The sequence below is a fragment of the Pimephales promelas genome, chromosome 5 (genome assembly GCF_988280905.1).
Source record: "Pimephales promelas chromosome 5, fPimPro1.hap1.1, whole genome shotgun sequence".
In the NCBI taxonomy this organism is placed as follows: Eukaryota; Metazoa; Chordata; class Actinopteri; order Cypriniformes; family Leuciscidae; genus Pimephales; species Pimephales promelas.
The window spans coordinates 25486316-25706523 of NC_142773.1; the positions used below are offsets into that span (position 1 = coordinate 25486316).

Sequence of the window (220208 nt, forward strand, 5' to 3'; positions counted from 1 at the left end):
CGACTCAACCAGGCAAGGGTGTATCCGAATACTTTAAATAGCTGAGTGTTACGTTTTGTGGGCTGTTTATTAATATTTTACCAGCATTGTTTCAAAGATGTAATAGAGAACCAACTAAACGTTACTCCAACACTCATTCTACACTTCAAACAAAAAGTATTTTAAGTATTTTAATTTTGTATTTTTAAGAAAGCAGATGCCTCATATTGATTGTAAATAAGAAAGACTGATGAAAATGTCAAACATTTCAAATTTAAGTTAGGCTTGATATTTTTTTAATGCAGAGAAGCATCCACTGTATGCATATTCAAAGGCTTCACAGAACTAACTAAAATACAAGACGTAGCCTACACATATACTGCACAAATAAATGGCTTTTTGGATTTTAATAGGCAAATGCTTAAGAGTCTATGATTGAATCTTTATTACATTAAAAATTATGTTTCTATCATATTATTTGTTTCCCAACAGTTCTTCTAACCCTGATTGATGGAGTGTGTGCCAAAAATTGATGCCCCTCTTGATGGAAATAAATGTTGTGGTTATTTCCATCAATAGGTGAATCAATTTTTGGTCAGTATCTTGTATTGACAATGCAAGAGTTGAGCACTCAGTAAAATCTACTCCACCACACCCCAAAGACTGTCAATGAAATTAAGGTCTGACTCAAGAGGAGACAATTTAGGTCTAAAAATAATTCTTACTCCCTCACAATCATTATTTGACAATCTGAGTCTGATCCTGGAATATGTAATGTGTCGTCCTATACATGGTTGCTTACAAAATGAAAATCTAAAATCCATCAATTGAGGTTAGAAGGACTGTTGCCAAACATATACCATGCTAGAAACATAATCATTGAAATAATGATCCAATCACACTCTTAAGCATTTGCCTGTTCAAATCAAAACAACATATTTTTCTTTCTTGACTGGGCAGCAATTCAATCATATTAAAAATAAATAGGACTTAATAAATAACAGATAAGGCTGACTTATCTGATCATTTCTTTAAATATTTCCAATGAACTTTCTTTTTTGCAAATAAAGTTTGCTCTGGTTTGATTGGAAAGTGAGAGCTGGAGTACTGTGTTATCAGTAAAGGTATGTGTACCATTGATAAGATTTAGGCGGCTATAGCAGATAGTACTGTACCTGATATTCAACATGAGCCCAATGAGTCTCTCAGACTCTTCTGAGACATTCTTTAGATGCTATACGATTTAATCAAATGGTGATCAAAGAATAATAATAATAATAATAATAATAAAAAAACTCTGGTGTTAAAAAGACAATCAATCAGTTCCCATCAGCTGTGGAGATTAATTGGTCAAATTAGCGTCTATCTAAATAGGATCAAATCAGCTCTGTTGGAAATAGATAAACTTTTCCTCATAAAAATCATGATATACCTATTTAAAAGGCAATAAAGCAAAGAGATGCTTATACGTTTTTGACTCAAGAAACTTGATATCTACCTGACCTTCTACCGTATGCAATGACTTCAGTCCATCCATCAATCACTAGACTTACTTCACCAGAACAGGGGAAATGAGTGCTAGATCTGTGTCAAAATGAGGAAAGACTGTCAACACTTTGTTAAATACTCATTCCAGTCCCCCATACTGAGACAGTGCCCTGCTACATCAAGCTCAGGCATGCCCAGGATGTGCATTGTCTCACTACCTTAAAACTTTAAACAAATTCACCAGCAATTGTTCTCTAAGGGGACTTAAGTCTATCCAGGATACAAAAGGTATGTACGCTCATCTTACCCAGAGGCTAAAAATTTTCTCCCTCAAGATATTCAAAAAGCATCCTCTTAAATATTTGGTGGTGCCAGATTTGCTCTGAGCAAATCTTATTTGAGAACAAAGTCAGGGTTAAAATAAATAATAGCAATTGAATACATTTTAAATAATTGATTTAAGTTAACATCCATAGGCCAAATTAAAGCACAGTCTGCTGCGGTTTTAAAGCGCCCTCTATTGGTTATCATTAGCAAACTCCTCTGCCCTAAGCAAAAAAACAAACAAACAAACAAAAAAAGATTAAAATACCTTAGATAAGCAAAATCAAGAAAGGTTCCGACAACATTTTAATCTTACCCACCCACCAAACACTTCAATTATATAAAAGTAAAGGTGAATCTAAAGGGTTAAACCTGGATCAAAGCACTCTTAAATGTTTCACATTTCACTTTAAAACAATTAAATGTTTCTGTTTATCTGTATTTCAACCATGGATTTGTTTTGTTGAATAAAAGATGTATTAGGCAGATACTGTAAAACCGATATACTTTTCACCAGACATGTCAACACACTTTAGTGTTTCTAAGCTCTACATGTACACAGCTTAATAGGCACATGCATTTTTCCAGCTGCGAAAATGTGCTTTAGCACTTTATGGTCTCTGGAAAGACACTGGGTTCTAATAAACTGAAATAATGTAATTATTAGGAGTAAAACAATAATGCATTTAGCAATCAGCAATCCATTAGAGTGAAATGTGTTTCTTTATTGTGAAATTTCAAATGCATACTTCTAAATAATGTTAGTTGTAGGGAACAAAATGTTGCTCAATCTGGACAGAAAAAACAAAACAAAAACTTGGCTGGAGTTACATTGCCACAAAACCACACATCTGGAAACTTTCTAATTCCCACCAGTAACTTTTTGGTAGGATTGTCAACTAACTCATTTCTTAGAGGGCATAAGAGAGATCAAGAGTACCCATTACTTAAGTATAATAAACAAATGATACAAAAGATGGATACAAAAGAAATGATTTAATAGAATATAACACTTAACGTGTATTTGCCATCTATTCAAAATGATTACTACAATGTTGCTCACAAATTAGCTGTTTTCAATAACCGTTATTATCTGGCAGTATGGCAGTCAAAGTTGACATTTTTCATGCTTTATTTATTTACATAAAACAAAATGAGAAAAGATTGAGAACCAACAAAAAGCAATACAAAACAAACAATTTTCTACTATCTTGAAGATATTTTATGTTCAGTTATTAAGCTTTAATAACCACCCCTGTTTCCATCCCACCCACCTGAGCCACCTCTGAATCCTCTCCCTCCATATCCTCCACCCCCATTAGATCCTCTGTATCCACCAGATCCCCTGAACCCACCTCCACCACCACCACCATACCCCCTGTATCCACCCCCGCCCCCACGATAACCTCCTGATCCTCTGAAGCCGCCTCCACCACCCTGGTATCCTCCACCTCCTCTGTATCCTCCACCAGACCAAGATCCACCGCCACCTCTGTATCCTCCTCGGCCCCTGAACTCTTGACCACCTCCAAAATCGCTACGGGCCATCTTGGGCGGACGTGGACCATCTCCAAAGCTGTAAAAACCAAAGATAAAATGCGTTAAATTAATTGTAACATCTGAAGGTCAAAAGGGACCTTACGCTTAATAGGCGACTTAAATATATAGGTTTAATTATCTCACCGTGGGTTAGTGGCCATGAGGTTGATGCCTGCTGACGAGGGTCTAGACACAAGTCGAATGGCATTCAACAAGTGCTCGTTGGTGGGATCCAAATTTCTGATGTATTCCGGGTCTTTGGTCACCTCCACCACCAGGCCTTCCATTGCTGCCCTCAGAGCAGCCACACCAGCAGCTACATCATGGGGAATCTGCAATTTGAGCCTACAGAAGGAAGGAATATTCTTGATAATCAAGGAACACTTCTCTTTTGTTGATTTCCTTGCAAATATTTGGTTTGCTCCCAGGATTCCATTCTCAAGAATGGAATCTCTTTTTTGGTTGAGCTTCATGAGAAACATACCAATCATCAAGCTCAACAATTTCTCCATTGGATGTGATCTTCTTTGAGCCGAACAGAATGAGCTGAAGAGGGCTGACAAGTGTCATTCCTTTTGCTGAGATGGCTCGAGTTCGGATCTGTAATTACAAAGTGCAAGTATATTAGCATGTAGTATATTACAAGTATATTACAAACTATACTATACTTCTGTGATGAATAGAAAGTTAAAAACGTTTAATTTAAAATATTTTTTTTTCTAACAATATAAGTGCCACTTTTGAGCTTCCTTGCTGATGAAATTTGTTTATTTCTTTGAAAAAAAAAAAAAAAACACCCCAAACTTTTGTCCAATCAAATGCTCTGTAGAATAAGAATGTCCCACCCCTTAATATCACCTGCAGCTGACTAGAAAGTAGAAAATGATGGCTCAAGTCTCGAGTCTAAATGAAGTAGAAACGTAATATATATATATATATATATATATAGTTTGAAGCTAGACTTTAAAACCAACCTTTTCCCCAAAGACGAAAAAGGGAGATGGATACGTCATATCTTGGTTGCTGAAAGGACAGTTGACTGAGGATTTGTGAATGAGAGCATTTCGACCCTCTGTGGTCAGGATCTTCCTTTTCTCTTTGTGGTAGCACACGTTGGGGTAGGAGCCAAACGTCAGCAGAGAGATCACCACATCCAAGTTATTGTCTGGTCCCACGTTGTTAAACATCTGATTCAGGAGGCACTCTACAAGAAAAGGAGAAAATAGAAATAAAATTCAGAAACTCAATCTGTGGACTGTAATAAACAGCAGCACAACGCAGAAGTGCATTTAGAAGGACGGTTTAACCTTCAGGGAAGCCAACGTTAATAAGGATCTCCTTTAGCTGGACCTTGGCCTCCCAGGTCATCCTCAAAGTGGGCATGTTCAGCCTCTTGTGCTCACAGAACCTGATCTCTGCTTCCTCACCTCCCATCCTGATAAAATAGATTCTATTTCAATTGCAAATCCCTCAAGAAAAAGAAAACAACAACACAAACACAATACCAAATTTAGTATAATGCCCTCTGGACCCACCGGACTTCATCCCAGGCCTGGAAGACAGAGAGTAAAGCCACGTGATCTGAAAACCGTGTGCCCGCAAAGTTCCTGTGAACAAAGCCGAGACGTCTTCCCTCGTTGATGAAGGGCTCTGGGAAACAGGCCGCTGCTGAGATGGTGCACACTGCATCTCCAACACTATAGCACAATCACACACACAAACACAGGTAAATACAATAGGTGACGGGGGAAAAACAGCTAATTAAAAAGTATACCAAAAAAATATTTAATTATATAATACACAATATATATTCAATATCTATTATATAATACGTTTATAAATACACTATTATTCAGACTTTAGGGGTCAGTAGGGTTCGTAAGAAATTAATACATGTATTCAGCACACATCAAGTGACAGTAAACAAGAGTTACAAAAGCTTTCTATTTTATATAAATGCTTTTATTTAAAACGTTCTAATTTTTGGGCATGTTTCCATTTAACGGTTTTAAACATTGATTATAATAAGAGGTTGTTTTTATTTTTTAAATTGTGCAGGAAATCAGCATATTAGAATAATTTCTGAAGGATCATGTGACATCATGTGTATTCTGAAAATACAGCTTTTCCATCACAGGAATAAATGATATTTTAAAATATATTTAAGTAGAAAACTATTTTCAATTGTAATAATATTTCACAATATCACTATTTTTTTCTGTATTTTTGATTTAATAAAGCAAGCCTTATTTCAAAAACAGTAGTGTACATGCATGTGTAATTTAAAATATTTTTCATTTTACTTTTTATCTTGGTGTTAAATATGACCTGACAGGTTTGTGAGAATCACCGATTTGATAAACAGCCAAGGTTGAATGAATAAACTTACTTAAAGATGCATCCCATGATCATCATCTTTCCCAGACGTGGTTCAATGGGCAGTTTGGCCAGAACACGTCCCAGTGGAGTCAGCTCATCATTACAGTCTAGAGCATCCAGCTCTGGGAAACAAAAGAGGCTTGTTGAATTTGGTTCACTTTAACTTAATTACCATAAAGAGATTGAAGATGTACCTCTCAGTGTATGTTCAGCTTCAATTACGGCATCCAATGGAGGCGGCTCAATGGCTTTAGACAAGAAATTCCCGATGGCACCCAGTCTCAGTAGTTTAATGCTGAGGGCCACCTCATGCAGCGGTGTGCGGAAGATTTCTGGAGTCATATGGGTATCCAGTCTGCATAACAATCATTGCAATCATCATTTCATATACAGTTTGATTGTGTTTGAGGTAGCATGACAACTGAAGAACGACATTTCATACTTTTCAAAGCGAGCTCTGCTGCACAGGTGAAAGCAGAAGCCTGGTTTGACTCGGCCAGCTCGCCCTTTCCTCTGCTCAAGGTTGGTCTTGGAGGCCCACACTGTGGCGTAGTTTGTCATATTGTTGTGAGAAGTGAACAACTTCACTTTCTGCCTGAATGACACATATTATTTTGTTATTTTAAAACCATTTGCGGACAAAACGGAGCATATAGATAAGATAAATGTACATAAAAGAAAAATAGTTCATCTAAAAATAAAAATGTCTTCATTTACACACCCTTATGTCATCCCAAACCAGTATAACTTTATATGTTCTGCTTTACATAAATATAATGTTACAAACAGTTTTGGTTACCATTGACTTCCATTTTATGGACAAAAAATACTGAGACATCGTATCTTAAGTCATACAGGTTTGGAATGACATGCAGGTGAAATGCCAAGAGTTTTCATTTTTTGGGTGAACAATTTCTTTAATTAAAGGAGCTGCTTACTTGCAGGAGTCAAGGACAAAGACCACATCATTTATGGTGATGCTGGTCTCAGCGATGTTTGTGGATAAAATGACCTGTGATGTGATGGAAAAAAAATTGCTTAAAAAAAATGAATACACCAATCCCTATACTGAACAATAAAATTTCTACAGACCTTAGTCACACCATCAGGGACAGGCTCGAACACTCGTCTCTGTTCTTCCCTTGGGATTTGAGAGTGAAGGGGCAGGATTCGGTATCGATGACCGCCTTAGAAGGACACAATATTGAAGGAATCGCTATTAGTCATTTTAAGAAATTAGGGGACATTACAAGTCAAATCATCAGAAGAAAAGATTTCACTTGAGTGCGAGCAGAACATCATTAAATTACAGACCGAAGTGTGGGTTCATCTCCAGGTGTTTTTGCATGGAATAGATAAGGTTCCAGCCTGGAAGGAAGACTAGCACAGCCCCTGGGACTTCCAGCGTTTCGATGTACTTCAGCAAAGCCTCAATCAGCTCGAATGGAGTTTCCTTCTCATTCAGCTGAGACATGGCGTGCTTGGTCTCAGGACTATACTCAGGCCCACAGATGACATTACAGTTCACCTGTAGAAAACAGAAAGAGGCTCATTTAATTTACTGAAATCATCAAGTAAAAAAGTTCATTTAAACACTGTTGTTGAGTTGTTTAGTTAGTTAAATGCAGCAGTCCATCAGCTATGTTTTTGAAGTCAGTTTTAGTTACACTTGTAAAATAATTAAATTCAAATAATGTAATGCTTTTGATTTTTTTTTAGGATTCATTAAAGGTAAAAAGCATTAGAACAGGAATATTATATTTAATCTAAATTCATAATTAATTTCAAAATACTATTTTAATAATTGATCTTAATAACTTTAATCAATGACTGCATAAAAGCCATATTCAATATTTGTCATAAATACATGTATTTTTTCTCAGACAATATAATTGGGCAATTTTTTTTTTGCACCTAAAAACAAAAAACAAAACCTACTTCTTCCTCTCCACCATCATCATCTTTATCTTTTTTCTTCCGGTCCATTGGTGGTGGTACGAACTGAGTCATCTGAATGCAGTCTTCTAGAAAATACTCTGGAAATCGAAAAATACAAATTATAAACCATCAGGTTGTTGAAATGACTTCAGTGTTTTATCAACATATTCTAAATGAATGCTCTATTATTGAGCAATGGGTTTCCAAACAACTTACATAGGGATATTTAATCCAATATATATATATATGAGATGTTAGTATTGAAGAATTGAAAATACATTAGAATACAGTGCCTTGAGAAAATCGGCTTCTGACCTTGTACAGGATGTGCACGTCCATGCACCTCGATGACAGGACAGTTGAAAAAGTATTCTCTAAACATGGTGGTGTCAATGGTGGCAGACATGAGGATGATGCGAACATCAGGGTAAGCCTGGACCACATCTCTCAATACTACCAACAGGAAATCAGACTGGACAGAAAAATACACTTCTGAATATAGTGGGACAGGATACCTCGGTCTGATATGTTATGGCAACGATGAACTTACATTCAAGTCCCTCTCATGGATTTCATCCACAATCACATGACTGATGCCACGGATACCAGCTTCCAGCTTCCTCAGCAAAACCCCTGTGAATTAAGACACTTTTAGCTATATCGCCCAGCTCTACGCAGTGTGCCGCAGTCAGAGATTAAGACGTGGAACTTACCAACTGTGCAGAAGAGGATGCTGGCGTGAGGTCTGGGCAGGACTGACTCAAAACGCACACTGTAGCCACAGCTTTTCCCAATCTCCTCTGCTCTCTCAAAAGATACACGTTCTGACACTGACACAGCACTGATCCGTCTCGGCTAGGTGGATGAACGGTCGCAGAAGCAAGTCACAACACAGGTCTGTCTCCTCGAACACACTAATTAATTATTTCAACACACTCACCTGTGTAACAATGATATTGCACTCAGATGCTCTGCCTCTTTGTATGAACTCATCCAAGATGTACTGAGGAACCTGAGTGGTCTTTCCACAGCCAGTGGCTCCACGAATGATGATCACTGGGTTATTGTGAATGGCGGCCATGATTTGCTCCTCAAAATTCTTGACTGGCAGGTTATTTCGATCCGCTAGAATCTGTAAAAAGAACATGCTGCTAGTTGATTTTACAATACTAACTGCATAAGAACAACTCCAAAATTGTAGTCTATATATAAACTCCCTTTGTATGACATAACGGGATAGGAGGGTTTAGTATTTTTGCTTTAGAAAATGCTTTAAAAAAAAATCAAAACATGTAAATGCCCTCAAAGCTAATACCCAGACTACAAGTAAAACCCATAAAACTCTTTAAAACCCATACAAGTTTTTATTTCATGCAGTGTTTAAAGGCTGTTTTTAGCTCACTGTCTGCAGATCTTTGTCCTGTTCAAGTTGACAGTTGAGCTCCTGTAGTAGGTCTGCGCTGATCTGTTCTGGGGTACACTGCAAAACAAAAAGAAGCACAATACGATTTCAGTTGGTTGATGTATATAACACTAAATTGATATCATTCGATTTAAAAAGCTCATTGGAGAATAGCGGACTCACAAATGCCAGCGGTCCTTCGTCGATATTGGAGCTGGTCCAGGGGTTCCAGTTGACCTGCGGTGGCGACCATGGCACCACTCCAGCCATGCTCTGCCTTTGTGAGGGCTCAAAGTTAGCCAACTTCCCTTGTACCAGAGATACTGGACTGTTGGGGTCCTCAGGCTAAAACAGGACAAACAAAGTTGTTGGCACATACTCATATGTCACTAATAAGAAGTCATGCAGGTTTTCTATCCAACACTTACAGGAGGAGGGATCTGGATGCCAAGTTCTTGCACAATAGTGTGCAATTGCTGCTTTACATCATCACTGAGATTCACTTCATATACATCCACCTGTCATAGCAACCCAGACAGAAAGTCAGATGAGTCAATAAACACACAGACCTCAAAGATAGTTGAACTGGGGAGTTAAACTCACACTTTCTCCCTCTTTCTTCTTGGTCTGTCCTGTGTAAGCCTCTATAACCCCCAAATGGTAAAGCTGACGGACAAGAGAAAGTGCACAAGACTGGGCCGCCAGCTTCTTTGTTGAACCATGCTCACGGGCAGGAACCTCTAGAAAAGTAGGACAGCATTAGCAAGGACACAACTGCTGATTGTTGATGTGAAACTATTTGCCCTTGACTCTTACAGTTTATTGTATAGAAGGTTGCAAAGTATTCTGATACTTACTCCTACCAAGTTGTCTTACAAAGATTGACATCTCAGCAATAAAACTCCTATAATAGAGCAAAATTTTAAATCAAGAAATCCGAACATGACCGTCTTTAACAATGTAGCAAAAACAAACTCCACAAACTGACCTCATAACCAGGTAGCACATGAGATCAAGAATGACATTTCAGCACTGGGTCCGAATAACCCATCCTGAGCAGGTTTGTTTTTCTGCCAGACTTCTAAACATGGGAGTTATTCCTCTCGAGGTACTGGAGAACTCGACCCCTGATGGACGAGTGACATCAGAAATCACAACCAGACATTACTTTGCCTTTTCCACCTCTAAACCCAATCAATCACATACTTTACCATGTGACCTCTTAGTGTAGCCTAAGACATGTCACATGTTTTCCCCCATGTAAGGTTGTGATTTCTGGCATCTCTCTTGTCCTCCTTCAAGATTACATACTACATGGGTAAATCTCACAAAAGCATGTCCAGGTCACATTTCACTCTAAAATCAAGTAAATATGCTAAAAAAATAAAATAAAATAAAAAACTAGGTAAAAAACATTGTCAAGAAAAACTTTGAAGTTGCCTTGAGAAAGACAGGCCAGAAAATCTGAGGTTTTCAGTTTAAAGTCGTTTAAATGTTTTAAAGGAAATGCAGTCAATCAGAAAAACAGATATACTGTTTAGATAGGATGTTTTTTTAATGTTGCTAGCATGATTTAGCACATTGCTAACCAGTTGGGAACATGATTATCATGTTTCTAGCTTGATTTTACATGCTGCTAGTGTGATTTAATTCATTGCTACCATGATTTACCACATTGCTAACATGTTGGTGACATGATTAACATGTTGCTAGCATGATTTATCATATTGCTAACACAGTTTAGCATTTGCTAGTATGATTTAACATGTTGCTAACAAGACTTAACATCTAGCTAGTATGCTGCTAGCATGATGAGCATGTTCCTAGCATGATTTAACATCTTTATTAATTATTATTATAAATTTGAATAGATACAGTCGCATTTTTATTAATAACAACAATTGAGCCTATTTTTACAACCACTTCTTAACAACCACTACATTTTCCTTACTGCAATTCATTCTTTTGACTCTAAAGTGAAATATGACCTGGACATGTTCTTGACAAGTTTTGTGAGATACACCCATATGACATTGTTGATTTTGCAAGAGATTGTCCTTTTGTTGTCTGAGATCTCCTTGAGGTTAGATGTACATCAAGGAGTTCTCTGTGATTGTTTCAGTCCAGCAGAAAAACAAACCCTTGATGCATCACATTCAAAAGGTATGCAAAGTATGATTTTTGAAGAGGCATATCATTGAAAACATTTAGTTACAAGTGAATATCTCTCTTAAACAACAGATGGGATGGGTAAAAACTAAGCTGTAAATGTCTGTATATGATGGGAATGTTCTGACCTGTTGTGGTCAGGCCCCACTTGGCTGTACTTGTAGTCTGTTTGGTTTTTCTCCTTCTGAAAGAACTGGTTCAGACGGGCCTTCGCATTGTCCAGAGTCCAGTTTCCATGCAGGCCAGCGTTCAGATCAACTTCCTCTGATTCCAAGGTCTTGGGAATAAGAAAAAAAGAAAAACTTAATTCTCAGAAACGTTCTATAATCGTCATTAGACAGAAATCTGTTCTAAAAATATGAAGAGCTACCGCTTTGTCATCCTGTTCCTGTCTCTTGGAGTAATAATCCTGCAGGTTGGCTCCTCGCTCCCATTGGGCATTACCAAAACCAGAGTAGCCCAAACCGGTGACTCCAGGAACAGGTGCAGAAGCTGCAGAAGGTTCTGAGACACAGGAAGAATTCAGTGTTAGAAATGGTTTCAGGCAATGTTTAATATGGTTTAAATAAAACCAGTGTGTCAATAAATCTAGGTCACTAGCCCAAGCTGGTAGATGCCATAACCCACAACTACACCAAGCTGTGGGCAAAAAAGCATCTTTCTCAAATAACAGCCCTTTACATGTAGTGTATCCTGACTAAATATTTAGAAAGCAGCACCTAAAGCAGATACTTCATTACTTTATAGCAGATGTTTTATAAACGATTATTGGATTGATTTAACATCTCTCACCCGATTCCTTCTTCACAGCCAGATGTGGAGGTAGTGGACAGTTGGATGGGAGACTTCCAAACTCAACACTTTCTTCATTCCCACCATTCCCTCCATCAGGTACACTGACCTGAAAATGATAAACATAAACTTCATAACACACAACAAATGAGCTGTGGTCAACATAGGCCTAGATGTGATACTGACCCCTATAGCAGGAACTTCACCAGGACTTATTTCTTTCATCCGAACAAGATAATTCACAAAATCTCGGGCAGAATTAGACTGAGCATCCTTCTTGTTGGTGGAATTTCCCATGCCAACGTAATTGTAACCTTCCACACGCACCTTAGTGAAGAAATATGATTTAAAACAGATCTCCAACAACAACAACAACAACATATATTTATATACACCGGTACACAGATAATACCATAATTAAATGAATCTATCGATATAGACATATATACGGTGTATATTTTATATATAGACCTCACCTCACACACGAATTTCTGTCTGTTTTTATTCCCAGCAGCTCGGATGTCATAGTTCGGAGTTATCTTCTTTTTTCCACACCAAGCATACAGAAAGTTCTTAATGTCCGCCATTGTTGACGGTCTGAGTGTGAATTAGATTAGAATTAATAATACGATATATCTTTTGAATTCTCAAAGATAACCTAGCTAACTCTGAACTGAGTGGAAGAGCGAATGCCAGATTATGTAGCAAGCACTACAGTAACGGCAAGAATAACTGTACGTTATATATCGATCTAGAGAAAACTAACTAACTTAAATAATGTGAAAATTTGAAACTGTAAGCACCCGAAACATAATTATACATTTAAAAGATACACCAAAAAGAGATGTATTTGCCTATATTACAGGAAATCTGCAGCAATGAATGGGCTAACATTAGTTAGCCCCCTGGCTACACTACAGCCATCTCGACGGCAAATAAGAAAATTACAATCAAATACAACTATTAAGTAAAATAAAGATGAACTACTTTACGTTTGTAGCATACCAGAACAAAAACGCAGCTCACGCAAATCCAAAAAAGACGTACACGATATTTAGAGAAGTAGCACGTATGTTACAGGACAATCAGCATTAGCAAACAACCATACGACGCAGAACAGGAAAAGGAAGAACCGGAAGTGACGCTGCCCTGAGAGCGTAACTTTACTCAGCCTATTTTTTTTACAGCAGCGTAGCATAAGATCCTATGATAAAATCCCTTAAAATGCATATTCATCATAATTTTGTTAGTAATGTTAGTCCCCATTTACTTATCCCAATGAAGGTTATTTATAGGTTTGCATAATGTGGAGTTTTGTGTCAAACCTACTCCCGTAAAGTTAACTTCCCTGTAATGTGCACTGTGTTTATACGTATTGCAACGTTAAATCCGTCGATTCTGCTGTCAGCACAGTTTTTTTATGTTCATTTATGTATGTACATTGTATAATATATGCATACGTATATTGGATATCTACTGTATAATGTTTCTTACGCAATGTCTGGACTACACACCTATGATCACACATTACCTGTAAATGCTGTAATGAGTATATATATATTTTTTATCTTTCTCATAATATTTAGATGATATACATGTATATATTCATATATTCACTTAAGAATAACTTTAAGAATATAATAATCCTTATACAGTACTGAATATAAAAGTAATGAGCAATAATGCCAATAAGGCAGAATGAAATTAAGAGAACAGCAATGATAAATCAATTTCAGGTCACACAGACAAAATGATCAATGAGGCCACAATCATCTTTATTCAATGTTCAGCTTTCAACTTTGAGACTGACCATCAAATACATCGCTACGAGAACAGCAAACATTGAGGAGTTCTGTGCCACAAAAAGGTTAAAGGCTTTGATGCTCATATGGACAGTGAGAACACAGTGGAAAAACAATGACTTTCAATAAAGGTAACCAACAAACAATAGACAGGATCAGAAGGAGGGCAGTGAGGCTGTCTGGAACAAGAGGGCAGTGAGACTGAAGATTGGTGGTTTCACAGCACTCTGGTCAGATACACAGGGCAAAAAACAACGAAAAAGTTCAGTTAGGTTGAATGACTGTCAAATAGCCTATATCTGACAAAATAAAACGGTTAATTCAGAACTTTTATTTTATTAAACCCACTGCTTTGGACGTCTTTTTAGTTACATTAATGAACACATAATTATCTTGAATTTCATTTTCAAGGTTTTTAATTTTGCAATTGAACTTTGACTGCTTTAACCGTGTCCTTTCAGTTAGTTAGTCACCTTAAAATCAGCTGTAACAACCTTTTGTAAGATGATAACATAAAATAATGATAAAAAAAAAATAATAATAAAAAATAGAAAATTTGTGTTAGAAAACTGAGTGCATAAAATTGCCTTTCATCTATATCTGCCTGTCAGATTCTGCAACTTGCATACATTTACGGCTGATACCTATGTGCTTTTCTTCATATTTTCTTTTAAAACAATTCTATTTCAAGATATGTACATCTCCTTCATATATTTTAGGCAATTATTAAAAATCTTTTTGCAATCTTAAATCAGCATTTATGCGTAAATCAGTATTTAAAAAAAACAAAAAACAACAACAACAACAACAAAAAAAACAACCAACAACTCGCTGACTCGGATCCAATGCTACATTTAACTCTCCAACGCAATTTCAAAACTCTCCTCTGCAGTAGCATTTCTGTACATAACCAATATTAGATAACGTTTTATATACAATTATAACCAGACATTCCTTGTAATCGCATTTATACAGTAGTCAGTCAGTTTTTAGGCATGTAGTCTGGGTACTCTGTTCCAGTTGAACTCGACCGATTGGTGCCGGTGATCTGCCTTGGAGCACCAATCGGCACGGATCATCAAGTCCATAAGCACCAATCAGCAGCTACTGTTCTTAAACTCTCCGTTCTCAGTGATGGAGAGCTTGGTGGGGTTGGTGGGCGACAGACCATTGCGGAGGTTGTGCATGCTGTATCGCTCTTTCACCTGAGTGAGGGCACCCATCAGCCGAGAGTTAGCTGCATCCAGGGAGCTGATCCTCTTCTCCTACAAAAGAGAGAAAGAGAGAGAAGCACATCAATGTCTGGAGGTCAGAAGCAACATACAGATGTTATTAGTAATCTTGTTTCTTAACATTACTTAAAGAAATATTCAAGGTTAAATATAATAACCCACCCTATACATAGATACATATATACAACTATATTATTTAAAGGTAGCATAACTTTGATTATGAATCACATTCTACTACACTTTTCTATTTCTATTATATATATATATATATATATATATATATATATTAAAATTTCAATTGCATTTAACCTTGAATATTCTTTTAAAAAGATTCATTACAAATAAAATAATAAAATAAAATTAATATAATAAAATATAATTCAAAGTGAAAACATTGAAAGAAAAAATAGCAGACATTTATGGTGAAACTAAAATTTGAAGGGAAAAAAATATCGATAAATTTCATGTTTTATTATATGTATATTTCTTTAAGGGTCCTTTCACACATGAGTGTTTGTTTCAGGACCTGGTGTTTTTTTCTCCCTTGGTTCGGTTAGTTATGTGAACACGTTTAGGCATACGTGAGATTGGCTGAACGAGGTCGTCCCGGCCCGGACCATTGAAATTCATTTTGCTGTAGTATTATATTTTGCTGTCAAATTTTCTGTAGTATTAATACAATAGTAGTAGTATGTCATTTAACAGCAGGAATGACGGCTACTTTCGCATAGTGTTTGCATGTCTCGAGTCTCGACAGTTGTAAATAAAGGCATAATAAGGTCATGGAGCAAACTTGTCAATCATATTGATAGACGAAGCAGAGGAAACTGACCAATAAGAGGACAGTTGTACTCGGCGCATGTGACTTGCATAAACACAAACAAAAGGTTGCCTTGTGAAAGCGAACTGAACCAAGAAGAAAATGGAACATTGTAACAAGTGAAGTCCCTGTATCGGAACAAAACAAACAATCTGTAAGTGTGAAAACGCCCTAAAAGTAAAACCAAATCAACTATATTTTCATTTTAACATGAAGATCAATTTAATAAGACAATAATAGATGGCATAAATAGGGCCCATTCATAATCTGTAGCAGTCTGACAAACGGCACAGAATCTGCCTTCAAAATAACACACACACACACACACACCACACAAGGGGGCAAGTTTGTGAGAACAGCAAAGAGGACAGCTCTGCACAAACAACCAGAGAAGAGAAGTGAAAGTGAGACCATCCTTACAGTATGAAATAATTATCTGCAGAGGGCATTGGCGATTTGTGTGGAGTGCGCGCACACACACCGACTAGGGTGCTGGGAGTGTGGCAGCATGGGCAATCAGGAAGTGACTAGGCAAAATTAAGGAGGAAAAAAATAAATAAATAAAAATAAATAATAGCAGCCAAAGCTAGAGCTCACAGATACCAGGTACTGAATCTGCTATGAGCGATCCCTATTAACACGCATTCCTCGACAGCACTAAACATCGGGAAGATGCTGTGACAGCTTTGAAAAGTGGGAAAAGCATGAACGTTCACTAACCCCAAGAAGAATTTTGGAAGTGAAATGACAAAACAGACTACAACTAAAACACTGAATTATGCAAACATATTAGCATTTATTTTAAAGGTCAAGTGTGTAATTTTGCCACTAATGGTTCGACAATCCCAAAATGGCCGAAATTAATTTTTTTAATGTTTTCCCTTAAGTTCCTGATTAGAAATCCTACAAAACTGCTTTATGATTAACTGTTATTACAACGACAAATGTATTTGTATGTATTAACAAATGTATTATGTATTAACAAATGTATTAACGTTATTAATTAGAGGGGCTGTCCACCCAAAAACAAAAATTCTCATTCTCACTATTATTATGTTAATAATAATAATAATAATGTAAACTTAATAATGTGTAAGTATTCTTCTGAAGTCAACCTACAAATAGCTGCACTAGACTCTACACACTGCATTTTGATTGAATATCTTCTATCATTGAAAAACTACACACTTCACCTTTAACCCTGGTTTTATTATATCATCCAAAGTGGAGGGAAACAAAATGGCTTAGAGGACTGAGTGTTGCACAAGTTCAGGCCAAGCATGGGTGTTGGATTGGGGTGCGCTTACATAGGCCTAGCAAAACTGTCTGCTTGTACTTGCCTGCTGGTATTACCTCAGTTCCATTAGAGACCTGGAATTCAGTAGGACACAGTAACAATGAGCCAGTCAGCAGCCTGCTTTAATACCATCTGAGGTTTAGTAGGGAGTTCAAAGCATACCACTGTGCAGCACACACAGGCAAGCACCTCACAACCAGACAATAGACTAAGATGATCTCCAAACTCAAACTAAAGTTCCCCTTGCATCTATCATGCTGGTTAATATGGTCATCTGCAGTACCTGTGCATCAATGATCTTCTGTTTGGCATCTATGACCGCCTGCATCTCCGCATGGTCTCTCTTCAGTTCTTCTTCCACGGCCATCAGCCTATAAACCACAAAGGACACAACACCCTGTCAGATTTCACATGGTTTTACCATTACAAATATTTTTTTTTTTCCATTGTAGATTTTTAGCAAGTTAGATATTTTTGTTTAGACCAACTTTATTTTATATATGAACAAGACAAATTCAAGTTGAAATGACTTGAATCCCCCCCCCCCCCTTAAATTAACAACTTTATTAAGCAAGGCTACACTAAATTGATCAGTTACAAGACATTTATAATGTTGTTCAAGCCTGTTCATACACTCACCTGCAGATAATACTCTTCATCTGGCTGTCTTTCTCTTCCTGCTGTCTGCGCAGACGGTCCTCGCTGTCCTCCAATCGAGCTTTGTATTCTAAGAGCAGCTTCTGCATCTGCTGTTCCTGTGCCAGTAGCCGTCTCTCATACTCCTCTAGTCGCCGACTAGATGTTCGCAGACGTTCCTTCAGCTTTGAGATTTCCTGTTCGTACTTCATATAAGAAGAGTAAAACATCTTAAAACCTTCAACAGAGTGCATCCAATGCAGGCATTTCTCTTTATCGCGTTTAGTACCTTCTCTACATGTTTGGAATCGTCTTTGCTCGGACCTTCCTCTTCCTCATCTTCATACTGGCCGTTATTCAGGATCCATGCGGCAGTTCGCTCCACTGGAGACATGGTGACTGACTCTACAGGTGATTGGACCTTATGGACACAAGCAAACAAGCCATTATTTGGGCTCAAACATTTACAAACAAAGCGAACTCTCTTTCCTCTTTTCGGTCTTCACCTGTTTGTTGCCTCGCCCTCCCGGTACCGAGCTTTCTTTGGAGCAAGTGGACTGCTGCCTGGATCTCTCACCGCTCTGCTGCATGGGTTCTGTGTTGACGCTGCTGCTACTACGGAGGGAAGTACTGTGAGGGAGCGACCTTGGGGTTCGTGCCCCTGGGTTTACTGCCACAAGCCCTACTCCTCGACTCTGTTGCTCCACCTTCACGATATGCGCAGTACCTGCGCTGCTCTGCCTTGGTACAGCCACCACCTGGGCTCCCGAATGCTGGTCTGCCAGGGGCGGGTGCCAGCGTGCCGTGGGAGGAGGTGTCTCCTGTCCCTGTATGCTTTTGCGGCTCAGTTCCTCCTCCACGCTGCTGGTGGACGGCATCCGGGCTCTAGGAGTGGCTCCCCGCACACCTGATGCGCTGGGGCTGGCGCTCCGAGAACTGCCCGTGCTGAGGTTCTCCGAGCTGGAGTCCGGCTGCCGGGACTGGGCGGAGTGCGTGGACTGGGTCGAGTGTGTGGACTGTGCATGCAGGTTGCTGAGGTGGTAAACAGGGTTTTGGAAAGACAATGGTTGTAGGCTGCGCTGCTGGCTGAGGGAGGGGTGGATAGGTCGACGCACCTGCGGGGCACTCTGGGGCAAATTGTCCCTCAACTGGGGAACTTTCGTATGGACGGGGGGCTGGTGGAGGTGTGGAGGAGGTACAGGGCCGATGGAAGCTTGAGAGCCCACTCGGCCTAATCTAGGAGGGGCTTCGGGAACCGGATGCCCCTGTGCCAGGTAAGAGTCCTGCAAGTCCATTAAAGATACACTGCGTCCGTTCGGGAGTGGGCTGTCTCGCTCCTCTTTGTCCGAGAAGCTCATGCTGTGCGTGGAGGACTGCTGACCCAATAAAGGATGCTTCCCTCGGACTAAGGCCTCCATGTGCTCCTGGACAGGAGATTTGATGCTCCTCATTTCACTGGGGAACGAGATACGCAAGAATGAATATAAGAGAATAATTGTGTCATGCTATTGGACATGATTTCATAGTCAAATTCAGTCTCAGCGGTTTCTGAGAGTCGCTTGCGTCAATGAAACATACAGGTATAATACATTAGTTTGACATTGCATTGTGATCTTTCTCCTATACCCATTGTCCTTCTCAGAGAAGTATATGTAGGCCATCTGTTATGAAGTCTTGATTAAACTAAAGCTGTGACAGATCTTTTCTTCTGTATTTTGATGTACCTCCGAAGACAGTGATCAGAGTCATAAATAAAAGTCGTTTCTAACGGCGTTATTTTTCTCAGTAACAAGTAATCAAATGAATTACTGTTTCCCCTGTTACAACGCCGTTATCATTACTGACAATAAAATATGGCGTTACTATAGTATAGCCTAATTGAGCTCAGTGAAGCGGTTTTCATCTGAGTAGGCTCTCTCTCTCTCCACCATAGGACCTGTGTGTGTTAATGAGGCTCTGGACTGGACAATGCGTGAGAGAGACCGAATGTGTCTGAGAGTGTGCTCGACTGCGCGAGTGTGTCCGATTAATTTACATGGTTATACAACTAAAATCTAAAAAATAATTTGCAGGGAAAGTTCTGGGAGCCCTTCTTGTTAAACTGTTTATCATTTTAATTTGTACTACAAAGAGTATGTATATATATATATATATATATATATTTTTTTTTATTCTTATTTATTAATTTTTGGTACATTTCTTAAGCATTATTTATTTTTAGACTTATTTGTTGGCCAGTTGTGGTCTGTGCAATATTAAATATTAAAATTTCTTAACCATCCATTACGTTTTATTGTTTTACTATAGTAATGATAATATTTAAAATAATATATAGAATTTAATAGGTGTCTCTCATATTGTCCCACAGCAACATTACAATAATGTAGATTAGTGTACAATGTTCTATAATAATAATTTATTAATTAATTTATTAATTAATAAATTTAATTAATTTATTAATTTATTAACGCCGGCGCAAAATGAAACTTCAGTCTAACACATTGGTAGCTAGTTGACCATTCTTTTGTTGAGATTTGTTTTCATGATAATCAAATGTAAAGAGTTTTATCTCTAAAAACTGATTAGTTATAATGCTAGTATATAGGGAAAAGAGTACTGAAAAATAAAAATTGCTATATCGACCAATCGAACCACGAATGCCGTGCTAAGTGAGCTCAACTGTATGAACGACGTTCGTGGTTTTACTGGTCGAGACAGTTTTCCAAAGATGGCTCCTGCATGTATACACGAAGTGGACTGTAAAACTCTTTACATTCGATTCTCATGAAAACAGATCTTAGAGAACGGTTGACTAGGAACCAATATGTTATTAGACCAAAGGTTTGTTTTGCGCCGGAGTTCTCCCTTAAGTATGGCTTTAGAAGATCTGGAATGTAGCACAAAAGACATAGATATTAAAATGAAGAAAATTATGTCCTACCTGTCTGCTGGGTCTTCAAATATTCTCTGCAGTCCTGAGGACACACTTCCACTGATGTCATGAGTGGAGCTATGGTCCTGGAAGCGCCTGAGCTGCTGCTGGATGGGGGTGGGACTGGACAGCGAGCGGGTAATATCGCCAAGGATTCGTGGCAGGGGCCCCAGTTTGGCCACCGTCGCCTGCAGGAAGGAATTGTCACCCTGGGTTGGTGCGTTACCATGGTAACCACATTATGGACCACAGAGGGCAACCACATGGAGCCCGAGAGTTTGAGGGTGCAGATGGCAGATTGGTGGGTTGGCAGGAGTTTTTTTTTTTTTTTTTTTGGTTGGTCGAGAGAGTAGGCACCATAATGCATTGGTGGTAGGACAGCGTTACCATGGAGACACAGTGTGTCGGACAGGAAAGGGTGGAATGTATAGTGGCATGGGTAAACAGAGGAGAAAACAAAAGGGAAAAAGTCAAATTAGGGATAAATAAAAGGAAAACCAAACATGCTTCTACAAAAATGACAAAAGCCATTCCAAAAATAACAAACGAAGGAAAAATGGTCAAACGCAGGGCATGCATCAAACAACAACAGAAGGTTATGTCTGAGACAAGATAAAAGAAAGGTTGAGATGAATTAACTCATGACAGGAAACAAAAACATTGTGCAGGGAGGTTTTAATCGCAGACAAAACAAAACCATGCTCCAGACGCAACAGGTCGGCAAGAGTTAGGGGAAAGGCACGTGGGAATGCTTGAACGCGCTGTGTCCAATGCCATTAGACAGACTGTTCCAGTTTAAACAGGGACACTAACCTCGAGAATAACCCAGGCATTGAGTTAATGTAGTAATAATAACACTGCAAACAAGCGCAAAGCTTTTTTTTTTTTTTTGGCCACACACAGCCCTTTAACAGTACTGCATAGATAATATTTGAAATCAGCTACAACCTTACAACATTTAGTGGGGATCAAGCGTTACTGACATAAAGCACACAGCTCAATATGAGACATTTGCGGCAATACCTCTGAGATATGAAATGTGCTTCCTGATTTTGAGACGTGGGTTAATTAATACTTATATGTGTACAGTCATTTTTTTAAATAAAAGTAATATTCTTTTCATTCATGTTGCATTTGTTTATGTGTAGGTACCATTCATTTCGATGTCTAAAACTTTTTAATGAAGAAAAAAATACTGAGTGAAAAGGTTTACATAACATCTCTGTGGTAGGTAGGTACTTTTTGTCACACTCGTCACATCTTATGAACGAATAGAACCTCAGCTGTTGTAAATCTTTGAAAAATCAGACTTTAGCCTACGGTAGATTTCATTGTAAGAGGTATTGTTGCAGTACAATGGTTTGGAGGGATTGCAGTACCTTGTCCAGCTGAGACACCACCTCCCATAGTAGTGAGTGAAGCACTGACAGCTCGCGGCCGAGGTCGATGTAGCCCTCAAAGCCTGGGGTGTTGGAGATCGTCTCAAGATTCGAGATCTCAAGCAGAAAGCGGGTCATACCAGCCCATTCGTGCTCCAGGAATTCATTCATGAAGGCCATATACTCCTCTTTGTTCCCAAATCTGATGTCACGGAGAATAAAAAATGCATGAGAAATTGTAAAAGAGCTCTAAGGCAAACAGACACTGAAGTTTCACAATGACTGCATTTACATGCACAATAATTCTACAATGAATACATAACATTACATCAGAATTTGGCCATATTCTGAATATGCAAGTACCATGTAAACAGTTAACCTGATTGCTGTAACCAAAACTTGACTGAACTTCCAATTTTAACATTCAAATTGATATTTGAGATGCACAGATGGAATCATTTTTGGGCTGACAACAATTTTAACAAACTATTGGCCGATTCTAATAACACTTTTGTCATTAAAGTAGATAGTGTTTTGATCATGTTTTAAATTAGTTCAAAAAGCATGCATTAAGGTATACTAGTTTATTTCTGTATCATCAAATCATTAATTGACCACTGACTAGATCCATAATATTCAATACATAAATAAAACAGAACAAAGATACATATGAAATAAACATTGGAGTCACACTTTAGAATAGGGTCCACTTCTCGCTAAACAAACTATTAACAACGACTCTTGACATCATACAACTTCAATCCCTTCACTTAATTCATTAAATCAAAACCGATCTGCCTTTTTTATACTTTAGCTGATATGATAATGGTTTTATATTGATCAAATTGGCAGTGCATCAGTGCATCTCTACTATTTTCAAATTCTTAAAAATATATTTAATATTTTGAATTTTATCTCGTAAACATCTGAAAATCTAATACTGTATGAGAAGTGTTCATGACATACTTGGCAAAGTTAGCGAGATTCTGGATGACTTTGGCGATGAGGGTGAGTGTTCGAGAGGTACGGTCATCTGGGTATTCCTGCATGAGACTGAAGAGGGATGGGGACATGATGGCAGGGCACAGGAAACGCAGGAAGAGTGATGCACTAATCAGACGCTGGCTGATGTCCTGTTTCCCCCGAGCATGACACTGCTGCTTCCACGATGCAAACACCTCCTTCAGTTCCCGTGGAAACACACTGACCAGAGCATAGCAGGTTAGGATGGAATTAATGTAATTGCAAGCATGTGACATGAACAAACTACAAACACATTGTATTTGTAGTTAGCAGCGGAAGCATTGTATACTACATAATCTTCTTGGCAAAAATCTTACATATTCAAAAGTTCAAAAGTTTGAGGTTGGCAAAATGTTTTTAATCAAATACTTTGAAAAACAGTGACACAGGATCCTTTAATGAATTGAAATAAATGTAGTTCTTTTTAACTTTTTAAGAAATCCTCTACAACTTTATTAATGTTTTTACTGGTTCCTTTTGATCAACTTAATGCATTCTTGCTGAATAAAACTGACTGACCCCAAATCAATGGACAATAGTGTAAATCTAAACTTTTAAAGTCTGGAAAAAATAAATATATAAAGAATGCCACCAAGTTATTAAACTGGAAGGCTTAGGGTGAATCCCAATTCTGCCTTAGTTTTACACGTTCACGTGAGATTAAGGGCTATCCCAAACATTTCATGTAGATTATACTTCACAAGCATTTTACTTCAAACATTTCAGCTGAGAATAGCTAGGAAAATGTCCAATTTAACGTTTTATTCATTTCCATAACATTTCCAGACCTGGAAATATATATTTTACACACATACTACCGTTCAAATGTTTTAGATCGATAAGATTTGTTAATGTTTTTTAAAAAAAAATTCCTTATGCTCACCAAGGGTGCATTTATTTGATCCAAAATACAGATAACACAATAATACTGTGAAATATTTTTACAATTGAAAATAAAAAAAATATATTTTTAGCATCATTAATCCAGTCTTCAGTGTCATGTGATCCTTCAGAAATCATTATAAATATTATTATTGTTGAAATCATTGTTTTTTTCAGTATTATTTGATGAATCAACTGTTCAATCAATCAAAGAAAGTTCAACTGTATTTGAAATATAAACCTTTTGTAACATAAATTTATTTACTGTCACTTTTGATCAATTTAATACATCCTTGCAGAATAAAAGTATTCATTTATTTTTTTTAATTCTTACAAACCCAAACTTTTGAACAGTAGTCTATAATGACACAAAATACTTTTTAAATGATAACATATTTCACAATATTACTGTTTTTGCTATTTATATATTGTTTTCTTTGTTTATGTTGTTATTTAATTTTCTCCTCAACTACTAGTGAAAAGTTGTTATATTTTGGAATTGAAAGAAAGTTACCAGTAAGAGTTGATGATCTTGCAGAAGGCCAGCTCACAACACATCTTCAGGTTACTTTGGTGCTCTGGAAGCTCACTGCCGGAGCACTTTGATGGGTCTACTTCACAATTTTCATCTGACTCATACAGGGCTTTAATAAACTCTCCTACAAAGCAGAACACAAACATACAGTAAAGGGGCTTACATAGACGAGCTTTAATTAGCAACCTTTTCCCAAAGGAGAGCAGGCAAATAGCACAATCAACCTCCTTTTAACACACAAGGGTAATCCTTTAATTCACCTAGTGCATCATGTAGGTACTTCTGTCCCACCAACTTGAGGTATTCTTCAATGGCTTTGGTGGCTAGCGTGTTCTCTCTGAAGATCAGCACCTCATGGTCAGCGCAGCGATCCACCTCTGACATCACCAGATCCGTTAGGAAGTCCTAATACAGACAGTTTAGTCAACCTTCAGTCAAACATGTGATTTATGGATCATTTTAGTTAATGAGAACTTAACTGGCATCGTACCTTCGCCCGTCCTGTGCTCTGCAGAATGTGCACGAGCGCGCTGGCCATCTCCTCTTTGTTTTTCACGCTGATGACTGGCTCCAACACAGAGCACAACATGGTATAGTTATTGGTCACAAACTCCGCAAACTCCTTGTACTGCTCCATGGGCAGGATAGAGACCGTCTGGAAGCGAGATTTGATGCGGATGGAAGGGCCTCCACCTTTGGCTTTGCTGGTGGTGGGGGTGCTGATCGGATACCATTTCTCCACAAACTGCCTTCCCATCACTCCCTGCACGGGGATGTTCACCAGACCCACGTAGTTGTTTTTGTCCTTTTTCTTCTTCTTATCCACATCACGGTAGATGTGTACAGTGATGCTCTTCATGGCTGGAAGGCCCGAGAACTCAAAGTGTTCCCCCCAGAACAGGCAGTCAGAGCGGGTTTTGCTGGTGGTGCGGGCGTATAGCATGTCATCCAGACACAACTCACAGAAATACTTCTTTTTCGGTGGCAGGTCTTTGGCCTCGATGATCCACAGGCGGAGGACGTTTTCCGCCCGCCGGCAGTTGTCCTGGTGACGGAACAACACTGATTGAATTACAGCAGCTCATTTTAGGTATAAATCAAGCATGCATGGTTTTGTCTTGATTAAAAATGAAAAAAAAAACAAAAAAACAAAGCATCTGATGGTCACCTTATTAGGCTGCACAGTTCTCTTGAGGTTCTCCATCCATTTGTCCCGTTCAGCAGCAGATGAGCAGCTGAAGCACTTACTACCACCTGAGTATGCCACCTACATGAGGAGGAAATTCATTTATAAAGTAAATCATTCATTTAACCAATATGTTATAAAGAACTGAACTGGATCCACTGTAGCCCTGTGGTTGTACCATGGTACAGTTTGATTTTATTTACATTTATTAATTTTGCAGTTGTTTTTCGCTAAAGCGACTTACCATGATGTATGAATATGTAACAGCGCTGCATCGATCTTTTGTATGTTAAACAGGATTCACAAAATGTAAATGCATAAAAAGTTTGTGGTGGATAAGATAATTTTTTTAATCCTTTTATTAAAGGTGGGATCAGTTGTTTTAGAAAAACCCTTTTGAAAACTGTGTTGGACCGAGTTAGTGGGAAGGAGAGAGCGCTCCGTGCACACAGCAGACATTAGCCGAACGACTACAGCGCTGGAGAGAACTCAAGGAGCGGGAAGGCCTAAGGTCGGACGCAGAGGTTGCTTTATTTCTTCTCGATTGGCGAGTAGCATTGTTTAGCTTTGTTTCACAGAGCTAATATATATGCTGGCAATTGCTTGAATATGCTCGTGTGTCATCTTTGCTTGTTTTTTCATTTTGTTTGTTCGCTTCCGCTATGAAAAAGACACATTCATTTCAACACCAAATAAGCCTGGAGCATCTAAACCACCCCCACTGTCGGTTTCAAGCGTCGGCTACATACTACAAGTGTGTCTAGCAAGATGTTTTGTTTACTTTGGTTTCTCATTTAGTGATTGACATAACCTAATCTTTTGGTTAAAGATTAAACCCCTGATCTTGTTATAGATGTAATATATTGGTTACTATGTCGTGCTCGTGCTATCGAGCTGATCATGATAACTTTGTGTTTTTTGGGATGGGTGTTGAGCGTCGTCTTCCACGTGAAACGGAGCTGAACCACTGACGCGTTAAAACACACATTACTAGCAAAAAACATTGTGGGGAGGAGCTATCAAATTAGGGGCGAGAATCCTTTTAGGGTAGGGGCATGTTTGTTTTGGCGATTTCAAATATCAACATTGGCCAAAAGTGTTTTTCAAAAACTACTGATCCCACCTTTAATGAATGCATTAAAAGTGACAGTAAAGGCACTGATGTTACAAAAGATTTCCATTGGAATTAAAAAAAAAAAAAACTGATAATGATAAGAAATGTTTCTTGAGCACAAAATCATCAGAATGATTTCTGAAGGATTATGTGACACTAAAAACTGAAGTAATGGCTGCTGAAAATTGGCATTGCAGGACTAAACTAAATTAAAAAATATATTAATAGAAAACAGTTATTTTTTGTAATAATATTATATTTACTGTAATATAAACTTATTTATGATTAAATAAATGCAGCTTTGGTGAGCAAAAGCTTATTTATAGACCATTTCACAAGATGTAAACAACACTGGTCCAGAAGCAATTCCTGTTTCAGTTTTTTAACACTACATAAAAGCTGGGATAAAATACAACCAACAGAACATTTAAAACTGAATTAAAAAGTTAAACAAACATCTTTAAGATGTTTTCTTTACATGTGAAATAAAGAAAACCGTTACAAACTGAAACAGGAAGTGCTTCTGGACCAGTGTTGTTTACATCTTGTGAAATGGTCTATATATGTATTTGTATGTATATATACAAAAAAAAAAATGTACCAACCCCAATCACGTGTACAAATAAATGTCAATGTGATCATGGGAATAATGCTAAGAGGCAAAGTTTGTACCTCAAAGCAGAAGTCTTGTCCTAGAATACTGCTGTGTAAAGGTTTGATGTAGACGTCCTCCTCCATACTCAAATCCAAAGCTTCAACAGCACTGCCTGGACTCAGCAAAGATTCATGGGAGCTGGACTCCTTCAATTTGGGCAGGCCTCGTGACCTAGAACAGCACACAGAAATAACAGAAACCTTAACTTAGTTACTCAAGATTCAGCCAGATCAATTAGTAATAATTGCATCCTCTGTTCCTGATTCTGATATTTCAGTCTCCTTCCTCACTGGCAACAAAGTGTCCTCAGCCACAGGAGATTTGAGATGCAAATAAGAACCATGACAAATGGTTTCTGCTCAGAAAGATTCATTATAATTTCATATGAAATTAGGGTTGAGGACATGTCTAATAACACACACAAAAAAAGATTTTACAGAGTATGACCACAGGGAGGCAGCCAAACGTAAGAGTTTAAGCGATAAAACCAATAATTTCATTATGTGTATCCACAAAATAATCAATTTCAACTTCTTTACTCTAGCTAAAGTAATATGTATTATAAAATCACTGACATGCAAGAAACAACTTCCAGAATTTCACTGCTTCCAGAAAGAAAGTTTATACCTACGAAAAACAACTAAAGATCCACTTGAAGGAGTATCCCAAGAGCATATCAGGCTATGATCGCATTTCTAAAAAGAAACAACGCGTTTTCACTTCATTCTTTGGTGTAGGTGTAGAGCTACTTCCCCGTAGCTCAGGTGAGGTTAAAGAGGACGACAGAAATCTGATGTGACAAACAAGAAAGAGGGCTGGCCAATGCAAAGTCCCCGTGAGAATGTTTCCATGGGGACTGCCCTATGAGGAACTGAGAAGCTAGGAATGAGTTGACTACACAAACATCTTGAACACATACACCTCACACCTGCCCTACCGCCACACTTGCACAACATCCACACCTTGACATTACTCACATGTTTGGTTTGTGTTTAATAAGGATTCAGTCATTAGACCAAAGGAGAAAAAAAAACAATCACACCCCACACACACGAATCGTGTTTTTCAAAACATTAATGTGGTGAAATATCAATTTAAAATGACTCTTTTCTGATTATTTATTTATTTTATTTTTTTAAATGTAATTTATTGCAGTGATGGCAAAGCTAATTTTTCATCAGCCATTAATCCAGTCTTCAGTGTCACATGATCCTTCAGAAATCCTTAATATGTTGATTTGGTGCTCAAGTGACATTTGTGTTGTGAAATATTTTATTTAAAGTTTACAGCTGATATAAGGTTGAACCCAATGACACAGCACATATGACCAGACAGTTGGTCACACAACATGAACTATACTGGCATCAGTTTCTTTCATTATGAGAAATTGTGGTGATGCCTGCTGACATAAAAAACAGATTACCACAATGATCTGGCTCAAATCCCAACAGCACTCAAACACAAGACCCATCTTTTCTTTTCTCTCAAAACATCCATTATATGTCCATCATGTTACCCAATATTTTCCCTGAGTTGTGATACACCAGTCGGAACGAAAAATAATTCAGTTATATCGCCCAGATATTGTGCCCAGATACTACTATAGTGTAGTTCGATTTATGAAAAAAATAAAATAAAAATCTCATGTCACATTTTTTTATCATTCTGAATTAGTTAAATGAATCTTTCACCAGAGGAACTCACTGAATCTGTAAGCATATTCACTGATTTGACTCACTTCCCAAACCTGAATTTTAGAATTGACTGCTTGTGGCTTGTCAGACTGAATGCAATTGCATATGACAATGTGAAGCTATCTGTCCATCTATCCATCTTTCCAGTATCTCTTTCCGTCTCCATTTACAGAGGCGTGGTACATTGAATCAGACAGCCGATGCAGAAACAGCAGGGTGACTCTTGATGGAGGACTCGCTTCCAGCTCTCGATACGTTTCACCTGCGCTGACTCGGACGGCTAAGCAGATCAGTGCACAGTCAGCCCGTATCCGGACACAGCTCTCCCACATTATCCAGGAAATCTGATCAGTCCACCAGGACTGCGGTGCCACATTCAAGCTCTTTACAGTCAAAGCTTCCAAGTCTGCTTTGAATACAGGACTAGTATTTTCATTCAGACCCCATAGTGAGAGGTGATTCTGCTACAGCAAAGGTCGATTACTTCAAAGCCTCTAATGTACTATTTACATTTTCCTTTCAGCTACAGGTTTAAATGTTTTCCCATAGCCAGCCATTCAGTGAAGCTAAGAAAGCAGAAAACTCTGGCCTTATCTGAAGAGGGGTTTAGCTAGCTGGATGCTCTTGGCACGCTCATAATACATGTGGCAACCAATTGAGTTTGGATTCATTTTCTTTGGCTTTGTTTAGCTTTCAAAAACATTTTGTAGTCCGAAACGCAAACGAACAAACAAGCAAACGAAAATCCCCACATTAAATCTGATGTTTCAAAATTCATTCAAATGCACTTTAAAAATATTTGTATTTTTTTCACATAAAAAAATGGTAAAAAGAAGCTGCAGTAAACACATTTACTTGGTTAGCTGTAGATTATAAATGGTTTAACATCGCATTAATTTCACTGTAAAATACGGTCAAATTTATACAAACTTATTAAAGTAAAAACTATAAATTGTCATAACTTATAGAGAAAAAACAAACTTCATTCATATAGCGAATTATATAGTTAAACGTTGCTGTTGTCGACTACTCTAAAGTGCCTTATGAATTCGCCACCGTGGTGAGATGTCAGAACTCTATCCTCTCTTTTTCCACTGACAGCTATTCTCAGTTGTTGTGGAAGAAAGTTCTTGACATTGTCCTGACAACTAAATAATTACTTGAGCGACTGATGCAGACACGCCAGACTGAACAAACAAATCACATTTCAATTTTCAATGGGGGACATTGAGTTATTTAAAAAAAAAAATTCAGTGTCCGACTGGTAACCCACGTTTGCTGGTTTGATTCCAGTACTGGCAGGAAATGACTGAGATGCCCTTGAGCAATCCCTCCCCGGGCACCACAGCATAATGGCTGCCTCCTGCTCTGGGTGTGTATCACATTTTGCAGTGTGTGTATGTTCACAACTCAGTACTGTGCTTCTAATGTGTGCACTAACTTGGAAGGGTTAAATGCGGAGGACAAATTCCAAATATGGGTTACGATACTTGTCAGTTTTTATTGTTTTTAATCAATTAAAGGAATGTCTTGGGGAGCATAAGAGACTTATTTCAAACGCATTTAAAAATTGAAATTTGGACAAATGCTGCTGTCCCGAGAATTTTAGGTTTCTTTGTTAGATAGTTTTTGTATCACTACATTGACTTGACCTAACCCCTAGACCATTCGGTGAGTTTCACGTCTTTGTAAACTAAAGTTTTATACGTTTTATAAATGATAGTTCCAGTGCACATAGACAGCCATATACGATCTTAAAACAGGGCTGTAAGTGTAAAATACCATACCCTTTAAATGCTTTTGAAATAAGTCTCTTATGCTCCCCAAAACATTCATTTAATTGATCAAAAATAATACAAAGTGACATGTGAAGGCCAAGTATCATAACCCATATTTGGAATTTGTCCTCCGCATTTAACCCATCCAAAAGCACAGTATGGAGTAGTGAAAATACACACACTGTAAAACGTGATACACACCCGGAGTAGTCAAAATGTTCAATCTTAACCGTTCTATTTCATCAGAAACGATCTTAAAACAGGGCATTAAGTGTAAAATACCGAACTAAACCTTTAAGAATCTTACCGACTACAAACTAAATCAAACGATAATGTATATCATTTTTAGGTGAACTATCCCTTTAAACACCCACACACATGCATGCTCATAAGTGCATTTGAATGCAGTGACAGATGAACGTAGAGAGTTCAGCTGTAATTCATCTCAATCAAACCGTCACATGCAGTCTCTGTCTTTGCTAGTAGCTACAGGGACACATACACACACTCTCTCGTGCACCACAGCTCACACGCACGCTCCTTCCAAGCATTATGAGCAAGAGCTCCTCACAAACAGATGCACTCAATCCACAAGGAGCAGCATGAGAAATCAGCTTGATTACAACTGCACCTCCGCCTCATCTGTAGTCTTACCACAGCAGCTGTGGCCATTAGAGTATACAGCAGATACACCAGCAACATCACAGCCTCCTACCTGTTTCCAAGTAACTGTCACAAACAAAAAGGGTGGAGAAGAAAATCAAATTCTGGTCTGTCACCTCACCACAGCTTACCAGCCCTAATTCACCCCTCAGGCCTGTGACACACTGATTGTGTAGTAATAAAGCAAAAGTGACTTTGCCTAATGCTATTAACAGCCCTCCTTATCCATTAATCCTCCAGCAGAAGTAAGATTTACAGCACTTACACACCCGACCGCAGCATAGCGAGGAAGTACATCACAAGGAAATCTGACAAATCAAATGACAGAAAACAAAGAGGCAGTGTCCATGTGATTTAATGTCTTATCGGGTGGACAGTGTGTTGGACCAAAGAGGTCTATATTACCTAGGGCGACATTCATTTCAGAGGTGGCTGAAAGCAAAAAGGGTAAAATAAAATGAAAAATTTAATAAGAACACAAGGGAACTAATCAACGATCATTGGAGAGATTTTTTTGGGGTCTTTTTAATAAAATAAAGATTTAATTTAATCGGAAAGGAACAAAGGAGGAAGATTATTTGGGGGATTTTTTCATCGGCACGCAGGAGCTGTCCACCAGCTCAGAAAATAAAAAGTTTTGTTAGAACACATGGGAACTTTTGAATGGGGATCAATGGCGAACTGGTCTACGCTAACCAGCCAAACCATGAGTCAGACAGCCAGTGGGGCAGTAAAAACGCTACCACTAAGTGCAGTCAAAAGATTTTTAAGATCATGCCAAGCATAAATTCAGTCAAGTGTATTCAAACTTTTGACTGGCCGAGCAAGAGCAGTTTAAATTGTGGCTTTGACACATTAGCTTCATTTGGGACGAACTGCCAAAACGGTTCTGCCAGAGAGCTGTCAAGACTGCCTGAAAGGTTTAACATTTGTTTTAAAACAGATCTCATGTTATGCCAGGTCCCAGCACAGCATATTTTCCAACCAGCTGTTCTCTATAAACTTGAGAACATGAATTTAAAAGCTATAAGCAAGCACCGTTTTTTTCAATAGGTCCTCATAATTAAAGGAAAGGTTAAAAAAAGCAAAATGTATATGACCTTATTACCAACAAAGGTCTGATCCATTCAGCTTTGAATTTTTAATCTCACAGATAACCCACATCTGTCTCTTAAAATTCTGGGCAGAGACAAAAGACAGAAGGAAATTGAATGAGGTTCAGTCAGTTCACTCTGAATACATTTGAAAAACAAACCAGCGTAAATTGTACCTCTCATTTTCCGTTGGTCGTAGTGATGGGAGTCTAAAACTTGTGTTGCGGTCCAGCTTGGTCTGACTCTTAGTCCTTTTGATGGATCCTTTCAGTCGTTTACTTAAAAAGCCCTGTGAAGCAGACGAGCAGAGAAAGTCAGATGTGTCCCTTTAAGAAACTCAAGTTCTTCAGTCGCTGAATGACGACGGAGTGTACGGCTTTGCCCAGCATGACTCAAGCTTGCCCATGAATAAGCGTCTGTATATTCAGCTTTAAAGTCATGATCAATTATACATGTAGACCACCCTGAGAACATATGACAGAGACAATGGCACCATCACCATCTAAAAAAGCAGATAGCAACTTCAGCGAAGACTCATTTGACCTTTCAAAAGCAGGTTTGTACTTTACAGGAGAGACAGCTGAAGTAACATCCAACAGACCATTTCAGCAGACATATCAGTCTATCTTGGCGGTGAGAAAAGGCACTTGCACAGACTAATAAAGGGCGGCCAAGGCCGGCTGAAGAGTTTACCGTCTACACGTGGCACAGACAGTGCTTGTTCAGTGTCTTGGAGGAAAACAAAATATTAATAAGTAACCAAGTCAGAGAGTTCAAGCGGTCACCTGCGGATATATATGCCAGTAATATTTGGTTCTGGGTCAGAATGAGCTGTTCTTACAAGGCTCTTTAGTTTCAGCAAAACAGGAAGGAAAAAAAAAACCCTCAGCATGGGCTTATTCATTCATGTTCAGTAATTCATTCATCCATGTTATTAGCTCATTTTAGTCAGTAGGAGGGGCAACATAAATAAATATTACAAATAAAAATTATAATAATATTTTGTTTTAACTCTGAAATCAGATTGAATGCGCATTCCAGAATCTCCAGAGTACTTTTAGCCTACTATTTTTCTAATACTATGTATCTGGACATACTACTGTTTTTCACAGACTATAGAGAAGTATTCACTTTCGTACTGAATCAATATTAAATGACAACGATTTGACTATTAAACGTCAAATAAAGATTTTAACAATTACATCAGTGTTTGTCATTGAATCATTCATTCAAAAATACTGATCATCCAGTAATGAAGCATGTGAAGTCTTTATATGCAAGTAATTAGCCCCTTTCACACAGCAATGCCAGTAAATTGTTGTACAATTGCCAGAATGACTTTTCCGGTAAATAAACAAGTGTGTGGTGCTTTTCACTCTCAAACAATGTCTTTTACCCGTAAGATACCATTCACACATGAGTGCCAAACTACCGGTAAACTCTCTAATGAAAATTTCCAGAACCGATTTACTGGTCAAGGACATGATATCTTAACAGTAATTTACCAGTAAAGACTATGTGTTAAAGGGGCTATTGAAACATTACTTCAAACTGATACATTTTTAAACAAATATTTATTCATTTATTTATTTTTTTTTACAAATAATTCAAATTATTTAAATATTATTTTTAAATAGATTGCAGAAATTAACGTTTTGTTAGAACCTCTAGTAAAGTACATTCTATTCTGTTCAGGTGTCTAATCGGAAACTTGGGGAAAACGTGATGTCCATTTAAAAAGATAACATGGCCTTACTGATATCTAACACCGCTTACAGTGAATTGAATAAAAGAGGACGGAGGAGAAAACAAGGAAGTAAAAAAAAAATCTAGAGTAATCACAGAGTATTAATCTGTATTAATCACAGAGGATTAGCTGAACGGCTATTTGGTAAAATCATACGGTACAATGACACTGAGTCACTGTCTAAAAAGAAATAGGGCAGGGAAAGTAAGATCTGTCCTGTTCAGATAAGTGCCAGACTATAAGTAGGTGCGCGTTTGGCAAGTAAAAGGGCCATTAGCAGTGATGAGATAGAAAGTATGTGATAAATTAGTCACTCCTCATCAGAGGGATGATTTGAGAAAGCTTTATGTCTGAAAGGTGAAATAGAGAGAGGGTGAGAGATATAAGACAGAGCAATGAAGCACTGTGAGACAAAGTAATGTGGAGTGAGTCACTGGATAAAGTATGAGAAAACTAGAAAAGAGAAAGGGCATCTCAGAAAATTGACCAAAAAAAAATTAAAAAATAAATGTCTTTCAATTTCCCCCTTGGAAGTATGTGGACACCTACTGTAAACACCACAACATTTAAAAAGCATTCAATCATAAAATCATTTACATTAATAGGGAGGGAGTCAGTGTTCCCTAACATTGTTGACTACTTTGCGACTGCTGAAGCATCTTAACAATATAAACTACTACACTGACAGGCTTCAAGCAGTCTTCACATAATTCATATATTTTTATATGCTGCCTTAACAGAGCCCATTAGTCTCAATGCACCTGTCAATCAATGCCTCTATGTTTCTTATAGAAAATGACTAAAGAGACTTCATATTAAGAAAATCGCATCTAAATCCAAGTCTTTTATCTCAGTGCACCAAATCAGTGTATTTGTCTAGGAATTTTGTGACAGGGAGACCAATATGTGCAGGATTAATCACTTATAAAATGACACACCAAAATGCTGTGGATATAAATATCTTCCATGTCCCACTTCCTGCCTGGTTAAAAATATCATCAAACAATTTCTAAAGCTTCTCCGAGGCACAGACTATTTCAAGAATGTGCCTTTGTTACAATATACGTATGGGAGAAAGCATTTCTTCATTGTTAATAAATTGCAGCACTGAAAAACTTTACACAAAAACTGAACATGCAAACTTAATACATATATCATTCTGTCCTTATGCATAAGAACTGGCCTGGAATAAGGAAGACCATTATTGGCTGGAGATAAACGGAGGACGACGACATTTCACTAATCAGGGGCTCAAGAGGGTAATTAAAGTGGGGCATTTATCCCAAGTAGAATTCTGGTCTATTTCTACATCAGTGCAGTGTGACATGTAACCAGCCTCTTGTAAGAGACAATGATTAATGGTGGGGACTAACTAACAGTAGAGAGACCAATATGTAACAATACAAAAATGTTATGTAACTTACTTATTTAACTTGACTTCCTTTCTTCAGTGGGGCATAAATGATTTTTTGAAAAACTGTATTATGTCCATTTAATAACAGTCTAAGGTTCTTTCACAATGAGTGCGATGCGATAAACGATTTGTCGACGAACTGAGCTTTCTCACCAAACAGCTTCAGCTAATTCACGCCTGCACGATAGGTGCCGCTGACCGAGAATCTTTCCTCATGTACGCATCTTGTAGGCTTTTCCATTTGGCTTTAATTTCGTCTGCTGCACAACATACAACAGTAAATTAAGATAAATACATTTTAGTATTATACAGAAACCATCATCGATTTATTTTGATTAAATAATGGGCAGATGTGCGTTATTTGTAATGTTTTCAAGTGACTTAAAGTTCTTAAGTTTCCTCAAATTCCACAACTTCAGTGAAGTGTCCTGCTTAGCATTTCTCATGTAAGCATTTCCTGATTCTTTACTGTTATAGAAATACCCTGAATGAGGAAATGTACACAATGTAGTAATTCAGAAAGGGCAAGAGTTCTGATTACATAATATGATTGACAGCACTAGAGCCAATGAGATCTCTGACTCAAAACAGAGATGTACAGAAGAAAACAGCGCTCTGTATGCCATTTCAAGCACTTAAGCTCACATAATTCAGTGGAAAATGAGTAAAAATGATAATCTGTATAAAGAACAGACACCAATGATAACATCAACATCTATTCTCTTCTCTGAGCATCATCGTGACATACATTTGCATTGCTTAATCTTGCTCAGTGTATGAAAAGCCCTTAAATGTACATTTAGCTGACGCTCTTGAATCGAAACAATACTTCCCTATGGAGCTTTTCCCAACGGGTGCAATCAACCTCAGCGTGACAAAGCAAAAAATATAATATTTCAACCAGCTTGTCGATTCGAGCCGTCCAATTAGATTTGAGCTTATGCCCGAGTCGGTGCAATTGCACAAAAGTGTGAGAGTGGTAGCACTGCTTTGAAAAGCTTCTTTTGCATCTTATCGTGCTTGAATGGTTTGATAGCAGTTGAATGAATGATAGAGCAGCCAATGGATGACGTAATAAAAACAGATGCTGCGTTAAAGGGATACTCCACTTTTTTTTGGAAATAGGCTCATTTTACAACTCCCTCAGAGTTAAACAATTGAGTTATACCATTTTCGAATCCATTCAGCCAATTTTCTGATATTTAGAAGAATATCAGTAACCAGACCGTTTCTGGTCCCATTGACTTCCATAGTATATATTTTTTCCTACCAAAATTTTTTCCTAAAAGTGGAGTATCCCTTTAAATGAGTTAAATATTTTTAACACGTTAAACTGAAAAAAATGTATTGCAAGTGTTAACATATTGGTTTTGTTCATACATTAACTAATGTTAACAAATGAGACCTTATTGTAGAGTGTTACCAAAATGATGATACTGTAATGCACTTAAAAATTGGCCTAAAAAATGAAATAATGGCTGAAGGACACAGAGTGCTGGCACAGCAGTCTGAGAGAAAAGTAACCGAGGTCAATGAGATGTGATGATGAGCTGGTGTAATGCTAATATGAGTTTTGCTGAATGAACTCACAGGCACTTTGAAGGGTGACGAGTTGGGGCCATCCATGGAAATGTTCTTCTCCGAGCTGCTCAGCCCTGATATGCTCCTCCGCCTGGGAGAGCGCTCCGCAGACGCTTCTGCTGTGAGGGAAGAGAGGAAAGGTAGGATTAGATCACAGCAAATATTCAAAGAGACTGGGAGGTTGTTTTTAAATGTTTTAATATGCACAATAATGATCATCAGAGAAGTATGAAGAGTAGGAGAGCTGTAACAGAGGGAGTAGCCCACTGTGGATCACTTCCAGGAGGGAGTTTGATGTTGGTGATAAACTACTGATACTGCAGTCAAAGGAATAATCATAAGTGGAATCAACATTTTTACATCTACTTCTGTGGATGCACTAATTTACAATTGGTGGCACAAAATCAATAATTATTGTACAAGTTATAGCTAAGAACTATTTTATGACTACTTTCACCATGCATTAGGGCATTCTGATTGGCTGATTTGTTCCAATAGGTGCACAATTATTTCCTATAACTGCATAGCTATTAAATAGTTTTAGGTTTGTTACCTGAATTGATTGCATATAACATTATACATTCTTTCTACATTTGTTATATACAATGGGCTGTATAGACCATTTCACAAGATGTAAACAACACTGGTCCAGAAGCACTTCCTGTTTCAGTTTGTAACCGTTTTCTTTATTTCACATGTAAAGAAAACATCTTAAAGATGTTTGTTTAACTTTTTAATTCAGTTTTAAATGTTCTGTTGGTTGTATTTTATCCCAGCTTTTATGTAGTGTTAAAAAACTGAAACAGGAAGTGCTTCTGGACCAGTGTTTACATCTTGTGAAATGGTCTATACAAACACACACACTTGGGGTCAATAAACCGATGCAAAAGATTTCCATTTCAAATAAATTCTGTTCTTTGAACTTTTGATTCAAAGAATACAGAGAAAAAGCTTCACGCTTTCCACAAAAATAATAAAAACCACCACTGTTTTTTAACATTGATAACAATAAAAATGTGTCTTGACTCTTGAGCACCAAATCAGAAGACTGAAGTAATGGCTTTACCATAACAGGAATAATTTTATTTTTTATTTTTATTTTAGTAAAATAGGAAACAGTTATTTTATTTTAAATGTTGATAATGTCACAATATTACGTTTTTACTGTATTTTTTGGTCAAATAAATGCAGCCTTGGTTAGCAGAAGAGACTTCTTTCAAAAATATATATTTTTAAAAATCTTACAGACCCCAAATTTATACATAAATGAAGGATCCCTAATTATAATTTTGCAAAGATAGGTGTGCTTTCCTGTGCCCCCAGCTTTTCAAACTGTCTCTACACCCCTGATTGATCCTGACCAATCTTAAATGAAGTCTGGGGTCAATTAAAGTCACAGGTCCTCTGTAAATCTATCTCTCCCCTAATGATGCCCAGTGGGTCCCTAACAAAGTGCTTGCTTGCGCCTGGCTAAAGTGCCAGTAAGACAGGTTTAAAAGAGTGATTTAACACAAAGCTTTCACTAAGTCCTCTTAATAAACCACTCATCCATCCACTCATAAACGCCCACTCTACCTGCCGCCACCAGGCGTCCAGATGGATGCCCTGTGCTCTCAAATATATTAGTCATTTTCCTTTCATAGTCCAGTTTATTTTTAATTTCCTCAGACCAATTTATTCTGCATTTGCAGGGAGCCCGCAGTCAATGTGTGTCAAGGATGGAGCAGGACGTAACCTACATCCGCACAGCCTACCAAACATCCACCCCTCGGGCCGTCCGCCTCACTGAAGTGTAGATCACCCCATAATGAGTTAATTCACCCTGAGAAATAAAAACCCAGTCTATCAAGTAGGAATAGCCAGCCACAGAACTGCTGCCTCTCAGCGACTGCACTGAATCAAGAAATACTGTTGAAATTGACCCACAGGTCTTTTGGCCAAGACGCTGGTTCTGGTTTCAGCTTGCAGGCCTCAGTGGATCCATACAATACAGATTGTGCCTGGTGTGTTGGAGAGCTGCCCACTGCTGCTCAAGATCAAGCCCTCCACTCACAATATAAGCTTAAAGAGATAGTTCGCCTCAAAATTCCAAACCCGTACGACTTAATTTTTTATATTTTTGGGATACAAAAGATATTTCGAAAAAAAATATTGGGCCCAAAAACAAACACTGCATCCCTTTTGACTTTCATTAAATGGTCAAAATAACACTTTTCAAAACTTCCACTGAAGCAATAATGACATGAGGGTGAGTATATGTAACATTTTACGTTTTGGTTGAACTATTGCTTTAATATCTAAAAAAAATTCACATATACTCAACCAACTTCTCAACAAATGAACAGGACATGATGTCTCTTAAACTACGCATCAGTCACACTCGCATTTGGCTGATATCCAGAGAGCCATTGATTAACGGCTAAATTTAGCAGTTCAACCAGTTTTGCAGCCCAGGAGTGGTCCAATCAAATTCTGTGCAGTCTGTCCGGCTTTTTGATATTTTTTTTAGAACACTTTTTATACAGCATTTCAAATTGCTCAGCTGCCCTTAAGAAAAATGAGTGCATGCGATTAAATTTGTATTAAAACATATGAGATCAGAACACTGCTTCACAAAAACGGCAACTTCTCAGGTTTTCTCCTTCGCAGCCAAAGCTAGGTTTTATAGGCTCCTCGGATCGAACTCTTACATCACTCACACTCTCCGTGAAGTTGCTGCTTGCACGAGAGCTCTGCAGTGCCGAACTCGACAAATCACAGCAATCCCTATGACTAAGCAAGCACAGTTGTAGTTTTTATATTATAACCTTGGCACTAACCAAGATCATAGGAAATGCACACAGTGATAAAACACATTTTGAATGCACTTTATTTCACTTTGGATAAAAGCTAGATGCATAAACGGGAGTAAATGAAAATCAAAATCAGCAAAACACCACCTCGCTTTGCCTCTGAACTTATCAAACAGGAAATGACTTGTTACAGCATATTCAAACCCAACTTCAATCATTATGGATTTTTTAAGGACCCTCCAGTCTGAGAGCAGGACGATAACTTAATCTATTAAAGTTAATCTAATAACACGCAGCTGAGAAAGAGAAGGAGAGAGAGAGAGCAAGATACCTCTATCACAGCTGTTGCCCATCACCTACTGAATAAATGGAGCTGGTCACCATTGGATTGGCTGGAGAGTGACCATCACCCTCGTCCAATGAGCTTGAGCGCTTTCCCCTTAATTGTCCATCACTCTGAGAGAGATTCCGCCGCATTGATAAACTGCAGCCTCTTCATTGTCTTGCTGTGGCTCACTGCCACATCGTACCGTCTTCCTCTCTCCCCGTACCAACACTCCGGCGCTCTCTCTCAAAGACTGAAACGTCCTCTGCTAAACCTCTCTCTCCCGTCTCAGTCCATCCTCTTCTCCCCAACCATATCTCTGGGCAGCAATCCTAGTTCTCACTTTATCAGCCTCTTCCCTTTCTCTTTTTTGGCAGACCAGCGGAAGAGATTTTACCGCATTTACTCAATCAATCGCTGTAACCTCACTCCTCTGTTCCTCTCAGCAGAACTGCAAGCACTTCCCATCCCTCTCTCTCTCTCTCTCTCTCTCTCTCTCGCTTCTCTCTCATTTGCTTGTGTCCCCCCCCCCCCCACACCCTCCTCGGCGCATCTGGCTCCGTCTGCCTGCTGCAGCCTTGCACATTACAAAAAACCAAGAGGCGCTCTTTGCCTCGAGACTTTTGTTTTCATACTTCATGTGGGACACTGCTCTGGAGGCTTGTGCTGTGCCTGTAAATGCGTGTCATTGGTATGAGTTCTGTTTTAGAGGTCATTAATGAATGGAGAAGTAAAATAATAGATACGAGCATGTGTCCGATTACACAGGTCAAAGAACGTTAGCGCTATTAGCTGGACGTGACCTACTGAAATGAGCCAAAACTGCATGTGGACTGAACTGAAAGGGTATGGTGCACGACTTGATATGCTATATATAGCATGTCCTTCAAAATCCTTTTTAAATTGAATAAAGCAATATCAGTTGCTATCAGGAGACTGGGATCAGGAAATGACGCAAGCCAAACACAAACTAAGGCTGCTCACATTAGCACATGTTGGAGTGAAAAATAAACCATGTGAATTTTATCATCATAAACCTGTTGGGATCCTTACACAGCAGACATTCAGATTTGTAAAAGGTCTGCAAAGATTCAAGTGCACGACAAATGAAGTTGTGTCCTAAAAGAAATAGAAATGAGTTGTCTGCAGCTCCAGTCTCACTTCCTGTTACAAGGTCTACTAACCGCCCTCAAACACAGTAGTTGTAGCTGACGCCTAGCAGAGATTGGTTTGTGTTGTTGACATGTCGAGAAGATGCTAGTTGTGTCCCAAATGACAAACTATAGTCTATGTACGTATACACTATATGTACTCAATCGTGAAGTGTAGAATTGTATTATTTTGTCATTCAACATCAGAGTCTGAAAGCCCTTCCAATACGCAATTAAAGCTGCGAAAGTTGAGTGCATTAAGTGTTCAACATTCCACATTTCGTTCTTTCGGTTAATTGAGTGCATCGTTTGGGTATTTAAAGTGCATTTCTCTTTTTGGAATTTTAGTGGAGACACACTCACACTATTTTTGCGTCATAGAATATGCCTAAGAGCCTAAAAAGACTGTTACAGAGGGTTGTGATATTACTTTTCTCATTTTCTGATGAATAGAAAGTCCAAATGAACAGCATTTATTTGAAATAGAAATCTTTTGTAACACTATAAATAATAAATATACTGTCACTTTGCAACCAATTTGCATTCTTGTTGAATAAAAGTATGAATTTCATACATAAATATTCTTAATGAACCCCAAACTTATGAACAGTAATATAGCAATGACTTGAAGCAATGTCTAAAATTTTAGACTCTTAACAATGGTAGAGCAACAATGTTCACCACAAAGCAATGCAAAGAGAGACCAACTTCAGTCTTAACTCAAAGCTGTATGAATCTTTGTACACTGCATTAGCTCCCAAAAAAAGGAGACAAGGCAGCGTGGACAAGCCAGCTATTCTCAGTGACTGCACATTCATTTAGTTCCCTTAAATCGCAGCTATTGCATCACACCTAGAATTATTCCTGTCTCTCTCCTTCTGTGTAACTCAGCCCATCCATCTCCTCACTATGTGCATCCAAGGTCAGACTGTCCCTGACTGTCCTCTGTCCCCTGGCGTCAGAGTCGACAGGTCTCCCTGTCAGCCCCTCTGTGTGGCCAGCACAGCACAGTGTCTCTCCTTCTCTCCTGTATCCTCCAGGCTTTGACTGCCCCTGGAAATCCACTTACTGCATTGATTTGGCCCAACCCTTCCTCGGATCAATACGGCACTGGAGATAACAGAGGGGTTAAAATGAACACAGCAAGACCTGAAACAAGGACCCAGGCTGTAATTAGAAGTGATGCGGGTGCTCTGGTGTTGGTGGATAGGAGGGTGGGGGATGGCGAGAAAGGGTGGTCCCTAGTTAGCGCAACAACACTGTATTGCCTTTTATTGCCCTCTGTTGGGCAATCAATCGGTGGTAAAATGCCATTTGGAGGGTGTAAATGAATCAATACGGATTTAGCTGATAAAAAAGGACAATGATTTTGTCACAATGCATTTTTCTAGAGCCAAACTCCCTGCAACATTAAGCAGAACTACACTTACATTATCCATCATTCTCTGCATGGATGAGAAGACTATCATTAAATGATGTATATTGATACGTGGACGGATTTGTAGGAAAGACACAAAAACTACTTTTTTTTACAGTTTCCGTGTGGAGCTCGTCTGTAAGCCGTAATGCTAGGGTGGTTAGGTCTCTCTTTCTCTGTGAGTCATGAGATTTTTTTCAACCATTTCAACGTTGATCAACCAGAAAAAAAAAAGCAAAAAAAAAAAGAAAAAAAAAGCAAGCAAACGGGTCAACTTGGCTTTCCAACACTCACTGGCCTCAATTTAAGAATATAAATTTAATGAAAGAATGTAATTTAACTCCATTATTTACATTTAAGATTAAATTAAAAAAAAATATATTATTTATATTATATTAAATAAAAACATACACATAGAATATAGGCCTACACATAGATATATATTACACACACATATTTATAATATAATCCATCACGTAAAAAAATGCCAAGAAAATTTGCAATAATAGCTAATAATTATAGAGAAATCTTCAAGAGGGTGATATATTTGCAAACAATTTTTTAAACATTCTCACTAATGTTACCATTGTAAGATTAGATACAACAAAAAAGTCTTCCTTGCAACAACAAAACAAAACCTCATTTAAGGCTGCAGTCCGCAGCTTTTTGGGGGTTAAAAATGATCCAAAATACATATTTGAGAAAATACATAAACAGCCAGTGTTCAAAACTACCAGACGCCTTAGCTTGATTCAAAACGGTAAGCTTGTAATAATGTTTTTAATTCCAGTGATACTGGTGGATTTCCGCAGGAGATTTGAGCATGTCTTTGCGTCATTACATCACAGATCTGTACACATAAAGGTGTCTCGGCTAGTAGGCTATATTGCGTGTGAGGATGTTGGAGGTGGAGATTTATTGCCTTTTCTCACTGCACTTGATATAATTAAACTTATCAATTTTATGGCGGATCCAGAAAGGTTCAAACGACAATCACCAGTGACAACAGATTCACCCGCTGTAGTATCCACACCGGTGCGGTGACTAACAGCTGCACACTCTCCTCAAACATTGTGTTCATCCACACTGTGCCGTGTCGAGGGAGTTGAAGTACAACACAAGCAAAGTCGATAATTCTGCTAATGACAGCAATTGCAGATTTTGAACAGAGATGGCGACAATGAGGAAAAACTGCGGACTGCAGCTTTAATGCTAATCCGTTAAAGTAAAATTTTAAAGGGTGACAAGAAAAATTAGCCACCAACTGTTCAGGTTAAAGGCATGTAAAGGATCATAATAATACAGATAACAGGCCCAAAACTGTCTCACTGCCCTAGTGCTTCCTTGTTGAGCCCTGCCCAAGAATGAGTGTTAGCAATCATTACTCATTATCCCAGCATGATTACAAGAACAAGACCTTACAAAAGGAGAAACCTTGTTTAAACTTATCAATACTACATGCCCGAACAGTATGGAATACATGAAAAGGCTGCTTGTCAGGCCTTTCCGAAACATCACAGTAAAGATGATGATACCTGATATGAAATGTGCAGGCCAGGCATTAATTATTCACATTTAGTGGAAGAGCAGAGGCAACAGCGAAGCGGAGCAAAGCTCCATGCTTCCGCCACACGCAACTGCAGCATTCCCATGCATCATAATGCTTAGAGACGGTAAACTATGGGAAAATGAAAGCTGTATGAAAGCCACTGCAAAACGCAGAGGGGTTTTAGTCTGTAAGTGGAAACCACTGGGCCCAGACAGGATTTTCTCATAACTACTTTTTACCCATTGGCCTGTTATCCCAATGATTGTATTTTTTTTTAGTCAGATATCCACATTTTATGAGAGGAAATATTTATTTTTATTGCTGGGTTTACGATACTTCTGAACTTGTTTGTGGTGCTAAACCATATTAACAGATTGATGGCGCTACAGAACACTTCTAGAAGTGTCTACTGACTTAAAGGGTTAAAAATGTTGTTAATGACTCACCCTCATGTCGTTTCAAGCCTGTAAGACCTTTTTTCATCTTCGGAACGCAGTTCAAAATATTCTAGATTTTAGAGAGTTTTCTGGCCCTCCATTGAAAATGTATGTACGATATACTGTCTTTGTCCAGAAAGAAAATAAAGACATCATCAAAGTAGTCCATGTGACATCAGTGGTTTAGTTACAATGTTTTGAAGCATTGAAAATATATTTTGGTCCAAAAATAACAAAAACTACGACTTTATTCAGCAATGTATTGTCTTCCAGTTCTGTTGTCAATTGCGTTCAGTGACGCTGATGACATAATTTATCTCTTGCTTTGCCATTTCAGTTCAGGTCCTTCTAATATACTATTGCTCTAGAGAATGAATGACTTATCTAATGAAACAAGTGCAAAGTGCAAACAGAAGCACAATTAGTATATCTATTATCTTCCTTTCCTGATGACAAGACTTCTTTTACTATTTATTTTGCATCTCTCTGTTTCTATGTGATTCCAAATATCTGCACTGTAGTGATGATGTCACAACACTAAGCTTAGACACTGGAAACACGCAGAACGTCATTACCACTCGTACACCTAGCAGACAGGTTTGGCGCACTATGTTAAGATCCTTGCAACTCACAATTGTTTTAGTTTATGACCCCTCAGAATCTAAAGGTCAAACAGGTTTGGTCAAAAATGGTGCAAACTCACAGACAGGTTTTTCAAGTTTAATATCAGTTATTAAAAGAGTGGTGATGTTTAAACAAAGCCACACGACGTACTGACTTCCTTTACACTAACAACTGAAACACTTAGGGCTACATGCACAATACAGCTAGTGATGACTGTCATGTTTAGATGATGCTATTCACAAGCAAGTTTCATTTGACAGCCTTAAAAATCTTGTCAGATGAGGCAGGGCAACAACAAAGGTTGAATGACTCCAAGCAGGAGTATACACCCAAATAATATTTTTTTCATGACAAATCAAATCTCAAATCCTGAGGGAGTTTGAATGATATATAAATGTTTGTAGATAGATTTATAGATAGATAGAGGTCTGAGAAAAAAAAAATCAAATACAGTAACGTTAACTAATAAAGTTCAAATCCAGGGTGTTGTTCTATGATTCATTTCAAGGAAGCATCCCACTGCCTATTAATACAGGAGCATAAAAGGATAGGCTAGATGACATTAAAAGGGCAAATAAATAAATAACAGCAGTGGTCGCCATGAGGGGTGACAGTTAATGAAGGATAGAGGTGTAGGCAAGCGGAAGAATTGAGGCTTTCTTCTACTTGACATTAAAAGCACGATAACAACGAGCCATTGTTAATCTATAAGGCTTTAATTAAACCGGACAAGGAAAATGTCCTCTTTTAAAACCAGACCGCTACAAATTAAGGAATTAAGCATTTCTGCTAAACTTTAGTACTATCATATTTCATTCATTTATTAGTATATATATATATATATATATATATATATATATATATATATATATATATATATGTATATATATATATATATATATATGTATATATATATATATAAACACAACTGATTCAACTATTACAACCTAGACAGTAACAATTTCTGGCTTTAAACGACGACAAATAAATAGAAGCGATTCAGTCAGTGTGCCAGTAAACTCTCTGTATATGATTCATTTAGTGAATCAAATTTTGAACCGACTCGAACGGCTGTGTTAGTGATGCTCTACAAAGAACCGACTCATACGCATCATTCGTTGAAGAATTGAACAATGGTAGTCACGGTGTACGCAAACAGATTCAGAGCTTTTGTCTATGATTCAGATGCTGTTTTAATATGGTGTTCCGTCCGAAACGGCGGGAAAACACGTTCATGAAACATCCACATTATGAAATGAGAAACCCGTTTATCGATTGCGAATCATAAATAGTGTCCGTTACAAGAAGCGAATCATATAGTGTCCGTTTAAGAAAGACGTTTACTTCAGACAACTGTTGAATACCGGTAACTTACACACCACATCGTCAGGCTGGATTACATGGAAAATAATAACGAGGATCTTAATCTTAATTAAAATGTGGTGCTCTAACTGCATGGAGAAATAAAAATCATTCGGACTGAACGATCAAATATGCGGCGGCAATCCAAACTCTCTTACAACTTACTGCTGTACACAAACGCTGGATATAAAGTTCTTCGGAAAGCATACCTATAATAAATTCCATGGTTGATATCGATCCCGCAATCAGTCACATCCCTCCAAGAAAACAAAATGAAACAATCCGAGAGAGAGCAGATGAGCTGAGCCGGTGTTTAGTGAGTGAAGTCTCTCTCACACCCCCTTCACTCAGTCGATACACTCACTGAGGAATGCAGTAAAGCCTGAGTCCGCTCCAGTCAAACCACTCTGTTTTTCTCCGTGTCTATTGAAAATCACAACAATGGCTGCATTTCTGATCCTTTAACTATGGACGACAGCACACTGTCCATCTTCAGACATTAAATTACCAGGATGTAAGCCACTTCTACTATGTCACACTTCCAACGATATACAGCGTGCGCACAAACACAAACATACTTTCTTTATTTCTCAGTCATCATCACTTTCATTGTATGGGTGAGAAAAATATTTAAGGACGGTATGACAGTCCATAAGATCTAACTTTGTGAAGAAATAAAGCCATAATAAATAGCCTATCATTGATTGTGATAATCGACATGACCAGAAATATAAACGTATAATTGCACTATTGTATTTCACTCATTGTAACACTGAAGTAGCCTAAGACATTTCACCTGTTACTGTACATGGTTGAGAAAGGACAGGAGGTGCATAACAATAGAGTGGAATGAATAAAGGAATTTAAAGGAGTTTCACTTTAAAAAAAAACTTTTGCTGATAATTTACTCACCCCCATGTAATCCAAGACATCCATGTCATTCTTTCTTCAGACGAAAAGAAATTAAGTTTTTTGATGTAAACATTCCAGGATTTTTCTCCATATAATGCACTTTGGTAACCAAACGGTTCAAGGTCCAAATAAAAAGACAGTTTCAGTGCAAACTGCAAACTGTTCAAAGGGCTTTAAACGGTTCCAGATGACGAATACGGGTTTTATCAAGCGAAACGATCTCTCATTTCAAAAAAAGGTTTAAGTTTTCTAAGCTCAAATGGTCGCCTTGCTCTGTTCTGTGATGCACGTTCGTGACTCTCCTGTTCGAACTCATTTATCAAAATGTTTTCATCAAAAACCTTAATTTCTTTTCGACTGACGAGAGAATGACATGGATATCTTGGATGACATGGGGGTGAGTAAATTATCAGCAAAAGTTTTTTTTTTTTTAAAGTGAACTACTCCTTTAACCCCAGAGACCTGTTGTTTAAATCAATTAAATAATGCCTATTTTTCACTTAATGGAAAAGCTACATATAACAGCAGCTCACACTGTGAAATGTATCATAGCAACAAGTCTGGCAGAGAAATATTTGCAATTTGAATCTCCCAGCATGCCAAAGTCGCACAATATGGTCACTGCCGACTGACATGATTGCTGACTGTTCTGGATCAAATTTAGCTATATTCAGGTATTTGATCTGTAGTTTTACATTCCAATTCTAAGGACATTTTGTGATAGGAATATTGCAATGCAAAAAAAGTGTAAAATATTAGACAATTCACAGCATTACATTACATTACAATTAACAATTTTAATGTTACCTAAACAACAGACTCGATTCACCAAAGATAAACCAATTCAAATGATTTTAACAAACTTTCTAAAGTACATGCTTGGAGATGAACAGACGGAAGCTTCTGTCTTTTAGCTCACTGGAAAAAGCTTTTATAGAGGTCAAAGCCACTGCACTCCAAGCCTATAACTATGTATTTGGAGTTACTTTATGGGGAGTCTGTGAGGTGCAGGAATATTATGTATCCTGATACTTTAGAGAATGAAAGAGGAATGCTCTGGGATAAACATTTCCAAAATCCAGGCTTCTAACTTGGGAAGGTTTAGAGAAAGATAAAGCATACAGAATTTCTGTAACCCTAAAAACCTTGCATTGCGATTCATTTGTTGTACTCTACTCTAATGGCTCCCTAAAAACATGGTCAAGAAGTAAATGCAACAAGAAAAACAATGGTCTTAATATTAAACATATTACAAAGAAATATTACAATGACTTTAATTTTTAAGAGCAGATACTAATATTAAATCTGATACACACCCTATAGAACTTCATTCTTCATTCTTCAAAATGGCAATGCATTTCTGTATTTAAATTTACATTTTCCATACCATATGTGCAATGTTTAGAGCAAAATGATCATTCAAATTCAATTATATATCTTACAATTGTTATTATCCTACATTAGCTTTGACATAATTGAAACATATTTTAACCACCAGGTGCTGGGAGTGTTATGCATATTTTCTTGGCACACTTTGTACATATGGAGCATCGTTTAAAAGCCACAGCCTGCCTGAGTAATGTTGCTGACCATGTATCCAGACCTTAATGGCCACATCTTCTTATGGCTATACTTCAGCAGGATAACTCATATGTCACAAAGCTCAAATTATCTCAAACGGACTTCTTGAACATGGCAAAAGCCCCGTTCACACAGTCTTTACTGATAAATTACCGGTAAGAGTTCATGTGTGAACAGGAACTTTTTTCACACATGTCATTGCTTGTGTGAACAGCATATTTGTGTATTATCGGTAAAGTCAATGGGTCTCATTCATGAAACACGAGTAGAGCGAATTTGTGTGTAAATCGTGTGTAAAAGGGTTCTTGCATAAATTTTCGGATTCATTAAAATGTTTGGATTTTCCAAATTTTAGTTGGTACGAAAGAAATCTAAACCTGTTCCTTGCCACACATAAATAGGGAGTTTAACATCCAATTGTTTTGCTCATTAATAACTAAGGCTGCATTTTAATTAACTTTAATCGGGTACATATTTACACAGCATTTAAAAAAATATATTATATAGTAATTGCATATGGTTTTTCTTTTTGCTTCTGGGACTGTTTGATTAACAGATGCAACTCCATTAACTCCATCTTTAATATGGTGCCAAGCTTGCTTTTTAGGACCTGATACGCCAATATGCATGTAGCCTATGCTTGAAAATAAAATGTGGTGCTTTGAATTAACTTCTGATAATAAAACTTAGATTTCTGCATCTGAGAATGTTTTTATTTTCATTCGCTTTTGAGAAGACATGTTGAAATCCTTCGTTTGTCATAATATGATGCCCATATATAGTAGTCAGTCGGAATTAATGGGCGGGATTTATGGTAATTGAGAATGCGCGTGCACACGCTTCCCATTTATGACTGATTGGAATTCATTAACACACACACACACACACATTTCACTATCACATCTGAAGTTTACAAAGTATTTGTGAATTAGGAGATGAGTTTACGGGAAGGTCTCTTTATGTGCAAATCACTCTCATATTTACGAATGTTTCATGAATGAGATCCATTCTTGGGAATTTTACAGTATTTTACTGGGATTGCTGTGTGAAAGGGGCTAATGAGTTCAATATACTCACATGGCCTCCACAGACACCAGATCTCAATCCAAATGGAGAACCTTTGGGATCTGCTGGAACAGGAGTTTTGTTTCATGACAGCTTTTGTAGAATGTTCATAGTTGTGAAGTTTTAAATAAAAATTTCATAAATAAAAAAATTATTAGGGTGCAAAAGAGGGGTATATTTCTATTAATGTTATTTTGGCATCAGCATCGTATCAGCATCCGGATGGACATAGTTTTACTTTTATTATAGGACTACAATTGATGCATAAACAACAATAAAAAAAGTTGAACATTTAAATGATCATATAGCTATTTTGCGTAAACATGTTAAACATATCTTATTATTTCTGTGATACATTTCCATTTTACAAATTATAAAACGTTAAAATGTGTTTCAATTATGTTAAAACTACTGTAGTAAATAGCACATGTACATTGCACACATGGTATGTAAAATGTACATTTACAGTATATACAGAAATACATTGCCATTTTGCATATTACATTTCAAATGGAATATTGCTACCCATAAGCTTCCATAAGAATGAGGTATGCATCAGATTTAATATTAGTATCTGCTATTAAAGATTAAAGTCATCTTGCAGATTACATTTTAAATCGAATATTGTTAACCTTAAGCTTCCATACATTGCTTCGCCCAAAGAGCAAAACAAAGATATTCGGCTATCAACATACTTGTAACAGTTTTTCTTGGCCTACATACGCCAGGAAATACTTTTGATCTGCCTCACCCACCACGCAAAATGTGAATTTTCCAGGACACCATGCCCCATGACACTGCTCACTGAACTATTTTCATTCTTTTTTTTCTTTCTTTCAATAAAATACTAAAAAAAATGTTGCACAGAGACCTTTATGGAAAATAGACTTTGGGAACAACATTAGTAGATCTGTAAAAAGATGAGACATCCTCGCATAAACGTATTAATAGGAAAATCAATTTGACATTAGCTAGTATTTAACAATAAAATGAGATGGATTTCATCTACCAAAATAGATATCCATTATTCTTTTTTAGTCTCTATTAAATGCTTCATTACTTTTACCCCAGAGTTTAAACAGAACATTTGGATGTAATCATTTCAAATATCAGATTTAAAAGGGATAGCTCACCCAATAATTAAAATGCTTTCATTATTTACTATGCTCTTTTTGTTCTAAAACTGTATGACTTATTATTATTTTTTTTTAAATATGTGTTCCACAGAAAACTTATTTATTTACTTTTGTCATACAATATAAGTCAATGGGGTCCAATGTTGTTTTGAACCCCATTTACTTGCATGGACGAAAACCATTAAAACATTAATTCTATAATATATCTTTTCTTGTGTTCCGCAGAAGAAAGCAAGCCAAAGTTTGGAATAAAGGTGAGTAAACGGAATTTAAATCTTTTAAATCAGACTTTCTCCTCTTGTGCGCGAGTGTGTGAACAATGAAAACCAACATCAACAATCCAAACATAGTTTATAAATATCTGTTTGCTATGTGAGAGAAGTCAGAAACTCATTGTCTTGACAACTGTGAGAAAGACGGAGCTGAAGCTTCAGTAAGTGATAGCTCTCTCCTCATTGCAACAAAAGAAAAAAAAAGATGATTCATAGATTGAAACAAACTAAAAACCACATATGATCTCACTAAATATTTGTAACTGTGAATTCAACAGCCTCTCGAGACTCAACGTGTTCTGAATGGCCACAGAATTCCTCATTGTCAAACCGAGCGAACATTAACATATAAATAACCCTCTCCTCTCGCTCTCTGAAGCCGTGGCGGTGCAGCTTAGGAGGGTCTGGAGAATGAATGACTCTCTTAGTCACAGAGATTTGTGCATTTCTCTGACCGCTGCCTTTAGCAACCGGCCCACTGGGTCAGTGTCCGCACCCCCGCACGTACTGGTGCTGAATGCGAGACCAGTCAGAGCCAGAGGGCAGATTCAGTTATTGCGCCCCCTCCCCTCCCCAGGCCTGGGAGGGAAAGCAACACTCCCCCCCTGTCCGCAGAGAGAGATAGAAAGAAAACGAACACACTGACAACCGTGAGGTTTGTTCCATGGAATTACATTCCTCTATACTCCTCCTCGCACAAGCATGCCCGGCCCACAGAGGTCGCGGGATCAAATCCATCCAAACGTAACGAAGTTACTCAAACATAACGAAACGTTATGAGAAAAAAAAATAGGGATGAATGAGACGGAAATAAAAGAGAGAAGGGATGTGAATCATAATTCTTACAACCACTAAAAATTCCCCCGAATTAAACTGCTTTCAGACCAGTTTGAATTGCGTAGGGACTAGGGAGCTTTTTGACTCAGTTTTGGTTTTCATTAAAAGGGATAGTTAATTCAAAAAAATCTAAATTGTGAAAGCATGTTATTTTCCTCATGCCATTCAACCTGTTTGACTTTCTTCTGTGGAACACAAACAATGACATTTTGAAAAAGGTCTCATTGTTTTTTGTTCATAAAATGAAAGTCAATGAGGTCCAATGTTGTTTTGGACCCCATTGACTTTCATTACTTGAACAAAAACAGTTCTTCAAAATATCTTATTTTGTGTTTCACTGAAGAAAGTTATTCAGGTTTGGATCAACATTAGAGTGAGTAATCGCTGACAAAAGCACGACAAAATGATGTCATGTAGAAACAATGAGGGCAGCGTGTGTATATGTGAAGAGTTATGCATATGATTCTGCAGTACAACTGATCTTTGTTTTTGCTAAATATTCCACAGTTTTTAGCATGCATATTTTCGCCCCCAAACTGATGTTTCCCTAAGTCCAGAATGCGTTGTTGCCTTTAAATCCACTGCTTTGTTATCCTGATCCTCCGTGCTCGTGGCAGTGGTAGTCGAAGTAATGGCCCCGGTGTTACTGATGTGATTTTGTTCATGATTCACCTCATGCTCTGCCTGCTATAGTGTGCAAATACGTATTCTATAAGCTGCAGTGTGAGAGTGCCTGCTTAACAACATCTTAAAGCTACAGTAAATGCTAAAAGTGTGCCATTTGATCCACTGGGATAAGCTTCGTATTTGAAACCCTATAGACAGAGCAAAAAACCAAGTAACTAGAGGTCATGTTATTGTTTGAATCAGCGTTTCCACACCTTTTGATCAATGACAGGTCCAATGGCTCGTGATTACTGGATAAAGGTTATTAAAATATTTTTTGAAAGACTGCCAAAAAGTTTCTAGCCAATAAAAAAAATATTCTAAGCATAACAACAAAAAATGCATTCAGAATAAAAATAAAACCAATATAAAAATGATTGATTATAGCTTACATCCAATAACTGATAGATATTTAAAATTAAAATTATATACTATACTTATTCCTCAGAAAACAAGACATGAATTATATTAAATTCTACGGTGAATATTGATATCACAATATTGATCGATTATTAACAGCTTAAGCCAATAATGATTTTCATCTTGTCTGATAACTGATTCATGGCTGGTATTAAAATTCTATATTACACTTGTATCAAAAAATTAAACGATTTTGTTAAATACAACAGTAAATTATTATTTGCTAAAAACTACATTTAAAAATGTTGTCATTTATCAATGTTATCAAATGTTAATGTTAAATTTAAAATAAACTTTGCATGTTAGATGACAGCAAAGGAAATCTAAATGTGGAAATAGGTGGAAAGGGGCATGAACAATTAAAGGGACACTTCCCCCATTTGCATTAAGCTTTGAATCGTTAGAAACCCAGTCATATTTTTGAATGGTTGTGCATTATTCCCTAATTTTTTCCTGAGATGGGAGAAATAAGAATGTCAGTGTTGCAGTTCCTGCTTATAAAGATGTAAAAATTGTCATTTTACGTCATTCTAAGCAGGAAACCACATATTTTGGAAGAGGGGCTAAGACTACAAACATTCGTTGCTCATTTTCCCATGGGGTGGGGCCCACTCACGCTACAGACCTATTACAGACCAGTGGGTCGGACTTCACTTGCAGAAACTAAAAACAAGATCCTCCAATATCCTCTTGTTTGTAAGCTAAGCTAACAGGCGCTGTGAAGCCAGATGTAAAGTTACGACAATGGCGAAATGTACTCAATATGATATGGAAGAAGAGGATTTTGAAAGTCTGATGCTCGAATGTTCGTGGCATAGTGAAGAGCAGCTGAGGCTGATGGAGGAACAGGAGGCGGCTGCCTGTCGCGGACGAGGAGCCCGGACTGGCTCGAACTGAGGCGGACTGGTGGTGCCTGGGCTCTCACTAGAGTCCATCTGCTGCAAAGAATTTCAACAATGCCAATTTTCCTGGACAAAATTTCTGAATCAGACGAGAACATGGACGTTTGTGTTGTGAACGATCCTAGTTTCGCACCGCATATATTCTGACTGAACATCCCGGTATCATGCAATAATTCACCATTTCGAAAGAAATACAAATGAGGAGTAATTCACTAATGAGCGAGCGCTAACTAACTAGAAATTTTGTGTGATATGAATTTCAAGCTCTGGTGGTAGCTAGCCTTGTAGACCGGAGAGTGATTTCTCTGATAGGCGGATACTTCATAGGCACTGTTCTGGATTAGTGGGAGTGGCTGTGCAATGTGGTGCATTGTGGGAGATGTTGTCTTTCATCCAAATGCGCCCTAAAGTTACTTTCTGTCTTTCCTCGGTCAATTTATTTTGCATTTTGACTACATATATGGCCCACTTACAATAAAGATTAATGTTCCAACGGGTGAAATGCTCCTTTAAATATATCATCTGATGATAACCCTATTAAAATTCTGTATGGTGGTTCTGCCTGAAAGAGTGCACAGTGCAGTTTTGCCATCTTAACAGAAGCACCACGAGGATCTTACCTAACATGGAGGTTCCCTCTGGTGGAAACTCAGGGAACTGCCCTTCAGAGGGCACACTGACTGTCCTTCTCAGGCTGCGGCCCTTTGATGAGGATGATGTGGGGCTTTCATGGACCTCAGATGGCTTCTGGGAACAAGTCAGAGGTCAGTAGGTGCAGGTCGCAGGGGTACACATTCTAACAGCGGGGTAAGAAAGTCCTTTTCCCTAACATTGCTACTAATTAACTAACCGTTAAACTGAATCTGAAAGCAATCTGTCAATCAGAAACCATTTCAATACATTGAGTAAATTGATTATTCCCTTTAATAACCTCAAGGTGAAACCGGTTGTCCTGCACAGAGACAGTGATGCGCTGCAATTCAGTACATAAGAGGACAAATCATTAAAAATCGCAAAACGAGTCTCTTTACAACAATTCGGATGGGACTAGTTTTCCTTAGGAAAAAAGTTCAATTTGCTTTGCGATTTTATTCGAATCACAATCATATATAAATAACTCGAATGTCGTTTGGAAAACTAATTCCCTGCAGGTCAATAAATTACATCCTTAAGAGATGCATTTAAAGGGATAGTTCACCTTGAAATTAATTTTTGATATGTTTTAGCTTACCTCAAGGGCACTGAGATTTCGGAAGTTTTACCTTTCACTAAACATATTTAGATATATCGAAAAAGTCTTCCATTGCGATTTCCTGTATATCTAAATATGTTTAGTGAAGGGTAAAACTTACGAAATCTCCATGTAAACAATGTGTGACGTAGACCCGCGAGAGATCACTTCCTGTGTAACGTCTGGAGACGGTTCAGTTCGGTTCAGCTGGACTTCTGATTCAGATCAGTTCGACGGCTGTTAACGAGGTAAAAACTATATAAATACTGTTCGTTTTCTCACACAAACCGCTCGTTTCGTGTCTTAGGCCATCAATGTGTACTTACATTTACGAGTCATTAAATCATGTTTAATTTGGACTTCTCTGTGCATGCTCTTTGAGGTGGACCCCATAAAACTGCATTATATGACTGACAGACAACAACGGTTTGGCCAAAAAAATGTCAAAATTGAAAATGCTGCGGAAACAAAGACACCTACATCTTGGATGCCCTTGAGGTGAGCTAAAACATATGAAAAATTAATTTCAAAGTGAACTATCCCTTAAACCCACAAAAGGGGAAACATACAACAAAGCACAAACATCATCTGCGTGTCTTTTTTGAACCATCCCTCGCTCCTCATTCTGAGGGAGAGGAAGAGAGAAGAATGAGGGGATAAAGCATAGGGAAGGAGCGCTCTCACCTCTTCCTCCTTGTTGAGCAGGATGAGCTGGCTATCGGTCAGGATGCAGTACTTCCTCTCCCAAACGCAGGGCTCCGTGAAAGGCGACTGGCCGCAGGAGAAGTGGTGGCTGGCCGGCCCCTTCACATCTGTGCACAGGGGACAGAAAAGACATCTCAGAATGGGTTGCCACAAGAAAGGATCACCACAAAAACAGGTCCTCTTCATTTTAACAAAGATTCTCTTCGGGAATGAGCAACGCTTTTAATGGGACTTCTAAAAAATAAGACTACATATTCCCTCACATCTTACAGAAATAGACATGGCCCTTAGAGAGTCACAAACTCGCTTCTCTTCTTTATTTAATCAGCAGTTCACCTCACAAAAATAGACTCCAGACAATGATGCCGTTCATAAGAAAATTAGTCACATTGGAGTCATTCAATGCCACTGTGTAAGCAATTTCTGCATCACTAGCAGCACCAAACGAACTTGTAAAAATAAAAATGGTCTCCAAAATGCTCAACCATTGTTTGGACAAACATTGCCACAAAACGGCAAAAAGATTCCAACATTTCTGGGCCATAATTAGTTGTTTCAGAGACATCTTTCTTTGATGATAGCATGCTATAACATGCACAATAAGACCAGAGGACTACATTAAGAATGTATATTTTGATTTGAAGAGCAAATGTGTAAAATGTTCCACACACTGCCTGTAGAGAGCAGCGTTACACTGGTTTACAATGTTACTCGTGCTCCAGCAAACCACCTCTTTTAAAGGGGTCAACCTCAATATGGGGAAAAATGACACCAGAAAGCTTATTGGAATCTCTGTCAGAGCAAGCAAATCAACCCTGTTAGGGGCAAACGTGTGCTTTTTTGAAAGTAAGAACTGAGTGATTAGAAGCCTTATACTTTTCAGAGGAACACAGGAAGAGTGCATTTTGGGAATGGTCACATATCACATACCAATGAGTGGAAACACTTGTCAGAGAACATTACTGACAAAAAGCCTAACAGTCCTCCTTGTCTATTAGTTGATCATTTAGACCTTCGCTAAGCTTCATCAATCAGTTCTGGCTGACAGTTTTGCTGTGCGGTTGACCAGAGCGAGAGACAGAATGAACATGTCAGGATTCAAGGTCAGAGGTCAGCCCGCCCTGATGTCACTCTAGATCAGGCGACTGGGCCGATTGTGGCCGTACTTGAGTTTTTTCCCAGGCCGCATGACTAAATTAACAGCACACAGACGCAGAAGAAAGTGACGCAATGTGTCTCAAGAGGACGGGTGTGACTGCTGCATCTCCGCTTGGTTATTGAACACAGTCGTCTTGCCCATGACTATTTTCCACATAAGCTATAAGCCTAAAGCAATGTTAGGATGAAAACGCAAACGGGAGAAAGAAAAAACACTGGCTCTTTGAATGAGGTAAGATCAGGAGATTGGGAGAACAGAGAACTGATAGAAAGATGTTTTTTTTTTAAAAGAGCGAAGAAAAAAAAAAAGCCAAGTTGGTGTGAATAGAGATTGCTGAAAAAATAAATGTTCAATCTCTTTCATAGTGTTCTTTATATACACTCACACATCCATGCATACATACATACATACATGTTTTGCCACGGAATGGCTAAAACCATTTCAACCATTTACACCAAGTTGCCAAGTAGATTAAATGTTTATTAATTGTTTATAAAGTATCATTTTCATTTATATGCACAAATGTAACCGTATTTTTTGTTCAACAGCTTGAGTTAAAGGTTAGTTCACACAAAAATGAAAATCACGCCAATCATGCCATTTACTCACCCTGAAGCCATCTTAGGTGTATATGACATTGTTCTTTCATACAAATACAATTTAGTTATATTAAAACATGTCCTGGTTCTTCCAAGCTTTATAATGGCAGTGAATGGGCATAAAATTGTCCCAAACGGCTATGTATATATTTAAAAATATATTAAAATGTAAAAAAAAAAAATGTTAACAACTGTTTTAACACTAACACTATGTAAAAGGCTCTTCCAAGCTTTATAATGGCAGTGAATGGGCATAAAAGTGTCCCAAACGGCTATGTATATATTTAAGAATATTAAAATGTTAACGACTGTTTTAACACTTACACTATGTAAAAGTTTTTCTGAGCACCAAATCGTATTAGAATCATTTCTGGAAGATCATGTGACACTGAAAACTGAAGTAATGCTGAAAACAGGCTTTTGCCATCACAGAAATATATTACATTTTAAAATATATTAAAAGAGAAAATACTGTTTTCACTGTATCTTTGTATAAATATATGCAAAATAAAATAAATGCAGTCTTGGTGAAGTTGATGAGCATAAGAGAGTGAGACATTAAAAAATTATAGACCCCAAACATTTCAATGCATATTAATAAAATATGTTAAAGAGTAGACTAAATAAATAAAAGAAAGTTTTTTAATTAATCAGACAGAACTGATTACATTTTTTTAAATCAAACTTACTAACTAACTCATTTAAATAATGTTGTTTTTGCCATAAACATTGAATCAGGAGACGCTATTAGGATTCAGTTGGAAAGTAAACCTACACTGACATTTTATGGAAAAAGAAAGTCATACCATTGAGGAATGACATGAGGGTGATCAAATGATGACAGAAATGTAATTTTTGGGGGAATTATCCCTTACATCGGCTTGCCCTAGCCATGAACAAAAGAGGTTGGGATCGAGCTCAACATTGACAACGAAACAAACTGTTCTTCTATTTATTGCTCTGCAAACAAGCATACAACTGTGTAAACAGACATGCTTTAATGGGTGTTTGGATAAGTGCTGGAAGGCAAACGAGGGAGACTGGCAGCGCTCCACTCAAGGGGGCTGTGGAAAGATGTAGGTGAAATGTGTGGGAGTGGAGGGAGCCAGTCCAATCTAAAGCCTGTCTGTTTGAGACGACAGCTCGCGCTCAGCGGCACAGTGGCAGCATATAACATATGGACGGGTGAGATAAAGTGCCTTCTCCAGAGATCTCATATGCCATTAAGAGACGTGTGAAGCTGTTGGCAATGCAGTTGACAACTCCATCTGATGGAACACAATATCTTCCATAATTATCTACGCATACTGAGACTCCCAGGCACGGGAGATTCAAAAATAATCCTGTTCAATAACACCAATATTTGCATTACAAATGTGTAAATTCTGCACCACTTGCATACTTGCCAACTTTTAACCTCTGTGTACAGTATCATTATTTAAACTTCATCAGACAGCCACCGTGCCACACGATAGTGTGACAGTCAACGCAGCAGCGCCAAAGAAGATTTATTATTAGGATTTTTAATTGCATCTCGTACAGTTTCACTGCCTCTGCATTCTAGTGAGGATGAGGGCTTCACCTGCGCCTGTTCATACCAGCTATGTGCAAATCACTGCTTCTCTCTGGGGAGAGTAAAAGGCCAGTGAACATTGAGGATCAGAGATTTCTCAAAACCAGCAGATGGAACAGCCTCTCAAAAGCCTTTATTCTCGCCTTTGGAAAGAACTCAATAGTGCTTTCAGAGCTGAGAGTTCTCATTTACATCTAACTGAAATAGTCTTGATTGACTTGGATATACTTTTAGCGAAATTTGCAGCAATATTATTTGAAAGCTTTAGACAGGATAAACAAATATGCTGGGTGAAAAGCAAAATAAATGGGTTACCACCCTTTTTAAATCAATATATTTCCATGATTTTTTTCCAGTCCATGATGGAACAAGCCTCAGTGACAGCTTTTGTACCTTTTTTTCTGAGAGTGTAGTAGCCTATATCTACATTCATTTAATAAATGTTTTTCTTCACGAAGATTTCCATTTCTATTTTAGGTACCAATTATTGGGATAAACAGACTTAAATAAATAACAATATACAGAAGTTTCTAAAAGTTGTAAAAGAAAAGCCTGAGATTTGAAATGGCAACTTATTGAGGATTCAGCTTCCCGAGAGTCCATAAAAAAAAAACTAATTTCCATGACTTTTAACACGATTACTTTTCTATGAATTTTCCAGGCCTGGGAATTAATATTTTCAACAGCACCCTCTAATATTTCCAGGTTTTCTGTGATTATGAGAACCCTGAATGTAAGCTCTATCAACAGCATCTTGGGCAAAGTGCCAATTACAACAGAAAATTATTCTGACATATCCATCAGTTTCTAAAAACAAATAAACTTACAGCAATGAACTTCTAAGTACACAAATATAAGCATATAAAACATAATGTGATCTTTAATAGTCTAAATAAATGGTTTATAACCAAGAGGCCTGCAGGGCCCATTAGAGGGCATAGCAAACTTCCAAGGGGGCCTCATTTAAAATAAGAAAAAACAAGCAATTTAAATTAAGCTAAATCAGCTAAAAATCAAGATATTTCTTACTTTATTAACCCCTTATAAAGCTTTTTTTTCTTTGAAATATAATAATATTGTATAAATAATGAATAATAATAAATAATATAATGATAATATTTATTAATGAAAGGCAAAAAACCCCAAAAAACGGTTTTGTATTTTTGTGTTAGGACCCCCTTGCGAGATGATACATCTCAAGGGGTTTATCCTATAGAAAAAAAATCCTTATCCTTAATTGTAATTTAATCATAAACAACTTCATGTCAAAAAGGTTCAGAACCACCGGTCTAAATCATGCTCATGCTATGCTACTTTTCTACATAGATGAAGATGAATGGGTAAAATTATCTACTGTGGTAATCGAAAATCGAAAGCATAACATAAATGTTGTCATTGGAGCTTCAGTTGTTTCAACCAAGAATATTCCTTTAAAAGTATTAGCAAAACAACTAAAGATACACGATCCATTGAGAGGGAAAAACACTTGCTCAGGAACCTAATTACTATGATCTATAGCAGAGGTATATGAAGACCCCTCCCTGAGGTGTTCGGACGAGATGTCATCTGAAATCTAGTGTGAAAAACAAATCTGTCCTAACCAAGTCCTGTTACAGAAAGTCATTTTAACACAAAATGGGTAACACTTTACAATAAGGTCCGTTAGTTAACATTAGTTAACTACATTAGTTAATATGAACTGCACATATACAGCATTTATTGATCTTTGTTAATGTTCATTACAACATTTACTAATATTTTGTTTAAATCTTGTTAACATTAGTTAATGCACCGTGAACTAACATGAACAAACAATGAACATTTTTATTAACTAACGTTAACAAAGATGAACAAATACAGTAACAAATGTATTGCTCATGGTTAGTTCATGTTAGTTAATACATTAACTAATGTTAACTTATGAACCTTATTGTAAAGTGTTACCACAAAATGTTTATCAACCAAATCATTATCAACCGAAGTCATCTATCACTCCAAATTTTGTCTAGACCGGAGCGCAGCGTTCCGCAATGACAGAGTACACGCAAAGGATGTTACCCAACATGCTCTGTAAGGGGGGCGGCAGCTCTGAAGTTAGAAAACGTACATCAAACCCTGAAATGACAGGGTCGGTTAAAATGTCAAGAGATAAGGAGATGATAAAAACCAGTATAGAAAATAGGCAGTATAATCTTATCTAAACAAATTTATTGCCATAGAATTTCATAAGACTTGAAAAATGTAGAGTACAAACACTTCACTGGAAGGGAAACGCAACCACAGAACCAAAGGCTAGATCGAGTCACCACAGCAGAGAAACACAAATGACAGACACAAATTAAGACATTCCTCTGAATAGGGATGTGCAAATCTACATGATTTCAAAATGACTATTCATGGGTTGCCTGAATGACTAGTCGACTAATCTGTGTTAGGAAGCCCTGTAAAATTAGAATCGTTTGGGGTTTACCCGACACCAAATCAAAGATATTTCTTAGGCCAGGGTGCTGTAGCAGCTAGAAGAAGTAAGACTTGAAGCAATTGTCAAGACTTGTTTAGAAACAAAAAATTCTAACTTTTTTTAACATGCATTAGACAGTGGCATGAGATGTTCCATCTTAGAAATGAGTTAATATAAAATACACTTTTTCGAGACAACAACTTTCTTTTTCCCAGCCCTAAAAAAAAAGAAAAAAAAGAAAGATCTATGCTGTGCCAGTTTAGTTGTTTAACTAGCGGATCATTGTGACCAATCCCTATGTCTATAGCGAATCAAAACTGTGAACATCATACCCTGGCATCTGAGCTAATAATTTTGGCCTTCAAGATACACATTGAGCCATGAGGACAATACTACTTTTAACAGCAGTGAGCCATGGTGTGTAGAGAGACACCTGGGCTCCAGAAATGGTGTAATAAGGCAGTAACCATGTGGGTGTCCTGGACATGGTCCTATACATGCTCCCATATGTTTGTTTGTGCAGTAGCACAGCTTGAAAACACTTACTGCAGGGTGGCTGCCAGCTGATCCAAGCGCTGTCAGTGTGTGACCCCGTAATGGACCTGGAGCCCACAAATAGCGCTGACCCAAGAGGTCAGCAAAGGTTCAGACAGACTAGCAGGAAGTGCATTTGTTAAATTCAAGCTTCACGTCCAATATAGAATGATGATGGGATGTGACTGATATTATCATGTTTGTGAGACATGATGTGAGATATTAGTTAACAAGCAATGGATTGTGTGTGTGTGTGCATGAAAGTATGGAAATGGTAAAACCAATGAGTCAAGCCAGTGTTGCATCTGCATATGTGGTACACCACATTCTTCACATCATGAAGAGTGCAAGAGCAACTTGGCACGCAGTCATGTCACAAGCAGATCAAACATTGTTGAGAAACATATGTGTGACACTGACCCAAAGTATATCTCTATGATCACAGACACCCACTGAGGCCCAGCCTGGCCTTGCATATGTCTGATGAAGGGTAATCCTAACCCCTGCAGCCCTGCCTGGAATGTCTTCAACTGAAGGAGAGGACAAACCACCTGTCCAGGATGAGGTTTCAGATGGGGGAATGCCTGGGACTGCTAATTACTGCCAAGTTTTGTCAAGAAACTAAACTCTCCACACCCAAACAAGACCCCATGCAAGTTCCATTGCTTAAACTGGTGGGAATATAATAGTTAGAATTAATAAGAATAATATAGTTCACCTAAACTTAACACTATCGCCCTCATGTTTGTGCAAAACCCATGACTGACTTTCTTCTGTGGAACACAATAGGGGAACTCCTGAAGAACTGTTTAATGCCATATAAATGAAAGTAAATGGCAATGTTGCTTTGCTATCAAACTCCAAAATGGCAAAAATCACAATAATACTGGTCCATATGACTTATCTTCTCGAAGTAATCTGAAGTCAAACGATGGCACAGTATGACAAAAATTTACCAAACTTAGTCTTTTTGTCTTAAAAATCTCACCCTCCACTTGGGCGATGATAAGATCAAATTCTTTTTTCAAGATATGCTTAATTTTATTTCACAATAATGATAAATATGTTGTGAATCGATATAGATTACACTTTAAGATTTAAGTATAACTTTATTCCTATTAAAGAAAAAAAGGTTATTCAGTCAAGAGCATTAAGTCATGTTCTCTTTTGTTTGATTCACATTAATGACAGAGCAGCATGTAGGTTTATGAGGCTGCTGTCACTTTAAGACTAAATGCACAGATCCATTATACAGTTTACACCCAACTGTTTACTTTCACTTGAGACATAACTGATTGTTACCATTTCTGGTCTCATTGACTACCATAATATCATCCTATGGAAGTCAATGAGACCAGAAACTGTCTGGTTACTGATATTCTTCTAAATATCAGAAAATCGGCTGAATTCATTCGAAAACGGTAAAACTCAACTGTTTAACTCTGGGGGAGTTGTAAAATAACGCTATTTCCAAAAAAAACTGGAGTATCCCTTTAACATCAAGTATATTCCCACTCTTTATATTCTCCTATCCATGCATTTCATTCCTCTGAAGAGTCAATAGAGCTATATTTACATACCGCAATGTACACAATATATCAAAATCTCTAACGATAGACATTCCATACCGTGGTATCGATATATATTGTCATACCACCCAGTCCTACCTCCACTGTAGCTCTTTAATATGGGACCTTAAGATGCACTGACTCTTTAATACATTCCATTACTGCAACCATGTATGTTTTTATGTATAATTTATAATAGTCATTGAAGAGACTAAATATAAATAAATCTAAATAGGACTCATCGGTTTTTGCAGAAAACACGGTTCCTATAGTTGAGCGGTTCACAAACACTTTACAAAGCAAATCTGATTGACTAAGCACAAATGGAAAAATATTGCTTCTCTTGTTTTTTTTCTCATGACAAGCCACACTATAAAAGTGATTCTTAGTGTATTGTGGATATATGAGGAAAGCAGAAGTGTAAATGAAGTGAGGCAACAGGGAAGCTTTAGCTGTAGCAGAACTAAAATACGGATGTTAATGATGTGCAGTCTTTTCACAATTAAGGAAAATAAATCTGTGTTGCACTAACAAGTCCTTAATACACCGTTAGTCAATTCTGTAGTCTGTACAGTTATTTACTATGTATTTTCACCCAGTTTAACACTGGCAAACATCACAGAGATTTACGGTATATTTCTAAATGACTGTATTTGCCGTAATGGCCTCTTAAGGTGCCATTCCATTGTGATTTTTAACATTTTTGGATTGACAGGATTTGCCTTACACTGTGTCTCTAACGCCACAAAGGCTTGAGGCTGTCTGCATTGGACACGTTAAAAGTGACCCTCACTAAACGCAAATCCGTTTCCATGCCGAGACTGAAAATTATAGGTACTGAAATACGATTCTGTGAGTGAATGAATTGTTAGAATGGTTCAAACTGAAAATTCAAAAATAATCAAATAATATTTAAACATATTCATAAAAAAACAAACATATTATTTGTCCACTTATTGGACTGGCCCCACAATATGACCAAGTCCATTTAATGCCTTTGTTTTACTCAGCATTCATTCCCTTTCATCAAATTCAAGACATATTACAATTTATCTCATAGAAATTGCAAGCTTATACCAATGTCGATCAATAGAATATCATTCATCCAGTGTTTTTCTTTCTAATGAAACTGTATTGTTCTGTATAATAGTGCTCTTGATTCCCAACCCTACATTCAATATAAGATAAATAAATCAAACCTCCCTATTAAGCAGACATTCAAACATCCAGTTAATTGCACAGTTTAGAAACATGAATTGGCCAATTATACCGAGATCTTTCGCCCAAACGAGTCTTTTCATTACGTTGGACTTTCATTAGTTTCATATACGTCCTAATGCCAAATTCCCACAGGGCTTGCCAGGTGTGCGCACACCCTGACACACAAACGGATCACGAAGGAAAACAGAAGATGCTTTGTGTCGCTCAGCCGCGGAGGCTGTGGAGCGTCACCCTCCTGCCCTTTCATGAGCCAACACAGTGCCCAACCACCTGGTCTCCGCAACAACCCTTAAACACAAACAGCCTGTCCAATAACAATGCATCAGTACAGAGGGAGGGGCGTGGCCACAGCAGGTTGACAATTCATGTGGAAGAACATTAGAGTCAGCACAGGGAAATTGTGCATGGTACAGTGTGTATGTAACGGATGGAGAGAGAAAACAACGAGAAGGTGTGGTACAGAAACTAGCTGACGTATACCCCTGAATGACTGCTCCTCTCGTGTTATATAAATAGCCTACATGAAACCATGAGAGAGCAAATGTTTTACCACTGTTAGCACAGACTAATGACAGAACAAAAAAAAAATAATTCAGTACCACGTTTCTGTCAAACACTTCCGCTCATCATATTCATATGGCAATCATATCACATGGCATAGGGTATCAGATGGTAATACTTCTAAATATATTCAGTGAGTGGTATGATAAAAATCTTCTACGAGAGAGAACAAGGTTAACCAAGGAGAACAAGGTTAACCATTTAATCAAAAACACAGTAAAAAAATTTTTTTATAAAAATCATTGTGAATTATTACTACAATTTAAAATCCACCTATCATGGATTTTTTGAAAATGACTGTTCATGTAATGTGGACTAAAGCTCTAAGGGAATGAAAACATCCTGCAAAGATTTATATCTGAAAGTGCACCGTATATAAAGTTATTGTCTTTCAAAAGTGAGAGTCGACTCTGAGTCTATGAAATGAATTGTTTTTGAAACGAGTCATTAGCTGTTACATCGTGACGTAGATAGGTCATTGGCCGGTCCCAACAACTGTGCGCGCAGACGTCTAGAACACATTCAAATACTTCAGCTGAATCGCATCATGTCGAGAAGACGCTGTGTTCTGCATTGCAAAGACAGTTCAGCCACTTGTTTCCATTGTCCAGGGACGAGCATGTGAAGAATCAGTGGTCAGAGTTCATATTTGCAACGCCCAAACCTTTTCTCATCATTTTAATGACGAATCATTCAAAAACCTAAATGAATTCAAATGTGCATTCGCATTTTGCAAGCCGGTTGTTCCTGAAGGAGGGCTCAGTATCCAGTCTATATGGATCAGGTTCGTCCTCCTCCGAATCACAATCTGTAAGTAATATTAATAATGTTTGCTGTTATGTTTTCTGTAGCACAATATAGTTATATTGTGTTGTGTGGGTTGTGTACACTCCGCGCAGCTTCTAAGCGGGGTAAAGTTAGTTTTGTTTTTGATATTCACCAGACATTCATTAAAAAAATGGCAATTACCTCCTAAACGACTTAGCCAAATTTGACTTCGCTCTATATAATAAGCACTGCCCCTCAAAAGCCGCCGCAATGTGAGTTTCGCCGGGAAAGCTCGCTCTTGACGGAGACGCGAGTAAGGGACCGTGTGGAAAGTGCACAATTTCTGACACGTTTGTTCAAACACTGTGTACAATTTTCAACACTTGACAAGCTATAATCGTGGTTATGGGCGTTCCGTTGCCGACAGTCTCTGCCTATGGTTTACCAATAACAACTAACTGGGTCATTTGACCAATTGCCGCAGATTCGTGTCACTCAAAGGAGGTAATTGGGAAAATGAATCGTCGAACGAATCATTTGGGAGTCGTTGAGCAAATCAGTAAAAAATGTATGCATATTATAAGACAAATAAAGTGTTTTTTATCCTTGCATGCATTACATGTTAAACTCTTTTTGGGAACTCCTAAAACAAAAATAGGAACATTTCAAATGCTATGATGGGGGCTCTTTAATACAATTTAAAATGTAATTTATTTTGTGATGACAAAGCTGAATTTTCATCATCATTACTCCAGTCTTCACACGAGCCTTCAAAAATCCTTCTATGCTGATTGGAGATCACATTAATGCATTATATTAACAAAATTATTAAAGGGTGAATAATTTCGCGTAATTATTATTCAGTTTACTAAACAAGGGCTAAATTGCATATGTACATCAGTGAGTCATCACAAAAAAGTACAAAAAGTGCTATGGTATTGCAGATTGTTTATGAAAAGCATTGCAAAGTGAAGGAATTAAATTAATACAGATCTTCGCAAATTAAGCTTACACCCATACAGATGCATCCAAAGCCATCTCATTCTAGGATGGCAATTCATAAGCCCTTCAAATTAGCAGCTTTAATTGGTGTCTGGGGAGATGGGGGAGTTGGGCCTACAGAGAGAGGAAATGACTGCAATTAACAGATTGGGCTATGATTGCAGCCCTGTGAGGATGCGTTTGTGGAGCTTCCAGCTGGAGGAACAAAGTGGGGATGCTTAGGGGAAGTTGCAACTTTGTTTTGACACAGTTGGTTAAGCAGGATGTAATGTGCTAGGACCGGTTAATCAGTAATCTAACAGGGACTTGTCCGGCCAGGGAGGAACAGCTGTTGACTGTGGGGCGAGGTGGGGCAGGGCTCTCCTCTTACCTACGATGACCTCAGGACATACAAGGGCAGACAGCCCACAGTAGAGCAAATCACTCGCATGTGAGACTAAATCTTCACTCTGGGTGACTAAATAATGTCTATCATTAGCCACTGGGTAATAAATTCTTAGATTTTACTTGCCAATGTGTTAATTATATGTTTAGCATAGATATATTTTCAGTTGCTGAACCCGCTGACCGAGCGCTTGAGAGTTTCTCACACACCACCCAGAATTGACGCCCTACATGTAAAATTTATTCTTTGTTGTATTTTCCAGTCAAAATAATGCAGTTAAGTTGTAATGATTCAGCTTTACTTCTAATAATAATTACTATTATCTATTTTTCTATTTTTTTATTTTACACAAACACTGAATGACCAACAATATCTTAAGCACCACCAACCAGTGACAATGACAAAAAGCCTATGCATCCATACATGGTTAACTAAGCTTTAGTTCAATTAAATAGTGCTTCATTATCATAATTGATTGATTGACCGATGTTAAAAGTGTACATTCAATTATTTAAAAAGCTGTGCCATTTTACAAAGATTTGGTGGAATCATACAGAATATATATTAATTTCCATACTGTAAATTATAATAATGATAGCAAAATTCACTTGTAGTATTTTAAGTAATTGATTTTAATCTTTTTGTTATAATTATAACAATAAAATGTAATATTGGCCATTACAGTATCTATCTGTCAGAATTAAATATTTAAAATACTATTGGCGCATCCCCATTCATATTATATTATTATTGTATTATGGAATCTAGGCCATGCTAGAGTAAACTCCCCCAAAGTCTAAGAACACCTGCTGTTAAATGGATTCACTTTCTCTTTAAATGACCCTTAAATTCATTTAGAAATATAAAAGGTGCCCTTCCGGGTCATTTCCCTAAAGCAAAAATTGCACATAATGCTTTCTAATAGAATGGAGCTTGTGGGTTTGTGCCATAACAGTGACAAGAGAGTGCTTCGTGTCATTCATAATTCATATCATCAGCGTCACAACCCTTTTACCATTGTGCCACTCTAGCGAAGCAGCTCGAAGACGACACGCCATCGTCCCTTTGCCCTTTAATATGCACGCTCAAACATCTTCCTCCTTAAATCTGAAAGGCTGGATTTGTTCAGTCAGTTGTGACTCCCAGTAGAAACTCAAACACCACACTACCCAGACACTACGCCTACAAAACATCCTCTCTGCCCAAATGAGTCCACTGTTGAGGGATGAGTTACAGGCATTAGACTGAATTGAATGTAATTATTAATAACATTTTGACTTTTGACTTGCTGTGCTAATTCAGCCTGTTTAATTTGACGTGTCAAACTCGACTCAGGAAGTAGTGTACTGGAATGTTTTTTTTTTTTAACAGTGGTGAAGAAAATCAATTTCAGTTCTTCATATTTGTGTACAATTAGCACATTTGTCACAGCTACGTGTTTTTTTGCACTCTTCAAACGTTAATGTCACACGTGGAGGTCGTGCATTTCTCACAGTCCGACATCTGTCGTGTTAAATAATTAGCAGTGTTGGTATTCCTGTCCTCCATTGTTACAGAGAGGCAGTGCTCGAGGCAGGGCACCGAGCGCACACGCTTTTGTTCACCTCGCAAGTATGACACTCCACCACTGAGAAACATTGTTACATATTTAAATAGGTTGCGTCAACATGACTGGAACATTTGCATCTCTCTCCTTGTATCCTCCACTCCTACATAAACTCACCTCCTGTGCATTTGCTTCAAGCCTAAACATTGACTAGGCTACTATTATTTTATACTGTGATTTTGTTTGATCAAAATTCTTATTACAAAAACAAATTAGATAAAACATGCACTATAAATGCTTTAACAACCCCAACAATGATAATAATAATTGTCTAGATGATGATGATTATTATTTGTGCTATAACATTTAATAAAATAAATGTTAAAATAATAATAAAAGGCTATTTTGCAACCTAAAGTAATTTTTTTATTTTAATTTTTTTTCTTTATAGCTTAAGGCATGTTTATGCAAAAAAAAAAAAAAATTAAATTGGTGCTGTCGAATCGATTAATCGCATCTATCATAAACGTTTTTATTCACATAATATATGCATGTATGTGTATATTTATACATTATGTACACATGTCTCTGTGTGTATACACTATTTATTTACACACACATTTATACAGACATGCGCACACACACAGAAAAAAATGACATGCATACAATGAAAACAAAAACTTTTTTAAATGGGATTAATCACGATTACTTAATTTGATAGCAGTACATAAAATATTTGTTGTGCCATTAAATTTAATAGTATATCATAATAATAATAATAATAATAATAATAATAATAATAAAAGGCTGATTTACAGTCTAAATAGCGAAATTTTGTATCCTGTCTTTTCCCGCTCAAGGAATATATTAAGAAATGGTTATATGAAAATATGTTAATAAAAGATGCAGCAAAAGTAATAATAATAATAATAATAATAATAATAAGTAATTAAATAAACATTGCCAGTCCCTATATTTCTTTAAGCCAGTTGATTCTTCCTTGGCAGCATTTTCCACTCTAAAGGATTAAGTGTCTTTACTGTTCCTGCTCGCTCTCATTCTTAAGACACAGAACGACAAAGGTTTGTGGGCCAACTCTAAGGGGAATATCTGCACGACAGAATGGCATTGGGACCGCAAATTCAGCAGCGCTCCATTTTCAGCTGCAGGTCTAAGACTATCTGCTCTAACCACCCACTGTGTTTCTGTCAGGCTGCTGGGGCATTCCTGGAGAAACCAGCCCATGACGAGTAACTATGCTTACTAATGTGTCAGAAAGATCTAAAAAGTACTTTCTACATTTCACTTCAACACAGAAACTGGCTTTATTGAAGGCAGTTATTTCTCTTTCACTCTTTAAAAAAAAAAAATCCATTTCAAGGGGTCCTTTCTCATGATTTCTGTGGACCACCTCTGCACACAGCCTTTCAAAGGGTAATAAGGCTAAAAGGTGGTGAGCCCACGGTCTTTGTATCTTTGCAGGAACATGTATTAGCATACAAAAGGAGGTGAATGAGTTGCTTCCTAAGGGAATGGAGGAAAAAGTTGGAATGGCTGGACTTAGGAGGGGGTCAAACTCCTGCTGAGACCCCGAGGTTTGTTGACACAAACTCAATGCAAACCCATGGGACTGATTCACAGGAGCCGAAAGCAATAATTACTTTATCAGAGCCAGTGCGGAGCTCTGAGCTCAAAGGGAACGTTTTTGCTCGGTTTAACTCTGTGCCAAATTTATGCATTTGCCTTTGGTTGCTAGCTAATTAGAAATTTGATGTTAATGTTGGTGGGAAATTTTGAACGATTACTTGGAAAGTGGGAAGTGAATCTAAAAGAGGAAAAGGTGTTTAAAGCTGCAGTCCGTTGCTTTAGATGTCATAAGCTACATCTCTCCGTTTCTGTGACGAGTCACGCAGGTGCTGGGCTACTCTGCAGTGGTAAGTGCCGAACCAGTCTAAAATATAAACACTTATTATTAATATTATAGGTGTACCATGGTGATTCAGGATAAGACAAAAACACTGTTTGGAAAATGGATTGCATGGTGGGCCATCATTGTTGACCATCAAAGCCATAATCTTGGTATCAAACAACATTAAAGGGGCCATGAACTGGCTTTTTAAATTTCTTTTATATTGTTGTCCGAGGTCAACTTATGATGTTCGCTTGGTTTTTACAATAAAAAAAAACAAAATGAATAAGTAATAGGCTATTTTCTACCCTAGATTTGAGCCAAGCTCAAAAACGCTCGTTTTTTATGGGCGTCTCGCATTGAAGACTTGGAAGTAAACGCCCACTGCTGTGAGTGGATAATAGTTTTGCATGTTATAATGAGTTTCACTCTCGATCTGGTTTGTCATCATGAGGAAGGCAGGCCTATGTTATTTAGCTATGTGTGTAATGCGCGAATCGGTGGGCGGGGCTTAACCGGCCAGGTTGAAGTAGGCGTTGATCACCAAAACTTTGGTGGAGGGATAACAAATTCTCAGGTTTATATTAATTTGCATTTCAAATGTGAACAAAAGTCTCACAAAAGTGAGTTTAGAATAGTATGAGTATGTAAATTACAAAATGTTGTTTTTTTTGGGAGAACTATCCCTTTAAATCTCAAACTGAATTCATGAGTATTCAGATCTGTGGGTTTGATATATTATGGTCCTTTCTTATATTCTTATAAAAACTAGTATGTCTTTAAAGAACTAAAGAGAGAATGATGATATGCAAAGTTTAAAGATGTTTCTAAAGGTTGCCACCATATTTACAGCTTGAGCTTACAATTTTGTGTTTTCTGGAACACAATGAGATTAGACTCTAATATGCCACATGCTTATAAACAAGCAACATCTACACTGGGACAACACAAGAAAGCTCAATAGCTTACTTACATCTCTCCTTTTAAATATGAAACATCATGTTACTCAAAAAGTGTGTGTAATTTCACCTTCACTGATGCATAGGACTCAATATGACTGTCTAAAACCCATGCACGTCTCATTGGGCATTATAATTCTAAAGTTAGTCAAACCATCACTTACAGTACTTGCCACATATCTAAAAAAACAAATCAAAGCTCAACAATTCCAATGATTGAACGAAATTTTAAACAAAAATCAAAGTGGAGACCGCACTTAAAAGGGATAGTTCATTTAAAAACTCAATTTCTGTCATCATTACCTTACACTCAAGTCATTGCAAACCTGCATGACGACTTACTTTCTTCTGTGGAGCATTAAAGAAAAAAAAAAATTGTTCATACAATAAAAAGTCAATGATAACCAAAATGGTTTGGTTGCCAAAATTCTTCAGAAAATGATATTTTAAGTTCTGCAGAACAAAGAATGTCATACAGTTTGGAAAGACATGAGGGTGAATAAATTAAACTATCCCTTTAAGACAGTAGTCCTTCAGTTAAACCATCAAGTGAGAACATGTATATGGCATATAATATCAAAACTACTAGGTAAAATAAATATTCCAGTTTTCAAACCTAATCTAGTGTAGAGTAGCCTTCAAACATTGATCAAACTTCCTACCGTCATGTGAAAGTTGTCCGACAGCCGGCTCAGGAGAGGTATTTAAAATTCGACTAATTCGCCTTGACATGGACAGCAGGATCCCTGAAAAAGCTTGAGAGCTTGGCACCCATCCGAGCGGGGGAGTCTCAGTACGAATTTCATTCCCCGGATCTGATGTAGATCTTAAATAAGGGGCTGAGCTGCGAGATAACCAGTCCCTCTGAAGATTAGCATGTTCCAAAAGGACACCGCGGCTGGTGACCCTCTGAGGGTCCGGGAGACTGTGGACCCTGGAGATGGGGGGATTGGACGGAGCCATACTGCTGCTGCTTCTGGACCAAGTCAAGCTCTGCGTACGCATGTCCTGTCCAGCGAGGATCCGTCTGTTGTGCATGTCCAAGGGCTCCTCGGGAGCTGAATTTGAACGATTCTTTAGCCAAGGCCTGCTAAGGAGACGCCAACGACGGGCGCTCTCCCTGCCAGACGAACAGCGTGATGGGTTCCTGTTTGACCCGGTTTGTTCCTCCGGTGTGGCATTCCGTGATAAACTCATGGTAAATGAGGAGAGAAAAGCTAAAAAAGCTTAACAATATCAAGAAGCAGGAAACCAAAAATCAATCAAATTCAGTCAGTTTCAAACACTACCAATTACACCATAGTCTCATCTCGATGAGCTAGGCTGGATCTAACCAAGTTATCCGAACATAATACTCTAAATTTGATCCCTGACATAGCAAATAACAATGTCCCCGAGACCGCCTTGAAGAAACATGCTGAGCAAATGTCTCTCGTCTCTCTCAGCGAGCAGCATGACATCTACTGGTGAGCCACCACTTCCTGGATTCTGGGTTGCTGCTAGGCATTCTGGGAGGAAATAGATGTCAGATATATGTGTGCGTAGAAACACTTTGCCTCACTATCCAATCAGCACATGAGCTGCCCATCCAAGGGCCCCAATCTGTGGTTGGCCAGAACACCAACGGTTTCATGAAAGTAAAATCAGAAGAAAAACAACAAAAATACTCTGACTTCAGAGAATCTGGATAGTCAGTGTCAAGTCAATAAAATGTTTGTCACATGGATTTGTAAAGCAACAAGAATACATTTAAGGAAGTGATGAAAATATTGGTTTTTAAAATAATAGCAAAGTGAAACTGGCGAAACTGGCAAAGAAGAGAAATGTTGTCACAGAATGTTTTTTGTAATTTGTACAAAAGGAGACTGATTACAAGGAATGTCATTTTGATCTTGATTACATGAAGAGGATGAAAACCATTCTTTTTTTATTAACATTGGTGGTCAACAGCATGTCGACACACCCACGTCTGAACAAAAACCCAATGAACTCAAGAGCGACCAATGAACCAATGAGACATTTTTTTTTCAAAGTCTGATCCTTTCAATGCTGATAACAAGGGTTTTCAATGTGACAATGCTTTTTTAAGAAGTCAATGGTAACCAAAACTGTTTGGTAAATGGTAACCAAAACAAAATATCAAAATATCTAAATATGATTGTCAGTAGGCTATATTTCAATATTATATAATAAGGAACATTACAAACAGGCTTTTAATTCCTATACTTTTAAATAACCAAACCATTGGAAAAACTAGCTTATGATGTAGATATGTCCTTGTGTGACACCCGTTCATGCATACAGGTCACTACAGTGGACAGCTATTAAAAACGCATTTTCTTGAATTTGCACGGGTTTTGATGGCATAGTTGGATGGCATTACTTGATAGATCAAAAAGTAGGCTAATCTGTTTACATAATACATGTTGCTTGTAATGCACTACTTTACTTGTTAGATCAAAAAGAAATCTGATTTCGTAATGCACGTTACTTGAAATTAATTACTTGTTAGATCAAAAGTAATGTAGTAATGCGTTACTCCCAACACTGCTCATTTCAGATGAGATTGAAAAAAAACCCCGTATAGCTAGGTTTTCTCAGAGGAGGGCTATAGAAATGTGTCCATCTCTAACAGAAATCAGAATGATCTAATAGCTAATAAGGGTAAATTACTCTGGTACACTGGAGGGATCTGAGTGGTTTCCACAGTTGAACCTTGACAGGCTGTAATTTCTGATGGAATCACGTCCTCATGTTCTGATATCAAAGATACACGAAGTGCAACTTGTATGAAGGTCAATTGCCTTTGCAATATTTCACATTTATATTTTTTTGAATATATTTTATTGTTTTGATATAATTTTATTTATATAGTTCATTAAATACACACACTATATCTGTTTGATTATTGTATTATGTTTAAAACAGTATCTCTTCAGTTTAAACCACAAACGCATGCTGTCCACTCAAGTGGACTTCTGAAAATCTCTTTGAAAAATGTGTAAAGAAAAAAAAAAAGGTTCTCTCTCTTTTCATGTCCTAAGAGCAATAAAAACATAAGAAAAAATCCTGACTGAGGTTATTAAAATTCAAGCATTAAAGGGTTCAGAAGAAACAGAGTTTGTCAGTAGGACTTTCTGTCATATGCCAGATTTTAGGATTGGGGAGTCCATTTCCAGAAAAACGGATTTAGTACAAAAGGTCAAAGCTGTGAATATTAAAGTCCACAATCTCTGCTGAGATTAACCCACATGGATAATTGACACTTCTGTAGATTATGACGATTAAAGCCTACAATTTTAATTTGAGATTTAGGTGCACAGATCTATAAAAAATAAGGTGGATAATTGTGCCAGCATTGTCAATAAGAGAAGTGCATCAGGTTCAAAATATACAATTTACTGCCTTTAACATGGATAAGCGTTTTCTGTTTTTAAATATTCATAACTGAATTATAGAAAAATGGGTGTTTACATGGCTGACATTATATGACGTATACAGTCAAAAAAGTGTGGATACCTACTCATTCAAACTAACCAAATTAGGCTAAGTTGAAAGTTTCATAATTTGACTGGTAGTACATATCATTATTATCTATTACACTGATTTTATTGGACACTCTCCCCTCTAATATCAGTATCAGACAGCCATTAAAAAAAAATGCATTGCTCAACCTAAATCTACTCTAATCTCTAGGCTAGCACTCATAAAAGAGACACACATTAAGCCTAGTTCACACTACATGATTTTAAAATGTCGGGCTGAACTGTGCAGTTTACACTACATGACTTGCTCTCAGTGAAATCATGAGTGTTCAAGTTGTTTAGCTGTTCACACCACACAACACAGCGTGATTGATCCACAACAGGAGGTAACTCACTACACGAGTTAACAACGCACTACATAGAGATACAACCACGATCGGATGATAAGAGCATGATCATTTGTGACTCAATGAGAGCTGTTTCAGTACTATAGTACGGTCTAAATCCTGAAAATAATCAAACAAATAACGAGTTGACAACAACACGATTCTATCTGGTCTAGAAACCATGTTTTGTCACGAAAAACCACGCAATAAAACGAACCAGAAATGACGCGAAACTGCAGAGAAGAACACAACACGCGAATATGGACGTCAGACAGAAACTAGTGCTGCACACTGTTTGCTCGACGATATGCTCTGAGAAAAAAAAAATGCAAAAAAGAAAAAGTAAGATTTACCTGGTGTCCTCAACCCATGCGTTGCTATGATTGGCTGTACTCATGACATCACTGAGATTGAGTCGCGCGACTGCTCGAGATATCTAGCATGCTAGATATTTTTCTGAGCTCGGTGACCTGTCTGCGAGCTGTCTGCGAGCTGTCTTTGATGCGTTGTTGGCTCTTTCACACTATCGGATTGGCGAGCGTTAATCGTCCGCTAATCGCCCGCGATTTGCACGCGATAACACCCTGACTTGTCGGCGACTCAACGATTTGCAAATCGGGCTTAAATCGGGCTTAAAATCACGTAGTGTGAACTAGGCTTTAAAGAAAGTATGGTCTTGGTGCTCAGTGCAAGAATTCAAACATGGTATGAATGAAAATCTAATAAATGTCAGATGTGCTTCAAAGCATTTGTGCTCTTGAACTTCACACTATTTATCTGGGTGATGCAGGTTATCCATAAATGTCTTTTTTTGTCTAGATGGCTGAGCATTTAACACAGGTGACCATAAAAAAAGTTGGTGAAGCCAATTCCAACCTGGATTAGAATTCAGACTCCCTGTGATATTCCAGTCTGGACAGTAGCAATTAGCACCCTGTTACAGCCATCAAATAAGCTCTGTGCCTGGAGGCAGCGCATGAAAGCAATCATTAAACACCAGTCTCCCTCTCCACCACTGCAGGCGTGAGATTAAAAAAAAAACCCACACCATTATCTTACTTCACAATCTGATCTGAAAAAGTGCAAAGGTCGCATTTCCTTTCCGTCTTTCAGTAATTATTCCACAAAGCAAATATATGTAGGCCATTACAACTGCTAATGCAGGACTGATAACATTTGTTGGTTTGCTCAAAGCTTGTTGTCCCTTCCTCCCTCTCTCAAATCTTCACTCACCTAAAAAAAATAAATAAAATAAAATAAAAAATACCCACCAACCTCCGCAGCAAAAAAGTACACATTGTCTACATCTGACCACAGGAAGTAGTGACACAAGGCCTCCAGCTACACCTACCGCCACTTTGTCAGTGATTTTTTTTAAGCTCTTTACTATTTAGTGCAGGAGGAAACCAGGAGGGAGAGGGCATGCTAAAAATAGCACCTCTTAAGAAGGCCCTACAAATCTGTCAAATAGGAGGGGGGCAGAGGGGACACAAGGCCAAATCAAAAAAGACACACACCCACAACACATGAAAGTTATATCAGCGGTTAAAATGCACTGTAACCTTTGAAGGTCACTGATGATAAAGATAACACAAAGATCACAAATCATATCATGAAGGCCTGAAGTATGGTTATTATCGTCAACTAAAACTATTTAAACATTTCTGTTAATTGGAATGAAGCTGCAAAAAAACTATAATATAATAAATGAAAAGGAGAAATGTTGCTTTGGCAATAAACTGAAATATGTTTAAATTGAAGCAATACAAATATTAATTAATTGGAAATAAAGAAATAACTAAAATGAAAACTAAAAATATACAAATAAAAGCCAACTCAAAATATGAATAAAACTATAATAACAACTAAAATAACACTGGCCTGAATTTAGGAGAACAAGGACATGATTTAAGCCTAAGTGATGTAGCCAATAGTAATATTATTATTAATCTAAACATTCAGACAATTTAAAAACCCGATTCAAAATTAACAAGTTAAACGTAAAACCTAGTTCAAAATAATCAAGAAATGCTTTTCACTCAATTAGCTTTTCACTAAAAGGAAAAATTATATTTACGTGTATTTTAATAAAAGGATCGTGATATTTATGATGTTGCTAAGTGTTATTAGCATCAAAACACTGCAGTATATATTAAGAATGTTTGATGTAAAGCCCAGCACTAGTTGCTAGCAACATCCCATTAGTACAGTAAACACACAGACATGGACGAATTCTTACATGCATTTTTTTTTCACTCAGCAAGAACCGACCCCCCAGAAACAGAGGAGTGTCTATTTTTAACCCACACATAGGTTAGTTGGTTCTGTTAATTTGGCTCTTAAGGAGGGGAAATCCTGCCACCCCCAGACATAACCCCCGTTCAGAGCCTGAAAAAAAAAAAAAAAAAAACTTTCCATCTCGTCTTCAGCAGGCCCACAAAGGGTTTCGCATCAACAGCTTATATGCAATGTTACTTTTTTTTCCAAAAGTGGGAAGTCTAGAGACTCTGAACCCCAAACACACACAAAAGTAAACATCACAAAAGTGAGAAGAAATGAAAAATTAAACTCGTCTCATCATTTCCTCACCCTCAAATCATTCAAACGTGTATTACTTTCTTTCTTCTATGGAACAAAATTGAGATATTTTAAAACAAGTCTTGAGGCTGGGACATGCCAAGCCGACGATCGGCCTTCAAAAATTTCGGGAAGTTTGAGCGTCAGTTGGCATATTTTTCCTGATGTGTTCCAAACCATTGGCTCTATTTGCATGGCGTGGTTTTTATTTTTTTTTTTTTTGGTTGGGGGTTGGGCAATTCAGCATACTGAACCACCATCGGGCCATCAGTGAGAGAGAACTCTGATTGGTAAGCTTGACGAAAGAGTCTGCACGAGAATAAAAGCGAAAGTGATGAAAGTGAGCAAAGAAGCCAAGATGGTACAGACAGAAGCCTGTTATACATTTACATCATCTTACCCGTGCAATCGAATGCATGAAAATTTTTCATAATAACATGACCCGACTGGAATACTGAAAGTGATCAGTGCAATTGATATTCAAGATGCTAAGCAAGCGCTGCCTTGTATACTTACAGTCCTACTGTAGTTTCGGTTTCCCTTTTTGAATGACAAAAATAGACTACCGAAGCCTTCTGATATAGACAATATATTCACTTACATGCAGGCACAGAACACACATGCTAGATGACGGAAGTCCTTTTGGTTTGTTCAAGACCAGTTTTTACAGCCGACGAGCGGTGACAACACTGTCAGCTTTCGCCACTGCTAGTTCTTTGACGTCGGCTTGGTGTGTCCCCAGGTGTTACGGCCGCTGTTGTAACACAGTCGCAGGCTATAGTGTTTTTGTCCATATAATGAAAGTAAATGCGCTTTATGTCATTACGTCACATCTGTACACACACATAAAGAAAGAGTCTTGGCTAGCAGGCTATACTGCGTGTGAGGATGTTGGGAGGTGGAGATTTATCCTTTTCTCACAGCACTTGATATACTTAAACTTATAAATTTGATGGCGGATCCAGAAAGGTTCAAACGACAATCACCAGTGACAACAGATTCACCTGCTGTAAAATGCAAAATAATTCGTTTGTACTTCGGAGTGGCTACAGAAAAACAGACACTGCAACCGGACACATGCGAAAACAAGGATACATATCGGAAGGACATTACATGTAGTCATGCATGACGTTGTTAACATTACATTTGCACGGTGTTGCGTGATATGATAACTCTGATATGATCAGAATCACTTTTTTTTTCAAAATTTTAAAGGTTTTCTATACAAATGTACTTGATAACTTTTTTTTTAATAACTTGTAACATGAAATCCTTAAAAATGCCTTCAGAGTGTAAGGGGTTAACAGTGACAGTCAACAGAGAGCTTACATATCACTTTCATAAAGCTTGAATGATGGCGAACGGGATCAGTATTGGCCATATCAGTACTTTACAATTGAAAACTAAGAGGACAAATGAGGACTCTTGGAGTAGAACTGATGACCTATTGCTTGTGGCTCGTCTCTGGTGGGCTCTTTAGGGTGGCATGGGAAAGGGATGTCAAGAATAAGAGCTCAGATTTACCTGCCTCACTGTACGTGGCCAGTCCAGCTGAGCGGTTTTCAAAAGCTGTTTGCTGCAGAGCCCTGATAAGATAGTAACAGACTGAGTGGAAACACCAGACTAAAGGTCTTGTGCAAAATAGATGAGATGGCTCACCCTGGAAAGACATTTCACGGAAATGCACATACACAAAACAAGACTCACAATGCATTTAAGACATCTATACAAATAGATATCTAACGTTGAAAGCAAATTGAACTACAAATATGCTCGCCCTATACACCTTCAACATCTTAATGATGCAGAGATTGCAGATGTCTATTTATGAAAAGGCGCCACATCAATGGGTCTTATCTCAGACTAAGTGATAGGCATCTAAAATCTTTTATGCAGCAACCGTAGAGCTTTTTCAGTTGTGCTACTACTGTAGCTGTGCATTAGCATGGTAAAACTCATATTGCTTCCCACAGTTGACTTCGGTCAGTCAGACTCTGAGAAGCCCACAGTGGCTGACCCCATTTAGCCGTCCTCGATCAACAAATCAAATGAGGCTTTCAAAGTTGCCTAATATCCTTAGGGTCTGGAAAGCTGCAAAGTGCACGAAACGCACTAAGGGAAGTCTGATTTTCTTCAGCCTTTCATTCGTGCTCTCCTCTCTTTTGGCAGTTTGGACAGCATTGCTAAGCAATGAAGTGTGATCTGTGACTGGTATCAGTCATTTGCAGGACAAAAGCACACAAGCTCTACATCAACAAGACACACCATAATGACCATCAGGCTGAAACATGTCATTTTAATACAAAGAGTAAGAACTGAACATCATTTCCGACAGGATTGGCTGGAAAAAAAAAAAGTATGCAAAAATGTCACTCATGAATGAAAAAAAAAAAAAAAAGTAAGATTGTGAAGAAAAAAAAATGTATGCTACAGTTCAAAAGTTTGACAAAAGTTAGTTAGTTGTTTTTTACCCAAAGAAATTAACCCTTAAATTGACCAAAAGTGACTTTTATAATGTTGAAAAAATTAGGCCTTACATTTCAAATCACTTCTATTCTATTCAAAGAATCCTCAAAAAATATGTACCGGTTTCCACAAAAATATTAATTTTTTCCTATATAATATTTGTTGCACGCCACTGCTCAACTGGTCAAAATACCATCATATGTAGGCTAGGCACATACAACTAGTGCATTTAGCCCAGCACACACACATACTGTACATCTTTTTTTTTTTTTTTGATGTTCGGAACGTTCCTTTGCAAAATATTGAAAGAGCCATCTTAAAAAAGCTGTCATAAAAGCCAACCAATCAGGTTGTGAATATATCCCTATGCCTTTATGTTTGATATTAAAAATGGAAATGCCACCGCAAAGCGGAACTGACCAAACGAACCAAGCTAACCGAACTACAAGTATTACACATCCAACAAGACGAGCTACTCAACAATGATTAGTTTTCGGTCCATGAAAGCGTCCAAATAATAGTTGCTCACCAGTCTAATAAAACACAACATATTAAAGAGTCTTTGGTGTTTCCATGATATTTACGAAGTAGAAATTGAGGGTAACGCAGATTCAACATCATTTACAGGAGACGCAATGACAAGGGTCATAACATTGGTAATAACTGCGGATTTCTCTGGATTTAGGCATTATTGGAAACATTTGGGACAATGTAAGTAAGTACACAACTGAACAACATATAAAGGCCTAACACTGTGCAAGTGGTTTTTGGATATTTTAATAGTTAATACAAAAATCTTACACATTGTGCACACTGCACATTCAACAGAATTTTTTTTAAATAATATTTCACAATATTACTGTTTGTAATGTATTTTTGATTAAATACAACCTTGGTAAGAATAACATACTTGTTAATTAAAAAAATCTTACCAGCCCCAAACAATTGAATGGTAGAATATGAAATGCAGAAAATGAAACCTATTTTTGAACATATAATTTTTTGATATGATTAAAAAAATCATTATTACTACAACGTGAAAAAAATTCAACCAACAAAAAAACTGCTTGTTTTGATGCAACCACTGTCGTCAAGCCCTCTACAAAACAGCAGCTACACCTACCAACCGTCAATCTCCAAGAGAAAGTCATGCAAGAGAGCACACACATGGATAGACACAGCTAGTGTCACACAATCAAATGCTAGCTCTTCTAATGGGAGGAGCTTTGTTATGCATCGTGATGTCATTCAGTCCCTTGCGCTTTCCTCAAACAAGCCATCTGAAGTGAAGCATTGTGTATGGCAGACATTACGTTATATGTGCTTAGTGGACTGAGCAAACCATTTGCTGAACTCTGGGTAGACCGAAGCTCTACAATACATGCTTCAAATTTTTTTGCAACGCAAGATGTCAAAATCCCTTCTGGCTCTATGTTTACATATGCCAAGCCTTCCTAAATAAACGTGGTTGCCTTGAGTGCACCTACAAAGCCAAACATTAAAAGCTTCAGAGACTGTTGTGAATGTGCTGCTGATGGCAAAAAAACCCCGAAACATAAGGGAGCATATCAAATAACCTTCAGCTTGGCGTCACATGAGCCTCTGCCAGTAATACGAGATTGTGGAAGTCCGAGTGCAGCGTGGCTTTTATTCTCCGTTTTATCCAGCCATTTTTTCCTCAGACTGGTCATGGTGAATCAGAGCAGACAGGTGGAAAATGACCATCTAGACTTTTACGATGAGGAAGTGCCGACCAAATATGAGCTGTCATGAATTATAGCAGTGCTGAATGTTAAACAAAAGAAGGTTTATCTTTAATCAGACAGCCTTGTCTTTCTCATGTTCTTTCATCCCTCATCTTTTCCTTTGGAAATCTCGCTTATTTGCTTCCTCGTATCTGCAAACCATGTGTATCTTTATCTATAGCAGGTACCATACAGGCCAGAGGAGATATACTTCCCTCATGACAGCTTGGCTTATGATCCCAGAGAGGAGCGGAAGCTTCATCGATGCGTTTCTGCATTCGACCTGCTCACCCGTATGAATCACATCTATCAAGGGGCTGTGATAAAACACATGAGTTACATTAACCCAGGGCAAGAGAACATTTAATTAAAAGAATACGCTTGGAGGATACAGTCCGACCTTGAGTAACTTCTAATGAATTATCTCTGAATGCACAGCTACACTGGATAAATACAAATTTAGGAACATAATTGGATAGGCCTACTTACGGGCACAGATGAGTCTCATTCCAAACACAGAAATTCAAAGGCACCAAATCCTCAGCGCATTTCTAATGCGGAGACATGAGCTGGTTTACAAGCGGATGTTGTTCAACCTTAGGGGTGTTATCACAATCAAACCAATTAAGCCAATCAATCCTGACAATCCACATGGGCCCATTGGGGGTAAGTAACACTCCCGTATCAGTCTTTAAAAGAGCAGGAGGGAAGCACATGGCACCAGTCTGCTGGCACGCTCTAATCGATAGCCCAGAGTGGCAGGAATTCTTTTGCAGGATCTCTTCCGAAAGGAATTAATATTCAGATGGGAGAACACACGCTAGATGCAAGAGTGTTCAAACATACATTCCCAAGTCTTTTATAAAAGGAAAAAAAGTTATAGCTAAAGTTAATTTGTGTACATAATTATTAGATAATAAAGTGACAAAAATCACTAGAAGGAAACCAAACTTTACACTAAATTCGAGAAGCAAAACAAATAAGCTAATTGTTCAATAGTAATAATATAAAAAGTAAAAGTAGCAATGCACAACAATTTTGCCACCGAACATTTATTAATTCAAGTAATTAAAACATTATAAATATTATAAACAAAAATATTTTCATTTAATATGAAAAAATTATTGTTCGTAACTTTGTATGTTGGCTTTTAACATGTCAGATATAAAATTTCTAATGTTAAAAAATATATATACATGGAAGATTTATGGAAAATTTTTACAATTTTCTTTATTACCCTAATATAATTTATATAGTACTTGAAACAAACGATATATGAGCATTTCAATCTGACTAATATATATTAGTGCATCAATACGTTAAAAAAAAATATGTGCAGTCAGGTTCATTAAAAAAGCCCAAATATAGTGATTAATAGGGCTTTAAAGTGAAACAGACGGCCTTGGATCATTCTAAAGTGGGGTTTATTTTGTGATAATGACCACCTTTCAGTACATTACCCTGCTAATTGTAGAACTACTTGGCAAAGAAATAAAAAATAGCATGAAATACTGATCTGAAATCACAATTTTGTGAGACCACAGAGTAATAAAGATATGAAACTAGCACAGCTGCAGGAAACTGGGAGGTCAGTCAGACCACAGAATGATGTGATTGACAGATAATTCCTGAAAGTCATGTAATAATACATGTAAAAATATTAGAAAGCATTAGAATGTTCTTCATCACCATGTTGTGTCACAAGATGAGGAGCAAAACATTTATCCAAGAATGATCAGGAAAGTGCCTGAAAACAGGAACAGGGGGCTTCCTGTGTTTTCAGGTAACGCCTGGAATCCCAGGACATTGTCTTCCAGCCACTTAGCCACTGGAAGTGAAAGGAAAGGGTGGAGAACTGACAGATACCTGCCATCGTCTCCTGGGAAACATCAGTGTGCCACACTACTGGCTCAAAATATTCAAAAAATGTGTTGTTGTTGTTTTTTTTTTTTTTACCCGATATGACTTATTGTATCAGCATGCTCTTTTGAAAGATCTTCAAAGACAAAGGCACCTTTGAACCAGCCTTGTGAGAGCAAGCAAAGCAGGGACCTGGTACATCGGAGTTGAGCATATAAAACTCTTGTGACTACAGTGAACTCAATTCAGTGGACTCTCTAATTAAGGCGCCTTTCAAACTGAACGTTCAGCACCGCAGGCAACTGTTGGTGTGGAGTACCTCTGGCACTGCATCAAACTTGATGAGGATCTTGACTAGGCAGCATGTGTTCTTCTTCACTACTCATCACTCTTTGTGACACAAATCACTGAAAAACTGTCACTGTCCCAGTTGGTTCCTCAAGAGTTCATGCTAAAAAGATATGCTCTGCATTTCCCTGTTTCCAGCTAAACTTTAATAAGCTTTAGACACAAGGGTCTTTCTCCAATTAAATGGCATGAAGTGAGCATCCACAATCCACATCAAACGGGGGCTAATCCCTATCTATAAGGTGCTTAATAGACTGAAAATCAGGGATTAATAGAGAGGCAAGTCAAGGACACATTACGTCACTGAAACGCAATTAAATCTGACTTTGAGTGAATTTTAGACAGAACTTTGGATTGCAGAAATGCAAACAAAAAAACTGGACACAGCTGCTGCTCTACTGACCCCATGAATGCACAGCGTATTAATGGAATCATATCAGTTATGGGTCAATACATATTTTTTAATTATTATTATTTATCGGCATCAAATTTGTATATACACTATAGTTAAAAGTTTGGGGTTGGTAATTATTTTGAAAAATGTATTCAGCAAAAATGCAAAAATGTATATCAACATGACAGTAAAGACAAAAGATGACATGTCATGACCGTTTTCCACCAAAAAAAAGTATTAAATATGAAATAATAAAGTGTTTTAAGCATTGATGATAATAAGAAATGGACACTAAATCAGCACATGAGAATGATTTCTGCTGGATCACGTGACAGACTGGAGTAGAAAAAATTATGTTTTAAAGGACAAGATTGGTATTTTACACTAATCCCCTGTTTTAAGATCGTTTCTGATGAAATAGAACAGTTAAGATTGAAATTTGGACACATGCTGCTGGTCCGAGAGTTCTCGGTTTCTGTGGTTTATTAGCCTATTAATTTTATACACTATTAAAAGTAATTTTTAGCAAATCTCAAAATGAATATCCATTTTTCTTATTGTAGTACATTCTAATATTGTGATACCAAAATCAGTTAAGCAACTTATATATATATATATATAAGAGCTCTTTTCCAAAACGCTATAAATCCATTTCAATAGTTTTCAGGAAAACTAAATTTTTTACCTAGACCCACACATTTTGTGAATATTCAAATTATCCTGTTTAAATGTTTTATTGGTTCAGTCTGAACATTTTGAACAATAAGTTAATTTTATTTTTTTCCAAAACGCTATAAATCCATCCATTTTTTGTATCATTATTAGTAAAGTAATTTTTAGTAAAGAGTCAAACCTCAAACAAATAGTACCAATTTCAACATATGCATGAAAAAAACAAATTATTAATACCAATTTCAACATATGCATGAAAAAAACGAATTATTAAAAATGATCAATATATGATAACGATATTCAAAAAAGGGATGGGCACCCCTCCAGCACATGCACACACACACAGGCTACATAACATATGAGCAAAGCGGAGCAGCATGACGCTTAAATATAAGTTAAAAAAAAAACAAAATAAACATTTCACATTTGTTTTTAATAATATTACATTACTTATTTGTATTATTTCATCTATGTTGAGTAGGCTATGAAAAGGGAACCGCATGAGATGAGTAAGATAGGATCAAAATTCAAAAGCTGCCCAATATCGGAAAATATTTGGAGTGCGTCAGACATGATTTTGACCACTTATTAAGTTTTGTTTTGAAGAAAGCTTGTAAATTTCGTTTCATATAAATTGTATCTTCATTTTAATAAATGTTTCATCGACAAATTGACTGGATTAATACATTAGAAGTAAATATCAGACAATATAATCAGGACACAGAGGCGCACAGGTGAACCGGAGCGCGTCTCATAATATGAACCGAAACACCGCGATGCTTGCCTCACACAGGCCTGAGAACTAAGCTACAGAAAGCTTTAAATATCTACTTTTAAACAAAACAATTAAAAACTAAAATAAATTGGCAACTCTCTGCGTATGTAGGCTAATTCGAAGTATGCGTTTCTCTATGCGCGTTCACTGCGAAGATGGCGAGTAAGCATCATCAACTTTATCTTTGTTGCTGACACTGACAGAAAACACTAGTTTATTAATAAACAATTCAAATGTTTCATGCATAATCATTACTTTTGCCGGTTCTTTGTGGCAAGCTTTATGCATACGTTGAGATGCGGAATATGCAATTAAAAACGCTCATATGGTTTCTCTCCCATTTAATTAAATCAATATATGTGATTACTGATATTACAAATGGCTTAAACGATCTACTACTAGTCGACTAGAAAACTAGGACTCATTTTGAGGAATAAATGAACATAATAAACCTCTGTTCAGAGTGCCGCTGTGCTGGATTGTGTAGAGCGCTCATTGAATTTGAGGATTTATCGTGTTTAGGCTAAAAACAGGGCTGGCGCTTATCGCGGCTTGGAAAGAAACCGTATCTTGCAGTACATTTTAAACAAGGAAATATAGCGATTCGGCATGGAATGTTGATGGAGCAGTGAAAGGGTTCTGTCCACAACAGAATGACACGACAAACTCATTTTTTTTAAAAATGTCGTTTAACGCGTTTTGGAAAAGAGCTCTTCATATACTGTATATTGTGACAGTCTTTTTCAGTATATATATGTATATCTATATCTATATATAGCAGAAAATAGCACAAAAAAAACTAACTTGAACATACAGATCATAAGTAGTGGAAACCATGATGCTCTGCCTTCTGACTATAAGTCCACACGGAAATGTTTTGTCATCACTGAAACAAATGGCCACGGTCAAAACAAGTCCATGAATAGGCAAGTTGGCATGGAAAACATTATTCTTAACAGATACATAGGGGAAGTGTGTGGGAGAGAAGCCGAACAGCATCCTTATTGAGCTATTTCAGCTCTGGAATGCTGTGATGAACGCACTGGTGCCGGTTGCTCTGGAATTTTGGAATCCAGTCCACTGAGGTCATTCTCGGGAATGGTCTGCTTACATCATAGTCCCAGCCCAGTCTGCTGACAGCTACAATGAACGAACGAGCGGCTCACGGCGGGTGGAGGGGAGGTGGTGCAGCATCCTGAGCCGCCCGCCGCTAACACAATCCCACTATTCACTCCAGCCCCTCCCCACCCTCTCTCGGCTTCCTCTACAAGATTAAACACATCTAAGCAGCAACTTCACAAACATTCATCAGCATTCACTTTCATCCACCGTGGCAGAACCGTCCCGTACCTTTTCATTTTAGTATGAGGGACATGACGCAAGAAGCTTGGTGGATGTAGTAGGCGAACTTTTTGAAACCTGCAGGCCCAAACAGATGCTAAATCTGACAGGACAGACAACCTACGCACCCGCCAACCTCGAACTTTGTGTAAACGAATAGAGGAAGTACATTTATAGATTTCAAAATTTTTACTTGCATAACACTAGGCAGCAACAAACCTAAAAAAGGGTCCCGATTCCCGAAGAGACTGCCTAATGCAATACAACCCCCCAATTAAAGCACACAAACACCATTTACATAGGACACAATTGGCCCTTGAGTAAGACTGTGGGAGAAACATGAACTATAACGGAACAGTTTATGTTATTAGTTTCGCCAGACATAAAACATTGAGCTATAAACAGAGAAAAAGACTTCCCAGGAATAACAAGTCACTGAAACGAAAGCCCCTGCTCCGATGATTATTTTAAAACCACCATTCACTTCCACTCTATCTGAGAAAGTGATGTTGAACATGATGAGCATGTAGCTGCCGTGGTCATTTAATTATGGATGATATGACATCCCTGCTTAAGCCAGCTTTAATGTGAGAGGGAGGAAGAGGTCTGACTGCTCTCTGACTCTGTAATGACTCATTTCTGTCTCACTGTGAGTTTTTATGTGATTACACCAGTGGGACTTTAGTGAGTTAAAGACAAATACCAAAGAAACAAAAATGATGTCATATGGTGTTGGACAGCACATGACTGGAGAAAATGTGAGAATTCTTAACGCATTACAACACTTCACTGGATCACCATTTCAAAAGATGTGTCATAATGATTCTTGATCAAATTGGGAATCGCTACTTGAACAGTCATGATGTACCAATTAAATGATACATGTATGGCGCTTTTTTGTAGCTCATTGTAATTGCGTGTGGGGAAAACATGTGCAACTCTATGTGCAAAAGAAAGAAAGAAAATTGTAAGGATTTGGAATGAATAACATGAATGAGAGTAAATTGTTAATGGTGTAAATTGTGACACGTTTTATTTTTAGGAGCACTTAACCTTTAATTTGTTGGGTGATTTATATTTTTTAGAACTGGTTCAGCTCAGAATTAATGGAAAATGTAATGTGGAGTCAGTGGCAGAAGTGGACAGAACTGGATGTCCTGTCTTTCATGTGAAGTCCCTGGTTTCGACTTACATCCTTAAGAAGACAACAGGCTGCCATGACAACAGCTCCTGGCAACACGTCTATAGGGTCTAAACAGCCTTAAAGAAGCTTTATTTAACAACACTGTTCTGGCAACACAATCAGTAACCATGGCTTACTATTATTCAGTTTTGTAAATCAGAATAAAATGGTCCAAATTAACAACCCCTCATTAAAACTCCATCTGAAACCACGACAACACATTTGATTGTTTGACAAAAATGTGATGAATCCTTTTGCACCCTATTTCCTATTACAGCTATGAGACATAAACATCCACAACCAGATCAACAAAATAAAGTTAAACCTGTTATGTATAATATAACCAGGATTTTCTAGACAGCCCTTCCCTTAACCACAAATCATAATAATATACACAGATTTCAATCCATATCATGCCATTAAATCACATTAAAAGCAGTAACAGTAAAAGTGTCCTACATAAGGCACACTATATAATGTATTAGCACATATGACCTTTAGAGTGAATCTTTTTAAGTGTCTAGAATAAGTCACAAACAGGAAGGAAAATAAATGTGTCTATTAGAGCTGTGCTACTATGGCAAGCCATGTTAATATTTATTTATTCCATACAACTAACCAGTAGGCTATCTATTTTATAGAGTGGTGCAATTATGACATCACTTTGTAGGCTAAAATGCTGAAACAAGTCAGAATTTTACCACTTCCGGTTCTATCACCCAGAAGTCAATGTTTTTTTTTTTTTTTTTTTTTTTTTTCATGGAATTTTGGTTAAATGGCTGAAATAAGGTCTGTTGTGAACACAAGCTCAAAACACTTTCATGTTTTACTCTATGACATAAAATACATCAGTATTAGCCCACTCAGGATTTTTTAAGCTGTTAGGCGTCTTGAAAAAGGTGGTTTCTAGCCTGAGTTATCAGAATGTGAGTCTGATACTCAACTGGATAGACCTACAACCATTCAGAGCAACGCAGTAGCCAGTAAGTGACGTATGTTGTTGAGCTACACATAGTTGTCAAAATAAAATCAACTGCTTGGACAATGCAAGAAGTAGTAAAATGATAGTTGCTTCTTTGAATTGGTCCTCCATGAGTGCGAGTAATGACCACAGGGTTTTCATTGCGTCCCATCTTCTTAGCGACCATCGGAGAGGGCTGAAATTGAACTTTTGGGAAATCCCGTAGGGAGAACGGCAAACACATCTTTCCGATCGACAAATGCCTTGATTGCAGTTCTCTGTTCGTCATTTAAAATTAATGCACTGTCGATTACTTTTACAATCTATAAATCTCAATTCTTCAGCTGCAGTCAATTTTGAGGGAAACCAGTTCAACCCAAGTGCTCTTTGCTAACGTGATGATTACGTAACTGCAGATCATATGTCCATCATGTCATGTTGATCATTGTGTAAAGCCCTCCCTGGCAATTTGATTGGCCCGACAATTTCCGAACCAATCACAATTACTCCTCAATGGATCAAGTCCAGACCGAACTTCCCAACCAAAAAATGTAGTGGGCGGGGATCGGGCTGGTATACAGGCTAGGCAGTTGCTAACGATTGGCTAAATGGGACTGGCCTACATCATCAAGCAGAACAGTCCGCTGGCCTTCATTTCGAACTAGAATGCATTACAAAAGACACAGCTACAAAAAAAAAAAATGAATAAGAACCAATATTCAAAAAATAGCTTTTATAAAATAAAATATAGGGAACCAGCTATTGGAATTCATTCTAGTTGAAAAAGTATAATTAGACAGAAAAAAATGCTATTTGTCTCGAAGCAGGTACTTGTATCGAGACTGACAGTAGCAAAAGAATAAATACTAGTAAGATTAGTTTTTTTTTTAATAATAGTTTCTAGTTGAATAAAAGTGGATATTTACCAATAATCCACAAACAGAACTATTGTTTGTCAGCAATATAGGCCTTTATTGGGTATGTAACTTTTGATCGACTAACGTTAAGAAGATCTGCTAAAGACAATTAAAAAAAGAAGGGGGGGTTGAACACCAAGTCAGTGGCCCGTGCCCCAGTTAGATGAATGTCCACAAATTCCCCCTTGAAAAGGAATAGGCTAAATATCAGCCGGCTTGCCATAATAAACAGTCCTGCTGTCTGACAATGCTTCGCTATAAGACTTAATTCCCTTCTGTACCAAGAATCATCTAAAAAAAAAAACCCACACAAATCGTTCAGTTACTTAATGTATTTAAGTGCAGAGTTATCTTTAAATTGTGATTCATATCACCGATGTGTTAAGTTGAACAGATCTAGAGACTGAAGACAGCGCGGCCACTGAATATCACTTACCGTACACCCGCACCCATCCCTGCTGTTGGCAAAACGAGTCCATCAAAATCTCGTCGACCACTGGGTCCAAAGAGAACATGCCTCCCTGAACTGAGTCCACGTCGCCAATGGTTACTGAATCCGTCTCCATGCTCGATACAACAGTTCACGGTAACGTCCAGGTAAAGGCTCCAGTCCGGTGGATTTCCACGCGCGTGGCTGGAGAACCTCAGTCACAATGTTTTCTGTTCGTTTGTGTTTGTTTAGAATCACTGAGCTTAAAAATGGTTTAAATAAACCCACAATAAACTAGCGACAGCAGTATGAAAATGTTCAAACTAAACGTTTTCCCATTTTCTTTTATCAAAGTCGAAATACATTATGCACGCGAGACTCTAGTCTGTGTTTACATTAACACTGTAGTAACGTTACGTTGTCGGCAATAAAATAAAATAAGGAAATGCTAGTAAAATAAAACTTTGATAGTGTATTAAAAAACTTATCAAAGCCAAAAAATACGAAAGTGCAAAGTTTTCTTAACCCGAAGCAGCAGGCAAAAATTAAAACAAAAACTAGCAACAGCTCTTAACGTTATATTGGGAAGAACTGCTGTTGCTGGCCCATGTCCATGAGTCAAGTCGTGGAAACAGCAGTAATAATTGAATGAATCCAGGCGACGGGTTTCCTGGATCGACGGCAGGAGTTTACTGCATTGTCCTTGCGGCAAAGATCATCAAAATAACAGCAAGTATCTGTTTATTGTTCTGCCGTCCACTTAAAGTGTGACTCGTTGTTTGGGGCTTCCTCCCTGTCCTGTGGTGAGGAGGACAGACAGTCCTTTTCACACTTCAAAATCCAGACCGCTTTTCCACCTCAATCACATGCCATTGCCTGTGCGCTGGGATTCAGGGGAAACTAGAGGATGACCGAGAGTATAGATCAATACCTATAATGTTTTAAACCGCTTCAGTCCGGCTTTGACTACCTGTAAATTGTAGACGTTTTTTTTTTTACAAATCAAGTTCAGATGTACATAATGTATTTGTTGAACGTGAAAGAGGACGAATTGAGACTTTGACAGCATCGATCGACATTGTAAGACAGATGTGGACTGATGATCGAGTCTGAGATCTGCTGGTTAATCAATCTCTTGCAAAAAAATTACAAACGTTTTTCTTTTCGTTTATTTTGACATTGCTAATGGGCTTTTTATTTAGTTCTAAAGAACATATTTTGCAGCCATAACCAAGATTGAAAAATATATGTAATATATATTTAATATTGGAGATATTTAAGAGATGATTTGGCGGAACATGAAATGCGGCCTTTGTCTCCCTCTATTGTTCATTTAGAAAAAGTAAAATGCACGTTCTACATTGAACATTAAAATCAGCAATTGAATGTAGGCTAATGATCAATTTTATTTTTAATTTTACAATGTTGCAATGATCTGTCAGGAATCACACAATATTCATCGAAGGGTTTAATTATTAACCTTAAAAAAGACTAAATGCAGAACATTTATTGAGTAAATGCAACAGACCGTTTCATTCATATATTTAATGTCATTAAACTACATAATTTTAATGCATCTGTGCAATGTAGTTCTACTGCTTTCTTGTCTTCGTTGTGGCTTCAGCTGTGAATAAATAAGACACAAAAACTTCATTTTTAAAAAGTAATAAGACATCTAGAAGAAAAACATAGGCTACTTGGTGGAAATGTAAGGGGTTCAATGAAAAAGAGTAAATTAATTATGCACTGTTTGATATAGAAATCAAGTATAATAGCAAGTTGTTAGTCTATATGCAAATCATATAAATCAGATATAGCACATACTCAAATTTTGTGTTAATCTTGAGCAGAATAGGTCCCAATATGTCTTCGAGGTGTTTCTTCTGTTCAATAAAGTCTTGAATTGTTGCATTTTTGGTGTTGTGTATCCAGTTTGATTTTGACGAACAGATGTTTATACACGTGTTCTAGCAACATACAAACAGTGATTAGACAATGTTTTGGGTTTAGCAAACCCAGTGTTAGACAATCTGAAACTATTTCACTATGGATATGAATTATGAATTACCTTCTCCTCCTTAGTGAGCTTTCCTTGAATTTTCTCTTGATCAGCGATAGTGTCTCTGACTTCTTGTATTAATGCTTGCAAACTTTGTTTGGCCTCTGTTTGGAAAAAAAAAAAAAAAATCCTCAGTATTAATCACAGCCAGATTTTATGTGCTGAAATATTTCACTTTCTCACCAGCCCATGCAAGATACTCTGCACAGTCCAGTTTGTCATAACGTCGGGCCACATCAACAGCCTTCTCTCCGCGGAAATTGGTAGCTTGAAAATCAGCGTTGAGCTCAACCAAAGTTTTCAAAGTGTCCAGCTGACCCCACAAGGCAGAACAATGCAATGGTGAATAGCCTGCAGTGAACCACATTGATTATTTCTTGACAAACGGTTCTTCAGTGCACCAGCTTAAACAGTCCCAAATAAAGGTTCAAAAAATGAATTTTCATGGCATTGCCATAGAAAAACATGTTGGGTTCCCAAAAGAACTTCAGTAAACAGTTCTTAAAAAAGAACCTTTGACTTACAGGTGGGACGGTTGCCATTATATTTTTAAAACAATAATATAGTAAAAACCTAAGGTAATACTTACAAACTATATATCATTTAAAATCTTACAATCTTTTTTTATATATATTTTTCAAATAGGCTACATTTTTTAATATATATATTTTTAAATAAATTACAGAGTACAAATTTATCAATGTCCTACAAGAATATTTCATATTCATTGGGTGTGTTTAGGCCTGTATGTATTTTGAAATACCAATAAACATAAAAAATCATGATAGATCTGGTTTGCAGATCTTAGCTGGTCTCCCGCGCCTGGTCAAGTTGGTTTTAACCTTCTGAGACCCAGTATTTTTTTCCTTTCATGCCATTACATTTAGAGCATATAAAACAAATGGGGGGGGGGGAAACATTTTTGAAAAAATATGTTTCATATTTTTCCGTCTACTGTAATCGACAACATGACTTTAAAAAAAGACATGAAATGGCATGCAAAATCAGTGGGATTCTTTTTTAATTCACCAATCAATTTCTAGGTTTCAGAATTTTTTTAAACCAAATTTTGTTTAAAGATGATTCTCAACTATAGATAATATAACATAATTAATTGATATACCATTTTACTTTATGCAATATGTACAATGGCCACATGGGTATATCAATAAGATATACAGTATCTAATATGCATATTAATGTAGAAGTGTAATAAAGGGCAATAATAAATGGCATTTTCATAATAATATAATATTTCATAGCAATATTGATTTTTTTTTTTTTCCCAATTCACCAGTGTCTCCCAAAATGCCTGATAAAAATGCTTTAGATCGGGGCCAGTTGTTCAAAAGTAATATGATCAGATTTTGGCTATCGGATTGGGTCAAATCTTGAAAATGGGTTGTTCAAAAGAAGAAGAAAAAAGAATAGAAATAGGCTATATTCTACAGTATAGTAAAAAAAAAATGCACAAAATCCCCAGAATCATTAAAGAATCCCCAAACAGCTGTAAGTATATATATAACTGCAAGAGAATTGAAACCCCAACCCCCAACCCCCTATCAAAGTCCACCATGTCCCTATAGAGGATCCGTAGATGGTCATATGAATCAGGGTGATCCATCAATTTTGCTTTGAAAAACCGGCACAAAAGTAAAATGGATTACGTGATCCTGGCAAAACATGGGATTTCCAAATACAGATCATTCTGATCCAGATGAACAATTTTTGAACAACTGGCCCCTGGTGTTTTAAATGTTACATGTAACGTTAGCCTATGCTGTCAGAAATTCACTAAAATATAATTATCCACTAGAGAGGACAAAAGTAAGGGGATTTGGACAGCTGTTATTATGTAAAAACAAACAAACAAACAAACAAAAAACATCTACAACAACCTTTACTGCAGTAGTTCAATTAACCAAGTAATAAGTATTTTTTTAACCAAGAAACCTTCGCTAATTTCATTTGCCTACCCCGCGCTGTGAATTCATTGACGCTAGCGCCGTTCTGCACGAGCTCGCGCACGATGTCGCTCCGTCCTAACGTACAAGCTGCAAACAGTGCATTCCGTCCCACCTCATCTTTTTCCCACAAAATATTTTCCGGTAGTTTACTATCGGTGGCTAAAAGACGCTTAAGTCCCTCTACATCACCATCTAAAGCACATAAAAGTACAGTTTTCTCCTCAGCTGATCGCATTATGACTTGAGGAAGAGGGATGTTGTTGTGCAGCACTTGCAGTGAGTGTCTTGTCTCTATGGCAACCGGGCAATCATTTTGGTCATTATTTTCACTGGCCACTAGATGTTGCTGCTGCTTCTTTTATGAAATAAGAAGTGATGAGAATCTGAGCTCAGCTGATACAGCTGAATTGAGAAATGATGACATTCTAGTAAATAGCGGTCTTAGAAAGAAGATCCTAAAAAAAGAAGAAGAAGATCCTAAGAAGAAAAGAAGCACATAGCATCAACCCTTATTTTTATCTCTAATTATCAAAATAGAAATCAAAAACTTGAAGGCCTATATGTAATCTCAGCCAAGAATATGTATGTTCATAGTAGAAAAGATTTACTGTATGCTATGGATCATTACACACATAAAGAAACAGGCTAGGCCTAAAAAAACTAGACTGCTATTGAATAGGAAGATCATATTCAAGATAAAATATGTATTTTAAGTCATTTATTTTGATTCTTCTAAATTAAAAGTAAGCCTATTGAAAAGTGAATTCTCAAATCAATGATGTGTTAGTATCAGTTGATGAACTAATCCACTTCATTTAGTATTTACACCGTGTTTTCAATGAGAGGAAGAGGGGAAATTATGAGGAATAGGGAGATTTCTTATGTGGTAAATTTGTGATATTTCATTTAAAAGGGAAAAAAAATCATATGATGATTTTAAAGGTTATTTCACTTGTGATAAGCAATGGGAAGTTAACTGACACAGGGAAAGAGGCCAGATTCTGTTGTTAACACGTGATGACATTGTACATTCCAACAATAACTTCCTCATTTAGGTAAAACCAGGAACATTTATTGTTCAAATAGCTATCGACAAGTTTAAATACCTGAAGGCTATTGCAATTCTGGGTTAGAACTCAGCATTGGTCATTAGCACCATCAGATCATTAGACAATATGACTCAATGATATGTGGCAGAATTCACTCTTTTAGAAAGAAACATCATTTACTTTCGGATATTAGTGAGTGACATCATGTCATGCCACACTGGCATTTGCATTGCTCAAGGCATGGGGCGATCACATTACAGAGGAAGAGAGAGTGTGTGTTAATGGTGGTGTGTAAAGAATGTGGAATGAATGGATTCATGTCAAAGGTTTTGACTCATGTCATAGCTCTGCTTTCAAGTGTCCACACCTGACCTGTGCATAAGTCCTGCTCCGTCATTGAAGTCTATTTGTAGCATGTGTGTGTTCAATGAATGACATGACTGTATTTCCAGTTGCTCTATTTTAGGCCAGAGGAAACTTTTTTATGATGCTGGTCTGTAATTAGGAATATTGGGAGCAGGCAAATGAAAGGAAAAGGAAAAGGAAAAGGAATAGAGGTATCAAATGGAAATATGTGAGTCAAGCCTGAGAGAGATACATACATCTTACGTTTCAGTTATAGTCTAATTATGTAGTAAAAATTTTTAACATGCTTTTATTTAGCTTTTTATTTTTATTTAATACAAATATTTGATTTCATTTAGTTTAATTTGATCCATTCTCTAAACCACTAGTCGTAGTGTCATGAAAAGTGTATAGGATTTATTTAATTGTATTTTATGTATTTTTTTTTATTTTACAACATTAGCTACAGAACATTCAAAATAATAAATGTTCTGTATTTTTACATGTATATGTAATAGCCTATTAGAACCATCAGATACTTGCTCAGTAGACCACTTAACCATTTCAAATTCTCAAAGTTCTCAGTTCTGGTGAGATGAACGTCTGGCTGTTTTCACCATTTAAAGTGTGGACTGTCAGCATCTCAGAGCCAGTAAAGCCTGTGCAGTCATGCTTCACTTCTCCGAAACAGCAAAACAACATCTGTGCTTGTCTAAGGAGTACTAATGTGCCTGAGGCTGTCAGAAGCCTCAGAGATTTCACTGATAGATGCCATAATATAGCAAACACTTGTGGCTAAAATACAGTAATTCTTTGCATTTATGTAGGTTGCGGCTGCTTGCATCAGCCCTCCTTTGTCCTCCTTTTGTAACTGTACTCATTTAATTTTATGACTTTATATTGACCAACTTGGTCCCAAGGCTAATCATAGTGGATTGGGAATCAACACAGTCTCTTGTATTGCTGTGTAAGTCCATTACATCATCTTATTAAAGTCACTGAGCTCCATTTCTGCCAATCTGTCCAAGAATGTAATTTAGGCTAAAGCTGTTTGGAGCGACTGAACGAAAGACCTTCGATCAGGAAGGAAAAAAAAAACAAAAAAAACTTTCATTTAGCTTCATCCTAAATGAAGAGTTGACCTTCTGCCCTATTAATCTAAAATAATCTCTTCCTGATGCTATTCCTCGTTCTTCCGTGTCTGTTTTACGTTTTTGCCTTGAAATTAGTAATCGCGCTCAGCCTGACCTAAATTCTGCAAACTGCACATTACACAGAACACTAAAAATAACCCCGTTAGAAGACTGGGTTCAGGAAATGAGTAAAAGGCTTTCGGGTCCTAAGAGTCCAATATGATGTCCACCGCTTTACAGTGACTCCTCTACGCTGGATTACAGCCTGACGTCTTGGTGACGTCTTCCACTGCGAGAGATCCAAAGAGAAATACTATTTTTCTAAGCCGTTATAGGCCGATAATGGGCAAGTTTCAGTCTTTATGTTTGTTTCTGCCAACTCATAATGTTGGATTTCTTCTCTTCCTGATAGCTCAGCCACACCTGTTTAAGGAATACAGGTTTAACCGCTTTGTACATGTTGAGTATTCACATTCTTTGAAGCATTTTATAATTTAAAGGCCGTGATGCAACCAGTCTGGCAGTTACATTCACCCATATAACTTATCAGGTTTCAAATGACATTAAGATGACCTAGTAATAGTACTATGTGTGTGGTTTAAGAGTGAGAATTCTTAGTATTATTAGCATCAGGTGTGATTTAACGCCCAAATAACATAACAGGTTAAATCAAATCTAACAGAGGCATTTTTTTTTGGCTCTTGCTGGTCTGAATGCTGGCATAAGTATTGGTGAGATAATTATAGGATAGATGGACAGCTAGATATACTTTGCTGTCAATATTTTGATGCTGCATTCATTTGGTTAAAATACAGTAAAACAGTAAAATTGTTAGATATTGTTACAATTTAAAATGTTCTATTTGAATGCATTTGAAAGTGTAATTCATTCCTGTGATGACATTACTCCAGTCGTCAGTGTCACATGATCCTTCACATGAAACGTTTCTTATTATTATCATTGTTTTAAAGGGGTGATGAACTGAGAAATCAAATTCTCCTTGAGCTTTTGACATCTAAGAGGTCTTCGTGTTATAAGAATATCCTGTAAGTTTCAGAACTGAAAACACCCTTGTTAGTTCAATTATTGCAGGCTCAGCAAACGACTCGTTTTTCTGAGTGGGGAACTATGACATCAAAGAGGATAAAACGCCACCCCCGCTGGAGAAAATCAATGCCTACTTCAACATGGCTGGTTTAGCCCCGCCCATCGATTTGCGCATTACACGCATAGCCAAATAACATAGATGCCTACCTCGTGATGACAATCCAGATTGAGGATTATTTCACTGAGGATTGTTTTGTAAACAAGACTGGATTTGCAGACCGATTAAGATTAAAGAACGCTGCTGTGCCGTCTATATTGGATCTGACAGGAATGGTGCAACACACGGACTCTGGGTCGAACATGTATGGGCGAATAATTCCGGTTGCCATTTTACAACATTGGACGTTTTCAAAACAATTTCCCCCAAGTGCATCAACGGGTGAGTTAAACTCATTATAATATGCAAAACTGTTATCCACTCTCAGCAATGGGCGTTTACTTCCAAGCGTTCATTGCGAGACGCCCATAAAAACCGAGCGCTTTTCAGCTAGGCTCAAAACTAGGGTAGAAAAAAGCCTATTACTTATTTTTATAAATTATTTACTTAATTTGGATGTTTTTGAATGCAAAAACCAAGCGAACGTCATAAGTCAACCTCTAGACAACAATATAATAAAATTTAAAAAGCCAGTTCATGACCCCTTTAATGTAAAACATGAGACATGTTTACATATTTACAGGATTCTAGAAAGTAAATGTATATCCATCTATCTATACATGAAGAGTTCAGATGCAAAAGCCTCTAAATGCCATTTGAAATTTTCTTCTTTAATGATGATTTTTATCAAACTTGTATATTTAAGTTCAGTAATTTCACTTATGACAATGATAATTACCTATTAATTGTTATTTAAGTGAAATTACTGAACTTAAATATACAAGTTTGATAAAAATCATCATTAAAGAAGAAAATTTCAAATGGCATTTAGAGGCTTTTGCATCTGAACTCTTCACATATATATATATATATATATATATATATATATATATATTAACATTAGAAATGCTTTACTGTTACTTTGGTACAACTAAAGTATACATTTCTTTTTTAAATTAGTGCTGTCAAATAGATTAATCGTGATTAATCGCATCTAACATAAACATTTGTAAATATATATGTGTGTTTGTGTCTGTATACATTTCTATTTTAAAAATAGGATTTTTTGTGTACTTAAAAAAAGAGTCTTTCTAATGCATCACATGAAATTTTGATTTGTCATAATAAGCCTATAACTCAGAGTGGTACCCTGTGATGCTTTTCAACAGGGTAGGAAATTCTCTGGTTATGCACCTCGGTATCTAGTTGATCATCACTCTGGTTTTGGTGATGTGATAGTTACATTTGTTCACAGTCTTTCTTTGTTAAACTCTTTGAAGTCCTATGATTTGCATTGTCTTAATCACCATATGTATTCTGTTACAGCAAACAGCAGGTACTTCAAAAGTCCACACTGAACATCTGAATTCTATTTAAATTGGGGATAAACACAATAGTGTTAACATTGGAAAGTGAAAATTTACATTTTCAACTTGAACAAGAAAAGTTATGACATATAGAGACAAGATTCTGCACTATACGATTTCTAATCAACTGTAAGCAGATCTATGGCATTTATGTTCTTTGTATAATAGGTCAGATTTCTTTGAGACCTGTTTAAGAAATACTCTCAGAATATTTAATCTTTACCATTTAATGTTTTTGTGTGTTACACTATAAAACAATATCACATCAAATCAATCTGGAATTAGTTAAGAGCTAGTAGAAGAAGTTGAAAATCGTGGAAGTAGTTGACACCACTTATGATTTAACATGTCTGCAACTATCACAAGGTCAAACCATGTGACCCACTCAATGGAAAAGAAAGTGGTTGGAAAAACAGTTGTACTATTTTAGTCTACAATGATGATGATGATCTCACTTTGCAACCACAAAAGTCAACAGGAAGCTGACATATCAGAAAAAGGCCATGCTGCATAGAAACAATCCAACGCAAGAAACAACAGTACACAAATAATTCTGAAAAAAAGGGGCTGTAAACAAACATTGTGTTTCACGAACACAGGTGTCTATGGTGAGAAACGTTTCCACAGGATGCATCTATAAATGGATCATGCGTTCAGCTAACTGTGTGTAACACGGTTGACATACATAAACGTTTCTTTCCAGTGACTGCGGTCTCATTATATCCGTGCTTTTATAGAGGATCTAAGTTTCTTATTCAAAAACATGATATTTAAGCATTGACAATTGGCAAACCAAATTTTGCAGCCCTAAGTGATGGCATTAGAGACATGATTATTTTTTACACAGGCTCATGTTTATGGCACGTACTCGACAACAGTAAGTGTCATCATGATGATAATACATAAGCAGATTTTGATGCAGAAACTGATCCCAGTCCCACTGACTGTCATTACACAGTGCTGCATTCCAGCTGCAGTGGGCACAGATTCATCACCTTGATATCGGTTTGGGTGCGGACCAGTGCCCCACATTTCAAACATATTGCTTCCTTGAGCTCTGCCAGAAGGGGAGAGAGAGAATATTATGGCGTCAAGAGAGCTCTGCATTCTGCCATCTTTTTGTTCTAGCACATTCTTTTCCATCCATCCATCCGCCAATGTGCTTTTAGCGTATTCCTTAAAGGGGTCACGAACTGGCTTTCTAAATTTTGTCTGAGGTCAACTTATGACGTTCGCTTGGTTTTTGCATTCAAAAACATCAAAATGAATAAGTAATAGGCTATTTTCTACCCTTTTGAGCCTAGCTGAAAAACGCTCGGTTTTTATGGGCGTCTCGAACTGAACACTTGGAAGTAAACGCCCACTGCTGTGAGTGGAAAACAGTTTTGCATATTATAATGAGTTTCAACTCACCTGTCGATGCACTTAAAAAAATTGTTTTGAAAACGTCCAATGTTGTAAAATGGCAACCGGCATGATTCGCCCATACATGTTCGACCCATAGGTCCGTGTGTTGCACCATTCCAGTCGGATCCAATATAGATGCCACAACACCGTTCTTTAATCTTAATTGGTCTGCAAATCCAGTCTTGTTTACAAAACAATCCTCAGTGAAATGAAGCGAACCGATGAAGCGAACCGATCTTCTTCCAGAACCAGGCACTGCACAATATTTTGTATTGCCCGGTTTGTCATCACAAGGTAGGCCTATGTTATTTAGCTATGCGTGTAATGCGCAAATTGGTGGGCGGGGCTAAACTGGCCTTGTTGAAGTAGGCGTTGATCTTCTTCTGCGGGCGTGGCGTTTTATCCTCTTTGTCGTCATAGTTCCCTACTTTGAAAAACCAGTCGTTTGCTGAGGCTAAAAGCTTTTATTAGACTAACAAGGACATTTTCCGTTCTGAAACTTACAGGATATTCTTGACCTCTATAATATGATGACCTCTTAGATGTCAAAAGCTCAAGGAAAATTTGATTCCTCAGTTCATCACCCCTTTAAATACCTCTCAGAAAAATGAAAATAGGAACAAAATAAAAATTCTGTTATAAACAGACAGAGAAATCTAAGTCTTTTTTCCAAACATAGACACACATTCAAACATGGTGCCTTTAGATGAATAATAACTTCAATTGTAGTCTCTCAAACAAAGACATCACGGTTTCAGGTGCAATATAGTCCACAAATCATGGACTGTTTGTGTGATATTTTCATATTTTCAGAGAGTTTTCGCGTTGCATAACCAAACAATAACCTTCGAAAAGTTGCATTCAATTTCCGGTAGAATGAACTTTCTTTCTAATCAAGTGAAGGATTTTGACTGTGGCACAGAATAATAATGCAGCAAACCAAATCCCTTAGATCTCTTCTGTGTAACTTGTGTTTCTTGTCGTTTAGCAGATGCTTTTTAATCAAAATGACACTCATGCTGATTGCAGGGACGGTCCCTCGTGAGCTAGATACAGTTAAGAGTCTCTTTCACATGTTACACTACTTATGGGTTGATTTCTTATCTTGATTTGAATCTTTAACCTTCACATATACAGACTGCATAAATAATAGAATAAGACAAAAGGTAAAAAACTGACTTTTAGCATTGACCTTGATCAGTGTTTTGTCCTTTACGGCCTTTAAGGTCATGCATAACCACAATTTACATCAGCTTTCAATGACGATCCAATGAGTGAATGTAGGAACGGCTGTGGGTATTTACACAAAAACAGAACTTAGGACAATTGAGTGCCATTGATTGTCATCAGCACTGTTAGTTCTGCATGACGTTCTCCTCCTATTGTGTCCTGCAGAGTTCTGCTGCACTTGATGTGCACTGTAATAATACCCTGCAGAGAAAAGTACCTAACAAACTCTTTACCCGTCACCAGGTTTTAAAATGAACTTCTAAAAAATGAGTCATATGTGATCATGAGGTTGTGCCAGTGATTTCTGTTGCAATTTGCACTGTTGCACCTCTGGCTCTTCTTGACCTTGTGTATGATGGATGTGAAATGGTGAAGTCTGCTCAGATTATAGGCTAGTTGATGAGGACTGTTAGAAATGTGGAAAGTTGTTTACAGAGCAACTTATCACGTGTGTGTTTGTGGTTATGCTAAGCTGTTTCCTTTTGTTCTGTTTTATTTTCACTCTGCATCTGTGTCTTTCTTTCACTTTAGAGTCAAAGTCATCTTTGATCAGGTGGAAAAAACATCTTGGTTAAGAGAAATCCTTAAAGAATAATGCAATTGAGACTTTGATCTTGAGAAATAAAACCAAAATGCTTCCATAAAGTATGTTTTTTATGATTTTTGACTATATGATTTTATGTATGATTTTATTTTGTTCAAAAACCAATCAAATATTACCATACAGAGATGGGTATTCCTACCCTATCTCACGACCAATTCGTACAAATTTGTACGAGTGATTAAGATGTGGCTAATGCGTACTAATTCGTACGACCTCACTCGTACGAATTCGTACGACCTCACTCGTACGAATTCGTACGATTTGCCTAAACCTACGTGATGGTTAGGTTTAGGGGCGGGGTAAGGGGTAGGTCATTCGTACGAATTCATACGAATTGGCCAATTCGTAAAATATGTATGATTTAGCAAAATTGTACTAATTCGTACGAGTGATGTCGTATGAATTGTTACGAATTAGCCACCTCGTTAAATTTGTAACTGTCTAGCTGAAATTCCTATAATCATAATTAACGAAACATCCTGTCTGTAACTATATGACTATATGCCCACATATAATGTTTAGTCCTCAAATCCATTCTGCAGAATTTTCCAACAAAATCGATGCAGAAATTCTATCTAAAAAAGGCAGCAAATTTTTCTGGGCCTAGCAATGACACATGACGTTTGCATTACAATATTTTATTAATAATAATAATAATAATAATAATACTATTAAATAGTACAACGAAACGTTAAAATACATATTCTACTTTCCCTTTTTAGCATGTTTAAACATTATTTGTAGTGTTTTGTGTTGTGTTGCAGAAATCACATTTGATGTGATATAAGAGCTTTTGGTTTGTGCCTGAATATCCTATTCCAATTCTGTCTACCCCTATTATCCTAAAAGATACACGAATCACTGATTATCATCTGGAATAATAAATAGACATTTCTAAAAATTGAAGAGAGAGAATGGCTGACCAGTTCCTCGATCCTCTGTTCTGGCAGGAGCTGTTTTTAAAGGCACAAACACTTCCCCTGCAACAAGAACATATATGTGAACATTTGCCACTAGGGTATGGATTATAAGCTCAATATACTGTCAGATACCGGTGAAAGTCTTCCTGTCCATTTGGGAGTTTTTGAGGTGCTCTAGTTTTCAGGTTAGAGTTCCTAATGTATTTTTGTCCTGCTGAGTTAAGGACATATGCTGTTTTTGTAGCTTGACGGGCTTGATGTGGCTGATTATCTGGGTGGCAGGCAGCAAAACTTGTGCTTGTCCTGATTTTGGTTGTCCTATATTCTCTCTTTTAGGAGGTTTTCTACAGTATTTCAGTTCGGTATAGATGCTCCTAATGTATTCAGATGTGGTGATGGGGTTAAGTTTTAATTCTTCCCTTCACTAAAATGCTTTAATTTGTCAAATGTGCAAAAATGCAAAACTAATCACTTGAATACGAATATGTATTTATTAAGTTCATTAAAATGAACTAAATTGTTAACAAAACTAAGGCTGAAATTTATAGTCTAAAAATATGTCAGGTGTGGTCCACTTGTTATTTGTTGATTTGCTCTACATAGAAGTACCTGCCTCAGTACTCAGAAAATACTGAGTGATGACATAAATGCGGCATTAATCTCTCGAGAAATGGCACAGTTATGTTAGCACAAACAAAACAGTTACTTGACGCAGTTAGGTTAGGTTTGTTTTCAGTTTGTACGCATATATTTAAGACTCACACCTTTTTTGTGCATGTTTGCAAGCCAGCCACAACCACAAGATATTTCACAATCCACAAGTGAAGTCTCATGAGTGGTTTTAGGGTCGAGAGAATGAAATCAACATATTTTGATGTACGTCATGGCGGTGCAATATGTTGTTATTCTTTCTTTGTCAAATCTGAAATCACCAAACATTCAAATCGGTCTGTCTTAAATAATCACACTTTTTGATGGTTAAAAAGGAAACCTTTATAAATAACCCAGCAAATTTAAAAATATAGCTTACTGAATGACACTTTGGCTTGGTTTAGTTTGGCTCAGCAACCAGAAGTTATTTAAATAATTTGGAGAATTAGCTGGTTAGCAGATGCTGGAACCATTGCACTGAAACCATAACACACAGCAAGAGCATTATCCTAATCAGAACAATCAAGGTTATAGATAATTAGTGCTGTCTGTACAAAACTTGCGTCATACAATATCAGAAAACGAGAATTGCAAAATAATTTAAAGAAATAGTTTCACAATTACAATGAGCGATGAATGGTTACACTTTATTTTACAGTGCGTGTACATTGAAGGTACTGGTAAGGCAACTCCATGGGACCACTATCGTCTAATACGATTGTCAATTAGCATACAGTTTGGATTGGCGGCATGGTTCTGTTCTGGGCGAGAACTCCCTGCACATCCATGAAGCCTAGCATGGATAATAACCCTCCTTAGGGTAAACAGAACCAACATGAATGTATTGCAGATATCATTAATTTAATATTTTAATGTACAACATAAATATAGAATTTAGTCTGATTCAAAGGGGAACCAGAATGCCAAATCCTGACTGGGCGAGAAGAGGAGCTGGGGATGGAGGAGGGTCTCACTCTAAAAAATGCTGGGTTGTTTTAACCCAACTTTGGGTCAAATATGGACTAACCCAGCCGTTGGGTTAAATTTTTACATTACATTTTTAACCCAACATTTCGGGTTTGTCCATATTTGACCCAAAATTGGGTTAAAACAACCCAGCATTTTTTAGAGTGTAATTAGCTCCTGAGAAACATGATTGCTGTTGATAATACAGAAGGAGCTTATACATGGATGCTGTGATAGGCGTCGTATTCCTATTGGTAGACGTGGATCAGCTGAGACTCAGCTGATGCGAATTTGACGTGACCTGCCAGAACTGATGCAAAGCTTGATTTATAATCCAGTCATTTTAATTTCTATAATAAGTAGAATGAACATGCGGAACAAAACAGGACTGTCTTACAAGATTAATTTCAGGTCTTTTGCTCCATTCTGTGACTCAGTATAAAGAACATGCCAAAAACGAGCTCAGATTAATTTGAATATATCAGTGAATAGCAACTTAAATGTGATCAAAAATGCAATCATATAGCTTCAGAAGACTACTTTTTTTAAAGGGGTGATGAACTGAGAAATCAAATTTTCCTTGTGCTTTTGATATCTAAGAGGTCATCATATTATAAGAATATCCTGTAAGTTTCAGAACTGAAAACATCCTTGTTAGTCCAATAAAAGCTTTTACTGACAACAGCCTCAGCAAACGACTCGTTTTTCAAAGTGACGACAAAGGAGCTTCCTCTGGATTCCAATAGGAAGTTTGGTTCTTTATTTTTAATGACGTTCCAGCTGTTGAGGGTAAAACATTGTCGTCGGTTTGCTTCATTTCACTGAGGATTGTTTTGTAAACAAGACTAGATTTACAGACCGATTAAGATTAAATAATGGTGCTGTGGCATCTATATTGGATCTGACAGGAATGGTGCAACACACGGACTCTGGGTCGAACATGTATGGGCGAATCATTCCGGTTGCCATTTTAGAACTTTGGACGTTTTCAAAACAATTTCCCCCACATGCACCGATGGGTGAGTTGAAACTCATTATAATATGCAAAACTGTTATCCACTCACAGCAGTGGGCGTTTACTTCAAAGTCTTCAGTGCGAGACGCCCATAAAAAAATCGAGCGTTTTTCAGCTAGGCTCAAAACTTGGTTACAAAATAGCCTATTACTTATTAATTTTGATGTTTTTGAATGCAAAAACCAAGCGAATGTCATAAGTCGACCTCAGACAATAATATAATAAAATTTAAAAAGCCAGTTCATGACCCCTTTAATGTTATAATTTATCCTTTGAATCATCCTTTGAAGCTACATTTCCTATTAATTGTAATTGCATGTTAAAAATAGTAAAAAAAAAAAAACCTGTATTTATTTTATTTTTGGTTTCACAGAAGAAAGAAAGTCATACAGGTTTTGAAACAACATGAGAATGCGTAAATGATGACTGATTTTTTGTGTGACTTCTGTAGCTTTTTAACGGAAGCCTCCAGTGTGTGCAAATTTTCACACAAGAATGTTTTTTTATTTATTTAATTTAATCAGAAACTTTCTTAACTAAGAGGAATCAAGGCTGTAATGATAGTGATGTAAGGGAACTGATGAAAGTAAATGTGTATAGATTACATAAAGTATATGTCACATGTTTGTTTGTTGTCTTAGTGTCAATAGAGTCCCAGCAACTGTGTAAATGCTCAAAGCCAAATTACTTTCACCACACCTTGTCAAAGTCTGCATTTCAAAGACATAAATGAGTGCCGATTATTACTCGCACAATACAGTGTAGTAAAGTTCATGGAGACAGCAAACAGACACTCCCTGTAGCTACAGTAAAGATAAAGCCACTATTTATGTATCTATGCTTGTATGCACTCTGCATGTGTGAACAAGACAGGAAGACTGTGACAGTCAGATGATATTTGTTTCCATGGCAACAGCAAGCACCATACCACCCACACAAGCTAGACAGCGATCCCAGAACGGGGTTTCCTCTCACACATTGCCTTTGCAGAGCCGAGCTGATCCTGCCTGTGACAGCAGCCGCCTGTGCGTCACGGCAAGTGTTCTCCTGGCATTTCACAACCGCCCACAGCTCCACGCTCTTTGCCTCCCCTTCTCATCTCACGGCTAAGAGAGACTTCTCCACACCTTAAAGAGTCACTTCCGGCGATCATCAAGGCAGAACGCTAACAGCCTTGGGCACATTAATGTACTGTTTATAGGGTGTGATCTCAGAAATGACTTTGTAATTTGTGAGACTGAAATTGTTTAATAGGAATATTTCACCCACAAATGAAAATTCTAGAAACTCATTAATCACTTACCATGATGTCATTCCCAACCTATAAGACTTTCATTCATCCTCGGAACACAAAGATATTTTTTGATGAAATCTGAGAGCTTTCTGTTCCTCCATAGACAGATACACAACTGCCACTTTGATGCTTCAAAAACTTCATTAAGAGATAGTAAAACTAATCCATATGAATTGAGTGGTTTTGTCCAAAATTTTCTGAAGAGTCAATTGCTTTATATGATCAACAGCGATTCATAAACTCAAGCTTAAGTGTTTGATTGATGTGCAAGAACCAATGAGATTCATTCTCGTGTGTTACGCAGCACATTTGAGCTTCCTCAAGAACCAATGAGGTTCATTCTCGTGTTATGTAACACATTTGAGCTTCGGCAAGGACCAATGAGTTTCATTCTCGTGTTACGCAGCACATTTGAGCTTCCGCAAGAACCAATGAGGTTCATTCGCGTGTTAGGCAGCAAGATTCAGCTTCTGCAAGAATCAATGTGGTTCATTCCTGTGTTACGCAGCACATTTGAGCTTCCGCAAGAACCAATGAGGTTCATTCGCGTGTTTCACGCAGCACATTTGAGCTTCCGCAAGAACCAATGAGGTTCATTCGCGTGTTTCACGCAGCACATTTGAGCTTCAGCAAGAACCAATGAGGTTCATTCTCGTGTTACGCAGCAGGTTTGAGATTCTACAAGAACCAATGAGGTTCATTCGCGTGTTAGGCAGCAAGATTCAGCTTCAGCAAGAACCAATGAGGTTCATTCTCGTGTTACGCAGCTGGTTTGAGATTCTACAAGAACCAATGGGGTTCATTCTCGTGTTACGCAGCAGGTTTGAGATTCTGCAAGAACCAATGAGGTTCATTCTTGTGTTACGCATCAAGTTTGAGCTTCCTCAAGAACCAATGAGGTTCATTCTCGTGTTACGCATCAAGTTTGAGCTTCCTCAAGAACCAATGAGTTTCATTACAAATCATGTCCGAGCTTTAGCAAAAGCCATTGAGGTTTATTCTCAGCAGGTTCAGAGCTTCTGTTTATGCTTGCTGATCAATTTTCATATGTGAATTACATTATAAATTAAATCTGTTCATCATAAAGCATTTGAGTCCTATCAGAAAATCTTGGACTAAACCACTCTATTCATATGGATTAGTTTTACAATGTCTTTATTAACTTTTGAAAGTGACAAAGTGGTAGTTGCATATGTCAACAGAAGGACAGAAAGCTCTCATATTTCATCAAAAAGATCTTCATTTGAGTTCCGCAAATGAACAAAAGTTTTACAGGTTTGATATGACATGAGGGTGAGAAATTGATGACAAAATTTTTTGGGTTAACTAAGCCTTTAAGTATGTAAAAAGCACTCAAATTCACATTCGTATCATTGTCTATTGATATTTCAATGAACGCATTTGTCTACTGGACTGACCACTGTTCATTGTATTCTTTGAGTCTGATACCACTGATGAATGAATTAGAAATTACATTTCCTTATGCTGTGTGCTGCTTCTCAGATCAAATTTACCGTCTTATATTACCTCCAGTGAAAGTTCACTCTAAGCTTCCCTAGACCGCAGTTAGTATTAGGGATTTATGGAGCTCAGAGAAGTACTTCTCAATTGAGTCGTTGTGCTGTACAGCTTTAAATAATCAAGTTTAACCCCCTTCTGTATTGAACTTTGTTTTGGGCATAAATCAGTTTATGTAATGTATAAGTTTAGAAGTAGGTCTGGGATGAGGAAATCTGGGATAAGATTTTTAGGTATGATCTGGATCTTTTGATTAAAGGGGTCATATAATGCCATTTTTGTAGAAGTTAATATGAATCTTTAGGCTCTAAATTAAAACTTTGAAATATACTTTTATTATAAATTGTGATTAGTATTGTAAGTAAACACTCATTTTACCTGGTCAAAAACAGCTCCGCTTTCAGCATGCCATTTCAGTGGATATGCGTTTAAATGATAATGAGCTTCACTCACTCCCTCTGTTCTGTGGGGCATTTTGACACAACATGTGGAGTGTTGCCTTGACAACAGTTGAGGGTATATTTTGGAGAAAGAATGGCAGCGGGAGTCTGTAAGGACACATCTGAGTCAGACCCTGAACAAGATGACGGTCGCAAAGAAGTTCGACAATTAAGGCTCGAACAGGACATTTCTGAATGGTTGGTTAACATAATGTCACTTTGATCTATCTTTGTATGAACTAGCAGGGTAGAGTAGTGAGATACGAACACTATCTGTTTACTGATGTATAGTGTAGGTTAGTTCTTAACAGATTGATATTACAGTTATGGTCATGAACAACTTTTTTTCGTGATTTGCAAGATTTTACACTCACTTCTTCTGGAGGTGCAGCAGGAACACGAATAGTTGGTACCGATTCTTTTTTCAGGAGCAACTTCTTAGCAAAACCAGCTTTATACTGATCCTCGTTCATATAGCAGTCTGCTGAGAAATTAATCATGCAAACATGAAAACGTCGACGTTGCTCGTAGGGAATATTCCCGTCGAAAACAAAACTCAGCCACTGTGTCTTCGTCGGTTTGGATTTAGGAACATCAAAATGACTGTGTTTGTTATTACACCCAAAATCTCTTAGACGCCATTCTGCGCCAGTGTATCAACAATGACGAACTATGATGACAGCTCGCTCTGGGCGGGTTTGTGTTGAAACACTTCTGTCAATCAACAATCGTAGGAGGGGCGTCCAATGTAGTGACGTCACAAAACGAACGGCATAGTTTGAGGCAGGGGAAAACATTTAAAGGAGATTAAAATAAAACACTGGATGGATTTTTATCATTATAGGATGGTTGTGTACAGGCACTGCCAACACACATTTCAGTACGATCAACGTGAAAAATTGCATGCATCATTATATGACCCCTTTAATGCATTGGCCAGATATCAATGTTCACTTTTCATCTCATAATTTGCCTGAACTTTTTTTGTGTTTATATTCTGACTGTCTAGTATATTTACATATTATGTGCGCAAGTCTATTTGTCTGTCTGCCTGCTCCATCCATCCATCCATCCATCCACTATATAACAAACAAGTGAACTAACAAAGAGAATGGCATTCTTCTCTTTCAGCCTAATGAAATAAAGAGACATCCTTCCCCCTGCACCTCCAGGAGGTCAGTGACAGATGGGGGCAGCTCTGAACTGGCTTCACAAACAGCTGCCAGGGTTTGGGGGTGAAATGTTAAAGGTCATCTCTTTTAGACTGCAGATCCCTACATTGCACACACTCGTGGCGTGACAGACAGACTTGCTACAGACCCACTGTCAAAGTAGATTAAATCTGTCCCAAAGAGAGTTTGAGTTTGCTCTTGATCTGACGTGGGGGTGTCGCTTCAGCTGCTGTCATCATAAATCATGTTGCATGTGGGATTCAGGTACCAGTATGAACGGGGTGCATATGTGGAGTGTGTTTGTTTGTGGTTGGTGAAGGGGATGTTATGCTGGCTGACTGGCCTTTGCCAAAAGATCCTCTAACGTGTTTTTCTGATGTGTTGTATTGTGTCTGTACAATCTGAGCACAGTCTGTCACTGTTGCTCCGCTAGCAAAGGATATCCTTCCTGTGGATGTGAGGGGGTGTTTCAAGAGTGCATATACACAAAGTATTTTTAAATATGAGTAAAAAGTGACAACAGTTAGAGAATCTGACATGGCCACAGACACATGCATTTATCAATATAATGTTTACACCTTCACAGTATCATAAACTTGTAAGGGAACTTCCAATGGCACTTCCAATTAATCAATGGCTAAAGACACTAATTTTGCTTCTTTACAAGTCAGACAATGTTAACGGTTGAAAAGAACATAATAAGTACTCAACTAATATCATTAGAAACCAAACTTATAAAATAGCACAGGTCAAACCACAACTTCCTTCCCCTAAAACTCAATTCTCTGGTCTGCAGACATAATGATTCTAAAGTAGGCTCTGGCCGTTAGTTTTAGGTGTGGGAGGGATAGATGAAAAAAATGCACTGCAGGGATTGACAAGAGGTATCTGGTTTAAGAATGCTCCACACCATTTGAACAACATTAATTTTCTAAAATGCATGCAAAACAAGCAATAAAGCAATAAAGACAAATAAATCATATATTTTATATATAGAGCAATATTATAGTAGATTTTTAACAAGAAGACATTTGAAACGCATGCGTAGAAAGAGAGGTTTTGTAATGTGTGTGTGTGTCTGTTTGTGTGTGTGAATGAACAATTTGACATTTTCTGCGATGGTTATTTATTTTTCTGTTTTGTATTTGTTTGTTTTTGGAGCATACAAATGCCATTATATTATATAACATTATACCATTTAATTGGCAATCTACTCAATATTTAATTTAAATATTGGTTGCATGTTGAGCAATGGATAAATAAGCTTTGATTTGACATTTTGTCAATTTAATTTCAATTGTGTTGGATGTTATTCTACCTTATTATAGCCTTTTTCATTTTTTAAGTGGATATTTAAGCCATTGTTTGAGATTTATATATATATATATATATATAAATTTTTTTTTTTAATTATATCCAGGAGAGATCCTCACTCGACATTACGAGAAAAGTTTAAGGTGCATATTACATGTTCTCTCTCATAATGCCATGTCAAGCCCTTAGGAAAACAGTAACATACTTTAATGCTGTGCTGGCTTGTTAAATGTGTAAAACCAGTTTCAAATCCTAATGAAAGGGCAAAGGAGGTTTTACTCGTCAGGTGTTCACTGCAGTTGTGCTTTTAGAAATGTGCTGAGCCCTCTGCCTATATATTATACTTGCATGAACACATAAGGACAGAAAGACACCATGAAATAGCATTCCTTTAAGGAGTAACCAAGGTAATGCAGTGACAGGTGTACAGACACACACACACACACACACACACACACACACACACACACACACACACACTCCATTTCATTAAGTGAAAAGCTAAAAAGACTGTTTGGGGCCTCCGGTCTGTGTTATACGCCCAAAGTGACAGACGTGCAGACTCCTCTATTGTGTGCACAGCGCCGTTGGGCCTCTTTCACTCTACCGTCGTAGGCTGTGTCGGGAGGGGCTGCTACAAGGGTCGCGTGCCCCATTTTCACAGCAGCAGATGGGGGATGAATCCCTCTTGCTGCTCTGAACCTCAGGACAGAGTGTGTCTACCCCACCTGTCAAGACCACACAAAAGCCAGACCGTCACGTCACAAAGGCCAAGATGAGTCTGCAGACTGCTGGACCCAAGGCCGCTTTTCATACAGCGCAAAGCGTATAAACACGGAACATACTGATATTTAAAACGGGTCTTGTTAGAGGTCACATGAATACTAAATACACACATCTGCCATTGATTCTTCTTGGCCGCCTTCTATCCTTTCAAAAGTTCACTTGGTTGCTAAATATAATGGTAATTATAAAAAAAAGTTAAAGATTTGGGTTCCAATACTGATTTGTCTCAATTCAGGGTAACAATACTTTTGAATTTGAGGAAGAAATGTTTGGAATGCAGAAATATAATACCAAATGCTGGGATCATTTTAATACACTAATACGTCATAATACATTTAAAACAACAACGAACAAAATATTTTCAGAAAATACCACTAAAAAACTCATATTGTGTGTACATTGTCATATGAACAATTAGCCAGTTGTTATATGAGTCTTTCTTTCAGGATTCAGACTGGAATCAACCTGAATGTTTTTGATGACCAACAAAGAAGCGGCTCAATTGTCATTTGCTCGAGAATCAGACATCTCTAGTGCGCTATATGTTTTATATTCACTGAAAAGAACCTGCTCAGACAAGTAATTTGCTTGAGAATTCAACTTCTCTGGTCGCGCTGTTTGATTTTGATTCACTAAAAAGTAGGCTACTGTTTGACATTTGCTCACTGATCTCATTCTGTGTTTTGCACTGGAAATAACACCTTCAGAATAGTAGAGCGTTTGTTGAGAGAGCCAAGCTAGAACGTTAGCTAAAATTCTGAGAATGCACCCTGTTAGCTGGGTTATGCTAAAAATGTCCAACCCTGTTTTCTGTCTGAAGTGGCCCATCAGTAAGGTAATATTTTGACAGTTTGAAAGAACAAGAAACTTGGCTTAGCTAGCTTAGGCTAGCCTGGAAATCCATTCAGCTTGCATTTGTACTCATAAGCTGCTGCTAAAAGGCTGTGTGACTTGAATCTTCAGATTTCAAAACCTTCCGTGATGTGTTTACTAAAACTAAAACTCATTTCACCTAGCCAACTGTGTTTATTGATTTTGTTGGCCATTTCAGATCATATATTTCACTAGGCCTACGGCAAGCAGGCTTTATTGTGTTTCAGTTAACATTGAAAACTACTCAATAATCAGAACTAGCTCTGTATTGTAATACAAGAGATTCTACAACACAAACTTACAGTTACTTTTACGTTGGCTGTTCCTATAAATTGCTATTTTTCGTAAGGGGGCATTGTGACAATGTGTCAAATAATATAATTATATATAATTTAATAATTCTTGTGCAAATATGAATTTGAGCGCACATCTACAATGAGATGACATCATTCTGCTGTGTCACAGCACTGTTTGAGTGTGTTTGCCCCTCTCCATCTGTGAGTGGGCTGCAGCATATTCATTGGAGCATCAGACCGTCTCTGCCAGTCAGAGTCTGAGCCCTGCAATTATACTGTACTTTATGTTCTCTCTCTCTCTCTCTCTCTCTCTCTTTCTCGAATTTTCTGTGCGCACATCTCTCCTCTTCTTGTGAAGCATGAAGCAATGCTAATTACTTTGATGAGGGTGCTTCATGTTGATATATGTGATTGATTTCTGCACCTGCTCCTGGATGATTTTTGAGGGGTTATTTTAGCACAGTTTCCTAATTTGGCAAGTGAGGAGAGGAATCCAAACAGGACCTGCAACAATCACACTGTGTCCTAAATGCATATTTGATGTCAAAGGCATAGTTCCTCTACAAAGGAAAATTCAGTCATCATTTACTCACTCTTTGCCTTTCCCAACTTGTGTGACATTCTTTCTTACAGTGGAAACAGAGGGAGAATTTTGGAAGCATATTAAAAAACACCATACCCCCCCCCCCCCACCACCACCACCACCACCACTTCACTTCAAGTGAATAGGGTAAAAATATCTATTTAAATAATAGATATCACCATGAAACTTCCTCAGTTAATTGCTTACACAAGTATTTAAAACAATGTACATGTTTTTGAAATTTGTGTTAATTATCCAAATTAGGCATTATGTCATTATATTTATGCACATATTTGCATATATTTTCGGTAGATAGATCTGAACATATGATAAAACCAGGTGCAAAATTCTTTTTTTCATTTTGTGTACACACAAGATGAAAAAACAGAAGTTCATAGGGATTTCAGGATATACAACGCATTCTCACCCCAAGGCGTCACCTTTGACCATGCTTCAATATTTGACGTTTTAGGCGCCCTTTAGCGTCACTTACATGACGCGATCCTACGGCGTCATCTAACTGACGCTAAAGGAAAGCGTCAGTTAGAGGACGCGGTTAGGTTTAGGTGTGGGGTGGGGGTAGGGTACACGCGATCCTAGGGCGTCATCTAACTGACGCTAAAGGGCGCCTAAAGCGTCAGATATTGAAGCATGTCCAAATGCTTCCCAAGGCGTCAGTTAAGTGACGCCTTGAGGGTGAGAATGGGCTGGGATATATGCTTTCATTACCTAAGAAATCAAAATGTGTCCATAGCCTTAAAAAAATCGATTTCAGCCATATCAGCCAATAACCATGCATAAACAATATTCTCTCAAAAATACAAACAATTACATACATGTTGCTCACATATTATGGTTGCCCTGTTTGTGCTAAATATAGTGCAATTTCACCTGTGCCATTAATATGTTTATAAGCAACTGAAAAAAGCACAAATGTCAGGGCATCTCAAAATATCTCAAGGACACCAAATACACCTTGGCCCCCAAAGGGTTAATGTTCAACGTTTTCCATATATCAACTTGAAAGAACACATTCTGAAGAAGTAAACTAAAACAAAATTTCAAAACTGATCACTGCATGAAAAATCGATGTTTTTGTCTGCCATGTCTCGCCTTAAACAAAGAGCAGTCCACTGCTGTCAACCGTTAAACTTGTTGTGGCGTGATGTGTGCTCTTGCAGATGCACTGTATTACATTGGCCTCATTAACAGCGCTAGCATATAAATTGCAATCGGTCTCAGGCTTCAGTGCTACAGCTGTACGCTCCAACAGCATTTTAAAGCAGTCAATTACCCTTGCACGGAAGCACTCAAGGACTCCGCATTATTCTGCGTAAGCACTTGGGCTTTGAACTGTTGTTTAAACTCTGCTGTTTTCACATGCATTATGCAACTTCATGACCGAATGAATGGATAGAAAAATACACTGAAACTGAATGGATGTAATTTAAAGCCGTGTATGAGAGGCAAACAAGCAGACAGGCAACAGGAAGTCCATTCAAGGATGTGATGTGTAACCTAATTCCTTACTGTGCAGATTACCACATAGCAAACAGAGAAATGACGCCAAGCATTGATCTTCTGTCGGGTGCATATTGATTCACTGCTGGCTTAAGGAGATGAGCGCTTTCCCTGCTTTAGCTACAGTTTATTAGGCAGATCTTAAAGAGTTAGTCCACCCAAAAGTTATGTAATTAATGACTCACCCTCATGACTTTCCAACCCCGTAAATCTGTTCATCTTCGGAACACAGTTTAAGATATTTTAGATTTAGTCCGAGAGCTTTCTGTCCCTCCACTGAAAATGTATGTCAATATACTGTCCTTGTCCAGAAAGGAAATTAAGACATTATCAAAGTAGTCCATGTGACATCAGTGGGTTAGTTAGAATGTTTTGAAACATCGAAAATACATTTTGGTCCAAAAATAACAAAACTACGACTTTTCCGGTTCTGTCGTCAATCCGTGTTCACGAGTTCGCATGCTGTAAACAAAACAATCTTCGCAAACATGTCTAGGTTTTCGACACAGAGGAAAACTTGCATTTCTTTGCCCAGCAATATTTATTTGAACCCGAATACACGGACGCACAAGTTACTGGTCATCAGCGTTTTACGCCATCAGCGTCACTGAACGCGGATTGACAACAGAATCGGAAGACAATACAATGCTGAATAAAGTCGTAGTTTTTGTTATTTTTGGATCAAAATGTATTTTCAGTGCTTCATATTTTCAGTGATTCTAACTAACCCACTGATGTCACATGGGCTACTTTGATGATGTCTTTCTTTTCTTTCTGGACAAGGACAGTATATCGTACATCCATTTGTCAGTTTAAAGTTTGAAGTGTTTAACTTTCTAGTGCTCAAAGGCTGATCATAGTTGAAAAACAAACAATATGCTGGTATTTGCTTCTCCCTGAGAAAATATTCAATGCTCGTGAAAGAGAAACAAACGTCAAGGTATTCCTGAAACCCCAAGGCTGCACATTAGCATAGCATCTAATGAATGCTTGTGATGGTAGACATATCTGACATATAATTGGTTGAGACTTAAGTGCATACTTTGAAACATTGTCAGACAAAACCAAAAACAAAAATGATAGTTATGTATAATGATATATCTATGTAAGCATTGTTTAGGCAGCAGAAAAACCACAGTTCAATTTGCCAAGTGTGCCTTTAAAAAAAATTTGAATGTTAATTTTTAAATTATAAAAAAATGTTTTTAATAATTTTATGTGAATTAAAAGGAAAATGGTTTTATTTGGTTTTCATTTTAGTTTTTTGATGACAACAACACAGTTTGAACAAGTACATTAACATGTATATTTGAGTTCCAGTCAATGATTCCTACCAAGAAAAGGTGTGAAATTAAATCAAAGCCTCAGCAAAATCTCAAGGGTGTTTTATGCTCACAATTTTAAATGGCCACCATATAAAATAAGTTGTGACGGTATTGGCAATGGTCCCATCCTTCTGCAGTAAATCTTTTATTGCTGTCATCTTGTTTTATGGAAAATCTATTGATTTTCCCACATCACCAGGACATGAAGCCACAGACTCATTATAAAGCCGATTCCCTGAATTATAAATGTGTGTATATGTATGCTGGTACCATGCTTGTTTTTTTTAAAAATATTTTTGCCAGTACTGTATGTCTGTATATGTCTTTGTTGTAGAAATAAGGAATCCACTTTCAGTAGACAAAAACAAAGCAATCAAACAGTTTATGATTTATTCAAGCTTTGTTTTTTTACTCCCTGGATTATTTCAACTCACTTACATAATTACATGGCTTTCTCTCACTTAGTTCTTCTCTGCAGAGGTGCACATTGCTGGCAGGCGTGATTCATCATTTGGGCTGTTTTGCTTTGCTCACTTAATTTAATGGAGCTCGGGCTACATGCCTTCCTGCCTCAGTGCTTATGTGGCCCATGTGAACTTTCTTCTACAGTAGATCAGCTGTTCTGACCTATTCAGATGCTTTCCTCTGATTAAAAACTCACTTTGGTGAATTTTGTTCCCTGGAAACCGACTTAGAATTTTAGATCTCGTACTAAAAGTTAATAATTTGTTGTATCTGAAATGACGATCATGGTGGATTTAACAGATCATAACTTGTTTGTTATTTACAGTATGTACGTATAGCTACCCAGATGATCATTGTATTGCTCATTTTTTTGGTTTTCATTGCTCAGGAGTTCTCAGTTATGCTCTCAAAACAGAAATAAGCCAATTGTTGACATAAAGTATGTGTTTGAAGCTATACAATGAATGCAAATGGCATATCAAATTATTTGTTTATTTTGAATAATTGCTTGTATGCATGTTAAAATCTTTGGATTTATTGGCAAACTTCAGTAATTTGGCAAAACTGGGCACCGTTCTGAAATTCTAGAGGAGACTGATATAAAATAGTTTACCCCAAAATGAAAATTGTAATAATTCTGTGAAACATAGGAGATAATTTGAAGAATGTCTCAGTGTCCCATTCACCAACCATCGCATGGTGGTCCTCTGGCATCTTCTATTGTTCCACAGAAGAAAGAAAGCCTGCTTGACTGCTTTGGAAAAGGAATTGAGATACTGTAATAAGACTTTGTTTCTGATTTGGGAATAGTCTTTGTAATAACGTCATTCAATAGCGAATTAGGGCATTGCATAGAACCTGTAATAAGAATGAATAACCGACCAGCGCAGTCTAATCCCAAGACGTCAACTGACGCTTTTGCCCATACGTCAACATCCGCCGTTTTAGGGTACCCTTAAACGTCGGTTAGATGACGTTATCTAATCCTAACCCTACCCCAGACCTAAACCTACCCCGTCACCTAACTGACATTAAAGGTAAAGCGTCAGTTGGATGACGCCCTAGGATCGTCATCTAACCAACGTATCCTAAAACGGGGGATGTTGACGTATGGTCAAAAGCGTCAGTTGTATGACGTCTTGGGATGAGGCTGTGTTAAACTGACATAAGATCATATCCAAGAAAATGAAACAGAAATGTGTTGTCATCAAGGTGGCCACGTCACACTCATCGTTGTGTATGTTGACTGGGAGACTCATAGACAAGCATTAGTTTCCGGCTAAGACTCAGTGAACTCATTGTAATATTGCTCTGTGTGTCTGACGTATTGGCCAGAGACCAGGGAACCTGGTTGCTGCTGTTGTCAGGGCAACAGAGTTTAACTCCTTCATTTCGAGACATTGCGTTTGTAAGCTTTAGACGTAATGGTAAGTGGTGAATCAGTGCTTTACTTGTCATAAGCAGGGACATACAGCCACACATGCTCTTACATGTTGTGCTAAATATGCAAGGTTGATGTGAAATGTTCCTCTCCTTTCTCTACTATCCCTGCAAAAAAGTAGATAAGGATCTTACAACTATTAATAAAAATGACTATTATCTTATTATCCAACTGTTTAACTATAGGGTCAGTGGACCCCCCAGATGTTTGCAAAATTTGTGAGGATGTAAAACATATTTTAAAATTAAACGATAATTAAAAAAAATACCAATTTAAGTTTGCAACAAATATTTTAAGTATTCTCCTTCCTTGCAACATTTGCATAGTTTATATATGTTTTATATGTATTGTATAGTGTATATATATATTTCTCATCTTTGTCTCTGCTTGCTTTCTGGTTGAATGCAATCATTTTCTGCACAGCTTTAGACCAATATTTGTTGTAAAAATATAAACAGGTTATGATCCTCTATTATTGGGTAAGTAAGGTTGAAAAGTTCTATTCAAGTTAAGGGCCTGTATGTTTTGAACGTACGTCTTAAGAAGTCTTAAGCTCACCAAGGCTGCATTTCTTTGTTCATATAAATACAGTAAAATTGTAATATAGTGAAATAATCTTACAATTTGAAATGAATCTTTCTATTTTAATATATTTTATTCTTGTGATGACAAAGCTGTTCTGATTTTGGTGCTCATGTAACATTTCTTATTAATATCAATGTTGAAAACAGTTGCTTAATATTTTTTTTGTGGAAACAATCATAGATTTTTTTCTTTTTAAGATTCTGTGATGAATATGTAGTTGTCACACATTTACAAACATTTATTCATTTAGCTGACGCTTTTATCCAAAGCGACTTACAATTAAGTGCTAAGTGTCTTGCTCTGTGACACATTGGTGTCTCACAGTGGATTCGAACCCAGGTCTCTCACACTAAAGGCATGTGTCTTATCCATTGCGCCATCACCACCCCTACTACCACCACGCATGTTGGTTTCATTGGATACTTCTCATTTCTTATTTGTGCACTCTCGTTTCCTTCCCTCATTTCCTTTACTTGCGTGTTTGCTCAACCCCCTTAGGATAAGAGGGAAGGATACACCTGTGTCTCCTTGTCACCTCTGGAAGATTTCTCGTTCCTTGCCTCCTCATGGAGCAATTTGAGAATTGAGATTTCCTTCAAGATGGCTTAATACAATCGTTTTCTGGGTCACAGGCTGGAGGACGTAGGACAGAGGAAACGAGGAAGAACCAATTTGAGTATTAAAGGGGAACTTGGCAACTATTTCAACTGAAAGGGTTAGTTTACCCAAAAATGAAAATTATGTCACCCTCATGATGTTCCCGTAAAACCTAATGAAATAAATACATCATCAAAGTAGTCCATATGACAACAGTGGGTTAATCAGAATGTTTTGGAAGCATCGAAAATACATTTTGGTCCAAAAAAAACAAAAACTACAACTTTTTTCAGCGTTGTATTGTTACCAGTTCTGTCAATCCAAGCTCGATGAGAAAACATGCCACAACAAAAGTGAAAATAAGCAAAGAAATGACTAGAGTTGCCAAGTTCCCCTTTGCTACATCCCAATTCGCCTACTTATATACGCCCTAAAAGTATGTATGCTTATGGACATACTATCACGTCATACAATTGCATCTTTAACGGTTGCTCTCTGTCGCATCCTGTCAACATAAACTGGCCTGTGGCAGTCAATCATCTAGTCACAGTTAAAATCTCCACATTTCATTTCACTTCCTTCTATAGAGAGAAATGCAGTAGCACGTTGATCTGCAATCTTTATTGCGGAGAAGTCTCCTCATTTTAATGCATAATAATGCATTTAAAGTTAATGGCCAAACAGATCTTTATAAAAGTCCACATTGTTTTTGCAGATGAAATGTAACTTAAACAGTGCAGAACGCACATGCTAGCGGCTGTAGTTTTTCTCCGTATGTTCTAGTGTAGCTTTATTGATGAATGAAAGCAAGGACTACCTTGAGCTCTGAACGACTACCCTCAACATTTATACTCAAGGGTCAAAGTTTAGAATATCCACTATTAGACATCTTGAGCTCATGAACTCTCTTCTTTACTTTGATGTGTGGTTGAGGGACAGGGCCGGAGCCGTTTTGACATTCCATGTGGAATCTATATTACAGCCAGTCAAGATGATAAAGTCTTCACCCCTGCTGACGCACACAGAGAAATAGGCCTTTACGAGTCTATGCAGTGTTTAGAAAGGGGTCAGCTGCTGGTGTGTGAAGCTTGCATGGTGCGCTATTTCGCTCGAAGGGTGCTATTAACTGTGCAGCATCTCACACCTACGTGCTGTAAAGTTGGGAGAGACTGGGCTTAGGAAAACACTCTCAGACACCCATGGTGTCAGCCCTCTCACCCCACTGTTTACACTTCTCTCTCACACAGCATGGGAAATCACCCTATGTCTGCCACCAAAACAGCATTACAGATCTGCTCAAAGAGACCAGTGATTTAGAACATAATAGCACTGTATTTAATTTCAGCCACAGATTCTCTTGGTATTCTATTCTGTTGTTCTATTTTGTGACAACTGATGGCATTATGTCTACAATAGTATTTGAACGGATGACAAAACAAAAAAATAAAATTTTTAAAAATGTATTTATTTATTTTTATTTTATTTTATTTTATCATTTTTGCAGTTATTCGCGGAGTTATCAACTTTACGTGGGTTGTGCCTCGGCACAGCACAGCGCGGATGAATTCAATGTTTTCAGGAGAATGTGCGGCTCTCAGTCACTGCGCCAGTGTGGATAGTGTCATTCGCAATTACAGATTATACTTTTTCAAAGTATGACCAACATAAGAATTTTCACAGGAAAATGTCATCTGAACAAGTAAAAAACCAAAAACCAGTTGAACCAAAAAAATTATACATTTTTTTTAGGAGGAGCTTTAAAATGTATACAATTCTTAATTTAATTTAATTTAATTTAATTTAATTTAATTTAATTTAATTTAATTTAATTTAATTTAATTTTTATGGTGTAACAAATAAATTTAGGTTGATTCAGTGATGTTAATTTTTTTTTAATTGAATAAAATAAGTTAAACATTACAACACATTTTTTTCCCAATATTTTAAAATATTTATTTTGTTTTTATAGTCAATGTTAATGTTTGTTTGTTTTTTTGCCAAGCTAATAATCTTTTTTTTAACTTTGAATTATATATTATTCCTAAAAATTTGTTTTAACGAAATGAATGCTTTTATTCAAAAAAGATGAACTAAAGTGATGATCAAAAGTGACAGTAAAGACTTTTAGATTATTATATATTTTTTTTTAAATAAATGCTGTTTCTTTGACCTTTCTATTTATTAAAAAAAATCCTGAAACAAAATTGAAAAAGAAAACAGTTGCTTTAAATTGTAATAATATTTCACAGTATTACTGTTTTTACTGTATTTTGATCAAATAAATGCAGCCATTGTAATCATAATGTTCAAAAACTTAAAAAATCTTACCGCCAGACTTTTGAACGGTAATATAAATATATATTATATATAGCCATGACCCATTATTATAACTGTAAACTTTGATGTCATATAATCAGTAATATGTATAAAGAATTACAGCAGTATATTACAAATCTCTTTATGAATCATAAAGAAAGTTTTATACCACATGACTCACAGTTGTGCTTTTGCATAACTGATAAAATCTTACAGATCTTACAGCCGGCTGATAAACATATATGGAAAGCGAGAGGGGTGGGGGTGGGGGTGTAACCTATCAGGGTGACGGAGTATATATATGGATCTGCATGTGGATGACTCATCATATCCTTGATGTGATGATAGGTTTGGAGGTTTTCCATGGCAACAGGAACATTTCTATTCAGGGGTCCCGTCTAACTGCGTAGATGGGTTGATAACAAGTGATGCTTAATTACGTAGACTCCCTGTTTGATTTTTTATTCAATGTTCGCAGTCAGCTAACACTGCCTAGATGGTAAACAACATTAAACAAGAAAGTAGTTATCAGAGCATGGTGAAGTAGGCCATTCAAACCATCTGTCTATGATAAAGCAATGTTTAACGGTTGCATACAGACATTTCTTCAGTAGCAAGCACTGTTTACACTAATAACACTGTGTGTATGGGCCTACACTAATTATTATTCCTTGTTTTTTGTTTTTTTTTGGCAGAGAGATCGTGAGGCCTCTCTGATGTGAAAAGCAGAGAACGCTGATGCACCTGGTTACTGGACATTCCAGCACACCAGTGTTTCCCCTGGATGGAATCAAATGTGTTCTGGAAAGTAGGTAGCAACATGGACATCACCCCAGGAAACAGATGTGAGGAGGGGAGAGAGAGGGAGAAGGGGGTGGGGGCGGCTGACTGAGGAGATAATGTGTGACTGGAAATACAATGAGCAAATGAGAACTTTTCACTCTCTTTTCTCTCTCTTTCTTTCTCTCGCTGAGAAGCCCCTCTGCCAGCCTCAGCAGACTGTACCCTGATTAATCGCTGCTATAATGTTGCAAGATTAATATAGAGAGCAACTCTGTTGTGCTTCGGGAAGCAAATGCAAAGTACACGGTGGGGGGCAAATGCTCAATTTTTCATGGGTTGGTTGCTGCACCTGTGCATGTCTGATCAGCAAAATGATCGATTTTGGCCAGGGGATGAATCCAAATACTTGTGCTTTAATATTAGGTACCAAATTTGATGACGAACTTCTTCTGATGCAAGTGTATAGTATGAATGCATTCCCATTTTCCAACTTTGTCTATACGTTTTGGAAAATGTTCTCTACAAACATTCCTCAAGCATTTCTTCAGTTATCTGGTCTTTCATAATGTTCTCAAAACATTAGGACATAAACGTTATTCATATTGTTTTTACATTTTTTTTCTGAAACGTTTCAGTTGGATATTCCTCTAATTTTTCCAATTTTTAGAAAGCTTCAGAGAACGTTAAATGTATACGTATATATACGTATATAAATGTATAACCAAGAAAAACAAAATGGACATTTTGAACGTTTAGAGAACATTAAGAAATAACATGTTCAAAACTTAAAGGTGCTGTATTTTTTTTTTTTTTTTTTTACTGTACTGAAGTCAAGTCACCTTTATTTATATAGTGCTTTAGAGATTATTTCAAAGCAGCTTTACAGAAATAACAGGAAAATAATAAAATAAAGTTTGTTTCAAGAAAATAGCATCACAGTGCAACTTAAGTAAATTAAGTGATGGTTCATTTTTGATGTAAAAAATGTATAGAGCCGCTCTGGAGAAAACCGTGATGTCATCATCTAGCTCAGTTCAGTTCTTGCATAATGGTGTCAACGCAGGCAGATCAATAATACTGTTGAATATTAAATATGAAATTAAATGTCCCCAACTTAAGCATAAAAAAAATACCATAATATGTTTGCAGAGATTTAGGAAACATTTTCAAATACTCTGAAAAACAATGTTACAGCTATTTATTCTACTTTGAAATGTGCGTTCTGTGTCAGATTGTCTGTTGTTTTGGTCACTGTGATCCTGCTCAATTTCCCAATAGTATTTCGACACCCCGGGTTGCCAGTGGGCTGAAAACACCGTATACTGAAGCCATGAAATCCAGCATACGAACTGGGTCAGAGATCACAGATTCTATCCGATCTAAAAAGACTCTGCAATACAAAACATTACAAATTTATCAATGGCTGATCAACTTACAGCGTAGGGCTCATCGCTTTCCTTTATCAATTGTGTAATCTTGCAACCCATGTGAGCTCTGAGTCTGAGGAAGAGGGTGAAACAACTCCCCAATATTTCATTCACTATCTGTCAATTTGGCATACTGCATACTTGGCATGTTAGCAAAACATCCTTAGAACAGATTTTTGTTAGCTGGGTTGACGGCGCTGTCCTTTGACCTATGTGTCTTGACAAGCACTGATCTAAGCAATCCAAATAATTGGCAATCCATGAAGTATCCATTACCACCATGTCATTTGGTAGCTCATGATAACTAAAGACACAGATCGGGTGTGCACATAGACAGAGCCATGAATTATCTTGTTGTTGTTGATGATGATGATAGGCAAAAACATGACTCGATAATCATTCACACGTCACGTGTCTCATGTGGTGTCTTGAATCATAAGATCCTCCTTTTATCAGTATGCAATCTTAAGGAGGAACAGTCCTCTCAACAGAAATCTTGTTTCAGACAGCAGGATTTTGGGCTTTGGTTGGCTGGCTCAGAGATAGTCTCTTGGGGAGTTTGGACTCATCTGATTCCTTCCCGTCAGAAGAGTGCTTATGCAAACAGTGGATGAATGAAATGACAGCTCTAGTCTGCTCGCATTTCACAGCACGTTCCCTGCCTCTCTTGTACCAGGCGAGAAAGCACTGTGTAGATTTGAGAAGGACGTTAATTTAGATTTATAAAGGTGCTGTGTGTCTTTTACAGACTTGAGCAACAATGGATGGCTCATAAACAGTTGCGATGCTAAACGCAGAAAGAGTCCAGACGGATCAGTCAAAATGTATCTGAGTAACAGCTCAGATAAGTTGAATTCCTTCTGTATCTTTCCTCCCATTTAGCATTCTGTCACAAGGCGAGCCGCCAATTTTTATGTTTTTACAACAGACAGACATTAGGGAGTTTCACTTTTCACTCCTACAAAAACTAATTTTATCTTTTGGCCAGATTTAAGAGTGCTTGTATTTCAAAGATAATCCCCTGGCCTGAAGTGATATCTCTCACCGCACTTTGAAAATAACCTAAAAAAAACATCGGCCTACTAAGTGATCTTTGTTGTTGTTCAGTCGACCCTTAATGGTAAGACTCTGTTCTGGACCAGAGTGTCCTCACGCTGTGTTAATCTACTCGAAAAGGTCATCCACATGGACATCAGCACTCCAGACGCACCACCTGCCTTCTTCTCGGATGAGCTTACAACACTAGCTTACGTGTAGGCATAGACAGTTACACATGATCTGTCCCTATAGAGTCTGGACAGCAAAGATCATTAGGCTGCACACTTATGCTTCCTTATAAGATACCTAATTTTGGCCAAATTCAAAAGTCACATGTATCCTTTGTGAATTATGCAATCCCAATGCATTGTGACATGCTTGGTGAAAAAAATAATCCTAAAAGGTGGAGTAGTCAATAGAAATAATGACTGTAATATTATTTCTATTATTTTGACTGTAATATTATTTCTAGAATTTATTATACAGGTCCTTCTAAAAAAAAATAGCATATTGTGATAATTTCATTGTTTTCCATAATGTAATGATAAAAATTAAACTTTCATATATTGTAGATTCATTGCACACCAACTGAAATATTTCAGGTGTTTTATTGTGAAAAAAAGTAGTAGTCAAGAGAAATAATAACTGTAATATACAAATTATTTTTTTTATTACATAAAGCACTGAAATTTAGCACATTACATAGTGCGTGTGTGTGTGTGTATATATATATATATACAGTATACTGTATATATATATATATCTATATATATGTTATATATATATATATATATATATATATCATTTTTACTTTTTTATTTATATATTAATTTGTGTCTTATATAATTTATATTACTTTTAGATATATATAATTTATTATTTTTTTAAATATGCATATGTACACACACACACACAACATTTTTTTAAAATTAATTCTTTAAATTAAGTTTAATATACATATTTTATATATTTAGAATTTATTGTAAAGGTCCTTCTAAAAAAATTAGCATATTGTGATAAAGTTCATTATTTTCCATAATGTAATGATAAAAATTAAACTTTCACATATTTTAGATTCATTGCACACCAACTGAAATATTTCAGGTGATTTATTGTTTTAATACTGATGATTTTGGCATACAGCTCATGAAAACCCAAAATTCCTATCTCAAAAAATTAGCATATCATGAAAAGGTTCTCAAAACGAGCTATTAACCTAATCATCTGAATCAACTAATTAACTCTAAACACCTCAAAAGATTCCTGAGGCTTTTAAAAACTCCCAGCCTGTTTCATTACTCAAAACCGCAATCATGGGTACAACTGCCGACCTGACTGCTGTTCAGAAGGCCATCATTGACACCCTCAAGCAAGAGGGTAAGACACAGAAAGAAATTTCTGAACAAATAGGCTGTTCCCAGAGTGCTGTATCAAGGCACATCAGTGGGAAGTCCCTGGGAAGGAAAAAGTGTGGCAAAAAATGCTGCACAACGAGAAGAGGTGACCGGACCCTGAGGAAGATTGTGGAGAAGGACTGATTCCAGACCTTGGGGGACCTGCGGAAGCAGTGGACTAGAAACATCCAGAGCCACAGTGCACAGGCCTGTGCAGGAAATGGGCTACAGGTGCCATTTTTGATCATTTTACCAGGGGTTTATGATTTAACAAGGGGTAATTACCAGGCCATTTATTTTGGACCCTTTGTAACATGCTTACTGAAAAAAAAGGTGCGTGATGAGTCAATACAAATGTTGACTAGTTGCTGAAAACACTTAGTGGAACAGGGCTACATAAGCTCTACAGGAAAAGAAATATTATAAGGCCAGACACACCACATGCACAAATGTCACGATAGGGGGTATGGCAACACTCTTCAGTCTACTGTGGTGACAGTGCAGTCCGTGGATGGACATTTCCACTGTGTGAAACTGAGGGGTTGTACTGTTGTTTCAGTATTAGTTTATTGTGGGCATGTTTATTTGTGTTACACCCCCAGGGTTCAATTTGTGATTCTTATCGGCTTGATACAGTCATGCATGATTTTAAACTTACACGCTCTCATGCAAACACAGCCCATACAAACTTTTGTATACACTGAGCATAATGAATTAATGAGGGGAAAATATACACATGGAAAACCCATGGAACATGCATGTAGTAGTACACTGTGTGTGTTCATGGAAATTACATCCATAAAACCCAAACATTGACTTTAGTTTGGGTTTTTTAAAGCAGTAGAATAAAAAAAAATAATAATAAGTTCAAGCTATAATGCTACCCATGACACAGATCATCCCAGAATTATAATGTTGTATTCATAAGAAGTCTGGAACAGCAGAAAGTACAATAAATTCCCCAGTAGATTTCTTGTTCTCTTTTGTTGTTTTTGTTGTTGTTTTTTCTCCCTCCCTCTCTCTACTCTAGGAAAATGAGCAGAAGATAGTTGAGAGATGTCTGGTTTCTGACTCTGAAGAAAAGGGGAGTTTTTGAAGAGACAGGCACGGGGCTGTCCCGGTCTGACAGAATAACGGCAAGAGAAGTGTCTAACATTCCATGCTTCTGAGACGCAAGATCTTTATTCATTTATCTCGCTATAAAGTATTAACACTTCTTTTCAAAGATATTTTAAGCACAATTTATTTCTTTATTAGAAAATAAGATTAAATATTAAAACAAATATTAGTGATTTAGTGACAGGCTTTTAAAACTACAAGTATTTCTTTTCAGATTTACCGTATACTCTTATTAAAGTTCACTTTTAAAAAAAAACTTTTGCTGATGTCATTCTTTCTTCAGTCAAAAAGAAATTAAGGTTTTTGATGAAAACTCCAGGATTTTTCTCCATGTAATGGACTTCAATGGGAACCAAACTGTTCAAGGTCCAAAAGACAGTTTCAGTGCAACTGCAAACTGTTCAGAGGGCTTTAAACGATTCCAGACGATGGATCTTAAGGGTCTTATCGAAATGATCGCTCATAAAAACAGCTCAAATGGTTGTCTTGCTCTGTTCTGTGATGCACGTCCGTGACTCTCCTATTTGAACTCGTTCATCAAAATGAACAAATATTTTCCCGAGTCAACTCAACCAAATGACACGAAAAAAGATTTGTTCATTTTGATAAACGAGTTCGAACAGGAGAGTCACGAACGTGCATCACAGACGAAATCGTTTAAAGCCCCCAAAAGTCTTTAGGACCTTGAACCGTTTGGTTCCCATTAAAGTCCATAATATGGAGAAAAATTCAGGAATGTTTTCATCAAAAACCTTAATTTCTTTTCGACTGAAGAAAGAATGACATGGACATCTTGGATGATATGGGGGTGAGTAAATTATCAGCAAAAGTTTTTTTTTAAAGTGAACTACTCCTTTAAGTGCACATTCTTCTTCATCATCTTCTCTTTATTATTGTTGTTAGGAAAGGCCCCTGATGGGTTTTCCTCTGACTGAGTAAATCACTTGTCCTCCACCCACAGTCTCACCTCCCTCAGTCTCTTTCTGTTTCAGCTCCGGCGTGAAGTGCGTGATGCTCTCGTCTCCCTCGATTACATTGTCATCAGTTCTGCACACCTTGAAAACCGTAACCACCTACTGTTCTGAATGTCACCTCTGAAATACCCTGTCAATGAATCAAGCATAAACACCCACATATTTCTAGGCAAAAAAGTTCAGTTCTGATCAACTCAGCGTTGCCTGACTGTGTATAGCTAATAACAGTAACGTGTCTCATATGAGCCGAGCCAGCGGCATTCAAAATGAGGATGTGAAGCTGATATGATTTTGAGAAACACCTCTGTGTTTTCTTCTGAATTTTTTTTTGTAGCCAGACAGTAGTGACATTCCATTAAACTAATTTCTTAGACTTGAAAAATTAGATTATATATATTTTTCCAGAAGGGTGGTTTTGGTCTGTTAGTTAAGATGATGTAAATGGAGGGTGATTGGGAAGTCATCTGTCACACAGTATCGATAATGGGAAAGTTGTGCTTCTCTGAATTCATTTTAGTCCATATTTTTCCATGCTAGTTTTACAGAAATCTGACTAAACTCTGTATTAAATATGTGTCTTTTAAAATAACTGGAAAAGTGTTTTTTATCTTGAACGTCATTGCTTCTGATTAGAGAAATGTATGTGATTATACATGATAATCTTGGCTTTGTGTCGCCAAAAAAAGATATCATTCTTTTTACAGATAAAATATGTGTCAAACTAAATCTTTGTACTTTAAGGGAAAGTACAAAGTCGTGTAACAGAAGTAAACCTCTTTGTCTAAACATGTAGGAGATACATAAATCCACTGATGTTTTTATACTTAAACTTCAAGCCTTTGGCTTTGGTGCTGCTGTGAGGTGCATCTGGGATCCAGGCTGCCATAATAATCAGCAGGGAATGTTGTGGGAATTCCCCCTATCTGTTACTTTGGAATGCCTTATTGGTCTGGCATAATATTTGGCCTTGTAAAAAGAGAATGTTCAAAGAAAGAAAGAGTGAGAATGAAAAGGCTTTAAGTCAAAGCCAAGGACAGATGTTGTACTTTGCCAGAGAATATAGTCTAAATCTTTTCAAAGCTGTTTGTTCGTCCTCTTTCATTTTTATTAATCTCTCAGACTTTTGATCGTTTGCATTGGACATGGACAAGGAAAAAACATTAATTTTTAAAAAGCATTTTGTATAGCCTACCTATGTATTCATTCCAGTCAAATTTCCATTTGCGTCACAGTGATACATTTTCAGTCCAGATGGTGAATGAGCAGGGAGAGCAGTTCATACTGACAGTAAGTTATTAATAATAAACACTTTAAGCAAAGATCAGCCGTCCATGTGTCATGGTACATGTGATTATTAATGGATAAGTCTGTGTCAGAGTAAGAGAAATCTGTTTTTCCTCTATACTGGAACTGAGCTGGATGTTAATGAGTCAAAGTAAATCAATATAGCCTATAAAAAGGGTTGTAGCAATACAGATTAGCAGAAATTATATTTATAAATATGTTTTCAATATGTTTCAGTTGCTTTTAATTTGCTCATATGTTTATGGCCATTTGGTAAATTAATTTCCATCTAAATATATTTATACTGTCCCAAATATAATTAAAAAAAGAACATTTTGTATTTACCCAAAATTCCTTAAAAAAAATTATAGCATTTAAAAGATTTAAGCAGAATACATTTTTAATTACAAACATGTTTCCTTGAGCAATGATATATATAGTGTCAGTACTACAATAAACTACTATACTTAATGTAATGCTATGTGGGAATATTCGTGGGTCCTGATAATGCCAAATGTCTGATGTTACCAGTAAAAAGTGGCCAACATTATCCAGTCAGTAACAGAGTGCATCAGTGCAAGCATATTCGTCTAAAACAATTCTGTATTTTCAGCTTCAGAATCATGTTGTTCTGGTGTCACGATTGTCCAAACCTATTCATTTAAACCCACAATGTAATATCAAAGTTAGCATTTTAATCAACAGTACATTTTTTGTTAACCTTTTATCATTTGTCTTGGAGTATCGCAATAATATCATATCGTGAGTTCAGTATCGAATATGATATGTATCGAATCGTGACATGAGGATATCGTTACAACCCTAATATATATATTTATATATATATATATATATATATATATATATATATATACGCCAGACATAATATGAGCTTACATTTTTACACTTGGTGTGGCAAACATAACAAAATCTGATCTGAATACCTAGCAGAGAAAATTTTGGCAGTAACAAACGAGTAATAAGAGGTGTCCACATCCTAGGCTGCTGTAGAAAGATCTTTCCTGCAGTATTGATCCTATTAGTTAATGTTTTCGTCAAATGAGCCTGCTGCTGACGCATCAGATCTTGAAAGTCAAAGCAAAGCTTTGCAGTGAAACAAATCAGTCTTTAGGGAGATAGCATTGACCCCAAAATTGAGAAAACAGTGTTAAAAGTCGAACAAGAATCTGACTTACAACAACAGTGTGACTTTCATCACATGTGCAATAAAGAATAGCCAGACTGAAAAGGAAGCTGCCATTCTAGACGTCATCAAGTGTGCATGAATCAGTTCATTCAAACTTTGTTGTATGTTTCGGGTTTAATGACAGACCCCTTTCACAAACAAATACGCCCTCATTATTTTTTACCGAGACAAACTAGGGGGTTTTCCCTGAAAATTCTTCAACACGGTCCAACAAACAAAGGTCTGCTTATCTAGCCCTGCCCTGGGCCTGTGCCGGTGTCCAGAGGAAGTCCACAACAGTCTCCCATCACCCACAGCCCATACAATCCCTGCTTTTGTCAGGAAACACTGAACAAGCCAACGGACAAGGCCCTGTTTGGTCTTCGGAGTGCTGCCATGTGGTGGGACTGAGGAAGTTAATAATTAAAACCAGTCACTAAACATCAGCAACTGCTCTTTCACTAGGTCTGACCACTTCCTCTGTGATGATTACCACGAGGTTTTCCTCAAATATGCCATAAAATCAACAAGAGTTTTGAGGCATTTAGTCTATGCCTTTAGCTCTTTTACACCAGGGCCTTAGAAATCTTGCAATATGTCTAAAATAATTTGAATTAGTTAAATTAACATAATCTTAATCCAAATTCCTAAAATAACTCTAAAAATAAAGATACAACGATTTTTTTATCTTGGGTTTTTTTTTTTTTTATTCAACAGAATTACCAGGGGCACATATTCGAAAAATCATCTTAGACATAGTCAAAAGAGAAGAGAACCACTATGCTCTAAAAGCTGCATTTAATATTTACAGTCTTCTCTTGTAGGAAAAAAGACCAAAATATTGATGACTCATCCTGCACTACACAGATTTGGTCCAATCAAATGCTCTCTAGCATGAGAATAGCCCCCCCACTTACAGAACTTGCAACAGGAAATAGAAAATCATGCATTAAAAGTCATTATTTATTCAATCGCATGTTATTCCAAACCTGACTTTGTTCTGATATTTTGAAGAATGATTCAACTGTTGTCAGTGGAGTTCAAAACACCATACAACATTTGTAGCCTATGGGAAAAAAGGGAATTCATACAGGTTTGGAAAAACATGAGGACAGCATTTTTCATGTTTTGGCTGAACTGTCCCTTTAATAGTTTTGACGTTAGCTACTAAAAATAAGGGATGAGCCCTTCGTTCACAGCAGTGTTTGTATAAGGGTCTCTCAGTTTATTTACACTGTAGAGTATATGAGTGATATCACCTGGCCAGCAGTGTCACAGTTAGTGTTACTCAGCAGTGACTTTCAGCACAGCCCACCAGATGAACTCCACCAACGAGGGGGCAGGGCGCAGTGGGATTGGGCCAAGGAAATGGAGGAAGCTGTCAATAGGAAACGAAACTCCTGTCTGACTCCATTTTTTTTTTTTTTTGTTGTGGTTCCCGAATGTGATTCACTGGTTCTAAGACTACCTCTGGAAATACTGGCAAGTGGGTGACACTAGATTACTTAGTCAGAGTGAGAAATGCGCCCCGGCTTTTTACTGTTACTTTTTACTCACACAGGCTTACTCAAAACATCAAACAACTACAACGTCAGGTTATGAGCGCTGTGGGATGTTTCATTTCATACTTTTGTCACAGTTAACAAATTAGGAGAATTGTCAATGATTAACAAATAGTCTACTTGTTTAACCTTTCTCTTACGCTCACCACGGCTGCATTTATTTGATCACACAGTAATATTGTAAAATATAATTACAAATTAAAATAACTATTTTCTATTTTAATGTATTTTAAAATGTAATTATTCCTCTGATGGTAATGCTGAATTTGTTAGCATAGTCTTCAGTGTCACACAATCCTTTGGAAATCATTCTAATTTGCTGATTTGGTCAAAAACAGTTCTTATTGTCAATGTTGAAAACAGTTACTTAATGCATTTTATGCAGGATTATTTGATTTATAGAAAGTTCAAAAGAGTATTTCATTGAAATATCATTTTATAAATAAAGTCAATTGTCAATGATCAATTTAACCCATCCTTGCTGAATAAAACTATTAATTTAATTCATTAATTTATTTTAGGTATTTTCATGCCATACCATGGACATCCACTTGAAACATTGTGCATTTAATTGTGATTCAGAAAATATGTTAATCTGACACCATGATTAAAGTCAATGAAAAATGCATCAATGTAGGTCTCAATGAATAATGCAGAGTAAAAGAATACTTTGATATGATAATAATAGGTCAAAATGTCAATTCAGGTCTGAATCTGTAATGTTTTGTCTTATATTTAGTAGAAAAAAAAAATATATGTTTAGTTTTTAGCAAATTTCAACTAAAAAATTAGAGAGGTGTTAACTTTAGAATAAATTACTTTAAAATCTGTACTGTAGTTTTTTTTTTCTTATTGTAATAATACTTCATCTAAAAATGAAAATTGTTTTATTCATGTCATTCCAAACGTATAAGATTTTCTTTCTTTGGAACAAAAATCTAGTTTCAATTAAATATTTCTATTCAAGTACAGTTAATATTGACTGTGATTATTAATCTTCAGAAATGCCCCAAAAAGCCAGTTCTTTTCAACAAATGATTCACAATTCTAAACGAACTCATTACCAAATCTTGTGTTCTTAAAATGACACAAGAGCAAATAAATTATGAACTATCCCTTTAAAACAGCATATTGTGAAGTTAAAGGTCTTCGTTAAAGGATTTTCTCATGATTGACAAGGTTACCTCAGTTCCAGTTTGAGTAGGCCTTGGCTGATTCAATGCTCCTCCAAATCTTTCAGTTGGCTGACATCATTACCTGAAGTACATAGTATGTTAGTTGAGTAACACTGGAGCCCTCAAGTTCACTGAGTACAGATAAAAAGTTAACCTCAGAGTTGAATTCCAGATTGTTTTGTTAATGAGTGCTACTAACTCCTTGTGCATCAAAATCACATGTTGAACTAGAGATGCAATTGAAGGTGTGAGTTTGTGCAATTTACGTTGTAGAACAAAACACACAAGAAGTATTATCAAGTTGTATTTACCAAAGACCCTATTTTACTCAAAATTGGAAAACAAGAAGTTTTTTTTTTTTTTTTTACATCATCCCTGCTGCACTCTATCGTCCGAAATCGCATACTGTCTGAGTAGGACTACATTTGAATTTGACCTTTATAAAAGTATTCTATAGTATGAATGTGTGTACTATGAATGAAATGGAGGTTGGTACACAGCCACTCAAAGCAGCATAGCAACTACATAGCAACACCCTACCAACCACCCAAAACACCATTGTAAAACTCTGGTAATCATTTGGTGACAAACACCACTTTTTCTCCAGAAAAGCAAAAGTTTCAGTTCTACTAGTTGATTTATGGAAGAAAGAGAGTTCTCCATCAATATGAAAACACAGTTTATGCATGGTTTTACCCTCTCAAAGGTCTTACCTTTTCATCTGTCTCCACCGTTTGTATTTTCTTCTTCTTCTTCTTTTGGTTTTATGGTGGTTTGCGAACCAACTTTAAAGGTGAATACCGCCACCTATTGTGATGGAGTGTGAAAAGAATGAACTAAATTCTCCTAAATCCTATTATATAACCCACTATTCTTAATAAACCTCATGATTGCTTTCATTTGTTTGAATTTGTACCATCAGTTCTGTCTCCTCTACTGAACATACTTCACATAAACCTGTGTTATGTCTCCCTATGTGTAAAGTATGATTTAGAGATGAATGTCCTGTTCTTAAATGTGTGAAAATAACTTGTTCTCTTCTACTTAAGTTTTGGATTATATTGCCTCGCTTTATGTTTTTTTTTTTTTTTACCTTATAATAATGCCGACCTATATGACATGAGTCCCAAACTGTCTGCCATTTCTTATTGCACGCTTCTAAAATTAAATGTTTTCCTTCTGCTCGAATGAAATGTTTATATTTGGTTCCTCCATTTTTAATGATTCATGGCTATTTTGTCTGCTTACCTTGAATACCCACGTGTGCTGGAACCCACATGAATCGAATTATTATTTCCACCTGTCGTAAACTGTATAGCCTGATCAGGATTTCTGTTAAAATATCAGTTCTCTTTTGTTTGTATTTTCTGCTTGTCAGCCCTTTTTATCATACATCTCCAGACATGTCCAGGCATGCTAGAACTTGTTGACCTGTGCACGTCTATCATTTATTTCCAACTTCCTCACAAATGTGCCTATGTTTCGCATGACTAACAATAAAAAGATTAGAGGGGTAAATAATTTGGGGTGGACCATGTGTGGAAAGACTGTTTGACATTACGCACATTTTCCTGATTATGAACAACAATTTTTCCATTAGGTATAAAGTATTTGTCAGTGATATTCTTTGAGATAATTCTCACAAGAGTTATGGAGTTGTTCTTTCTGAAATATCCTACTGAAATTTCTGGAATTGGTTTAGTGAGAGAGAGAATCAGCACAGAGGTACGTTTGATGAGCTGCTTTTGTCTGAATGTGACTGCAGCCCTCCTTTTCCTCTTGATTGCAGTGGAAACAGATGGTTCTGCCTGATACAGCCCACTGGCAACCAGAGATCAGCACCTTTTCTCTGTCAAATACAAAGAATCAGTCCATTTGCAGCTCCATGTCACTATTGGAAATACAAAAATAACACAGCAAAACATTTACCAAACAAAAAATGTATGTGGTAAAATAAATTTGATTACCCATGACTACGGACATTGGCCATAACAGTTGATAAGCCAATAAGGCTACAGTGGACAGTTGAAATAAAAGGCTTTCCATGGCTACAAGCAAGTTCGTGGCAGATATCCAGGTTATTCAAAGCACTGTGTAAATGATTGCCTGGCTTGCGGCCCATGTAGCCCATTTTGACAATAATTTACGGGATTGGTCTTTGCTTAGAGATGCACTCGCAACAGTGAGCGTGGACCACTTAGTAACAACATTGTGGAGAGACTCCCTCATTGGAATACGACAATAATCATATTTTATTGAGCTCCTAAACAGGTAAGGAATTAGAATAACCCATCACTGATTCGTGACGATACTGAATTCGACACTTAAACATTTTGGTCATTTTTTTGTTTTAACAGATGGGTTTGGCAGTCATTATATCACTTAAAATTGACTTTACTGTTTTTATGTTATGGGTCCCAGAGACACTAATGATGTAAAGGTAAAAATAATATTAGTAATTTTGGAAATTTACCAATTGTTTTCTCTTTAAATTATTTTAAAATTGTCCTCTAAACTATTTAAATGACTTTTACAGGCGTGTTTGAAGCTTTAACCCTCAACGAAACGACGTTGTTATATAGTGGCAATTGTTTCCATTTGGTGACAAACTAAAAAATTATAATTAGTAAAATTGATTTTTAATAAGCCTGCCGGGGTTTCTGAGACACATACTATATTTGTAATATTTTATATGTAAGCCGTGATAAATATTATTTATTTATACATTTTGAAAAAAAAAAATTTAAATGTCAGGAAGTATCACACATATACGTAAATATATTTGTACTCAATATATTGAGACAATGCATGTGCTCCTCTGAGTAACTTTGAAGTTCATGAACATCTCTGACTCAAGAGTGATTTCACCTTGTTCATTCTTGCTGCTCATGATGCGGAAGCTGACGGTAAGTATGTGCTCATTAAATGATTTTATCTGAGTTAGGATGTAGGGCTTGCTGTTCTTTTCTAGTGATTCATTTGTACTCTCTCTTCTATCCATACCTGTACTTTCACGTTTCATGTACTCTCATTACTTGCTGTAACTACATGGGTGTAGAGCAGTAAACTGTGGTGTGTGTGTATATGTTTTGGCACACAGATTATTATCACTCAAGAGTGGTGTGGAGGCAAAGACTGTGGATGGGAAAAGGCAGAAGAGCAGTGAACCGAACCTGAGGTGTGGTACACCGTTGACTCAGTCTGAGGACTCTAACAAAATTTCACTGTACAGACAGGTGGGAACTTCCCTGTGCTGATCAAAAAGTGTTTCATACATTAAAAAGCACCTCATTCTCTTAAATAAGCTCTTTGGGTTGGCTTCCATGAAACACCTCAAACCTGCAATAGTAAGTTTTCAGTTGTTATCATCATCTGCAGTTGATCTAGATCTGGACTCAAGAAGACGTCTCTCAAAAACCATTCCTTCTGGGCGAGTCTGGGCGAATAAAACATTAACAATTGAAATTGATATCCTCTTGATTATAAAATATTACTATGAGAATAGACCTCAGCAAAAGAGATTCATAAAAATGAATTAATGTTTTTTTTTTTTTTAATTGGCATCTCAAGGGCCTTTTTTTCAGTCATGAAATGTGTCATTTTATTAGACATATAACATTCACACACACACACACACACACACACAAAAAAGGTCCAAGTGCAAAAACATTAAAATTTAGGACTTTGGCATGACTGTTTTACAGTTTGAGCTTTTGATTCATAGATCTACTTTAGAAACACGTTTGGTTAAATTCCAGCTGACACAACATTGTTTTTCTTATGTTGAAATCGCTACTCATCATATATTGTCACTCTGAATTGGCTTTATGCACAGCTGCACTACTTCCTGAACTTAAGCCAGCTCCTTGTTTCCTGTCTTGTTTCCTGTCTGCCATTACTGGCCAAACTTGATTAATTCAGGTGTGTCTGATTATTGTTGCTGTGACTACTGAGGTCAGGCACACCTGAATTAATCAATTTGTCCAATAATGGCAGACAGGAAACAAGGAGCTGACTTAAGTTCAGGAATTGCCTATTGTGAACACCTTTTGAAGTGATTTTATTGGACATGAATCGACAAAATTGTAATGTTGGATCCCAGCCCCTCTACACCCATAAACATTGATTTAGTGGGTCCCCACAGGGTCTGGGACATAGTGTTCATGATAGTGGTTTGTCCTATAACTATTAAATCTCTTTTAAATTAGATCCATATAAATGTTTTTTTTTTTATCAAAAAAATATTTAATTTAGAAACCCTTGTGTCTTTTAGGAAGCTATAGTAAAATTTCAGTTTGTGTCTCACACTGCAAGAATTCAATCATTGAAGTTGCATGACCTCTTTACAGAGTTTACCTTCCAGTAAGTTCACTATTTTTTCAACACATACATGGGTTTAATTCTCAAGAACTGATGTCTTTTGCGCATCAATGACTTACTACAGATATAATGAACAGAATAATGAACTTGACACTTTATTGCCCAAGAATGTTCAAAATCACTTTTTGAACAAGGCTATATATTTCAATACAATGTGATTTGTCTCCTCACAGATTTCTTCATCATGGCCAATCAGCCTTTACAGCTGTCACAGGAGACTTTAGCTCAGTTCAATCGCTCCCTTGCCACAGAAACAGGCACCTCAGGGCCTCCAAGAAGACGTCTGGCCTCCATCTCCACCCGCCGAAGCTCCAAAGACCAATCTAAGGACCAGCCCCACCACAGACCCCTGTTCCTCAGGGGCATGACAGGTCTCTCGTCAGAGTCATCCTTCCTAAGCCCCAACGTCAGCACTTCTCACATCTCCATCGGCAAGCGGTTCTCTTTCGCCGGCTGGCACCAGGGAGGAAGAGTGAGCTTCTCTGGACTCTACCTTCCCCAACCCATCCAAGAAGTCTATGTGGAGAACACCTACAGAATGGGACCGGAACCAGGGTGCCACTTCAGCGCCAGCAGGACCCAGCAGATATTACAGGCCACTTTGGATAGTTTTTTGGAAGGTGTGAGTTACAGTCCTGACAGTTGTAGCCAACTGTGTCAGATGTTAGCAGATCTAGTTCTCAGTAAGCTAAAAGATGTCAATCCGCCACGATATAAACTCGTGTGCCAGGTGGTGGTCGGGCAGAATGATAAACAAGGTATAAGGGTGGCCAGCTGTGGCTTGATCAACCCCAACACTGACAACTTCACATCTGCTGTTTTCCAAAATCACTCACTGTTTGCTGTGGCTATGGCACATGGTATGTATTTTGAATGAAAGTTAAATCAACATCTCTTATTTTGTGTGTACAACATGCACACCTTTAAAAATTCAAGACAAATAAATACTGGTCACATAATTGCACAAAATACAGCACTGGTCATCTGGGTTGGAATATTATGTTCTTAAAATCTTTTTGAAAGAACTCTCGCTTGGTAAATTGGTGGCTGTGAAAATAAATCTTAATTGTTTATCCTTTTATTTCATTAGAAAAATATAGACCTCTTATCATTGAATGCTACAGTTCACTCTATTTGTGTTGATTAACTGAACGTGCTCCTCCTGAACTTTGTCAATAAAACATCATTAAATGTTTTTCTCCTATATGCATGTTGGCCACAATTATTAGCACCCCTATAAATTCCAAGTATAAAGTATATTCCCATTCAGATTTTTTTTTTTAAGCGCACCAGGGTGACTAGGAGAATGAAATTGTCCAGCAATGACTTCCTGTTCCACAAAAGTAAATATGAGGAAACACAAAGGCCAAATTCCCTTAATCATTCATCACAATGAGTAAAACATGGGCATGGTCATGGTCTTTGAATATTTAAGCACAACAAATACTAAATATATAACCCATTTTGTTGTTCTGCTGAGCTGCGCCGCTACTACATACTCAAGTACGCGTGACGTTGATGGTGTTTTCAGCATCTCACAAACATTTTGAGGATATGAATACATGAACATTTCCAGAGCTGCTCTGAGATAACGCATAATGAGCATTTTCATAATTTTATTTGAGAAAAACAACACCATTGCAACACTTTTTTAATTTTTTTTTTTTACATTTTACATTTACCTTTACCACAAGCGGTCAAAATAAAAGTTCGGTTTTACTTGGAGAAATTATAACAGAAATATATTACTATTATACCTCTCAAATAATAACAATAATAATAACTTTTATTTAAACATCATTTAAAAGGAACATATTTTTTATCCATGGTTTAATTTAGTAAATCCGTTTTTCCCCAAAAATGAAAGGACAAGTTTGAATTTACATTTGATTAGCACTGTTTTTGATAACATTTTGATTAAATCATAAAAAGAAACATTAATTTTCTGAATAAAATAAATTTCATAGGACATTACTATTCTTAAACATTTTAATAAATCATTAATGTTAAAATTGCAATAACTGAGTGCCAATAATTGTGGCCAACATGAAATAGAGAAACCATTTCATGAGATTTCCCCCACTTTCCATTTATATATATTTTTCCAACATTGTTTCCCTTTTAAAACTGAAAATTTAAATTAACCATGAGACGCAGAACATTTATATTTTCAATAAACTTTATTCCCCCCCACTCTCCCAATACATAAAAAGTGATCATACTGAACATTTCCCAGTGTTGACACCATACAATTATGTTACATCAATAAATAAAAAACTATAAATAAAAAAATAAATAGAACACGTGCCACAATTAATTAATAATACTAGTTAGGATTTGTCTGAGAGAGTAATGGCTTTCACAATGTTGGTATTCTAAACACATCACTTATAGCCATATGGTCACAGTTTTGAGGACATTATGATTACTTATGGAGCATGTGAAGTAAACAAAGCTGGAGGCACACTGAATACATAGTCTTTTTTTCCCCCTCAAGTACAGACATTAGGGATATAATAACTTTTAAGAGCAAAAAGCTTATATCAGGTGTGTATTTGTAGTGTTTTTTTCCCACCCTCCTGCCTAATTTGCTTGGAAAACCGAATATGAAGACTATATAAAGCCCGTCTCATTCCCTTTTTGACTCAAGCTGGAGATTCAGGGCCATTATTGCACAGAGGAATCCATCAGAAAGGCACTTTAGTCACTCCCACTCCTAACTGCTCCTCCATGAATTACAGTTCCACCTCAGCTACTCACCTCTGCCATCTTTAAAACTAATCTCATTAAAAGAATAAACCATTTGGTGTCCGTAGCTCTTCTAGTTTGTGTACCATTAAGTGAAATAAAAGTCTTCAAAAAGAAAAACAAAAAGGCCAAGTGATCGAGCATAAAAACCAAGCCCATCTTGCGCAGTGCATGATGCACTGCAAGCAAAAGCAAGATGCTTTAGAACCCTGTGAGTTTTATGCCATCTGCAATTCAGTTCAGTCTAGCTAAAAATAAAAATAATAAAATGAACGGGCTCAAATTTTGGTCGTGCACACTGTGAGTCAAGCTGGTAGTGTGATACTGTTGGTGGTGTAGGCTCAGTTGCAAAAAAAAAAAAAAGAATAGTGCACCATAGTTCAAAGAGGCCAGTCGATGACCAAGGACAGGAGATCTTCGTGGCAACGAGGAAGCTTCCCCTGATTTTCTTTGTCAGTCCTTTTTTGCTTCCCAAACTGAAGCGGTAAGCAGCAAATCGTAATACGAAGCAGAACAGCGGTTCCGCGGGGTTCATCATGCCTTGGTGTAGTGCTGGAGAAGCTGCACCACGTAATGAAGCCTCTGCCGGAGCTCCGGAGAGCAGCCCCACTCGGATAGCATGTTCAGAGGGTAGGAATAAGAGACGCGCTCCTTGCTGATGTACGTCAGCAGGTACAAAGAGTCCGAGGTCTTGCTCAGGATTATCTTCGTGTGGTCCGTGTAAAAGTTAACCTGGGAAAGAGAGCAGAAGCAGAGGGAAACGTTATGAACTGCATCGGCCAAGCAAGGTCAGTGGCCAAACGGTCAATGTTTCATCTGTCGTTCCTGCACAATCAGAGACTCACCTGTAGGGTTCGGTTGTCAAAAAGCATGACTAAGGCGTGATCAGTCTTGATCCACTGCAGCAGTAATGGAGAAGAGCTTGGAGGTGGCTGGTTCTCATCATTGACATCTCCACCCTACAAAAATTAAAACTTGGTTTAAAACTTTATATAAATAGCTTTATTTTATACAGACTCATGATTTATAAGTGATTTAAAATAGGATTTAAAGCTACACTGTGTGATTTTTACCCCCATCTAGCGGTGAAAAGGTATACGACCATCCAGTGAATATTAGTTTCTGTTCCCCTCAATTCCGATTTCATTTTAACTCCTACGGTGGCCAATGTAGTTCAAGATTAACATGGCTTCCAGTTCGACCTCATCCATGAGCGTTAACTCAAACGTAAACGCGAAAGGTGAAGCTTGAATTAACGCTATGTCCCTCTTTGGCTAATGTACTTTCAAGATGGAGGGGCAACATGGCGACCGACATTAGAACCCCTTACCCGTATGCATTTTCAATGGCATATTATACACTCACGAGAATACTTTATTACTTGAACGAAGTAAATATTCATTAATGAGCACACATATTTTTGAAAGAACTAAGTGTTTTTAGCTAAGAATAAACTAAAATAATTACACAGTGTAGCTTTAAAATAAGACAATAATCATTTAAATATTATTATCTAAGCTTACTAATGTTTAAATTATGAACTAATTTATGGACTTGCCTCCATAAGATTCTGCTCCATGTAGTTAGCCATCAAATCCACTATGTGTTTTTGGCTCTGGAGCTTCTCTGGTAAAGCATCAGCAGGGAAGCTGAAGTGTTTGTTGTTTGTCAGACAGTAATGTACAGTCCTGCAAAAAAATAAAGGAGAATTAGAATCACAAATAAAAAGTAAAGGGTAAAGCACTCTATGTGGGTCAATCAGAGCTCAGTCCAAAATGCCAAACTGGAGGCTCATTAGAGAACAGAAAGCAAGCTGACGTACCTCCGCTGGTCACACAGGCTCAGATGAGTGCCTTCGTTGAAGAGTACGCCGACGTTTTGATTGGAGAGTTGGTAACCGAAGCCATATTTGTTGGAGTAGTCGACCCACTTGGTTACCCAGATAAAAGGCTTGGTTTTAGAAAGGCAGGGAGGGTTTTTTGAAGCTGGAAGAGGGAAGGACAATATTTGAGTACATGATCAATGGCCTAAGAGTAAACCTTGAAAATGGCCATCGCTTAAGCACCTCGGTGTGAACAGAGTGTGGGAACAAACCTGTTGGCATGGAAGACAAGCAGCTGTTAAGAACCTTCATGGCAGATTCGGCTACAGCAGCAGGGGTCGGGATATCGTCACAAGCTGAGGGGGAAAAAAAAGAAATAATTTTTTATTATTATTTTTATAAATCATATTTTATTTTATTTTTTTTCAAACATTTCATGTTTTTGAAAGTCATCTCTAAAGTTCTCCAAGGCTGCAACTATTTGATTAAATAAAATAAAAACATTAATATTGTGAAATATTACTACAATTCAAAATAAGAGTTCTTTTTCAAATGCAAATGTGATGGCAAAACTAAATTTTCAGCATCATTACTCAATGTTGAAAAACAATTGTGCTGCATAATGCCTGTGGAAATTGTGATAATTTATTTTAGGATTTTTTTTAAGAATAGGAAGTTCACCTGACCCTAAACCTTTGATTGGTAGTATAAATATAAAAAAAAAGGTATAACTAAAGAGCCAGCCAAATATATGAAGTGTAAAAATGACATGTCTAAACTCAGCAAAGAAATAAAGTAAGTAGGACTAGATGTTTTTAGACAAACTTGTTTTGTGCCTCTGAAAGCCTGAGGGGTTAAGTCTATATAAAATAGGCCTCACACATGCACATCCAAAACTATTTACTGCTGTATGTCTGAGCAAATCAGCCGCTACGGTCCCTTACCATCAGTGCTGCTGGCGACGGTCCCTTTGAAGGAGCGCGATGCAGACTTCCGGGATTCCTCCTCGGCCGGGGTGTCCAGAGGGCCAGAGCTTGCCAGTTGGACCGTGGGAGTAGTGGCCTAAGAGGAAATCACAATGTTTTTACAATCATAAGTACTTCCTTGTACTCCGTTGTAAGCAATTATCATGCACAGTGGACACTCATTTTCCAATCTCGTGTTTCAAGCTTAAAATATCTTTGTCATGTGATTAATATGTGGGTTTGGTCAGTCTGGAGTTATTCTGAGACATAAAGCACAATAGTTGGACTACTGCACTCATTCATCTACAGTAGCTTTCAAAACACATCCCCACAGAGCCAACTAAAGCTATGGTGCAAAACTGCATGCACGCTAAAGCAGCTTTCTAGTCATGAGTCAGCCGCGGAGCGGAGACGCTATTAATACGCACATAACTGTCACGCGCATTACCTCGTTCACTCCCATTGTCTTGTAGCTCATCTGCCGACCGATGGAGTGTTTCACCATGCCTGACACCAGTTTAGAAATGTCATCTTTCTCCTCACAAGGGGTCTTTTCAACAGCTGCAATGACACACTTAGGTCAATAACAGAAACTAAGGTTTCATTCCAAACCAGTGTTATTGTGTGCAACTAAAACTATGAATGTTTTCAGTAATAGAAATAAACATTTGATGAACTTAAACTTAAATTAGAAATGTCAGCTTGGCAACCACCTGAAATGAGTTAAGAACTAAAATGACTAAATACTAAAATTAAAATAATCTGGAAACATAAATGCAAGCCACTAAAGATAATAGTATGAAAATAATATAGAAAATAAAAAACGTCCCAAACATCTCAAATAGAAAGAGTGGTTCGAATAGGTACATACCTTTTGATTTTTTCTTGCCAAAGAAGCTTTTGGCCATCTTGGTGAAGAACTTCTTGGCAGGGCCCGGTGGATTAAGCTCCGGCACCATCACACAGCTGCTCGGAGGGAGTTTTTCTGGAGTGAAGCCCTGAGGGAGAGAGAAAAAAAAAAAAAAAAAAAACAGATTAGAGGACTGGCAAATTAAAATAAGGAACTGGTTAAGAAAAGTAAACGCTTAAAAAAAACCCTGCTCTTTATAATCCAGTTAAAATGAAAAGGTTTAAATTGCATTTAGACACTGATGAATGACTGCTAACCTTTGCGAAATATTCGTGGGCCAGTATCTGATCCAGCGTAAGGCGGTCACAGGGGTTTTTCTGAAGGACTGCGGAGATCAGCTTCTGTGCAGCTGGAGTGAGGGATGGAGGAAGGCTGTATCTCACTTCCTTAATACACTTGTAGGTCTCTTTCAAGTCTAAGGTTTCAAATGGTGGATTCCCACATAGAAGTGTGTACCTAAATAGAAAAGAAAAGAGCTCATCATCATGGCGGTCACATCTGATGCAACATAAATCAGCTAGGGACTTTTCATAATATAAATAGTGTATTAATATAGAAGACAACAGAAATTTCCAATCTTTTGGTTCTGACCTTAAATTTCCCCCTGAAATTGTAAATTAATATTTTAATTATTTAAGAACACATTTGGATGTTCGAGGTTCTCTGATGACCAATTAATGGCCATGTGATATGCAAGTAAATAAATGAAAAATAAAACAGCAGCATTTTTATTTCATTGTTTTTATTTTTCTAAAAATGAACTTAAAAACCCCCTGTAGTTTGGGATTCCCTGGTCTACACAATAACCATAAAATGATATAAAGTAGACTTGAAGACTTACATTACACAACCCAGCGACCAAACATCTGACTCTGTCCCATGGCCTTGTCGGTTAAGGACCTCTGGTGCCAGGTAGTTTGGAGTCCCGCAGATGGTCCTGCAAAATGAGCATTTTGTCAGCACACTGATCATGTGCATTTCTATGAAAGTTATTGAGGATAAAAGACAAGCAAACTCACTTTTTCCTCTGCTCGACTGTCTCCAGCTTTGCTGCCAGCCCGAAATCTCCTAATCTCAAATCCATGTTTTCGTTCACAAAAAAATTACCTTAAAAAACAAGTTAAAGCACTGTCAACCCAACTGAACTTAATGGATGTCATACTAGGATTAAAACAGGAGACAAAAAAACAAAAACAAGTACCTAGTTTGAGGTCTCTATGGAGGATGTTTTTGTTGTGGAGGTATTTGAGCGCAGATATGATCTGTCTGAGGTAGTAACGAACTTCTGGATCTGTCAATGTATGTCTTGCTTTCCAAATGTGTGCAAGAGACTGAAAATATGAAGCATAGGATAAGAATCAGTGCCTTGTTTTCCCCAAATGTAAAACATTAGAGCTCTGTCCTTAGTAAAGCAGCTCACCTTTCTGCTGCAGAGTTCAAGGAAGATGTAAATGTTGTCTTGGTCCTCAAAATGATGGGAAAACTTCACCACATGCTTGTGTTGGAGGCTTTTGTGGAGCTCGATTTCATTAATGATCTGTGACAAAACCGATGGATATAAATATTAAAGTAGGAAGCTGGAAACATAAAACGATTCACATGTGCATTATCCATTTACCTTCTCTCTCTGGTGTGGCTTCAAGACTCTGCTTTGAGGAATAACTTTCACAGCATACATCTTGTTGTTGGCAAGATCCGTCATCTCATAACATCGTGCAAAACCACCCTAGAAACAAAAGCCATTATACATTAAAACACTCAAAATGTGTCAACGGGTGATCAAATGCAGATCTCTTGTTCAACAGTCTCAACTCAATGACTGTAACAACTAACTCGTTTTTTAGACATAGGCTACTTGAACGTTTGATTCATATTTTTCACATGACTTATGTCAAGAATGCGGTCTAGGCAGCCAGTTTTTAAGGTGTTCAATATGTACCGACCAGTATCTGCAACCTGGAATTGATTTTAAGGGGCATCTTCACCCTTTGCACCATTTATATATAAACAGTGTGTCATTCATTTAGCAAATGGTTAAATAGAAACAGAATTGTGGCCATTATCTATAAAAAAAAAATTAAAACGCAGTAAACAGCTCTCTAACATCAAGGTCAACAATTTTTGTAGGGAGATTTTACCAATTATCATAGACCAATAAAGTGGTTATCAGTAAACCAGACGTCATATCGAATTCATTTTAAATCTGCAGAAAACACGTGTTCCTTGAAAATAATAACATACAAAAACAACAACAAAAAATATATATATTTTTAAGAATTTGTTCACCTCCACGTTTCAAATATATCGGGTAATTTCTGCCCCAATCCCTAGTTAATTTCTGACCCAGGTCCCAACACATATACAAAGGAATGACGTATTCTTTTCCCACTAGACCATCCTTACAGCATCGCACCATGATGCGGCACTTTAAAACTGGGATTGATGAGGAGACTTCTAATAACCAATCGTCTAATTAAAATAAGAGCCTCGTTATGGGAATACGAGAGGGAAACTGCCAGTGGTCATATGTTCCACTAATCATAAGCAATGCAGCATCATTTCCATTGATGCATGCATTGAGTCATTCAATCATTCATCTTTCCCCGACATCGGACCAGGAGCAAGTCTGGCATCGTATTAAAAATCCAGTCAAAATTATAAAATTGCAAAGAGTGTCTTTGCATAAACCATATGCAATTGATCACAATCGTAAGACGACACGGTCTTATAACCAGCAGGTAGGTTCTAGAATCACAGACAGGGCGGGTTGCGGTCCAGTGGTTCTGGTGCACCCATGAACAGCTCCCAAAACCAGCCGAGCACGCACGAGACCGACACATTGCGCACTGTGCGTCCACGTTAGAGCAGCATATCAGGAAACGCGGCATGAGACATTAACAAATGGCATAGCATTTAAATGATTAGCTCCAATATATTGCGTAAATATAAAAGAGTTGTACCTTTCCCAAAAGCTTTCCTTTACAGTACGATCTTCCAGACTTTGCGTCAACCACCACCTGGGCGACCTCCGTCTTAACGTGCTCTGATTTAACGTTACTCCGGTTCGGCTTGGTGGGTGGTTGAACCGCCTGAGACGGTTTGAACAAATCCGGATTCATCATTTTACAGGAGAGACGCTGCGCTGTGGTAAAACGAGCAGGATCCATTCATCAATACAGATCCTTCGCTTTAGAATATAACCTCCTTTATGTAAAGTCCCAAAGTCTGGCCAAGTTCTCTAGTCCTGTGAATCAAACATGCCCGGACGCCGGAGTCAAGCAAGTATATAAACTGTTCGTGACGTCATGGGAATAGGCGGGGCCGAAATAAGAAGACGTATGGAAAGAGTCAACGTTATTGGCTGGTGGAGATTCAATCAAAGATCAGAGATACACATATGAAAGTGCTGGAGAAAAGTGAATGAAAACCCCTAGAACACATCATCCAATCACGGTTGACGTGATTATGGATCTCTTGATGACTTGCACTCATAGGCTTGCACTGGATGGTTTATTAAAAGTGTTTCTGTTTTCCTCTGTTTAGGGTTTTTGGACAAAACAACATGCCACTAAAGTTTTTTTTTATATATATGATGATTTTTTTTTTTTGCATTATAGATTTAACTGTTTATACTGGTCAAATGTGATGATTGTGTCATATTGCGTGAAATATAATACATATGGACGACGTGAGTGTTTTATATTTTATCATACAACAATCAAGTTGAAAGCATATGTTTAAAACAATTGAACAATTAAATTGCATACGCAGGCTATTTTTTCACGAGGTTGAAGCCAAATTACGTAATTGTGGAATATACTGAACTGAACTAAAACGACTCTTGGTTTCAGGCGCCCCCTTGTGTCTTGAATTTGACAAGTGAACTACTACGGCTTTTTTCACTTAACACTAGGGGTTTTTTGCACATTATGTTCTGAGACCGAATTAAAATAATAATGAACACACACATATTGCTTTCCTTCATATTCAAAAGTTTCTGACTTTTATTTGACTACTGCGATAGCCGAATGCATTTGTACGTCACAAGTGATTACTTTCTGTTTTCCAATTTTAAAACCCCTGCTAGAAAAGCAGTCTGAGATCGTATTATAATCAACAAATAAACTACTTTCCTTTCCATCATACTTTAAATATTTTTTAGTTTAGTTTATTACTGTGTCCCCTGTCTGACTGCACAACCCATTCATGCATCATAGTGATGTTTATTGCATGACAACAGTATTATATATTATATACAATAACCCCCCCCTCCCCCAAAACAAACAAACAAAAAACAACAACAACAAAAAAACATCAGAAGTGATATTTTTATTTATTTATTTAATTAATTAATTAATTTTCCACTTTGTAGGTATTTGGTCCTAACTGCAGGAAAAATATTGAATAATCACTGAACATTTGTTGATAGGAATTACAATGGGGATGAAAACACTCCAAAAACATAGTTCTTTAACAGCCGCATTTAACAAGAACAAAGTACAAAAATGCAAAAAATAATAAAGTGGAATGACATGTTTGCAGCAGCTGAATTGGTGTGCTTCGCTGTGAATGTGGAAGTAGATCAATAAACAGATTAGAAGTCAAGATCATCTGCTTTGCCCTTCTTCTCCTGAGACTCAACCCAGGCCTTGTTGATAGTGCGTTTCATCTCATCATCTCCATCGGTGTAGATCTTCTTCAATACGCTCATCAACCCCTCGCTTGGATCAGCGTTCTCATTCGAGCTGGGTTTGCTGAAACAGATGTTACCATTGTATGACTGATAAACATAATTTGCAGAATTTGCTACAATGCTAAATCACTCTGATAACAGTGCATACTGCAGTCAAATATTTTTTATTTTCATATTAAAATAATACTAAACATGATTTAAACTCATGATTACAAATATATTATTTGTATTAATTGACATTATAATAGTCATTATTATTATGCATAAATCTGCACCATTCAATTAAAAATCTTGTTTTCAAATAAAAAATGAGAATGAAAGTGCATTTGACTCACTCTTTCTCCTTAGACTGTTTTTCTACTTGTGTCAAGCATTCCCATTTTTTTGCTGACTTCTTCTTGCACATGATAAGGACCATGTCTGTTTTTATCTGTAAACAAATAAATTGTCATGCCTTTTATCTATACAATTTTATCCAATTTAGCAACAGAATATACAATAACATTAAGAATGTTACAAACCTTTTTACTACTCTCTGCAACGATAATGGGAAATAAAAGGTTGTTGACTGTCATTTGATGGTTCTTCCCATCCAGATCTTTGACTAGAACATTAAAACCTCTGTAAAAACAGAAAAGTAGTGGTTACACTTATTGACCATTAAGAACACCATGATGCAAAAAGATTTTCATCCTCTTAACCAAGTAAATACAGTTTGTCACATGACCATATATCTAGATAAGACTATCATTTACAGCCCCACTCTCCCTGACTGTGAATTTTGAATAAATAAATACTGGACCCAATAATAAATATAAAAAATTAGGCAACACTGAGCAATAACATTTATTTTTTTAACATTAGTTAACTACACAAGTTAACATAAACTAACAACACTTCTACAGATTTTATATAAAAAGCTCCATTTTAATTTCATTATTTACTAATATATTTGTAAAATTGAAAGTTGTGTTGCATCAAATAATGCTCTGTAAACTAATGAACAATCCATGAACAGTTAAATTTACTAACTGTGTGTATATATGTGTGTATATATAAATGTGTGTATATATATATATATATATATATATATATATATAGCTCATTGTTAGTTCATCTCAGGTAATGCATTTATTAATTTTAACAAATGAGACCTTATTGTAAAGTGTTGCCGAAATACATGTCACTATAATAAAAATGATAACACAAACCAAAATTCAGCAATATTTATTGCGAGTCCACACCTCTCTGTGAAGTTAGCCTCAACATTTTCAGCTGGAATACTATGCACTCCTTTTAGTGTGATGTAGATTTTGACGAACTTGTCAGATTGGTCCCATCCTAAAATAGAGACACACGACATATTAGACGATGTTTATCACGGTGTATACGGCCTGTACCTATTATCAGGAGGTATGAACGCACCAAAATTGTTGATTTTAACTGTGTATCCTTTGAGTGTTGTTTCAGTTTTGTCTCCAGAGTCTTTCTTGGCTTGCTGCAGTTTCTGCTCTCGTTGTTTTTGTGCCAGCTCTTTCTCTATTTTCTTCTGCTCTTGCGTCAAGACGTCCCGCACGCGCTGTCGTTCACATTTCTCTATCAGATTCGTGATCTCTTTCAAATCACTCTCAAGACCCGCGATCTAGAGACAAAGTCACATCTGATTTCAGGCTTAGGTCAGGATTTAATATGTTCATGATAGGTGAGTCCAGCAGCTGTCAACTCACTGCATAGTAATATTTAATTCACCCAACATGTATATCCCACAAGATATCATAGTAAAGCATGAATTTCATTCACATTTATAAGCTTATTTATGTCATAAGGACGCTAACCTAGCAGATCGCGAGCATTATATTCTTACTACATATTACAATGACTAAAACGCTGAAAAAAATGATTATACCACTCCATTGATGTCCATCGCCGTCCTGGAGAAACTATCCACAAAAATTTTATCGAAGTTATGAAAATGTTCTTTGCTTTCAATTCGTCAAAGTGTGTCCACTAGTATGCATGAAGCGGTGTTTTTTCTAGAAAGATTCTTGCTTCCGTGTTGTCAATTCAAAATAAAAGTCCTTAATAACAAAATAATTCTTAAAAAACGACTAATCCGATTATAGTTACTTCTTTAAGTTCATTATAGCTAATTTATTACATTATCCATCAGGTAAAAAAAAAACGTATTTAAAATTGTCTGTTTGTGTGTCTATATATAGCGAATTATAATTATAATAGCTGTGTGTCAATGTAACTTGCAGAACTATTAAAATAACACATTTTGAACAATGTGCTTTAGATAATCTCAGTAAAAAGAGAGAATAAGACAAAATAAACAAATTAAAATAAACAGTTTATAAACCATAAAATATTCTTATTTAGCTAAAATGTACTAATTTACTGTAAGGTGTTCATCTGTAAATGCACAATTTGTGAATATATTTTCATAGAAACATGAAAAGTAAAATTATTTATTTGTCTTATATTATATATTATACAGCATCTATTACTATTCTTATATATTATATTTCTAGATTAAATATATTAGGCCTACACTTTTTGTAAAACTTTTTTAAGTGTGATACACACAATAAGGTTAGATACATAAATCCTGAATTGAGCACACAAAAAATTCAAAAACTGCAAATAAATCACAAAACACAAAAGTAGCACATAACACACTTTTATTACAATAACATAACGTATATTAAATTTATCAGTCCAACAATGTGAATCACATTAGGAAAAAAGAAAAATCCAAAATTCGAGCAGGTACTTGTTTATTTTCCAGCTCTGTGTCGTAAGAATATCTTCTCTTCTAATGGTACAAGCTCAAGTTCATTCATAGATTGTATTGCTCATACACTGAATTATGAATGACCACTTATACAATCCCATGGTTGATCACCACATTGATCTTTGTATTCCAGACATTTGATTGTGGTCCGCTAAATGCCGAAAAACAATTCGGCTAAGACGCCACCTGCGCTTCACTCCACGTGGACGTGATGTCATCACACACCTGTTGCGAATCCGCACGGGACAACTGTCTCGAGGAAGTGCGGCTATTTCTTTATCAGCTATCTCCTAAATACATAAACATGAGGACATGGCCATTATTATTATTATTATTATTAGAGCAATATTTTGACATTTCATTCATTGCATCAAGTCAAAATAAAAGTTAATGGCTTTCTAAGCGAGTTAAATAGCATAAAAGTATTTATTTTTGCAGGATTTTAAAGGCTGTAAGCCAATCACGTAAATAAAAAAACGAGTATAAACTAGAACTGAAGTGAAACCGCAAGACTTTGAATATACCTGTAGCTCTTTAGGCAATATAGTATTCTTCCTAATGGCATTGATGCGCAGTCTCGTATCTGCATATTCAAATGCCATTTGTCTTCTTTTCACATCCCGTACCATCCTCCAGTCAACGTAGTAGCTTCTGACCTGCTCCACCACTCCAAATGAACTTCTGTAGGCCTGAAGGACATCAGATGAGATTTTATGGTAACACTTTACAATAAGGTCTCGTTTGTTAACATTAGTTAGTGTATTAACTATCATGAACTAACCATGAGCAATACATTTGTGACAGTATTTATTAATCTGTTAATGTCAGTTAGGCTAATTAAAATCCAGCTGTTCAGTGCATGTTAGTTTACGGTTCTTTAACTCATATTAATAAATAAATATAACAATTTGAATATTGGTAAATCCGGAAATTAACATTAGCTAAGATTAATAAATGTCATAGACGTACGGCCTATTGTTAATTTGTAGTTCATGTTAACTAATAAATAATAAAACCTTATTGTAAAGCGTTAAATATTTTACATTTGTAGATTAATTTGAATAGGTCTTACATATTGTCTTACATTTATAGATTCATTTTCAGGCCTTGCAAAACCCCCAACCAATTATAAAAATACAAAGAAATGGCTAAAAATGAATCTTTCTGGCAGACGTAACTTAGGCTAAAAATACAAATGTCACCAGCATCTCTGGTCTAACATCAGTGCTCAACGGGATCACAATTGAAAAACAACATCGAAACACAAATACAATGCATTAAAAGTCCTTACAGACTTTGCATTTACACATTATAATTTTTTACAGTAAATTTACCTGTCTACAAACTGGCAATGACGACTGCAGAAGCCCAATCCCCGTACCGAGGAGCTTCCATGCCGCCGCCATGTTGATCCAGCACTGACCTCTTCTTCTTCTTCTTCTTCTTCTTCTTCATTTTGTTTTATGGCAGATTGCAACCATGACTTTTGATAGTGCTTACCGCCACCTACTGTATCGAAGAATGTAGCATGAATTATTATTCGTTGGGACTATTTTATATTAATAAAATAAAAACTAGATCTTCTTATATATTCCTATGTTTTTTATATATTGTACAACTGCTTTCTGTGTATCCTTAACCCATCTCCTGTTGTGCCTAATAAACCTTCAAGGTTCACTTCCTTCCTGCCTGACTTATCTTTTGGTTTAGCCTTATCCTCTCATCCCTATATTTCCTAATACTACATGTGCTACATCTTCCTTGGATCTACATTCCAAACATTAATCTGATTGAGTTTTGGCCATAAAAACAGTTTTATTTAACCCTATGGTCAAACTGTAGTCATACTATAACGCTCTCCTCTCTTCTGTTATTTCTATTCACCCCAGATTTTTGCAAGTTGTAATATTTCCTTCCAATTGTATCCCCATCCCACCTGTCCTGCCATTTCTTAATTATTTATTTTTTGATCTTTTCCCAATGCTTGTTGGTATATATATATATATATATATATATATATATATATATTCCTATTCTTACCTTGTCCTCTTCATCTTTAGATCCGTCTGTATACTAAATAATTGTAATATTTGCTCCTTATGGACTGACTTGCGAAATTTCATTTACCACTCTCTTCCCATTCGGTTTTTAGTTCCAATATATTTAAGTAAGTCTATCTCAGTTTTTGGAAATAACCAAATAAGGATATTACTAATAGGTGTAGGGGAGATAGTTAATCTACTGTATATTCCTCTGATTTTGTATTTGTTACCCATCTATAGCCATTGCCTTTAAAAGAACTGTACTCCCAACATTCCTGAATAATACTCTTTGCATGATTTTCATATCCACATCCACGTAAATTACTTCAGAGAGTAAGCATGAGTATATCTCTTCTCTGAGGGCACTTCTCCTAATTCAGCTTGAATTGCTTTTTTTTTTTTTTTAACAATTCAGAAAGGATGAAGAGCATTACAGTTAAAAAAAATGTGTGTAATTGCGGTACACAGCCAGATAGTGGCAGAATGTAGCTATTAATCCAACAACATCCTCTTTTCTCTGGGGTTTTACTGTCTATGGGTTTCAATCCTTTATATGCCACGGACTTCCAAATATGATCATCCTCAAGCGAAGGACCCCCATCCTAAAATTTAAAAGCAATCAATGTAGTTTCTTGTACAAAGGCCCGAATAGTACTGTTAAAAATAGTAATATTAATATGCTATGCCATGAATTATTTAAATCCCTGCTGGGGAGAAACAGCTAAAGCCTATGCTGATTATCATGGTTTTAGGGGTTTTGGACACTACTTTTTGGACACAACTGTACGCCATCTTGGCCAGGCTGGAAGACCATGACCAGCTACTTTCAGCTTAAACCAACTGAGACCAGCCAACCAAAATCTACAGTATATGCTTGATGTCTTCTTTGTAATATAGATTACATGCATTTAAAGCAGTTCTCAACCTTTTACTTCAAGGCCACTCATTGTCCTCAACAATATTCCAAAGCCCTTGCCGAGTTTTGTCAAAACTTATTTTAATCAATTATAATGTCTATAAATAACAAAAAAGTAGCTCAAATAATTACAATTAAATTTAATTTAAAAAAAAAAACAAGATTCCTGAAGTTTTAGGAGTTGAATGTTCTTTCCTCTTTTTTTAAATTTAATAATGAATTTGTTTAATTTTTAAAATTGTATTTATTTACTAAATAAGCACTACTTTGTTTCTACCCAATAAAATATTTTAGAGCTTAACACAACTTAAATTAACACCTTCCTTTAATATTTTAATATTATTTAATATTTTTTTATTAATTTACCCGACTTTTCCAAGTCTGATTTCTAACACTTGTTAGAATCTAAATATGGGCTAAATCCAGGTTTTCCAATTGTGTCTGAATCCCAGAGAGAACCGGCGATTTAAAGCATGCCCTGATTAGCAGCCAGGGCTTCTTTAAAGGGAAATTCACTTGAAAAATTACATTTTTGTCATTAATTACTCACCTTTACATCGGTCCAAACCTGTAAGACTTCGGAACACCAATGAAGATCTTTTCAATGAAATCTGAGAGCTTTCTGGCCCTCCATTGACAGCCTACGCAACTACCACTTTAAAGCCCCAGAAAACTATAAAGACATCATAAGTATAATCCCTGTGACTCCAGTGGTTTGACCTCAATTTTATGAATGGACATGTGTGGTCTGTTTGTGCAAAAAAAAACATTGCAAAATATTAATCTTCAACGTTTGTTCATGCAACAACATCTGCTCCCATAAAAGCACGTTGGAAATGGATAGTTTGTTAATAAATTGTTCATTTTAATTCAACAACAACTTTTGCATCAGTTGGCTGACCTTGGCTCAGTTTTACAGGTTGGTCTTCACAAATAACATTTTCACAAATGGAAATGCACATGAACATCTGAAAATTTTGACACATTTTGAGGTCACCTGCATCATGATCCTACACCTGCACTGTGTTAGCGGAGAAACAAGCTCTCTCACAGACAACTGTCTGATTGTAATGCAGACTGGTTGTACAAATAGGGAATCTTGGCACGTTTAGACATCAAATTTGTTGAGCATATAATAGGCCAACAAACTATAAGAATAAACAGAAGAGAGAGCAAAACTTCTGTTTAAAATTCCTCCCTCACAGCTTGATGTCAGAGGTAAGTTTGCTCATTTTGTGTCTGCTGATTTTTTTTCTTTTCATACTTAATCATGTTTACATTGCCATTTCTTATGCTCATCTACCATTCTGTCATTGCCACAGAATAACACCCCCCAATAAAACAATGCAACTGAAAAGAAGGGGAAAAAAGCAGACGACAACAAAATAGCAACCAACAAACAGCCCCTTATGTGTTCTTCTCTGCATGACATTGGTTAGAGTTCAACCCCAAGGCATTCATAAAAAACTGTTCTAGTAAATTCCTCTAGAATTTCCCTTTCCCAAGCAATCAGCCTTTGTTAAAAGATACTGGGAGATGTGTTCTGAGAAAAATACTAACATATGTCAAATTGCACAACTTTGTAAAGTTGAATTAAAGTGGAATACAGATCTTGCAGGGGTCTAGACACCTGTATGCGTCTTTTAACCGATTATTATGATAAGAGCTTAAAATCAATAAACAGGGACAAAAACGAAATATAATTAATTTTTAACCCATTAGAGCCTGCAGTCAACTAAACTCCGAAGGCTCATGTTATTTGAAGCTTTTATATACAGCTTTGAATTGAAACTGGAGATTATAAGTTGGTGATATTTAATTTATGACCCATTTCTGGATGTTTACTCAAAAACCTGGTAACTTTTGTCACCACTGAGCAAAAACATTCTCATCTGAAACTTTGAAGTTTCTATGCGAGTTTTTAAATGTGATATGTGCCCATCGGTCACTGAAATTACCATATAATGAAATCATTTTTATATGGAAAAATACACTTTAAAGAGCTCCACAAGAAACATAGTGCAAATAATTGTATTTTTGGAAATCTCTGGGCATGTGGGCAATAATGCTGTTATTTTAAAAACTTCAATATAAAGCATGAATGCCACACTGTGATGGGCATGTTCTGCTCTTCTGAAGCTGAATCTAATATTTGGAACTCTGCTCTTCTTAACATTTAGGAATTACATTAACATTTAAAAAATATGTATTAAATTTCCTGCCTTTCCGCCATTTGAAACCCCCAGTTGAGATCTAATGAGAGCAATGCTTTCTAAAAACAAAGCAGATTGGTTATACACTTTGTTCTTTAAATTATTAAACATATACTGTTGTGAAGAGCTTCACTTCATCACTTCAATACTTATATTCAGACATTCAGGCTGGATTCCCACTGGAGTGTGAAAATGAGAAACAAACCAGAGTCTGGCATGATATGAAACCAAATAAGTTTCAGATTGACGTTTTGTTGCTGTTTAATGTTTTTTAGCCTAGCTGTGTGAATTACTTTCAACCCAAAATAACTTATTTGATAATCTCAATTTTACTTTTTCATGAGCTGCTTGAGTGGGCTGTTCATTTTAACATCACTATTTAGGCCTTGCAAAGTCAGCATTTTAACAGTCAGAAGAAAAGAAGCTGGCATAGAGTTTGTGGATACAGTTTTTATAAGAAGTGTAGCTCAAAGAATGTGAAATAGAACAACGTTAGCAAAATGATTCAGACTCTTTGTGCCAAACATGGCTGTTCAACATCTTAATGCGACTCTCTTTGTTTTTCTGATCAGTTCTCTTGTGCCCTTAAGGTAGAGTTAGAAATATTTCTATAATTATGAGTTCTGTGCACATGAATGACAGAGCAAAGTTGTATTTACAAGTTGCAAACTCTGAATTCAAGATGATAATTGAGTTCCCAAAAGGTTGGAAGGGACTTTTATTTGAAACATCAAAGAAGCATTGGTCAATAGATGCTATCATGATGCAAAATATCTAGAGATCGGTGAGTGGAAAGCAAGTCTGTTTTGAATTATAAAGGATTTTGAAACCAATTTTAAAGGTATGATGTACAGAACAGCTGATAGACAACAAGTGTAAAGTTACTCAAAATTCACAGTTTATTTTGTTTAGGCTACTTCTGTGTTCTGTCTCTGACTTGAATGCCTTAGAGGACACCCTAAATGCCTTAGAGGTATGAGTTTCCCATGGTGCACTTGAAGGCAGCATCTTTTAGAAAGTTCCCATAAAAATTTCACTTGACGATATTCAATGTTGCACACATGTGGAGACACATGTTCTGAGCTCTTTACCATATGTGGTAACAGGTGATTTGCATACATATCCTCAAGATTATTTGGTTTCCACGACCTAGCGTTTCTGGACCAGTGGCTTTTTGGACAAGTTTATTTTTTCAAGCAATATTATGTGGTTGAAATGTGGCAAAAACATTATAATGTTTGATGAAACTTTATTTCAATTGCCCTTTATTCTACTATAGGCCAAATAACATAACAGTCATCAGTCATTAGGGGAAAGCCAGTTGTTCAAAACATTTAAACATTTTGGAAATCCCACTTTTTCCTGTCCAGGACCAGGCAATCCATCTTACTTTTATGCAACATTGGACTGGATCACCCTGATCCAGATACACAGTTTTCAAGATTACCAAATCCGAATTACCAGTGCTCTAAATGGGTCAACTTATCACAATGTGGGCTACCAGCTATGTAAAGAACAGGTAGAAGAGCCAACATGGGGTCACTGTAAGTGTTTCTTATTTCGAGACAAAACACAAATGGGGACAAGATAACTCTTATTTTATTTTTACTTAACTATACTGAATAGCTTAATTGTTAGCCTACTGTATGTCTACTTTATCACTGTTACAACGGTTACACAAGTCAAGTGCAAAATATAAAAAAGTATATGTATTATTTGACCAATTTTAAAGTTTTACTACATTTTCATCCTGAAATCCACCTTGAAATCCTACCCCCTGTTGGGATCAGGATAATCCTGCTGGGATCCTGATAATCCTGACAAGTTTTGAACAACACAAACTAAAGGTTTGATCCAGATTAAAACTAGGATTGGATTCCATGATCTAATCTGATTTCAGATTCTTTCTTTCCCTTTTGAACAACCCATTTTCAAGATTTGATCCAATCCGATAACCAAAATCCGATCAGTTTACCTTTGTTAGGTAAGCTTAGTTGACTGTCTGCTTAATATTTGCTACACTTTATTTTGACGGCCTCCCAAAAGACATATGTAAACTCATGCAACTATAAAGTTATTCTATCAACCCGAATCCTGACACCTAACCCTGATCTAAATATCTTCAACAGTCAGTCTAATAATCCATACTTATACTATAATGAGCATAAGTTGACATGTTGCAAAGTTACTTGTAGTTAATCGAATGTCTTAAAATAAAGAATAATAGCTTAGAATTTTTGACAAAATGAATAGAATATGAATGCCCTAACGTTTCTATTTCTCTTAGGCAGCCTTCTAACTATGTGAGGTAAAGTCCTGTTTTGACTTGAGGTCAAGGTCTTCCTGAATTATGGAATGTACTGCATTGCTCCCTCAGGACTGTGTCAGTCAAATAGCTGGGACCAAGGACCCCCATGCCGAACGAGTCTATATTTTGTCGGAAGCCCCTGTTCCTCTGTCTCTCCATGGGTCAGTTCATGTTTTTATCGACGTTTTATACTCTGGTCCTTCTGTTCAACAGATGCAGAGGCCCATGAAAAAAAGAGAATCTATCCATCCTTTAATCTGTAACAAACAGTAAACAAAACAGTGTGAACATTAAACCTCTAATCTCCGCAGAGAAGCACGACTAGTATTTGATTAATGTTTTGTCCTCGATGCATGTCTGGTTTTGACATTATTAAGAAATAGAGACATCAGAGGGAATGAACTTCACATGGCCAACCATCACACTCAGAGCGATCCCGCCTTCCAAACCTAACTGTTAATCCCATCAAACACAGCACATCGACGTTCATGATGAGTCAACCCAAAATGAAATATAAAATGATAACTGGGACTTTATTCCTCTTTAGAGTTTTTTTTTTTTTTACATGGCCATCTGTGAAGTCATTCAATGGGACCACCAAGGTTAACAGGAAGTGTACTCTCAGGGCACCCTCTACCCTTTTCCACTCAGTGGAGCGGAGTCACCCAACACAATTCTGTAGTCTCTAAACTTTAAGAAAGCTTCTTTTATTGAGTTGGGTAATTGAGAATGGTCTGCTGAGAAAAAAAAAAAAGACTGACATGTGCATGTCTACATGTGTTTCTGACCTGTTTTAACCATTTAACTAAGAGGATAAATTGAATCCATAGACGTTTGGGGAGAGCTGCCATTAGAGGCGAGATTGCATGACTGATTTCCTCACGCCATGGTGCATTATTTTCAACAGTACATATAAACTGTGTGGATGTATGGAGTTGTGGACAGCTGAAGTGTAGTGTTTCTGCACCCACCTGAGTGGGTGGGTAGGGGATATCTAATTTAGCATGGAGAATGTGACTGGTGAAGTACTTTAGTTCATTTGATTAGACTTATGGAAACATTTCACACATGATCTTGAATTATATCAATCCTCTGGCTGGGATGCTTTACTTTAAGCTAAAGTGAGAGGTCATTTATTAATGTGAAAGCAATAAACTTTCATTTTAACTCTTTCCCTGCCAGCATTTTTGAAAAAGTTGCCATGCAGAATATTTTATGAATCATCCAGAATATTTTATGAATACCTGAACATGCAATATGTCAGAAGAAAGAATGGACCCTCTGCTTTGAAACAAACAAAAATAACAAAAAAAAAGTTTTTTTCAAAATACATACATTCCTTTTTTATCAACATTTATATGGGTAAGTTTCATAAAAAAGCAAGGTTTTGAGCAAATTCGCGTTTTTGTCAAATAATATTTCTGAATCATGATCAGAATGATGATAGATCATCCTGGGTTGACATTTCATTCAGTTACATTGGGCAGTTTTGATTTATATTCTGTTTAATATTGATTATTTTACATAATTATGCATTATTACTACCTTATGTGTCATAGCGCCTCCTAGCACATGACAGTGAAATCACAGAAACACAGAAATTTCTGTCAATTTTAGAAAATTTTACAAAGAAATGTACTATTATTCACTGTAATTGTGATACATAGTTTGCAAAAGGTGCACACGTTGTGTTCTGTCATCCAGTTTGTATTTCAATAGTATGAAGGTAAGATCTTAAAGATTAGTGTGCTGTATAACTATGAAATTGCATACTTCCCAGTAGGCGAAAAGCATGTGAAAAAAAGTTTGTCCGAATTCACAGTAAAAGATTAGGCAAAAAGTGTCCGGGTGACAAGATTCTGAAGTGTGAACACAATGGACAATTTACTGTCCCACGAGGCCACAGAAGAGGATTTGTGATTGGTGGAGTTGCTCTGTTAAAGGCAGCAAAAAGCAAAGTAGTACGTCCAGATTAAATTAAATTCACTCATACTACCGGTACTTTTTCAATGGTCGTGACTCGTGAAGTAATTACTTATTCAAAATAAGTACCTACTCATGAGAGTATGCATTTTTGGACACATCCAATGTGTTTTATGAATAATTTCAGTTTATGGCTCAATGATTAACTCATAAACTTGTCACTTGTTGCCTTGTATATGTGCAACCTATCAAGAAAAGTCTGTCTTGAATGAAAAACAAAAACATAAAAGCAAAGAGAAAACTGAAGAGTCCACAAATGTTGTAAAGAAACAGTGACGCCATATGGGACCAGAGATTTGACCTCTGCTATACATAAAGAAAGAATGTATTTTTGGGCCATGCAGTGAGGGTCAAGTCAAGTGTTCACATTACATTATATCTAAAGAGGAAAGACCCCTCGGTGGCCAATGAGAAACAGGTGAGAGAAGACGAGCTTTGCTCTCTTTTTATGCCTGTGGGATACTGTTATCAGTTATAGGATATTTTGATGGCCTTTTTGTCTAATAAGTTGGTGTTTTGTATGGTCTCATAATTAATATTGTGAATGATACTTGGTGAAATTCTCCTGGAACACTATATTTACAGATTTGAACATGTCTAACTAAAAGTAGCGTTAAAGGGATACTCCACTTTTTTGGAAACAGGCTCTGAGCGAGTAGCAAAATGAGCCTATTTCAAAATCAGAGTTTAGATATCTCTTTCAGGGTCTCTATTCTTTCTTACCAATTAAAGGCACAATATGTAAGATTTTTGGATTAACACATACAAAAAACACTGTCCAATGTTATATAGCCTACTGTATTTTGTTGACTTGTACTTACATGATCCCAAATGTTTCCAACAATATTTAAATTCAGAGAAATAGAATCATTGTTATTTAACACGGTTGTATTGTTTCTTGGTTTACTGCGAGTGACATGTTTGCCTCAAGAGACAACACTTATTTTGTGGCTAACATAGCGTAAACAGAAATATATATTTTATTGCAGTAACAGTAATTCGGCATTTTCATACCAAACAATATTTAAAACTAATTGCATGACATTCAGCTTTTACTATGATATTGTCAATCCAGCTGTAGTTTGTGTGCCCCCAGCCACAGAGCGAACTCACAGAGTAGGCTAACGTTATAACACAACTTTCAACTCACTCAAACATATTAATAACATCAGTAAAACAGTGCTGCATTACCCCACAAATTTAATTTGTCAAATAAACGGACCTGTACGAGTAACAAAGTTCAAGTTCAGGGAAAAAGGTAATGGTAAAATATACATATTCAACAAAACAAAAGGAGCAACAGCTGCCGACTGCCACATTTAAGCATAATAAAAACAGCACCATAAAAAATCCTGTTTCCCTCTCGTCCTTTACTGTCGTTGTATATCCTTTTTGGATAAGCTGCCTTTGTGGGAACTTGCATACTGTGCCTTTAAATCTTTCTATTGTTTAGCTGCTCTGAGCTCAGCTCAACTTTCCAAAAGATATGGTGCATTTCAGTTATTTTTGGTCTGTCAAACTACTTCTCAATCAACTATAATGGATGCATTGTCAAAGGGTAAAGAATATGGTGATATTAAGGTTAACTTACTAATTGTACAAAAAATTCTGATTCTCTTATTATATGGTGTCTACTTTTAAAGTCTTTATTGACATACTTACTGATTGATTGATTTTGCATTTTTGTCTTGCATTTACAGTACATTACATCTGTATACATTTTAGGAAGTGAAAGGCTGTCAAAAGAGCAATGAAGCTCTTTTACAGTTTTCAGGTTGGGAACATGCTGTCCCAAAGAGTCCTGCAATGGAGTTAAAATAAATCCGCCTCACATAGGTCTGATAAAAAAAAAAAGGCAATAAAAAAAGGCATTCATGCCATCTCACTGATTCAGTGAGATGGCATGAATGTGAAGAATGCCTTTTGTGCTGAACTTAAAGGTCACCTGGATGCTAGTATGTTTAGTGCCATACATATTCCTGCTTTAAGTTACAACAACAATCATTCTTAAGTGTGTTGTGTGATTAAGGCCATCGGTCAACTTTTGAAGAGCAAATCGTTATTAGTAGGATCACATTTTCTCCCATCGTTAATGCTAACGATGTCTCGGTTCAGTGAGTAAAGAATTGCACAACAATATATAGGAGCACATCCCAGTCGGTTCCTTGGAGCTTCCTGCCATAGCTTTGAAAAGATTTGTTGTGTTCCCCGCTTTGGAGACAGGCAGATAGATGAATGGATTACATATCCCCTGCTGTTGACAGTGTGATATAGAATATTGGATATGTGTCTCACACGTATAAGTTGGTAGAAGGTTTATTTGCAGAGCTTGAGGCCTTATGGCTTTAATTTAAATGTCTTTTCCCCCTCTTAGTTCTCTTATGGTGGGGTTGACCTTCAAAACCAGTCTAATAAAACCCAGAAGCATTCCATCTAAATATGTTTAAGTACAGAGATTTTGTTTTCTTTGATAGATTTCCTTGCAGCTTGTCGTTGTAGCCTCAAGTCTCTGCACCTTTTTAGTAGACTTCAAACAAATACGCTGTATTAAGTTTCGTTTTCAACAGAAGAGAGATGGGTTGTGGGACAAAATGTACACTCCTGAGTTTGTCTAACGTGTAGTCTGCTTATAAATTGTGTTTGTGTTTTTATAGCTACAGGTTATTGCCTAATTGTGATCATCATAAACCTCCAGCATAGCAATCAACATTTTTTCCTCCCCCCACCATTTTTTTTTATTCTGCGAATATCAAGTCTTTATTGAAAAATATCCCTGCTTCCTTTAAGCACAAACTCTTGCTGAGCCTCTGCCTCATAAAAAGCATGGTAAAAGCCCCAAGTCTGCTTCACGCCACGCCACATTTCTGCTGCATTCTTGTACACACAACACTGGTGGCCAAACACATTAATCACACAGATCCTCTTCTCAAATACACACAGAGAGAGAGGGCCAATGGTGAAAAATGAGTGACAGATGAAAGTCATATTTCGTTTGTGGGTCTCATCTCAATACTTTGAAAAACTGGAACATAATTCAATAATTCAAAAGGGAACTGGTTTGATATATGTTAGGATGTCAGGGGGGACCTCAAACATGTGTATCGCTCAAAGGGTAAATGATTTAGAGCTCTCTGGAACATGTAAATCATGTGGTACCCAGAGCTTGACTTAAACACGTATCATTCAAATGCATAGTTCATTGGTATGTATGTGGTAAAATAATATAGCCAATGTAGCCATTAATGTATATATATATATATATATATATATATATATATTTATTTATTTGGTCAGTAATTTAAAAAAAAAAAAAATGAATAAATGAATACTTTTATTTAGCAAGGGTGCAATACTTTTATTTAGAAAATATTTAGCCACTATACATGCATTAAAAGCTTTTGTGTTAACCACACATTATTGGTCAAACTATAGCAAAATTTAAGCAAATGCACTTAAAACATTTCTTTTGCAGAATACGGGAAGTTGTGTGTGTGGAGTGATGAATCACAACAGTGAAACTCGGTGATGACATGAAAAACATGTGAAAACATGGTGATGCTTCAGAGCGGTGTCTTGTTGAATCTAGTAATATACATATAATAATAAATGCATCCTCACAGTGAAGCATGGAGGAAGGGCTATGATTGTGTGTGGGGAGCCTTTTTAGCTGCTGGTATGGGGAGCTATACTTCTCTGTGAAATGTCATTTAATGCTTTGAAGTACAGGAGAATATTGCAGAATGGCTTGCTTTCCATCAATGAAAAGTTGTTATCTAAAGAGGAATGATCAAATGTAATTTTTCAACAAGACAATGCTCCTCTTCAAGTTTCAAAGACAACCAAGAAGTGACTCAAGAACAAGTCCATCAGGCTCATGTTTTGGTCCAGATTTTACTTGCTAATTACTTGACCAGAGATTTGTGATTAAAATGATTAAGACACGTACAGTATAAGACCACGAAATATTTTGCCACTAACTTTGCTTATTTGTTGTTGTTGTTTTGTTTATTTAAAGGGGTGATGAACTGAGAAATCAAATTTTCCTTGAGCTTTTGACATCTTGTCATCATATTATAAGATATCCTGTAAGTTTCAGAACATCCTTGTTATTCCAATAAAAGCTTTTGTTGACACCAGGCTCAGCAAACGACTCGTTTTTCAAAGTGGGGAACTATGACGTCAAAGAGGATAAAACGCCACCCCCGCAGGAGAAGATCAACGCCTACTTCAACAAGGCCAGTTTAGCCCCGCCCACCGATTCGCGCATTACACGCATAGCTAAATAACATAGATGCCTACCTCGTGATGACAAACCGGATCGAACTACCAAGCAATACAAAATATTGTGCAGTGCCTGGTTGTGGAAGAAGACGCTGCATAAGCTTCCTCTGGATTCCAAAAGGAATGTGTGGTTCTTTATTTTTAATGATGTTCCAGCTGATGAGGGTAAAACATCGTCCTGTTCGCTTCATTTCACTGAGGATTGTTTTGTAAACTGGATTTGCAGACCAATTAAGATTAAAGAACGGTGCTGTGGCGTCTATATTGGATCCGACAGGAATGGTGCAACACACGGACTCATGCCGGTTGCCATTTTACAACATTGGACGTTTTCAAAACAATTTCCCCCACGTACACCAGTGAGTTGAAACTCATTACAATGCAAAACTGTCCACTTACAGCAGTGGGCGTTTTACTTCCAAGTGTTCAGTGCGAGACGTCCATAAAAACCGAGGACGTTTTTCAGCTTGGCTCAAAAGGGTAGAAAATAGCCTAGTATACTTACTCATTTTGATGTTCTTGAATGCAAAAAAACAAGAGAACGTCATAAGTTGACCTCAGACAACAATATAATAAAATTCAAAAAGCCAGTTCATGATCCATTTAAAGTTACAATAGTTTTCTAAAACTAAAAATTAAAACGGATCATTCACTTACCTTTGTCTTTTTAAAACAGATTTGATTTTAAAAGACTATTACAACGTCAGTATGACAGTACACAATGACAGTATTTATTATTTGCATAACTATCCCTTCAAATCTAATCATCAATCAATCAATCAATCAATCAAAAAAAGCTAAATATGATTTTTTTTATGAAATATTACAAAAAGGGGTACATAGATTTTGTGCATTGTTATACATGACTAAATACAGATTTAATTCATAACTTAGTTGTAAATCTGTCTAACTGCAGTCTGTAAATCATTCACCCAAAAAGCAAAATGACATCTAGGGCCTAATTAAAAACCAGTAGTAAGAGTGTTTACTGTTTTTCAAGGGTAATTAAAGACATAGACACGGACACAATCACTTACTCAGAGAATCACTGCTGAGTGAGAGGTACTGCAACTAGCATGACTTTTTTTTCAGCATGCATCTGGACATTTCCTGACTACAGAACACTTTTTCCTTGTTCTTATTCCCTACATATTCCAACCACATGTAAAAGTATCCAAATATTTATGGAGACAATCAGGTGTGCCAAAGATTTTTTTTATAGTGTTCAGGCTCTATGTTTAGCCCTTAACAAATTAAACATTGAGTATATCTCCTGCAGGACTAAAGGGAATATTTTAAGGCATATAATTGTGACTTTGTTCAATGACAACATCAGTTGAAAGTGCTCCATGAGGAACTGTCTGAGAAATAATATACGACTACATTATGTAAAAAGCCGGACCGCTGCTTCTCTTTAATAAACATTACACCTGGCCTGCTCGCCGTTTCTGCCCAAGCATTTCTCCTCACTCAGTGTAACACAACACCGTGAGTTCAACAGATGTCTGGGAAATTATAGTCAAACAACTTACTACTGATGACTTCTGATAATTGCTGTTCCGTTCCACTTAAAATCTTGATTATAGGCTGACAGAAAAATATGTGTGGAGTTTAGATAAGATTAGGAATCAATTTCCATTTGTAAAGTTATACAACTTTTGGAAGAGGAAAAAATGTGTGCGCAAATGGAAAAAAAAAATTGAATTTGGCTCTACAAATGCCTGTCAGAATTTATATATCACAATTCCTGAATAGATTGATTAGCACTGCTACTGTAAGAAAAGCTCTGAAATAAAAAACACTCTAAAATTTACCTGCGAGGGATGGTGGTAGGCTATGCATGGAGCACACTTGCAAATTTTATATTTAATGAAATAAGATCCAGACAATGTTCAACATTACCTCCCTCATTCAGTTCTGTCCTCTATGTTTAAGTTTTGGAGGTAGCCACACCCAGGCTGGCCATTGGCTCAGTGCTGCAACGAGGACATTTAAACAGTTTGAAGGCAGAGAGCTGAAGGACTTCCCGGGACATTGCTGGACAGGAGGGCCTTGAATGCCTATAGTCTGAGTTTATAAACAGGTGCTTGCAGTAATAGGCGTCAGTCGGTGTTTCTATATTACTGTGGCAGAGAGTATTCTGGGGTAAGGCATCTGCAGCTTCATTATTGCATGTGCATGAACTTCTCACTTTTTCTATTTTATTGACATCTTATGGTGTTTGTGAAGGGCCAATAACAAGCTGTGATTTTTAAAGAAATCCTTACATTTTATTAGTAATTGCTTCGTAGTAAACTAATTTTAAAATAATTTTCCAATTCTTGAATATTTAATCTACACTGTAAACCTGTTTTGACAAATGTACTTTATGATCAAATCTAAATGACCTAGTATTATTCAAGTTAAAACATTTGTTTTAAATGTCTGAATCACGTCAAGTCATTTATATTTAATAATCAGATCAGATTAAAAACAGATTAAAATTTCCTTTTCTATTTTTGTAATTGCTAATTGTCAATGGTAAAGAACCATTTCCAAATGTATCCTTTTTTTAGTCAAATATACTGAAAGCATTGACATTGATTCATATTTTGTCATTTGGTACAATAATCTCATGGTTAAAAAGTACAAACAGCTTCATTTCAATAAATAGTGCTCAATGAAAAAAAGCCTTAAAATGACCAGTTGATAAATAAATCTTGTACAGTGTCCCAGTCTTGACAAGATAATGTGTCCCAATGGACAATGCCTAATAGTGGAAAAAATGTGTTTGAAGTCAGGTGCTTGGCAACATGGTTTGTAAATTAAAACCTTTTTTTTTTAATAGAAATAAATAATAATTTTTCCCCCAAACAAGTTACTATTTTATTTCAAAATATTTGATATTACTTTGCAATGTGTATTGGTATGCTATTTGAAACCTCCCTACTTGCCATAACATAAAAAATATGGTTGTCATATAAGGCTGTGTTTCCTGCTCGTTCCATCTGTATTTTTGTTCTGAAGCATATATGCGTTGTAATTAACCTGTTTGGAACCCACCTTTACACAAGATCTAAGCAACATCCCCCTCGTCTGCTAGATTAGGACGAAAGGCTACTGTGTTGGCTTCAGGTATTATCAGAAGCCCAGATCAGATGAACAGCAGATGTTGCACGCAGCCCACTGGAGTTTTACTATATGCTGCCCGCACATTACACATTACAGGCTAACAAAATCAGTTTTAGGCATCTGAAAGATCATCTAAGGCTGCTGTGGTTTCATTCCCCAGTCGTTCATACTGAGGAGAGGAAATGAGTCTGTACCTAGTCTTAAGCTTAATTGCTTTCAGCTCTCATCAGCTGAAGAGCAAAGGGGAAAATCACTAGTGCTGCATGTTTGCGGCTCACAGTCTGCACTCCTCACCTCTCCACCTCTTTTGTCTATGCATTGGTAAGCCCTGAATCTCCTTCCTAATGGTGCAACTGGGGCTCCGCTTCAGATGCTGTGGAACAGACTGTTTTTGTCTTCTTCCTAATGCGTCTCAGGAGAGGAGAGGGCATGGCACAGCACAGTCTGGTTCTCTGTTTTCCCGGCTTCTACCTCACTTTATTCCCCTCTAAGAATGTGATTTATGCTGTTCACATTCACAGTCTTATTGCCTTATTGCTTGTAGGTCTTTGCACTTGCCTTTTACCCTTCTAAAAGCCACGAATAAGTCCCAGTCATAGCATTGAAAGATTATGTTTTGACTTGGTTTCGAGATCAAACAGAAAAGAGCCAACGGCCACTTAGCTGCATGCATCTCTTCTATGTCTTGAACCAGGCTCTGTTAAGCATCCTTTCCACTACTGCTGTTGCAGGGATTTCATTGGGCACGGCTTGCTGAATTGTTCACTGGGTATAGAAAATAGATTTTCAAACATTACTGTGTCCAATTGGAAATTAACTTAAACTCAGTGAGATTCTTGAATGGTATACACTACACAAAAAGGCATGAAATAAGACATATCTTTTGAATTATTATAACCATTATTGTTATTACTATATATTTTTCTAGTTGTAACTGTCTGTTCCTCTGCATCTGAAACAGAGCTATATATATATAGGGTATATAATCATGCATTATGCAAAATGTGGGCAAAAAGTATATAGTGATTTTCCCAGTGCTATCGTGTGTTCAGTTACTGGTTCAGTTACTGTAGAGCATCTTCTTTAGTGTGTTTATGTACGTGCATGCAGACTCAAACATCCCCTGTGGAAGAAAGTTGGCTGGCTTTTCCATGTGTCCTCTCCAAGATAAATAAAAGAGCAAAAAGAAAAAGCGCGCAAGAAATAAAAGCCTCTGACAGAAAGCAATAAACGAGACCCTCAAAGGGGTTCGCAGCTCTAGCATGTGTGTGGTGTCTGGGATGTGATGTGGGCTACGGCTGGACGGTCATGGACCTCACCACCCCATGCTTCAGTACTGCAGTGCCCAATCTAATTAGCACCAGGGAGTCCTTTAGATGATGGAGAGGCTCTCCCGCCTGTTTGAGTTCAGTGCTAAGTGTTTAAATATTACCCATGTGAGTCGCATATTGTTATTTTGATATATCAATTAGGAGGGATCATGCAGTGAAATACTTTGTTCCATGAGTCACAGATGTGGATGGCTTTGAATCTACATAAAAACACATGTTAAACCAAAATTATTCCTCTAAATAGTCGCAAATTGCTCAACAGACCGTAACAAACTATTTTATATGAACTTGTACTGCTGATTTGTTATGTGGTTAATGTTATAATTGTTTTGCTCTGACATTTTGTTTGTGCTATTGATGTTGTTTTTGAAGTCACTATTATTTGCATTGAGGTCTACTATTGGACACATACAGTTGGGTTGCATTGACAAGAATATATTGGCTGGTGGACAAGTCATTTTGTATTTAGTGAACGATTCATATTGCTTTACTTGTTTTTTTAAGGTTATTATTTGGAAATTGATAACCACAAAATGGTCGTTTGAAGTCTTCTCAGACTAATGCAATGGAATAGCCGTCCACATCTGCAAAAGAGAATCTGTCAAAAACAACAGCCGCCAGCACTGTTTTCTTCTCAGTTGGTTGATCCGTACGGCATGAGTTCCAGATTTTTCTGTGCTTCTGTTCACATTTCTATCTGGGTCCCGAGGGAGTGCTCTGTCTTCTCATTTCAGCATTTCTGCCATTCCACATCTGCTTCTGGACTTTGATGTGTGTTGATCCGTGTTTATATTTAAGCGCCACATTTACACAGATTATCTTAATGTTCCAAAACAAGGTGAAAAATGAATGGCAAATTCAAAAACGTGGTGCTGAATTTTTAAGCCATTTGTCATTTTCTGTTTACTACATACAGTGTTGTGATTGATAATAGGACATATTTCAAATCCATAAAAGAAAAGCGCATATAGATATTAATTGGTTGTCGTCACAGGTTATGCAGTGTCAGCTGTAAAAGCAGAGTAGATGGCTGTCACTTACGGTCCTGTAGGCTCACAGGGACCCTTGCCTTTGCATTGCATAATGGCTAGATATGTCTCAACTTCTATGGGTTATGATTTTTTTTCTCAAGTTCTATTCTGTCTATCTACAACAATCAGACGCATGTAAATAATATTTTTTTTACACATTTAAAAAAACAGATTTTTAATGTATTAATTATATTATGTAATTTTTAAATACTTTTATATCAGATTTATTTATGCAAGAATGCTGTAATTTATGAGGATCTGCTGTATACATGTACTTATAATTCATTTAGATTAGTACTAAAATGTAAAATGTAAAGAGAAAAGCCTTTTTTTCCACATCAAGATTCCCAGGACCACACACGATTCACATACTTACTGTTAATGAATTACATGAAGGTATGCTGGGGCCATGCTTTTTGCTGGTGCTCAGGAAAAGAAAGTTATTTCAATTCATATTTTAGTTTTAAAGCAAACAAGTCCCTGGTGGCTCTTTTGAAGCACGTTTTTTCTCCTAATTTGTAAAACCTCCTACTTTGCAGAGGTGTATTAAAAGATATGAATGACATAACTGTCATGGGGATTACATCATTTAGTTTAAAGTGTTCCCTGCTCCCAGAAGCCCTTGTGGTTGTGGAATGTGCAATTAATGGTTTTGATGGAATGTGCTTGGCAAACATAAGGTCTGCCCAGTAGGATCAGACATCTATAACACTGGCCTTGTAAAACAGATTTCGCTCCATTAAACATAATGTGATGTCTTGAGCATTGATTTTCATGTGTGTATGCAAATCAAGCTCCTTACTGGAAGGTGGGACCACAAACCATAAGGAAAGTTTGATATTTTGAGAAAGAAATGCTTGTAAATTCAACCACACAATCACCATAAGATTCTCCAAGAGTTCACGTCTTTTCTGCTTTCTTTTAGAAACTATGATTGTTAGATTCAACCGGCTGAAGAGAGGTTACTTTCTTCTGGGGACGCTCTTTACGGTGACCCAGCTTGTGTTGTCCGAGGAGGTGCTTCCAGCAGAGAAAGAAGTCACATTCAGCCATGTCTACAGGATTGACTCTGGCTGTAAGCAGAGTTCTCAAGTGGCACAACTTTCCCAGGACCAGGCCTCAGAAGGACAGTTAGTCACAGTAGATGGAGAGAATGACATTGTCTTCAAGCACAACATACGGCTACAGTCGGCTGGTTGTGGATGTGCTGACTCTGAGGATTTCAAAGCCCTGTTGTACCGTGTAAATGGCCTGGAGGAGGAGGTCACGTACCTAAAAGGCCAATGCGCTCAGGGCTGCTGCAAAGGAGGGTCAGGTATTAGTATACTAACCTAGGAGATTATTCCCTGATTTAAAAAAAAACTTAAGATCAAGCTACTTGGATTGACTTAAAATGTATGGCAAATAGCTGAAAATTTTAGTGCATAATGAAAGATGTGCAAAATGAATTGTCTTATGTTATGTGTTCCTTATCACATGCAACACCCCAGCCTTTCTTTCTAATTACATACAGTATACATCTTTGACTGTAATATAGACTAACTCTATGATCAGTTACAAATTAGACCAGAATGCTCAGGAACTTCACTCTGGCACCTTGCATTTAGAATAATACTACAAATAATAGTAGAGATGTACTGTATGTAAAAATACAAGACCTTTGTATCAATCAAAGATTTTGAAGACAGCACACAAATGAACAGTCTTAATAGATTTTCCATTAGTTAGTATGAATATAATCTGGTCGTCTACATTCGTCATGTTGTCATTATCATCTGACCAACCAATTATGTCGCTTCACTTTCATTCACCACACAAGCAGAATCACGTGCACACTCTTCAGAATCAAGCGGAAGAAGTAGGTCATCTGGGTACCTTTTCCCTTCTCTTTATGGGCCTGTCTATGGTCACTTCATGCGTTCTCTCTGATCAGATAGCTATTCGGTCGTTAAAAGACCAGTTGTAAATGCCCTCCGAAACGCTTTCGAGATGGTTAAAATACGATCGCTCAAACCACTCAAGGAGGTGGTCTGTCTGGGCCGCATTCCAGATGAAGCTGGACAAGTGCATCTGGTTGTCGAAACCACATGTGTAAAATTTACTCCTCCCAAAATGTAAAAAAAACCCAACAACAACACAATGTTGTAGGCTATATATGACGGCGCTACCGCAACATGCAACGCCACATATGAATCTCTTCAGTGAGCCAACGCTCAAACTGCCCTAAATAGAACAGTAAGTAAGTCGCAGACGCTCAAACCACAATATCTTCATTAAAAGAAGTGCGACTATGATTTTACCTGTGTTGATGCCGTTCTCTCTCCTCCTGCTGTCTTTTTTATCTTGAAATCAGCTGATGATTAATAAAATGCAGCTCATGCGAGTTAGGCTACTTTTGCTGACGTGAACTGCATAGAAATTTGCATATAGAGCGGGAATTGGAGACACGTATTTGTGGGCAAGTGTAAATGGAACCATTTTAACATATCAGTTAGCTATCCGATTATTAAAAACGCATGAAATGAGCATGTAAAGGGGTCCTATGAGTAGCCATGATTTCTGGGAGGAAGGATGATATTTCGGATGCAGCCATAGATTTATGGACCAAGGTCAGATAACTTAATTACCCGGAATAATATCGCCTGCTGTATTTCTTTCAATTGCAATTCAGTAAATTCAATTTCATTGTAGCAAATCAGCGTATACATTAAATATTCTCTCTTATTTTGTTACTCTCCGCTCCATTCTCCACTTCTGATTTAAATGCACTGGTAGTAATACCACTTCATATCTTCAGTATGTTAAGAGTATTCTCCTGTGCTAGGTGTGGACACCAGCTGTAGTGGGCATGGCACGTACCAGCATGACTCCTGCAGTTGTAAGTGTAACCCAGGCTGGGAGGGTCCAGACTGCTCCATCTCATCCTGCCCCGATGAATGCAACGATAATGGCCGCTGTGTTGACGGACGCTGCGTTTGCTATGAAGGCTACACCGGCCATGACTGCAGCCAGCTCACGTGCCCCAATGACTGCAAAGATAAAGGCCACTGTGTGGATGGCAAATGTGTATGCTTTAGTGGATTCTCAGGAGAAGACTGCAGTGTCGCGACCTGTCCGAATGACTGCATAGGTAATGGACGCTGCGTGGATGGACAGTGCATCTGCGATGAGGGATTCTTTGGAATCGACTGCTCCACGGGTAAGACTGTCTTCAGTGTGAAAATGTGAAGGAATGTGAAGTTGGTTTACAGAAAAAAAAATATACATATATTATTTGAGTGTATTTACACTGTAAATATTATTTACCTTCTAGGGAGAGGCTATTTGCACTAACTCTGCCCACTATTGTCTAATCCAGCCAGACAAACTCACAAAAGAAATCCTGCTGATAACTGGAGCAGTGGTGTGTAGAGTGGGGTGGGTGGCATCAACTTTTGAGTTTGAATTGCCACATATCAGCTCGAAGAGGCAGTCATTTTAAATAAAAATTGAGAAACGATTTGAAAATTGGAAATAAAAAGGGATTAAGTGTTTAATGGATAGGGTTAGGTAGGTGTAGAGGAGGGCTATATGATTTTAATATATACAGTCATACACTGAAATGTTGTTATAATGCACACTATTAAATAATACTACAATACACTAAAGGAGAAAATAGTATCTGCCACTATTTGCACTGTACATATAAAGAGCGTTTAACTACTATTTACACTTAGTGCAAAGAATATACTGCTATTTTCACTTGGTGAAGAGGCTAATAAGAGTCATTATCTTTACCCTGATTCCAGATGCACAGGTTCTTTTTAGTGAATCAAGTGTGTGATTCACTAAAAAGAACCTGTTCATAAGTCGTTTATTCAGAATTTGGACTACAGTGGTCATGCTATTTGCTAGATTTACCTACATGTAAAAAAAGAACCTTAGATTAAGTAAATTATGCTGAAAAAAATATTGTATATTTACTTGATTATTGTGTTTTGTTTGGTTTACTTACTATTCTTAAAGAGCGTATTTGCAGGTGAAAAAAAAATCTAAATTTATATATAACCTTATATGAAAATACCATTTGAAAAGTTAATGCAGGATTTAAAATGTTTTAAAACGACAAAGTGGCAGTTTCTTGGACTGCTTGTAAAAAAGGCTTATTTTTCAACATCATTTTACGTCACGTCAGGGAGCCTCAGCCTCGGCTCAGTGGAGAGTCAGCTGGTATTCAGTGAGAGCGGCCGCGAGTCAGTGTGTTTTCGGTAGTTTTTGTATTTTAATTTATCTTCATAAATTATTGTGTTTGTGGAGGTTGCAAAAACTGGTTCACATGTTTCTATAACAAGAAAAGGGACGGTGCTATATATCTTTCGTGCCTGGTGCGGTTTGTGCAGGTGAAGAGATGGGATTTCTCGCATTGGCTTCGAAAAGCGTGGTCGTGTGTAGCGTACCTACACTTCAGATTATCATCCCGTCGATATGATGGAGTTTAACATGGAATGCTGAAGCAAGAATATTGATTGTCGTATACTGTACCAATGGCATCAAATACTGTGAAATGGGTAGTCATGGCCTAAATAGAGGCAACTTGTAATTGAAAAACTAAATAATTACTAGGTTGTTTAAATATTCAAATCTTTAATTTTCTGTTTGTTATAACCCAGGTGAAAAATATGCACATTTAATAGTATAAATCTACCCTAAACATACTAATGTCTACTGGCCTGACATACGATGGTAATATAATCTGTACAATATTGTGAGCTCAGTGTATGTCCTTAACGAACGTGTATATCTATAAGCACGTCTCTCACCAAAACACCTGTCCTGTTCTCCACTGGTTCTCCTCACAGCACAACTCAATTTGTCTCTGACCGTTCTGTCTAACATTATCCTGGCCTGTCCCTGTTCTTTTGGCAGCATAGCAGGCTCATAATTGCATGGCTGTGGTCCGTCATACGAGTGAGTTTGAACAATTACCTTAGCGTCCGAAATGTCATTGCTATCCATTGTTTTGCTACCCATTGTGTCACGCCCGCCACGCCCATTTCAGACGCGGAAGTAAAATGTTCTCACAAAAACGACTCCAGAAGCTTCCGTAGCGTATTTAGAAGTATATTTTAAAGAAAATCTAGTTCCTACATTATTTTTCTCTACAATGACTCGTTGGGTCATCTAACCTGCTATATGCCCTTTAAGTTTGTGCAACTTACAACACAATTTTTCTTAAAAAAAAGTATATTGTAAAAAAATTTACAATATACTCATCTTTTTGAGTTGAACCAACAAGCACCACACGTTAGTTAGAGAAATGCAAATAAATGCATTTCTTTTTAAAAACAGTCATATAATCAGAAACTTTGAGTACTAAAATTCATACTTAGACTCTGCATAGTATATGCTTTATTTGAGAGGATTCTTCAAGATTACAAAGTAAGGGGCAACTTTTCTAGTTCAAGCTTCGACAGACTTTACAATTTACAGCTACTCCCATACTTTTCCAATAAATGCTTATATAAGAGTTAAATGAACACTTTGAGGTAGATCATTTGCTTGTATTAACTCTCTTTTTCAGTCTCCTGCTGCAAGAAAAAGTAAACGATAAGCCTCATTAGCACAAGGGAATTGTTTTTCATCAATCCTTTTCTGTTCCATCTTCGCCCTCAGACCTTCAGATAAAAGTGGAGTGCCTCAGAGTTGGAATGCATGGATAGATGAGCTGAGTTTCAAAAAATATTAGCCATGGCCAGAGCCTTGGGGTGTGACACATCATCTCTGTGTTAACACTTCTGAAATGGTTTCTTAGGGGAGTTAGGGCACATGTGTAATTTACTCCAAGAATGATAATAGTAGGGAGTTGAAAGCAAGCACTGCAAACTAGTCAAACAGATCAATTTAGCTGTTACATTCTCATGATCTTGACACTAATTGGCTTTGGAATATAACTTGAGGGTTTCAGCTGTCCATAACTTGTCTGAAAGATTCTCCATGTCTAAGCCTATAGGGAACTGCCATCGTTAATAAACCACACTCGTTAGTCCATATATGCGATATCTGACTTTTGAAATCTTATGAGGATTCTTGGACGATGCTTTAAAAGTTATACCATGAAGACCAGAAGCAATAAAACATATAGGGGTTATTATATTAAGAGGCATTTATTAGGGTTTGAATGATAGTTGTTTTAATACACAAAACTATGTTCAAATTATTTTTATACATCTAAATGCCCATTATATCATGCGTCTGGTACAGAAATGTGTGAATATGGAATATGACATGTTTTGGTAAAACACTTAATATTCCTTTTAAAACTAAAACAAACAATTTTGGGGTTGGTATTTTTTTTCCTTTTCTTTAAAGGAGTATTTTATCCTCACCAAGGCTGCATTTTATTTGATTAAAATACAAAAAAGAAAAAAAAATTGTTTGCCATTACTCCAGTTTTCAGTGTCACATGATCCCACAAAAAATTTGAGGATAAAGAAATGTTTATTATTATTGATGAATGTGAATGCTTTTTGTGAATGCTTTTTTGAGGATTTCTTGATTTGATAGAAAGTTCAAAAGAACAGCATTTATTTAAAAAAGAAGGAATGGGTCAATTTAAGTCATACTTGCTGATTATTTGAACGGTAGTGTACTGTATAAATAAAGAAATTTGGGTTGCAGGTCCAGACTGACTGGATTATGTGGAAGCGATTTACAAACCCACATAGATTAGACCTGTATGTAAAACTGAGGAAACACCATAAAACGATTCTACATTAATCATAAAAGTGGTACAAGGTAAAAGTAAAAGTGGTAAAAGTGGTCGATCATCTAAAAGATCAGCGTGGAAACTTCGTTCTGACCACAATGAGTCTGGGTTTTGGTGGATGTCTTAATTTCAAATCAACAACACAGTGCAGATGCTGATTAGACTTGGATTTACCTTCTATGAAAACATCTGCTACTGCTTAGACACTGCATAAAAAGCCTTATTATAACAAAGTTTTGTTATAAAAAAAAATTGAAGTGAAAGTGAAGTGAAGGCCAAGTATGGTAACTCGTCGAAGCTAGTGTTTACACATTAAGAGGAGTGCGTAGAGAACTGTGGACTCTCTGGGAGCTAATGGGATATTGAGTATCAAACCCACAATCTTCAGGTTACCAGTTTGACTCTAACCATTAGGCCTTGACTGCCCAATTTCACAATATGATTGTGACATCAAAAAATGTATATATCTATTACGGATTACAATAAAATGCAATTAAAATGGCATTTATAGTTATTTAAAGGTACTTTAAGCATCAGACTGATGCTGCTCTGGCTAGAAGAACCACCACTGTTGATTTATGCTTGTGTGTCCAAAAGTCCAAACAGAACTGTGTTATAATTGTAGTTTAATGGCTTTGGTTGTCCCTTACAATCAATCAATGGGAACATGCATTTCCGGAACCTATGCTTTCTTTCCAGCTGGCTGATGATAATTCATTAGTTCTGCTGGCATTTTGGGATATTATTTACGGGTGAAATTGTTACTGGAAAACCCTGGAGAGAACGGCAAGAATGGCTATATTAACTGCCACTGGATGGAAAGGCTCCTGCAGAATTGAAGGAAAACATTTGACTTCCTGCCCTCTCTCCATGTTGAACAATGTCCAAACCTGCTGTTCATTCTTTCCTGGGTAATGCGGTCTCCACAGCACCCTTTTCTCCCCCTCATGGAGTTCCCTGATGTTTTCCCCCCTCTAACAGTGTTTCCTTAAATTCACCATCTCCTTTATATTTTCCCCATAAGCCGGTGGGTAATTTGTTAATGGAAACTTCTCTCCCTGGGCTGCTGACAGTCTGTCTGACTCTGGGGCTCCTGGATAGTTACTGGTCTGGGACCTACCTCTTTTCTTTCTTCACTGATGTGCAGTTTTGTTCAAATCCATGCTTATTGATGGAGGTCTAAAACCACAAAGTAACCAGAGTGAAAATGTAAGATCTCCCAAAAATAGCCAGCTAAGGTGTTCAGTAAACCTCAGGATCATCTGTTATTTGGCAAGATGTGCTGCAAAAATGTGAACACGCTTAAGAAATGAAAGAGGAGAACTGTGTAAAATTTGTATGACCGACTTTCTTCTGTGGGACACAAATGGAGAATTGTCAAAGAATAGTTTGGCTATTCTTTTAAATAAAATAAAAGAGAATGGGGCCTTTTATTTTTAACAAAAAAAGCACCATAAATGTATCATAAAAGTGGCCCATATGACTCAGGGTACAAGTATTTTGCAGTTTGTGTGATGAACAAATCAATGTATTAAATGATTCAATTAAAAGCACTCCTTGGTGTGTACTCGAGAGAAGTAGCAATGTCTTATTCATGAATTAGTTGTTCTTTTGAGTTGGATCTTTTTTAATAAATTGGTTGATGTAAATGGTCTGAATGATTTGTTCATGGAAAGATCGGAATGATCTGAGCACACTGAGCCTGTAAAAAATGAAGTAGGTTTTACTGTTTTAGTCTTTCTACTTGATTTAATTTTTGAATTCAGAGTAACTAATTGTTACTACTTTATTTATTTGTAATTTCAATATATATATACCAATACAGTATATATACAATATATACAGTATATACATTAAATTACTTGTGAATTACTTGTGAATTGACATTTTTTCAAAGTAAATCCCACACTCATTTTTGTTTCAGAGGGGGGAAGATTCTCAGTAAATTGTGACTTATTGCACTCGGTTATTTTTTGGTGAACAAATCCTTTAATAAACCAGACCCCATTGCATTGGCCCAATGTCATCTGATGTAAAAGAATGCTTATAAACTGCCAGTGGTGACAGCATTGTTTCATACTTCAGTTCTAGGACCAAAAGGCCTCCGTCTGATCAAAGTCACAGATGTATCTCTGCTGGTGGAGTGGGAGTCTGTAAGAGGAGCCGAGTACTACATCCTGTCCTACTATCCAAAGGGAGACGAGGGAGCCATTAAAGAGGTCCAGGTCGAAAACACAAAAAACTCCTACCTAATCACAGGCCTCAGACCCGGAGTCACGTACATAGTGCAGGTGTACGCTGTCATCAGGGGCATTAACAGTGATTCTGATGAGATAGTGGCTACAACCGGTAAGAATGATTGCTTACAATGCTACAGAGATACTTGTAATCATGCAGTATTAGGGGCTTTATTTATTTATTTACAGCTTAAAATAGATTTGATGTCTCCAATGCCTTGTAAACTAAAGAAATAAGGGGTAGTGTTAACCATAATGCCAGATGCAACTAAGCTTGTAGAGTTCAATGAATAGCCAAGAACACATTTTCATGGAAAAGAATGTTTGCAGTTGTGTAACAATGGGATGTGCACTACAGCATTTTGATGTGGTCAGTTGTACATTCTAACAGCACATTAGACTCCCGTGAGAAAGTGCTGATCATCTGGATATGATGACAAAGATGAAGGGTCAGCATGGGACATTGTCAGTCACTGGATTGAAAGCATTCCCTTCACAGAGATGAGAAGGGCCCACTCAGTCTGAAGTGGTAGAATACTTGGCTGTAACTCATTTCTGTCTTCCGGAGGCAGAATGTTGAAGACGGATGCATGTAAGAGGAGTACCGGCAGAGCCGGCTCTCCCTATAAAGCCCCTTTCACAGCACGTTGATCCCGGGAAATTGCCAGAACGCATTCTGTGTGAACACAAACACGACCCGGGATTGATACCGGCATCAATGCCAGGTTGGGGACCAAGTAACATTGCCGGAATCAGTCCCGAAACGCGCGCTGTGTGGACAAAAGCCAGGACCAATGCCGTAAGGAGTGTGTCATAGTGATGACGCTCGTGCCATTGTGCGACTCTGTTGCTCTTAGAAGAAATTTTGTGTTCGTCATCAACAAAGAAAGGACGAACAAATGTCTGCAAACTGGAACAAAAGCAGAGACCAGGAGCTCCTCACTATCCGCGCTGAAGCTGAGATCGTTCACCAGCTTTGTGGTATGCACGTGTACATGTTTTCGACGCGTACGTTACACGTCTCATCCTGACGTCATGTGTGAATGAACCGAAATCGAACAATCCTGGGACAAATGCCGGGTCACATTATCCTTGTATTTTCCGGAATCTCTGTGTGAAAGGGGCTTAAGCGAACTAAGCGGCTGCTTGGGGCCCCACCACCACTAGGGGGCCCCCTACATTTACATTACATTTATTCATTTAGCTGACGCTTTTATCCAAAGCGACTTACAATTACTATATATGTCAGAGGTCGCACGCCTCTCGGGGATTTGATTTCTCCTAAGAAAAAATTATTCATGAATAAATACATTCAGAGAATAGGGTAATTCTACAATGCCACTGGTAAACAAAATGAGTCATGTTGTAACAGTGACAATGTAAATTTATATGCTACTACTGTCATATTGTGCAGTGAAACATAATCAAAAAATACTATTTACTGTGCATAACAGATATTGCCCCGATCTGCTTTTCTCTTCAGAGGTGTCTGGTATTGAAGGAATAAAGGTGGTGGGCCAGACAGAGGACTCCATTCAGGTGGACTGGAAGAACCCTGCGATCGCTGTGGACCACTTCAAATTGACCCATTCTAGCCCTGATGGTCAGGGAGGAGTGGAGAACGTGGCCATGAGCCAGGAGGCTAAAACCTTGCACACCATTGTTGGTCAGTCTGCTGCAATACATCCATCTATTATAATGGGTTCCTGAGCTTCAGACAGAGTATGTTTAATTCAGTGGCTGTGTAGTGAGAACAACATGAATGTGTGTTTTTCAGGCCTCAACCCAGGAACAGAATATCAGATAGGTGTACAAGTGATCAAAGGTGAAATTGAAGGCAAGCCATCGTATGCCACAGGGGTCACAGGTCAGTGATGTGCCTCGTTGCAATGCATTAAGTGGAAAGTAAAATGTATGAGATAACACTTTTGTTTTTCTATCACAGTGAGGACTTTTCATTGACTTCTATTGCATTTTTTAAATTGAGCTAACTATATTTTCTGTCCCCTAAACCCAAAACAGAATCCTTTTCTTATTTACATTTTTTTTAGAAGGCCATTCTCATTCTTCAGGTCATTCTTTTTTACAATACAACATTATTATATTCAACATGTTTATTAGCCCGTGTCGTTTTCACATTATATGTGATTTTACATTTTATTATTCTAATCTTGTCTGTACGAAAGGTCAAACCTGACCCCTGACCTTTGTCTGTGTAGAAATTACAACTTTAAAAGATACTGAAAGAAATGAAGGAAGTGAAAAATTAGAGACAAATAGATGCAGAAATCAGATTATTGTTCTGATGTTGATGCTAGGGATAGAAATCTTTACCACAACAATCTTTTAATGGAGGGAGTCCTTTCATGCTTTCCTCTCAGAAAATATTTTCTTCTGAAAGGGTTCAGTGTCCAATGGTAGTTAAAATCTTTACAGCCCAGTGCGCAAGACAGATATTTTCCTTGTCACCATAAATCAATTAAATTGCTTCCTTGACTGAAAAAAACAACAAATCCATTTTATTATTTCACCCAGGGCTATTGAAATGTGGCAGTTCTAACATTTCTTGCTCTGAAAAAATACACATGTCCAAAACCAACAAATATTCATGAAGAACCCTAGAGGCATCGGTTTCTGTATTATTATTATTATTATTATTATAGGTATCTTAGTGGTTGAAGCTGAAGATATTTTAAAGGTAGTGATCCAGGATGCTTTAGAGCTGATAGTCTGCCAACAATGAGATCCTTATACTAACTAAACCTGTCAAATGATGTGGAAATAAATTTGTACTGTGGTCTGTAAATCCCCATTAGAAGTGCGCAATGATGTCTAATGAAAATAAGTCTTTTAAAAATGTGATTTGTGCATGTCCTTTTGGAAATGTTGTAGAATAATTCTGATGGACTGGTCATATAATATTCCCCTTATTAAAATGTCAATTAGCCATAGCCCTTAAATCATTAAAAAGGATTTTTCATGTTTTAGCATTAAATTTTATAGCCTAAATGCTTGGACTAGTATTTATGGATTTTTGGGAGCTGTAATATTCCTTGTTAAATATTTATCCAACAGTGCTTTTGGCCCAATAATAAGATCATCCCTTTAGATTTATGGTTAAGACACAAAACTATGGTTGCAAAGAAAACTTATCATACGTTACCACAGTTACATTCATGGTGCGACTTTAATATGTCAAATGCAGGGCATGGAAATGCTATATTTTTATCTGTATCTTTGAATTATTGCTGTAAGCATAAATATAGTTTACTTTCTCAGGCTGTTTACCTATGGGACTCTTACCCAAAGTTAAGATAAGATAAATTACTGTAGCTGTTAGAGTTTGCCAAGTCTCAGTTAGCTGATCCAACCAAATCTCCCGAAATGCGTCTTTAGTACGCTTTGTATTTACAGTGCAATTTATACGCAAGTTTTTACATGCATATGATACGCTCTGTAAACCCCTTGGGTAGGATTAGTGGTGTGGGGTACGTGCGTATTACATGCCATAAAGTGCGTATCATATGCATGTGCTAAAACTGTGTATCATATGCACGTAAAAAAAAAAAAAAAAAAAATCCGTGCTTTCGGATATGTCGAGATCGGTTTCAGGCCTCGTTCATATGTGGAAATAAATCAGATTTAAATCAATGCGACTGTCATGTGAACAGGTAGATCAGATTTTCTGAGGCATTGGACTACATATCCATGGTTTAATGATGAGAACAACCCCAACGCGCATCTGCAAAGGGACGGAACATTGTGTCGTCATAGGAGAGGAATGTGGACAAATGTTGACATAACATATCAAAGGTCACGCATGAATCGGATATGGGTCACTATTGAAAGAACGTGTAAACGGATGGTCAAAAAATATCGGATATGGGCAACAAATCAGAATTGGGCATTAAGAACTGCAGTGCAGCGCTAATCCCTTCCAAGCAAAGATAATTTACTTTACACAGTCAGGCTGTTGCCAAAAAGTTGCTGGAAACTTCAGCTTTGTGTTGGATTTTTAGAATATTGGCTCAGAATGAATGTACATTGTAATACCTTCTATCTAGAATAAATAATTTGGGTGTTATTCAGAACCGGTGCAAGCAGAGTAAAACCAGCAATTCTCAGACACGCACACAACAGTGAAACAATCCTTCATTAACGGAAGCCAGGTTAACAAGCCAGATATAGGTTAACTAATCAGAGTTAAATCAGAACAGGTGATAGACATTCAGCAGTCAATCAGCAGTCCTGCATACTAGGAAGCAATTATGTGAGTAACCGTACGAAAGGGGGCGCTGAAACGGATAATCCAGAAGGGCTGGCTATCGTAACAGTAACACAAAGTAACCCCAGCTAGAACATCAAATGTGGCCCATTCACGTATTTGTTGGACTGTAAACAAACCTATCACTACTACAACTATGAAACTGAAAGCTATTGAAGAAATACAGATGGCAGATCTTTTAATACGATATAAAACAAAAGGAAAATTGCCAGGCCAACATATTTGAAATTTTAACTCATCGATTTAAAATTCGTTTCGTTTTAAACCACCACACATAAACATGTCTTTCACACCTACCTTGTTTGGTCCACACTTTCGGAATTTTCAGTTTGGTCCGAATCGAAATTACAGGTGTGAAACCTCCCCCGGACCACAGTCCGGACCAAACCGATGAAATTTGGTCCGACGAAAAGAGGTAGTCTCGGTCTGGATCAAATTGAACAATTGTTGGTTTGGTTCGTTTCTAGTATGAAAGCATTTCTGTATGGTTCAGACTTTTAGACCTTTTACGGGAAGTTCTGGTGGTTCCCAAAAAGCCGAAAAAAACAGAATGTGGCAGGAAAAATTAGTTGCGGTTGCACATGTGGAGATGAGGAGTCGAGGTTTTTAATTGAATTATGGGTTACACTTTATTTCGATAGTCACTTTAGACATTCTACTAATTATAAGTAACTTTTCAACTACATGTCAACTAACTCTCATTAGAGTATTAGTATATTATAGTAAACTGTCAGTAGACTCTTATGTTATGGTTAGGTGTTAGGCTTTGGGTTAGGAGAATAAGTTTACTTGTAGTCGCCAAGTTACTTATAGTCAGTTGAATGTCTGTTGAGGGACCAACAAAATAAAGTGTTAGCAGATTTTTCAAGCTGACAGTCTACTAATACTCTAATGACAGTTAGTTGATATGTAGTTGAAAAGTTATTTATAGTTAGTAGAATGTCTAAAGTGGACTATCAAAATAAAGTGTTACCGAATTATGGTCTGACGACATAATAAGAAGTCAACTTGCAGTCTTCTCCTCCTTTCCTGCCAGCGACGATAAAATGTTCGCACGATGAGGACGTTCATTTGGTGAATTTTAACTAGTCTTGTTTATAGTTGGTGCTGCAGGTAATTATGCCATAAAAATAACAATATAGTTGCAGCCATATGCATCTGTTCGTTTATGTTGTCAAAGTTACCCGCCGAATTGACAACACGCAGACATCCATTTACTTACACAATCAATGTAAAGACGCAGCCCACATAGATGATGAAGTATGGAGGAGCAAGTTTATTAAGTGCTTTGTATGTGAGGAGAAGTATTTTGAAGTTGATCCTGTGTTTGACTGTCAGTGAAGGTTGTAGAGGACAGGGGTGATTTTATCACGGCGGAGGGATTAAAATCTCATCCATTTTGAGTGAGAGGGCAGGATAGTCTGGGTGAGGTGGCTCCAACCCAGGTGTTATTCCACATTAAATATTTTATTTCTGTTGCACATACCTAATTTGAGCCTCAACACGATTCTCATTTTCAAAAAGTGCTCAGGTTAGTGTGAATTTAACACCTGTGACTAAAGACTGTGCCTTTAAATTTACGATAGTACTACATCCTTTAAGTCTGTTCCTGACAGCTACAGCAGCTATTAGAGGGGCCTCCAGTAGACAGGATTTTCCCTCTGCTCAGCAACTTATGAATTACAGCACCAGATACTCCCACACTTAGTCTCACCAAACCGTAGGAACAGGAAATGGTTTTTCAATGCTTCTTCATGGACATGACATATTTTGTGCATGTGCATCACAGAGTGTATATTATTCTTCTTGTCATCCAATGCAATGCAGGGCGGCCATACTCTTTAATGTAGAATTCCTTGTGTTTTGCAACTGAAGCATTCAGCCTGACCTGAGAATGAACAGTGAAATTTATGGATCTGATTGCGAGCTTTACAAGGAACCCGGGGATAATAATCCAACATAAAAAACAGGTTTCTTTTAGCATCGATGACTTGAACAGCACTTTTGAGTTTGTTGTTTTTTTTTCGAATTCCTGGGAACCATAGACAAACAACTTTTAAATTAAATAAAAGGACTGCCTCTATAAAAGGAATAAAATTGCTCTATAGGGGATGTTTCTTCTACAATTGAAGCCATTCAATCTGCCGCAGACTTTTGTACTACCCTGAAATCAACGTGTCCTCGCCTCCTCCATAACGATCAGGTGTAGTTTTGCCACCACAAGGGAGTTTAATGCATCATTTGTTCAGTGGAAAGAATCATTGGATTGGACTGCTTCAAAGAACTTAATGTCCTGGGGTAAACAAGACCTCACATCTTGACCTGCGCTACTTTAAAGCTTTATTTACCAGGAAGGGCTTTCAAAATCATTAAAACAAATGGTTCAGGTGTTTTCTCTTGAGAAAGGTCTATTTTAACTTAAGAAAACTTTCTCTGATAAAAGCCATTACCAAAAACAATTTGCTGAGTGTACCGCATGGTATAGTGACGAATTCAACGCTATCTCGCAAATTCATTCGAATTAGCCACATCGTAAAATTCACACAAATTGCCTTGAGATTGGGTTGGACAAATTTCAAACATTTATTAAAGCTATATTTTAATTCTATTACATAACACATGCACATCTACAACATTGAGTTGTTGATCTACAACTTACATTGAGTGTATTCGTGAGCTTGTTTTCTTATATGCTGTGCTAAATGCAATGCAGATGAAACGAATGCACTCACAAGTCGTTGAATAATCGCATTGTTTTCTGTGCATCGTTTTGCATTGCGATGTATTTTCTACAATGCACATCTTGACATAGACATGAATTCTGCCCCGATTGTCATGATGGATAGAAAAGTGCTTCCAACTTATTTGCTCTCCCCTGCTGTACCCTGGCCTGGACGCTTGACATGTGTCCAGAGAAATTTGGGAGAAATATATCAAATCTGACTATACTTCAATGATCAGAGACAGGAATAGAGATACATTTGGCAGTTTGGCTGAATCCCTCTGGCCACACGTTTGATAAAGCACATACTGTATTATGTGTATAAGACATAACACAGAAAAGAGCTGCTTGGCACATAATATGGTTTATGAGTGGTGGTTTGTGTAATGAGATATTGACTAGGCAATTGCAGCGTCATGATGTTTTCAATGTCTCACAAATGCGTTTAGCATTGGTGTTGTCTGCTGTCCAGTGTAAGGTGTTGTTTTGTATTCTGGTCCATGTCTAAAACCCAGACGAGTCAAACATGATAAGCCCACCTTGGCAATCAGAGAGCATAAAATGGATTCTAGCAATCTCGGAAGGCATCAGGACTCAGTTTCCATGATGCGGATAGCATGGTGACATTCGGCTAACCCTGCCGCAGTCACAGAACGGTAACCTAAATGATGATTGCTTTTCCTTGTCTCCTCACTTCCTCCATTGCATTGCATGGGCACTCTCTTAGTTCCAGTGAAACTGCTCACAAATGCTTACGGCACTGCCTATATGACCCTGCGCACATCCTCAGCTCTTCAGGTCTTGATAATTGAGAATCCATAAGCCTGATGAAATACAAAAAACAGAATCTTGTTCCTGCAGTTACTTTCCCTTGCATACAAAATACTACAAGTTTGCCGTTTATTAATGAATTCACAAAGAATCATTGACTGTGAAAAAGTTTTGTCGGGTAACTAACATCCATGTAATATGGGGGTGTGGGAAAGTTAATGTATTGTAAATTTATCCCCCAAAAAGAGCATTTTATAAATATTTAAATACATTAAACATTATTCATCAAAATACTTAATAAAATAAATAAATAATAATAAAATAAAATGTATGCAACAAAAATCTGAGAATTTAAATGAAATATCTGGTCTTTTTTATCATATACAATTGTGAGTAATTAGTACATTTGTCATGAATATTTCATGTAAATATTATTGTCTTTTAATTTATTTTTATTGTGTGTACAATTTAAATTGTTTAAATATTTTTGCTGGACAAAATACTCATTTAAATTTTACATGGCTGTAGGGATGCCAGAGTCACTGTCTTCAAGTTTTAATTTAGAAAATCGTTTCTCTTTTATTGGTGCATATTTTTTAAACCGAATGTCTTGACTCATCTTATACAATAGACATTGATGCCCCAACTAATCTGGCAACCAGGGAGGTGACAGAGAACTCCGCAACTGTGACGTGGAATGGTGTTCGTGCTGAGATTGATGGCTACACGCTGACTTACAGCTCTGCAGAGGGCACCAGCCGAGAAATTAAAGTGGCAGCGGACGCTACGTCTTACCAGCTGACCTCTCTGAAGCCAGGAGTCCTGTACACAGTGTTCCTCTGGGCCTATAAGGGCTCTCGTTCCAGTAGGAAGAGCATGACTGAGGCTGAGACGGGTAAGCTGTTCACCTTCTGGGTGAGGATTTGGGGCTTTACCCTCTGTTTTTATTTCCTCATTTCAAGCATTCCCTCAAGGGATCTTGCCAATTGGCTTTGATCTTTCTAGTTTCTCAGAGTGACATTCTCAGATTCTCATTGCTTTCACGTGCATCTAAGCAGTCATTTCCTTGCTTGATTTTATTTCCTTTTGGCAGAGTTTTTGTCTCTCCATCAAGGCCTTTGCATGCATTCCTAGCAGAAAGCATTTACATTTGTGCATGTAGCAGATGCACAGTGAGCATTTTATCTGGGAATCAGCATTGCATGCAGCAGCAACTTACCAGTTTTCAACCGTATATTGTGGAGCCATCATTTTCTAGTATTTAATTTTCCATAAGACCAAGCATCATTAACAGGCATCAAGACATATAGAAGGGATGTTTTTTTTTTCAGCTCTTTTAAACTGCCAACCTTGTAATAATAAGACTCCTTCATAGAAATTCAAGTTTACAAGTGAGAACAAGAAAGTTAATATTTTTCCAGTGGGTGATGCTGTAGACGGTATACCAGATGGTCTAAGTGCATTAGCAGCTGACATCCAGTCAGGAAACACAACCCAAACAGAAGCACTTGGATGCATAACTAATGTGCCCATGCGTATCCTCTGTTTGGTTTCCATAACCATTTATCACTGTTCACATTACAGCATCTAAAGAGCATTAGAAGAAATCTGTGCACTATAGTGTGACCCTCATTGTATTTTTTATTTACATTGTGTTTTCATGTAAGAATGATACAGCCTTTAACAAGTGGAATATATAAGGTTTTGCTTACAGGAATCAAGGAATCTAAAGTATAAATTATTTTGTTGGAAATGTTACTTATAGTAGCTGGTGCCTGAACTTCATAATGTTTGCTTCTGTAGCTGACTTAATTAGCTTCAGACATTTTATGTAACATAGTGATGCTGTGTTTATGTTAATATACATAATACACAGTTGATTGCACAATAATTCACTCATCACTCCTCTCAAAACATGTTTGCTCTGTGCAAATACTTCACTTTAATGCATAAATCTTCAAATTAAATGCAAAGTATCGATCAGGTTAACAGATCTGTGGTAGACGAACAGTAGCTTTTTATTATCCTTGATTAGGAATGATAAGTTTACATTTTAATGATGTGGATTGGATTCGAGGTTACCGAAATGTCAACAACAACAAAAAAATGACAGCATAAAAATGATAAATATTATTTATATACATATTGATTGAGTGTTGATTGGCCAGTTATTTATTGTGCTCACACAACAACACAGACACTGACAGAAAAGGAGTGCTTGCAAGAAATTCCTTGTTAGTTTTGATGGATAAATTCCCATAAGCATTAAAGCATTCATACAAGACATTTATATGACATGCTTTTAAATAATACTATTATACAGCAGCAGCATTCGGCGCTGTTTTGTTTTCCGTCTCTGTGTCGTATAATGATGAATTGCAACGTTCTAACAGAACCTGCTGGCTGCATTAATCAAGCTTGAACACTAATTTGAGAAAATTGTACTTTTCATAAGCACAGAGAACTTCCAATTTTACACTAATGAAAGTCATTTATTTTTTGCTCAACTTTTTAAAGAAGCAACCAGTATTAGATAAGATAAAAAAAACTTTACCAAGATCCAAGAGGGAAATAAAGTCAAATTGTGATGGGAAATAATAGCAATTGCTATCTGCATCCTAGCATTCGTTGTTTCGGTATAAAAAGGATAGATACTCTACCCTCTTCGTGGTTCAGTGATGCATTCCTTTACATGGACATACATCATCTTCTCCTCTGCTGCACTGTCTATACGTGCATGGCTTTAATGCATAAATGTGGTGCATTAACCTGTTGTACAAATGGCTTTTTAGACATAGATGCTCCTACTAACCTCATGAGCAAGGAGGTGACAGAGGACTCGGTGTCGGTGACGTGGGACAGGGTGCAGGCTGATGTTGATGGCTACATGCTAAGCTACAGCTCTATAGGTGGCTTCGGTCAGGAGGTTCGAGTAGGAGCTGACAGCACCTCCTACAGTTTCACTGGTCTGAAGCCTGGAGTTCTCTACACAGTCTATGTGTGGGCCATCAAGGGCCTTCGCACTAGCGAAAAGAGCTCAACAGAAGCATTAACAGGTTTTTGAATTGCATCAATCAGCTCATGCAAACTAACACAAAGTTCTCTGTCATGGACCATTTATCTGTTTGCAGAAATAATAACGCTTTAAGTAGGACCTTTCAGTGAGTGGATTTTCTTCTGATGCACTAAATTTGACTTTCAAATTACCCTCCCTAAATTTCAGTTATTGTGCTGTACTGAGACATGTAGCCTTATGTTTCTTTCTACAGATACATTTTTCAATCATGCATGGCTCAAATGTAGAAATGTGCATTAAAAGTGATGTCATTTCTTAAACGTTTCCCTCCATTCAGAATTGAATTTGAAAATAATTAGAATTGAGCAAACAAACTGGATGCAGAATTGCAATTTGACTATGAAAGTAAAGAAGTTGAGTTAAAATGTATTGAAATTCAAAGAAATTCATATAACTGTGTAGAATATTTAGAAAGCCTTGACGTTTGAAGATAGATAGTCTTCACGAGTGGTGAAGTATGACAGTCCTTCACCTTTAATCAAATGTGTTAACTGTTAATTTAGAAATGCATACTCCTACTAACTTCTTGATCAAAGAATAGAAAGACATCTGTTACAATCAAAACTCTGGCCAAATGAGAAGAAACTACAGCGCCCCCTACAGGTTTACTAGTTTATGTCCTGGTTGCTGTGATTTTGAAAAGTAAGGCATGTTCCTGCATCAACATCTTTTATTGATCCTGGAACAACATTCCTTTCCAAAAACTCTATTCCTACCCCTAAACCTAACCCTACCCATAACTTCTCCCTAAAATAAGAGGGAAATGATTGGTAAATAAGAATGATGTTGAAGCCCCTAACCCTTGTTGGAAGCCTAAGATTGACATTAACTTTAAACTATCCCTCAAATCTGACTGATTGATTGGAATGTTGATCCATGAACATGTTCACTTTGGTGAAATCACGTTCACCTTTAAGTCCTATACTCGTTGACAAACATATAGAATGTACATGTCTTTTCTTTTTAAGTACTTCACACATCTAACCTTTTCATTTATTTCATATCTTTCACTGGTCAACTCTTAATCTTGAGATGAATCCCAGAAAATGGAAAAACAACTGAAGGAGACAAATGTCAGTACTTCCTTAAAGCATTAACACTGTTGTACAAATGGCTTTTTAGACATAGATGCTCCTACTAACCTCTTAACCCAAGAGATGACTCGTTGTCGGTGACGTGGGACAGGGTGCAGGCTGACGTTGATGGCTACATGCTGAGCTACAGCTCTATAGATGGCTTCGGTCAGTAGGTTCGAGTAGGAGCCGACAGCACCTCCTACAGTTTCACTGGTCTGAAGCCTGGAGGTCTCTATACAGTCTATGTCTGGGCTGTGAAAGGCTCTCGCTCAAGCAGAAAAGCCACAACAGAAGCTGAAACAGGTTATTAGATTCATGAAGGCAGCGTGGCTCTGTGCCTGTGCTTTCATCTTCTGCCTAAAAATGTCAAATGAAGCATGACGAAGGTCTTTGCTAAGGTCTTGTCTCAGCAGTAGTGATAACTGAATTAATTCAGCACAGAAAGCTTAAAGAGGAAGAATCCATCATTTTTCAACACTAACTGGAAGGCTAACTCTCATAGTTATAAGGAGAGACATTTCTCATCTATTAAGAGCTCATTTAGAATGAGTTGTTTTCTCATGACCAATTCCAGACACACAATGTCAACCTCATTTAACCAAGCAATTTTTGTTGATTCGCAGAGATTGATGCACCCAAGAATCTCAAAGCCACTGATGTTAAGACTGAAACCTCCACTATTACATGGAAAGCTCCTCAGGCTAATATTGATGGCTACATCCTGACCTACAGGGCTGAGGATGGCAGCATGCAGGTTTGCTCTACACACAAAGTTGTTCAATTGCATACTGTATCCGTTTAATTGGTAACACTTTTACAAGGTATTGTACAGTAAGACTAAATACTGTCGTAGCTAAAATGAAATAATACTACTGTTAATTTCTTCATTTACTTAATCATTTTACTGTATATATATATATATATATAGAGAGAGAGAGAGAGAGAGAGAGATCACACATTTTTCCATTTTTCCATTTATAAGATTTTTTTTGTACTTCGCTCTCTTGTACCAAGGAGTTTAAGGGAGTTGTTTATCTCTCATGCCCCTCAGCTGCTCGTGCTGGCAAATGAAGTTGCTACTGGCAGCCCAAGAAAGCAGGAGATGGCTGATGAGGGTGAATAGGATTTACAACTCACACCCTTACAGCCACCCTGCCCTGCGTATGATGAGTTGGAGCGTTATGGCTGGAATAAAGCATTCCATTTTTGCCCGATCTATACAATGAGATTGAAAATGCATGGAAGAACCCGTGTTCAGCATGCATTCATCACCATCGTGGTTGGAGAGGCATCGACACCAAGTGCTCTGGCACTGCCTTTTAAACAAACATTACGTTTAAAAGGCAGGGCATACGCAATGGCTGTGCTGCAAGCATACCACGCTGATCCTCTGAAAGATTTGGACCAAGGTCGGGATCTTTCCCCTGACGCAGTGAAAACGAGCTGCGCCGCACTACAGATTAGCTCTCCGGGCCACCAAACAAACATCGGACAAACTCGATGGTGGACAGGGATAGGCAAAACCCCTCCATCGTGCGAGGCCAAGACTGCATCCTCTAGCCTCTGTTGTTAGAGCGCCTATTGAGATAAGAGGAGTGAGGTTTACTCGCACAGCAACTGTTACACGCACCCCCCTAAACCTCACTCCCATCCGGGTCACGGCACCAATGTAACCCCTCCACCTGGATCCTATTTCACCCCGTTCTGTGGAGGCCTTAAACCCGTGTCTCTGGCGTGAGAGTCGGGCGCTCTAACGAGGAGGCTAAAGACTGTAGCCTCTAGCCTCTGACACTGGAGTGCAGTGGCGGTTCTACTTTGAATTACACCCAGGGCGAGACCCCCTTCGAGCGCCCCCCCTCCAAAAAAATTGCATATTAGGCAACTGTAAAAAATCATAATTAAAGTTGATTTTAGTTGATCATTAAGAAAACTATTAGATAATATGGTGACCAAAATGATCACAAACACAGAATCTTGTTCAAAAAGCCTAATACCTAAAGCCTGAAATTTATAGTGCACAGTAGCTTATCTTTTATTATTAATAGTAAAATTCGTACCGATTTTCCCATGGCTGTCGTTGCTATAGAACCATGCACTCATCATTACCCTGCGCTCTCCACAACGACAAAGGAGTTTTAGTAGCTAATGTATTTCCACCACAGAAAAACGCTTGCTGTAGCTCTGCTAAAATATTTATTTACGGAGAAGAGAAAACCACCCAAGTGTTTGGGTGCACGTGCTGAAAAGTTTATGAGCGCGCTTCCCGTGAGCGCATAATGAGCGCGCTCTCCGTGCGCCTATTTGAAACATAGAGGATTTGAAATAACGACCTCGAGCGCGCAAAAGACGCGATACGTGAACTAATCAGGAGATCCCCTTGACATCGCTTCTGCGCATGGCACCTTCTCAGCAAGCAGGGCGCCATTGCCAATAATTGAATCGAAATGATAAAAAATAGAAAAACTTCGCGGCACAGAGTATTTTTTTAACTGCTCGTGCCGCCCCCCATGTGACATGAAGAAATGCCGCCCCGGGCGACTGCCCGGTTCGCCCGTGCCTAGAACCGCTACTGCTGGAGTGCCTATTGAGATCAGAGGAGTGAGGTTTACTTGCACAGCAACTACTAGCTGGCCTCTGTTACACTCACCCCTCTAAACCTCACTCCCATCCGAGTCACGGCACCAATGCAACCCCTCCACCTAGGTCTTAGTTTACCTCGTTCACAGCAACGCTGGCCTCCGTTACACTGGCATCCGTGGTTGAACTTGGATGACATTAGGGAGAAAGAAACCTTTTCTCCTCGATCCATTAGTGTCGCCTTCTGAACTTTTTGGCACCTCCATCGAGACGATGGTGGGAAAGTTCAGGGAGGCGAAGGCATGCTCTGCTGCATTAAATCTTGCATAACACTGCAGTCTGAATCTGCACACTTTCTGCACCCCAGGTGCTTCTTGCATCAGTTAATGTCCTCGCTATTAAGTATTTAGGCATTAACAGACCTCGTTGAAGGTGACTCCTCTACGAGTTGGATGCTTAGCATTGCAAAGGCATTAAATATCATGTTGCAGGCCCCATGGAGCCTCCCTGATTTTAGCCCAGAGCCTGGTCAGTACTTATCAGATTGAGCATAATGTTCCAGAATCTGAGGATCGCTCTGTTTGAATACTTAACTCCCTAAGTCTGGTCAGAAGTTTGAAGGACTTTCACAAGGCCTTCATGATAGATTAGCCCTAGGGCTGGAGGCACCCCCCTTTTTAGAGTCCATTTAGAGTGCCCAGCCTCCACAGGGCTTTGAAACGCTGTGTAGATCCAGGATCAAGTAGAGTTATTCCCCTCGTTTGCAAGGGTTATAAAGTGCTAAGCTAAGTTCTACTCTCCAGGAGTCCTGTCTCTATGAACCGGTTAGTGAGTGTACTATGCCATTAATTGCAATAGGTTTTACCCTATTGGATTTTTGCAGTGCGAGTTCCCTTTTGAAAGGGAAATCAGAAACCCCATGATTCTAGTCTCTGCTCTGCCTCAACACAAGTGGGACCTGAAATTGAATCCAAACTTTTTTGTAACATTATAAATGTCTTTACTGTCACTTTTGATCAGTTGAATGCATCCTCGCTGAATAAAAGTATTAACTTCTGAATTTTCCACAAACTTTTGAACAGTAGTGAACATTTTATTTTAATATGAAATGAATGTTGTAATAAACTGATGTAAACAATGATTGTTCTTTGTTATATATGATAACCAAAACATTAGCCAATGAACCTTATTGTAAAGTGTTCCCCGTTTAAATTGTAGCTGTTCTGTTTGTTAGTTGGCCCATTTGATATTATACTATGAGACATTTGTCATTTTGGCACAACTGAGTTCTTCTTTGTTTGATTAATTTATCTGCTTTATTGTTTTAGACTTTGGAAAAAACTTTGACTGCCCAGGACAATAGATTTGCTCTTTCTGGCCTTGCAATGGGGAAAAGGTACATTGTCACCCTTATTGCCTACCGGGGCTCAAAGAGGAGTAGGGTAGTGGAGACGATATTTAGTACAGGTAATGTATGCAATACCATATTCCTTCATTCGGCCTTATTTGTACTAAATATTAAATAAAAAGAAAGTTAATAGAAATAAAAAGCATCATTGATTCATTGAATTGGGGCTATTTGTAGAGAGTGTGGCCTACCCGTTCCCAATGGACTGCACTCAGATTATGAGGAATGGAAACCTGGAGAGTGGCATCTACACAATCTACATCAATAGCAACCAAAGTAGAACCATGCAGGTGTACTGTGACATGACGACTGATGGTGGTGGCTGGATTGTGAGTGCTAAGTTTCATTTATAAAATATTCTTCCTGTCTTCATTTTTTTATTCAATTTGCATCTACAGTATAGCATGAGTGTTGTATTTAACAACTTACCCAATGCATCGACCACAGGTGTTCCAGAGACGAAACACCGGCAAATTAGATTTCATGAAGCGTTGGAGAGACTATATGAAAGGCTTTGGAGAACTGAAAGATGAATTTTGGCTCGGTATATCCAATAAAGATTTCACATAATATGCTTATTGAAACCTTTCACCTAGACACGTCTTTGGTTCATAAAGAAATAGATATTGATTTGAGTTGCTCAGAGGTTTTCTGTTTTTTTTTTTTTTTTTTTGGAACAGGCTTGGAGAAGATCCATGAGCTGACTAATACTCCTACACAGTATGAGGTGCGTTTCGATTTGGGCTTTGGATCAGAGCGGAAATATGCCGTCTACGATAACTTCAAAGTAGCACCATCCAAACAGAAGTTTAAACTTACCATTGGCAACTACAAAGGAAACGCTGGTGAGTTGGATTATGTAATCTGATTATGCCTAGCAAGCTATATGAAGCAAAGGCATTTTATTAATAACACATTGTGCACAGGTGATGCCATGACCTACCACCAGGGAGGGCATTTCTCCACAGTTGATTCAGACAATGACATTGCACTTGGTAACTGTGCTCTGACTCACCAAGGCGCCTGGTGGTACAAGAACTGCCACCTGGCCAATCTGAACGGCAAATTTGGGGATAACAGGCACAGTATGGTGAGTTATGATGATTTGTTTTGAAGCTGAATGATATTTTGAAAAAAAAAAGGGATCTGCCATGTAATGAAATGTAATAACCAACAGAGGGAGCTCTCAAATTACAACACTGAAGGCAGGATTTAAAGCCAAGCCATGTACAAAGAATAGCCCAATAATTCAGAAGAAAAGCAGTGTCCTGAATCTATCAGATCCCATAAGTTCACAAATAAGACGATACTTTCAAGTTGGTTGGAGATTTATGTTCCCATTAGAGCCCTTATTTCGGTGAGGCTAACAGGAAGGTTGTACTAAATGTTGAGGAGTGAAAACAACATTTTAGGCCACAAAGAGAAGAAAATGTTTTCCTAAACGTCATACTAAGCTTAGGTGTTACGAGGTACCAACTTTTTAAAAACTTTTCGTCTGCATTTTCAAAACTCTTTTTAAAATAAGAACATTTTTTCAAAGAAATTTAAGGGAATTTAATCCCCCCCAGCCCACCTTAAATACATTCCTGATTGTGTCTTCCAGGGAGTAAACTGGGAGCCATGGAAGGGGCACCTGCACTCTCTTGACTTTGCCGAAATTAAAATCCGCCCAGTGGGCGCATCGGGCAGACAGAAGAGGTCACTGAAAAGGAGGGTAGCAGTGTATTAACAATCACATGACAAAAAATACAAAATCAAAAACGTGTGGGAATTGGATCAAACCAGGTTGGAATGGATCTTCATATCAGGAAAGCCACTGTAGATGACATACTGTGTAACTGTATTTTGTATCATGTTACAAAAGGCAGATTTTTTAATAGAATAGGCTTTAGTTCTTTAATTTAGTGTATATATACACTAACTGACATCACAGTGTCATTCCTTACTCAAAGGGTGCTTTTCATAAGTAAGGGCATATTGTATTATGACCTTTACAGAACCTCTTTTTTATTTTATTACAGTGTTTTGCAAACAAAGGACTTTGTACTGTATGATAATTTCTAAAAATTTAAATGGATATTAATGATTTCCCCCCCATCATAATATTTGACAATTATGATAAAATTTGAATGTCATGCATAAAAAAGACGTTTTATTTACCCACGTTTTTATTTTATTTAGTCTAAGCTATAATGTGTTAACGGTAGTTGTACTATAATTCCTGACACAGGCACCAAATTAAGTGTCACATATTTTTACAGAAATAAAGTTTGTTGAAATAAAAAGCATCTGGCATCTTTCATACACGTATTTTTTTTTTTTTTTAACCTTTATTTATCCAGGTAAAATGTTTGAGAACCACTTCTCATTTACAAACATGACCTGGGGATCAGATGAGGATCAGACTGGCTCTACAGCCAAAAATAAGGGGAAATAAGAAAAATTGCAGCATTTCAACATCATTGTCTCTGCAATGGGTCGGTTGCCCTCAGAGTAACCAGAAGTGTAAAATTAGATCATAGCGGTAAAATGACTGTTCTTCTGAACAGTCGGAACTGACAATCAGGAGGAGGCATATCGGGCTCAGCAGGAGCAGGACTGTATTGGCTCTTCTACAGTATGTCTCTTGTGTTCAGCCTGCAGCTTTGCTTGCTTCATTTTCCCCTCATCAGTCCATGGCTGAATCACTGATTTGAAATGGGGTTTGTTATATTTCCTCTCCCCACCTTCCCCTCCTGCATTAGTGTGAGCTGGATCATGAGACAAAACAAGGTCTGTTTGTGTGTGTGGAGGGATCTGGGCAGTGGGTGTGCGCAACCATCAGCCAAGGGAGAATTTCCTGACGCTTAGGACTGTTATGTGATGGAAAACGGCATAGGGTGTGTACTACAAAATATTCAGTGCTAAGTGTTGAGAAACACTCTTAAATGTGAATGAACCATTTACTGTTCTGTGAAAACTTAAAGTGCACTTGAGAATAAATTATATATGCAGAGTAAGAAAAAAAGGTGTATAAAATGTAACTGATTTAATGATTTCTGAGTCTGAACATCCTTTAAAAAGCAGGATTTAAAGATAATACTGTTTTTTTTTAGGTTAAGTTGTGAATCAAACTCATATTCTAGGTACACCTAGCTTTTTTATTCAAAATTAACACAATTTAAAGAGTCAGTAAATCAATTGTTTTTTCAAAAAGTTTTTTTTTGTCTTTCCCTGATTCACTATGGTAAGCCTATTATAAGTGTTTATATTAACATTGAAGGATGGTTTTCACGGGATAAGTGAGATACCATATCATTCGTCTGTGCGTGTCCTACGCTATCTCACGACCAATTCGTACGAATTCGACGAATGATTAAAAAGCGTCTAATTCGTACGACCTCACTCGCACAAATTCGTACGATTTGTCTAAACCCATGTGATGGGTAGGTTTAGGGGCGGGGTAAGGGGTAGGTCATTCGTACGAATTCATACGAATTGGCCAATTCGTAAAATATGTACGATTTAGCAAAATTGTACCAATTCGGACGAGTGAGGTCGTATGAATTGTTACGAATTATAGCCACTTTTTAATCATTCGTCGAATTCGTACGATTTGGTCGAGAGATCGGGTTGGCGTGTCTCGTTAAATGAGGCGTGTATGGTGAGGATGGGACATTGGCTAAATCTCGAACCTCTGAGGAATTAAATTGTTTGTTGTTGTTTTTAACATTTTCAGTGACATCTTCTAAAGATTTTTTTATTTTGGTGCATTTTTTTCTCTATATAGTGTTGACATGGCAACTAGTAAATAAAATAAATTTTGTCATGCTGGAATATGTGAAAAGTTTTAAACCGTGTGTTACAACTAGCCCCGCGTTAGCCCCTCTCACCCCATTCATAATCACATCTTAGTAAGATATAAGTCAACAGTATTTTGTTATGAGGAGGAGGAGGTGGGAACTGGCAAACATTTTACAAACTTTTAATCATATTAAATAAACAAACAACAAAATGAAAGTAAAAGCAGCAGGCCCTCATGGACGACTGCCGCACTCACATAAACAAAACATAACTTAAATAGTCTAGGCATGGTCCTCTCTAATCCTTCAATGTCGTCGATCTCCTTTTTGGCTTCCATCTCTGAGAGATTCGAGACCGCTCATCATCAATAACGCCACCAGCCTCGCGCCGTTCTCTCATGGCTATCGAACCTGTCCTGCTTTCCACATCAACATTTAACAGCAATAAAGTTGTAATTCGGCAATTAAAAAAAAATCATGCCATCATTGGTGAATTCTGGGGTAGGCAAGGCCTCGAAGGACCCAGCTGTAGTTTCCTTCATTTCACGAGAAACGGAGGACGCATTTGGAAGACGCATTTGATGAAGCATTCGAACTGGGACAGCCTTCATCGAATTGGGATGCAACATTAGTATACCTTTAATTAAGTTTATTAACCGTGACAGGTATAAAAAAATAACGAGAGGCCAATAAATATAAAAATATTTTTATTTAATTTTGTATTACCCCCACCCCCGAGAAAAAAAAAAAAAAAAACTGGGTTGGAAAACAAGGCTGGAAATATCTGCATGCATCAACCTGCATAGCAACAGACTTTGAGAAGCATATTCATACAAACTGACACTCATTTTCATGCAGAACTTGACTAATCAAAGCTTTGCTATCACATATTTTGAGCGAGAGCACAGGAAACAGAACTTGACGGTTTCGTTGTTCAGACTAATGAAAAATGTTCTCCTTGACCCAGCTGTACCAGAAACCAAAATCAATGAAGGACAAGTATATGGCTCAACTTTACTGATTATGCAATGAAGAATTCAGCGGTTGCTTTACCCGATAATGCAAAAATGCATGCTAGCCAAACACAACAGTTAAGTGAAAAAAAGAGCATGATGGTGGGTGTTAATGCATGACTTTCAGACATGCATAATCAGAATGTGTGAAGGAACAACATAAACATCTAATTATGGCACTGCAAACATCCCTACATCTGAATAGTGCAAGAAGATCAAAGTTTGTTTATCAGCAAGCCCAATTACACACTGTGATGATAATGCTGTATCCAACAGTCTTAGTTTTGAGATCAGTACAATCATTTTCACTCTTTTGTGAATAGATGTGTTTAGGGGGAGATTATAAGACAAGTGTCTTTGAGCTGTTGATCTATACTCTAGTCTAGTAAATTCATGCATCACAGAGCCAACATACCCCCCCCCCCCACCCCACCCCCCACACACACACTTTTATTTAAATTATGGTTTAGTCAGTCGACAGTAAGAAAGGCAGGTTATATTTATAGGGAAATTGTTTTGTGGGAAAGTATCAATTTCGGAAGCCATTTCAAGCAAGTAATTTTAAATGCATTGCATCCTTCGAGTGAAGGACAAGTGGTTGTGACCCACTAAGTGCATCCCTTGTCTTTGACGTTTCTTTGGGAAATGTTTTGGTTCAAGTGCAGGTTTTAGAAGCGTTTGTAATTGTGAAGAGCTCTTTGGAATTCTTACATATTTCTGGCACCTGGCTCTATTAGAAATGTTAATCAAGCAATTGGCTATTGCAGTTGTTCCGATCGATAGCGACCGCGAGTGTGATGTTTCTTTTGTACAGCAGTTGAATAAACAAGAACTCTTGATGGTGCAGGCTGATTGGTCATGAACACAAGCTGATGATATTTACTGCGCTAACTTCTTGGCACAAGCTGATTGGTTAATGTCAGCAGCCATTGGCCATGGCCATTGAGCCATGCTCAACATCTAAACGGTTGGTTACCATTCACTATTCACTAAAACCCTCCACCTCCCCAGCTCCACCAGTATCGATCTGCCATGGGTAATTGAATACTATTTGTGCAGCAGTGTGTCTTACATACTCACAGCACAGTTCCTGTTTCTGTGCAGGCAATAATTTACAACAACAGCAATAACAGCAGCAGCAGCAGCAGCGCAGCAGATCTATTCTGCCAAGACCAAATAAATTAACAAAAAATATCCTGAGAGCTGTCATGATAGAACTTCATTTTAGACACAATATTACAATACTGTGTTCCATCGTGTATTTCGACACAAAAATATACACATTTCAAATGATTCCAAACCAGATTCAACTGTTGCACTTGCTAACAATGTAAAATGCAGAAAGAATCACTGAAAATCCTCACCGGAACGCACAAACACAGATAAGGGGAGTGATAACAACCCTGGTGCTTTTGGACAGTCTATTAGGGCTATTCACACTGAAAACATTTTTGGTTTTAAAACGCATGGCAGTGAAATTAAAAAATGCAAGGTCTAGAGATGCGTTAAAAAAATGTTAAACTATTTTTAATTAAGTGGCACATTTTAAGAAAGCCATGTTATGCTCGAGACTTGAGAAGGGCATGAGCACAAAAATCAAACATGTCCGTCTAGAGCATATTTATACAAAAAAAAAAAAAAAAAAAAAAAAAATCAATACAAAAGCAGTGCAGTCAAATGCTAAAACACAGCTCAGCAAAACAAGGCCCTGGACTAACTGTTGTATAATGACAGATATGCTTTTTTTCACCTACAATGTGGGTTTTGGGAAAGCCTTTCAGGACCACACACACATCATAAAGCATATTCTTGCACATTCATTCACTCCCAAATTTCACTTCTATACAAAAAGTCTCTTGAAATTCTCTCTCCTTCTTTTTTTTTTTTTACATTCGGGTAAATGTTTAGAAAACACTGCTGTACCTTTACATGTACCATAAAAAGATAAATAAATATAAAATTGTTCAACGTGGCTTTTTACACCATAGTGAGTGCAAGTCTGTCACTACTCATGGGATCTGTTTTGACTGAGATCCACAAGTCCTCACTGTTCTGGCCGCCGTTTTTCTTTTTCTTCTTCTTTTCGGACTTCACATTTGTGACTGAGGTCTCACCTTTGCCGCAACAACACCGACGACAGCAGCAACAATGACAGCACACCAGCACAGATGTGAAGAGCACAACCAGCGGCAGAGTCAGAAGCACTACCAGGCAAACCGTGTTGTAGATGCCCTGGTCATGCTTGGATGACGCGACACTCCACATATCATTGAAAAACTGCAGGATTGCCTCCGTCATGGTTCAGCAAGAGTTCTTCAAATCCCTGTAGAGATCAAATGCAATGTGATCTGAGATGTAAAGCCACTAGATCCGATTAAACCAGTAATTAGCATGGGATGTCTATCTGGAGATCAAGAAACTGTCCACTTGAGCCAGTTCTGTCACTGTGCTTCAGTTCAGTTTAGGCCTGTTAAAAGTTCTGATGTCAGTCCCATCCTGAGGAAATATAACACAAGCCCGTTTTAATAAATGACGGATGGACTTTTTCAAAATCCTTGATGCACTCAGTTATTGCTTTAATCCCAAACCTCAGCATTCATCTCAAACAACGCCTTGCCTTTAAGGTCTAACAACAAAGGATTGCTTATGAAATGTTTCTCTGTGACTTTTGACGATTCATATCTTGTGGCTGGGAGGACTGCGGAGATCGTGGGTCGTGTTTATACTGGGTGGATTCCTCTCAGCATCAGTCCCTCTGGAGACACCAACTCTATTTTAGTCTTTTCTGCCTTGACTCTCACAGATGTGATGGAATTGGGGCATTTCTGAAGAGAGAGAGAAACAGAGCAATAAATAGTGAGGAAGAGAGAGAGAGAGAGCAGAAGTTAAGTCAGCTGTGGATCATCCAGTGATTCCATGTCTCCTGTGTATTCTGACTCTCATCAATGTTGCAGGACAGAGTCAGTGCACAGCTACACGGGTCAAAACAGGTCTAAGAACCCAACTGTATAAGCTTCTGACTGGGCTATAATACATATTTTTATGTGCTTTTTATTTTTTTAAAGTAAGTAAGTAAGAAATAATGAGAGATAAAGCATTATTTCAATGGCCTGAAGAACTATACACTGACGTCAATATACCACAATGATGGTAGGAAAACCAAAAACCACCACATGACAGTTAACTGACATGGAAAACAAACAGAATATCAACATAATGTCATGCACATAATATTAATAATGAAGTAAATGTGTACTATAAGATTAACTGGTGTATTACAGGTACACTCTAAAAATGCTGGGTTGTTTTAATCGAGTTTTGGGTAAAATATGGACAAACCCAGCCATTGGGTTAAAATGTCATTTAAAAATGTAACCCAATAGCTGGGTTTGTCCATATTTTACCCAAAATTTGGTTAAAACAACCCAGCATTTTTTAGAGTGCAAGTTTAAGTTGATACTCGTCTCACGGTTAGTACACTATTTAGACCTATTGATGTGGATTCATGAAGTTTTCCTGAAAAATGAAAAGCTCTCCATACAGTATTTAGATGTAAGCTATTACAATAATTGTTAGTAATGATTATTATAATGATCATTGACTACTTGCATGTCAAATTAAAGGTAATAAAATCATTAAATACCAGTAAATATGAATATTCTGTAACAGTTGTCTTAAAGTTTGATGCTTGTTTTGTGTAATTATAGGCAAGACATGGCAATAGGTCAATTGGGAGCAATTCAATGTTCTCTATTTATACATGGATAATTATGAAAATTCATTAAAAATGAACCTATTTAACTAACCCAACATCAGTTAAAGCTATTGGACACTCGTGATTGGCTCCCCCACCATCCCCCAGCAGTGAACCATGAGAATTTTTAAATGTTTCAAAACCATGGTTAGATAATATCATGTAACACAGCCTCCTTCGCTGAAATCATGTGACTTTGTGAGTTTGAGTCATTATCTAATGAAATATGCACAAAAATACTTACATATGCAGAACACAAATCTGAACATTGGATAAAGGCAGGGTCAAAATTCTAGTTTTTTTTAAATTCTCATTGTTTTCTGGAAATGTATGTCCACTACTTCAGTACTTACATTCCCAAACTTTACAGGTTTATTCCTGGCTACATTCTAAAAGTTTTTACAGAGGAGTTTGTTAATATATTGTTCACCTGATTTATTTAACATTTCATTCCTAAAGACATGGACTTTTGAAAAAAAAAAACTTGAAAAAATATGAAATTACTGATTTTGTTGTGTTGGTTCAGCAAAAATCCACACTGTTAAAATCTCGTACGACAACATAAAAAAATTCTTGGTACTAATTTCCACTAGCTTTTTCTTGTTGACTCAAATTTTGTAAATAACAGTTATACGAACTGAAAACAAGTTGTCTGTGACACACACACACACACACACACACAAACACATATATAAATGTTTAGTTTAGTCAACTTGACATTATTTGTTTTCTGGAGAGATGCAACTATTCTGTAGACAAATCTTTTGTAGTTGAACCAATTAAAAAAATTGTGTCTATTTGAAACAGAAGTTCTTATTAAGAAAAAAAAACAGGTTAAGATGTAACTTTTTTATTTTTATGTTTGGTCACCATTTTGGTGGTGAGCGTTTCCTTGAGTTGGTCAGTTTGGCATTTAAGTGATTCTGTGGTCTTTGTAACAGTGTATACTATAGCAAAACACATAACTTTATGCAAGATTAGACATTCTGCGTTTTGATTTTTAAATACATTTTGGGAATTTGTTTTAGACACATGCACAGACATCAAGAATCATCATATGAATCTCAACAATGGTGACATGTTTCATGCCACAATGCGCCACCATTTTAGTATTAAAATCATGGCTCCCAACATGCATTGAATGAAACATGGCAGGAAACATGTCACCATTGTTGAGATTCATATGCTGATTCTTGATGTCTGTGCATGTGTCAAAAAATTCCCACAATGTATTTAAAAATCAAAATTCAGAATGTCTAACCTGATGTCTGTGTGTGTATCAAAATACTTTTTTCCCCAATAAACTACTTTAAAATTCAGAATGTCTGATCAACTGCAAGAAAAGTTTTGCTGGTAAAATATCAATAGAAAAGAAAAATCACACAAAATAAGAATAAGGATTTATTCTAGTTTATGAGAATGAAAACATGATCATCTTGGTGTATTTCTTGGCAACAAATTACGTTTTTTTCTAAACAAAGACCCAAACTCACACAAAAAGCCAAACTGGCCAAACAAAGGAAACACCCATCACCAAAATGTGTTTGTGTGTGTGTGTGTGTGTGTGTGTGTGTGTGTGTCTGTCTGTCTGTTAATTGCATATCTTGCATATGGATTTCAAACTTGACAAGTGTCTTTCTACAGGCATGAGTAAGTGCCAAGTTTGATGTTGTTTGGATTTTCCATGTTTATTGTGTCATTTTGCATGGGCATTGCACTAGTAAAAAAAAAAACTAATTTTGAGTATTGTACATTTATGTATTGTACATATCTGGAATAAAAGTTACCCTTAAATGTGTATTTTAGATGTTTTCTTTCCACTATCTGAAAGTAAGCATTTTTTAAGAGCAAAATATCACAAAAAAACATGAAAATTGAACAATGCATTAACAAAAAGGATTTTGCCTGTGGTGTCGTGCCATCATTAAAAACTGCTTAGTGTACCTGTAAAAGTGAGATTTACATATTATTAACTTTCTTTCACAAACTCACTGTGGAACCAAACAAACAAAAAATAATCTGTTTCTAAATGTTGTGTTGCACAAACTTAATGAAGCCTCAGCATGTGTGCAATGTGTGTGCCCTGCTTCCTGCAGACAGTTTCACAACAGGAAATATGTGCAGCAGAATCTTGTGAAAAACACCTATGTTAGAGGAAGCAACTCCCTCTTCAAATAAAGACAATAAAAATATCAATGTAGCATAACGCTAAAAGGCATCATATCTCGTTTTCCATTTTGAAGTTTCAGTCATAGACTTGCGTAAGACTTCAAGAGCATTCAGCTCTCCGTTCTTACTCCAATCCTTCTGAAGAAGAACAATCACTTTAAATAATTCTAAGATCTGCAGAGGAATGTTAAACAGGAAGACTCTCTCAGCTTCACACAAAGCCAGGATGGAGCTCAGAATTTCACAGACAACATCAGTTACATGCAAAGACATGCCGTTGTGCACATCAAGTCGAATTCCTCCGAATTTCATGAGGAGGTTGTTAGATTCACCTAGATAGTAAAGGCATTTTTTTCTGAGACTCACAACCAGATTTATAACGTTTCGAAAAGACAAATACAGGGACATGATTAACCTTCCACAAGAGAGGACACTGTCTAAATACAGCACAGGCCCTCAGGGCGCAAAATGTGTTTGAGAGAAAGAGGGCGAACATGGCTGAGAAAGCTTCACTCACAATTGCTTAGTTTCATCTGTTTGAAGCGCTGTATTAAACTAAAGTTAAAGCGCCTGTCTCATAATGAAACACTTGCCTGCTGCTAGTCCTGTGATGGAAATATTTACAAAAGCAGAGGACTTTTAAAGAGCCCGTATAAGTAGGGTGACCATATTTTGATTACCAAAAACCAGGACACTCGGCCCAGCAAACACATGGGCCAACTCAAATGACACTTGAAGTTTACTCAAAGATACCTTATTAATTTCAATACATTTAAAGTAGGTTATGCCTCCTCTGTATGGATAGAAAATTGTTATATTGTTATATGAAAACAGGACATGTACTGGGAAAACAGGACAGTTGGCCTCCACCTGCCCTTCATTTACGGTACCCAGTTTACATTCATGAATGATCTGTATCTCCTACATTCCTACTTTGGTGTTGCCAAACAGTAATATTTTTCCAGACTTTAAAGTAGAGTGTACAATCCCGAACAGAATGAACAGAACGAGTTTTACCACATTTTTGCCAGGACTAATCTGAAAAAGGTCAAGTTATTTAAGGAATATATCAGTCAGAAACCCAGAGAAAGCTAAGCAGAATGCACATGTGCTTGCTATATATCAAAACAGAATATTAACAGCATATTTCTCAGCATGTCCACAAGCTTCTCCGTTACACAGAATGTCAGTCACGACACGGGAGGAACTCAGAAGTTAAAAGGGCATATGGCCTGAATTGAGTTAGCTGTTCTCAGCTATGCCACATGTGACAAACAGATGCTCATCAGGACAGTAATCCATCATTTCTCAGCCCAGAAGCATTAAACCTTACCGGCTCTGATCAGAGGTCAGTCCAGACGTCTCTGCGGGCATCACATAACCCTGCTGTCAGCCACACAATCTGCTGCTCTGACTGGAAGGCACATATCCACAGCTGTACCTGCGTGCGAGAGGAGGAGTTGAGTCACTCTAGGCCGTACGCTTTAAGAAAGAGCCCTCTGTCTGCTCGCAACTCTTTCGCCTGACACACACTGCATTCTTGTGGTTACTTTATAAACTCAACTTCCCTGTGATGTCATGAAGGGTGGGGAAAATGTGTCACTGTGTTTACATAGTGCCCACAGAAAAAGCGTTCAGCATGTAATGGTAGCATTTTGAAAGTGCACAGAGGAACTAGAGAATATTGTCATGTAAGAAATTGTTTTAAATCTAAATTAATACTTCACATTGCGTGAGGGTGTCGTGAATATGAAGGAGGTTTTATGCATGTTTAGGACAACTGTCATTTAATGTCATGACATTTTTAATACAAATATGATATTGTTTGAGATGTCTTTGTTAAGTACATCTTGACATAAGCCAACCAGTGTTGGGAGTAACGGATTACAAAAGTAATACATTACAGTAACATACTACTTTTTGCTGTAACACAGTAGTGTAAGGCATTACTAATCAATTTTCCGTAATATTTTACTCGTTACATGTTCAGTCAGGCTTGTATTACAGTGTATTTTACTTCTTAAAGGCAACAGACTATGTGAAAGTTTTAAAGCAGTCTTTTTGTGCCAGTTCAGAGCGGTCGTGTCTGTAACATTGTTTTTTCCTCATAAATGCGAACACGAAAACTAAAATGCCAACCCCTCCTCATCCGATTTGCGCAGTGTAATTAACAGAATTACAAAAAATATATTTTGCCTCCTATTTTTTTTTGTCACGCATGAATGTGTGTCTTTTCCCTAATATTAAAAATAAAACATAGACTGATATTTGTCTAATGTCTGTCCTTTAAGGAAATAGCCTATATACGTTTCAATACATGAGAATTTTTATTTCAAGTTTTGACTGCAAATGTCATGTCCATAATGCTGGACTTCCCCAATTTTAAATAATTTATCCTCAACTAGTTTTGTGGTGTAGGTCTACGTATTTTATAATGTTAACTTCAAATAATACTAATAGCCTAATTTAAAGATAAGGCAGCATTGGATCTGGACGGTAAGGAGAATAACGCTGGAGTTGGAAGAGGTGTGTCGCGATTCTGCAGGTTCGTGGATCTGAGTCGTGTGGCAAATCGCGATTTCGGTTTCATTTTGCATATCGTTACAGCCCCAAAGTTAAGTACTACTTAGTTATTTTGGTGAAAGTAACTCAAAAGTAATACATGAGAAATGTAACGCATTACAATTCTGAGACAGTAATATTGTAAGGTAATTAATTACTTTTAAATAACAGTAACAAGTAATACCTAATGTATTACAGTTTGGAAGTAACTTGCACAACACTGAAACCAACACATCATAACCTGTCAGAGTCTTGGTTATGACAATTTGACATTACCAAGACAACATAAATTGTCATAAATATGACTAATTATGAAACTTAAGACAGCATTTAGCTTTATGGGTTACCATTACATTAAACTGTCACGTGGTTGGTTTTGACATTGGCTGTCATGAGGCCATTATAACTGTGTCATGAATATTTTTCTTGACCTTAACTACATGGTGCAAATTGAATTTTTCATTAAAATGTTTTAATGACCTCATAACAGTCAATATCAAAACCCACCACCTGACATTTTAATGTAATGTTAACCCATAAATCGAAGTAGTTTCTTTAGTTTGATAATGAATCTGCTATGAATCTCATGTTAATGACAGGTTGTGTTGTCTTAGTAATGTCAAGTTGTCATGACAAAGACAATGACATGTTATGATGCATTGGTTTGTGTCAACTTGTTATAATAAAAACATCTAAAACAATGTCATGTTTGCATTAAACATGTCATAATTGAGCACATGGCACTGTTGTCATAAATATGCATAAAACCTACTTCATATTCATGATGTGTCATGTCATGATTATGAAGGTGTCATGTCTTATGCACAACCCTTCAAGTAAAGTGTTACCAATTGGTAATAATATTCATTTAGCAGATATTATTCTATACTTTGACTAAAATTAAGCAGCACTATTCTGTGGGCTTTAATCTAGCAAGATGGATGGAAATGCAGAACTGAGCGTTTATTTTGGGCACGTTCAAGACTTGAACTTCTCTTATTCAGTCAAGTGATACAGGAAGATCTCCAACCCTGCTGATGTTCATTTACAAACTCTACTTTCACAATTAGAACTGCTGCTGCTTTGCTGAACTTTAATAAAACCAAGAGAAGTCTAGCCTCATTTAAAAGGTTAGCTCACCCTAAAATGAAAATGATGTCGGTAATTACTCACCCTCATGTTGTTCCAACCCCATTGCGTTGTGACACTCTCGTGAACTCATGTCAGAGGCCCACACGGAAGAAAAAGAATAGTTGAAGAAAGTCGTTGGGGGTTTGCGCACAAAAAAGTATTCTCGTCGCTCGATAAACTTAAGGTTAAGGTTGAGCCACTGTAGTCCCTCTATTTTAACAATGTCTTTCTTTACTAACTTTTCTGGGCTGGAAAATGCAATTATCTTTCAGCCTATGAAGGAGTGATCCAGCTCTCAGATTTCATCAAAAAATATCATGAACAAAAGTCTTACAGGGTTGGAAAAACATGAGGGCGAACTAAACTTGTGAGAACTAAATCTTTAACACGTTTAAATATGCTGTCTACCAGACTGGGGTTGAGTTGTACTTGATGATGTAAAACCAGGTCTCACAAGCTTGAGGTTTTGACTCAAGTTACTGTGGTTATTCACACCCAACTTTAAGGATCCAAAGACGGCAGACTCAAAAATGATCTCTCTCAGACATCATCCTTCTGTCTGACGTTCTGGCCTCTGATTGGATCTTTCAGAAGCAGTATCAGCGCATCCCAAAGGCACAGCGTGCTTCGGAAACATAAGGGTGTTAAGTTTATGCAGTTCTTCTAATGAAAAATAAAGAGGGCTGCCTCTGAATCCAAATATAGTCCAGGCCGTTCCCAACCAGTCAGAACTGTAGCTTATGAGTCAGTCTAATGAAATGTAACAGAACAGTGCTATGAAAACAAGAGGAGGAACCAGAGAAGGCTCAGTGCTCTGCCATAAATGGACCTACTGTACTCCCTCCTAACTTTCTATGACTTAAGAATCAGGTCATTGAAACTTGTTACATTTATTTATTTTTTCATATGGGTTTTCATTTCAATCCAAGTATGAGGTAATCTTTTTTTTCTCTTAGTACTGGCCTTTTAGAGGGTGACATTTCTCAAAACAGGGAACTACTCCTTTCAGAAATGATGTAAAGTTAAAATCACATGAATTTGTGCTGAACCTTAAAATAATGCTTCCTGTCACCTCACCCCACCCATCACTTTTATATTTAGATCAGTATACTACGAGAGATGGAAAGTAATTATTTTTTTTTTTTAATCATTTTAATTATTAAAGAAAATTATGTGCTTTTATAAATAATTTTTTTTTGGGTTATCCATGTTTAAAGTTAGACTAGTCAAAATGCACCATGACTGTACCTACCTTTATTTTCATATAAAAAGCCTACATTGTTAGGCTAATAAATTATTCATGGGAGAATTGTTTATGCTCATGTTCTTTTTTTTTAATAGTTTTTTTTAGAATATTTATGAAGCATTGGTCTGTTTTTAAGATAAGCCATCACTGGTGTTTTGCTTCATTTCCTGTTCTGCTGATCACCACATTGCAGTAAAATGCAAAAGTGCTTTGTTCTAAGCATACATTTTCTTAATACATTTATATAAATTTAATTTTCTTAAATGTCCACTAAATTCTGTCGAGTAGTCCAATCATTTTAAAAACATTAGTCCAATTTCTTGAGACATTGGTAGCACTATAATTTGTGCAGTGTGTAGCTATATTTTGATTTAATGTCTTAAAGTGAAAGTCCACCCATAAAATCATCATCATTTACTTATCTTTATGTTGTTCCAAACCTGTATGACTTTCTTTCTTCTTTGGAGAACAAAAAAAGATATTTTGAAGAATTTTGGACAAAATAAAAACAACGCAAGGAAGTCAATGGGAACCGAAACGGTTTGGTTTTCATCTTTCTTCAATCTTTAGTGGTCAGCAGAAGAAAGAAATGGATGAAGGTCTGGAACAATATGAGGTGAGTAAATGAAGACAGAATTTTCATGTTTGGCTAATCCTTTAACGTTATCTAAGCCGTCTCAAACTTTCAGATTTTTATTTAGATTATTGCAACAGTCTTGTTAACACAATATCTCATGATGTTAGGCAGTCTAAACATATGACAGTATTGTTGATATTCAGAATATCAGTCTAAATGACCAAATAGCAAGTAGCTTTAGGAGATGATCACAGAGATTGTGGCTGAATGTGAGATTGTTTACTTCCGCTTTTGAGAACATGACCTGAAATGCCCAACAATTTTATTTTTTTTTAAATAAAAGATAGTTATAACAAGGTCAGTGCATTTTTTTAAGTTCTGTTTTACAATGTCATTTCAGCTGACAACAGAAAGCTTAAAATAGAATGATTCATTTGGGCCAAACTCGCTCTAGGATTGGGTAAAGTCAGGACCATATTGAGGCCAAAGAGACAAAATAGTTTCAAAATAATGGATCCCATAAAAGGCCTCGGTCTCATGCTTATTATTGGGTTTCCAGCCCTAAAGGGCACTTTTGTGGTTTTTGAACCGAATGTTGTGACATCTTGATAAAAGGACAAAAGCTTGGGCATGCTCACTATTTAAGAAGGTATATGTTGCCTGAGAGCATGAATTCCAACATGGCTGAGGAACTCAGAAAAGCCTGATGTTGTACTAAGAGCTCCTTTCTGGAAAGCTTTATTTCATCCATCAAGTTAAAGTGTGCACTGGAAATCCAGGCAATATTTCGTCAACAATCGTCACGCATGTCACAAAATGAGGTGAACTTATTGTTAATTACAATCAAAACAATGACTAATCCATCATTTAAAGAAGAAAAAGCTCAGCTAGTTTACAGTTTATAATGCACCCGAAGCGAACAACAAAGTCGTTTACATACTGGTAGGTTTGAATAATCTTTTTTTGAAAAATAACATATTTAAAGATAGGTAATAGTGTCTCAATATTAAAATAAGCTCTAATGCTTTGCATGACTGATGAACCAACATCAAAATATTTTATAGCAATTGATAGCAGAACTTAAAATAAAGACACATTACTTAGAGCAAACTCTTATCCCTCCATTTAGGAATCACCTGCAACTGCATGAAGCTTACCTTTAGACGTACATTGATCGCCGGTGTTTCCTCCACAGCATGTGCATGAACTGGCCCTGGACGTACCTCCACTTGTTCTGTTAAAGCTGTTCCTGAGATTTGAACTTGGTTTCTGATTTAACCCCCATATGTGTGTGTGTGTGCTGCCATTAGTGAGTCCTCCTACAGGCAGCCGCCCAGCCTCTTATTCTGGTGTCAGGATTGATTAGTTTGCAGCGTTCAGTGACTTGTGAAGATATGGGGGTGGTGTACTCTGCCTACTTACATCAGACTCACCCAGGGCACGGTGCATACAGGGATCTAGAGCTCGGATAATAGAGAGAAGAAGGTTCTAAAGCCAGAGGGGTCAGCCATTTCGAGAGCCCTTCCGGTTGGTGATCGGGCTACAAAGTGCATTATCAGGACATGTCTAACACAGTAAATACCTGCGGCATGGCTCTTATTTGTTACCTCTTACCTCAGAGAAAGCATTGAAAAGGCAAGCATCGTTAAAGGAGAACTCCGGCAAAAAAATAAGCCTTTGGTCTAAGATCATTTTGGTGCCTTGTCAACTGTTCTCTGACATTGTTTTCATGATAATGGAATGTAAAGAGTTTTATCTCTAAAAACTGTTTAGCTTATAATGCTAGTATATAGGGCATATAGTAATGAAAAATAAAAATCGCTAGTTAATACCACGAACAAGGCTCAAAATAGCCCCACACTAAGACAGTAACATAATGAGGGTTATGTTACAAACCAACACATTCTCATCTCAAGACATCATCTAACTGACGCTTTTGACCATACGTCAACATCCAATGTTTTAGGGTACCTTTTAACGTCAGTTAGATGACGATCCTATGGCGTCATCCAACTAGTCAAGTCAAGTCAAGTTTATTTATTTATAAAGCACGTTTACAAACAGTCACTACTGTCCCAAAGTGCTGTACAGATACATAAAAGACTGTTTCTGCTGTACAGAAACATAAACAACATACAATAAAGCATAAATAAGTACCAAAAATATGACACAGCTCAGCTTGTATTAAAAGCCAGTGCAAAAAGATGTGTTTTTAAAAGCGATTTACCTTTACCTTTAGCGTCAGTTGGATGATGTGGGTAGGTTTAGGTCTGGGGTAGGGTTAGGATTAGATAGCATCATCTAACCGACGTTAAAGGGTACCCTAAAACGTCGGATGTTGACGTATGGTCAAAAGCGTCAGTTAGATGACGTCTTGGGATGAGAACGGGTTGTACAAACCCTACATGCAAACTGAAGCATTGAGAAATTTGTAAGTGTACAGACAGTTTAATATGAAGATATTTTATAAAGACAGTCCACTTCGTGTATACAGGCAGAAGCCATCTTTGGAAAACAGTCTCGACTAGTCGAACCACGAACGCCGTGACAAGTGACCTGGTCGATCGGAATTATGTTTGTGAAATCTAATTACATGGAAATGCATGAATTTATATGAACTATATTTGTTTAAGACTGCCCTGTCTGGGGAAAGGAAGGGCAAGAGTTTTTTCGGTCATTCATGCAGATCAATGAGCAAGACTTACAGCTGGCGATGCAAACTAAAATCACGCAATAGTTGCTCTAACTTGTACTGTATATCAGAAATATTTGCACCGATTTAAAACATAACTTGTCTAGTGTATTAGTGGATAACTGTCCATCTGGTCCCTCCGCTGTGGGTCGCCACCTCCAATTTATTTTCGGGACATGGAAAAAAGTTGCAAGTACAGCCTTGATTATCAGAGCGAGGAAATCTTCAGACTTTACAAAACGCGTCTCTTGGGTGTCACGACTCGACAGGTCAGGTATTGAGCAAAATAAGCAAGCTGACATTCAGTACAACTGGTGCCTTTCATTTAGAATAAATGCAAATGTAATTTACGTCTTTTAGTTTGTCAAAAGATTTAAAGTAACGTGTTTGAAGAGTGCGCATGTGCGAACGTGCTCTACTATGTAAGAACGAGCCAAATATTGAGTCTGGTAATAAAGCAGAACAACTGAGAACAATTAGAAATAGTCCTCAGATGACATGTCTGTATATAAAACAAATCTAGCGTTAATTGGATCTCAAACAGTTTCATTAAAAGTAGTTATTGCTCCACCACGTGCGAAACCAACGTAGTTGAACGATACTTTGCGACAGTGGGTTTCGGGAAACAGTCGTGACTAGCTATAGTTGATTTTTCAAACGATGCATCGTACTATGGTAGTGAAGCAGCGAATTACGTCGTTGTACGGGAAACACACCCCTGATTGGTTTTAGGTCTACCCGCGACGTCCAGTGGTGACGCCCCTCTGGAAATAAAATGATTTGTCTATGACGCTTTGCCAGATCATAACTCAGTTACAACTGAGAATGTTCTGGTTTTAACCAGGCTAGGGACCCTCATTATGCTTATTGTGTTAGTGGTATTAAATATTGATTTTTATTTTTCATTACTCTATGCCCCATATGACGTTATAATCTAAACAGTTTTTAGAGATAAAACTCTTTACATTCGATTATCATGAAAACAAATCTCAGAGAACGGTTGACTAGGTACCAATGTGTTATTAGACCAAAGGTTCATTTTGCGTCAGAGCAAAATGTCCTTTAATACAAGCCCCAGCAAGTCAGTTCAAGACTTCTGTCCACCCACCTTAAATAAATAAAAGGGGTTATTACAGCTGTAGCACCGAACAGGATCACATATAAAGGATTTCTTATGTATTTTTGGATCATAAATGAACACCTAGCAAGAGTGTCTATGGCTGTGAAGCGTGTGACGCAGCATTATTAGAGTAGCACATAAAAAGGGGAGCCTACATAAAATTCTGTCACCAAGCAACCACCATTGACAATGTATCCTTTTCGGCCCCGTTCTTCTCAACATTTCCTACAGGAGCATATATATATATTCATATACACTTTTTCATGCAAAGGCCATGCATATTCAGACTAACAGCTTGATTGTGAGTGTTTATTCATAGCCTATAACAGTTTTCAACACATTATATCCAAAGTGCTTCTACATTGTTGTACCATATCTGAGCTTAATTCGTTTTGGCAAAATGCACTTTAGCACATCTGAAGATTCACTCACTCAATAAAAACAACAATAACTAATTTATATATAAAGCCTATTGTTCAATTGACTATGAAATAACAGCTACTGTAAGTCCCGCTTGGGGCATAGTTAAAATAGACAGATCACATATTTTATTAATAAATTAGTTTAATTATATTATGACTTTAGTGTCAATACACAGACATGAATTAGTCACTTTAACAGTGACTTTTTCACTAGTTTGAATGATACATTTAAGTGAAAAACCTCAGTGCTGCACAAAGCCACAGCTCAACAGTATTGAGGAACA

At 37.2% G+C, this 220208-nt stretch overlaps 9 protein-coding genes across 28 annotated transcripts; 2 read left to right on the top strand and 7 right to left on the bottom strand.

Annotated features, from left to right (window-relative positions):
* Positions 1–2495: 2495 nt before the first annotated feature.
* Positions 2496–13159, bottom strand: dhx9 (DExH-box helicase 9). Of its 3 annotated transcripts, none has more exons than XM_039654720.2 (28): positions 13016–13159; positions 12487–12607; positions 12197–12337; positions 12011–12119; positions 11589–11722; positions 11347–11495; positions 9907–9953; positions 9653–9789; positions 9478–9567; positions 9233–9394; positions 9050–9127; positions 8588–8779; positions 8361–8502; positions 8198–8280; positions 7963–8119; positions 7648–7745; positions 7024–7237; positions 6802–6896; positions 6648–6721; positions 6152–6304; positions 5904–6064; positions 5720–5831; positions 4866–5027; positions 4638–4765; positions 4305–4534; positions 3815–3930; positions 3475–3675; positions 2496–3367 (listed from the first exon to the last, which is right to left on the bottom strand). In XM_039654720.2, the coding sequence occupies exons 2-28, from the start codon at positions 12595–12597 to the stop codon at positions 3034–3036; spliced, it is 3810 nt and encodes a 1269-aa protein (XP_039510654.2). In that variant the 5' UTR covers positions 12598–12607; positions 13016–13159; the 3' UTR covers positions 2496–3033. The 3 variants fall into 3 exon arrangements, with proteins under 3 accessions (XP_039510654.2, XP_039510653.2, XP_039510655.2); XM_039654719.2 differs by having other exon boundaries at positions 13003–13112; XM_039654721.2 differs by lacking the exons at positions 11347–11495; positions 11589–11722; positions 12011–12119; ... (1 more) ...; positions 12487–12607; positions 13016–13159 and adding an exon at positions 10038–10105.
* A 605-nt stretch (positions 13160–13764) lies between these two features.
* On the bottom strand, positions 13765–93479 carry rasal2 (RAS protein activator like 2). Of its 12 annotated transcripts, XM_039654666.2 has the most exons (19): positions 73766–74538; positions 56838–56965; positions 55543–55669; positions 37484–37593; positions 32909–33021; positions 27521–27674; positions 25717–25815; positions 25039–25593; positions 24809–24953; positions 24528–24672; positions 23075–23311; positions 22109–22310; positions 20739–20938; positions 18304–19252; positions 18087–18218; positions 17801–18003; positions 17445–17532; positions 17205–17235; positions 14903–15077 (listed from the first exon to the last, which is right to left on the bottom strand). In XM_039654666.2, the coding sequence occupies exons 1-19, from the start codon at positions 74298–74300 to the stop codon at positions 15046–15048; spliced, it is 4185 nt and encodes a 1394-aa protein (XP_039510600.2). In that variant the 5' UTR covers positions 74301–74538; the 3' UTR covers positions 14903–15045. The 12 variants fall into 12 exon arrangements, with proteins under 12 accessions (XP_088987318.1, XP_039510601.2, XP_039510597.2 ...); XM_089131192.1 differs by lacking the exons at positions 17205–17235; positions 73766–74538 and adding an exon at positions 92650–93479 and having other exon boundaries at positions 13765–15077; positions 55543–55666; XM_039654667.2 differs by lacking the exons at positions 17205–17235; positions 73766–74538 and adding an exon at positions 92650–93479 and having other exon boundaries at positions 13765–15077.
* A 656-nt stretch (positions 93480–94135) lies between these two features.
* On the bottom strand, positions 94136–138431 carry ankrd45 (ankyrin repeat domain 45). 2 transcript variants are annotated; one of them, XM_089131193.1, is made up of 8 exons: positions 138277–138431; positions 137742–137835; positions 137038–137110; positions 114906–115026; positions 94886–95053; positions 94712–94806; positions 94468–94610; positions 94136–94267 (listed from the first exon to the last, which is right to left on the bottom strand). In XM_089131193.1, exons 4-8 carry the CDS (start codon positions 114952–114954, stop codon positions 94264–94266), a joined length of 459 nt encoding a protein of 152 aa, XP_088987319.1. In that variant the 5' UTR covers positions 114955–115026; positions 137038–137110; positions 137742–137835; positions 138277–138431; the 3' UTR covers positions 94136–94263. The 2 variants fall into 2 exon arrangements, with proteins under 2 accessions (XP_088987319.1, XP_039510468.2); XM_039654534.2 differs by lacking the exons at positions 114906–115026; positions 137038–137110; positions 137742–137835; positions 138277–138431 and adding an exon at positions 96679–97286.
* Positions 138432–138917: 486 nt separating this feature from the next.
* Positions 138918–142612, top strand: dynlt4 (dynein light chain Tctex-type 4). Of its 3 annotated transcripts, XM_039654586.2 has the most exons (4): positions 138918–139299; positions 140129–140264; positions 141302–141390; positions 141582–142612. In XM_039654586.2, exons 3-4 carry the CDS (start codon positions 141363–141365, stop codon positions 142283–142285), a joined length of 732 nt encoding a protein of 243 aa, XP_039510520.1. In that variant the 5' UTR covers positions 138918–139299; positions 140129–140264; positions 141302–141362; the 3' UTR covers positions 142286–142612. The 3 variants fall into 3 exon arrangements, with proteins under 3 accessions (XP_039510520.1, XP_039510524.1, XP_039510523.1); XM_039654590.2 differs by lacking the exon at positions 141302–141390 and having other exon boundaries at positions 138919–139299; positions 140129–140206; XM_039654589.2 differs by lacking the exon at positions 141302–141390 and having other exon boundaries at positions 138923–139299.
* A 1943-nt stretch (positions 142613–144555) lies between these two features.
* plk3 (polo-like kinase 3 (Drosophila)) lies at positions 144556–151129 on the bottom strand. Its single transcript, XM_039654725.2, has 15 exons — positions 150814–151129; positions 149472–149579; positions 149274–149390; positions 149055–149184; positions 148873–148960; positions 148695–148790; positions 148111–148309; positions 147815–147941; positions 147392–147504; positions 146923–147040; positions 146251–146334; positions 145979–146141; positions 145715–145844; positions 145002–145115; positions 144556–144888 (listed from the first exon to the last, which is right to left on the bottom strand). Exons 1-15 carry the CDS (start codon positions 151018–151020, stop codon positions 144691–144693), a joined length of 1992 nt encoding a protein of 663 aa, XP_039510659.1. The 5' UTR covers positions 151021–151129; the 3' UTR covers positions 144556–144690.
* A 1038-nt stretch (positions 151130–152167) lies between these two features.
* Positions 152168–154614, bottom strand: cacybp (calcyclin binding protein). The gene is made up of 6 exons (XM_039654726.2): positions 154453–154614; positions 153972–154188; positions 153791–153887; positions 153068–153167; positions 152882–152976; positions 152168–152607 (listed from the first exon to the last, which is right to left on the bottom strand). The coding sequence occupies exons 1-6, from the start codon at positions 154468–154470 to the stop codon at positions 152448–152450; spliced, it is 687 nt and encodes a 228-aa protein (XP_039510660.2). The 5' UTR covers positions 154471–154614; the 3' UTR covers positions 152168–152447.
* A 599-nt stretch (positions 154615–155213) lies between these two features.
* Positions 155214–156810, bottom strand: mrps14 (mitochondrial ribosomal protein S14). The gene is made up of 3 exons (XM_039654558.2): positions 156678–156810; positions 155868–156032; positions 155214–155633 (listed from the first exon to the last, which is right to left on the bottom strand). The coding sequence occupies exons 1-3, from the start codon at positions 156747–156749 to the stop codon at positions 155451–155453; spliced, it is 420 nt and encodes a 139-aa protein (XP_039510492.2). The 5' UTR covers positions 156750–156810; the 3' UTR covers positions 155214–155450.
* A 14311-nt stretch (positions 156811–171121) lies between these two features.
* Positions 171122–201735, top strand: tnn (tenascin N). Of its 2 annotated transcripts, XM_039654802.2 has the most exons (15): positions 171122–171231; positions 175485–175874; positions 177384–177758; positions 183390–183653; positions 185025–185207; positions 185319–185408; positions 191951–192214; positions 194112–194375; positions 196095–196225; positions 199377–199515; positions 199634–199785; positions 199904–200000; positions 200137–200301; positions 200383–200546; positions 201060–201735. In XM_039654802.2, the coding sequence occupies exons 2-15, from the start codon at positions 175490–175492 to the stop codon at positions 201183–201185; spliced, it is 2799 nt and encodes a 932-aa protein (XP_039510736.2). In that variant the 5' UTR covers positions 171122–171231; positions 175485–175489; the 3' UTR covers positions 201186–201735. The 2 variants fall into 2 exon arrangements, with proteins under 2 accessions (XP_039510736.2, XP_039510737.2); XM_039654803.2 differs by lacking the exon at positions 194112–194375.
* A 2193-nt stretch (positions 201736–203928) lies between these two features.
* On the bottom strand, positions 203929–216866 carry kiaa0040 (KIAA0040 ortholog). Of its 3 annotated transcripts, none has more exons than XM_089131195.1 (3): positions 216848–216866; positions 211508–211615; positions 203929–207076 (listed from the first exon to the last, which is right to left on the bottom strand). In XM_089131195.1, exon 3 carries the CDS (start codon positions 206547–206549, stop codon positions 206229–206231), a length of 321 nt encoding a protein of 106 aa, XP_088987321.1. In that variant the 5' UTR covers positions 206550–207076; positions 211508–211615; positions 216848–216866; the 3' UTR covers positions 203929–206228. The 3 variants fall into 3 exon arrangements, with proteins under 3 accessions (XP_088987321.1, XP_088987320.1, XP_039510675.2); XM_089131194.1 differs by lacking the exon at positions 216848–216866 and adding an exon at positions 213910–214054; XM_039654741.2 differs by lacking the exon at positions 216848–216866 and having other exon boundaries at positions 203929–206747; positions 206840–207076; positions 211508–211715.
* Positions 216867–220208: the final 3342 nt, after the last annotated feature.

Excerpts from the sequence above, each read along its gene's own strand:
- mrps14 (XM_039654558.2), bottom strand. The coding sequence starts at position 156,749 with ATGGCGGCGGCATGGAAGCTCCTCGGTACGGGGATTGGGCTTCTGCAG. Across the intron at positions 156,033-156,677 it reads CATTGCCAGTTTGTAGACAG|GCCTACAGAAGTTCATTTGG; the intron begins GTAAATTTACTG and ends GATGTCCTTCAG. Across the intron at positions 155,634-155,867 it reads TATTGCCTAAAGAGCTACAG|GAGATAGCTGATAAAGAAAT; the intron begins GTATATTCAAAG and ends TTATGTATTTAG.
- dynlt4 (XM_039654586.2), top strand. The coding sequence starts at position 141,363 with ATGACCTCTTTACAGAGTTTACCTTCCA. Across the intron at positions 141,391-141,581 it reads TTTACAGAGTTTACCTTCCA|ATTTCTTCATCATGGCCAAT; the intron begins GTAAGTTCACTA and ends GTCTCCTCACAG.
- plk3 (XM_039654725.2), bottom strand. The coding sequence starts at position 151,020 with ATGGATCCTGCTCGTTTTACCACAGCGCAGCGTCTCTCCTGTAAAATG. Across the intron at positions 149,580-150,813 it reads AAGGAAAGCTTTTGGGAAAG|GGTGGTTTTGCACGATGTTA; the intron begins GTACAACTCTTT and ends TTTTGTTTCTAG. Across the intron at positions 148,791-148,872 it reads ACAGTCGAGCAGAGGAAAAA|GACCATCTGCGGGACTCCAA; the intron begins GTGAGTTTGCTT and ends CTCATTTTGCAG.
- kiaa0040 (XM_089131195.1), bottom strand. The coding sequence starts at position 206,549 with ATGACGGAGGCAATCCTGCAGTTTTTCAATGATATGTGGAGTGTCGCG.
- ankrd45 (XM_039654534.2), bottom strand. The coding sequence starts at position 96,904 with ATGCGATCAGCTGAGGAGAAAACTGTACTTTTATGTGCTTTAGATGGT. Across the intron at positions 95,054-96,678 it reads CAATGAATTCACAGCGCGGG|GCTATTCACCATTGCATTGT; the intron begins GTAGGCAAATGA and ends GGTTCACTGCAG. Across the intron at positions 94,611-94,711 it reads AGCTCACTAAGGAGGAGAAG|AACACGTGTATAAACATCTG; the intron begins GTAATTCATAAT and ends GTATGTTGCTAG.
- dhx9 (XM_039654719.2), bottom strand. Across the intron at positions 9,954-11,346 it reads GTGGGGCCTGACCACAACAG|GAGTTTTATTGCTGAGATGT; the intron begins GTCAGAACATTC and ends GCTCTATTATAG. Across the intron at positions 9,568-9,652 it reads AGAAGAAAGAGGGAGAAAGT|GTGGATGTATATGAAGTGAA; the intron begins GTGAGTTTAACT and ends TTGCTATGACAG.
- cacybp (XM_039654726.2), bottom strand. Across the intron at positions 153,888-153,971 it reads AGTTAAAATCAACAATTTTG|GATGGGACCAATCTGACAAG; the intron begins GTGCGTTCATAC and ends TCTCTATTTTAG. Across the intron at positions 152,977-153,067 it reads TTGCAGAGAGTAGTAAAAAG|ATAAAAACAGACATGGTCCT; the intron begins GTTTGTAACATT and ends ATTTGTTTACAG.
- rasal2 (XM_039654660.2), bottom strand. The coding sequence starts at position 74,300 with ATGAGTTTATCACGGAATGCCACACCGGAGGAACAAACCGGGTCAAAC. Across the intron at positions 37,594-55,542 it reads AGAGGGAACCTCCATGTTAG|CAGAAGCGTCTGCGGAGCGC; the intron begins GTAAGATCCTCG and ends CTTCCCTCACAG. Across the intron at positions 20,939-22,108 it reads TGGTGTCTCAGCTGGACAAG|GGTGACAATTCCTTCCTGCA; the intron begins GTACTGCAATCC and ends GCACCAACCCAG.
- tnn (XM_039654802.2), top strand. The coding sequence starts at position 175,490 with ATGATTGTTAGATTCAACCGGCTGAAGAGAGGTTACTTTCTTCTGGGG. Across the intron at positions 192,215-194,111 it reads CATGACTGAGGCTGAGACGG|ACATAGATGCTCCTACTAAC; the intron begins GTAAGCTGTTCA and ends ATGGCTTTTTAG. Across the intron at positions 194,376-196,094 it reads CTCAACAGAAGCATTAACAG|AGATTGATGCACCCAAGAAT; the intron begins GTTTTTGAATTG and ends GTTGATTCGCAG.